Below are 251144 nucleotides of genomic sequence, written 5' to 3'. Positions count from 1 at the left end.
CCACTAACATTCCCTTCTATGTACCGCGAGCTTCATCGGTCACTCGAGTTCAACACCAGGGAAAGATATACAATGATTTGGAAAAACTAGAAACAAATGGAACACATGAATAATATAAGTTATAAGATAACTGAAATTCACAAAAGCATTATATATTGAACTCACCAGGGCATTAACAAATTTTTTGTTTTTTCGTCTTTTCCAGTTCATCAAAAATATCTTCAGATTGTGTACCGTAGTTTTTTCATTGGAGATTTTTCAAAATGTATAGTGTCCACGAAGATTTTGTAGAATTTGCTTGACAAGTATCAGCTCTGAGATGTTGGATTTTTCTTTGTCCTCCTGAGAACATGAAAGCTAGTTATATTTGTATACTGACATCACTCACTCTTTCAGTCGAAAATGAATTAATATAGCAAGAGTTTCTTGAGATTTTAGCTGATTGTTCAGAGTGCTGAAATATATGAGTTCTTTTAGTGGGGCTGTTCAGTAAATGATCATCTATTCCAAAACAAACCATATTATAAACTGACAAGATTATCTAATTCGCATGTTTAGTGTACTGTATATTGAAATGTTATATTCACATCTAGTGAAACTACTAAATCTATGATTTTAACTTGGTATAAGATTTTTGTTGGAAAATGTATCTCATTCACGACTTCCCAGTAAATTGTTAATGGAGATAATACCTTGTATATCAAAGAATTGACATTCTTGACATTCATTCAACTTCTCTGCCCCAGGTACAGTAGTGGACTGGAAATATACCTGGGTCGATTTACCCCTTTCACAACATCAAGACGCTACTATACATAACAAAAACATTTGATCATTCAGCTTAGTTGTAACCAGCTATATGAGTCAACCTGTAATTGTGTTATCCGGTAATTTTATAATTAGGAAGACAGCAGTCAGGCATACGCATACCTCCGCCCGCCCCTGCACCGAAAAACTATACTTCATGTAAATCTTCTTCAGACTTGGAGGAATTTGCGGCGCAAAGAAGTGGAGGGTGATCAGCCAATTGCAGTGATGGATTGAGTCATAGGTGGAGGCGTAGTTGTCAATTTGTCGAATAGAGTCAGTCGAGACTGTGATTGCAGAGAGGAAACTTCCTAAGTTTAACATGAGCGCTTGAATACTCACTGGAAATTAGAGAACGCTGGCCGATACACAACGGCAACATAGCCGTTCATGTTATATCTCTGCCGCTGTATTCCTCCTCTGCTGCGCATGTCCATCCCAAGTCGGAAGTTAATTTGAACAAAGTATAGAGACTTCTCATTTATCCAGCACTGTAGATACTACACAATGATACATCATCAACAAATTTAATTTCATGTTGATAACGTTGAATAATCAAGTTTATTATATCATATATTGTGGAATTTACCAAATAATAGAAAAAAATTATAATGAATTAACTTGAACTTCATTCTGCCTTTGAATAATACAACAGTTATATGTCATGGTTTTAGAATTATACTAGCAGCAATTTTGTATATACGCCAGTTTAAATTTATTTCAAGTATATATTTTATAATACAGAGCTAAGAGTTGTATGAATTTGTTTGCATTAAAATCTACATGAATAAAATAGTCTCATAACTCACAGTAATAATACTGTAAATATACTGTCTATAATACAGTTGACGTACTACCAAATTTGTCCAATAGGTTTGATAGTATTTCACCTATCACCCAAGGAAAGTCATCGGTTCCAGTTATACTAACATCTTCATAAATGATGATTTAATATCTATGAATAAGAAGTCCAGTTCAGAGCAAATCAAATTATAATTTTCAAATTATTCAAAAAAATTCAGTTTACACCAGAACAAATAATCATACATGGACTGAACATAGATTGAACATGATTCAGGTTACAAATATGTTTGATAAGTTCATCAAAAATAGATTCAAAAGCTTTCACAAAATTCAGAAATTATTGTTTCAAATCTAGACCAAAATATAAATCTTACAAACTAAGAGTACTTATCTTTTATTTACAGGTTTTAAGGCAGGCTTATGGCTTTCAAAATTAAACGAAATATTTACCACAAATTGAAAGGAAAAATTTGAAATCTACACTCCACATATGCTCAATAACATCAATAAATTTCATAAAAACATTCAGATCTCAAACAAAACATCTTAAATTTCAATTACTTAGAAAATTCTCAACAGGACATAAACACCTTTACCATTAGCCAAGCCTTTCAACAATTTTGAGAGAGACGCCTGAGAGAAACACCTGGAATAAACCGTCTAAAGCTCCAAAGCAATACGAAGACACGTCATCAATAATTGCCAACTAATAAAGAATACAAGTTTACAATATTATATCTATTTTTTCAATAAAACTTTATTTTAAACTGTTTTGAAATTTTTATTTAACCTTTATGTTGTTTAGAATTATGTGTTTATTCAGAAAAATAACTTTATCATAAGTGAGTTGTTCAAAGTTAAGCCCGAATATCGATTACACCGATATTTGCTATCAAGTTTTATTGATATTTTGAATATCTTATTGAAGATTCGATTTTAATCGAGAAAAATGTAATATTACACAGTATATGAATATTTCAATATATGTCTTATTTTTAGATAATACAAAATTTCAATATGCCTCAAACTCTCAGACATATATTGTTCAAATAATTGAAGAAAAGAGCAAATAATTTGTTCTTTCCCATTATTGAGATTAAAATCAGTTTTCCCAGCGTCACACAGCTGCATGGGGAAAAATTACATGAACTATCGGCTTGGGATAACAGTAAAAGTTGCGACATAAACGCCCTATACCATGGGATATCTATTTATGTTATTGTTTCTCTATGATATTACATCAATAAACCTGTATCAGCTACCGTCTATAGAATACAGAGAGTTTACAAATTTATTTTAGGGTTTCAACTCTTTATAATACAAGTATTTGATACATTATACTTGAAGTTGGAAATGATAGGGTGAGTCAAGTGAAAAAACAAATCAAACCGTTTTTCATGTTGGTTCCAGTGCGTATGTGCGTGCAATATTTTCGTCGCAATACGCTAGAATTGGTCAAATTTGGCTGTAGAGCGGCTTATAGACGAAGAAAGTGGAGACGGCAAGTTACTGGTGGCTGGAGTTTTCATAACGTCACTTTCCATCAATTTCGATTCTGACCGATGTTTTGTGAATAGAAATTCATGGTAAGTGACGTAATTAAAGCCCTGGCCTGCAGGCACTTGCCGTCTCTATCCTCTCTGCATAAAGGCCGTTTGAGGGCCTCAATAACAGAACTTGCTATTGTGCCTCACCTTTTAAAATATATAAAAAAAAGATAATTTGGAATGAAATTTAGAATTTGGAAAGTAGGCCGGCACATCTAGAAAATAAATCTGAGTCTATACTATTTCAATTCATGCAGGCAAACGGGTTAGAGTCAGGAAAACTACAATAAGTTTTTACCATGCCTGATTTAATCGCCGTTCACTATTTTAACACTACAATATTTTAAAACAAACACAATATCAACAATACTGACACAAAAGAGAATAAGAATCATATTAAATTTAACACGTTACATTACCTTTATTCTCTGATCTGGGGGCGCGTTACTATCCTTACGTTAGATATTAATACATCACCAAACCAAATAATATCAGTTGCAAATATTAATTTCAGAACAAAACTAAAACAGAAAAACCCAAAGAACCCAAATTTGGTCAATAACACCAATTTCAAACCCGCACTTTGATTGACAATTTTGTATGACCCTTTGTTTCACTGCACCGCACTTTGTTGATGGTTTCCGTCGTGTTTCCTTTCGATGTTATTATGTTATTTCGGCGTTTTCTTCTAAGAGTTGAGTTGATGATGTCGGGAAGTCATCTTGCGATGCGGAACCTCCGTCTCCCGAAACGGCCTTACGTCAATTCTGGTCAGGTATCATCCTCGGGACCTCTTACGACATGCCTTGCTCGTGGAGTCCATGTATGATGTATTTATTCTGGTGTAAACTGTAATTTTTTGAATCATTTGAAAATTATTTTTTGATTTGTTCTGAGCTGGACTTCTTATTCATAGGCATTAGATCCATTCATGATTTATCAAGATGTTAGTATCACAGTAAATAGAAGAAGACAGTAGGTGTCACACACATGTTTGTGCTAAATTTCCGGTGTAGCTGACGTCATTCTATATCCAATCATCTGTTTTTAACAAATAAGTTTCATAAATTGCCAATAGGTGTTAAAAACCTTGGTTGGTTTGATATAATCTAGCTGGCTTGCCACTGTGTACGGTACACATTTCATGACCTTTACTGTTTTCATCTAAATACCGTGGTTAGTATAACTGGAACCGATGACTTTCCTTAGGTGATAGGTGAAAGCTATCAAACCTATTTTGATAAATTTGGTAGCATGTCAACTACAGTAGATCAATTTTAGAAAAGTCAAGTTTTATCAACAATTTAAAGATTAGGAAAATAAGCTACTATTTCAACTTCCAACATTATTTCAAAAGAATACTTAAAATTCACAAATTTAAATGACTATGGACAAGATTGGTTAAGATATGCATCATAGAAGAAATTTACTGAATACTACACAAAGACAGGAAAGAATCAAAATTTGAAAAGATCCAGGGCCAAGAAAATAGGCTATAGGAAAGAAAAGAAGACACAATTATGGACTATACGCAGAGTGGAGATTATGCTATTCTGAATCCTGGCATAACACAGGATTCCTAATCTTAACATAGTGCTGGGGAATACCCTTTCATCATGTGATTCACTCTCATCATATCAGTAAACAACTTGAAACAACCTTTGAATACCAACACATCAATAATTGTGACTTTGTGCCAACTTGGTTTTTATAGGTTCATGAGTTCATTTTGTTCAAAGTAGCCATTCTGTTCACAAAAGTCAATCAAGTTCACTTGAGAATGCATTGCATACACCTTTTTAATTTTCAGTTGAAAGTTGAATTCATCAACTCGATTCAAAGCAAGATTTATTTTGTTTACATTGTTCCTAACCTCTACAGAAACTTGTGTCATGTAAACATTCAATTTGTTCACAATCCTCCTAACCTTCAATGTAGCAATAGTACTTTCTTGATAGTTGACTTTCAATGAAGACAACTCCCTACCTACTTCTCTACTCAATTTGACTATCTCACTAGGGTTGACTTTTTCAACAACAATAACTAGGCCTACATTATTAGAAACTTGAATAAATTGATTCTGTACCTCAACCTGCTTCAATTGGCTTTCATCTTCATAATTATCAATCAATGTTTCATGTGTATCTTTTAATAGAAGGTTTATACTAACCTGTTCTAATCTGATGTTAGCAAATTCTTGTTTCATATAATTACCTAGCATTTTGATCTTGTTTCAGATTGTCAATCTTAGCATCTTGTTCATCAAACCTAGCATTTTGCTCATCAAACATTTGCTTCAAAAATGCAAAGGTACTGCAGACATAATCCTTGATGTAGCCTGATGTAGTCAGGTGATGTGGAGGCAATGCATAGTGTGCCGAGCACTAGTTTTAATTCTGGCCTTTTCCCAAGTTATAATAGTAAATTTAATATGCAATAGACTAGAGCCATTATTGTAAGTGAGTTAGCGAAATAAATTATTTTCTCTCTCTATTATGAATGGCAGACATCATCAGGAATCAATTATTCATTATCAATCACAACAATTATTCCTACATGATGAAGCAACACAATTAAACTTTTCAGGACATGGCACTACTAGAAAATATAACATTTAATAAAAATAATAAATTTAACTCCTACATCAACTAATGATATAAACTTGCCCAAAAATGGCGAAACAAATTGACTACATCTTCACTCTCATAGTACTCTTAGCAGAGTGTCCTCCAAAACGTAATCTGGTCTCTCGGCTGGGGAATCGCCCCACTACTGTATTTAGAAACAGGTCTCCTACTGGGTGAAGGGAATCAATCAGACCAATCGTCGCGTGGCTTCTAGAGCCTTAGGACCAAATAGTAACTGCAAAATCATTAGTTTGTAATATTTGTAATACTTGCTGTTTTACTCCTTATCACACTCTATGTCGCGACAGGAAGGCTAAGTTTTAGAGATAATTCCATAATCTACATTCCTCGATGACTCGGAGCCACAATTTTTAATATCTATCCTGGGAAACTCGAAGTCATGGCCGTTCATAATAGAGAGAGAAAATAATTTATTTCGCTAACTCATTTACAATAATGGATCTAGTCTAGGCCTAATGCGTATTAAATTTACTATTATAACTTGGGAAAAGACCTGAATTAAAAATAGTGGTCGGCACACTCCCCCTCCTTACGGTGTGAAACACGCAATAGGAAATCTAATCAGGATATGTCACCATCGAGACATTCAGTATAATTTGGAGAGTCAAATTTCGGGATTGATACCAGGATCCAATTTGAAGCGGGCCCTCTTCAAAAGAAATCTCAATAATCATTCCGAAATTCAGCAAAATGTATGACTGCAATTAATATAATTATTGAAACTTACAGAAACTAATTAAGATTTGTTGAAAGAATCCTAAATATGGGCGTGTCCACTTATTAAGTACTAAAGACGGACCGAGTATAATAATTTTGAATAGTTCAATCACTTTATTGAGTCCTTGATTATATTCTTGGCAAAATCTAACAAAGGAAAAACGTTTAAGAGGCATCAGAGTTTCAATTGTTTCTATGCTACTCTGCTGTTGTAAAAGATGAAGTATGTTGATTATAATAGTAAAGGATGAAGCTTTTTCACCCTGCTGAATGTATTGAAAGCTAACTATCATAACTATAGTGTTGAGAACGCAAAATATATTGTTAACAATATAAAGCAATTCGATAGGCAAAACTATTCTACATAGACTACAATTAAAAGATAACAATGATTGAAACTGCATCCATCATTCGATCAACACGAGAGCTATGACACAAGCGCGATTTTGCATTCTACAATAATGAGAAAAATACTTTCAATTATAATACCCCGGTAGGAAACCTCTACGACATAATGCTAGTCAAAACAAAACTATGAGTGAAACTATATCTCGCTTGTCACTAGAGTATTGTCATTTTCTCACTGCCTACAACTTCAACTAGATAAATTGACTCGACATTGATCATATTATTATTTATCTCAAAGTACGTGACATTTTCTCTAAACACTGGAAGGGCATGATTTAATAATATGAAAATTCAGCTCCATCAACTAGCTTAGGACTGCTACCGTACTGCTTGACTTCTGATTATCAACATTATGGAATTTACCAATACATTAACACATACATAGACTACTATTATACTATTACTGATTTTCAAGTTCCCTGACATTTCCAACCTTACTGAAGCCTCTCAACAATAAACTCCATATTCAACTAGATCTCAAAACATCCCAACTTATTCATATGGGAAACTTGATTGCAATTACTATTAATCATTAAAAGATTTTCTTATTCATTTTCTATTATTTAGTAATTATTTTTGACTACTTATGTCTAAAGGGTCCTACTACTGTTAATTACCTCAATTTAATTTTCCCAACAAAAATTCTATTTCATTTTTGACACGAATTTTCCTACATATTTCTACTTTCATATCCTCATTTAAATTTCTACCCAACTTCTCATCTCTAACTAGAAAATAATTTAAACTCATGCTTAACTCAAGGAATTTTCCCTATTCATTTCAAATTCAACTAGGAAAAATTTCACTGTTAATTTTATTTTAATTCAAAGCGTTAAGTACTGTACAATATTTGTTTCTACTATCACTAATAACCATTTCAATATTACCTACTCAAAAAATTTTCTCTGCTATTTTATTGTCTAATTATTATTTTATTATTTGAATTCATTGTCCAAAACCTCCAATTTTCGTTGCCATACCAAATTTCTAAGCAACTTTAAACTCAATAATAACTTTTTTTACCAATTATTACTTGTGATTTTGCGGTTGACTTTCTAACCAAACATTAAGGAACCTTTTTACTGGGATTCCCTAAACTACATTACGCTGATTGTTTTCCTTACAATCACTACGAAGACTCACTAAATACTTCTAGATTTTGGTTTACGTTGTTCTATCGACGAGCCCCATAACTCTCGAATGAACCAGACCGTTTACTAGATACAAAAAAATCTTAGCTCACACCATCTTCGGTGCCTTTCGCTAAAATTAAACAATTCCTCCGTACAAATTTGCAAGGTTAGTCACAGCTGAATTCCTTGATTTGTTACATGGACAACTTTCGGGCAGTGCTCCGTTCTCTCTGGACACGGACCTACACTCGCGCCGATTACCTAAATTCAACAACAACACACACAGGCAGGACATCCCCTTGTCCTCCTCTAAATCTTGAGTCTCAACAAAACCAAAAAAAAAAATCCCCACAGCCTACAGGAAACTTCACCAACACAACGGATCTTTACTCTACGCGATCACTACGCATGCCTACCGCAAAAATCACACCTAAAAAAATATTTCCAATAATAAAACTGATTCACCTCTTCGAGAATAAACATTACTGATAAAGGGACTTAACAACCTCATCTCAATCAACTTATTTTCATACAAATTCCCAAGGATTTGATCATCGTTTCAACTTTAAAATCTACAATACCTTACTATTTATTTCAAAAATCTCAAGGCCAAAACTACTCAACTTTTCAAAACTACATATCAACAATAACTAATAAAAGAGTTTCCTATTTATTCTCTGATTACCTTCGATTTTTCGAAAAATTTTCAAAAATTTTCCCTATTTTATTTATTTATTTATTCGTGGGAACAATAACAAATCATATAAATATGATTGGGAAGGAACAACAGGCTTGGCCCAAAACTATTACATTCCCAAATTTTGATTACATTTCCAAAAAATAGGTTATGTTTCTTCTGTAAAAAGTTCAAGCTCAACTTTCGTCCAAAAATAAATATGTTCCCCAAAAATTCTCCCATAATATTTTCCTAATTTAATTGAGTTGACTTTTATAATCTCAATATTCAATTTCACTACTACTATAATGATACATATACTATACTATATAATATACTATACGGATATTCAACTATCCGACGCGTGAGACCAGAATACGTACGTTGACATTACAATAATTTCTATCATCATTCACGGAATTACAGAATACAAAAATTTATTCAGCACTTAGAATCAGTTGTTTTTCACCTATCCTAGTTTCTTCTAGTAATTTTTATTCTACCGTTGAACATTTAAATTCTCAATAATTAATTTCAATATAAACTTTCAGAATACTTTGAACTTAAGCTTCAATGATACTTGACTTTATCTTTAAGCACTTCAAAAGATTTTCACTTTAATGGATTTACTGAACTGAATAACATTGCTATTTCATCTACAATTATTTAAACTTCAGAAAAATTGGTGTAGCAACTATAAATTATTCATTCAACTCCAAACCAAATATCTTGACTGTTAACACGTTCACAGCATGAATTTTCAATTATAGACTCAGAAAAATTATTCCTTTATGATTACAGTAAGTTATGAAAAATTTAATTTTTTAGAAAATTTGAATTCAAGAGATTTAAATAGCTCTAGAAAGCAAGTCATGGTCGTTCATAATAGAGAAAATAATTTATTTCGCTAACTCACTTACAATAATGGCTCTAGTCTATTGCGTATTAAATTTACTATTATAACTTGGGAAAAGGCCTGAATTAAAAATAGTGCTCGGCACACTATGCAATGCCTCCACATCACCTGACTACATCAGGCTACATCAAGGATTATGTCTGCAGTACCAACTGATATCGCTGAATCCAGAAGCTCGTAGAGTTACTAAAGTGTGAAGACACACTTATCAATGATTGGGAGGGACTCGGATATGACCTTGAAGTGTGTCATGTAACAAATGGTAGTCACATTCACCGTTTATACGGTTCTTGGCAAAACTGTTCGAGTTGCATTTTCATTTGACATGGAATTCAAAGGTTTAATGTAACAAATATTAGAAGGAGTTATAACTCCGACATTCATATTCATAAATTCATCAATAATATAATGAATATAATTCATTGTTTTATTAATATAAAACGGCATAGCGGCATCCAGCATCAAGATCTATTATGAAATGAATAAATGAAAATTATTGTATTATTATAGTATAGAACCACTAATACCCATTATTTCCATTGATTACCCCACCTATATAATATCAATATAATTATTAATGAATATGTTTAATTTCATGTAATGATTCAAAGAAAAAAAGGGTACTTGTGATTCTATATAATAAACCTATCAAGTAGCCCTGTAAAAACGAATGAAAAATAAGACTTGCGGAGGAGAATTTTTTCTTTAGTTGAAATGCATGACGTGAAATTCAGAAAATGTTCGAGATACTGCAACTCAAACTCTGAAGGCAAAGTTGAAATTGATTTGTAATCTAACTATTTAATGTTTATGAAGTGTAAAAATAAAGTCATCTATCTATTTACCTCTGAAGTGCCTGTGTTACCTATAATGAAATGCCTTGACGCTCAAGGAAAAATGGAAAGGATTTACAGGTTGCCTACAATTTCATTACACTATTATAAATATTTTGAAGAATCTCAACTTATCACGAGGGCCTACAGATCAATAAATTGACAAAACACATTAAAAATTGATTTATTCAATGATAAAAAGAACATTACATTTATTGTCATGCAAAAAACATAATAGTGAACTAAATAATTCCTCTCTACTCTAACCAATCTTAGTGTAAGTGAAGTCACTCACCCATCCTATCACTGGAATGTAACGTTTGAATTAAATATTCATCCTTTTGAAAACTTTTTACTAAGTTTAAATTCTTATTTTTCAATAATCAATAAAAGCAAAAGAATAATAATTTTATGCTATCTATGTATTAATTATGCCTATACATCGCTCTTATTTATATTTGACTCACCCATGAAAATGTTTTTGACGAGTCCTCGCAAGCCAGTGATACACTGGACCTGTAAATGCTTGAAATAATCAAGAATATAAATTTGAAAAATCAATTTCAATATTCGAGGACTTTAAGTGACTCATCATTTTTTGTTTTGTTTGCTCTAGCACGTCTTTAACAATACTTCTTTGCTGCGTTACAATTTCGCTTATTGGTATATTGTAAAACTGTTCCATTTTTTCAGACATTTGCACTTTTGTTGCATTTCCCTTTGTATCTGGACACATCTGACACAATCCTCTGCGAGGGTTATTGATCATGGCATCATCAAATTTGGTATCTGCAGTGATTCCCAATTCCTTTCTCTTCAAGGTCCTGCGAATTTCAGAATTATTATCAAGTATTCTTACAGTTCGAAATATAGAAATTCAATATAAATCTATAGTAGAAAAAGTAAAACAACATCAAATTTTGAACCACTTGATACTACAATGAATTTTGCACTACCACCAATTCTAAAAATGTACTTTAATTCATGAGCTTATATTGTAACAATTAAATATTGAGGACTGAGATAGCAGATCATGATAGAATGCATTAGAACAATGAAAAACAAGAACATTTTCTAGTTAAATTTTTGTATGTAATTGAATAATTAAAACAAAATATCAGTATTACACTATTTAGCAACACATTCGCATCATAAAAATATATTAGATTATTTTTATTATTATATTATAGTTTATTTTTAAAACTTGAAAATTATTTTAGCATCGAAACTGGGTGTTTTTTTTAATTTTTTATTCTATACTATGTTGTTATTTTACAAATAAGAAATTAAGTAGCCCCGAATATACGGTATACGTTTTCAGAAAATATTAGATGGATATATAAAATGGCTTTATTGGTTTGATGACATAAGGTGTTTATAGTACAGAATTGATCAAAGAATTGTGGATAATTTGAAATAGCAGTTACATACTCATTTTGGAACGAAAATTCAATTTCTCAAATGTTGCCATTTTAGCAATTATTAAAGAGAAAGAAATTGTAGTGAAATTGATTACGTTTGAAAATTAGCAACTGTTAAATGACGTCCGTTTTTGTCAAAACACTTCTGTAGAGGTGAGAGGTAGATGGCAGTGTTCAGTACCATTACCTGCCGTGGTGAAGGAAACGTTGCTGAATGAAAATATTGGTGTTTTCTGTTTGGCATTGCTGTATTTGTAGCAATGGCGAATAATTGACTGTTTGGTGTAGCAGGTTTATTATTAGCCATTATTTTTTATGAGAAAACTTCACTGTCAATCCATAATGTTATCTCACAATTCTGCATGATATTTCTTCAAAACTTGAAAAAATAACATATCAACCTCAATACCGTATGGTTCCAAGATGCCATACAGCGAGAAAAACTACAGAATTTCTGTGGCAGACCTTCCCTGGACGCCTGATTTCGTTGCATTGAGATAAGGAGTGGAATATTTGGAATACCGGACCTGTCATCTTGTGACCATTTTAATGAGCTAGCTAATATCTAAAGGCACTTGCATACATGAGAAACACGTACACTTTCAGCCCTGAGTGAGATAATAACACAATAAATTCGAGCGATACCCCCAGCAACGCTTCAGAGGAGTATGGACAACTTCTCACAATGTCTACAGAAGTGTATGGACAAAAACGGACCCCATTAAAAATATTTTATTTTTCGTGTGTAATCAATTTTACACCAATTTTTTCCTCTCTATCGTCAAAATGGCAACATTGAAGACACACTAGACGAAAAAAAGTAGTTTCGTTTAGAAATGAGTGTGTAAATTGGTATTTCAAATTATCCATATTTCATTGCCAAACCGTGTATTATTTAGTTTCACCTTTATGGATAAAAATATTGTGTATTCTCATAATAAATCTTCATCAATATACCAATAATTCATGTTACTTGTGAAAGTGATGCTAGTCATGTCTTGATCCTCTCATATTTCTTTCAACTATAGTTACTGACATCACAGACTTGTCTGAGAATCTGCAGAGAGTTCAGAATTATTGCATTACATTTATTTAAAATCTTAGAAGAGATGAACACAAAACTCCTATTATCGGTAGCTTGGTGGGCTAAAGCTCAGGTTGATGAGGGAATATCACACTCTGATACTATTATTATTGATAAAATGAGTCTAGAATATCTAGCAGGTAAGTTTGCTTTAATAGGAGATCGGACAGTGAAGAGTACAAGGAAGGGTTCTTGATTAATGGTTATCACTAATCACTGAGCTTCTATGTAAAATGAATCCTTCCATCTAACAGCCTGTCACTGCTATATTTGGAGTATTTTGCCTCCTGAAAAGTGAATAGTCTTTTTAGACAAGTACAATTTTGCATAGCAGTGTGGAATTGAATGGGAGCACTATTATCGCACATTACTTCCGCTCAGATATACTGGGATTTTTTACAGGTCTTTATCAATTTAGGTTTAGTTGACATTGGGAACTGCTCAATCGTATCCTTTGCTGATGATACCGCTCTCACTTTCACTGGCAATTCCTGGGAGAACGTGCGCCTTAGCGCAGAAAATGGTCTCAAAGTAGCACAATCATGGCTCGATGAACATCTGCTTACTTTAAATGCTTCTAAAAGCGTATTCATGACTTTCTCACCCAATGCCCAAACACAACCTCATGAAATAGAAATTATTAAAATACACCAAGTAAACTGCAATTGTCAACAATCAACAAATCACTGCTTTTGTCCTGAAATTCGAAAAAAGGACCAAGTAAAATACCTGGGAATACTGTTGGATCCATATCTGAGATGGAATATTCATATAAACAGCAAGTGTTTAAAAATAAAATTTCTAATACAAGGTGCGGCAGTCAATCGGGCGATTTTAAAAGCGTTCTCAAGAGTGAATGATTAGATTTATTGACATGAAACATACAAAAACACAGAGTAAAGATAGTAGCATTTAGTTTACAAACTCATAAAACTAAAAAAATAGAAAAGAAAAGTCTTATTTTTGAAAAATAACATCTGTCAGACGTCCACCATTCCTATGTATGCACTCAGTAAGTCTTCTGCTAACATCGCTCATTACTCCAACTACCGCTATGTTCTCTGGTGTACGACCTTTTTTTGCACTACCACCTCTCTTCTTCACTGTAGAACCAGTTGCCTCAAAGTTACGAACCCAGGTCTTTATGGCATTGGCTGATGGAACAGCATTATTACGATGAATCTCGAACTCTCTTCTAAATTCACGCTGAGCGATCACATAGCTGTCCCCGTTTTTATAAAATGATTTTACGGCATAAGCACGCTGTGCTCCTGTCCACTGCTCCATTGCTACTAAAATGCTTTAAAGTTTTCTACACGATGGGCGTAGCATCGTTCTCCCCACTCCAGCCAAACGAACACAAGCGCTGTTGCAAAATCGCCCGATTGACTGCCGCACCTTGTATATAAATTTCATCAAATTAGAGAACTAAATAACTTGAAAATAGCTCGATTAATCTATTTCTCTTATGCACAAGCTGTCTTACAATATGGAATAAGAGCTTGGGGTGGAGCCTTGAACATACATTTTGAAAAACTTTTCATAATTCAAAAATATATTATTAAAACAATTCTAGGCAAACCCAGACTTTATCCTACAAGCGATATTTTCAATGAATTCAAAGTACTAACTGATCGACAGCTGTACATAAAAAATTTGATAATATATATTAAGAAGAATAAAAATAAATTTCTTCTTCGTGAAAGAAACTTGAATTTAAATTTACGTCCTATTAGAGAAACATTCCATCAAGACAGGATGGATTTGAATGTATGTAGAAGACAATCCACTTACTTATCACAGAGGATAATAAATCTTGTTCCTACTCATTTTGTTGCCAATACAAGCGGGAGCAAAAAACTAAATTGCGAGATTGAGGAATGGATAAGATCAAATAAAACTGAAGAAAAAATCTTCTAAGCACCAACTGTTTCTTGTTTTTATGTTTTTTTTTTATTATAGAATAATAATTATTGTGTGTTACTAACTTTTATCTAATTTAATCTACAAAATTATATTTGTGTGTAAATTCCACTAATCTTTGTTCTTATTTTGGTTTAATTTCTTAGTTTATATTGAATAAATATATTAACTGCAACTTAGGTCTACGCACAGGTTTTACCTTGTAGGCTACTCCTTAAACATAGATGGACATAAAAAAATATATACTGCAGTTTTGGGATCATTTTATATATTTAATAGTATTTTCTTGTATTATTTTTAGATGTTATAATATTATATTATTATAATTGTGTATGATTTTTGAGAAATAAATTTGAATTTGAATTGAGGTAAAGTTTCCAATGGATTTTTTTCAAAAGAGCAATGACGGTCCTTTTGATAATTTTTTAACCAAAAGTTTCAAACTCTAAGATGAAGAACACAATGCCTTCCGATTTGCTTTCAAAGACACTTCTTATCTTGATAAAAATTCAAACTTACGACGCCAGCGAGTTCAAATATCCGAGAGAGTAGGCAGCTTCAAAGCCTTGAGCAAAACCTTCATTGAAACCCTCCTGGAACCCCTTGTCACGTCCCAAGGCTACTCCTTCTCTTAAACCTTCCTAAAAAAATGTTTTTCAATCTATAATAATCAGTGAGATGAATTATTAACCAAAGCAGTTTCATCTCAACTACCTTCCTCAATTGAACAAGCGTTAGCGAGTTCCTACTTTTGACTTACTGAAGGCCAAAGTTGTTGTCTGTCTGTTTATATTTTCTGCAATAGCTTTAAAAAGAATTGATCAATCAGATTTAAATTTTGAATACGAATTCTTCGAAACTTTTTACAGGTCAAGTTCGTTGGACAACAAAATTGACTCACTCCTTCGTCCTTTTTCAGGATATAAAAATAGCATTGAAAGTGCATACGACAGAAATTGTTATGATTTATCATTTAGTCGGCTGAAGAATTCATTGCATGCAATTACTACAGTTTTTCCCAAGGTAGGCTACCTAGTATTCTAGGTAGCTACATTGGTTTTTCCATTCATTCATTCATAACATCAGCTGTTTGGGAGCTATCACACGCGCTGACACATGATTTCAGCTGGTTAATATACAACATAATTTACAACTTTTACAACAACAAAATGATACGGCTTGATATCATATTATCGATGAGTGGTTTTCGCCATTTATTTTCTCTTTATGAACTCTGTATCGAAATGACCACCTTCTCATTTAGAAAAATGGATTTGGATTCATATGAGAGAGTCTAAGATGTTGAAGCGAGTAATTTTTTTCATTTTAAATAGGATTCCCAATGAAACCTGTCAAATTATTCTTGTAAGAGAAATATTTTGCTGTTTTCATAATTTTCATCAGCTCTGTATAATTAAAAGTTGCGGGTTTCAAATATTACAATACAACAGTTTTTAAGCGAGTTCTCCAACCCAGGGGGTCTCTAGTTTATACGATGTTTGGTTTATGCTATCAGAATTCCTTTTTCTCTTTCTCACATTTACTAATTTAGTTCTTATAACATTTGGAGAGATATAATATTATCTTATTGTAGTTTATTATAGTTTTTGTATCAATATCCTTAGCATTAAATTTTAACTAATAGTTTTCTAGTTATTGAGGTTTTTAAAAATCTATATACCATATCTCGAGATCTAAGGCCGAAATAAGGAAATTAACGAGAGAATTATACAAGAAATTAACGGGTCATTTTTTGTTACAAATTTCTAATGTTACTCATTGGAAAATGAGTTCAACTACTATGTCGGTGTGGTTGATGACATACTGGTGGACTTGTCTGAATGTGGCTCAAATCCGGTGGCGAATATAGGCCAGGTGCAACAGTGGTTGGAGGCATGGAAACCAGTGGACAAAACCCAGGTCATCAACATCATTTCTAAGCTGATGAACTCCAGGTTACAGGAGAACCATGGGCTTTCTACTCTTGTGCTGAAGGCAACTTCTAAACAAATAGCAGAACCAATGGCTGCTGCCACGGCTGCCTAAACGACTGTTTCAAGGTTGGAAGGTTTCCAGCTAGGACGTTGTCAATACACAAGAAAGGGAAGTCTAGTAATCCTGCGAACTTCAGGCCAATCTCCATTGTTCCAGTCTTCAAAGGTGATCGAGACAGCTATGAAGATGCAGTTGACCAACTTCTTTAAAGGAAACAGCCTGCTGTCCTCTTCACAATATGGTTTCAAGAATGGTCGATCCACACAAGTGCTCTACTCGCATGAACAGACAGATTCCAGAGTGGTTTTAAGGCTGGCGACTCCATTGCCCTTACACTATGTGGCTTCAGTAAAACCTTTGACTGCGTTCCTCACAAAATATTGATAGGAAAACTTGAGAGATATGGTCTGGGTGGCCCAGTCCTAGGGAATGTGGCATATTACCTTGAAAGCAGAAAGAAAATGATCCAACTGAGTAGTACTACTTCAAAATTGAAAGCTGTGTAGCATGGAGTACCACAAGGATCAGTCCTAGGCCTCCTGCTTATGAACGACTTGCAGTACTTTTTGAGGATGACACCACCTTGATATTTCGAGGCACCACCATCGAACAGGTGAGAGAAAGGTCTGTCAGTCAGGCCAAGTTATAGTTTCCAGCTAACAGATTGAAGCTAAATTATGATAAAATGAGCATCGTAGTATGCTCATCGAAGAGGCAAACAGCTGCAGAAGAGCCAGTAAAGGTGGAATCATCATGTTCAACAATAAGTCTGCAGGAAACTTTCAAGAGTGTTAAAATCAGAAGACTGAGACACCTGGTTGACCACAGCAGCCTCATCATGGCCTACCACTCGCTTTTCCAGAGCCACTATTAACTATAGGTTACTGCACAAAGTAGAAGGAATTCTCTGTGGTTACTGCTAGGGATGGGTATCAATATATCGATGTTTTTCACTTATCGATGGTTTTACCTAGACATTGGTCATCTGATGTTTTTACCAACTAAAAAGTAGAAACAATTCTAATTTTTCAATTTCATTCAAGTTTTTTTTTTTTTGTTTGAAGAGGATTATCTCGAGAACAATAAGCAATAGTAACAGAATATATTCATTATCTTTGTCATATTTGGTGTAGTATTCTGTTTAGTGTTTTTCGTGAATATAGATCACTCTTGTGAGAGATCTCGCATGAGTTTTGACTTCCTGCAGATGGTTATTTTTATTTTTTAATCAGGCTCTCTGTATTTTTATGTGAGACTGTTGGATACCATTGAAGATGTATATTACTTCTGTGGCCCGTGTAAAGGTTAGATACTTATTTAGAATTGAATAAGAGGTCGGATTCTTCATTTCTTAGGAAGAAAGAGGTTTTTCTTATTACAATTATTTCCTCAACATGCGTTTAAACACTAATCTAGCTCTGGAAAAGAGGTTCTCGTATTGTAAGGAGTGCAGATATCCATATAAAAAACTTAATCCATTTTCATTTCCTAAAAAAATCTATAAGGTATTATTGAATGAATACGATTTGAGTATCAATGATTGCTAAGATTAGCTTACGGTGAAATTTCAAGACCGAATCTTCGAGCATATCCCGAGAGGTTTCTGACTAAACTATGAAGATGACAAATCTTGTGAACTAGAGTTGATGTATCTTTCTAGTCACAACCTGACTTCAATCATTCGAAAGACTGTTACTTGAATACCACAAGTCCAAAATTGTTGAAATTCCAGTTAGTAACTGTTAAAATATTGGAACAATAGCTCCAGATAAAATTGTAGTCACTTTAGAAGCTCTTTTTGTACTTTTAAGTATTTCGAAATCTATGAAAAATATATACCAATAACTCAATCAACTTCCGAAATAATTGAGTTCCAATCTATACCAAAATAATATTTTTTTTCTACTCTATAAGCTTATTAACAGAAGTCATGTGGGTTCAATGAAATTGATTTCACCCTGTTTTATCATTTTTAAAAGAATAAGTGTAAAGTATCATATACTGTACATTATATCATTTTCACTGTATCAATATGAATACTAATAAAAATCTATTGATCCATCGTTTTTGACGTGTTTTTTGAGCATTTATTCATTAAAAATTATTTGATCATTCTCATCATTCATTTAATAAAAGAAGTAATATTATTAGTTCAAATTTATTCTCTTTACAAAATTTGGACAAAAAACCGTCTTAATTTGTTTTATATTAAACAAATATTCAAATCCATAAAACAATATCTTACAATATTGGATTTTCTTTATAAATTCGATTGAATATCAATCTCCGTTGCCAAACGTCAAGTCTGATTATCTACGAACAATTTATAAACTTTCAGTTTGGCTGCTGCCAATCAATAATATTCTTTTATTGTTAACTACTTTTCAAAAGCTCTGTCCCTTTCTTTTACATGTACATAGAAAAGGAAATTGATTTTCACTATCTGAGTCACTCTAAGGTGAAAAATAAATTGTCTAATGGTCTTCATAGTATTATCCGTCACAAAGTAGAAGATTATTACTCTTACTTCTTCTCTGTGCATCCGTAAAAACGTAGGGCGATACCAAGAATAGTATATAGTAGGTTGCCTTGAGGGTCGCCGCCAACCTGTCTCCCCGACAACTAGTCTCCTCGCTATTTTGATCACAGGCGTCAGTAAATCCCCTGGCAAAATATACCATTGCCGTCAACTAGTCTCCCCGACAGTAAATCCCCTAGTAGAACGAAGGAGCCAACTAGGCTCCTCACACGCTCACGACAACTAGTCTCCCCGACAGTCTACCCTCTTGATCACATAAGACGCGTGGAGAACGCAGCCGGCTATGGTGTGACGTCATGCTGTGACCTCTCGGCCCGGCTTAACATGCATTCAAATGTAAAAATGTCAAACTTTGAGCCCTCATAGCAAATTAACCATCAACACTACATAGAAGTGATTGACATCAAAATGTTCAGCATTTTATCCCCTTTGAAACAATATCAAAACCAATTTTCAGTAAAAATCTTATAAATGTTATTGGCGAGTCTATCTAAAACAAATCGTTTGAACACACAATTTGATTTGATAATACCATTTCAAATATGTTTTTGTACTTTCTCTTAGTTTTTTCTGCATCGTTTCAGTTCTTCTTTTTAAACAGATTCTATTCTCATTTAGAAATTTTATCCTTATGAAGGTCTGTGGAAAGAACTACCTAACAGCTTCTCTAGGAATTTCAGGATATTAATGTTATTTTATCAACAACTCCTGAAACAATGCGAACCCATCAGCAGTTGCCTAGCTTTATCACAAAAACAGTCTAGATAAGCCCTAAGAATGAATGAACATAGCTTAAACATTATAAAGATTTTTATTTATCCTAATTATGATAAAAAATAGATAATCAAGACTTTCAATGACTTGAATGCTGTTATTTTATCAAGAAATAAAGCACATTACACTACCGTACTGTAAGGTAGTTGAAACATTTCATGAATAATTAATGTTCTTTTATTTATTCTATTATTTAAAGTTATGATTAGTTGAAGTATTTAAATTATAATTAAGATCTATTCTTGCTTTACACAAGTGTTCTTTGCATTCATAAGTATCCCATGGATACATTGAAATAAAAAATAATCAATAAAATATACTTAAAATCGTCAGTAATAATAATAATACAGCACTGAGCAGAAACAAAAACACAATACAAGAGCAAAGTGTTGGCACTAACGCTTTCCAGTAGACAACTGAAATAATTATTAGTAACTGTAGTGTTGGGCATCCTGCTCATGATGTCAGAAAAGCAATGGAGTGAAGTCTTTGTATTAAGCCAGTTGGGCGGTCTAGTTTTGTAAAGTCTTTTTTGTGAGTTAAAAGTAATAAGTCAATAAAGAATCAAGTATCTAACAGTCTTTTATTAACGAGTACTCCAAATAATCATATTAAAGAATAAAAATTATATTTGGCGACAAGATAATTAATGATGAAGTTGTGCATCGCGTGTTCCTGCTTTGTGGTTATGTACTCTGGCGCCTTTATTTGTGGACTGTGTCATAGTTACGTTTTTTCGTTTGGTGTTTTGTATCTGTGTTTGAACTATGTTTGTCTCGATTTCCGTTATCATGTTTTGCACTATGTTTTCCGGACTTGGTCAAATTTCTTCGCGTGTGTTTCAAATCATAGACTATGTTTAGACTATAATCTAACCTCACTTACATGTCTCATGTCAACATGTCCAAACCTCCAGTTTTCGAACTCCATGTGGAGGACTTTGAATCCTTTTTGGAGTGTCTCGAACTATATTTTAGCATCGAAGGTTTCAAGGATGAGATAAAAAAAGGTCACTATTGTGTCAATCTTCCTCCGTCTGTCTATGTGGAGTTGAAAACAGCATTGTCTCCTGTCAAAATCACAACAGCCACATATGAACAGTGCATACAGGCTTTGACAAACCGATATAAACCAGTGTGTAAAGTAATACCAGAACAATATAAATTTCATTCTCAGAAGCAGCTTGCAGGCAAGTTGCTTCACAACTTTATTTCAGCGATATCTCGCTTGGCCACCACCTGTATATTTGGAAGCTTTCATGACCAGGCTTTATGCGATAGACTGGTGTCTGGCCTACTACAAACGTCAATGGTGAGTCGGCTTTTGTCTGAGCCAGATGACATGAAATTTGATACTGCTTGTCATCTAGTATTAGAAATGGAATTGGTTGAGAAGTCCACTTTGGTCTTGGCTGGTGATGCTACAGAGACTCTCATGGAATCGTCTACATCTTCACATTCCTTGTCTTGCCAGTCCAAGCAAGGTTCGTCACCATGGCAGGGTTATCCTGAGTGGTCGCCGTCACGTCCATCATCATACCGGTCCCGATGGGATTCCTCACCAAGGTCGGGGTCTCCTGCACGTTCCTGGTCGGTTTCTGGTCAGTCGTTATCCATGTCGCAGAGGGGTTCATCTCTGGGTCGAGCAGGTCCATTGGTCTCCAGGGGTCGCTCGACGTCACCTTCTCAACAGTCGGAAAAGGGACTGAGAAAAAGATGCCGTCACTATTTCTCCAGGCATTCTCCTGATAAGTGTCCAGCTAATAAGTGGATGTGTTTTAAGTGTCAATGTACAGGTCACATGGCAGAATGTTGTGACCAGAAGAGAGTAAATTATGTCAAATCCACAGTCAATGTGTCAGTCAATTCATTACAATCAGGTCAGTGTGATTTATTATTTGTGGATATTGTCATTAATGGCAAATCAGTGTGTTTTCTAGTGGATACCGGGAGTTCAATTACTATTTTAAGCTCAGTTATTACAAAAGAGCTCCAGTTGTTGTCACTATTAGTGCCTTATTTCGGAGCTATAAGGGGTGTTAATAATAATCTGCTACACATCCTTGGTTCATGCAAGGTAGAAGTTGTTTACAATGATATATATAGACTAAGCTATCTGCTGTTGTAATTGATCAAATTTCATGTCAAGCTATATTAGGTAGAGATTGGTTGTTGGTAATTGCACCCAATTGGGCAAATAACATTTTGCCAAAGTCTAATGAAAATTATAATTTTTGTTTGTCTATTGCAAAAAATTAAACTGTGGAAATGCTAGCCAAGTCATATCCAAGAGTGTTTTCAAACAAAGATAATGAAAAACCCATATCAAAATTTAAGGTTAGTCTGAATTTGAAGGAATTAGCGAATTCATGGAACTGTTCACCATGGTTACAAGTTATTTTTAGAACGTTGAAGTGTCTGGTTACTATAATGTTTATTCTTTAATATGATTATTTGGAGTACTCGTTAATAAAAGACTGTTAGACACTTGATTCTTTATTGACTTATTACTTATAATTCACAAAAAAGACTTTACAAAACTAGACCGCCTGACTGGCTTAATACAAAGACTTCACTCCATTGCTTTTCTGATGTCATGAGCAGGATGCCCAACACTACACTGCTCCCCCCTTTAATTGACAATACTTCAAAACTTTCAAGACTAAGACATTTCAAATAATACATGTTTATAAGACTGAAACTTCACATAAGACAATTTCCAATAAAGACGTTATCATAAATACTAGACTATACTCATGACAGACATTCATATACTCATAATAATTGATTATATGACAAACAAAACGACATACTTAAGACATAACCAATAGTACAGTTTTTTTTTATTGATATACAGACCAAATTGACTGACTAACTTGATTGACTTTCAACTAGACAAGACATATTAACTTATAACATAACATATCAATATTAAACAATAAAAAGACATTACAACATTTTCGGATGAGCAACAATTCCATAATTACCAGAAATTCGAATCAGAGTATCTATTTGGCCTTCTGATCACTCTTTGTGACCTCCTGACTTGATCATCATTATCCACTCTATTATCATTGTTATCTACCTCATTCCTTTCCTCATTATTCACACTATTTCTTTCTCCCCTTACACCCGTTTCAAGATCAATACTTGGCACTGTTGCTGCTAATGCTTTGCTCAACTTAGCATTCTCATAAAACTCCCTGAGTTGATTGACATGGACTTTGAAAACTACATTATTAGCTAGCTTGACCAAATACACAAAATTACTTATCCTCTCAACAACTCTACCTAGTTCATACTTGACACCATAACTATCATTTTTCTTATTACAATTAATCCATACAATTTGATCTCTATGATATTTTGGGACTGGTTTCTTGAACACATTATTTTTAATATTCTGATTTTCAATACTCTGACTTTAGACCAAATCATCTTTGAAAGTTGCAGTCTTTTTCAATTTTGTCAGTGGTACTTTTGTTTCAAAATTCAATATGACAGACATTGGTGATTTACCCATAACAGAAGAAGGAGTACTTCTATACGCAAATAAACAATCAAACAGCAAATCATGTGGGCTTATTTGTGTTTTGTATGTAATTCTTATGGGAAGCTGGCGTTTGCCAGCCGAGAGGTCAGATTTTGACATAGGCTCATGCCATCTCATGCGCGTATGTAAATGCGATCAAGGCAACCATACACTATCCTTGGGGCGATACAACATGTTTACTGTTTGATGTTTTTCACTCATCGATGTTAAGGTGAAAAAACATTGATGTTTTGTCTTTCGATACCCATTTCTAGTTACTGCTTAGGGGTCATTAACCAGCCGCTCATGATGTTCTGCTCCTACAGAAAATAGCCTTGAGGATGGAGTCCTTCTCAGACTTGAGGGATCAATGCCGGTCTTGGAATCCTTACTATGTACAGCCAATAGGCCTATGTACTGTGCTCACTGATGTACATGAAGAGAAACTAGGATCTGCTACAAAGAAGAGGTGATATACATGCGTACAATACCAGACATGATGCCTCATTGGAGATACCTTGCAGCAGACTGGCTGAAACTTACAACAGATTCCAAAACAAGCTATAAAATTCTTGAACAGTCTTCCCAAGGAAACACAAGGTAAACAAACTAAATAGAAAGGGTTGGATTACTGCTGGAATTGTAACGTTGAGTAGGAAGAAAAGAGAATTACATAAACTGTACATGGAAACACAGGATCAAAACTTTAAAAATTATTACAGATCGTATAATGGAATATTCAAAAGTGTCATTAAACTTGCCAAAAGGAAATATGAAAAGTACTTAGAGATAGCCAACAACAAAGTAAAGGCCACATGGGACATAGTGAAATTTGAGCTAGGTAAGCACAAGGATAAAGCAAGTACAATCCAATCTACAGCAAGAATCAATCATAGTTCAGTAGCAGAGGATTTTAACAGTTTTTTCATCAATGTTCCAAACCGTATTGGAAGTACTCACAATCTGCTTGCTTCAACAAGCAACGTGGTAGGTAACTGCAGCTCTGGGATGAGATTTAAACTTCTTAGTCCCAAGCAAGTGGAGGTGCTCATTAAATCACTTAAAAATAAAAATTCAGCTGGATGGGATGAAATTCCAGTGAAAGTTTTCAGGATGGTTGCTGATATATTGTCTGAACCCTTGTCCAGGATCCTCAACCAGTCTTTTACTGTTGGCGAGTTCCCTCATAAAATGAAGTATGCACTGGTGAGACCTATTTTCAAGAAAAATGACAAAGAGGACTTGAACAATTACAGACCCATTGCCATCCTCACAGCCTTTTCCAAACTTTTTGAGAAGGCAGCTAATGAACAAATTCTTCATTTTATGAGAGTGAATAATATAGACTCAAAAACACAATTTGGCTTCTTAAGGGGACTTGATACAGAAGCAGCTCTAATAAAATTTTTCAATACTGTGTCTGCAAGTTTAGACGCCTCCCAGCTGGAGGCTATAGCCATGTGGAGTACTATGCGATCTGTCAAAAGCATTCAATTGTGTAAATCATGATATTCTTGTTGAAAAGTTGAGAAAATATGGCATTTGGGGGAGCTGTGGTGGTTCAATTCGTTTTTGAAAGAGAGGATGCAGGCCACCCTAATAAACCATGAAAATAAGAATTATCAATCAAAATCAAAATGGGATGTAATCAATGCTGGTGTACCACAGGGCTCCATTCTTGGTCCCACATTATTTGTTATATACATAGATGATCTGTCATCTTGCTCTACTAAGCCACTTATTCAGTATGCCGATGACACATCTTCTATTATCACTAATTCAAGTTTGAGAGCTGTAGTCACCCAAACACAGGAAGAGCTACTGAATATCTAGAGATGGTTTGCTGCAAATGGTCTGTCTATGAATTCAAGTAAGACTAAGTTCATTTTCATCCAACCCCCCCCCCCCATTTTGCAGCCAGAAACTCTAATGAGTTGGCCGATTTGAGTAACCCCAGCAGAGTGTTGCTGTTGATCTTCTAGGAGTAACACTAGATAGTAGATTGGACTGGTCAGTACACAATCAAAAAATATGCTCCAGGGTTAACTCTGCTATTTTCTCACTGCGAGTGCTCAAAAACACATTGAGCTTCAAAGCCCTAATGGCGGTATATTACAGTTATCTTTTTCCTTTCCTCAAGTATGGCATAACCCTTTGGGGAAGATGAGAATTCTTCATCCTAGTATTAAGATCTCAGAAAAGAGCATTAGGAGTTATTTTTGGTAAGCCCTGTCGAGAACTATTCCTTAGTAGCAGGATACTTACACTGCTGTCACTGCATATCTTGGAGATCTGTTCATACGTTTACAAAAACCTACCAAACTTCACCCGCAATAATGAAATCCACAGTTACAATACAAGGCACTCAGCCTCCCTATCAGTGGCTGCTCATAGAACCACCATGTTTGAAGAATCTCTGCAATATATGGGCCCAAAAATATATAATAGATTACCTCAGGATATTAGAGACATGGCAGACTTACAAAGATTCAGAGGAATGTTAAAGAGGCTGTTGCTTGAAAGGCCATACTATTCTGTGGATGAGTTTCTGCAGGAGTGATATATTATTGTTCCTTGTCTTTGATTCTTCCCAGGTCCTTGTACATAGGTACTCTTGACTAACTGCGTTTTTATATATACTGTATATATATTTCATGTGACTATTGTAGAATTACAGTATTTTATCAATGTATTATGATATGTGTTGAGAACCTCCTTAAGTTGCTCTTTTTGACTTATCCTCAGTCTGATTATTCGGATGTTTGGGATGCAATAAAAATAATAATAATAATAATAATAATAATAAAAACCAAACTCTAGGTTCTACACAATTGAATTGCTAACCGCAGAAGGAACACTTGTCAAAAATTTTCATTTTTTTTTATTGGCTGAATGAAGTTTACATGGATAGATGTATCATTTACTGTAGAAATGGAACTTCTACACAGTCAATAAAGCCTTAAAACCAACATGTGATATTGACCACTTACTGCAGATAGGGAACATGTCCTGGACATGTTACCTTTCTGCTGTAAATAGAAAAGTTCTCCTGTAGGTAGTGCTAGCGGCGCTAGCATAAATAATGTTCAAATATTGGACAGATGATCTGATTTATCCGAACCACTTGATGCGCTTTTGGGGGTTGCGACTGGGCTGCGTAATGGCTGATTCAAAATGGCGGATCGAGTGTTCATTAAAACGGCCATAGAATGGTTACCATTCATGATAGAGACCTCTATTGAACGCGAATCGAATCACAATAAACTATCCTACAAAGTTTGTTATTACATATTTCCACCTAAAACTTGATTTTAACCGATAAAAATGCACTTTTTCAAAAACATTTCATTTTTCGAGAGTATGTTTTTTGGCTAACTAATTTCATTGACGATTTTTAGATATAAAGTGCTAAACAAAAGTTCTTTGGAATGAAATTTATTATCTATTCCCGTTTGTTTCAAGTCTTTATCATCTCTTGTTCTGGAGTTTTTTTTTATAATTTTTTTCATGTCATTCTAGCCGCTGAACCAAGTAACTATCATTAAAACTGAACTATAAGTCTGCATGCTGATAAATTTTGTTTAAGAAATACCCAGTTGAATCTAAAACTTCCAAAGGAACACAAGGACAAGCTACCCATCATTTTTTTTTTAATGAAAGACATAAAAAATGTCTAAAGTACGTTCCGGATTATAAGATGGAATTTTGGAATGGAATTTTAAAGTTTCCATCAGAAAGAGGGGATGGAAATGAAGAGCATGTTCAAGAACCAAACAAATAAACTCAATACTTATCTATTCAAGAATATAGGCCTATGTATCCACATTTAATTGTGTAAAATAAACTTGTTTTTCCAAGAAAATAATCCTTTTATTTTGACTTATGACTGTTAACTGCAAAAAGGTAACATGTCCAATTGAAAAAATATTTTTTTAAACTTCTGTAGAATGAAATTTAGGTCAGTAATTACATAATATCATGTACAATATAACTATACATATTCACATAAAATATTAAACAATAATTCTACTTGTTAGTTTTCCTATAAAGTAGTTTTTTGCTTCTCCTGTAAAGTTAGGAGAATTGGACATGTTCCCCTTCTGCAGCTAGTGATTCAATTGTAATTAAAGGCCACTCTTCTTGTTAGGGGAATTGAGGGAAGAGTCTCTTTTATGCAGATCTAGCATCTCCACAACATGAATATCCAAGTATTTTCTAAATGTATGTGACAGAAGTTTCTTGACACTGCCTATCAGGAGATCACAGTGCTTAGCAACTACTTTGTAAGTGAGTATTTACAAGTTATTACTATCCTATATATAGTTGTCTTTTAATAAAAGGATACTAAGATTTTTTTTTATTTCTACTATATATAGTCATGTTATTTTATACTTGCCCCTTGCAACATAAATTCTGTTTATTGTAAATAGTTTGAGAAGGGTGCGTCCTGCATCAACTACGTCATAATTCAACCTATATGATTTACTAAATTTTTCAATGAATAAGGGTTATAAATAATTATAATAATCTAAAGCTTGAGTTATTAAAATGTCTTGTTATTATAATATCAACATAATGAAATGATATTGTATGTTTAAAGGTAAAAAGTCTATATAAAATGGATACCTACCTGTTGAAGAGAGGCTTTCATTCTGTTCCAATTTTTCTCTGATATTTCTTTTTCCTCAACAACTGATTCATTAATGTCTTCCATATCTTTCACTGATCTAATTACATTTACATAATTAAATAAACAGAAAATAGACCATCGTTTCTCATAAACGTAAACTTTTAACTAAAAGTAAAAAGTGAGGTTATATTTTATTCTAAACATGTGTTTACAATGCCTTCTGCATCATACCATAAATAATGTCAAAAATTGCAGTGTCTTAATGATGGCACATGAAAGTTTTATAACATTATCTGATAAGGATAAAAAAAATCAAACAGCTTACAATATTTCTATCTTTCTCTGTGTACTTTACAGTCACAAATTTGCTACACTGAACTACATTAAATTTTCAAGCATTCATAACCTTCAAATTTTACAGTTTGCTTTTAATATTCTAACCTCTACAAAAACAGTGTTTTGATTTGAAAAATCAACAACGGCTTTCATGTATTGAAACAATTTTATCCTCAAATTGTGTGAATGAGTTTTTTGAACGTCAACGGTATTTACTTTGTTAGCCTATGGTGTCGACTTGATTTCGATATTCGATTATAGAAATTTAGGAAATAGCCTAGCTACCAAAACAAATGACGTCACACAGGATTTCCAAGTTCACAGCAAATAGATAGTCGAAAACAAAATACCACGCAGCTTATGAGAGACAATAACAAAGAAAAGGAAGAGATCATCTTTTCATTGTTGATACTTGATACAATCATATTAAGTAATGGAAATTGACAGGTCTTTGCCTAATTATTTAGTTTTGTGAGTGTTCAAGTTCTTAAAATCCCTACAATAATGCCTTGGTATCTGCCATTCTCTGATAATATTAAGAAACGTGCGTGTAGATATCTGTTGCAAAGATATTTGGGACAATTTTTAGAAGAAAAGTTGACATTGGATCAATTGACTGTTAATCTATACAATGGAACAGGATCTGTTTCAAACGTTATCTTGGATGTTCAGGTTTGTATAGAAACTTATTCTATGTTTTTCAAAAATAACTTAGCAGCTCATAGGGACTACGGACAGCATTGATCTATCAATAAGTTAGGAACTGTGCTTGGTGCTTCCTGGTTTTGTTTTTACGTCTGTATTATTTCATATGATTCAACATTCTAAACAAAGAAACTCTTTATTAGCAATCTTATAAAATATTTTTTTCATTTCCTTCAAGAAGAATGTTTTATTTAAACAAGCTGTCCCTTATTCGTTCACAATTCATTAGTTACCTACTGTGATCTTTCATTTTTTTATTTATCAACAAGAACATTTTTTGTATTATAATTTAAAGGTAGGTATTCTATGTGAATAAAGTACCATCTAAAGGCCACTAAGTGCTATGGTACTTGGGCTACATTTATTGTTCTAGTTTGCATTAATAATAATTAATCTAAAATTATGATAAAATATTTGTCAATGAGATGGGCATATACCGTACTTGATTACATGTAACATGTAAATGGTATGGACATTCACTTAGTTACAGCTATTGGCTAGCTCTCATGTAATACCGTATATTTTGTACGATACTTGAATGCTTACTTATTTGAGTGAAACTCAATTTTATGATTAGAATATTACTACTGCGTTCTAAATTATTCAAGACGACTCCCCAAGATCAGATTGTTGGGATAATTGGAAGATCATAAAAAGTAGAGTTTTGTAATAAAATGAATAAGATACAATACCTATTCTCAGTTCCAACATAGGCTACCTAATATGTAAACATGCCATTGCATTGTAGCACATAGCAATATTATGCTTATTGGCAAAAACATATATATATATATAAGCTAGTTCAAAAACATTGCATTACTTATAAACTTGTCTACTAATGAATTCCATTTCAGGCTCTCAATGATCTCGGAGAACAGAACCACTTGCCATTCGAATTCGTCGATGGCTACATTGATGACATGTCAGTGTCCATACCTTGGGCATCCCTGTTCAGCGATTCAAGCTTTGTACAAGTCTCCGGGCTAGTACTCACAGTTCAGCCCAAAGAGAGGGAACAAGGTCAGATTCATCAAATTGTAACAAATATATGCACAATAGTATCAATAACGTCAGATTCATCAAATTTTAACAAATATGCATAATATTAACAATAAAGTCACAGAAATTCACATTATTTGTTGACAAATTTTTTTGTTAGGGTATTAGTGTGTAGGTTTATTAGGGTAGGTTTTTTTATATTTTTGTTAGGGTATTAGCGAGTATTTTGATAGGGCTACTTGAAAGTGCTATTATAAAGAATTGTTAAAAATGTTTATATTTGTTTACTGCAAAGTAATAATTCATTTTGACACATGATAATGGCAAGTTTACCCAAAACTAGTCTCGTCTTGAATAGAATACCTTTTTCTTCATCCTTCACCCACACTATCTTGTGGGATCGATGGCGTCATAATACAAAACACTACTTAACACATGATTATCATCAAGATGGTAGTGTGTGGATCTAACCCAAGTTTCAATAATAACTAGCCTATTCATTAACAGAATAATGTAAGGATACGGTACTAATATATTCCTTTATAATTAGAGATAAACTAATACAAAATAATAGCACATCACGCAGTCTTTAGAGGAGTGTTATCGAGCAACTTAGCACAACTTTCAATGCCCTCGGGACCTGTTCCAATATTGACAACTTGTAGAGCCTAAGTTAAAAGACTTGTAAAAGGTCATGCCTGACCAAATCCTGTTCAGCCTTTGACGGGGCACATCCAACCTCAATCTCCAGTTTCATGTGGGTGGATGATCTATCCACGACGTTGATCATGATTATTAAGTATAGAGTGTTAGCTTACCGTTATCGTATTTGTGGAGGCTTTTCATATCTTAATTTGTTAAGAAAGTGACTAGTGCTTTGTTAATGCTTGGAGGCCTTCAGACAAAATATACATTTATTGACCGAGCGAAGTGAGGTATAAGATTCAAGTCGACGGTTTGGCATTTCTCTTAATGTTTAAATGTTTTTATGTTGCGCATTTACGGCGAAACGCGGTAATATATTTTCATGAAATTTGACAGGTATGTTCCTTTTTAAATTGCTCGTCGACGTATATACAAGGTTTTTTTGGAAATTTTGCATTTCAAGGATAATCTAAAAGGAAAAAGGAGCCTCCTTCATACGCCAATATTACCGTAAAAATCAGACTATAGAATTATTCATCATAAATCAGCTGTCGAGTTGACTATAAATTGCATGCCATGACGCATGCAATTCAATATCTCAATGTAACTTGGTAAAAAATTAACAGCTATAAATTGCATGCCTCATTGAATGCAATTTTTATGCACTATTAAAAATAGGATGCAAAGAACGAAAGCTCGTCTGCGCGCCCAGATGTCTTCTGGTTTTCTCGCGCTAAATTCTGGAAAGCGTTATATGATAATTAAATCTTGTGTAAGCATGATCTGATCAAATAAATAGTTAGTGTATCAGTGTGGAAGTGCTTATGGTTTGGGACGTCGTTATAACTGCGCGAGGTCTACTGTTCACAGAACTACTAGTATCAAAAAGTTAACTTTTGGAGAATCTAGAGTCTTGTTAAAAAATCAACCAATTTTCGAAGTACTAATTTTATCATGTTCCACGTTTTACGAGTTGTGTAATCCCTCGATCGAGGGATGCACCTTGAAAAGCGAATCCATATACTCAGTGGCGGCTCGTGCAAATACTAATGGGGGGGTTCACATTTAACATGAGCAACAAGATCTAGATCTTTAATAATTTGTTAAACCCCATGTTTCAAGTGAATTTTGTTCGTTTCACGTAGTAGAATGTAATTTTTTATTCCTAGAAGAGTACTAGGCCTATCATATTATTACGTAGGTAACAAAATATTCTAATGGGTTGTATTATATTAAGTACCTATAGTCCTATATAATAATTTGGATTTTCGTTTAATAATAATAAGTATTTAGATATACTCAGGATTCTCAACCTAGAAGATGTACTCCCATACTCCCATTGAATAATTCATGTACAAATCATAAATTATACAGAAAACAGCAATAATTTTTCCTCGATGTAAGATAATTTCCAATCAAAGAAATAAGGATTAACATGCTTTTAGAGACTTTGTTAACACTCACCCTCCTTCTAGTTGGCATTTACAGAGCATTTTTTGAAAATAAAATCCATCCTCCTCTCCTTCCTTGCTGCGAAAACATCGATCACCTTCTCATTGAAGTTAATGATATTTGCTATCATTTCCTTCTCAATAGTCAGCATTGCTAATGCTGATAGCCTGTCCTGGTTCATTGTGGAGCGCAAAAACGTCTTGATTCGTTTTAGAGTAGAAAAACACCTCTCAGCTTCAGCTGTTGTCATTGGGATGGTTGAAATTATCAACAAAAGTTTATAGGTTTCGGAAAATGACGAAGTTAAGTTATTTTCAATGAAAAATTGTAGCAAACTGACAGCACCAAGCAAATTTCTGAAGTCTACTCTTCTAAAAATTATTTAAAGTTCTGTTTTTAGGCGATTTTTCTCAAGAAATGAGTAAACCTTAACAGTATCTTCAAGCAAGGTATCTGGGAAATCCTTATTGAAATGTTCAAATTTTTGTGAGTCCAATTAACAGATTTCTGAATAGAATGTTGTGAATGAGAACCGGGTTTTGATTTGAGTGGTGATGATGTCACAGGTTTCCTTGGCAGCCACTGTTCTACTGAGGTAGGTGTCCTCTTCGCGCCTTGAACGTTTGGGCACACTTCCTGCACAGTCTGCTACCATCTGCATCAAATCATTCATTTTAGTTCTTTCCTCTTCAACAGCGTTGATAAAATGTTCAACATTTGATTTGATTTTCATAGCATCTGTCTTAACTGTTTGCAGCTGATTATATAAAATGTCAACATGAGGCATTAGCCTGTGAAAAACCGAGAGCCAAAAAATGAATCTATTATCTTTGAGAAGACGAGCAATAGCACCTGCTTTTATAATACTAGAAGGTTGTTTTGATGTGGATTGAATCTCCTCCATACACTCGATTAGCTCTTCTCTATATTCAAAAACTGTATTCACAGTTCTACTTTTAAAATTCCACCTTGTTGCTGACGCCCTAGGTACACGTTTGCCGACTACTCTGTCTAAAACATCTATTCTTTGAGGAGAATTTGAAAAAAATTAGTAATATCACTCAAATCTGAGAAAAAATTCTTACATCTTGATTTTGACTCGCTGCTTGTGCTATAATTAAATTGAGTTGATGTGCATAGCAATGCACAAAAAAAGCATGCTTATAGGTTTGTTGCACAATTGTCTGCACACCAGCATGTTGTCCACTCATCACATTCGCACCATCATAACTTTGAGAAATGAGTTTTTCTGGAATTGTTATGACAGTATCCAAACTTGAAAAAATACATTTTGCAATCGATTGTGAATCATGACCCTCAGGATTATCGAACTTCCAAAATCTCTACTGGTTGACCATTTGATGAAATATACCGAAAAACTAAAACTAACTGAAATGCAGACGAAATGTCAGTTGTCTCATCTGCTATTAGAGAAACATATTGAGCATTTTTAATCTCCTGTTTGATATTTTCTTGGCACACAGAAAGCATGCAGTCCAGCAATTCATTTTGAATGTCTTTGGAGGTGCCTTTGAAAACTGTAGCACTATTTAAATGTTCTTTCAAAGCCGAATCAAGCTCTGCAGTAAAATTCACAAGGCCTTTGAAAATTCCCGGATTTAAAGCATTGTCGTCCTCTCGATGACCCCTAAGAGCTAACTCAAATGCACCACAAAATTTAATGCAGTCTATAAGTTTGGAAAGCACATACCTATTTTTGGTGACTTGCTCATTATGTTTTCTGATGCTCAAACGATAAGCACTATCAAGCTGTTGACGAACATCAATTTTACCAAGTAAATTGAAATCCAATGAAGCACTAATATGCGCATGTGAGTTTTCATGCTTTTTAATTTTTTGAGTCAAATTAGCTAAATCACACACACCGTTCTTAATCCATGCTGGATCGCCTTTTTCGCGAGCAAACAACAAGCACAGAAAACAATAAAGTTTGTTAGTTTCTTCACAACCACACAGCCAAGATATCTTTTCATATTGTTGGTCTTTGAAATCTCTCTTGTATGTCCTGGATTTCGATGTAGAAGTCTGATGTATATCAATTGTCGGTGTAGGCCTACCACTTTCCTTAATCGATATTTTTTCCTCGATTGATAAATTAGAGAACACTATCTCTTTTAAATAGCTAACTGAAACCTTTCTTGAACCCTCCATTCTCACTTTTCAAAACACAAGAAAGAAAAAACAAGAATTAACCTCAAAATCGACAACACATGTAGCGCGAACGGCTCTAGAAGGCAATGGCGCCAATGCAAAGCACACTATCACAGCTATGAGCTGCTTGGAAAGCAGCTCACCGTAAAGCTAATGTAGATAGTCTCCCACCCCCCACGGGGAGGGAATTGAACTCGCCCAGCTACCATTTGAAGCCATACTAACGCTTGGAGCAGTGATCCTGCTTGCTGTAGCGCGTAATTCAAAAGGTTATCTCAATGCGTGTACCTTGCTTGGTGCGCTCCTTATTGTTTTAATATTACAAGAAATTTGAGTATTACTATTACTTCAATCAATTTTCTATTGATTTGAACTTTAATTTATTGTAGCAATTTCATAGGGGGTTCACGTGCTCTTGTGCTCTCATGGACACGCCGCCACTGCATATACTGGAATTATAGATAACTTGTATTATATTATATCAGCTTTAATACCTTTGCACCAAGTGTGCAAAACTGTCCCATGGCCACTAAGCTAAGACAGTAATAAAATGCTATTGCTTAATTTGATAAGAGAAATAAAATAGATAATACGTTACTGATTTGTAAAAATATAAAAAAATGATCTGATAAAAGCAATATATCTACTATTTCTAAAACTATCTTCTATTTCATTTATATGTCTTTGTTTTTGTTCCCTTGTAATTCTAGAATGGTGACGAAAAAATTTTATATTGATATAATTTTAACCATGTCTAATTTGAAGTGATCAAATACCATATTCATCTGTTAACTGTGTTATGGTTATCCATTGTAATGGTGTTATATTTTTTAGAATAACTAATAATTAAATAAGACCAGTATTTTATTTATATACTGCATTATCATTATTTTCATTTATTATTGATATTTTAAATAGACCTAGCACCTAGCTTCTTTCCAAGATGAAGTGCTTCTTTAAAATATAATAATCTAATTAGCTTTCATCTATGAACAACTTGAATTTGTTCAAACTTACAAAATCAGTTGATTCAAGGTTAACCATTTTCAAAGTTCATTAATAAATCTGAAATATTTTTTGAAGAAATGCCAGACAGCTACAATTTAACTATAAATAGTTCCAGTTGAGCTAGAATGGTCGCTCCAACATCCAAATTTCTCAATAAGAAGTTTCCAACAAAAGAAAGATTTTTACTGCTATGAATTTCAAGTTTTAAGGGCATGATTATAAATATCTTGCCTTCGAAAAAGTTATTCTTCTATGGAAAACAATAGCTAATAGTTCTGAGATGAAGATCAGGCTAATTGAAATGTGTGTTCATAAACCGCAAATGAGCCATGCACATTTTGTGAATGACTTATAATTGAATTGAAACTTACTAACGAGAAAAATATCTTAGAAGTATTTTATTATTTTATAAATTTGTAACATCACTAATTGGGATAATATTAATGATTTTATAATTGAATTGCATATTTTTTTATTTATCCAACTTTTTTCACTTTTCTGAACTAATTATTTAGGTACGGTATTGCTTATCTTTTTTCTGTTAATTTCTAAGTTTATTGTATCTAGTATGATGTAGTTGTTATTGCATGTTTTCTTCTCTATAGATGGAAATTACTGAGATATTGCAAATATTCAAATGCTAATGAATTAATAATTATTATTAAACGAAAATCCAAATTAAATGCTGTAATTCACCCCGAAGACTTCTGCTAATGCAAATATTGACAACAGGGTAAACAGCTAGATGGAAATTCAATGAGCGCTACTATTCAAAAATTATTGTCAGCCCGGGAATTTGTCTCCTGAAAATCGTATTAATTCAATTGTTTAAATTAAAATCATTCTCTTGATCAGAATCGACATGGATTGTCTTGTCTGTGAGCCTTTCTACATTTGCATTGAAATAGATAGATAATTATTGATAAATAGGTCAATACAATTTACCACATTGTGAATTAATCATTGCCACTCACCAATCTTTTCAAGCTTATCAGTAATTTGCCTACTGTGTTGTTTTTTACATCTCACATAACAATTTATACGTTTCAGAACTGATGATACGTCCCAATTCGATTATTGAACTAGGAACTAAATTCGTTCAATAGTGTTATCTCAAAATTTTAATTGAGACACATTGCTAATGACTGTTATCAGTTGGAATTCTCATTCACATGAGAATTAGAATATTCAAATATTTACACGCTCTCATATTTGTATATTTTGATGAGTAAGCTCAATAAATTATTATCAGTATCAACAATTTATGTTGGTGTGAAATGAATTATTTTTAACATTACATTTTATAAAATTAACACATAGTAAGTCAATATGTTTTCTAAAGTTCCTCTTCTCAAATCGGCTTCCTATATTGCCTAATACTTGAAATTGGAAAATCTCAAGTTGTTTTAATCTGTAATCGTATTGTGATTGAAATTCCCATTTTGAATGCATAAATTGCATACCTTCAAATCAACCGAAATTTTTTTATCTTTGTGTTCGCAATGTATGTAAATTGATTCAATCAAATGATTGAGCAAGGACAAGATATTGATTTAATTTGCAAATTTTTATTGTTCCTAAATTTTATGGAAATGCTTAATCATCGTTTCTGTAACAGTATTGTCGAAAAACAGAATGCTTCAGCATGATAATTGTTACATCATTACTGAATATATCCTTCCGGTTAGGATCTATGTAGGCCGTGACCATCACCTTGAAATTTACATTACTTCTTATCTACTGCATATTTATTTCATATGAGCTATGATTTATTATTAAGTACTGAAAATAAAGTTTAAGATGAGTAAATCTTATCCTTCAGCTATAGGCCTAGACACTGACTTATTGCTTTGAAACTCATTATGAGTAACATAGTTTCAGTTTTTTTATGGTTTATTTGTAGGTTTAATGTGTAAGAAACCCTAATTTGTAATAGGAAATGTTTTTTGTGGATGAAATCCATTGACTATATTGTTAAATTTGAAGTGTATTTTCTAGAATCTTAATCTTCATATTAAGTAAATGCGGATATATAATTTAAGAGAGTAAAGGTCCCATCTGTGCTGCTCATTTCTTTATACTTATTCATGATTCTAGGTTTTAAAGTCTTTTCTGTGCTCTGATACTCATATTCCTTTAATTGCTTTTAAAGTGCATTTTTATCTCTTATCTGTCGAAGTTCAGTTCCATGGTATTTTAAAATGTATCTATTGTTTCCGTGACTAATGCGTTCTACTCTATCTTTCACTTGATGGTTGACTGCTGATAGTGCTAATTCTATCATTTCCTTTTTAGACAGTTCACTGTACTCCGACTTTGAATCTGGACACGGACGCGTGCGTAACAATAAAAAATGTAATGGTGAACAAGCCTCGGCTATTTGAATGGGTCAGCTTTCCATTCAGAGAGGCAAATTGTCAAGTTTCAATACAGTTTAGTTTGCTATTTTGATAGAGGATATTAAAATTATTAGTGAATTCAGTAGTGAAATCATAAGTATCATAGTTGATAGATTAGTTTAAAGAGAGTCTGTGTATTTTCGTAAGTTGTGTGTCTTATGATGTATGATTGTGAATTTCAAAAGTTGAATAATTATTTTCTTATGGTAAGTGCCAAACTTAATTTGTTTTTTTATTTAGCTCAAAATTTATTTTCATTGGATGACCAAGACCCACATTCAAATGCAGAAAGATATCAGGTTCCAAAATGTATAAATTGAAATTGGATTTACCTTCTTGTCCTGGATCAATTTATTTGAGATGTAACATGACTTTTATTAATTTGTTTCTATTTGAGAAGTTCAATAAACCTATAGTTTGTGTAAAATAAGTTGAGACTTGGCCCTCCATCCGAAGAAATTACAGGGTTGCCAAGTCGTGTAAAATTGCAACTTTCTAAAATTTCCAATTCAACGTCAGAATTGGATGTAGAATATCATCCCCGATATCCTAGTAGTACTAAAAAAGCTTCAGGGTTGAAGGATTAAAAGGAAATTTAACTTTTATGATAAAATTGGAAACATCGCGAAGATTTGTTTTTCTTTTGAATATCACTTCTCTCAGAATCATGGGGCGTCGTAATGCGTAATAATTTTATATCAAATTAACGGGGAGAATGTCTCCTTCCTATTGGTGTCTGGGTGGATAATTTTTATCCGACTTATAGTTATTTTTAATTAATTATTATGTTCGTCAATGTCGACACATTTCGAGCAGAAAACATGAAATTTTCGACATGCTAGAAACTTTTTTGTTTCAAAAGATAAGTAGGTGTTAAAAGCGAGAAAGTTTCTCAGAAATATTTTTTTTATTACTTCTATTAAAACTAGTCACTAGGACTAATCATTAAGTTTGTTCTCTTATTTATTATCCTAAAATATTCATTTTTATTGCTGAATTCTTCCAGTGAAGCCTACAGTTCTAATCTATAATTTCTATACTTTAAATTCTTTCGCTACACTTATATTTAATATACTTTTTTCACTTCACTAGCACTACACCAACTCGAAGGGCTTTGTTCTCTTCAACCTCCTTGTGAGTTCAGTGCTGTCTAGTAGTTAGATGACTTCGGTGTCGTGTTGATGAAGACGTGACTCATGATGGGTTGTCAATCGTCTTATTTCCCTGGTCACATAGGGGATGTGCAGATCTCGGTGCAAATCGCTGTTCCTTATGTACCAGGGCACATTCACATGTTCCGCAGTACTTTGTTTTGGAATCTTTGAATCTGATTGATGTTAGATGTTCTAGAGCAGCCTCAAAGCTGAATTCCATACGTTCAGACAGGTTTTAGAATTTGTTTATAAATCAATATTTTGTTGTCCAATGAGAGTTGTGATTGTCTGCCCAACAGCCAATAAATTTTACTGTATTTGAGTCGCGGCTCGCTCCTTTTCATCTTAATATGCTCTTTCCATTCCAACTTGGCGTCAAGAGTCATTCCAAGGTATTTTGCGGTGTTGCTGTGTGGTACTACATTCCCATTTAGACTTATACGAATCGGATCATTGATATTTTTGTTTGTAAAGTTCATATGAATGGACTTCATCTCATTCAATCGAATTCTCCATTTTTTGGTCCAGTCACTGAATTTGCTGCTAGCATTCTGTAGCTTTGTGGCTGCTTCTTGTACTGTTTCCCCTTCTGCCAGTATTGCAGTATCATCAGCAAAAGTAGCAATTTTCACTGCATCCAATTCGGGAAGATCACTTGTGTACAGCACATAAAGAACTGGTCCAAGGACACTACCTTGTGGAACTCCAGCCCTTATTTCCTTTAATTCAGAGACGTCGTCACCTTGTTTTACTCTGAATAATCTGTTGGTGATGTATGATTTTAAAAGTTTTACAAGTTGAGTGAGAAGAATTTTATTATTATTGATCAGTCCTTCATGCCACACTTTGTCAAATGCCTGTGCCACATCAAGGAAGATAGCTGAACATATACATTTTTTCTCTAATGAATTCTCTATTACATTAGTGATTCTATGTACTTGGTCCAGGGTTGAGTGCTTCTGCCTGAAACCAAATTGATGGGCTGGTATCAGATTCCCGCTACTTATGATGGGAGCCAATCTTTTCATTAGCAATTTCTCAAAAAGCTTTGAAATTACAGGTAGAAGAGATATTGGGCGGTACGATTTTGCTTCTTGAGGACATTTCCCAGGCTTTTGCAACATAATGACTTCTGCCACCTTCCAAATTGAAGGAAAATGCTGTATTCGGAGTGATGCATTGAATAAATATGTTAGCATGACAATACCTTTCCTTGGAAATTTCTTCAAGATTTCACCTGTAATCAGATCAAACCCAGGTGCTTTTTGGTGTTCAGATTATCTTTTATTTCTTCTTGAACCTCATTTATAGAAACTAGATCAATCTCTGTATCTAAATCATCCATTATATCTTCTTCAGGATCAATTTCAGATTGAATGTTGTTTGGCTGAAAGATTTCTTCTAGATGATTAGCAAATATATCTGCCTTTTCTCTGTTATTTCTTGCCCAAGTACCATCTGGTTTTCTAATTGGAGGGGATTGTGATATTGGTCGTTTAATTCTTTTCGTTTCTTTCCATAATGAATAATCTGTACTGGCATCAGCTGTCAAATTTTGAAGGTATTTATTAATTGCATCCTTTTGTTTTCCTGGTGTATTGTCTAGTGTTTTTCCAGGCTGATTTCTGGATTTGCCACATGAAATTTTCTGCGACTTCATCTAACTGCTCAGCTGTTCTAAGTGGAATATTCAAGTTGACTTCATTCTCCAAATCCACTTTAAAAGCTTCCCAGTCTGTTGTTCTGTTGACTAACATTGGTCTGTCTTCTTTCTTTATTATTCGTTCACTGAGGGTGAGAATTACAGCTGAATGATCAGAATCCAGGTCAAAGCTCTCTTCAATGTCAATAAAATTACTGGATATTCTCTTTGTTATGAAGAAATCTAAAAGATCTGGAGTTTTATTCAAATCTGTTGACCAATAAAGTAGGTGTCCCTGTTGAATGGAATTCGCAGCCCAGCTCCTAAATTGTAACGTGTTTAAATTGTAACGTGGTGGAAAATATGCAGCTCCAACAAGTATTTTCTGATTGATGGACTCTATTCCAAATACAGTTAACTGTATTTCATTACTTTGAATACTGAAGTCTTCATAGTGTTTAATACTCTCCTTCACTATCACAGCACTTCCACCTCTTGCTTGATTTTGAGGATGAATAGTTTCGTAAACATTATATCCATTGATTTTGAAGTGAGTCTGCTCAGTTGAATGGGTTTTAGAAATAAGGCACACATCTATATCTCGGGTCTTTAGAAATATTTCTATTTCTTGTTTTCTATTATTTTTGATATTATTTATTCCATTGGCATTCCAGGTAGCAATCCTTATATCTTGTTGGCTTGCAATATTCATTTTTTACTTTCCTTGCCCTATTACCATAGGTAAGGAAAGTATTGCTTTCCGAAAAAAATTAAGGTACCCCAATTTGTAAATTTCTATACGTTTCAAGGTCCCCTGAGTCCAAAAAAGTGTTTTTTTTGGGTATTGGTCTGAATGTGTGTGTGTATGAGTGTATGAGTGTATGTGTACACGATATCTCATCTCTTATTAACGGAATGACTTGAAATTTGGAACTTGAGGTTCTTCCCCTATAAGGATCCGACACGAACAATTTCGATCAAATTCAATTAAAGATAGCGGCTAAAATGGCGAAAATGTTGTCAAAAACAGGGTTTTTCGCGATTTTCTCGGAAACGGCTCCAACGATTTTGATCAAATTCATACCTAAATTAGTCATTGATAAGCTCTATCAACTGCCATGAGTCCCATATCTGTAAAAATTTCAGGAGCTCCGCCCCATCTATGCAAAGTTTGATTTTATATTCCCAAGTATCAGGCTTCAGATACAATTTGAACAAAAAAATTCAGGTGGAAAAGATTGAGCATGAAAATCTCTACAATTAATGTTAACTAACATTTTCACCTAAAATTGAAAATAAGCTCGAAATTCGAGAAAAGTGATTATTTCAATTGCAAACTGTTGACAACTGTTGATTCTATTGAATCATTCACTATGAAGAGATAGCAGACCTCGTGTGTTTCCAGCGTTATTGTCCTATCACCAGCTGGATCAAATCTTCGAACAGTAGACTTGTGTGCGAGGGAACATCACCTGAGATGCGCGGGAACACCAGCGTCAGGTGATCAATTTTCATAACGGCAAGGAAAGTTGTGTGAGTGCGCCACACCAGATTTTTTTAGTTCTCTTCTCGATACTCTTACTCTTCCCTTCCAAGCTGTCAAGTCGTCCAGAAAGAATGTTTAAACTGTTAAAAATTTCCTGCAAAACCTTATCAACTGGTTGTTGTTGTTGTTGCTGCTGCTTTGGTTGACTGGTTTTCTTGTTGTAGGCTTGGAGTGGGTTTTGTTACTTGAGAATAGGATATTTCTCCAGTGTACTTTCTTGAAGTAAAGTTTCTCTGTTGGGTTGTATGTGGTTCTCCAATACTTCTTTAGCGATGAGACAGCCTCTGTAGTTAGCTCAGTACAATTGAAATATTTGGCTGGGGTTTGTTTAGCCGTGGTACATGAAATAGTCCAGTGTTTTCCAGCACACTTCACACACACAGGTTCTTGTTGACAGAATGCCTGAGTATGAACAAACCGCTGACAACGTTTACACTGCGGAATCATTTCGCAGATCGGAAGATCGTATTTTGGTCTCCAAGGAATTTTAAAGATAGGAGAGCGGATGCATGGTATGCATTGTGTACCAAATTGTATGCTGAAGGCTGGCAATTTAAAAGATATTTAACTGAATTATCTCAATCGCAAGCAGCTGATTGCCTATAGAAAAGATGTAATGAAACACCGCTTGGATTATTCGAGGCTAGGTTGTCATTTTCACTATTTATAATCATATGGCTTGCAGTTGCTGAATTTTTCAATCATTCTGTATTTTGTTTTTGTTGATCCCAGCTATTGATAGCATTATGGTGGCACACCATTCAGTCGCTATCCTTGACTTTGAAACTCCTGAGAGGCCAAAATACGCTCTTCCGAGTACGTTTGCCAATTGGAAAAATAATTTAAATTATTTCTGAGAAACTTTCCCGCTTTCACCACCTACTTATCTTTTGAAACAAAAAAGTTTCTAGCATGTCGAAAATTTCATGTTTTCTGCTCGAAATGTCTCGACATTGACGAACATAATCATTAATTAAAAAATAGCTATAAGTCGGATAAAAATTATCCACCCAGACACCAATAGGAAGGAGACATTCTCCCCGTTAATTTGATATAAAATTATTACGCATTACGACGCCCCATGATTCTGAGAGAAGTGATATTCAAAAGAAAAACAAATCTTCGCGATGTTTCCAATTCTATCATAAAAGTTGAATTTCCTTTTAATCCTTCAACCCTGAAGCTTTTTTAGTACTACTAGGATATCGGGGATGATATTCTACATCCAATTCTGACGTTGAATTGGAAATTTTAGAAAGTTGCAATTTTACACGACTTGGCAACCCTGTAATTTCTTCGGATGGAGGGCTAAGTCTCAACTTATTTACACTAACTATAGAGTCAAATTTCTAAGCATTTTTCATTGAAGTTCCTGGCTTGTAGCTACTAGTTACAAGCCAAGTTGTTGAATAGTCACAAGTTGTTAAATAGGTAATAATTAAATAATGATGAGAATCTGTGCATTTGAATGAATGAATTCAATAATCTTCCAACCAATCAAGCATTCAAATATATGTTCAATAGCAGTATAATATTAGTAAATATTGCAAAAGAGAAGAAACACTCCCCTCCAGTTATAGCCTACTATATGTTTTATGGTTTACTCAACTAACTAACTTTTCATTGATATCAACACTTTTTCTTTAAAATTAATCATATATTTAATTTTCATATAATTAATCATATATATATATATATATATATATATATATATTATATATATATATATATATATATATATAGCACATAACAGAAGACACTTTAAAGTTTGTAATATAAATTAAAACAGGAGACACGATATAAATAGATTGAAAACACTTAAAAACTTACATTAGAAATGGGGGAAATTTTCGGAGACTGTGTCTCCTTTCTCAACCGAGAAGACTGCAGTTTGAATCCAACCATATATATATATATAATATATATATATATATATATATATATATATATCCAAATTTAGTTTTTAGGTGTTGACGTTAGGGCTATGATCCAATATTGCCGATGATTATCTATCTAATACTTTAATTCATATTTTTTTCCGAGGACGAAGCCTACATGTGCTCCAGGCTTGAAACTGACGATGATGAGAGGCGAGATATTGCGCTGTACTATACAGAGTGAGTCATATGTATGAATGGGAGCCCTGCAATAAATTGGAGACTGTTGTAGATATAATACTGTAACTTTCAGGATAAGTTATTGGTCAAATAGTCCACCTTTTGAAGTACAACTGAATTTCAACCCCTCATAAGGTGGTGACGTAGGGGTTGCAACCAGAATATTTTTAATTTAAACACACATTGTGTGGTACAACATTAAAGGCCTTTTCAAAACAAGAAATATATCATCGAATAAAATTGTTCTATGATACTTGTATCCAAAATGGCAGCTGATTGAAGTTTTAGTTTTTAAAGAAATGAGGGCTTGTAACTCAAATATTTTGAATGTAAAAACCCATTGTGTGATACATCATTTTAAAGGCCTTTTCAAAACGAGAAATATGACATCAATAAAAATGTTCTATGATACTTGTATCAAAAATTGCGGCTGATTGAACTTCATGAATTATTTATTTAAAAACTAAAACTTCAATCAGCCGCCATTTTGGATAAAAGTATCAGAGAACATTTTTATTGAAGTCATCTTTCTTGTTTTAGAAAGATCTTAACAATGATGTATGACACAATGGTTGTTAAAATTTTAAATATTCGAGTTACAACCCCTCATTTCCTTAAAAACTACAAATTCAATCAGCCGCCATTGTGGATACAAGTATCATAGAACATTTTGATTGATGTCATCTTTCTTGGTTAAAACGGCTTTTAAAATTATGTTCCACACAATGGGTGTTTACATTTAAAATATTCTAGTTACAACCCCTAAGTCACCACCTTACGAGGGGTTGAAATTCAGTTGTACGTCAAAAGGTAGAGTATTTGACCAATAAATTATCCTGAAAGTTACAGTATTATATTTACAACAGTCTCCAACTTATTGAAGGGTTCCTATACATATGACTCACTCTGTATAGTCTTCATATTAATAAAGTGACGGTCTTCAGACATACTCGTAACAGCTAAATAAATATCTTCACTCCGCAACAAAGCACAAAACTATTACTAATTATTACGGTTATTCTAATATTGTAGTAAAGTAATTGTATATAAAGTAATATACTAACGCCTTAATATTGAATTATGAATTGTTGATCAGGTGCTTCGATGTTCGACTCAATGTGGAGCTCAATGGCTTCTACGAGCAGCATGCAGATGGCCGCTGAATGCATGGAGGAAACCAGCGAGGCCGATCACAGCAATCCGCTTGAGGGAATCGAAAAGTTCGCTCAAGCTATTGACTCAAGTGAGTAAATAGAATATAATCTTTTTCTTCTGCAACTCAACAATGTACAGTAAAAATTCCCACTATCCTCATTTATTGCGTTGATGAAAGAACTATGCAAAATGTCTATTTGAATAACTTTAACTAGATTATGTAATGTGTTAATGGCAAAAACGATTCAACAAACAAATTGACAAAAAGAGTCGTTAGAATAATATTGATTTAATATATTCTCCATTGTTTTTTAAATTGTCATCTATTTTTTCTCTCTTTTTTCCTACTATCTTCTCCAATAATTCCCTTTTTCTTCTCCTCTCCACCCCTTCTTTCCTTACTTTTATACCCTTTACCTGCCTATTACATGGGAAACCATAGTTGGCTAGGTATTTTTCCTCCTTTCTTTTTTTCAGCACACTCCGCCATAAAGCCTGTTTATGTATTTAATTGGAAATTTATTTTTGATTGTGATTTTTTTTATTTATATTGTATTGTGTTGATTGGAATAAAAAGTGATTGATGAATTAATCATACATTAAACTTTCTTCCCAATATTAACTGTAGTTTTAAGAATTATTTATGAAAACGTATTACATTTTAAATTAACTTGAAGGAATCGCTCATTCATTCGTGGTGCGAACTGTTTGCCTATGGTTCAAAGCCAACATAATTAAAATAGCATGATTGAGTATTATAATATTATCAAGTCAGGATAATTTATTTCTGAAGTCACTAGACAATGCAAGCAACATTAAGTTCAATGGGGCAGTGCTTTATACCAATATACTAATATACCATTATATAATATTTACCTTTATACCATTATACTAATATTTGGAATATTCGCTTTAGATTCAATTGAAACTAGTCGCTGAAAATGTCAATATTGTTTTTTTCAGTTTTGACCAGGGTAAAAGTTAAATTTACTGACGCTTTACTCCGTGTGGAATATATGCAGAAAGATAGCCGAACAGGGGTCGGGTTGGAGATCAGAGTCAGAAAGTAAGTACAAGAATATTTTATCCTCTTTCAATTAATATTATAGTTAAAGTGTGAATTGACTACATCTGAACGTTTTGAAAAATTGTATAATTTTAAGACTTTGAAAGTTCTGCAATGTAAATACAGTAGATCAATAAAAAATATTTAATCTAAAAAACAATAAACTACAACTACATGAAATAGATTATACCTTTTTGACAACATACTCTTACACATGCTTTTTAGGCCTGTGCCATTGTAAATTCAAAAAAATTAGGAACTTCTTAATTACTCATATTAATTTTCTGAATAATATTGTTCTATTAATTTCCTAATTATTCGCGTTCATAAATTTTCTTGGAGCTTTTTTCTCTCTTGACTTTATATAGCAGTTCTAATATCAAATGTATCTCTTTTAAACAGCATTGATTACTGCGATGAGGCGGGTTTCAATATGGACGCTGCAAATGTTCCCGAGGGTGAAAGAGTATTGCAAAACTCTGCATTTTCAGCCAGTAAATTCCATTGCGAAGGTGTGACGATATATACTGATGAATTCCCGGCTGATAGTCGCACTATGTCTAGATCTCTAATAAAGGTAACACTTTATTCATTAAATGCTATTGTGATAGTAAAAAGCACTAAGAAAATAATTGAAAGATATATTTATTTTTAAAAGATATGGGTTTGAAAAAAATAAAGAATGAGATGTATTTTATGTTCAGTTAACTCATGAATAAATTTTTGGACTACTTAGTATTGTCTTCGTTGAATGAATTTGAGATGTGTGTATGCTTCTCATAGCTCACTGCGTTTTGTATGGTAATAATTCAATGGAACTCTGACCTTTGGTGTTCGGAGAGATTAATCTTTCTTTGAATGCTGCATTGATCTATTGATACAGCTGAACTGCAAAGAATGCATCTAAACAGGTTCAGTTGGTAGATGTGCTGAGCTGGGGATACACCTCAATTCCCGATGTGTATGTGGTGAATACCAATACCTTAGACAAAATATAGCATCTTTCTACGCTATCTTTTGATTTGCCAATACTATGCAAAACCGCCTGTCTAAATGCACATTGTTTCACATTTGATGGAGATCTGAGTGCTCCATATGCAGCTGAGGATGAGGTCTGCCAGTGGCTGAAACATTCATTAGAGGCTACACAGATGTAGAATAGGGACAACTCTGAATTACTATTAAAATAATTTCGGCCCATGTACGCATAACAATTAATCAATCAATCTCTTTATTCAAAACATACATCAAAATGTACATGAATGCGTCTTTCTTTATTATTTTCAAAATAATAAAATAAATACAAGTAAAAAACAAAATACATCAACAATAGGTAGTCTAAATACATAATGAGTTGGCACTATAAAATTCTTCATAACTGTATAATTCTAATTCCACGATATACTTTTTCAGTTTGTTTTTAAACCTTGTAATATCTTTTTCATGATTAATCTTAGTAGGAAGGTAAGTGATGAATTTGATGCCCATATAGGTCGGGCTTTGTTTGTACTTCTCTTTACTATGTTCCCTGATAATAAAGTTGTTCCTATTTCTTGTATTATAGTCATGCACACTGGTTTGCCTGGGGAATTTGTCTTCATTATTTTTCACGTGTAATATTGTTTTATAAATATAAAGTCCATACACAGTCATTAATTCTAACTTTTTAAAAAATGTCCTGCACGACTCTTGTCTATTTAAATTGAATATTTTTCTTACTGCTTCTTTTTGGAGTTTTAATATCCTATTCAAGTTAAATGCACTAGTCCCACCATAAATCTCAATGCCATATGAAATATGAGAGTGGACAGTGGCATAATACACGGATCTCAAAGTTAATAAATTACAAATGGGTGCCAGCCTTCTTAGTGCAAATATTCCTGTACTTACTTTTTTACATACTCTTGATACATGCTCTTCCCAATTGAGTTTGTTATCTAGATCTACGCCTAAAAATTTTATGTTATTATTTAGGTTATTTAGCTTCAGTGTACTTTTTCTTTTGGGATTTCTACAGGTGAAATGTACAAATTTCGTTTTATCATTATTTAATAAAAGGTTCATTTTACTTAAAACGTTTTTTAAAAGCAATATTGTGTCATTACATTTTTCTTCGATTATATCCAAATCTTTGTCGAATATGCTTAAACTAATGTCATCAGCGTACATACAAAATTTAGTACTTTCAATGAAATCTTTCGCATATTTTGGTAATCCCCCCAAATAGCAAAGGAACAAAAATGGCCCTAAAACAGATCCCTGCGGAACAGAGTAGTTCATGTACCTTAAACTAGATTTAACATCACTTACTTTATTTTTATCATAATATTTTATATTTACATATTGACTTCGACCCACCAAATATGATTCCATCCAGTTGAGCTCTTTTCCACAAATTCCATAAGTTTCTAGTTTTTTTAATAATATTCTGTGATCTACAGAGTCAAATGCTTTTGTTAAATCTAGGAAGGTGCCAACAATGCTGTACCCTTTGTCCAATTTCTCTAAAATATTTTCAATAAACTCTATCAAGGCAGTCGTTGTAGACCTGTTTTTTCTGTAACCATGTTGTTCCGTGTCTAGTAATTTGTTTGTTTCAAAATAATTAATAAGCTGTATTAGCATACTTTTTTCAAATATTTTTGCCATTGAAGGTTGAATTGCTAAAGGTCTATAATTTAAAGGATCGTAAGGATCTCCTTTTTTGAACACTGGTATCACTTTTGATACTTTTAGTTCATCTGGATACTTACCAAGTATGAGTGACGCGTTAATTACATGTAGCAGAGGCTTAATTAGGAATGATTTAGCTTCTTTTATAATTCTCATGGGAATTTCATCATACCCTGCTGACCACTTTGGTTTAATTGAATCGATGATATTGGACAATGTCTCTTCATCAATTGTTTTGGAGATAAACTTGAAATCTGTGATATGTAGCTCTTTATCATTTATTGGTGTGCCAGATCTGCTTAGATTCGGTACAATATGAGTATCGACCATTTCTACAAAATTAGTGTTAAGCATATTTGCGACATCATAGGGATTATCTATAACTAAATTGTTATTCCTGAGTAAAATATTCTTGCAAACCTTATCATTTTTGTTTTGTGTCTCGGTATTCACTATATGCCAAATTGTTTTATTTACATTTGTTGAATTTTTTAGTTTAGCTTCAATGTGTTTAGTTTTCTTTAATTTAATAGTTTTTCTAAAGCGTTTCTTATGAGCTTTTAAATTTTCCTTCAAATTGATATCACTTTTATTTGTCCTAAATAATCTATTAGCTTGTATGAGATTTTCGTGCTCATTGACAACTTCAACATCAATCCACTTATTTTTAAGTCTCTTCTTCACAATTCTACTTAGAGGAAAATGCCAATTAAAATACTTTAGTGAATTGTAAAAATAAGTGAATTTACTCTCAACAGGACTCAAATAGAGCTCAGTCCAGTCTATTGTGGCTAGGTCATTCTTAAAACAAGTAATTTGATCATTTTCATACCTCCTAACCCTTTTAATAACTCCTTTACTTTTAAGCTTATTATTTACATCTAATATATTGAAAATTTGCCCATCGTGATCCGAGAGTGCCGTAATTAAACACTCCACAAGAATATCCCTTTTGTTAAGACTGGTGATGAAATTATCAATTGCCGATTCACATGAGTCAGTTATTCTAGTGGGTATATCTACGGTATATTTTAATCCATGCATATTTATTACATTGATAAAATCAGTTTTCTTTCTACCCTCCCTCAAAACATCGACATTGAAGTCTCCCCCTATTACTACATTTTTATTAATCTTACAGATCTCTATTAAAAATCGATTAAATTTTTCCAGGAACATCTCAATATTTTCTGATGGAGTTCTATAAAATCCAGCTACAATATATTTCTTGTTATATATTTCTATTTCGATTGTACATGTCTCAAAAATCTTATCTTCATTTATAACATTTATTGTCTTAGTCATGATGTTTCTGCATTCGATTAGTCTATCAGATACTAATATCAATACTCCACCCCCCCTAAAAGACTTCCTTACATACCAACACTTACAATAATATCCTGGTATTTTAATTTTTTGAATTTCATTTTCATTTAATTTATGTTCAGTCACAATAACTATGTCTGGTTTGATTTCCTGTAATGTAATAATTAGTGCATCAATTCGAGACTCCAAATGCTGTATGTTCTGATGGAAGATTACTAACCCATTCTTTAGTTTACAATTCACATTTTTTACTCTATAACTCTTAATTCTAGTTTTCTTGTCTTGATTCAATTTAAAATGTTTTAGGTTGGCAACTCTCCTTTTTGAACTAAATAGTTTAAACTAGATGTACTCATATTCATCATAGCACCAAATTGAGGTGTTTGTCCTAACAATAGCGAGACATTTTCATTCAGCTCAGCAGATACATTTTCATTACGTTTATCACCTGTAGTTTGCCCATTTGACTCCACTTCTTCTCTCATGTGTCCTATCGAGTCTAATCTACTCCTATCAATACCCTCGGCCATTCCACAATTTATTATTGGAATATTGGATACAGGCCTACCTGCATAATCAGTGTTATTTTTCATTTCCAAGATATGATTTTTCAACAATTTTACTAATTTTGGTTTACCTTTTTGTTTGTTTAAATGCAAGCCATGCTGCGTATAATCAGTGATGTCAAAATTGTTCAGATCAATGATCTTCGTGTTAGGTATATTTGTAATTTCATCAGCCATCCATGCGTTGAGCTTATTAACATTGATATTCATTAATGGTTTATCATACCTAAATGGGATGGATAATATGACTACTTTAGAGCGTTTAGAAATTTTCCTTATTCTACTTAGGTCTAAGTTTGTAGGCTGCACTGTTTTATTAACCACGTCGTTAGTACCTGCTAAAATTACCACACTGTCATTTACATTGTAGTCTTTTGTGAGCATGTCAATATCCCGCGTCACTTCGTTAAAAGTACCTCCTGGTTTCGATATAACCGTTGCCTCAAACCCACTTTCTTTCACCTGCTCATTCAACTCCCATCCAATGTCCCTCCCATGACTGTCAGACAGCACTAAAACTTTATTTACAATTTTCTTCTTATTTTTCACTGTTGACCTTTTTCTGTTATTATACGTAGCCCTTTTATCTCGTTTCTCATTCCTATTTACTGTGTATTGAGATTTATTTCCTAGATCTGACAAAATATCAAAATAATTAGCGGTATCAATTGAAACATTATTAATATTATCCAATGATTTCCCAATCCGTTGAGTATCACCAGGAGAATAAAAGTTTCTGAGATCCGCAAGTTCAGCCTCTAAAGTATCATTCTTATCTCTTAAGAAACTATTATCTGCATTGAGTACTTCAATTGTTGTTTTCATTTTAGTTACAGTAGAATTTAGTTCGTTAATTTCGTGATACAAATAATCTCTTGCTTCAAGTTTGAATTCAAGTTCAAATATTTGAGATTTAAGGGAAATTATCTCTATGTCCTTATCTCTCACTTCCTCGAATCCTAGGAAATCACTGTCAAGCTCATTTGAAGATAAGCTAGTGGAAAGCAGCATATCACCAGCCGTATCAACGTCACTATTCATATTATTGGTAGTAAATTAATAGTTATAAGGGTTTTACTGCTGATTAATGTCTTTTCAAATGACTTTATTTTTATAATAATTAATAAATAATTATAATATTATAGTACCGCTTAGTCAAGCTTGCAGAGATATGTCAGTGTCAGTTGAGTGTTATCTAGAAAAATATAAACTGTTGCAAAGTCATTCTAGAACTGTCAAAAACAGCTGTTACGATAAACTCGGTTTCCCGCTCAAAAATCTTTTTTAGGTTACCGGCTTCTGAAGCTAAACTTTAATGTCAAAGTGAACACGTCAGTGATCGATAAGAATCACAATCACTAAAAGTCAGCAACAACAAGTCCTGAATTGAAACTTAGAGAGTTGAGAGTTTTGAAAAATTCACTGCTAATAATAAATTGATATCAATAAAATTATTTGATGACAAATTGCATAAGAATTCGCATTTCCAGTGTTCATAGCTTGAGAAACTAAATAAATCATTTGGATGCAAATATTCTTCTCAGCTTTCTCCTGCTTTGGAAATCATGTACCTGATATACTTACAGTATATAATTATTTCAAATTATTATCATTCAATATATTTTTTCCAGCCCAATGAATATGAGATGACTGGTTCTCAGATTGATCCAAAGAATTTGAAAAATGAACCAATCAATCCAGTTCTGTTTGGAAAGTTGAATGGAAGACAAGAAGTCAGGATAAAGTTGAAACAAGGCGGAAACATACAAGGACCAAAGGTGATATTTCATAATCATTTAGTTATTATTTCACGAAAATATTGTATTGCTTGATCGGTATGTTTCCTGAGAAGTTGGGGTCACCAATTTGTTTTCTGTCCTTACACTCCACTACAACATTTTAATCGTGGGAGAAAAAAAACATTATTTTCTAAAATAGATAAAGATGATTATTAATCAATTTGGAAAAACTCCATTGTAGTGATAATTTCATCTGAATCTCAATCTCTCTTGATTTGTTTTAGGTTGAATTCGAATTGAATCTTGGGTCTTTGACTGTTTTCTCATCTCCAAGACAAATCCACCTTTTGATGGAATTGATGGCAGGTTTCGCATCGCCAAGCACCCAAGATAATAGGTAATGCTCGATATAATATCTTCTTAATAATAAATTGCTACAATAATTATTTATCAATAAAAATGTCTTTTTATGGGTCAGTGACTATAGTCTGGGCGCAAATGTCATGAATGAGGCACTCCGTGGTCATTTTTGAGTAACAGCCGTGGAAGATGTCTCAATTTCTTCTTTAGGTCTAGCATAATAAGGATCGTGATGATGATAAGTCGAAATCACAGTAAAACACATCGGAAACAAGATGTCCGCCAAAATTTTCATGGTTTTGCTAATATTTCATGGTATCGCTTGTATTTCAATAACCAACCGTTCAAGATATTCAACCATTATTTTAGACGAATTTTTTTTTCAAAATCTTCCTCTACAATTTCTTTTTCTATAAAATTTTCCTCTAAAACGCATATTTTTTTAGTTATAACCTACAAAAGCCCTAAACAACTTTTTTTCTAAATTTGTTCAAATTTCATACCATTGTAACTTTTTTGGTGCAAGTAATACAGAGATTTTAAATCTATAAAATTTAATTCAGTACTTTTTACTCTTTCCGATGACGCTCCAGCCGTAAAATATGGACTTACAGCTTCCAACCAAATGTCATTTTGAAGCTTTGGAAATATTCTACAACACGGAGCCAATAATACTAGTGTTTGTCCACTGCGAATACATATAAAGGGTGGAAAGTGAAATATTGTCCCCGAAAAATGTATGTTTCAAGTTTTTGAAGTTAAATAAATAATGTAAAGAGTGGTCGAAATGAGATGATTCTCTTGAACATCATAGTTTGGTTAATTCTTAACACTTTGGTGGTAAAACTAAACCGATATCTCTCAAAATAACTGAGTAACAAGCGATATAACAATTTCTGTCAATAATGACCACCATCTTGTATTTTTCAATGATGTCGAATATTTTCGTTGTTTCCATCGTCAATATTCTTATTAGACTTGTTGTAAAGAAGAGATTGAGACCATTTGCAAGACTCTATCTTGAAGTAGTCATGAAAAAATCGATTTTATAGTTCTAGCTTGTTACCTCATGCGTATGGAAAAACGCACCAGAAATCATGCAGGGTTTTCTTTGGAGGACGCTGAAGAACTCATTTTTTGATGTACATCGCATAAAGATAAATCGTTCCAAAGTTGAGAAAACGCTCTAAATTTTATTGATTTAAAATTTCTGTATCTCTTGCACAAAAAAAAGTTATAATGGTATGGAATTCGGACAAATTTAGAAAAAAAAGTTTTTAGGGCTTTTGTAGGTTATAATTGAATAAATATGCGTTTTAGAAGAAAATTTTATAGAAAAAAATTGTTGAGGTAGATTTTGAAAATATCTTCGTCTAAAATAATGGTTGAATATCTTGAACGGTTATTGAAATACAAGCGATGTAGCAAAACCCTGAAAATTTTGGCGGTCATCTTGTTTCCGAGGTGTTTGCCTGTGATTTCGACTTATCATCATCACGATCTTTATTATGCTAGACTTCACGAAGAAATTGAGACATCTTCCACGGCTGTTACTCAAAAATGAACACGGAATGACATTTGCGCCCGGACTACTATTGATTTGTTGTCTCTGACAATATATGTCATTCCATTATTCATTAACTGATTTAAGTACAACATAAGTACATTGAGTACATCTATAACACCTGTGGAAAGGAACAACAGGCTCAAACCTAAAATTGTTCATATCCCAATTTAAACAACAGCCTAAAAATATAGGTTATATGAATCACATTTATGTATTCACTGATATATTCTGTGTCGAATCAATAACAAACAGGAAAAAATGAAAATGAACTTTATTCTGCCTTTGAATAATACAACAGTTAAATACAATAATCGTTTCAGAATAAATTATACTAGCAGCAATTTTTCATAGACGCTGCCAGTTTACATTCATTCTATATATAAATTTCCTAATATAGAGGTAAGAGTTGCTAAATAAAATAAATAACAATTATTATCTGCGGTCATTGCGGTACAATGATAAGAATTTTCTAAGAAAAATACTGTTTACAGAGAACGAAACTTAGAGTCAAAATTTAGAGTTAAAAATTGAATGTTGAATAACAAAACTAAAAAAATTCAGAAGCATAGAAACAGTTCAAAATACAATTCAGAAAACTTATAATGCACTAATATATTCATGAAGAGATTACAATGGGGTTAAAACTACAATCTGACATGTTAAGATAAAACTTGAAGTAAACTGTCTAAATCATGTTGTTGAAACAACCAAGGTTTTATAATTTTCGTGAAATTTATAAGGGAGGTTTTCCTCCTCCTCCTGCCATCATTAGGTATAATGTTATATTGTTTTGGACGTAGATAAACAAATGATCTCACAAAAAAACTGAAGTTTATTCTAGGTAGTCGTGAGATGGAATCCTCTCATTGTCTTTCAGAAAATCAGGGTCTAAAAAACCCATTATTACCTCTACGCAAAAAGAAAATTCTTAATACTTTAAAAGCAAATAAATGCCGAAGTGGGAAAATACCCAGTGATCGGAACAAAGGATTTTTGAAAAGTATTATCCTAATAAAGTGCTTTTGTAATTTTTGTAGTGGACTGAAATGTACTTTTGCTGCTCCACCCCAACATAGAATGCCATATTCTAATTTAGAATTTAGCATGATGAGGTTTTATGTTTGTTGAGAAAGTATTGTAAACTTGTCCGTGAATAATGAGAAGGGCAATTTCAAATGATGCATCAATCTTCATTTTCAAAATATAATTATTTTTAGTTGGAGTGTCGAAGTTTTTTCAGTAATGTAGTTTCTACCATGATTCACGATACCAAATGGATTTCGACCTATTTTATGAATATTAATCATTTATAGAGATTAGTCCTCCTTGGTAATTGCATAATTTTTTCAGCAATGTGATGTGTCGTCCAAGGTCAAGCAAACGCATGGAACAACATGACTACGAGAGAATCGAACAACAGTTGATGCACCTACTTAATCCCGACACTAAGGGGCCGCGAGAAAGTAAAGGTCTGCACACCATGCAAGGCTGGTCGACGGCTTCAGTTGACGGTAGGCCTAACACCGATTTCCATACGTCAACATTTTTAGCGGTTCACAAAGAAAAATAGTGATATTATGTTAGAAAAAGGGCTTGAAAGGTATTAAGAAAGGGGGCCTTGAATTAATATTTTGAGTTTGCTTCATATCAAAATTATTGCTATGAAATAAATGAAATTTTACTTTCATCTAGCAACATTACCATTAGACAAAGTTAGGCCTAATACTAGATTTTCAAGATCAAATATAATATCTATAAAACGTAAAGTTGGCCACTAACAGTAGGATATGCATGATACATATGATACACGTCATACATTGTTGTGTCATCACAGCGAAATGCTTTGAGCAAAATGTTTTGAGGTTATGTTTTTGTATCTCTGATTTTTTTCTCCTCTGATTTAGATTATATATTATTCTTCTATCATTATAATTTGTAATTTCCCAGTGTTTTTTATTGTTATTGGTTGTTTATTTCATTTTAGAAGCCTCTCGCTGAAGACAAAACATGCATGATGGACATGTGTGTGTCATGATAAACATGCATGAATGATGGACATGTGTGTGTCATGATAAACATGCATGATGGACATGTGTGTGTCATGATAAACATGCATGATGGACATGTGTGTGTCATGATAAACTTGCATGATGGACATGTGTGTGTCATGATAAACATGTATGATGGACATGTGTGTGTCATGATAAACATGCATGATGGACATGTGTGTGTCATGATAAACATGTATGATGGACATGTGTGTGTCATGATAAACATGCATGATGGACGTGTGTGTGTCATGATAAACATGCATGATGGACATGTGTGTGTCATGATAAACATGCATGCGATCTTGGTGGTACATCAACCCACTACTGATCCAGCATTAGTCTATCAAAAGTTTTAGTCTGAAGGTCATTAAAATTTATCATAGTGCCTCATATTACTGATACATCTATAGGTGCGTACAGATTTACGCGCCGCGAACATGAGCAATTCACTTTTAATCAGCTGATGCCAAGCTTTTTGTATCTGTATCTTACCGTTTCTGTAAAAATACAGATATAGTCAGCTGATTAAAGGTGAATTGTTCATGTTCGCGGCGCGTATATCTGTACGCACCTTAAGATGCAACTAGTGATGTCAATCCTGAGATCCCGAATAAATCGAATTACAATAATAAAACATGATTGAAAACACAATAAAAATTATCCCTTTAAATAACCCTTTATTTTATTACAGCAAAACTAGTTTCAACTCTTTAAGAGTCATTTTCAAGTGTAAATAAGCAACATAGTTGTGCTTCAATAAAAGAAAGGGTAGGGCTATCCACCTACTTGATCATTTTTATTGTGTTTCAATAATCAGTAGCTCTTAAAAATAAAATTGAAAACTTAATTTATTATTTTTATTGTTAACCGAATGACACAGTGAAAAACGAAAAAGTATCCAACGAAGATAAAACAATATCATACAAATTTATTTTACCACCAAAACTTGTTTTTCCAATCCTGGGATTGAAATTCAGCAATCCCGAAATCTCGGGATTGACATCCCTAGTTGCTACACACACAGACGCCCATCCGTGTTTATATGTCTACGTACTTCACTACTTCTGCATGCAACGTTTTATTTCTGTCCATCTGTCTGCACACGCCTGTCTGTTGCTGTGTGCGTTGGTCTTTAGAATGATGTGGAGTGTATGATTTTCAGATGACAGTGACGAGGAATTCCATCCGGCGAGGGGGGGAGTGCGGAACAGTGGTAGAAACTGCAGTGACAGTGTTCTTTCGGGAGCGACCAGCTTGGATGGATCCATTTCGTCGACTGTTAGTAGCAGCACATATATGAGGTGAGTTCTTATCACAATTTACGGATTGATCTAAATAGATAGTTTTTATCAATGTCTTCAAAAGCTTGTTCTCAAGATACAGTTTCAATGAATGTGTTTCTAAAGAATTATTTTTGAAAGATCCACTTGTTGGGTATATGAGAATAGGATTGTGAAAATTCATTAATAAACTATAACGTTGCAATCTTAGCTGAAAAGCATACTGGATTCAAATTAACTACTGACAAATGATTTATCTTATTATTTATTTATTTAATTTATCATATAATTACCCACGCCCTAAGCCCATGTGGGCATCACACTCAGCAAAAAATAATAATAAGTTGGCCATTCCATTCACGTACAAATAGAAAGATAATTCAATTCATTTTTAGTGATTATACAATCATTTAAAAATATTCTTAATTTTTGTGAGTGTAAGCGAATGATGTTTGATGTTTGGATTCAAGTGACATTAATAAAAATTACCCTAAATAAAAATTATTAAACTGTGAACTTGTGATTATTTGTTATCAAATGTTCTGCAAAGTTAGATTCCCCATTTTGTTTATTCCAATCTCTGATGTGTTCTTTAATTTTACTTTTGAAACTTTTGAGAACACATCAGAGATTGGAATAAACAGAGTGGGGAATCTAACTTTGCAGAACATTTGATAACAAATAATCACAAGTTCACAGTTAAGGAGAATGTTGAGTTTCTGCATGTTAATAACAAAGGCAGATCTTTGAATATTCTAGAGGCTTTAGAAATAACAAGAGTAATTAAGGAAAATTCCCAGGATAGTTTAAATGACCAGATTCATTTCAACCAATACAACACTACGAATTTAGTTTTATCATAAAATTGTAAGCATACATTAGTCAATAGTTTTTCAATTTACATATTTGTTTTATTATCTTTCACACTTGTTTTCTTGGTTCTTATTTTGTACTGAGAGTAAATTTTGTTATCATTGCTTAAGCCGCCATTTTGTCACACCGTTGAGTGGGAGGAGACTGTCTAGGAGGGCCAATGGCAGGCGTTCATGCCCTTGACCAATAGCAGTACTCGCCTACTAGTATAAATTCTGCTGCTCTTGTATTTAGTTTTAGTTTATCAGAGATTGACAATGGTGTAATAACCGAAAACGGTCTTTCTAAGTATTAATAAATCTGTGGTTTTTTGACAATTTCTTAGTCTTTTTCATTCAATATGATCACAATATCAACTTCTCAACTACACAAAAAATTTAATAGAATCAACAGTTGGCAACAATTTGCAATTGTGCAATTGGATAATCACATTTTCTCGAATTTCGAGCTTATTTTAAATTTTAGGTGGAAATGTTACTGAACATTAATTGTAGAGATTTTCATGCTCAATCTTTTCCACTCGAAATTTTTTGTTTAAATTGTATCTGAAGCCTGATAATTGGGAATCTAAAATCAAACTTTGCATAGATGGGGTGGAGCTCTTAAATTTTTTACAGATATGAGACTTGTGGCAGTTGATAGAGCTTATCAATTACTATTTTTGGTATAAATTTAATCGAAATCGTTGGAGCCGTTTTTGAGAAAACCCTGTTTTTGACAACATTTTCGCCATTTTAGCCGCCATCTTGAATTGCATTTGATTGAAATTGTTCGTGTCAGATCCTTATATTGGAAGGACCTTAAGTTCCAAATTTCAAGTCATTCCGTTAATTGGGAGATGAGATATCGTGTACACAGACACACATACACTCATACACACACACACACACACACCACACACACACACACACACACACACACACACACACACACACACACACACACACATTTATAAATTGGGGTACCTTAATTTTTTTCGGAAAGCAATACTTTCCTTACTATGGTAATAGGGCAAGGAAAGTAAAAAAATACGTATCGATTTCTTTGTAGGCCTATTCAAAGCAAAACCTTTGAAAGGTGAATGAATAAACATTTCATTTTACGTTATGCTATTATTGATCGTTGATCCTAACCAGTGATTTTGGAATAAAAATTTCATTAGGCTATTGAGATTGAAAACGTACAGTATTTGTTTTGAAAAAAACTGGAGGAATAATTTATTATTGTTATATTATTATTAATTTGTTGAATATGACATTAATTAATAACATTCAGATTGGAATATAAATTCCTAGTCAATCCTTGTATTATTTTTTTGAACATTTTTAGGTTATGTCAGTCATAAAATAATGTTAGTTTTTTACGCATAATTCTGATAATAATTTTATTCTAAAATGAACTTGCAAACTATAAATTATGAATTTAGATGGAATAATCCAAATAATGTAGGTATTCCATGACATCTATTTGGCTTTTTATCTACTCCAAAACAATAACTAAATTGTGTTTGCTCAGTTAAGTCTAGAACTTAAATTTGAACCCTACCCCAGTCGAGGGTTAAAAATCACGCTGTTTCAAGTCCTGGACTTAACGATTTTGATAAATCCTTGACTCGGAAATAGGCAAGAATCTTATTCAAGTCCTGGACTTATAAGCCCTTCACTCAGAAAGCGAAATTATAAACTCCAGGGTCTAACGTGATCTCTAAACTCCAGGGTCTATTTGAGTCCTCGAGTACGTTAACTCTGACTCGGAAAGCCAATTTTCTGACTCCAGAGTTTAATGCTGTTTAAAGTCTAGAACTTAGCTAAATCCCGAGCTCGGAAACCGGCCCTAAATGTTTTCTACAGTACACAGTAGTATGCTCTTGTCATTACTTATATATCTCCAATTTTGTTTCCTTTTCAGTAAATCTCAAAGTGATGTTTACAGTACTCAATCGCATACAACACATTCAAGAAGTAAAAGTAAAAGAAAAGGTAAAGTATCAAATTGTTTGAATATTTTTTTTCAGTTTCGTGTTTTTCAGCCGTTTTATGTTCCACTTCTAACAAATTCGGAAGGTGGAAAACATTAAAAATTGATGTGTGTTGTACATAAGCTATAGTTGATTACAATAATATAAATAAAGACATTGGTTTACAAGTTCATCCAAATTTTTCAAGTAAGTTATATCAATTTTGTTTTTATAGTTTCCAATTGCTTTGAAGTCATACAAATTGATGCTCTGGCGAAATAAAATTAAAAATGACTTGCCAGTTAAAATTCACACAGTGAAATTGTGAGCTGTGCGTTGTTCGTTAACGAATCAAGTAAGTTATCTATTATTGATAGTTCTGTGCTTTTTGAAGTGACCAGAGTCTGACTTGAAATATGCACCGTCTTGTATTCTATACTTTTTAACTCATACAATTATTTATTCATTGCAATAATACTGAATAAATTAATTACAAATATGTTACCTTTTCTGACAGGTTTTTGTCTTGTTCTGCAATATATTAATTTTATACTTATTTATTCATTGCAATAATACTGAATAAATTAATAATTACAAATATGTTACCTTTTCTGACAGGTTTTTGTCTTGTTCTGCAATATATTAATTCTATACTTATACGTTTTCTCAGAGTAGGCTAGTAAGTTGTTGTCTTAAATGGTTGTATCTTGACATCTTAAGAATAATTATATTTTGTTGATACTTGATGATCAAACGGAATTTGTTGTATTGCAGATATGTGTACTGGTGACTCAGATCCGAATGCTGATGTCAGCACGTTTCATATATCCCTTGGTAACTTGTCTTTGGTCATTCTCCATGAAGATGTGATGACAAGTTCCCCTGAAACTGGTCTCCTGGCTCCCAGTTCGGTCGCTGAAATGTCAAAAATGGCTGAAACGTTTTTCGAAAAGATCGACCAGCTCGCTTTCTCAGGGTATAGCAATAGAGATATCGACCACATCAATAAAGTGTTTGTGGATGCTTGTGGAGTTAACCACTTGAGGTAAGCGTCATGCTAATAATAATATGAGTGAGCCTCATGCTGAATTTCTTTTCAATTCTTACTTTGGCAAGTTCTCTGATTGGCCATTAGCAATGTACATTTTTGAGAAAGCTTTCATGCAGTTATAGATGTTAGTTAACTGCCTCTAAATAATTATTTATTTTGACATTTGTATATTTCTATTGTAGGGGTAAAATAACAAGAGACTATCTGTCGCGCGAAAAGATAGCTGTACTTATAAGCCATACGCTGAATAATAGTTTTATTTGTATTGATAGTTGAGATACTCCATCTCCATTTACCATTCAATATTATTTTAAATAAACAAAAACTTGAAATACGTTAATTTATTATTGGCATTCTCTATTTATTAAAACGACTGTTCATATAGCAATTTTAAATATAAAACTTTCCTAATTCAATTCAATACATATATTAGTAATAATAACGTATACATATGTTTAAAGTATGACATAACAACATTGTTTGAATGAACAGTAGGATCGCAGAGAATTTCAAATTTTTTTCTCAGTGTATTCATGCTTTATAAATAAAAGTGATGTTTCTCTAGACGAGCTTTATCTATGTGAACCTTGGGCTAAACAAATTACTAGAATTTTTATTAATTCATTTATTTTATTTATATAAATAGTAATTTATTTTATGTATAATTGAATAAATAAATAAGATTGAGTAACAGGTTCTATTGTATACGAGCCAGAAATGGAAGCCTGAATTGGTGAAGATCAGGGGTCTGTTGAAAAAATTACAAGCTTGTATTTGTGTCATAGCGAAAAGACTCCCACACACAAGACTTTTGTGTTCAATGTACCATTCAAATAAAATAATTTGTCGTTTTTTTAAGATGATGAATCTTGAACTTGCGAATAATAGGTGTTATTGTTGTTGATAGTAACATTTATATTTTCTTGTTATATTGTTTTGTTTGCTTGCAGATTAATGGCTTCGCCTGTGATAATAGAAGGTGACGAGAAAACCTCACCTTCTAGCAAACTATTAAGTGCTGTGATAACCGCTGCTAGTGTAGAATTCTTAGAATGCCTTATTGAGAAAACTGCTGCTCAGGTAGTTTCCAACGTTGAATATGTCGAACTGTTGAAGTTTATGCGGCCCAATCCGAGAGAGGGCGATCCCGAACCAGTTGCTCCATTCTCGTCGCAACCGGACATCTGGTTCCACCTGAAGAGAATAGAAAAGACCACTCGGACCAATCACCCAAGGATACCTGTCACAGAAATCAAGTGAGTTATATTTCTCATTCGTGCAAATTGATTTTTCTGTTCACTTGTAATTTGTTATTTATTTCTACTAATACTATTTAATTCATGTGGCAAGCTGATTTCTACTTTCTTTAACAAGAGAATATACCATTAATACCGATGGTGATGAGCCTGATAATAAATAATATCAATTTGTGAAAAATGGAAGTATGTTTAAATTGCTGCATGAAGGTGTGTTGTTATAGCTGCAGTAAACTCTTTATGCTACAGCGTGCAGCATAATCATTGTTATTGATCAAAAAATGGCAATAAAATTCTTGTGTTGGATGTTTGTTTCAATCTGAATAAATGTTTATGAACCTTTTGCTGTTTATTTCAGTGTTACTATTCAACAATGCTGGCTAGAGGTTGACATCTCGATTGTTGACCGGATAACAGCTATTTTGAATCCTCGATCTTTCTGCAAGCCATCAAAGAGGAAAGTCAACTCAGCGCTTTCCAGAAGCTTATCTGTGAGTAGTTTCAGAATTATTCTTCTTATCTTTGAATGCAGTTTCCATGCATGGCTTGCTCTTATTTTTAGATTCACAAATGATATTGCTCGGTAGAAGGAAAGTAAAGGATGCAAGAGATATACTTCACGTAAGAAATTGGAGGGTGGAGGCAAAGGATTGAGATGGTTGGAGAGGCAGGATTGAGGAGGCCAGGGCTCGATTTGGGCTGTAGGACCATCGAAGAAGAAGAAGAAGGCGAAGAGAAGTAATTGTTTTCAAGTCGAATTGTTGTTATTCTAACACTATTCCAGTTCAAGTCACGATTTTATGATCAAAATATTTTAAAACATTTCAAATATTTGAAAATAAAATATCTTATCTATTCTATCTATTTTGATGCTTAAAAACCTGGTTAAACTTTGGACCTATGTGAACGGAAGATGGTGGAAGGTTTTGTGTGGACTTTTTGCAATAATTGTTCTTGACCTAAGACAAGACTCAGCGTCTGTAAATATGATATATACAGGGTGTTTCAGAAGTAGTGTCGAGAATTTTAGGGTATTGTACCTGGATGCTAGGAGACTACAAATGTCATATTTGAAGTGTCCAAAACTCAGCGGTTATCCTTATAGCTGCCATTTTGTTTTTTTCACTTAAAAATTTTTATCTCAAGAACGAAATGTTGTATTGATCTGAAATTTGGCATGAATATTTATGCTATAAAGACTCAACTATAAAAAATAAAAAAAAATTTTTTCGTTGAAATTTTTCAAAATGGCGGCTATTTTAAATTTTTGATGGCAAATATCTCGAAAACCGTCCATTTTACAGAAAATTTACAAGAGACAAAAAAGTTAGCAAATTTTTTCACAATTCCAATGATACCTAATTTATTAAGATTGGTCGAAGAATAACAGAGAAATTAATTTTTTCGTACTGCATGCATGACCACTTTTCACCATTTAAAGATCAATATTAATTTTTTAATTCCAGATGTATTTAAGATGAAGCTTTGAAACTCGGTATGGCTCCATATGGGCAAACAGATGATTTTACAATGGTTTTCAGATGATAATGTTTGTCTTGTAAAAGTATTGTTGTTTCATTAAAAGTAAAGAACCAGATGTAGTGCTTCCTATTTCTTAGTCTCACGCTTCCTAGGTCTTATTTCTATCTTAAATTTCCAGTTTCAATATTTTCTTACGTTGCTTCTACACAAATATTTAATTATTGTAATGGAATTTAGTTCGCTGGAGTACACCGATATTCACTTCATGTATGGAGCAGCTCTTGGCAATGCGACCGAAGCAAGAAGAATGTATGCAGCTGCATTTCCAAACCGCCGTCTCCCACCGACAAGGTGTTCACAAGAACTCACAATCGGCTGAGAGAAGTTGGTTCATTTGAACGGAACAGGGTAATTGCTGGTAGGCCTCGAGCAGTTCGAAATGTTGCTTTTGAAGAGGAAGTATTGCAGAAATTCGATTTCAATCCTAGAACGAGTACGAGAGCAGTTGCAAAGCAAATCAATTCAAGTGCTTCTTCTGTGTGGCGTGTACTAAACAAGGAAAGACTTCACCCCTTCCGCTTTCAAAAAGTTCACTCATTGGTTGAACGCGACTATGAGCCAAGAGTAAACTGTGCCCGTTGGTTTCTTCAGCAAGACATTATCCAACCAAATTTTCTAGAAAATGTGTTATTCACCGATGAGTCCAGCTTTACAAGAGAAGGAATCTTCAACTCTCGCAACAGTCACGTCTGGGCCTTAGACAATCCTCATGAGGTCGAAGTGCGTGGTTATCAGCATAGATTTTCGCTGAATGTTTGGACGGGTATCTTAGGTAATCGCGTGATTGGACCATACATTCTTCCTAATCGTCTGAATTCTCCCACGTACATTACTTTTTTAAGAGACATACTACCAGAACTTTTGGAAGATGTGCCTCTTACAAACAGATATAATATTTGGTTTCAACATGATGGTGCCCCTGCTCATTTCGGAAATGTTGTTACGGACTTTCTGAACATGACCTATCGTCAGCGGTGGATTGGGCGGGGTGGACCAGTACCGTGGCCCGCACGTTCACCTGACCACAACCCTTTAGATTTTTTTTTCTGGGGCCATATGAAAGACCTTGTTTACAGCACGCCAGTAGAAAACGAAGAAGACCTTGTGGCAAGAGTGGTTGCTGCAGCAGGTGCCATTCAAGATGATGAAAATGCTTTTATAGCAGTTCGACGGTCCATGATTGAAAGGTGCAGACTGTGTAATCAAGTTGAAGGACGGCATTTTGAGCAATTGCTGCATTAGTATCAGTGAACCGATTTGAGTGAAATTAATATTTTTCAATGTAAAATAAAATTTGGAGGAAAGTTATTCTTGTATATTTCTGTGATAAGAACGGTTTTCATGAAATTATAAGAAAAATTAATATTGATCTTTAAATGGTGAAAAGTGGTCATGCATGCAGTACGAAAAAAATTAATTTCTCTGTTATTCTTCGACCAATCTTAATAAATTAGGTATCATTGGAATTGTGAAAAAATATGCTAACTTTTTTGTCTCTTGTAAATTTTCTGTAAAATGGACGGTTTTCGAGATATTTGCCATCAAAAATTTAAAATAGCCGCCATTTTGAAAAATTTCAACGAAAAATTTTTTTTTTATTTTTTATAGTTGAGTCTTTATAGCATAAATATTCATGCCAAATTTCAGATCAATACAACATTTCGTTTTTGAGATAAAAATTTTTAAGTGAAAAAAACAAAATGGCAGCTATAAGGATAACCGCTGAGTTTTGGACACTTCAAATATGACATTTGTAGTCTCCTAGCATCCAGGTACAATACCCTAAAATTCTCGACACTACTTCTGAAACACCCTGTATAATATTCCTTATCAAGGTACTGTAAAGTTTGATTTATTTTCTGTGATTATTATAAATTTCCAATCCTAAAATCTTTTTTCAGAATGAACAGTCAAGCATATACCATTCTACAGTTGAAAGTCAAGTTTGTCAAGATTGCAAAAATGAATTGAAAATCAAATCTCCTTACGCTGTCATTAGATTAAGGTAAGTAGAATGAATAGGTAAATAATTCCCTCACTACTAATAAAAGTTTGGTCTTTTTTAATAATTTTCAATTGATTCAATTCATTTTAAAATTATTTCTAAATTCAGTAATCTCTGTTTTTGTATTGGATTGTAAATTGAAGTGTATGGTTCAAAAATGTGGAAGTGACACATACATAACCTAGCTACATTTGAACTGTCGTATAAATGTTTACTTTCCTTGCCCTATTATCATAGGTAAGGAAAGTATTGCTTTCCAAAAAAATTAAGGTACCCCAATTTCTAAATTTATATACGTTTCAAAGTCCCCTGAGTCCAAAAAAGTGGTTTTTGGGTATTGGTCTGTAGGCTATGTGTGTATGTTTGTGTGTGTGTATGAGTATATGTATGCCTGTGTACATGATATCTCATCTGCCAATTAACAGAATGACCTGAAATTTGAAACTTAAAGTCCTTACACTATAAGGATCCAACACGAACAATTTCGATCAAATGAAATTCAAGATAGCGGCTAAAATGGCGAAAATTATGTTAAAAACAGGGTTTTTGCAATTTTATCAAAAACGGCTCCAACGATTTTGATCAAATATACACCTTAAATAGTCATTGATAAGCTCTATCAATCAACTGCCACAAGTCTCATATTTCTGTAAAAATTTCAGAAGCTCCGTCCCATCTATGCAAAGTTTGATTTTAGATTTCCAATTATCAGGCTTCAGATACAATTTAAACGAAAAATTTTAAGTGGAAAAGATTGAGCATGAAAATCTCTACAATCAATGTCCAATAACATTTTCACCTAATATTCAAAATAAGCTCGAAATTCGAAAAAAATGTTATTATTCAAATGCAAACTTAATGAGAGAGAGTCAACTGTTGATTCTAATGTACCTAGAATTTATTCTAGGTAACTTGGTTGATTCTTCATATTAGATCGTTCACTTAAAGAGATAGCAGAAATTGATCTCGTCAGCTGATTGATTTTAGATTATAATTGAAATTTTCATAACGGCAAGGAAAGTTGTGTGAGTGCACCACACCAGATTTATTTTTATTGCGGATGATGCACACATGAGCTTTTTGTGCTTGTGCGTGGGTAATGGGAAGTGCGAGGGTGATTTATGAGATGATCAAACGTCCATGCCTAATCGATGGGACTCGGCGGGATTCGCACTCTCGAACAGGTAGCACTAGCAGACTGAAGGGTGCAATGCCTTAATCGACTCCACTTGGCTATCCTGGCCGGCAATAATTAGAATTAGAACCGTTTTGGGCCTAAGCCTTTGGTATTTTCATGAAAGTTGTGTTAAATAATCGAATAAATAAATACTATCTAGAACCTATTAAATATCAGAAGTAATATCTTCTATCCGTAAAATTGATGGTGATTGAATATTGCAACTGTTTTGTTTTTCTCTTGTAGAACATCGTTCAGAATTAAATCTAAATGTGAATTTATAAAATAATTTATTAGAAATAAAATTTATTGTATTTTAAAGTAATAATAGAAACGATATTATTCAGAATTGTATTAGTTGAGCTATTTTCAAAGCTTTTCTATGGAATAAATAGCTCTTAAATCGTGAAAACTTGATACTGCAATTTCTACTATATATTTATTAACCAACACAACAAGAATCAAAATTTGTCGAAAACAAAAGTTTCAAAAATTTGAATTGTCGCTTATACAAAGAAGTTTTAGTATATCAACTATCGAATTCCTTAACATTGATGATTATTTGTAGCCTAATCTATTCGACAAAAATTAATTTTGAATTTGATTTTGATTTTCAGGATTCCCATTGCTGATCTTAGGCCAATAAGTGATTTTTCGAGGCCGCCTTGGTGGAAACGTTCTGTTCGAGAAGATATGTTCATTTTCAACTTGACAGACGTCCTTTTCAGCACTGTCAAAGATAGTCGAAATCCAGTCGATCAGTACAGCTTACAGTGTAAACAAATCAAGGCTTTCTTCCAGGTGAGATTCATTGTTGGAATGGAATGATTAATCACTACATATAACCTCATATATTTAAGTTTTTTAAATCAATATTAGCTTTGATCATTTCGATCTACATCAAATTCATGTTATTCAATATTCACAGTAGTGTCTATTTTACATCTTGTTGTTGTTTTCCCAATGTTCTGTCTGAGTAAGCTCCAACCCTTATTTGCTTAGTTTAATTTCCATATCAACTCATTACTTTCCAATGCTATTGCAATTTATTCATTTTTCATTTAATTTCAAGTGCACTATTATCATTGTCATAGATAGGTCTTTATCCACAGGGATCAAGTGCACTATTGTCATTGCCATAGATCTTTGGATACAGATCTTTGTTGCATTTATAACTCCTGCTTTGTGATGAGAGAAGTTTAAATCTTCAAACATTATCTCCAAGATATTGCACTAGTTGACTCTAGGTTTTGATTTTTATTTTGAATATTGTTTGTTGTTTACTGTGCTTTCTGGATTCACACAAGCTGTTGATAATTAGTCACCGATCACATTTTTTTAATCAGTTGTCAAGTTGTTATTCGATTTTTTCTTTCTATTCCAGGAAGGCGATAATAGCAGACCAACTCAATTTGCTCAAGCAAACGTATTTGACTCTAATAGTAATATACCAGGAGCTGGTGATAAATACAGCTTTCCAAGGTAAAGAATACAATTATATACTTCATAAAACTATTTCAGTTTAGAACGAATGGAACCTGAAAAGGTGTGGTATAACTTTGCTGGTCAAAACAAATAACCTCAGAGGACCAGATCAAGCTTATCGAATAAAAAATATGTATTTTAGAACAGTTACTCCAAAGTCTCTATTTTTGTGATTCCAGGATCGTTTTAACTTTCAATCCAGCTCAGAAACCATCAGACCTAGATGATGTTGAAGACAACGATCAAGGTAGTCTACCATCGATGAGTCACTCCATAGTGATCGAGACACCATTGAAGGAACCATCTCCTTTCAGTTCAAAGAGGATCATTCACGAAAGTGACACACCACATAACGTTGAATGTAAGTCGGTGACTTGTATTCTCTGAATTATAATGTAATATTTCACTTGTTTTATCAAGTCCTCAATTCTTTGTCACTGCGGTATAAGGTTAGTTCTCATTTCTCGATCCGTTCAAGATATATTTATGGGTTAACAACCAGATACCTGTTCCATAAAATTTCAAAATCCCAATTTTCAATCTTGAAAATTTGTGAACTACAACTCTACGTACTTCAGAAATGCTTTCTTATGTTCTTGTTTATATTAATAGTTATGATAAAACAGATCTTGAACTCTCGCTCTGTATAATATAGAACTATACTTATTTATTTTACAGGTGAAGGAGAAGAACTTATCATCCCTGGAAATAAGGAAGAGATTTCGGAGTTCTCTGAAAACGCTTCAAGCAATACCAGAACAAAACTTGAAATAACTCTTCCACACCTGAACGTTCATTTCCCTTCCAAACATTTGTATGAAGTGATTTACAACAGGTAAGCTTAGGTTAGAATAACATTTGGAATCCTCTTTTAAGTTGAAAATTATTTATTTGTTGCAATTTTTCACTTGAAATAGATGAAAAAAATTTCAAGTGAAAAAAATTGCAACAAATAAATAATTTTCAACTTGAAAGATTTTTTTTCACTTGAAATAGATGGCTAACAACTTTACTGTAGCCAGTCCCCAGGCAATACTGTACATTTCAACCCTTGACGTGCACTTATAGTGTGAAATTTTCTTAATTTTGACAAAACTGTCATACACTAAATGAAATAATAATGAAAATATGAAATAATACTTGAAATAGATATTTACTAGCATGTTTTAATATGTTGTTAAATGGGTTTTCTAATTGTATTTCTCTTGATTTCAAAGAGGTTCCACAATATCATTCCATTAAAAAGAGAAGTTATTAAATTGATTTTCATTCTCATTTACATAGAACCGCATTTAATGATAGCACGATTCGAATGTTTTTTGACTAATCAGATTTAAAATTGACTCAAGAGCACCTGAAATGTCCATGAATAAAATCATTGAAAAATAATAATTCCATGGCTCAGATACAATAGAACTTATTATGATTTATTCGAATACTTGAATAAAGTATAATTAATTTAACTTGGCTCTCGAGCTTTCAATGATATATTCTGTTTGTTCTGTCAATTATTTTTAACATTTTAGTAATAATAAAATTGATGAACTATTAATAATTATTGCTATTTAACTGTTTTATTTCAATAATGGCATCAATTTGTCTTTCCAGGTTCAACTGTGATCTTTTATTATGGCAGCCGGTTGCTCCGAGGGAATCTTCCTGTGATCTTGGACAAAGTGATATTTTGCCTTCTCTCTACCACGATGCCTGCTTCACTCAGTGCAAATCTGGAACTCAATATGGTGTGTAAAAATCTCGCAAATCAACTTTCAAGTGTTTAATATTCTCCACTAATTTGCTGATAATACTTTAATATCGGGAACCGAGCTTCGCTCTGGAGTACAAAAGCATAAAAAATGTATTACGAAAGAAGAAATTATAATAACATTCATACAGAAATGTTCTATCCAGTGGCGGCGCTTCCATAAGGGCCAAGTGGGCCGGGCCCACCCAAATGAAACAGTAAGATACATTTTAAAATGCTTTAGGTTATGTGGCTAATTATTATTGAATAAAATACAATATAAATTAATTTTGAACTGTCAACTGGTAAAAATTCTCGTTGAAATACCATGCAAATGCATCCGTGGCCATCGTAGAATACGTACGAGTTCAAGGATGGTCACGAATCATTACGTAGCACATTGAAGGGCCCCGGAATTCAGGCCCTTCTAGCTCTCACAAGAACGTATTGACAAGACAACGCAAGCCGGCGGCGCTAGACTGGTTGGGAGCAATGCATTGATATACGGAGCAAGTGGGCCAGTTTGAGCTGGCCCATTGCACGTTGATTCACACTATTTTCGCTCAGACTGCTGAGCGCTAGTATAGCTTTGTTTACATGCCAGCCATCATGTGAAATGTGAATTGCATCCGAATTGGCAACATGTTTTTTTTTTATTTTATAAAGTTAACAAGTTAATACTTTCAACTACTTTTGTGCTAATATTTGCATAAATTAATATTAGCAATAATCCAACTGTAGTGATTGCGGTTGTGAATTTAAAGGTGTGATTTTATTGTGAAGTGCTATATTAGTGTGTGATGATCATGATTTAAATGAGGTTAGGTCTACTTTGACAAGTCTTTTGGTGAGTTGCATATTATGTTGATTTAATTGAGTTTATAGAATAATAAAGTTTAGTTTAGTTTTTTAGAAGAATGGGCTGCGAGGGAGGTCCTGCTAACTAACAATGGCAACGAGGTAACTAATCGAATTCACTCAATCGAAAAACATCAAACTTATCTTCTTGCCCCCAAATAGAATAATAAAGTTTAGTTTACTTTAAACTAAAGTTTAGTTTATAGACTACCTGCGTAACAGCTTTTAAAGTTGAATATGCTTTATAAAGCCCCTCCCCCTTCCCAGGCACACCCCCAACAATTCCCACCACTGGCCCACCCAACTGTTCAGGTCAAGCGCCGCCACTGGTTCTATCTAATCAAAGTAAATTGAGATTAATTCCCAGATGAATGCAAAAATTTCCCTCACAAAGGCCCAGTTGCACAAAAGACGATTAAATTTTAATCCTGATCAACTTAACGTGGACCAAATCAGAGAAAACCATTTCAAAAAGATGGATCTACTGGAATTAATCAGGATTGAAAATAACCCGGCTTTTTTGCAACCGGCACTAAGTACCTGATTGAATGATTACAAAAGTTCAACAGCTGAGTCATAATTTTGACCCAGTCCCACCCAAATGAACTCGCTCACTCACTGCCATCACCAACAGACGACGAAATAATTATTATCTGCTGTTTTTCCAAGGATGAATAATAATTATCCTTTTAATGTCCTTCAGCGAGTTTCCCCAGGGATGAGACCTAGTGCAATCGAATCTTTATATTATAAACCTACTATGTTCTGAATTTCGTGAGAATCGTTGGAGCCGTTTCGAGATCTGGTGAAATACAAACATATAAACATCTAAACATATAAACAGAAGTAGTTGCTCGTTTAAATAGTATAGGATAATAATTATTATTCCATTTTAAGTATTCCCATTTTATGAAAAGCCAACCATCGATTACCTTACCTATCCAACTTCTGTCGTTGAAGGTTTCTTGGTACAAGTAAAAAATCGAAATAATTTTATAGTGGGAGTAGTATAATCAATCTGAAAAAAAATCTCAAACAGTCTAGATCGTTTGTGGTCAATTTAACGAGATTTGAAACTGTCCCGAGTTGTAAGGCTTCACTTGTATATTAACAATGAAGCTCTTATGAAATTTTAATTCTATTCAAAAAAATTTCATATTTAAAGAACACCTGATATGTTTGTTATGTTGATATTGCTAATCTTATACTGTAATTCATTAATGCATTGAAACTATTGATAGGATGGTCAGTTGATCGTTTGGTGGCAGCTGCCTTCGAACTCCTCAATTCTTTATTAATATAAATTCCAATTAGAATCGTTTCATGTTTCTCTAGAAATTTGAAATTAGTTTTTGCATAATTATCTCATTATCGATCTACTCTTTCAGAATCAGATTCAGACTCTGACAACGATGAAACAAATTATAATGTATGGGAGCAGAACAAGCAAAAGAAAGCTACAAAGTCGAACAGGAAGGCACAAAACAGAATCACTATTTCACTGAATGTAGGGCTTGGCAAACTAAATGCCTTCACCAATATCAAGGTGAGTATTCTATTTTACATTTCTATTCTTCAAATGTATTTCTTTTTATTATTCAATTTTCAAAATTAATATAAAAACTATCTCAATATTATTCAAACTTTGAGAGTATTCATTTTCAATTGCATTGATCGTATTTCATGTACTGAGGAACTAATATTTTTTATCGTGAAGTAACGTGGTCAATAACTGAAGATTTTTTTAAAATTGTTATTATTGTGATTTTCCTGAGAACTGTAATTTTGAAATTGAATTACTCTTTTTAGGATGTTAATGGGCATGGGGAAATCGAAATTCGTTGCAAAGAAGTGAATTTCTTCCTAGTTGGAGGCTACCAAAATCTCACTCACAGTAGCTACATTTGTCTGCAGATAAATCATGCTGAGTTGCTTCATAATGGTAATACTTTGAGACTATCCCAATAATTTAGAACTTGTTTGTAAATTAAGCTTATCCATCTCATTTACTTATTTGATTAAGCTTATTAATCTTATTTACTTATTCTATGAAATTCATATTTCCAAATATGTCTAATCTTGATACTATTTACAAATTACAATACATTTTGAATTCTGGGTTTGCTTTTTTGATTTTATTTGCAATGAAGTGCTCACAGCCTCCAATTATTAATTTCATTTATAAAAAGTAAATTTAGTGGTAATATAATTTTATAGTTGTTATGTACAGAAATGTAATATTTTATTACTTATATTATTTTTAGTAAGATTATTAAAGAATAAGCTCTTCTTCTTCTTCTTCTTCTTCTTCTTTTTCATACCCTTTTGCCGTTAAGCGTCGGGTTCCTTCAACCATTCTCTAAACTTTATACGATCCTGTGCTATTCTCTTTACTTCATTCATTGTCTTTCCTCTTCCAGCAGCTATACTCTACATACTGATTCCCTGCAATAGAAGTAACATTCCATGTACCAAAAATCGATTTTTTTTTTTCTTTTCCAAGCTTTTCCTGAGTTCCGGTCCGTTTCTCTTTCTTATTTGACTCTGAATAAATTTTTGCTCATTCAATGTGGGCTATTAGCCCTCCATGAACTAGTTAGGTGGAGGGGCCGCCTCCTCATGGGGTCCTAACAAAAATCAGATTTCACAAGTGAAAAAGGAAATTAGAAAGATGAAGTAAAGCCGCCTACACACACGCAGATCGCCGGACACACGACCCTCCGCCGCCCCCATAAACCCCACCCCGGACCAACAGATGCTGTTTGTCGAGCTCCGTCCAACCCGACCGAATCCCCAAGTACGGCAAAAAATCGAACGCCCAAAATCATCGCGCATGCAACCGGCTTAAAAAAATGGCCAAGGAAGGCCGAAAGATAGCAGAGAAAGAAAGAATGGCACATAGCTGAGTCAATCGAAAAAAAGCCATTCTAGAAATGAAAAGTACCAAAGCATGAGAAGAAGGGTTTTGGGAGAAGGGCTTTGAAATGGGGGGTCCCTTTTAGTCGCCTCCTACGACAAGCAGGGATACTGTGGGTTTATTCTGGTGTTTAACAAAAAGAATAAGCTCAAAATGTCCTATTAAGGTAATACACACTTTCTCTTTTTTCACTATTTTATTTATGATCTATGGTAAAATACATTCTGTTCTTAAGGCGACTGGAATCCACACAGAATGTTACGCAGCTCAAGGATAATCAACTCGCAAAGTCGTGTGTATACCGATTGAGTAGGGTTTATTAGAAAAAAACATTATAAATAAATTACTACACACTTATAAAAGGAAAACATGACTGAAAATCACTCTGTAGTTGATTTATCTCATCTTAATGGCACATCTTGAAATCCGTTGAAAAGCTTTGAACTTGTTCTAAAAAGCTTCTTCAACCTTATGTAAAAGTTGAGGAAAAGATTAATTTCACAACACATTTAAAGGGTGAACAGAATGATGCATGCTATCTAATCAATTTTTTGTGTATTTGGGGAGTCATGATGTCAAGTATAGTAAACTGAGAAAACTTTAATATATAAATAACCACAAGGATCCAATAGTGAACGTATTCCCATTTAGGCTGTAGATCGCCTCTTGGAGCATTATAGATTAATGAATCATATTCTATATTGAATAATTTGTTAATGATATTTTCTAATTCCAGGTGAGATTTGCTCAGATGACCAAGAAGGTTTGTCAAGACTTTTGTCTGCATTCAAATCACCACCTGCCAGTCATTTACGTCCCACTCTGTACAAGACTGATAATGGAGCTGTTGTATCGGCTAACGCCTCGCCTGTTGGCCTAGGCTCAGCGGTCAGCAAAGATATGATCACTCTGGCTATCTGGTCTCATGTCAAGGATATCAAAGTGAAGGTCAGTTATACAGTAAGAATGAAACTCTTCATGTTATCGTCATTGACAAATTACTATTCAACAAACAACTTTCGTGTACTGGGCTATCTATATAGATCATTGATACATAACCTTGTAATGTTACTTATTTCGACTGAAAGCTGAACGAAATACTAAATTCATAATAGACCTTATTTCACTCCTCATGTCTTAGTACTTTTCTTTACCAAAATGCAAAACGGAAGATGTTAACAAAATGGTGACATCATATTTATATCGAGAAAGTTTCCCAAATCTTGAGGATTTGAATGAATGTTGATACCTTTGAACCCTAGTTGTAGTTTTTTACTTGTAGCTCCACTTTTCATATTTCCAATAGTAATTGAAACTGTTGAAATATTTCAGGTGGTGAGAGTTGCATGTGGAATAAGAGGTGCAACTCTGAGGCATAATGTGGTACAGAGCAAACATAACTGGTTCAACCAGCTGTTGGATTTCTTCGGTGTAATGGATTATCCAGTTCCTGGACACCATCCTATGCAAGTCATCACTGAGCTACATCAGCACTTATGGGATTGTGCAATTGACTACAGGTAAACATTTCTCAACGGGCTTATTTCACAAATTATTGATAGCTTATGAGATTGCTGATTGGTAATACAGTAGTATCGATTAGCAGTTCAGTTTCAACTACAAATATTTCAGAATTCTTTTATACAATTGACAATCTTTAATCTAAAACCCTATTCAAGATAGAAAGATCTTCAAGACCCGGTTGCCCAAAAACCTGTTGAATTTTAATCATGTTTAAAATATAGAAACAATCCAGTAGAATAATACAGTACAATAGAACAATTCAGTATCTATTCAGCTTTCAATGCGACCGGTCGTTTCGGCAGCTCCGTAATCAGTGACCTTTGCCGCTGCGCGATAATTCCTAAGACGAACGTTTATTTACTTGAAAATCTCATCATGTCTCAGTGCTTCAAGTGTGAAATAGATTTTACAGAAAAAGAAATCTCAGCCGAGTGTAGCGAGTGTACTAATGTTTTTCATCCAAAGTGTACTAGACTTGAGTCAATTGAAAAGTTTAAAAAAATGAACACTCAAGCAAGAGCCGTGTGGAAATGTGATAGTTGTAAGCAGGACAAAAACAATCCAGGTCAGTCATCGGACATTAACTTGAAACAATTTTCCTCTGATATAGTAGAAAATTTACGAAAAGAAATAACCGATTTGAAAACATTCTTCACCTCGAAATTGGACGACCTACAAACAAAACTAGAATCTATCAACACCAAAACAGACACTATAAAAACACAAATAGACACTCTCACACAAGAACACAATAGCTTGAAACTCAACTTTAACAACCTCGAGAAAGAAAACTTGGAAAATAAAAAACATGTTCAGAGACTAGAGAAAGAAATACATGACCTGCAGCAATATACCAGGAAAGACAATGTTGAAATTGTAGGTATCCCCGAAACCCAGGGTGAGAATTTACTGGCCGTCATGGATGCCGTCGCAAAATCGTTGAATGTGGAGTTTAAAAAGGACGACCTATCCATTATCCATCGGATGCCAACCGCAAAAGGATCCACTTCCATAGTGGCTAAATTCTGCTCCAGACAGAAGAAGATGCAATGGATCACCGCTGCGCGTCAAAAGAAAGGCATCAAAACAACCGATGTGTGCGACAAGCTGCCTCCTTCAAATGTCTATGTAAATGAACACCTCTCTCCCTACTACAAAGGACTACTAGGCAAAGCGAAAAATCTTAAAAAAGATAAAAAACTAGCCTATGTCTGGGTTCGTGACTGTAAAGTTTTCGTGAAAAAAACTGAAAGTTCTCGCACAAAAAGAATCATGAGCGATGAGGACTTAATAGTATTTCAGTAAAATGGGTGTTTATCAGTATTTTTACGAATATTAGCACAGTATTACATAAAATTAGTTTTCAGTAAAAATTTTCAATACTTCCATTAATATTCAAAATTTGCGCAGTAGGCTGGTTGTATTGATTTTTGATTTCTTAATTCGAAAATTTCCTTTTTTTATCACTTTTTTCTGCTTCTGAACGATTCTATTCTTACTTTTTCTCCACTTTCTTACCTTATCTTATCTTTTTCTGCTTCTTTGTTTAATGAACAATAATTTTGATGATATTGATGATTCACTTATACATGGCAGCGTTAAAAATACAATTGAAATAGATGATTTCTTTTCATTCAATCCATTCATTTATAACAGTCAGGCAAATAAACTTTTTAATGTACTTCATATGAATATTCGAAGCATTGGTAGGAACTTCGATGAATTCCTTTATTATATTAGCAACATTAGTACTAGATTTCATATTATTGTTTTAACAGAGACATGGCTAGATGATTCAGCTAGATTTAATTTTAATATTGATGGTTATACTCCTATTAATAAAAGTAATGTGTTTACAAAGTGTGATGGTTTATGTGTGTTTGTAAGTAATGAGATAAAGTTTGATAGGATAGATGTCAATATAGAATCTGTTAACTTGATAGCTATAAAGTTTGAACTTGATAATAAATTGTATAGAGTACTAGCACTTTACAGATCACCGTCTCTTGATGTTAATGCTTTTCTTATCAGCCTCGACGCTTATCTTCGTACAGAGAGGTCTGATAATTATTCTACCATGATAATAGGCGACTTGAATATAAATATTATCAATAATGATTTTCAAAGTAACGAATATCTTAGTGTCTTGCAACTTAACGGTTATAAATCATTTATAAACAAAATAACACGTTCACATAATAATAGTAAAAGTTGCATTGATCATATATTTTTCAAATCTAAGTCAGTAGAGGAAAACGATGCGTTTGCAACCATTATAAAAACTGGTATAACTGACCATTATTGTATTTCTTTCCATTTAAAGCTCGGTTCCAACACTCATCACAACCCTCCAAAAAATAAAAATACGCTAACAAAAATTAACTATGAAGGGCTAATGGATGACTTAGATAAGGAAAACTGGAATTTCTTAGAAATGATCGATGGAAATAACATTGATGAAATGGTTGACGTTTTCATCGAAAAATTAGAATATAATCTTAATAAATACACACAAAAAATTGAGCTTCCGCATAGGAAAAGACCATTAAAAAAGTGGATTACACCAAGCATGGTATGTGCGATGAGAAAGCGTGATAGAATGGCCAGTAAACTTAAAAATCAACCTTTTAATGTAACTCTAAAGGAGCAATATAGAAACTATAGAAATAACTTGAATACCTTGATCAGGAATGCTAAAATAGAATACTTTAATAACAAATTTCAATTGTGCAGGGGAAATACAAAGCAAACTTGGGAAAATATCAGAGAGATTCTAGAAATTAAGAGAAAGTCTGATACTGAACCAAACGTTGATGTTGGAAGTTTCAACGAGTTTTTTGTCAATGTAGGAGAAAAATATGCAGCCAACCTGCGACAGAACATACTTAATCAAGAAGTTCCAACACCTTTATCCAATCCTCCTGTAAATAGTTTTTATTTATATCCTACAAATTCTGTTGAGATCGGCCACATCATAAATACTTTGAATAACAATGCATCCCCAGGTTTAGATGGATTTACAGGCCACTTTCTGAAACAAATTGCTCCCTATATTGTTAGACCTTTGGAAATTATAATAAATAGTTGCTTCAGTCATGGATACTTTCCAAAACGCTTTAAAATTGCTAGAATTATACTAATACATAAATCGGGTGATAAATCAAATCCAGCGAATTACAGGCCTATTAGTTTATTAAGTAACCTGTCAAAAATAATGGAAAGACTTTTAAAAAAGAGATTGATGGACTATTTGAATAAGCAGGACATCATAGCAGCGAATCAGTTCGGATTCCAGCCAGGGAAATCAACTAAGGATGCTGTTATGTTGTTAGCAGATTTAGTTAACAGGAACTTCAATAAAGGATCCAAAACAGTTGCAATATTTCTAGATTTAGCTAAAGCTTTTGATACCATACCTCACTTAACTTTGATAAATAAGCTTGATGGCTGTGGAATACGTGGACTGGCTAAAAAATTAATTTTGAATTACCTGGAGGATAGAATGCAAATTATGACCTTAAACAATAGAACAGATACACGCAAGCTGAAAAGCTATGGCCTACCTCAAGGTACAGTCTTATCTCCCTTATTGTTCCTAATCTATTTAAATGATCTCCTCAAATTGAATATTCCAAACACAACAAAAATATCTTTTGCTGATGACACAGCGTTAATATTCACAGGTGAGTCATGGAGGGAGGCATATGAGAATGCAAATAAAGGTTTAGCTCTGGCCAAGGCATGGTTTGATAATCACACTCTTACATTAAACTTGCTTAAAACTAAATTTATTGCTTTCTCCCCAACTTCGATCGGCGAGCCACCTCCTGATCTCTGTATTAGAATGCACGACCACAGAATCAATACCCCTATAGGTGAGACAAATTGTTTGTGTCAAAAAATAGAAAAAATAAATTCTATAAAATATTTAGGAGTAATGGTTGATTGCCACTTGAAGTGGAATTCTCATCTAGAGTATTTGATTTCCAAATTGAAATATCTGATATCGGTTTTCTACAAAATAAATTTATTGAATGATGTGAACATAATAAGAACCATCTATCATGCCTATGCTCATTCTTTGTTTCAGTATTGCATAGAGGTTTGGGGTGGTACTTTTGACTCCCATTTCAATAAAATTTTCGTTTTACAAAAACATATAATCAGGGCAGCCCTTGGGAAACCTAGACTTTACCCTAGTAAATGTCTCTTCATAGAATTTGGAGTTCATACACTGAGACAGGTTTTTGTTAAAAACATCATAATTCACATAAATAGAAATAGAGAATTATTAACCCTAAATACCAATCCCTATAACATTCGCCCTTCAGTAAACAATTTATTCAATACATCATTTAACAGATTAACAATAAATAAACATCAGTTCTCATTCTATGTAGAATTTTATGCCAATAGAGTCCCAAATCATTTTATAACTAGCAAACTTACAAAAAAGCTTCATATAGAAATTGATGAGTGGATCAAGAGAAATATTTATTTTCATCTCTGCTGATGATAAGCTGTTGTTTTCTTGGATGATAATGAAGATGTTCCTATTAGGTTGATAATTATTACGTTTTAGGATAGTTTTTTCTATTTTCTAATATTATGATGGTAATATTTGTCCTATTATATGTTGCTCTATTTTTGATGCATCGAAAGCCAAGTGCTTTTATCTCTTTGTTGTGATTGAATGCTTATTGTCCTAAAAATGTATTCTCATCTTTAGTTCATTCATTTATTTATTCAATTTGCCTTTTTAAGATTAATTTCGAAAAGCCTAGTATCTCACGTTAACTTTTTTCTATGTCATGAGTGAATTCATCTTTATTTATTTAATCTTTCCATCTTTAAACTCAAATTAAATTGTCTAAAATTTAAAGCCTTACAAAACTCTTTTTTGTCTATAAATAAAAATTATCTCTTTTATTTTATCCTTTCATTTTAAGCTATTCATTTATAAATTTATTTTTTTTCTATTCTTTTGTTTTTTGTATTGAATCTATTGCTGTAAATGCTGAAAATAGAAAATGCTTTCCTTGTAAAATAGAACTCACTGCTGGCGCTCAAGTTGTACTTCTGCCGGCAGTGCCAAAAAAAGTTAATAAGGTGCTATTATTAGGCCAAGATAGGCTTACAAGTATTTTTATTTGATAATATTAAAAGTTGTATTGTGTCAAATTTTGTATATATTGTTTTTTGCACTTTGTTGCTTCAGTCTGCATAAGAATTTTGTATTTGTAATTTGTTTTTTTGGCAATAAATAAATTCAATTCAGAAGTTTGATATGGCGGAAGGTGTGGCTCGTTCATCAATTGGGCTAGTCAGTCGGGTCGAGCGAGGGGTTTGGTACCACTGTCTGAAAAAATGGCTTTTGGTGGCCCTGAAAAAGGGCCAAGTTTGTTGCTGGTGGCCCTGAAAAGGGACCAAGATTGTTGCTGGTGGCCCTAAAAGGGACCAAGGCAGGCTAGATGTTTAGTAGTCGTCGACTGGCGCGATACCACGCCGCGCGAGGGTCCCGGGCAGGTCCGTCTGGTGCGAGAGCAGGCCGGCAGGGGCTCAAGTCAATGGTTCGCAGTCTCCACTCTGGTTTACCCGGGCTACGGAGAGGGCTGACCGGGTGATCTACTAGCCAGAGGTCGTGCCGAATCTCCGCCGGGAGGACCTCCTCGACCACTTCCTCGTTTAGAAGGGGCCTTCGGTCAAACCCCGGGCAGGCAGGGTCGTAGGCTTCCGCTGCACACACTCCGATGTCGGTTCGGCACCCACCCCGCGCATCCAGAACCGCGCGCCAGTTGTTAGGCTGGGGCGCTAAGTCTTGGGGCGCAGCTGGCGCGGCGGTGTACAGCCTCAGCCTCTCCTCCACCTGGCGAAGCCGACGTAGGGCCCTCCTCTTCTGGATTCGGCGGCCGGCTCGGTTCCTCCTAGGCATCGGCTGGGTAGTAGACAAGGAAGACACCTCAGGTTGCGGTTAGTCTCGCCGTGGTTCCCTCATTGGCCTGCTCGCTGCTCTGCTCCTGGTCTCGGTAGTGGTCTCGGCTGGTGGTCTCTTCTGGCTCTTCAGTGGAAGGCTGCTAGTGAGCAAGTGCTATCGAGGGTAGCTGAGTAGCCCCCTTTTATTCACAGTCCCCGAGTTCACCTGCGCTGCTATTGGCCGGCGGTGCTCGGCCAATAGAAACGCAGGAACGGGTGGCGGCGACTGAGGCGCACCCTGGTGGCGGGTGGGTCAACCACTCATTTGGTTGATGCGTGGCGTGGGGAGCAGAGCAGAGCGGCAGGCTGAAAGGTAGCGAACGCGAGGGAGGTATCAATTCCCCCCCCCCCCCCGTTTGAGGTAGCCACGGCGAGAATTTATTGATTGCAAAAAACAAGATACAATGTTTACAAAATATACAAAAGTGCCATTGGGCGATAATTTTACAGAAGTGAGACCAGAAGGGTCTCCCCCAACAGGTGGGTTGTGGTCAATAATTACAGAAATAAGACCAGAAGGGTCTCCCCCAACAGGTGGGTTGTTATTCCAAGAGATGTTGCTGGTCGGTGGTTGGAGCCGGGCGTAGTTGAGTCTCGTACACCTTGATGGTCTCGTTGTCACGGGTGATCCAGTAGACAGCTCCTTGGTTGTGGGCGACCGTATATGGTCCCTTCCATCTGGGTGCTAGGCCCGCGTGGAATTTCTGAGCCTTGTTTGAGAGTTGATGATTCCGTGTGAGCACCTGGTCGCCGATCTGGTAACGAGGCTGTGTCTTCCGAATCTCTTCTAACAGTTCAGTTTCGGTTGCGATGCTTGCTAGCGTAGCGGGTTCACTGGTGACTGGCAGGATGTCGGGAGGCATGGTTCGTTCTAGTTGTTGACTGGTCTCCTCAACTTTTTCGTTGTCGGGTTGCCGTGACAGTGCGTCGGCGAACTGATTCTCTTTACCCGGGCAGTGTTCTAGGGTGAAGTCAAATTCTTGTAGGAGCAGGGCCCATCGAGTGAGTTTGGCGCGGCTGTCCTTTGCAGTTTGTAACCAGGTAATCACCTTATTGTCGGTACGGAGTATGAATGGCCTGCCTTCCAGGTAAGGGCGATATCGCTTTATTGCCCTCGGAGGTGATTATGTGACCGAGGTATTCAAGTTGCTTGCGGCCGATCTGGCATTTTGCTGCTGAGACAGAGAGATTGTATAGATTTAACCGTTCAAACACTTTGGCTAAGTGGAGTAAGTGTTCTTCCCAGGTATCCGAGTACACAATGATGTCGTCGAGATAAGCGTAGCAGAACTTGTCGACGTATCCACTCAGTACCTTGTTCATCATGGATTGGAAGCAGCTGGGTGCATTTCGTAGGCCGAAAGGCATGACCTTAAATTGTAGCTTTTCGCCGTAGGGAGTGGTGAAGGCCGTGTAAGGTCGAGACTGGGGTGCGAGTGGTACCTGCCAGTATCCCATCCGTAGGTCGAGTGAGCTGAATATTTTTGAAGTTCCCAGGCTTCGAATGACGTCCTGTAGGGTCATCTGCGGTGCCGTGGCTGGAACGGTGATGGAATTCAGCCATCGGTAATCGATGCAGAACCGTGATGTGCCGTCCTTCTTGGGGACAACGACGATTGGAGAGTTGTAAGGCGAATCACTGGCTTCTACCAGGTTGCGTTCCTTGAGGGCGGCAACTTCGGACTCGATAATTTGCAGTTTCTCCCGTGAGTATCGGTAAGGCCGCTGGCTGCGTATTTCTGAGCTGTTGAGTTGAATTGTCATGGTGGCGGCCGTGGTGATGGAGGGTGGCATCTGCTCCATGAACAATTTTGCGTGTTGTTGCAGTAATACTGTTAACCGTCGGTGCTGGTCGCTGGGCGTGTCTTCTAGTAACTTGTCAACCAGGTGAGTGTCCATCTCTACTGAGACTGGTGGTTGCGCTATCCAGAAGATCGTATCTCGCTGCGTCTTGCCGTAGATTAGCCTGTCTTGCTCAAAGTCAAGCACTGCCTTATTCTCCCGAAACCATGGTCGTCCCAAGATGATGTCTTCGCGTAGGTCAGGTAGACCTAGGAAGGGAATATTTTGAATGTGCTGTTGGATCTGGAGTTCCAGATGTCCTTGTATGGCCGTTTCGCAGCTAGTGGGACGGTTGGCCAGCAGTACAGGTAGCTTCAGCGGTTGGATCCGTGTACCGTGGTCGAGGTGGGCAGCTCTCACGAAGTTGTGCGTTGCGGCTGAATCGAGTAGAGCGTGTAGTTGTTTACCCGCGAGGATGACAGGGATCCGGGGTAGAGTCTGTCCGTCTATCTGGATCACGGCTAGGTTCGGTGCTTGGCTGGGCGGAGGGCTGGTGATGTGGTTGTTGACTACTGGGGCGGCAGTGTTGGTGACCTTGTCGGTGACTGCGGCCAGGGCAGTGTTGGTGACCTGGTGGCTGACTGCGGCTGGGGCAGTGTTGGTGACCGGCTGGTTGACGGCGGCTGGGTCAGTGTTGGTGACCTGGTGGCTGACTGCGGCTGGGGCAGTGTTGGTGACCTGGTGGCTGAATGCGGCTGGGTCAGCGTTGGTGACCTGGTCGTCGACTGCGGCGAGGGCAGTGTTGGTGACTCCGTCCATGACAGCGATCCCGGTAGGTGGCGGGTGCGTGTGGGTCACAGTTGCATGTTCCTCCCCAGGCTGGTGGTCGATGACGCGCTCATCGTCGGCTGGTGATGCTGTCCTCTCGCGGGCCAGTAGAGGCGCGGCTGCTGGGTGCTGTGGAGAGTCTCTGTCAGCCGGGAAGAGCAAGGGGTCTTCGGTGACATTGGAAGGAGACTTAGCGACGCTAGCAGGGTCTACGGTGGCGTGACGGGTAGGCGATCGATCCGTTGTGAGTGAGACGGTCATGAGTGACGGCTGGGTGGTTGACGCGCAAGGGTGTGCCGGACGCGGTTGCTGTTGTGAGACGGTGACCCGGGTGACGACTGGTACTGGGTCATTCTTGATAGCCCGTGGAGGTGCGGCTGCTAGGTACCGTGGAGAGTCTCCGTCAGCCGAGAAGAGCGAGGGGTCTTCGGTGACGTTGGAAGGAGGCTTGGTGACGCTGGCAGGATCCACGGTGGCGTGACCAAGGAATGACTGGCTGGCCGGTTCGGTGACGGTTATCGCTTGTAGTTGGGGTGGTGACCTGCGAGGCTGGCGCTGCGGGTCTTGCACCTCATCGTTAGTGTAGTGGACTCCTACTTTCCGTGCTGGAGGGGTGGAGTCCGAGTCTCTCCAGTATCGCCGTTTCCCTGCCGTTTCTTCGCGAGTTCTGGGCAGTCGCGATGAAAATGCTTGGCCGGGCAGTAATGACACTGAGGAAGCTGGTTGTAGTTGAACCTCGGCGGCGGCTCTCGATGGGGTGGCCCTGCGGGTGCCGTAGGTTGAGGCGGCTTATATTTTGGTCGACTGTTGAGGTCGGTTTCCAGGTCGTTGGCGATCATGATCAGCTCTTCATAGTTCGTGGGACGAGCAGCTCGAACTAGGGTGCGAAGCTCGGAACTCAGCTGACCGATGAGCAGGGCGATCACCTCGTCTTCAGCCAGGTTGGTTCCTAAGCGCTGCTGTAGTTGGAGCTTCTGACGGATGAATCGCTCCACTGGCTGGTTCGGTTTGTGGGTGGTGCCATAAAATTCCGTGTGAGCGGCTGCGATTTTATGGGCTCCCGAGAAACGGGCCTGAAGTCGGTCACGGAACTGTTCCCAGGTGGTGACGAATTCTCCGTAGTCTCTCCACCAGGCGGCGGCGTCGTCTTGTAGTTGCGCTTTTAGAAGCATGACCCAGGTATAGCTGGGAATGTGGTGACCCTGTAGCAGCTCGGTGCACTGTCGCATGAAGGTGATGGGGTCTTCATGGAGCTTGCCGCGGAAGAACGGTAGCAGGGTCGCTATGCTGGTCAGCTGGCTGAGGTTGCCGGTGTAGCTGACGGCTGGAGCCGGTAAGTTGGCCATGTTGCTGGTTGCGGTAGTGGCGTGACTAGAGGTTGACGGTGGAGCAGGCAGGTTGACGGTCAGCGCGCTGGGTTGCAGGGTGGTTGGTCGAGCGGGCTCGCTGGTGAAGGCGGGTGGCTGCGTTGCCCCGGTTTCGCTGGTGGAAGCGGGCGGCTGCGTCGTGCTGCTGTCGGTTTGACCGGTGGTCTGTGCAGGCCAGCCGGCGAATGTAGACTCGGTGTGCTGGCTGGTTGACTGCATCGAATCTTCGGTGGTCGTATCTCCACTGTCTCCGGCTCCGGTTCTAGTCGCTACCATGTTCAGGTGTTATGGGCGCCACTGGGAAATTGCCTGTTCCCAGACAGGTATTCTGAATTGAAAGATTCAGAGACACATTTTGTTGAAAGAAAATAAGTTTGAATTTTTTGTGTGAAAAATTCAAGACATACATTTAGATGAAAAATTTAAGACATACATTTAGTTGAAAATTTAGGTTGACATTTTGTTTGAAAAAAAAGTTTTGACAGTGGTAACGGGTTACTGTATCTCCATACAGTGAGTGGCCCCACGTTGGCAGGCGCCAATAATTGATATGGCGGAAGGTGTGGCTCGTTCATCAATTGGGCTAGTCAGTCGGGTCGAGCGAGGGGTTTGTTACCACTGTCTGAAAAAATGGCTTTTGGTGGCCCTGAAAAGGGCCAAGTTTGTTGCTGGTGGCCCTGAAAAGGGACCAAGATTGTTGCTGGTGGCCCTAAAAGGGACCAAGGCAGGCTAGATGTTTAGTAGTCGTCGACTGGCGCGATACCACGCCGCGCGAGGGTCCCGGGCAGGTCCGTCTGGTGCGAGAGCAGGCCGGCAGGGGCTCAAGTCAATGGTTCGCAGTCTCCACTCTGGTTTACCCGGGCTACGGAGAGGGCTGACCGGGTGATCTACTAGCCAGAGGTCGTGCCGAATCTCCGCCGGGAGGACCTCCTCGACCACTTCCTCGTTTAGAAGGGGCCTTCGGTCAAACCCCGGGCAGGCAGGGTCGTAGGCTTCCGCTGCACACACTCCGATGTCGGTTCGGCACCCAACCCGCGCATCCAGAACCGCGCGCCAGTTGTTAGGCTGGGGCGCTAAGTCTTGGGGCGCAGCTGGCGCGGCGGTGTACAGCCTCAGCCTCTCCTCCACCTGGCGAAGCCGACGTAGGGCCCTCCTCTTCTGGATTCGGCGGCCGGCTCGGTTCCTCCTAGGCATCGGCTGGGTAGTAGACAAGGAAGACACCTCAGGTTGCGGTTAGTCTCGCCGTGGTTCCCTCATTGGCCTGCTCGCTGCTCTGCTCCTGGTCTCGGTAGTGGTCTCGGCTGGTAGTGGTCTCTGGTAGTGGTCTCGGCTGGTGGTCTCTTCTGGCTCTTCAGTGGAAGGCTGCTAGTGAGCAAGTGCTATCGAGGGTAGCTGAGTAGCCCCCTTTTATTCACAGTCCCCGAGTTCACCTGCGCTGCTATTGGCCGGCGGTGCTCGGCCAATAGAAACGCAGGAACGGGTGGCGGCGACTGAGGCGCACCCTGGTGGCGGGTGGGTCAACCACTCATTTGGTTGATGCGTGGCGTGGGGAGCAGAGCAGAGCGGCAGGCTGAAAGGTAGCGAACGCGAGGGAGGTATCAAGTGTCCAAAACTCAGCGGTTATCCTTATAGCTGCCATTTTGTTTTTTTCACTTAAAAATTTTTATCTCAAGAACGAAATGTTGTATTGATCTGAAATTTGGCATGAATATTTATGCTATAAAGACTCAACTATAAAAAATAAAAAAAAATTTTTTCGTTGAAATTTTTCAAAATGGCGGCCATTTTAAATTTTTGATGGCGAATATCTCGAAAACCGTCCATTTTACAGAAAATTTACAAGAGACAAAAAAGTTAGCAAATTTTTTCACGATTCCAATGATACCTAATTTATTAAGATTGGTCGAAGAATAACAGAGAAATTAATTAAAAATTTTTTCGTACTGCATGCATGACCACTTTTCACCATTTAAAGATCAATATTAATTTTTTAATTCCAGATGTATTTAAGATGAAGCTTTGAAACTCGGTATGGCTCCATATGGGCAAACAGATGATTTTACAATGGTTTTCAGATGATAATGTTTGTCTTGTAAAAGTATTGTTGTTTCATTAAAAGTAAAGAACCAGATGTAGTGCTTCCTATTTCTTAGTCTCACGTTTCCTAGGTCTTATTTCTATCTTAAATTTCCAGTTTCAATATTTTCTTACGTTGCTTCTACACAAATATTTAATTATTGTAATGGAATTTAGTTCGCTGGAGTACACCGATATTCACTTCATGTATGGAGCAGCTCTTGGCAATGCGACCGAAGCAAGAAGAATGTATGCAGCTGCATTTCCAAACCGCCGTCTCCCTTCCGACAAGGTGTTCACAAGAACTCACAATCGGCTGAGAGAAGTTGGTTCATTTGAACGGAACAGGGTAATTGCTGGTAGGCCTCGAGCAGTTCGAAATGTTGCTTTTGAAGAGGAAGTATTGCAGAAATTCGATTTCAATCCTAGAACGAGTACGAGAGCAGTTGCAAAGCAAATCAATTCAAGTGCTTCTTCTGTGTGGCGTGTACTAAACAAGGAAAGACTTCACCCCTTCCGCTTTCAAAAAGTTCACTCATTGGTTGAACGCGACTATGAGCCAAGAGTAAACTGTGCCCGTTGGTTTCTTCAGCAAGACATTATCCAACCAAATTTTCTAGAAAATGTGTTATTTACCGATGAGTCCAGCTTTACAAGAGAAGGAATCTTCAACTCTCGCAACAGTCACGTCTGGGCCTTAGACAATCCTCATGAGGTCAAAGTGCGTGGTTATCAGCATAGATTTTCGCTGAATGTTTGGACGGGTATCTTAGGTAATCGCGTGATTGGACCATACATTCTTCCTAATCGTCTGAATTCTCCCACGTACATTACTTTTTTAAGAGACATACTACCAGAACTTTTGGAAGATGTGCCTCTTGCAAACAGATATAATATTTGGTTTCAACATGATGGTGCCCCTGCTCATTTCGGAAATGTTGTTACGGACTTTCTGAACATGACCTATCGTCAGCGGTGGATTGGGCGGGGTGGACCAGTACCGTGGCCCGCACGTTCACCTGACCTCAACCCTTTAGATTTTTTTTTCTGGGGCCATATAAAAGACCTTGTTTACAGCACGCCAGTAGAAAACGAAGAAGACCTTGTGGCAAGAGTGGTTGCTGCAGCAGGTGCCATTCAAGATGATGAAAATGCTTTTATAGCAGTTCGACGGTCCATGATTGAAAGGTGCAGACTGTGTAATCAAGTTGAAGGACGGCATTTTGAGCAATTGCTGCATTAGTATCAGTGAACCGATTTGAGTGAAATTAATATTTTTCAATGTAAAATAAAATTTGGAGGAAAGTTATTCTTGTATATTTCTGTAATAAGAACGGTTTTCATGAAATTATAAAAAAAATTAATATTGATCTTTAAATGGTGAAAAGTGGTCATGCATGCAGTACGAAAAAAATTAATTTCTCTGTTATTCTTCGACCAATCTTAATAAATTAGGTATCATTGGAATCGTGAAAAAATTTGCTAACTTTTTTGTCTCTTGTAAATTTTCTGTAAAATGGACGGTTTTCGAGATATTCGCCATCAAAAATTTAAAATGGCCGCCATTTTGAAAAATTTCAACGAAAAATTTTTTTTTTATTTTTTATAGTTGAGTCTTTATAGCATAAATATTCATGCCAAATTTCAGATCAATACAACATTTCGTTCTTGAGATAAAATGTTTAAGTGAAAAAAACAAAATGGCAGCTATAAGGATAACCGCTGAGTTTTGGACACTTCAAATATGACATTTGTAGTCTCCTAGCATCCAGGTACAATACCCTAAAATTCTCGACACTACTTCTGAAACACCCTGTATATATATATATATATATATATATATATATATATATATATATATATATATATAATATATATATATATATATATATATATATATATAACTTGTATTATATTTACAACAGTCTCCTACTTATTGAAGGGTTCCCATACATATAACTCACTCTGTATAATACCTCACATTTTATGTATTATTTCAGCTGTTATTGAGCTTTTGTTTTACAGACCACTCAATTTGTCACTTCGCTCAATGGTTACACTGGGAAACCTGAGTATCTCAAGCAATATGGCTGCTAAAACGAGTTCGTCTGCGCTGCGATTCATAGCCGAAGATGCCTCTCTGTTCCTGTCCGACAAACTGCACAACAACGTCGATTTGCGATCGGACTACGTGTGCGTGCTGGACTTTGGCCTTTTCGAGTTATCTCTGCGTCTATCGGACAGTCCCCGAGTTGACCTGAGGGCCTCCAACAATGTGCTGCACATCAGAACTTGCTCTGATTCGGCGAGATATTTGGCTCAGCTGATCACCTATTTCGCTTGTGACGGAGATCTGGCTGAGGAGGATCTGTCAGCTTCGACCGAGGAGACGATCAATGAGAGCATGAACGACGAACAGTGTGATCCTCTCTCTCAGTCGACTGTCGAACTAGTCAACAATTTGATGGAGGATGCTATGCAGGATATGCATGGCGGAAATGGGAGTGGATCAGGTATTATTACTCATCTTTTTAAATATTACAGTAGTTATTCATTCTAACTCCTCATCTCTCCTATCATGTTCGTATCGTGTAAGTGGATCAGATATTGTTCATCTTCATAGAATTGTTCTTAGCAATCTGATTCACTACGATCATGAACTAATTCAGAAAAGTGATACATTGCTATTTAGAAATTGAGATTAACTTTTCATTTTGATAATATTAATCAAGCTGGTATTCCAAAATTTCACCCAAGCCAAACAACATTTATGTCATAAATTTAGTTACAATCATGTTCTTTACTTGATTATATTATTTATTGTAATTAACATTATTTTGAACAATAAGTTACCAAGTTTATCCCATGAACTGGAACTTTTGAACTTTAAATTTGTATTTTCAACTGGAATTAGATCTTAAGTTATTGAAACTTATTTTTATTTCTCATTTTAGAATGAATATATTTATTTAGATAATTTCAAGCCAATTCTTTTTAGAGATGTACTTGAAATAGCTTGCTCAGGATATCTTTCTTTGCCTCTTAGGAGGCAATTTATGCCTCTAATGATAGTGTATCAAAACTTTATCAGCTATTAACTGTTCAGCAACTTCCATTTGGCCGGAATGAGTAGTATCTGGTCTCTCCGAAATCTTTTTTTCGTTTCGGTATTTGCTCTGTCTAATGCCGCATCTACATGTTGGCCCAGTCGCTGGCCCAGCCTGCAATCTGACCAGTGCCCAATCGTGCCCAAGTGTTCTGTAGCCAGCGTTGGCAAACCATCCATCCACACACTGGCGCTGGTCGACATTCAAAATACATCATTTTGAATGCCTTTTTCAAAATTCAAATTTCAAATTTATTTATTTCCATCTTCATACAACATGCACGATACAGTATAATAAAAATTAACTATTCTAATACACAGCATGAACCATTTAATGAAAATGAAAATTTCCACCAGCAAAAGTAAAACTTGCTCGCTGGTGGGAGTCCATCCTAAAACTAAGACTAATAATTATTGAAAACTAGGAAAATTAAAAAGTAAAAAAAAACATAGGTTCAGGAAAACCTAGAAATACCATATTCAATACAGAAAGAAAAGAGAATACTCATTAGAAAAGAAAAAAAAACAACAGTTGCTACGAAATATCTTTTTAGTAATAATATTCATCAAAAACCAGATCAAAACAACACATATTCATACATAGTATATGTATATTCATACACTGTATAATAATCATATGATAGACTTGCCGTCAGGCTCGCTTCGCACGCCATATCCGTCTAGCCAGGGGGCTCCGCCCCCTGGACCCCCGACTGGATCGTCCAGTCGCTTCGCTCACCTGCATTTTTCATTTGAGCATTTTTATCATGTGTTAGGACGATCCAGTCGGGGGTCCAGACTAAACGTCTGGCTATACGGATATGGCAAGCGAAGCGAGCCTGACGTCTAGTAATATAATATTCCCAGGAATAGCTCTGATTGAAGTAGCAGTGCCCAATCATTTTTTCCGCGTTAAATGCATTTCAATCTTCAACTTGGTGCCAACCTAAAGCTGCGTACACATATACGCGCTTCCAACCCGCACCGAGCACGCTCCGCCCTAGTACCGCCCTTGTTCCTCCATCGTACCGAAGTCGCTCCGCCTCCGCTCCACCCACGCACCCATTATGAACGTTACGGAAGATGTTAGATCTTCTCGCGTTCCCCGGTCGAACCACTGTTGCTCCCCGGTCGATCATCAATCGCTCTGCTGGAGTGACGTTCGGTTGCGGAGCAGAGCGAAAGTCTGTACGCACCTTAACAAAGTCAACTCAACTTAATGTCAACCCTTAAAATTATTAATTTAGTTACCAGTTAACAACTGTTTCGAAGAGATTATAGTTCTATATTAACATATGGTATGGACATTTCAATTATAATTAAGAGATTGGAATAAGAAGAATATACATGCTAAAAGACGAACTTTAAACCCTTAAAAACCACTCTTAGAGTTAAATATTTTTCAAATCTGTTCTTAGTGCGCCTCTAAAGGGCTAACTGAACATACCTACCAAATTTGAACGTTTTTGGTCCGGTAGATTTTTAGTTCTGCGAGAGAGTGAGTGAATCAGTCAGTGAGGGAGTGCCATTTCGCTTATATATTTATATAGATTGCGACACAATCAATCAAAAAAATCTGGTGTGGTACACTCACACAAATTTCCTTGCTCATTGATCTATAAGCCTCATTCTTAAACGAGGATAATCTAGGGGAATAACATTATGCCGATTGGCGGCTGAATAATTTTATTAAAACTACGATTATACTATTGTTATTGTTTTCAGAGCACATTTTCCTTTGTTTTAATTATGAAATTTGAGGATTTTTTAAAAGTTGTCAAAACAGCTGTTCTACAAATAAAATATTGACGTGTGTTCTTTTGAATAAACTGCTCTACCCACCTACCTCAAGCACGAGAAGGAGGTTACAAAGTAAATTTCTCAAGGATGGGGTGGACCCCCTGTCAGTTTCTCAGGGAGGAGACTCATGCTAGTTGATAGAGCTGATATATAACTATAAAGGGTATGAATTTGATAAAAATCGGTCAAGTCATTTTTGAAAAAATCGTGAAAAACATGGTTTTTTAGTATATATCCGCCATTTTTCTCAAGAATATTACGGAGCTCCTGCAATTTTCCCAGAAATGAGACTCGTGTCAGTTGATAGGGCTTATAAATAGCTTTCCATAGTATAAATTTGAAGAAAATCGTTAGAGCCGTTTTCGAGAAAACCGTGTAAAACATGGTTTTTTAGTGATTATCCGCCATTTTTCTCAAGAATATTACGGAGCTCCTGCAATTTTCCCAGAAATGAGACTCGTGTCATTTGATAGGGCTTATAGATAGCTAGGGTATAAATTTGAAGAAAATCGTTAGAGCCGTTTTCGAGAAAACCGTGAAAAACATGGTTTTTTGACATTATCCATAATTTTTTCCGTCATTTTGAATTGAATTTTATTGAATTTCATATTGTCGGATCCTCCTGGTATAAGGACCTTAAGTTTAAAATTTCAAGTCGATCGGTTAATTAGGAATGGAGATCGTGTTCACACACACACATATACACACACACACACACACACACACACACACACACACACACACACACACACACACACACAAAAAATCATGTTTTTGGACTCAGGGGACCTTGAAACATATAGAAAATAGAAAACATGCTATGTATAATCTGCTATGGTTATCTTATTCACTCAAGGTATTGACAGGAACCCCAATTCTTGGAAAAAATTATCACATATCCATTTATTCAATATTTTACTATTTTGACAATGAGCTAGAAATTCTTCAGGTACCATGTTGATGAACTTGGAGCTAACATAAATAAGCTGTCTCCGAGCTATACTCAGGTTGCTGTGATATACTTTGTATTTTCTCACTATGTTAGGTCTGAATGAATAAGATGGCCTATCAGATTCCTCAAAGGGCTGTATATAGTTATTAATGTATTTTATCAGTATTTTTATATATAATTGCCTCAGAGTCATGACATCAAAGTCTCTGAATACCTGCTGTGTAGGATAGTCTCTGGGTTTGCGGAGTATAGTTTTAATTACACCTTGTTGTGTTATAAATAGACTATTCAAGTGAGAATCTTATGTACCTCCCCATACTGTGATTCCATATCTTAGTATTGATTCAACTAAAGCAAAGTAAACAACTTTTATTTGCTTTCTGTCCAGTATTTTATTAATTTTATAGAATTTATAATTTATGAATTTTAATTTTTTAATGGTGAACTTTATGTGATGATCCCATCTTAGGCACTCATCAACAATAACACCTAAATATCTAGGTGTTATCAAATATCAAATGTATTCACATTCTCAAAGACAGGACAGTTGTTTCCCTGAAGCAAATTGATCACATTGAGTATGTAGTTTCAATTCCAAAGGCATGAGTGGTTTACCAACAACATTTGCTGAGAAAGTAATATATTTAGTTTTACTAAGGTTCAAGTGTATGCTGGTCCAGCAAGTTCTTTATTAGAAACATATCATTTTCCGCATTTTCAAAAACTTTTTCGCAGTTGACATCTGAAAAAATGAGGCAAACCAAACTTACTCAATTCTCTTTTATTTGACTGATTTTTTAGTATTAAAATCTGGGATCGCTCTCACTCAAATAACTTCTAAATAAATCCAATGGCAGCCCTCTTATCCCTTATTTTTCTAATTTAATCAGAAGACTATGATGTGGCACCGTATCAAACGCCTTTGCCAAGTCCAGAAACACTGCTATAACTTTTTTACCACCATTATGTTTTTTTGTGATGGAATTTGTGAATTGTATCAGTGCATCCTCTGTACTTTTTTTTGCCTGGATCCGAACTGGAATTCATTCAGAACATTATTTACATTCAAATAGTCTACCAAGCGAATTTTTATTAATTTTTCTAAAATTTTCGAAAGATTACTTAGCAAGCTTATTGGTCTGTAATTACTAGCTACGTCTGGATCACCCTGTTTGAAAATAGGTTTTATTTTAGCGGGAAGGTTCCTGTGCAAAAACACATATTAAAAGACAGTGGTTCAGAAATAAGGTGTGCTATATTTTTAAGAGTTATACTACTGATGTTATCTACTCCAGGGCTAGAGTTGCTCTTCAACTGTTTTATTACACTTTCCACATCACAAGGGTTAACAGGTTTTAGAAAAAAAGAGTGAATACATTTTTTATGATTTTCGTTTATCTCATAATGTTTCTATTATTTCATTGTTTATATTTACATTATTTCATTGAAACATATACTACTGGAATTTTGTGTTATCAGTTGGCCCTACATTGGGCCAACATGTAGATGCGGCATAATGGTGTGACATGGAGATAACAGATTCTCTCATAAAACTTTTTACCAAATGTTACTATTTGAATAACACTGCAAGCATTTAAATAATTTTCCTTCACTATCTAGATAGTGGAGTAGTTTTTGTAATAAAAAAATCCAACGTAATAAAGAATCGATACTACTATTACTATATGGCAGTTACTTATTATTTGTATCTTTTCACTTGTTCAAGCTGAATTATTATTAATGTATTCACAAATTATTATTATATGAATTCATTTACATTTCTTTTGTTGAGCTATAGGATCGGAGAATAATCCTAACGGAGTGCAAGTGTTCTTCTTCCCGGATGAGAGGGGAGGCGGCATCGCCAGAGCCAATGAGGAGAAGAGCGGAGCCGATCCTGCGTGGTCACCCAACGACTGCAAGGACAGCGATAGCAGTGACAGCATGAAGGACTGGAATATTGTCGACAGCGAAGCGTTGGCCGGCTCTGGAATCATTGTGAGTTTTCAACAATTTCCAAGAGAATTACCATTTTTTATGATAGTTTTATCTTATTAAAGTTTTGGGGGAAACGCGAGTTGAACTTAGTCTAACTTTCAATCCAATCGAATGAATAACTTTTCATTGCCAAGTATAATAAATTCACAAATCAAAAATTATTATTCTGTTCTTGTAGAGGCTAGGATAAGAAGACTTGTGCTGCAGCCACGAATTCGAAAAAGATTTATTGATAAATTTTTAAAAAATAATACGAATACTGCAATTCAATTTCTATAAATTAATTGGATAGAAAATTAACTGTTAGCAATTTATTGAAAAATCAGTTGACAACTCTGGTGTAAATGGGGCTTGAGAGTGTTAACCTTGGCTGGTATTTAATGGTTTTATGAGTGATCGATGTAAAGATAAATCTTCATAATTATTAATGAATCATCTATTGAAGTAATCATCTATTATGAGCCTGATATTTTATAAGTAAATTACATATAGTAATATTGTTTAAAATTATGCTTGAACGTTTGTTTGTTCTAAACCTGATATCAGAATATTTTGATGTCGCAATGAAATATTGCTTCAAAATCATTAGCACACTGTAGTGAAAGGACCACGTTATAATGACAGTAATCGATTGACAATGGTGCTGTTATCCATGTCTATCATTCAAAAAAGCAGATAGTGCTTTCCTTTTCCAGTTCTGCAACGTTGTGAGATCGTGTTTTAACAATGTTGAGTTAATTAACAAAATATTTAACTTTTTCTATTTAATAATTGAAAAATATATTCTCTTGACGCATAAAATAACTATTTTAAACAAGAATAATAATAATAATAATAATATCGAGTGACCTGGCTGGCTCAGGTCTGGTGTCAGAGTTTTCAGGTCGCAACTGATCAATTTAAGGGCCTCTGACTTGACCTAACGACTGCTTTTTAGGCAGGGACCGACCGCTTAACGTGCCATCCAAAATACTGGAGTGGCCCGAGATAAATATCTTGCCCGGGCCGGGTTTTGAACCCGGGCCTCTGAATCATAAAGCCAGCATCTGATCCACTCGACTAAGGCCACTCCTTAAACAAGAATGAACAGACAATATTTCATCAAATATACCGGTGTCAGCTATCCTCTGTAGAAGGCAGCAAGGCTTAGAATCGGCACGCTGCTTTCCTGTCTTTCTTCACTGCCATTACAACGTGGACCTCACTATAGATCCATAGCCGATTTATCAAATCAAATTGTTATTTGTCTGAAAAACATGATGAAGCTGTAATATTGGTTGCATTGCAGCCTCCAAACGGTGTGCCAGTGGTGAGACACCTGACCAGTGCCACAGTGCGAGTGGTCGACAACCACTTCAGCAAACCCACTCACAAATCTGATCTGCTGAAGGCGCCATCTTCCTTCCCCCCGGCCATACTGCGCTATTGCTTGAGAGAGATGACGCTCGTCTGGCACATGTACGGCGGACACGATTTCGGAGTAGAACAGCCCAAAAAACATGTCACTATAACTGAAAAGTAATTGACTTTCTAAATTAAATTTCTACTTAAGAAGAGCTTATACTAGATTTCAGTTCAACAAATACTTTTAATCTTGTTTTTAGTGATAATCTCAAATTTATTATTATTTATGTCAAATAGTTCTAGTATATTGCAAATAAGTACAAGTAAATTACAACTTATTACATCTTATTACAAGTGGATACTACTATCTTTCTTGTTAATTGCAAATATATTGAAGATTATAAGTATGAGTTTTCTGAATAAGAAGAACAAGTAGATTACAATTGATAAAAATGTTCAAGTACTACTAGCGACGTGCAGTACTAGTGACGTATTAGTGACGTGAAGTACAGGAAATATTCAAAAAGTGTAAAAAATCACATAAATTCTAAGTGATAAGGTTATGTTTAAAAGATCTTAGCAATTTTGCCTGTGAAAAGTTGAAGAGTCTTTGAGCAAGGTGGAGATGCTTTGATAAGGTAACAAACTTCACAGATTGACCTAGATCAGTGACTTTATCTGTGAACTGCCACTCAGTTGAATATTGATATCCGCATGACGGCTGTTTTCCCACCAAACAGTGTAGCCAATGTAGTGCTTTTAGACTGAAAATTCCCTATCAAGATAGTGGATTATCTTCAACATCAAGCTGATAGTCAGCTGTTGATGTAGCATTATAGAGTTTGGAGAGCGGCGATTTTTGAATTGTTTCTGAGTTTGAACTGTCAACTTTTCACTACACCTTTACATACTTCTTAACTCAATACCACCATGTCTATCCAAATTTTTAAAACAAAAACAGGTAATAAAGCAATAAAGGTAGACGGTCACAGTTATAGAAAGGATCGAGATTTAGTAAATGGACAAGTTTCATGGCGTTGTTTAACGTTTGGTTGTTCTGCTTCTATGAAAACGAACAGTGGTATTAATAAAGCTATGGGAGCTTCAGGTACCCATAATCATTCAGTTTCGGATATCAACACAGGTTCACGAGTTTCAAACATGATACTACTCCCTCAAAATCACCAAATAAGATAATTGAGTTGTTATCGACTCCAAAATCGCGAGAGATGGATGTTAATACACATAACATTAGAACCGTTGGAGATAATGAGACTCTAAAATCGCGAGAGATGGGTGTTAATACACCCAACATTAGAACTGTTAGGGATGACGAGACTTGCAGTATACGTGAATTAGAGCTCTTTCAACAAAGAGATGACCTTATGAATATGGTGAGGGATTTAAAATTAGAAATGGAACAGTTGAAATCTGAAATTCAGAGTCAGAGTGAGGATTCGAATCAAATAATTAAGTCACTTGAGTACAAAAATGAATCTCTATTAGAAAGAGTGCAGTCAATGTCTACTTCTATTGAAGCATTGGAGGCGGATAACTTAGCTTTAAGAAATTAGAGAGTTGTGGAGCGAGGAGAAACTAATAAATGGAGGACCCTACATGACAAATTGTACGTAGAGTCGGAAAAGTATGAAGAAACACAGTCAAAAGGTGAAATCCCTAATTGTTGTAATAGGAGGTCGTCTAATCGAAAGACCAAGAATCAATCCGGACAATCTAATGCTAGTGTCACTTGTGAGGCTAAAATACATCATTACGCTGATAGTCAGGAGAGAAATTGTGTGTAGAGAGTTCATGAAGAATAACATCTACAATTTCACCTCTTTTGTAAAGCCGGGTGCGAAGTTCCGGGATGTCTTACCCAATAACTTTGATAGCTTTGGTGCAAAGGACTTTGTCATAATTCAAACCGGCTCAAATGATGTAAGCAAGAATGAGGCTGAAGATCTTCTAATAGCGTTGCGACGGAATTTGGCTGCACTGTATAGGACAAATGTTATTGTTTTTTCCAATTTCTCTTCGGTACGACCTGGCTGACTGGTCCTGTCGTCGCAATTAAGGAAACTAATAGGTCAATGTTGAAAATATGTAGCCTGTATCCACACGTAAAATTCATAGACATTAGTAACCTAGGACGAAGATTTTTCACAAGTCATGGATTGCACTTGAATGGTCTTGGAAAAGCGTATATAAGTGATAGGATTTTTAAGTATGTAGAGGATCATTTTTCATATTTGAGCTCATTTCCTCCCATTACTCTTCCACTTAATTCTTTTTTAGAAGAGTGGATGGGCAAAAATTTGATTCGAATTACACTTCTGTTGATACACATTCTGTGATTGGTGTTTGTTCTGATCAAATCAATTTAGATGCTCAATTTGATAGCAATAATTTTACACAACCCTTTTATAATGAACAGAATAATAGAATTGAAAAAAATTAAAATGGGTTTCATTAATATGCAAGGTTTAATAAGTAAGGAAGACTTGTTAAATGAGTTTGCTATTGATAACAGTCTTGATATTATTTGTGTGAGTGAACATTGGTGTAGAGAGTTTCAACTGTCTTTTTTAAAACTAGATGATTATTTTCTTTGTAATAGTTTTTATAGAACACTCCACATTCGAGGTGGAGTCGCAATCTTTATAAAAAATCAGTTGAGGATTTTGACCATTTGAATGTAGATTTTCTTTGCAGGGAGTTTGAATTTGAAGCCACATGTGTTATCAATCGTGTTTCCAAATTGATAATTACATCAATTTATAGATCTCCTAATGGTAACAGTAGAGTTTTCTTAGAACTGTTCAACTTCTTGCATGGGCTAGCATTTAAAAACTATCATTTATTCGTAGGTGGAGATGTGAACTCGGATTTTGACTTGAATAGAGATAGACGTAGTTCTTTTGAGCTAAAAAACTTATTAAGGCAATTCAACATGACTTTCACAAATGTCGTAAATACAAGAGAGTATCTTGGTCAAGATATGGTCTTGATTATATATTTACTAATATTAGGAGTACTGTTGTTTCAAATAAGGTTCTTCCTTTCCCGTACTCGGATCATGAGTTTCTGACCATTGAATCTGTTGAGCTTGCACATAGTAGTAATGTTAAAAGTTATAATACCGAATCAAAGCTAGTAAAAACAAGACCTATGACTGCAGACAAAATAAATAAATTTAGAAATTCGTTGTATAGTACTGACTGGTCTGATATATATAGTAAAAAGGAACCAGCTTATGATTTGTTTTCATATTTCTTTTCTAAATAAAGAATATTGAGAATATTCAACTATAACATTCCTGAAAGAGCTTGTAAAGTTTTCTACAATAGAGGCAAACGGAATAAGAAAAACAGCTGGTACAGTTCACAGTTGGCAGCCCTAAAGCAGCGAATGTTTTTACTAATGAGTCTAAATGATAAGTTCAAAACTGCCGAAACAAAATCGGCTTATATAGAATGTAGAAATAGTTATAAGAAATCAATAAGAGAAGCAAAAAAATCTATAACACTGAATACATTGAAAAATAAAAAAAACAGGTGTTAGGCTGCATGGAAAATTATAAACACAGTTGCTGATAATAATGTTAATGCTAGAAAGAGTGTTCCTCTGCATCCAGATGTTCTAAACAATTATTTTATTCAGTCTGTTGAAGATATTCAAGACTCATTGAATGGACCAGGTAGATTTTCATTGGATCTAGAATCTGTTAAGGGACCCAGTATGACTGCTAACTTTAATTTCTGTGAAGTGCTCCCTGAACATGTACAGAAATTGTCAAAGGTTTTAAATCTTCTAATAGCTGTGATATTTACGGCATGTCTGTCAACTTATTAGGGGAGGTGATAAATAGTTTGAGTGAAGCCTCTTACTCATTGTCTAAATAAATGCTTAGCGGAAGGAGTATTTCCAGAGGAGCTCAAGAAGTCGAGGGTGGTGCCTATTTACAAAAAGGGTGATAGAAATTGTCCAAGTAGTTATCAATATATATATATATATATATATATTATATATATATATATATATATATATATATATATATATATATATATATATTTATTGTATTGTTCTAGCAAAAATACTTGAAACTATAGTATACTAGCCGTCAGGCTCGCTCCGCTCGCCATATCTGTCTAGCCAGGGGGCTCCGCCCCCTGACCCCCGACTGGATCGTCCAAAAATGAGATCAGCAGGCTCGCTTCGCTCGCATGTATTTTTCATTTGAGCATGCTTCATTCCATCAGAAAGTCAAAGTACTGAAAAAACGCAGAAAAGCTGAGAAAAACGCTGATATTGGGCGTATCTTTGATGAAATATTAAAGTCACCGCATCACAAAATTTTTAGACCCTAGCTAAACCTCTTTACCAAATTTAAACATTTTCTGTCTATTACTTGATGAAAGAACTGAGAAAACGCAAAAATTTGGGCGTATCTTTGGCGTTATTTCAAATTCCTTCTAACACAACATTAACACCCCAGCTGAGCTTCTGTAGTAAATTTTAACATTTTCTGTTTATTTGTTCTTGATAAAGCTGAGAAAGCGCAAACAACGCTGGAAAAACGCAGAGTTTGGGCGTATCTTTGACGTTATTGCTACTTCCTTCTAACACAACATTATTACACACTAGCTGGGCTTCTGTACTAAATTTGAACAATTTCTGTTCATTTGTTCTCGATAAAGCTGAGAAAACGCTGGAAAAACGCGGATTTTGGGCGTATCTTTGGAAATTTTTCCAAATCCGTTCTTATCGCGTCTCTAAAGGGCCAACTGAACATACCTACCAAATTTAAACGTTTTTGGTCCGGTAGATTTTTAGTTCTGCGAGTGAGTCAGTCAGTGAGTGAGTGCCATTTCGCTTTTATATATATAGATAATCGACTGTCTGAACATTTTGAGCGTTTAAATATCATAGCACCTTCTCAATTTGGCTTTAGAAAAAATAAATCTACTGTAGATGCTCTTCTCAAATTAACTAAGAGTGTATTGCAAGCATTTGAACAGGGAAACTATGCTCTGGCCACCTTCTGTGACATAAGTAAGGGATTCGACTGTGTTGATCATACGATCCTCTTGGAAAAGATGAGCTATTATGGAACAGGTCAGAATGCTCTCAAATTTTTAAAGTCCTATCTTATGAATCGTAGTCAACTAGTAACTGTAGGTAGCATTAGCAACAAGTCGTCTTTGTTGAAGGTTGAGTCGGGTGTGCCACAAGGCTCGATACTTGGTCCTTTCTTATTTTTGGTTGCGATCAATGACATTTCAGCTTTCGTTAAGACCGATACAATTTTGTATGCAGATGATACCACTTTCTTCAACCTGGACAGTGATCTGAACATTCTGAGCCAGGAAAGCAAACACACTATGGAAAAAGCATCTCTATGGTTCAATGCGAATAGCTTTGTTCTTAATAACAGTAAAACTGAACAACTTAATTTCAAATTAAAAAGATGACCTCCAGTGAATAATCTAGCAAGTATGAAATTTTTAGGGATTCTTATGGACTCAAAGCTTACATGGGAGCCACATATCAAATATGTCAGCTCAAAGCTCAGCAGAGTAATTCATTTGCTCAAAAGTCTATCCGGTGCAGTACTTATGAAATATTAAATATTTATAGAACGGCCTATTTTTCTTTCTTTCATAGTAGGTATAATATCTTATGGCCTCATCCTTTAGGGTAATGCTTCTCAGATTAATGATGTTCTACTCATTCAAAAGAAAGCTTTAAGAACTATAACTTACTCATCATATCATGAGCATTGCAAACCATTGTTCATTAATCAAAAAAATCCAACTGAAATGAACTTGTATGTATATTATGTCCTCATTTATACCCGTAAGAACCTGTCCTGCCTGCAGTTAAGAAGTGATGTTCATTCAATTAACACAAGCTACAGAAATTGGCATTGATATACAGCACCAAAGACTGACAAAATCTCTAAATAGTTTTGAGATCACAGGACAAAAACTGTTCAACAAACTGCCTTCCCATTTACATAATGTGTCACAAAAGATATTAAAACAAAAGATATATAGTTGGCTAGTATTAAATCCGTTTTATAAATTGACTGAATTTGATGAGTGCCTAGTAAATATATGTTAGTAAATAATTAGTACCTATCTATAAATGTTGGTTAGTCTGATTATCTTCTTATCTAAATTCAACTTCTCTTCATTACTCAACTGTGATACTATAGTAGAAATGTCCAAATGTATTTTATTGTTGTTGTTGTTACTCTATTTGTTAATATTAACCATCATTACATGAGCATTGTGTGTATACTACTGTAGAAGTGTGTGACTTGAACTTATTGTTGTTATGTTATAGATTGACGTTGTCTATGCTGTAAAGGCTTTTCGACAATAAAATTATATTTATTTATTTGCAGGTCATTGGGCTTAACCTATCCACAGCCATGTCATAGTTATTACAATAGCGAATTTTTTGTAGTACAGTAGGATAAATAGCATTTCAGTGGTGATCTTCAAGTAGTGGATTTAAATTAAGTTTTATCAAAAATGCATTTCCTATAATATTCCTTTTTCACTTTCATTTTTCAGAGACAAATCGACTGATGCAGCTAGAAGAAACAGTGTTGACACCAATGTTGCTTTCTCTTCTTCCAGGCCTCAAGAGGTGAGAATTCCTATTAATATCATTGAATGTTTGGTTTATCTTCTACTATTGACATTTTTATTTTCAAGTTAGAATTAATTGAGTTGAAAGATCTTATTTCCAGGTACATAAATCGTTGATAATTAAATTGAAAATCTTTCGCAAAAAAATGGTCAGATTGCTAGTCAATCCTTTTGCTTTTCATATTTGTTTAAAATATTTACTTCTAGTAGCTGCTTATTTCTAAAACTCGTTTTGCTATTATTGTGTTGTGGATTATTGCAAACACAATGTCTATTGTATCAAATTCCCAATAGTCCAGGCGATAAATGCTCAAAAGAGGGTTCAGAGCAGTGGCGGCTCGTCCTATGTGTTCAATGGTTTATTGAACCCCCAGAATTGAACCAACTCCTATAGAATGATGAATTCTACTCATATAATTATATTTTTATTTTATACTCATGAAATTACATCACAAAATGTTTATCTACGTAAACTTAACGTCGATGTTTTGCGGCCGGTGCCGGAGTGGCTTGCTTGAAACAGCACCGAATGGCATGACGAAACGGGAGGTGGTTGAAAGCAGTGTTCATTTCCCGATGTGAACCCAAAAACACGGCTGGGTGAGGTAGTGGAACAGAGGAGGGGAATCGGTTTGCTAGCACTGATTTGGTTCACAATCCTGTCTGAACCACATTTCCACGAGTTCATCCGAAAGTAGCCGAACCTAACCGAGGCAAGTGAAGCATTCGGTAAACCACGGAATGAATCTTGAGTATTCGTGATACGGATTCAGTAGCAGTGCCATCTTGAATATAACCAATAAATTCAAATTTGGTGGCAGTAAACAGTAAAAAAGCGGTAAACAAGATGTAGAAAGCGTTTAGCATGACAGTTTTGAGGTTATACGGTACGGTTTCGGGTATATACTGTATAAAGTTGTGATAGATTTCACTGCATTTTTTGTTATATAAATTTGTTTTGAGTGTTGAAGAATATGGACTAGTAATTTCTAGTGTGTCTCGTGTATTCGTTAGTATTTCTAGTATGTCCATTTTGTTTTAGTGAGAGTGTGAATATAATTTATTGTGTTAGGTACCGTAACAGCATTTTGATGAATAAATATGAATAAGGTTCAGTATTTATTAAAGACAAACATTATTAATATTGAGGATAGGTGTAAAATAAAACATGATGGTAGATTAACTCCCAAAGTAAAAATTAAACAATAAAAATATAAACAGGACAAAAAATCTATATTTGTAGAAAATATGCTTAATCTTTCGGGGGTAATACCTTAAAATTATTATTGATTACCTTTACACTTGATTATGCTCAATACTATATATCCTCTTGACCTCTATCCTCAATAGATCATGAGGTTGAACCCCCAAGCTAAAAGATCACGAGCCGCTACTGGTTCAGAGAGAAATGTTTGGAAGACAGTTTTTGACCCCGCAGCTCTGTTTAGGGTTGTAAGGAGGTAAGCATGTCGACAGTCCCCACTCCTACCCACATAGTGCATTATTTTCCGCATATATATCTTGAAAACTATGCATCTTACAGACATCTAGAAAATGATTATATTTATCACAAAACTACTAGAAAATACTCTTGTTGGAAACTTATCAATTTCAATTTATTTCCAAAAAAAAACATAATACACGAATATGAAATACAACATAATTATTTTGGAATCCCCCTACTAGACTATACATCTGTGTGGGAGGGGGGGAAGTTCCACGTTATTACATAAGCTTAATCTGCTCATAGAAGTTAGAAGTAAATTATAGAGAATACACTCATAATGTAGATTTATTAGAAATATTATTAATTCTACATTGTTGAAAAACGATCTGGAAACAAAGCAAAGCGAGAATTAGATAGCGCTATCCGCTTTGTTGAATGATAGACAAGGATAGCAATACCATTGCTAATCATATTTTGATTATAAAATAGATAATCAGTCAAACCGGTTATATCAATGATAAAATAAATACCAATCAATTGTCTGGAAACTGAAGACGTATTGGTCACCGAACATAACAAGATTGGAGTAGTTCTTCTGATGTTTTCCAACCAATCTGGTACAGCTACCAAACTAAGCGCCTCTGCTTCACTAATCACCCCTGGCACATTTCTGTACAAAATATGGGCCAGGTATGAAGGATTTGTCAATTCAGAGCCGTGAATCAGCTGAGGTATCTCAAAGTTGTAATTGGATCTGTGGCGAGTTGAGTAGCTATGGTTCACTATTTCTCCTAGAAGTTCCGTTTTGTATTTTTTGATGTGGATCAACAAAGATCTAATAAAAAGCTGTCTAACATTCAGTACGGGAATTTCGATAAACAATATTGTATTGTATTGTTGGGTATCTAATAGATCTTTGGGTGACTGCAAGAGGCTCAATGACTGAGGAGGAAGCCCCTCCCCAAGCTAGAATTTCATATAGTATTATAGATTGGACATAGGCAAAGTAAACTACTTTGCACTGATCCACACTGAGAACATTACTCAGCTCTGAGAATGCGTGAAGCAGCTTTCTGAACCTATTCTTAGTACACTGGACATGTTGTACCCAACTCATCTTGGAATCCAAGACAACGCCCAGGTATTTATAATGATCAACGCGCTCAATCATACTACAATTACATCCAGCAGACCTGGGATTATTACAAGAATGCATCGTTAGTGTTACTGAGCTGTATCAGCTTGATTACTTGTAACTATTGGCATGAACTTCGTTTTTCCACATTTACTGTCAGGCTATTTTGGTCAAACCAGTTCTTTATTTTTGCCAAATCAATATTGAAGCATTCATGTAGGCCTCCTCCCAAGTGCTCCCAATAGACACTACCTACTGCTGTGTCATCAGCAAACATATACAACTCACCTTCAACTACTAATTTTGACAGATTGTTGATATACATTAGGAATAGCAGTGGCCCAAGGGTGTTTCCCTGGACTACTCCTTACTCAACATTTTCTTTATCACTATTTTCAACATTTATACTGATATGGCGGAAGGTGTGGCTCGTTCATCAATTGGGCTAGTCAGTCGGGTCGAGCGAGGGGTTTGTTACCACTGTCTGAAAAACAATGGCTTTTGGTGGCCCTGAAAAGGGCCAAGTTTGTTGCTGGTGACCCTGAAAAGGGACCAAGATTGTTGCTGGTGGCCCTAAAAGGGACCAAGGCAGGCTAGATGTTTAGTAGTCGTCGACTGGCGCAATACCACGCCGCGCGAGGGTCCCGGCAGGTCCGTCTGGTGCGAGAGCAGGTCGGCAGGGGCTCAAGTCAATGGTTCGCAGTCTCCACTCTGGTTTACCCGGCAACGGAGAGGGCTGACCGGGTGATCTACTAGCCAGAGGTCGTGCCGAATCTCCGCCGGGAGGACCTCCTCGACCACTTCCTCGTTTAGAAGGGGCCTTCGTTCAAACCCCGAGCAGGCAGGGTCGTAGGCTTCCGCTGCACACACTCCGATGTCGGTTCGGCACCCAACCCGCGCATCCAGAACCGCGCGCCAGTTGTTAGGCTGGGGCGCTAAGTCTTGGGCGCAGCTGGCGCGGCGGTGTACAGCCTCAGCCTCTCCTCCACCTGGCGAAGCTGACGTAGGGCCCTCCTCTTCTGGATTCGGCGGCCGGCTCGGTTCCTCCTAGGCATCGGCTGGGTAGTAGACAAGGAGGCCTCCTCAGGTTGCGGTTAGTCTCGCCGTGGTTCCCTCATTGGCCTGCTCGCTGCTCTGCTCCTGGTCTCGGTAGTGGTCTCGGCTGGTGGTCTCTTCTGGCTCTTCAGTGGAAGGCTGCTAGTGAGCAAGTGCTATCGAGGGTAGCTGAGTAGCCCCCTTTTATTCACAGTCCCCGAGTTCACCTGCGCTGCTATTGGCCGGCGGTGCTCGGCCAATAGAAACGCAGGAACGGGTGGCGGCGACTGAGGCGCACCCTGGTGGCGGGTGGGTCAACCACTCATTTGGTTGATGCGTGGCGTGGGGAGCAGAGCAGAGCGGCAGGCTGAAAGGTAGCGAACGCGAGGGAGGTATCAATTCATACTGATTGCTGCCGATTGTGAAAGTAACTCTTGAACCATCGAAGAGAGTTATTTTTTATCCCCAATGATTCAAGTTTTTTATTAGAGTATCAACTGTCAACTGTATCAAAGGCTTTTACCAAGTCAAAAAAAGGTTATCAGCACTTTTCTTCTTAATTTAATACTGCTTGAGATAGCCCTAGACATATTGAAAAGAGTATCAGATGTGTTTTTGGACTTTTGAAAACCATACTGTGAGTTGGAGATGAGATTGTTCTCATTTAAATTTCGATTTCAGCGAGGAAAATCCACTACTGATGCTGTTAATGAGTTCCTGTTCAAAATTTATGACGCCCTGGATAACAATGAATGGCTTTAGGTTTATTCATCGATCTGCAAAAAAACATTCGATAGTCTTGATCACGATATCTTGATGGAAAAGATTTATCACTATGGATTCAGAGGATCTGTATTTGATTGGATGAGATCGTTCATAACAGGTAGATCGCAGGTGGTCGAAATTGAAGCAAAATCCCGTAATGTGGAAAATTATAAATACAGATCCAATTGCAGTAAATTGAAGAGAGGAGTACCACAGGGAACAATAATTTCACCTATATTATTCTCCTTATTCATCAAAGATCTCCCTAGTAATATACCAGGAGCCAGTAGTGTATTGTTCGCCGATGATGCCAACTTTGTCATCATAGGTGATACTATCCAGGAGATGCAGAGTGGGGGAGAACAGGTTGTAGAGAGTATTCGAAATTGGTGTGAAGCAAATCAAATCAAGGTGAATATTGAAAAGAACTGCTATCTCAGTTTCTCCATAAATCATTTCAACGCTCCTGACTCTTTCTACTTCGAGATGGACTTGAAGCAGGTCAAACCAGCAAATGTCTGCAGCTTCCTGGGTTTGAAGATGGATTCTGAGACGACTTAGTAAGGCCACATTCGCAATTGCTACACTAGCAAGAACAATGCATCAGCAGATAGTCTTCTCCGCATACTATGGATACTTTCAGTCTCTTCTTACCTACGGATTACTCTTTTGAGGCACGTCACCGAAAATTATCACAGTATTCAGAACACAAAAAAGAGTAATGTTCAAAATACCGCCTGGAACTCCATGTAGAGAATTATTCCGAGCAACAGGGATGCTCACACTACCTTGCCTGTATATTCTGGAGTTTGTAGCATTTGGTCTCAACCATGCATCGACGTGGACAAGAGGTGCTGACCTACACAATTATAACACACACTCAAGGAACACCTATCGAATACAACAACATAGGACATCGTTCTACGAGAAAAATCCAATTCATATGAGCCAAATAATGATCAACTCCCTGCCGCACCACCTTAAGGACATTGACAATATAGTGCAGCTCAAGAAAAAATTTAAGGACTTGCCGGCTGATGAGTGTTTTTATGACACGAATGACGTTTTGTTGTGATTTTTTTGTTTTGTAATATGTAATGATTGCCAAACAATTTCATTGTTGTACATGCAATGAGTAATAAATTCAAATTAAAATTTTAGATAATGTTGTCAACAAAGAAATAGGTCTCCTATAATAATTGGAGAATATGCCTTTGGGACCTGATTTATAAATAGGTATTACCCTTGCTTTTTTGAGAGCGCAAGGAAAGTGTCCAACTAGAATGCTTATGTTTATGTTTATGTTTTGAAGGGACGGATTCAAGATCCAAAGATTCGAGGAACATCACACATCAACCGAAGCTTATTGTGTGTCCCAAAAGTATGTTAGTTAGGCAAACCAACTCCCGTGTCCTTTACAAGATTCAGGAGTTTCTTCCCTATACCAACATCCCATTCATCACCTGGTTGCTCGCAGCCAAAAAGAGCCCTTCTTCTAGCTCCAAGACTTCTGCAATCCAGTATGATATGCTTAGCAGTCTCTTCAGACTGATTACAAAGCCTACACATCTGGCTTTCATTTCTGAGTCCAATTGTGTGGAGATGTTTCCTGAAGTGGCCATGTCCAGTTATCAGGGCAATTACCTGCTTGACCTGACCTCTACCCAGACTCACCAGCCACCAGGTGAAGCGAGGGCTTTTGTCTGCCAGCAGTCGTTTGCCAAGTGCTTGACCAGGGTGACCCTGCCATTGCTGGTGGTGTAAGTCCCTGGACCATTTATTTATTGTGTGGAAGGCAGTTGTTTCACTTATGCCACAGCCCGGCTCTGGGCCAAGGAATGGCATACCAGAACCCCGCTTAGCAAGCTCATCTGCACGCTCATTACCTCCTATGCCTACATGGCCAGGTACCCAACCAAGATGCACAGAGTTGAGCGTTGCAAGCCTGCTGAGCGTTTTGTGGCACTCCCACACCAATTTGGACTTGATTTCATTGGAGTCAAGAGCCTTGAGGGCTGCCTGACAGTCTGACAGGATTACTATATGCTTATTGCAGTAGCGCCTGGCAATGCCTATGTTGGCACAAGCCATGTTGCCCCAAATCTCTGCCAGAAAGATGGTGCAGTGTTGTCCCAGACTTGCATAGACTTGTGTTCTAGGTGAATCACTGTACACCCCATAGCCAGATTTCCCTTCAATGAGAGAACCGTCTGTGTACCAGACAAGGCTGCCTCTTTTGGGATGGGGCCCTTCCTCAGACTTCCACTCCTCTCTGAAGCAGAATTTAACAGAGAAAGGTGTAGTAAAAACCAACTCCGTGCTCATGACATCTGACGTCATCTCAAGCACAGGGCTGTGAGCAACAGCTTTGGTGATTGTGCAGTGGCCTGTTCCAGACAGGCCTTATCTCCATTGGCCTACAACTTTCAGTCGATAGGCTGATTTCCGTACCTCTGCCATAATAAAAATGTTCAATGGCAGTAAGCCAAGAGCAACTTAAAGAGTTGCTGACGGGCTGCTCCTGAAAGCTGCAGTGACTAGAAGTGTTTGCATCCTTTGTAGACTTGTGAGTTTGGCTGTGGCTGTAAATGTCCACCAGACTAGTGATCCATAAGTTACCTGAGGCCTTATTACTGCCTTGTACAGCCACAGAGCTATGTGAGGCTTTATCCCCCACATGGAGCCTGCAAATCTTCTTGTCGTCATAAGCGCCCATTTAGTTTTATGCAGTGTATTGTTTAAATGATTGTTCCAAGTCAGCTTTGAGTCAATGGTCAGCCCTAAATATTTGACTGTACTTGATACTTCAAGCCGTGTAAATCCAAGTTTCAACCTGGAGAGAGACTCCAGGCTCTTTTTCCTTGTAAATGGAATGACTGCAGTCTTTGAGGTACTTATACTTAGTCCCTCTCCAAAACACCATTCATTGACAGTTTTGAGGTTGACGTTCATGACGTCAGCAACAATGTTGGTGAACTTTCCCTGTACCATGAGGACTATGTCATCAGCATACTGAACTTGTGAGTTCATTAAGGAGACCATCGACCACAAGGTTCCACAGAAGAGGTGAAAGCACACCTCCCTGCGGACAGCCCCTCGCAGGCGCAATCACCATCGACTCACCTTGAAGATCAGCCATGATTCGCCTGGAGCAGAGCATGGCCTCAACCCAACTACATATGGCAGGCTCAAGACCACGCCCCTGGACAGCTCGGACCATGGCCTTGTAAGTGACATTGTCAAATGCGCCCTCAATGTCCATGAAGGCACACAGGGCAATCTCCCTGGCAGCAAGGCTGTCCTGCTCACAAGCTGATGCAGGGCTGTTTCACAGGACTTGCCAGGCTGATAAGCATGCTGATTCCTGTGGAGGGGAGTGTCTGAAAGCATTCCCTTCCTTAGATGTCTTTCCACCAGTCTTTCCAGCGTCTTCAAGAGAAACGATGTGAGATTGATGGGACGAAATGATTTTGCAGTTGAGTAGTCTGCTCTTCCTCTCTTTGGAATGAAGACCACTCTACTGAGACACCAGGCTTGAGGGATGTACCCATAGGCTAGACTTGCTCTAAAAAGTTCACACAAGAGAACTATTAGAGCTTCTGGTCCTTGTTGCAGCATAGCTGGTATTATGCCATCCCCCCAGGAGATTTGAAGGGGCCAAACTTGGATATGGCCCATTTAACTTTGGAGAGTGTGACAATTCGCCTGGCTAAAGTCCAGCTTCCACGATCAGCTCTCGGCCATGAGCTCATTTCGCTATTGCCAGACATGCCTGAGCAATCACTCTCGAAGGTACAGTCTGGAAAGTGAGTCTCAAGAAGAAGTTTGAGACTTCCATAAATTCCAGTGGTATATTGTCCCCCTGGCGACCTAAGAGTTCCCAAGAGGCCAATTGGGCTTAAAGCTAAAACACGCTGCAGTCTCGCTGCTGCGCTGAGACTGTTTACCTCTTGTGTAAATTGTCTCCAGGAGTTTTCTTTAGCTTTCTTGATTGCAAGACTGTATTCTGTCAGTGCCCTGTGGTATGGCTCCCAAATACGGCTCCGTTTGCAATGGTTATGAAGCTTCCTTATAGCCGCCCTTTTGCGGTCAAGGTCAGCAGTCCACCACTTAGTATTGGTGTGACTCTTTCCCCGCCGCAATGGGCAACTGTCCTGAAAGCAGCTCATGATTGCATTCTGAAGGTCAGAAGCAATCTGATCAATGTCTGCAAAGCAGGTAACCCTCCTGCCCAGTGACCCAAGTTGAGACAGAAGGTCAGACTTATAGAGTGACCAATCTGTTTTCCTCGGATCCCGATAGCAGGAAGAGCCACCCTCGCTTTGCATGTCGAAACAGACATACCTCTGTATGCTTAATGTATACCTAGAATGCTTAAATTGACTATATGTAGGATAGGATGTATTAATATGTCAATATTGTCTTCATTTATCAAGTTTCCATATCAAGCTTCATTTTTGTTTCGGTAGTTTTTTCGGTTGAACGCATTGTTCCGAAATTAAATAAAAGCGTATAGCGAAAATTTGAATAATTAACTTGTTCATCTTATGTTAGAAACTGCTGCCAAACACCTGTTTTTGTTTTGCTTGAATTTCTTCCTCGTCCGTTGATATGTTCGTTCCCACATGATCGACTCGACACACTTTTCCTGTCGTTAGAGGCCGACCTAAGTTGCATAGTTTTCGAGATATGCGATAAACTAAAAAATTTTGGTTTTAAACAAAAAAAAAACTTTCAACCACCCCACCCACTCAGCACACACAGTGGGTAGGGGTGGATACTTTCGACATGTTTATCTCCTTACTACTCTAAACGGAGCTGCGGGGTCGAAAATTGTCTTCCAAACATTTGCCTCTATAAGCCATAGTTGACTGGAACAAGTAAGTCTTCAATTATTTTCTATACTCCAACCAAAACTATTCTGTCAAAAATAAAAAATTGATTGGCAGTAAGTCATTAAAATACAAACGCATGAATAAAATAGAATGTGATGCTTGTGTGATTCACTTATTTATTTCATTGTTTATTGAAGGTGAATATCAACTCGGATAGTAGAGGACATCAGCGCTACTCCCCCCACCACCGAAACTCACTGCATGGCGTCCATGATCACAATCAACGGCCTCCAAACAAACTCTGCAATATCCCTTCACGCTGGCAAGATAGGGGCGGCAAAGGTAGACAGCATGATGTTCTCATGGAGCTGCAACTGAATAAAGTGGGTCCAACCAACTCTCAAATTTATAAATCACTTCTCATATTCTATTAAACATCTAAGATTAGACAATTATGAATCAATAACATTTTAAGGGTCCACAGCCAACTTTGACGTCATTGTCAAGGATTTAATTTTACTTTTTATCAAGTGAAAATCGTTTATAAGATGTTGGACAATAATTGTATTGTTGGACAGCAATTCAATTGATTATTGGAAAAAATTCAAGAACAGAAGTTTCTGGTCCACCCCTGTCTTATGAAGCCTTTATTATAATTCAATAAATGCTTAAACATTCAAATTATTTCAATTTCGTTGAAGTAAATGAATCTGATAACATCAAGCAACTATCATCATTATTATCATTATTGTTAGGTGTTTCATTAACAAAATTTCCGTGTTGAATTATAGATTAATTAACTCTATCCAAAATTAGGTTTCCTCCTTTGAAATCTGAAAAATGAACATACTGCACAATTTTTGAAACTCGAAAGTTGTTTCTTTGGCGATAGTGTTTGACAAATTGAAATTTTAGTGTTTCCGGCTCCCTTTGAACTCTCAACTTACAAAGGTTCAAAATGATCATTTACTTCTAATTAAATTTTGGGGGTGAAGCTATTAAATGAACAAAAATGTTGATTTCCAAAGATTCAAAATGATCATTTACTTCCAATTAAATTTTGGGGGTGAAGCTATTGGTAAGAATAAAAATGTTAACATGAACTTACATTCACATTGTTTATGTGAAAATTCTGGATTGAAAGAAGTTTCAAGCGATTGTCTGTTTCTTTCGTAATTATCGTATTATTTATCTACATCATCTAATTGATTAAATTAATAATGTTTTCAGGTGAGATTTCAGTACGATGTGTTCAGTAAAAACGCTGAAACGGCTTCCAGGCAGGTTTTGTTAATTCAGGAGTTTGAAATCAGAGATCTGCTGGCTTCATCCGAAATGAACAAGTTCCTCTACCAATACTCTAGCATTGATTGTCCGAAGCAGTCCAGTGCTAACATGGTAATAATTCGTTCATTACTAAGTATTGCATTTCAATGTTGCCGTAAAATATTGCGTATTAGAATAATCCTTAGATAGAAGCAAATTGCAATATTTTCTTACCCTTATTTCATAAAACGTTTAGCTTCTAAGTTACTGTACATTCAACTTACTACTACCAGAATAATGCAAGCGATACAGGTTACAGGTCACTCTCATCTATTTTCATTTTGTTTTTTACTGGCTTGCTTAGACTTAACTGTATCAACCCTACACCTACAATATTCACAACTAATGCTTAAAGTTGGTACTACAAATTCTAGTTGGTGCAACTCAGCACTGAAAATCAATAATTCACATCGAATATCTTCGTAAATGTCTATTCTTATTCCCGTACTTTATTTGATAGTCATTACTACAGTAATGTAAATTAGAATATATCTTCTTGGATATATGGGCGAAAAAAGTTTTTCAGGCTCAAGCTTTTTAATCTATATATATATAAAAGTGAAATGGCACTCACTCACTCACTCGCAGAACTAGAAATCTACCGGACCAAAAACGTTCAAATTTGGTAGGTATGTTCAGTTGGCCCTTTAGAGGCGCACTAAGAAATCTTTTGGCAATATTTTAACTCTAAGGGTTGTTTTTAAGGGTTTAAAGTTTGTCTTTTAGCATGTATATTCTTCTTCTCCCAATCTCTTAATTATAATTGAAATTTCCATATCATATGTTAATATAGAACTATAATCTAGATAGAGTACCTCTTGGAAACAGTTGTTAACTGGCAACTAAATTAATAATTTTGTCAGGTTGGCTTTAAGTTGAGTTGACTTTGTTAGGTTAGCATCAAGTTGAAGATTTAAATGCATTTATCGCGGAGAAATTGATTAGGCACTGCTACTTCAATCCTGGGAATATTATATTACTAGCCGTCAGGCTCGCTTCGCTCGCCATATCCGTTTAGCCAGACGTTTAGTCTGGACCCCCGACTGGATTGTCCTAACATATGATAAAAACGCTCAAATGAAAAATGCAGGCGAGCGAAGCGAGCCTGCTGATCTCATCCTTGGACGATCCAGTCGGGGGTCCAGGGGGCGGAGCCCCCTGGCTAGACGGATATGGCGAGCGAAGCGAGCCTGACGGCTAGTTTCTTATATAATTCAATTCCATCTTTGTATCCTTTACTGTAATCAATGTTTTTTGTGTTTCATAAGTCAATGTTCATGAGTCTTATTGTCAATTTCGCGTCGAGAACTTTGCATCAATATAGTTGAATCATGTATTAAAAATGTATTGAAATTTTCACTTTTTTATCAGCACATTACTATGCGTTATTCCCACCTTATTCGTAACCCTATATTTGTCCCTTGAATGTTGAATTATTTTATTATAATTGAATATTTATTATTAATATTAATGGTTTGACGAATTACATTCACTTTTTGATTCTTCATTTTTTAATTGAAGCTGAGACCCACTTAAGCTCCAGGCTTGTGCTTGGACAATTAGAAGGATTTAGTTGGGTTACTAAACCACCTTTTGGACTGAAATTTCGATTAGCATTTTCAAGAGTGGGCATGTTTTGTTCAGGTGCGAATCCGGGCTTTGCACATTCGACCGGAGCCAGCAGTCGATGTGCAGGAGTGCAAGATGAAAGTCTCCCTTCTCCCTCTCAGGCTCAACATCGATCAGGATGCTCTTCTTTTCCTTGTCACATTTGTCAATGAGATCTCCGGCATTAATAGAAATGAAGGTAGGTATTCAACTACCGGTTGTAGCTACTATAATTATATTAATTTTTGAACAATTCTGTTGAATTGTAGTAAAATTCTATTAATCCTTAGTAAAATGATATTGTATTAATCAACTCTTGATTTCAACAACTCGAAAGATATCCTAGAATGCTGTGGATGTAGGATTTTTTTCCATCCAACGTGTACTAAATTCGTACGTTAGAGAATTTTAGAAAACTCGGAGTGAAGAAATCAACTTGGAAGTGCGACAAATGTAAAGAAAAATCTTCTTCAACCGACAGCAACGATCTTGAGTCCACTTTGACAAAAACTATCGAAAACACCCTCACTAAGGTATTTAATGTTAAACTCGAAGAGTAGAGTAAAATCATTACGACTCTTAATTCAACTGTTGAAAGTTTGAAATCGTCATTGGAAACTGTACGCGCAGAAAACAAATCAGTGAAAGAGCAGTGTAAGAAGCTTGAATTTGAAAATATTAAACTTCGAAGAGACATTAATGAAATACAGCAGTACACTCGTTTGGACAACTTGGAGATAGCAGGGATTCCGGAGACAAAAAATGAAAATGTGTACACAATCCTAGAATCTGTTGCTAGAGCGATTAATACTCCGTTCAAAAGAGACGATATCTCTGTTGCTCATAGGGTTCCGTCTTCTAAAAATAAGACAAAATCTATAATAGTTCGCTTCACGTCAAGAACTGCCAAAATTAATTGGAAATGTGCGGCGAAAGCAAAAGGACACTTGAAAAATGGAGACTTGAACTGTAATCTTCCACCAGGTTATATCTATGTAAACGATCATCTCACTGCATACAACAAATTTCTACTGAATAAAGCTAGAGATCTTAAATAGAACAATAAATTAGCATATGTCTGGGTGAGTGATGCAAAGATTCTCATTCATAAACAACAAGACTCTCCGGTAAAACGTATAACTAACGAAGAGGACCTCAAACCATTTGAATAAATGTATTACTACACTGTATTTACTGGTTTCTATTATTTAAAAACTTATATATATATATATATATATATATATATATATATATATATATATATATATATATATATATATATATATATTAAATGTGGCGATATGTGTCACGAGATGACCGAGCTCTGTATTTTTTTCTTTCATTAATAGTAATAGACTTTCTTATCTCCTTTAACTTTAACTTTCTCCTATTCTTTTCTCAGAGTTAATTCTATTCCTTCTTAATTCTTTTTTAAATTTCTCCTTTATTACAAGATTTTAAATAGCTTATTTTTCGTTTTCCTATTAATTTTTCCTTTTTTGTATGGTTCTTATAAATGACCCTGAAGAGCATATTTCTCTTGAGACTCACAATACTATTATAATAGAGGATATTTTTCAATCTCAGATTGAGTTGTTTGGCAGTAGTGATAATCAATCTTACCTGAACATTATTCACGTAAACATAAGAAGTTTGCGAAAGAATTTTGATGAGCTGTCATATATTATCAGTAATTGTTCATTAGAGTTTCATATTATTATCCTCATAGCCCAGTCAATAAAGGTTTTTTCGATCCGAAAATTAAATAAAAGCTGAATCTTTTACCATCGATAGAACCCTCCCAGAGGGTCATTCTCCCAAAAGTCCCAAGCTTTCCCCCCTAGCCCCCCTCAAAGTTGAAAAATGCAGGTAATCACGGAAAATCAATTATCTCTGTACCCATTGATCGGAAACAGCTCAATTATATGCCATTCGATTCGTTACATTATGGACTATAATATTAGTTTTATTCATTTTTTCAATAAAATTAAAAGTTTTCTTGATAAAATGATATATATGTAAAAATTTAGGGGGTTTGCGATTTGATTTTTTTGTTTTCTTCGATTAACTTCAAAGCAAGTAGTTTTAAAGAAAAATGAGCCGAATAATTAATGTAGCCACTCTCATTGCAAATCCATTGATGTATATTGTTATGTATTTGCGATTCGATTTGACGCCGTGGAAGGGGAAACAGTCGACGTGGAATGGCGCGGCTGACTGTCTTAGCCATAGTAAACAGCAAACTGGAAATCAATTATCTCTGTAACCATTAATCGAAAAAAATCTATCATATGTCATTCGATAAGTTAAATTAAGGTCTACAATATTAGTCGGATTCATTTCGTCAATAAATCGAACAGTTTCCTTGATAAAATAATATAATGTAAAAATTTAGGGGTTTTTCGATTTGATTTTTTTGTTTTCTCCGATTAACTTCGGAGCAAGTAATTTTACAGAACAATGTGACAAATAACTATTGTAGCCACATTCATTGCAAATCCATTGATGTATATTGTTATGTATTTGCGATTCAAGTTGACGCTGTGGAAGGGGAAACAGCCGACGCGGCTGACTCCCTTCACCATAGTAAACAGAATAATATTGCTGTCTTCATTGCATCCCATTTACACTATGGCGCTCGAAACAATTAAATTTGTCTATTGTTTTGACATGCGCTGTATATAGATTTTCACTTTTCAATACTCTAAAAAATATTACAATTTTCTTGATTTAACCATGCTCATGATAAAAATCAGGATTTCGTTGTTTGCCCACAGAATTTATTATATTAATTTGAACTGTGCCTTCTCCATACGAGTCAGAGGTAACACAATTTGATAACTCTAGTTTCAGATATTGATGTTTTCCAACGAAGTTTCATGATATATTATGTGTCCGACTCCTTCATCTTATCCTTATTTTGTGAAAAATGAAGATTCAAAATTTCTTTTCATAGCTTTTCTTGTGTTTTATCTTGTTTCATCACTCTTTATAATTTAAACACTTGATAATGGAATGAATATCATCAGATCACGTGAACAAAAAAAAATAAAAGGGTGGGCCTACCTGAGATAATATATGATAACACTGTACTCCTGATAAGTTGAAAATTTTCAAGCTGAAAGTAGATTAATTTATTGCACATTCGGTTCAAATATTAACAAATGTTACCAAATATTACCAATATTATCACATATAGAGAGAAAGAATTACTCTGAAGCTTTCTATTCTCACTGAACATGGAGAGGCAATACCAAGCCAGAATCACAATTCCGTTCAAATAATTATTATCAGAGCTTTCAAATTGATGCTATGTAACTATGGATGTTATCCCCATCTCACAATTTCCCTATTTATCCTTATCCTGATTCAGAATAAAGTAGTTGATCTCTATAATCACAAAAATCAATGTACAGTACAATTCCGTTCAAATAATTATTATCAGAGCTTTCAAATTGATGCTATGTAACTATGGATGTTATCCCCATCTCACAATTTCCCTATTTATCCTTATCCTGATTCAGAATAAAGTAGTTGATCTCTATAATCACAGAAATAGTGAAAAATAAATAGTGAAAAAATCTAGTAATAATGCAACTTTTTCTAGGTACGAATTTCAAGGCTCATAAAATGACTTTTTCTCAATCACAGGCAGAAATTCCAATGATCATCATAATAGTAATTTAATGAAAATTGTTTGTATTGTACATTGTTCGACGTAAGATAAGCTACATCTTTAAGGTAATCAACGTATTTAGGATTATCATGTTTATAAATGAAAGCGAGACTGTGATAGAAGATTAGTCAAACTGAAATATAAACATTATATACAATGCATATTTCTGATCAACTATAATATTACAAATGATATTATCAAGCCGAAATTAATTGAGCAACTGAATTTCAAAGTTATCATCCACTGTTCAAATCGCACTGTGATTTCCTTTTACTTCCAAATGGATTGAATTGCCTCACTCTTCAACGTAACAATTATTGTAAAAAAACCAGTGGAATGTGAACGTCATCCAAATAGCATTTGAATTTCAATTTTCAGATCATGAAATTCATAAAAAACCAATTTCTGAGAGAATAGTGATGAAAACAGTGCAAGTAACATTGATACAAAGCGATACAATGAAAATCAACATCGATTAATTTAATACTGGACTTATCAAATTTATATTACTGTTAATTTATATTATTTATGAAACTTATAAAATGTAAAACCGACATTTTAAATTTTCTCTACTGGAGCAAAACATCGATAGAAAATAAAGAAGAGCCCATTATAAGCACAATATACTTGTGTACTACAATTCACTTGAACTAACTCATCACTTCAACCCTTCAATGATCACAATGAACTAGAATGGTATAAAAACCATGAAATTGATAATCAGGTACATTTTTCAAATAGCTTCACCCAACTAAATCTGTGAATGCTAAGTCATACGTCATAACTCATAATGCTAAATCATGTTCAATAGATTTAATTTGAATGCTTCAAATAGAAAATGATCTATTCTTTTGGTGCCCTAATCAAAATCAATTTCAATCAACATTAATCGACATAAAGAAAAGCTTCTGCCAACCTTGTGTAATGAATGACAAGATGCGAGTGGAGGTGAAAAATCGATATGTTAACAAAAATAATAGAAGATGATGAATCATCTTTCAATTAATCTTATACGGTAGGGTACTTTTTGGTTAAATGTAAAACACTTTCATGATTTTCCTACCTTTTATGCATGCTTACTCTTCCTTAATTTGTATGTTTGCATGGCTTTCATCTTTAGAATCTACTGAATTTTCATATTGGACTGTCTAAATAATGTAGAATCAACTAGTAAGAACGGAAGATAAGCTACTTTACAGAGAGAATCATAGAAAATTTCAACTCAACAAGCCCAATGTATAAATTTTTTTATGCCTCAGCCGTCATATATATTTGGCTCAACTGAAGGTATATTATCAACCTGGCTTGGTGAATATTAACTGTAGAAAACAGCAAACACCTCACGCTATGATTTTTCAGGAAATTGCCACTGTTAACACTATTGTAATCTATGATTTATCTCAGTTTTTGACATTCATAACTTATGATAAATTTTTGCATAGAATTATGATCATACACACATATTTTAAATATGTATTATATTATGTAATAGTATGAATATTTTATCGGTTGCAAACAATATATTTGTCTGTCATAGAATGCATGATTTAGCAAAAATAATCATATATAACAACAAAATGATTTTAGAGAATTTAGAGAATTAAAATGTGAAAAATTTGTTTCATCGCATGTCAAAACAATAGACAAAATTGATTGTTTCGAGCGCCATAGCGTGAATAAGATGCAACTTAGAAAGCAGTAGGCCTACTACCGTACTGTATTTTACTGTTTACTATGGTGAAGAGAGTCAGCCACGCCTACCGCGTCGACTGTTTCCCCTTCCACAGCGTAAAATCGAATCGCAAATAAATAGCATTATACATCAATGGGTTCGCAATGAATGTGGCAACATTAATTATTTGTCTAATTTTCTTTAGATTATTTGCTTCGAAGTTAATCGGAGAAAACAAAAATCAAATCGAAAAACCCCTAAATTTTTACATTATATTATTTTATCAAAGAAACTGTTCGATTTATTGAGATAATGAATCCGACTAATATTGTAGTCCTTAATTTATCGAATCGAATGACGTATGATAGATTTTTTTCGATTAATGGTTACAGAGATAATTGATTTCCAGTTTGCTGTTTACTATGGCTAAGAGAGTCAGCCGCGCCGTTCCGCGTCGACTGTTTCCCCTTCCACAGCGTCAAATCGAATCGCAAATACATAACAATATTCATCAATGGATTTGCAATGACAGTGGCTACATTAATTATTTGGCTCATTTTCCTTTAAAACTACTTGCTTTGAAGTTAATCGAAGAAAACAAAAAAATCAAATCACAAACCCCCTGAAGTTTTACATATATATTATTTTATCAAGAAAACTGTTAATTTTTTTGGAAAAATGAATATAACTAATATTGTATTCCATAATGTAACGAATCGAATGGCATATAATAAAACTGTTTCTGATCAATGGTTAGAGAGATAATTGATTTCCCGTGTTTCCCTGCATTTTTCATGTTTTGGGGGGCTGGGGCGGAAAGCTCCAAGGGGATTTCTTGGGACTTTTGGGAGAATGACCCTCTGGGAGGGTTCTATCGATGATGGGAAATTCAGCTTTTATTTAATTTTCGGATCGAAACTGCTTTTTTGGACCTTCATTGACTGGGCTATCAGTGAGACTTGGATAGTTGAAGAGGATGATTTTAATTTTAATTTGAATGGTTATTCAGTGGTTAACAAGCCATGTAAAACAAATAAATGTGATGGAATTTGTGTCTTTTTCAAATGTAATTTTATAGTAGATGAGTTGGATTACGAAATAAAAGAATCTAACTCAATTCTTTTGGATGTACAAGTGCCAGGTGCGAAGGATAAGATAACACTTATCGCTGTTTATAGGTCTCCTTCAATCAATGTAGATAATTTCCTCAATTGTTTGAATGATTGTTTGTATTCTATCAAAAATAAGCCCAATATAATTTTTGCCGGTGACTTGAATATACATCTGAATAAGTCTACGCTTGCGACTTATGAATATTTCGGAATTTTATCTTTGAATGGTTTTAAATCATACATAAACAAGCCTACTAGAGTTCAAAACGGCACTGAATCGATTATCGATCACATATTTTTAAAGAATTCCTCTTTCAATCCCGACAATGTATTAAGTTCAGTAATAAAAACAAACATCACTGATCACTTTTGTGTCAGCATCCACATTGATCTTTCAACTGACAAAATTGTAAGTAAAAATAATTCTTTCAATAAAATAGATTTCAATAAATTAATATTATCCATTAAAACTGAAAACTGGGATAACTTATTAGATGACAATTTACATGTGAATGAAGCAATGCAAATTTTAACTGACAAAATATCAAATCACATTAAACTTGCTACAGTTACAGTAAAGATTCCGCATAAATTACAACCCCTTAAACCTTGGATTACGCGTGGTCTTGTACATTCGATTAAAAAACGGGACAAATTGTTTAAAACACTTTCAAAGCAGCCTTTCAATGACCGTTTAAGAAATGAGTATAAAAATTACAGGAATCTTCTTAATAAATTAATAAAACAGAATAAATGTGAGTATTATAAGAATAAAATTAATCAGAATATAAACAACTCTAAGAAAATCTGGGAAACTCTAAACGAATTGTTAGGTAGAAGACATACTAAAAAAATTCCCAAAATAGAAGCTGATACACTAAATCAACATTTTGCTCGCGTAGGAAAACTTTATGCTGAGAAATTGAAGTCAAATAATCCCATTGCAACAACATGTAATCATTTCAAGGACTCATGTGTGGAGCATTACAACTCTTTTCTTCTTGACACCTACCAATGAAAATGAAATTACTGCTACAATAAACTCTCTAAACAATAACTCAGCTCCAGGAATTGACAATATTAGCAATAGGATTTTAAAAACTATTTCACCACATATTATAAACCATTGAAGGTGATAATAAATCAATGTTTTTCGGAGGGTTTTTTCCCTGATAGTTTAAAATTGGCCAATATCATACCCCTACATAAATCAGGTGATGCTTCTAATCCATCAAATTATCATCCAATCAGTTTGTTGTGTACTTTTTCCAAAATGATTGAAAAGATAATAAAATACCGTTTAGTTAGCTATCTCCTAAAGCATAATATAATTAACAAAAATCAATTTGGGTTTCAGTCTAAAAAAAGTACAGTAGATGCAATATCTCTTCTAACACAGAAAATAACAGAAAATTTCAATAACAAAAATAAAACAATAGCCATATTTTTAGACCTTGCTAAAGCTTTTGACACTATTTCTCACTCAAAACTTCTGATAAAAATGGAAAAGTTGGGTATTCGAGGAATAGCCCTTGAATTATTTAAGAGCTATTTAAAAAATAGATTCCAAATGCTCAAAATTGATAATAAAACCAGCCTTGAACAACTCACTGATTACGGTCTTCCACAAGGAACAGTCTTGTCGCCGATTCTCTTCCTAATCTACATTAATGATCTTCTCAAGTTAGAATTAAAAAATGGTCTCTCAATCGCTTTTGCTGATGACACTTCATTGTTATTCAGTGAAACGAATTGGGAGGATACTAAAAAAGCAGCAGAATCCGGACTTAAAATAGTAAAATCCTGGTTTGATGAGCATATATTAACATTGAACATAAAAAAAAGTAATTTCATGTCTTTCTCTCCAAATTCTATAGGCCAGCCGCAAGGTTTGGATTCCATTAAAATCCATAATGTAAATTGCAACGAATCTGATTGGATGAATTGTACATGCTCAAAGCTTGATAGAGAACATTGTGTTAAATATTTGGGTGTAATGATTGATCAACATTTGCGTTGGGATGTTCACATCAATAGTACATGTAACAAACTCAGACATTGGATAAGTAAATTCCGTAATATCAGCCAAGTTGGTAATAAAAAATCTCAAGACTCATATATTTTACCTACATTCAATCATTTCTGCAATATGGAATAAACATTTTGGGGTGGAACATACTCAAACCACTTGGAGAAAATTTTTGTAATTCAAAAACACCTTATAAGAGCTATATTGGGAAAACCCAGACTCTATCCAAGTGAGTTTCTGTTTAGTGAGCTAGATGTTTTAACTGTCAGGCAGCTTTACATGAAAAATTTAATCATATACATAAATAAACATATGAATCTTTTCAACCTGCGTGTCTCACCGTATAACCTCCGTCCCTCATCTATTACCTTTCAAATTACAGATACTATTTTATCAATTTGTAGAAAACAATTTTTATATCAGGTATCAAAGCTCATCAATGTTATTCCTAACCATTTTATCACTTGTAAATTGAATAGAAAACTGCTAATTGAAATTCATACATGGATAATCTCGAACAATGTAATTTTGGCAATGTAATTTCCTCATAGCTTAGTATAAAGACTTCTCATGTTTTTTATGTAATTTTCAACTATTCTTCACTTTCCCCTAAGCCTTCACTCTGCTCTTTCTCTTCCCTTCCTCACTCACTTTTTCTTTTCCCTATTTCTTAATAATATCCCATTATTATTTTCATGTACCTACTGTTAAGCATTGAACACTCGGCCTCTGCGCTCAGGTTCCTCGAACCTTGCAGGGACTTCCCGTTTTTAATATAGTTATGTACAATCCTATTAATGGTATTTTTCTTTTTCATTTTATATTGTATTTTACTTTTTTCATTTACAACCATTTTTGTCATTGTAATTATGTTTTTGGGACAAATAAAGATTTGATTTGATTTTGATTTGAGCAGTTAAAACTCTTGCTGACTCCCTTCTTAGGCAATGAATGCTCAAAAAAGGGTATAGAGGGAAATGTTTGGAAGGCAATTTTTAACCCTGCAGTTCTGTTCAGGGTAGTAAGGAGGTAAACATATCAAAAGTCCCCACCCCTACCCCCTGTGCTAAGATGGTGGGGGTGGTTCAAAGGTACAATTTTTTGGTTTCTCCCAAATAACTCGAAAACTATTTGTCTTATGTGGTCAGCATGGACTCTTCCTGTCGATTTTTAAAACGTTATAAAGCAAAAATAGAAAAAAATTGGTGGCAAACATGTTTTTTTTTTAAATGTCACACCTTCAAGAGCGGATATCTCGAAAACTAGAGGAGATATAAAAAAAAGTTGTGAAATGAATATTGTAGGAAATTATGTAAGCTTTAATTTGTTATATGACAGTCAAGTCCTTAAGATACATATTTTCTGAGTTTTATGCGAGAAACCAAAACATGCTACCTTTAAACCACCCCCACCCCCACCCCCTTAGCACAGGTGGTAGGGGTGGGGACTTTTGATATGTTTACCTCCTTACTACCCTGAAAAGAACTGCGGGGTCAAAAATTGTCTTCCCAACTTTTCCCTCTATAACCTTTTCTTGACTGGACCTGTCTGCGATGTGAACGGAGTAATTTTGGAGCATTGCATTGGCAGGGGAATGCCAGTAAACATTAGTTCTTATTCAAATCTCTTAAAAAATCAACTTCAGGCCAGCAATCAGGAGTAAACGGCGAGGACATTGATGATTGTTGTCACTTCAGATGTGTTGTCACAGCATTACAGCCCGTCTCTTGGTTCAAACTATCCAGAATATAAATTTTGAATGCCTCATTCCCCCACCTTATTCTCCATACCTCGCCCCCAATGACTTGATGTGTTTGGAAAGCTTAAAGATGCAATGGAAGGCAAGCCTTTCCAAAGTGATGAAGAAGTGAAAAGCGCGGTGCACGAGTGGCTTGAGGCACAACCAAAAGAGCTCTTCAAACGTGGTATCCATGCGCTTCCAAAGCGGTCCAACACTTGCATAACAGTGCAAGAAGACTATGTCAAAAAATGATAAAAGTGAGTTTCACTTAATTCTCAAAATAAATAATATATAACACTTTTAAGGTTTTCATTTGATTCACCATCGTAGTCCTATTTAATTTTAGAATTTTACTTATTTAGGTAGGTTTTTTAGTTTTAAAATCACATTTCTCGACCTCATTTAATAGCTACATTGTTAGAGTAATAAGTTATAATAATAATAATACATGTAATAAGCTACGTTAGTTGTGCAGTATTATGAATGGACTGTAATATGATGAGCAGAATATTTCAAGCATTGATAGAAACATCGGTCGAAATAAAACGGATGGATTACAATCGTCGTTCTGCGTTTACTTTTATGATTATTTTACTAATATTCACTGTTTCTCATACAATAGAGATCTCTAAGAAAATCATTTTCTTCCAGAATGTAATGTGGTAGCTATTAGGAGTGCAAGGAGCTCCCAACCACCAGTGATGGGCATGGAGCCATCGAAAAATCCCATGCAACCCTCACCGTCCAATGAGAAGCTCAATGCTAACAAGCCCTCTGTATCATCACCAATATTTTTCAGGTAATAATGTTTCCTTGCACGACGTTTAATGAAAGTTAGTATCCTACTCAATGCTATAATCTGTTTATTAAGTAACTATGTTACCTTATTAAAATTATTGTAACGAAAAATATTAAGCTTCATAAGTTACTAAATTGGATATCATTAGAAAATAAGTGTTGTTCATTTTCTTATGAAAGGCTATTTAGAATAGAATTGAATGTATTGAATAGTTGTGACATAAACTCTTCAATATAGTTTCAAAGTACATAAGCCTAGACACCTAAACGAAATGGTGGATAAGGCAAATTGAGGAATTTATGAGAATAGAGCTGAGTTATTTGGAGTATTATGCTACTAAATACCTAGTATTTGCTATTAAATACCACTTTATTTATTGCTCAAGTTACCAGTTAAATTGAATGTAGTTGAATGTTTGCAGAGAGTTTAATTTCACGCCTGAAGTTCGTATTCGATTGGATTACCAAGGGAAACGAGTGGACATGACTCACGGGCCGTGGGCTGGTCTGCTCATGGGATTGGGCCAGCTTTCCAACTCTGAAATACGCCTCATTCGGCTCAATCACCAAACTGGGTAAATTATGATTATTTTTTTTTTTTAATAATGTCAATGAAATTAAACATATTATTTGAACATTGTATTATATCATTGAAAGTGTTTTCTCTCAACCTGTCTTGTAATAATAAATTATTGTACAATAGAATTTGAGCACATGAAAAAGCAGCTCTGCGGCTAAATAAATAAACTGGTAACTAGATACAAAGAAGGAGAAGATTGGAAGTCTTGATTACATTTAACATTTATTAGTCTGATTGATATTAGAATATAATGATTGGAAAATGATGTATAAAATCATTGAATCTCATGTTTGGTATATTGACGTTCATTCAAGTAGTATTGAATTTGATATATTGCTAACCTAAATATGCTGTGTTTGGCTTCGAAAACTATTCACCGAAATGGGGGTTTCATACGATAATATGTGTTGTTTATTTTCTAATCAAAGTTTATACAGTATGGAAGGAGATGTTGTAAATTAACTAATTTCTTTAGTTTGATTTCCTTTATAATTTCAAAGGGTTTTAAAAACACAATGATTTATGTATGATAAAAATCTTTTTTTATTCGTTTCAGGTTGTTAGGTATTGAGAAATTGATTTCGTACGTACTGACTGAATGGCTGCAAGATATCAAGAAGAATCAATTGCCGGCCATTCTGGGTGGAGTTGGACCAATCAATTCATTAGTGCAGCTAGGTATTCAACTCTACAAATTATTATTATTGGCAACAGATAATACAGACATTTTGCTCTAGTTCATTTTAATACCTGGGTTTTACGATTCCAGAAGACTTTCTAGTTACTGGAGGCAGGTTATCAGAAGCATGCTACTCGAATTGTTTGGGAACCTGTATCCTGTTCAAGTTACATTTTTCTTGAAAATTGCTCCCAGTAACAAGAATGTCTACTACAGGGTTTCTCAAACTCGTTGGAGGGGGGGGCTTCTAGATTTTCATATTCGTTTTTGTAAATTTTCAATAAAGTTGTAATCATTATCGAAGAAAGCCACAGTTTTACACACAAGGCAACTACAAAACACAAGAGTTCAAAGCTCTGTCCCCCTCCATAGCAGTTATTTACAGCACCACTTATAGCAGGATATTGCAAAATGAAAGGCTGACATGTGCAGGGGGGCGTGGTACAAAAAAGTTTGGGAACCCCTAGCCTACTAGAATATCGTGGAAGCCAGGCTTAATACCACAGCCACTCCTTTTGGGAATACTCAATGAAGGTAGGATAGATGTTTTTCAATATCCTAATCACCTGTTTCAAATCGTTTGATGATAATAATAATATTATTATTAGAAATTATTGTTTTCTGACCTTATTCAAAAATATTGTTACAGTTACTATATTATTAAGACAGTGTACCCATTGAAACTATTTTTTCCGCCGCCGCCTTAAGATTTCATCTATTCGAATTTTATAATAGAGAATATTGAAAAATATTTTTGAATCAATAGTACATAGATTAGTATTTAATTGATTAAAATTATTTTAATATGATGAAAATGCATTTTGATTGTTTCAGCTCAAGGAATCCGGGACTTGTTCTGGTTGCCGATCGAGCAATATCAGAAAGATGGGCGCATAGTACGCGGACTGCAGAGAGGTGCCAACTCTTTCACAACCTCCACCGCCATGGCAGCCCTAGAAATCACCACCAGAATAGTGCAAGCGATACAGGTCACAGCTCACTCTCATCTATTTTCATTTTGTTTTTTATTGGCTTGCTTAGACTTAACTGTATCAACCCTACACCTACAATATTCACAATTAATGCTAAAAGCTGGTACTCAAATTTCTGGTTGGTGCAACTCAGCACTGCAAAGTCAGTAATTCACTTGGAATTGATCTTCGCAAATGAATATTCTTATTCTCATACTCTATATGATGTTCATTTTTTGAAAGATTCTTAGTCCAGTCAACGAAAGATTATAGAGGGAAAAGTTTGGAACACAATTTTTGAACCTGCAGTTCTTTTGAGGATAGTAAAGGGTTAAACATATGAAAAGTCCTCACTCCTACCCCCTTTTGACACTACCAGAATTTCATACTCAACACTAAAGCTGCTATAACAATTGTTGGAAAGCATAATATGTTAAAATGATACACCAAATTGAAGAGAAATTAATCCTCTACAACCCAACGTTCAGTTCTTATTTTTTCGATGCATTGCTATTGAGTAATAAGCCTGAAATTGCAAAAAAATGGAAGAAAAACTGTCTTCAAAAAGTTTACTCTTTTAAAGGTGAACATCTCGAAAACTAAAGGAGATATCACAAAACTTTACTGAACAAAACTTGTAGGAAATTTATCTAGCTTCATTTTTGTTCAAATAGTCATGTCGCTGAAATGCATTGTTTTGAATTGTGATGCATGCGTGTTGGCAAGAAATTAAAAAACGAAACTTTTAAACCACCCTCATTCCTTAAGCACAAAGGGTAGGGATGAGGACTTTTGATATGTTTACCTTCTAACTAGTCCAAACAAAGCTGCGAAGTCAAATATTGTGTTCCAAACATTCCCTCCAAATTTTCCTGTCAATTGATATACTGTTGTAGAGCTGAAGATTTTACATTCAACACTATAACAGCTGCAACAATCTTAGGGTGATGCGCAAAATAAAGAAATAATACATGAAATTGAAGAGAATATGACGCTCTATGAGCTCATGATTAGCACGGATTTTTTCAATTAATCGTTAAAAAGTTATGAGGCCAAAAAGATGAAAAAAATCGGAGACAGAAGGGTTTTCCTTAAAACCCTTCAAGAGCTTTAAGACACCTTCAAGAGCTTATACAAGTTGCGCCAGAGAAACTCACCTATTTGAAAGGTCAATAGAAACAAAGTACTTTAGTTATTGTTTCAATCTTTTTTCTTATATGAAAATATAATACAATATCTCTATTTTTTCATGAAGTCTTGGATATTACATCAGATGAATGGCACATCAGATTTGTATCCACTCGTTGTAGTAGGTATCAATCGGTATGTTGGCAATAGCGTCGCGAATGTTGTTCTTAAGGTGTGTTATGGTCCCTGGTCGATCGACATAAACCAAGAATTTCAAATAACCCCATAAAAAATCGCATTGAAGAAACGCATATGGGAGTGAGACTCGTCACTGAAAAAAATGACCGCGTCTTCAGGCAGGTTGTCAATCAGCATATCACATGCATTTCGATCGGCAAAAAAATCGCGTTCAGTCAATTGTTTGTTTGTTTGTTTTGTTTTTAATATCTTCTCAGAGACTCTTAACAGAGTTTGAGAATTGTCAAAAAAAATGCTTGAAAACATTACTTTCAATAAGAAAAAATACACATTACACATACTCATATACATACATACACACACACATACATATATAAACATATCAACACACAAAGGGCCCCTCCCTACACATATATTCCTGTGTGGTATAAAATACACCTTCCATCAATAACTCTTTTAACTTCCTTCCGAATAAATTGAGATCTTCAACGTTTTTCATATCATCATGAAGCTTTCTAAAAAATTTAAGACCCATATATGTCCTATGGTACATGGAAGCAAAGTCTCCTCTATTTCTGGTTTGATATCTGTGGGAATCACTATTTCTAGCCGAAGCCTTATTTCTCCTGAAGTACATAATCACCTCATAAATGTAAAGAGAGGGAACGGTGATAATGCCTAGCTCCTTGAAATGATTCCTGCAAGATTCGAGAGGCATAATTCCTTTTATTGACCGTATAGCTTTTTTCTGCAGCCTGAAAACTCTCTCCAAATTCTGACAGGACCCACCCCAGACAACAATGGCATAGCGAATATGTGACATAATTAGGGAATGGAAGACTGCCATTGTCAGTTTGGAATCATTTAACCTTCTAATCTGTCTGAGTGCAAAAACACCTGAGGAGATTCTATTACAAAGCTGATCAATATAGTAATCCCATGATAAATACTGGTCTAAAGCTACCCCTAGGAACTTAACAAAAAGAGGCTTGTCAACATTTGTATTATTTACCTGGACATTAATATTATGTGTTGGCCTAGAGTTATTCTTATGTCTAAACTGTAATTATTGTGATTTCGATTCATTTATTCCAAGCTTAAGTTGTTGAAGGTATTGGGCTATGACATTCATGTTTAAAAAAGTGTCAATTTCTAAAACATTCACATCTTGTGATCCACAAATGTAGGAAGTGTCGTCAGCATATAATAGAACTCTACCCTGTGATATAACCTGTGGTATGTCATTCACATACAAAAGAAACAACAATGGTCCAAGGATACTTCCTTGTGGGACACCTGCATTTACTGATAAACTATTCGATAAATGTTTCATCAACTGCCCATCTTCCACCCTTGAAATCTCAACAGCTTGAGACCTATTCAGGAGATAGGACCTGAACCACTCTAGCTCAATACCTCTCACACCCACTCTCTCCAACCTCTTCATCAAGATTTCATGGTCCACACAGTCAAAAGCTTTGCTTAAATCCAGGAAAACTCCAACAGTCTTTTTCCCCATGTCCATCATGTCAATTATGTCCTCAAACATAGATGCGATTGCCGTCTTCGTGGATTTATCCTTCTGAAAACCATGCTGCTCCTGCGCCAATATTCCATTCTGCATAAGATGCTCAACAAGACGAATTAACATGCATTTTTCAAACACCTTGCCAACAGAATTTCCTAAAGTGATCGGTCTAAAATTGTTTGCCACATTTTTGTCACCACCCTTGTGGATAGGTACTATTTTTGCCTCCTTCAATTTATTGGGGAACACACCATTCTTTAGTGATTCATTTACTAGATAAGTGAGTGGAGTTAATAAGTTCTCCTTACAATACTTGATTATCATTGTCGACATTCCATCCAGACCGGTAGACATTTTTCCCTTCAAACCAATCACAATCCTATCCACCTCTTCTTCTTGAAACAACAGCCAATTAATATGGATGAAATTGAAGGTCTTCATGGAAAATTCGTCGAACAGTGGAGTCAGAAATTGCCATAGCAGCTGCGTGTTTGCGAGCCAAATGTCGGGGAGAACGCACTACTGACTGCCTCACTCTTTCGATATTTTCTGGAGTTCTAATGGTTCGTTGAAGCTCATTTCTGGGTTTAGCGACACTTCCACACTCCCGAAATTATTCAACCCACGACAGAATCGAATTACGGCCAGGAACGAGTCTGTAAGGAGGAATTTCAAATCGAGCGCGGAATGCACGTTGCGTGGCAAGAACAAGATAGTGATCGACCACCATTAGAAAAGAAACTCAACTGAGAAGGCCCGCTGCTCTTTAGACAAGAGCATAATGGCTACTTGAGGGAGGATGAATTTGGGAAGTTCCTCCTCCAGATGCTCCCCCTGATGCCCTGATTGGTCTATCCGACCAATTCACCGCGCGGATTTTTTTTTCAAATAAGTACGTTTCTTTGGTGCACTTGGTACCTAGAAAACTGAAAGAGATATGAGAAAATGTTACAAATGAAACTTGTAGGCTAATTTTTAAGCTTCAATTTTGTATTTGACCATAATTTCCGAAAAACGCATATTGTTCGAGATAAACCAAATATGGTACTCTGAAACCACCCCCACCCCCTTAGCACAGGGGGTAGGAGTGAGGACTTATGACATGTTTACCCACTTACTATCCTTATAAGAGCTGCAGGGTCAAAAATCGTGTTCTAAACTTTTCCCTCTTTACCGTTTTTGAGCCGTTTTTACCGTTTGTATTTTAATAAGCCTAGATATTATGTTATTATCACCCCTAGCAGGTAAAAATTAATTGAGCAAGCTAAGTAAGGTCTTACTGATGACTGAAGCCTCATTTGTGGGTTTGTTTCAATCAACCTGGACTATCTATTATGTTGATTTTTTTAATATACGGTAGTCATCAACTGATCTTACAGATTTGGTGATAGCTTTATAGTTGAGTTATAATGTTGTATTTTCTTATTGTTATTGTTTCTCGTTTAATATTTTGACTTGTCCTATTAGTGTACTGTTTTGGCTCAATAAATGGATTTCGAATTTTTCGAACGAATCCTTTCAGTTCTTGTTGTATATTTTATCACAATACAAATTATGAAATCTTAATATACTGTCATGGCAAATTCATCTTTTCATCAACTAGGCCTATTACTTGTAATACTTGGTAATATAATTCTCGTTAACAAACTTTTGATTTACCTAATCGCAATGAGATGATTGTTATTTGTTTGTTTAGTACGTGGCTGAGACTGCCTTCGATGTGGTATCCCCCGGGCCGAGTGTTCGCAGCTCTAAGCATGTCAAGAGAAATCGTTACAATCAACCGGCAGACATCAGAGAAGGTGTCTCAGCCGCCATATCGCTTGTCAAGGAGGTACGTTGTTCATAAACACCTATATATATATATATATATATATATATATAATATATATATATATATATATATATATATATATATATATATAACAGAAGACACTTTAAAGCTTGTAATATGAATTAAAAAAGGAGACATAAGACATAAATAGATTGAAAACACTTAAAAACTTACATTAGAAATGGGGGGAATTTTCGGGAACTGAGTTCCCTTCCTCAACCGAGTAGACTGCAGTTTTTTCATATATAAACTGCAGTCTACTCAGTGGACTGTAAGTTTTCAATCTATTTATGTCTTATGTCTCATGTCTCCTGCTTTAATTCATATATATATATATAATAACAAATTTGTCATTAAATCATCATTTGTAGTTCAGTACTAATCAAATCCATCTGATGAATTTTCAAAAGTGAAAATCATTATACTTTCATGGAATTAGATTGTGATAAATTACAAATAGCAAATAGTATTGTAACTCTCCAGAAAGAAGTTGGTTGTAATTCATAGCTAAATTATTAATAAATAGGTAAGATTTATAATTATAATAATTTGTAGAAATTAATATGGACATAATATTTGGACTATTAAAGTTAAGAAAGTTAAGAAATAGAAGACGTTTTGGGCAATTGCCTTTTTTTCTCTCTGAATATTGTATTTGTTTGCTTTATCCAAAAAAGTTGATAAATACATTTAAGGTCTTAAGCTACGAATCCATCAATCCCTCATTATCTCCAATTGAATTTTAATAAGCCTAGATATTATGTTATTATCACCCCTAGCAGGTAAAAATTAATTGAGCAAGCGAAGTAAGGTCTTACTGATGACTATGCCTCATTTGTGGGTTTGTTCGTCGATTGCTTTCACCAAGCAACTTTGGTAGTTCATAAGAAATTTTTATTCACTCATTATTCAAGTTTGAGATTTCAATATATTAATAGTTTATTGTCTTGCCACGGTACTCACTAGTAGTAAAATCTATTATTGACCGAGCGAAGTGAGATCTAAGATTCAAGTCGACGGTTTGGCATTTCTCTTAATGTTTAAATGTTTGAATGTTTATATGTTTTTATGTTGTGCATTTACGGCGAAACGCGGTAATAGATTTTCATGAAATTTGACAGGTATGTTCCTTTTTTAATTGCGCGTCGACGTATATACAAGGTTTTTGGAAATTTTGCATTTAAAGGATAATATAAAAGGAAAAAGGAGCCTCCTTCATACTCCAATATTAGAGTAAAAATCTGGTGTGGCGCACTCACACAACTTTCCTTGCCGTTATGCAAATTTATCACCTGACGCTAGTGTTCCCGCGCATCTCAAGTCTACCATTGAAAGATCCAAGCCAGCTGGTGACAAGACAATAACGCTGGAGACACACGAAGTTTGCTATCTCTTCATATTGAATGATTTAATAGAATCAACAGTTGCCAACAGTTTGCAATTGAAATAACAACATTTTCTCGGATTCGATTTCATTTCAGCTTATTTTGAATTTTAGGTGGAAATGTTACTGAACATTAATTGTAGAGATTCTCATGCTCAATCTTTTCCACTTGGATTTTTTTGTTTAAATTGTACCTAAAGCCTGATAATTGGGAATCTAAAATCAAACTTTGCATAGATGGGGCGGAGCTCCTGGAATTTTTACAGATATGGGACTTGTGGCAGTTGATAGAACTTATTAATGACTATTCTAGGTATAAATTTGATCAAAATCGTTGGAGCTGTTTTTGACAACATTTTCGCCATTTTATCCGCCATCTTGAATTGCATTAGAGCATTAGATCGAAATTGTTCGTGTCGGATCCTTATATTGTAAGGACCTTAAGTTCCAAATTTCAAGTCACACACACACACACACACACATATATATATATATATATATATAGACCAATACCCAAAAACCACTTTTTTGGACTCAGGGGACCTTGAAACGTATAGAAATTTAGAAATTGGGGTACCTTAACTTTTTCCGGAAAGCAATACTTTCCTTACCTATGGTAATAGGGCAAGGAAAGTAAAAATCAGACTATAGAATTATTCAGCATAAATCAGCTGACAAGTGATTACACAGATTGTGGAGAAGCCAGTCTATTGTTGCTGTATTTCCATAAGGTCTATAGTTTCAATCAGGTACTTGTGGATGAGAATACTGCGTGAGGTCTACTGTTCACAGAACTACTAGTATTATAAAGAAAAGAATTGGCTTGTAAGTGTATAAGTGTACGGGATAAGAAATATACGAATGACGCATCATCATGTCTGAACTACTAAACTGATTAACTATTTTCAGTGCTTCATGATTTCAGTTCGACAAGTTTTCAATTTGTCAAGTTTACAATTCGTCAGGTTTTCAGTACGTCAAGTCTTCAGTTCAAGTTTTCAATTTGTCAAGTTTCCAATTTGTGATACTTTGCTTGAGTAGTCATCTATCTATCCATAATATGTGAAGATAGAAAATACAAGATTGACGCATTATCACTAATGAACTAATAAACATATTAACTTGCAATTTCACATTAAGATTCTATATTTACTGTAGATTCTTATAGGTCTATTTCCATTCTTATTAATCAATCGATTTCAATCAAATAATCGTAATAAATCTATTCAATTTGTGATTCAAAGTTTACACAACGATAAAAGCCCAACCAAACAGAGCTTCCTCCCAGTGATACAGTGGCGTAATTAGTAGCACGTGTGACTGATGAATGAAATGTTTCAAGTTCAAGACTGATCAAACTAATTTTTTTTGAAAATGTTCAACTCTGATGAAGATTATCCATGTAAATTTGACAAAATAATCAATAATTATTATATTCTTAATGTTTCCTGGACATAAGGGGATTGCATTTTACTACACAAAATTTTCCGCAGTGCAAAGTACAGGTTACCTACTAGTCTAATATAAATTATAGGAATTTAGCGATTGTTAACTATTGATAATTGTATTGCAGGGCCTTGGCGAAACGGCACAGACACTGATGCGAGTAGCCAGCGCCGAGCACGAGTCGAAGGGTGCAGTGGGTGCGGTGGGAGGGGTGCTGCGGCAGCTGCCGCCCACTGTGGTGGCTCCCATCATCCTCGCATCAGCTGCCACCGACCGGGTGCTAGGCGGGGTCAGGGGTCAGCTGGTGCCTGACGCCCGCCAAGAGCACAAGCACAAGTGGCGGCCCAACCACACAACATAAGTCCATAATAGAACACAATATTCCACACTGAAGTGGCATGTCACAAATGCTGCACATCCAACAAACATGGTGAAAAATTTAACAAAGACAGTATTCAATGATACAATTGTAACACTGTTTCATGGCAAAAAAAAACAAAATCATTTTGCTCCTGATGCAATTAAATAATAAAATTGAACAATCACAGCAATATATGATAATATAATAGTATTTTAACACTTGTTTATGGGGACAGGCTACAGATGACAGTAATGAAAGAAATGTTGCTTTATTCCTAAAGCATTACAGTAGGGTTCCATTACACAATCAAATATTTCACTATCTTTCTTCAAAGTTTATTCAGATTATATTATGTTAGATTATCAACAAATTGATATTGATGACCTGTTACATGATCAAAGAACGTTGAACAAGGTTATTTAATCATGTTAATTGGAGCTTCACTGTACGTAATTGGTATGGCCAAAATGATAGCGATAGACTTTATGAATATTTTGATTTAATTATAATATAATATAGATAGGTAGCAACAGTACATTGAAAAATATACATAGGGCTATTCACAGTTGTAAATTAAAATTAATGAGCAAAAGTATGGCCTGGTCATCTGCTTCATGTAGCCCTTCATGAAGCCTTGGCAATAGACACACAGCAATGGTGCTCGAGGCTCTGCCGGCCTAGAAAAGCAGTCCTAGCGTCCCATAACCCAAGGTGCTAGAGTGGTAAAACTCCACCAAAAATCCGGGTACCCTCATATCCCTAATCTTTTCTATTCCGCATCCTCACCTTCTTATATCGTAGCCTTGCAACCCTCCCAGATCAACCTTTGTCCCAACACATTCTCCCTAATCCCATACTATCACTTCAATAATATATGGCCGGAATGAGAGCAATGGACTGTATTGGATGGTATTGAGCGTTGTTATAATGACTGCCTGGACAGTTGGGGTGATTGTGTTCGATCAGTTATCCACACCAGTTCATGTATTTGATATGTCAACATTATATACGAGAGGAGCCAACTCACCGGAAGAGACGTGCGTTATGATGTTCAATGAAGCTTGACGAACCGTGCCGTCTATAATCAATCTACATGCCAGGTGTGGATAACTGATGGAACACCATCACCCCAACTCTCCAGGCAGTCATTATAACAACGCTCAATACGATCCAATACAGTCCATTGCTCTCATTCTGGCCAAACCAATGAGTAATATGGTCTTTCTCCAAGAAGCAATAATAACATTTCATGGTATTCATAATTAATAGGTAACATTATGTGTTTTAAATCAATGCATTTTTAACATCAAGCTAAAGAAAATCATGATTTCTAAAATATTTGTCAGTACGGTAGAGGAGGAGGTGGTAATATGGACCCCCACTTTGTTTTTGTCTTATAAAATGGATACTATTGATAAAAAACCTTTGCTTTTTGCAGAAATACAATCTATTGTTAGTTGCAGAACACAATGTTGTATTAATAATCATTGAAACCCTCATTTTATAATTTTTTAAAATAAATTTTCATAACCCTACACATAATGAAAATATTGGGAGGTGTTGTTAATATGGCCCCCATGGTGTTTGTAATATAGACCTCATAATTTACGTACAAATAAGGAGAAAAAAATTAAAAACGGCTTTGTGGCACTAAAAAAGTTTATTATGCATGAGTAATAGTCTTATATTAGGGTAAAAAAATGGATTATAGATATTTGTAGATGATTGAAGGTCAGTGAATGTAGAAAAAAGTTAATGACAAAAATCGCAGACATATTCCTCCCTCTCTGCTCCTGCACATTCATTATGGGCCCAAAGAGAACACATCAAGCATTGGACCCATAATTCATTATAGCACATTAAAATTGAGAAATTTACATACCTTCCAAACTTTCAAAAAACACAAGAATAGAAATAACCTCAAAATTCACCAACTGCTGCATAGACTTGTTCCATGGACTCCTAGTGACCATCAACTGAACTAATGAGCTAGTTCCCATCAAAACTAGATCTCAGCACTTGGTCATTGAAATACAGAGGGGTGCCATATTATATGCAGGGGCCATATTACCACCTTTTCCTCTAACATTATCATTATTAGAAAGATGACAACAATGATGTCAATTTCATAGTGACAACAATCAAAATATATTTTGTTTTCTTGAATAATATAATCATTGAGGTTGTAAAAGATGTTGCTTTGTTACACAGATTTGAAGTAGTAATAGCACCTGATCTGCTGTAATAATAGCACCAACAAACTTCTGCTTAAATAAAAATCTAATTTCATCACAAGTACAATTTAGTTAATTTTAGTTGCGTTGCTTTTATGAAACATCTATTGCTTCAACCAAATGTATAACATATTATGTTACAAATGACAACAATCAAAATAACCATTTTTTAACAAATAGATGCATTACAATGCACCTAAAAAACGAAAGGGCGAACAAAAATAGAAAACTTTTAATTTTTTCTGGTTAGTCAAGTTTTCATATTATTATAATTTTGGTTTAAGAAAACCAGTTTGTTCTACAGTTTGTCTTAAATGGAGGGAAAATAACTGATGAGTTTTCGGTAAATGAAATGAATAGGGAATAAAAAAACAAGGGACCTACAACGTGAAATAAGGTTGAAATACTTCTACTATATTATATTTTCTGGTATTAAATTTTGTCTCTTTTCCGGTTTCAAGACGCAGTGTCTCCTGTTTTGTAAACAAAGGCCTTGGACAGTCATGTCATGTCTTTTAATTGCTATGTGATTGGACAAGTAGCTGATCATTGTCGATTTTTTCTAGTTGTTTATTGTAAGTAGTTGAAGGTAGTCTGTGTTTTTGAATAATACTGTAATAATTTTCAAATAATAAAGGATACACAATTCAGATGAGCTTCGCTGCTCTCTCCAACCAATTCTCAGCTATTTCTTGTTCAATAAAAAAAAGAGATAAGAGGAATTTAATTTTTGTTTTGTTACTGTACATTGTTATTTTTATTTTTGTAACTCTCAAGGATTATTTTTGTATTGATTTTCTTTTTTATAATACGAACTGCTTGAGCGATATAGAAAATGTCAGTAGACCTTTTACTAGTGTGATGTGGCATATGAATGTAAAATCATAGATCCTACTACTGTAGGCTACTTCATATCATAAGTATTCATTTTAATCTAAGATGGTACGAGTAAAAATTTCATTTATGTCTTGACTATGGTGGAAAGTGGCAAGCCGTTTGAGACTTCAGAGGTTTTATCAATTTCATGCCGCTAAAAATATCGTGGATAGAATCAATTATTGTTAAATTCAAGCTCAATGACCATTTTTAACTCATTATAAGCTCTCATTACTCGTATAATTGCTATATAATATAGCAGGTTCGTAATTAATTAAACATTCAATCAAATTCATATTAACTGGTGATAATTATCCACTACCATTCACGATCCTTCGATTCTGTAATATTTGGAATTAGAACGAATAGTACTACTTTCATTACATATCCAACATTGTAAATGATACTTTCATCCTTTTTGTGTAATGATCAAAACAGCGTTTTCTCACACATAGAAACATGACATATTATGATATTATAATCTTTTAATGTATGTTCAAATAATTCTAGACAATAAATTATGTTAGAGTTAATTTCTGCAAATTGTACTCAATTTCATTATGCTTCTTCCACTCTTAAAATGTAATTAGTTATTTAAGTTGTGTTCCAGTCAAAAACTATCATATCATTGTTTTTCATATGTTAATGCTTTGTATGTCGAATTATTTTTTATTAAATCACAGAAGGTTGTGAAAGAATTATTCGATAGCTATTGTTGAGGATAAACATTGTATCCATAACATTAATAACAACGCTGGAGTTTGTTTGGGCTACTGCTACTCCATCACCATTACTTAACTAAAAATTAGATTCGGTGATGAAATAGAATTTAGACTCTGTAGAAGATTATGAATTGGTTCTATATTAAAATAGCGTGTTATACTGTAACTTTGCTTCATGTATTACAAAACAATATTAAAGAAGCTTTTTCCGAGGATATGCATCACAGTGAAACCTTATCAAAAGAAATTTTATAAATTTTTACAAAAATCAGTTTCGTAGATCAATCTGGAAAAAATATCGAAATATTGAACTTATAAAATCTCAGTGTAATTGCTTGAATATATTTTGAAATAAATCGTAAAAAATCATTATTATTTTGTACTTCATATTTATATGAAACCATTCAATTCAAAGTGAGTTTGAAGGGAATTCAACATCAACAATATTAGTTTAAATCTCACTAGACTAAAAAGTTGACAAAAAATTGGCTGAGTTCCATGCATTTTCCAAAAACTTGACTCAAAGAAAGACTTTGGCCCGGTTGCACAAAAGCTGGTTTAATTTGAACCGTGATTAATTTACGAGAAACAATCAGAGAAAGCTTTTTTGAAAAGACGGCTTCTCCGATTGGTTCTCGTGGAATTAAAAACGATTAAAATTTAACCGGCTTTTGTGCAACCGGCACTTAGGCGCCTACTACTACACGAGCGGATTTTTTAAATTTTTTCGCTCGTCAAAAGGATGTATTGTCTCTTATGGGAAACACTATAATGTGAACGGAATAGCCGCGTCCCATAAGAGTCATGCATTCTGTTAACGAGCGGAAAAAATCTCTGGTATAGGAGGGGACCCCTGAAGGAGCTCACTCTAGAATATGCTCCTTATTGGTAAAATGTTCCATGACTGTTTCAATTTGATTATTTATTAATTTTTTGAGCTCTACAAACTGTATCTGTTCATCTCCCAACAAATTACTGTTTTTATTTTAGCAAACCTCGGTTGTATCATAAAGCCGAATTCGCACACAACAGTGAAAGTGACCAGTGAAAATATAATTCCCTTGAGCTCTAATGGGATTATTCACACTCGCTCGGCCGGGCTGAATAGGAATTCAATTAATACGAGTTCAATTATTAGAATTTGTGGGAATTATATTTTCTAGTTGTATGCAAATCCAGCTTTAAAGTGTGTGAATTTTGATGGACATTCGAACTGGCTATTAAAAACATGATCGCATTGAAAACCAATATCACTTCTTAAAATCCCAACTCAGCTGGAGAAAGCCTTTCCTCAGGCTCCACATTTAACATTATTTGAGATATATCATCGCCAGATGTAGAATCGAAAACATCTTCAAATTCTTGAACATTTTCAGTCACAATCTCAGCTTCTTCAAGCTCTTCATCTTCAGCTACGTTTTCAGTCTCTTCAACATCATCAATCTGTTCTTTCATCTGTGGAAATTTGATGGAACCAAATGAAAAAATTTAATCCATAGCCTACTTTAAACAAGCTAAATATTATAATACAGAGTGATTCTTCTAGTCAGGTTCGCTGTTACCCATAATTTTAAGTGTGTGGTAATAATTTATTTCAAAGTAAGAAAAATTTGTCGCATAAAGTTGGTAGCCCAACACAATCGGTACACAGACGGTAGTGCTAGTTGATTATCCTTGAGCGGTGTAACATGCTGTGTGAATTCCAGTCTTCTTATTAACAGAATCTCTTTTACCATAGAACATGAATATTATGGTGGAAAGAATGAAACCGTGTATAATTTCAATGGGTGGACATTTTGAAAATAATCTTTTGTAACTAATAATTGAGCAATAAAAAATATAAGAAAATAAATATTTATTTTTATTGCAATAACTGAATTTTGGTTTATAAATTAATTAAAAACTGGGTAATAGGATTGAAAAAATCACCCTATATAGCTACATACACCTTCAATACTACTACATAGATAACAATAGAAGCTGGTAATCAGTCATTGACTTGGGGACAATTATTGCAAACATGTTGGAAATCACTAGTCTAGTAAAATGGGTCCCATGTCAGCAAAGAGATCTGAAAGCTATTTTCTTCAATTTCATGTATGCTAAATGCTAACCTGGTGAACTACCAGGGCGTGGCTTCTACCCCAAACATCAGACTCCAAAATCGCAGAGCTTATCTCAGTTTTCTCATATTTATATGTTTTCATCATATTTTTTGAGAAAACATATTCTTTGAAAAACTGAAGACAATAGAAGTTTGAAGTACCTAACTTAATTGGAGTCGTCATCCAGAATTCTACGAATTCTGGCTCCAGCTCCAGAGTTCAAAATTCTTGAAAACAGCCACTGACCAGCTCTTCGCACAGTTTAAAATGCTAGTTACCCTCCCTCCCTCCTCTCTAAGTCAAATAAAATAGGTTGAATGGTCAGTATTAAATTTAGTTTTCCTACAGATACCTTGAAAAGTGACCATTTCTGCACTGATTGCAGGCTGCAAAGAATCACTTTTCCGCTCTAGTGCGCAAAGTATTACTTTGCGTACTCCAGATTTGCAGCATGACAACGCAAAATAGTTAGTAGGTTATATGGAGCACCAGTGCAGGAAAATAAAAATTAGGTTGGTAACAATGTCTGTGGTTAGATAAGAATCATCAATGGCTATATGGCTACATATTTATGATAAAATCCCAATCTAGAAACCCAAAACAATAATAATGTTTATTATCTAAATCATGATTAAATAATAACTTCTCATCATTTAATAATAAATAATGTTCCTTTTCTATTGACAGTAATAATTATTTCAACTCCAAGCAATGAGAATGTAGCAAACACACATTATGAAATTCGAATTTTCAGGTTAAATAATTACCGTTCGAAATCCATGTCAATAAAATTAATAAAATAACATTCGAATATACTACAATAAAATATTTTCTGTTGTCTATGTTATTTTATGAATATTTTTTAGTTTACTTATAGTATTTTTCGGTAATTCTAGTTAACCATAAGTCTAAATATCTGAATACTGTTTTTAGCTGAATGAAACGAAGTTATATAGGTACGATTCTTCCCGCTAGGTCGCGTGCTTGTCGGTTCAGCCATCCCAATGAGCTGATGGCGTGTATTTTGAATGCGAATTTTTTGTTCTATCTGTATTTTTTCTGATTCTTGAATGAATAAAAATGAGAACTTTGGCTGAGAATTTTCAACTACAATTGGGTTATTACTTTTTAAATGAATTAAGGTTGTTATTAATATCAGCATCACACACACAAGCATTTGATGGATTTCAGCCATCATGTTACCCATAATTACCCACTTTTCATATTCAATGGTAACTGTAGGAAAAATTTAATGTGAAATACGTGTGCAAAGTTCCTCTGCTGCACTCAAGAAACCATTCCGCCCTCGCCTATGGCTCGGGCATAAACGTTTCTTTCGGTGCAGCAAACTGGCACTTTGCGCACTAGTTGCACAAATAACTATTTCTTATTAGCCCAGTCAATGAAGGTCCAAAATAGCAGTTTCGATCCAAAAATTAAATAAAAGCTGAATTTCCCACCATCAATAGAACCCTCCCAGAGGGTCATTCTCCCAAAAGTCCCAAGAAATCCCCTGGGAGCTTTCACTCCTAGCAACCCTCAAAGTTGAAAAATGCAGGTAATCACGGAAAATCAATTATCTCTGTAACCATTAATCGCAGACAGTTCTTCTATATGCCATTCGATTCATCACATTATGGACTACAATATTAGTTATATACATTTTTTCAATAAAATTAACAGTTTTCTTGATAAAATAATATATATGTAAAAATTTAGGGGGTTTGTAATTTGATTCTTTTGTTTTCTTCGATTAACTTCGAAGCAAGTAGTTTTAAAGAAAACTGAGTCAAATAATCAATGTAGCCACTCTCATTGCGAATCCATAGATGTATATTGTTATGTATTTGCGATTTGATTTGACGTCGTGGAAGGGGAAACAGTCGACGCGGAACGGCGCGGCTGACTCTTAGCCATAGTAAACAGCAAACAGGAAATCGATTATCTCTGTAACCATTAATCAGAAAAAAATCTATCATATGTCATTCGATTCGTTGAATTAAGGACTACAATATTCGTCGTATTCATTTCCTCAATAAATCGAACAGTTTCCTTGATAAAATAATATATATGTTGAAATTTAGGGGTTTTTCGATTCGATTTTTGTTTTCTCCGATCAACTTCAGCAAATAATCTTAAAGAAAATTAGACAAATAATTAATGTAGCCACATTCATTGCAAATTCATTGATGTATATTGTTATGTATTTGCGATTCAATTTGACGCTGTGGAAGGGGAAACAGTCGACGCAGTACGGCGTGGCTGACTCTCTTCACCATAGTAAACAGTAAAATAGTAGGCCTACTGCTTTTTAAGTTGCATCTTATTTATACCATGGTGCTCGAAACAATCAATTCTGTCTATTGTTTTGACATGCGATGAAACTAATTTTTCACATTTTAATTCTCTAAAATCATTTTGTATTTATATATGTGCTAAATCATGCATTCTATGGCAGACAAAGATATTGTTTGCAATAGGGATGGGTATCGATACATCGATGTTTCAACTTCAAACATCGATGTTTTTAACATCGATGTTTACTGTTCGATGTTTTTCACTTATCGATGGTTTTACCTAGACATCGGTCATCCGATGTTTTTCCCAACTAAAAAGTAAAAACAATTCTAATTTTTTAATTTGATACAAGTTTTTTTTTATTTTTTTAGTCACAACCTGACTTCAATTATTCGAAAGACTGTTACTTGAAACCACAAGTCCAAAATTGCTGTGATTCCAGTTAGTAACTGTTGAAATATTGGAACAATAGCTCCAGATAAAATTGTAGTCACTTTAGAAGCTCTCTTTGTGCTCTACAATCTGAGATCAGGTATAGCGATCTATCTCATATTCCAGACACACCTGACAACAATGCTCCTTGTATTGTGAAAAACACCTAATTTTCAGCTTCAAGCATCATCACCAACTACATTGTCCTCACATGGATATTTCGCATAACGACATGAGTTCTTGAGATTATGTTCTATGAGAATCACCAGTAAGATACACTTCATTTCAGTATTTCCGAGTGGGGAGGCGCGCTTAAGGACACCTCAAGGATCAAAATTTCCACACATAACTTTTGACACAATGCTCAGATTTCATCGTACTACACTTCATTCTTCTCGGTTCGTCACGGCGGTTCAAAATCATGCATAATAAGTCAAATTCGGTCGAAAATGGAAAATTTATTGTTGAGTGTACTTAAGCCCATATTCCAATACACAGAAAATGACCAATTTCTATATTCAAAGTTGCATGTGTTGTAAAATACTTCTGATAAAATTTCCAAATCTAGTGAGAATGTGAAAATTGTCCCCCTCTACCCACTCCAATAAATAATACTTTCGATTCCAAAACAATTTGGAAGTTAAGACTTTAAAAATGGCGATTTCAGTTTTTACATTTTTTTCGTAATTTTACTGTTGATCAAGAGTTTCTAAAACGAGTCTGATGCATCATAGAAACTTACGATTGATTACAAATTGTAGATAAGTTGCCTAAAATCCATCTTGAATCACTTTTCGCTATCATAGAACTGCCAAAACCGTTAAGATGATAAAAATATCTACAATTTCCGGATTTTTTTCAACAATCAAATCTCACTTTACGAACACATTTTTTCATGAATTGTTTACAGGAGATGAAATAGAAAATTCTATTGTACATTTCAAGATCATGTAATAATTTTTATGATAAGGGGTTACCGAGATACATAGCTTTGAATATAGAAATTGGCCATTTCTTATGTATTGAATATGAATAAGTACCTACACTCAACAATAAATTTTCTATTTTTTGACCGAATTTGACTGTTGATGCATGGCATGATTTTGAACCGCCTTGGCGAGCCGAGAAGAATGAAGTATAGTACGATGAAATCTGAGCATTGTGTCAAAAGTAAGTTATAAGTGTTTGAAATTTTGATCCTTGAGGTGTCCTTTAGCATGCCTCTACTAGGAAATACTGAAATTAAGTGCATCTAACGGGTGATTCTCACCCATGAACTTATGTCATTGTGCGAAATATCAATGTGAGGACAAAGTAGATGGTGATGATGGTTGAAGCTGAAAATTAGGCGTTTTCCACAATACAAGGAGCATTGTTGTCAGGTGTACCTATATGACATAGAGCGCTCTACCTGATCTCAGATTGTATAGCACAAAAATACGCCTAGAGTGATTTTGAAATATACATCTAAATTGTAACAATCGGAAGATATTGTTAATTAAAAACTAAAATTCATCAAAATTGATTTTTTCTTCAAATTTTACTCATTATTGAAAAATTATAACAAAGTACTCATTGGAGATAGAGAGTTCCGAGTGATCTCATTTTTTTCAGAATTATATAATCTGGGAGAGATTTGGCAGAAATAGCTGAAAACTGGAAAATGAGCCGAAAATACGAGGTTTTTGTGCTATTCTGTATCTAGCACAAGGAAATCTTGCATGAAGAAATTGGTTCTGGACTTCTCTTATGTACCCAAATAATATATTAAAAAATCAGAACTACAATATAAATTGCAAGCACACCCCCTTTTTCATGTCTATATTGACTGGACTAATAGTATCATCCATAAAAACGTAGGGCGATAAACGATGTTTAAAAACATCGATGTTCAAAAACATCGATGTTTACTGTTTGATGTTTTTCACTTATCGATGTTAGGATGAAAAAAACATCGATGTTCAAAACATCGATGTTTTGTCTTTCGATACCCATCCCTAGTTTGCAACCGATAAAATATTCATACAATACAATACATATTTAAATAATAATATATGTGTGTATGACCATAATTATATGCTAAAATTTATCATAGGTTATGAATGTCAAAAACTGAGATAAATCATCGATTAAAATAGTGTTAACAGTGTCAATTTCCTGAAAAATCATAGCGTGCAGTGTTTGCTGTTTTCTACAGTTAATATTCTCCAAGCCAAGTTGATAATATATCTACAGTTGAGCCAAATATATGGCGGCTGAGACATCAAAAAATGTATACATTAGGCTTGTTGAGTTGAAACTTTCTATGATTCTCTCTTACTAGTTGGATCTACATTATCTAGACAGTCCAATATGAAAATTCAGTAGATTCTAAAGATGAAAGGCATGCAAAAATAAAAATTAAGGAAGAGTAAGCATGCATAAAAGGTAGGAAAATAATGAAAGTGTTTCACATTTAAGCACAAAGTAGCCTACCGTATAAAATGAATTGAAAAATGATTCATAATCTTCTATTATTTTTGTTAACACATCGATTTTTCACCTCCACTCGCATCTTGTCATTCATAACACAAGGGCCCTAATGAGAACTTTATAAATGGAAGTAAAGCATGAGCAGAATCATACTGGAATCACAAGGTTGGCAGAAGCTTTTCTTGATGTCGATTAATGTTGATTGATATTGATTTTGATTCGGGCACCAAAAGAATAGATCATTTTCTATTTGAAGCATTCAAATTAAATCTATTGAACATGATTTCTCATGACTTGGCATTCACAGATTTAGTTGGGTGAAGCTATTTGAAAAATGTTCCTGATTATCAATTTCATGGTTTTCATACCATTCTCGTTCATTGTGATCATTGAATGGTTGAATCGATGAGTTATTAGTTCAAGTGAATTCTAGTACACGAGTATTTTGTGCTTATAATGGCCTCTTCTTTATTTTCTATCGATGTTTTGCTCCAGTAGAGAAAATTGAAAATGTTGGTTTTACATTTTATAAGCTTTATAAATAATATAAATTAACGGTAATATAAATTTGATAAGTCCAGTATCAAATTAATCTATATTGATTTTCATTGTATCACTTTGTATCAATGTTACTTGCACTGTTTGCAATTCATCACTATTCTCTCAAGAATTAGCTTTTTTATGAATTTCATGATCTGAGAATTGAAATTCAAATGCTTTTTGGATGACGTTCACATTCCACTGGTTTTTTACAATAATTGTTACGTTGAAGAGTGAGGCGATTCAATCTATTTGGAAGTAAAAGGAAATCACAGTGCGATTTGAACAGTGGATATAGTAACTTTGAAATTCAGTTGCTCAATTCATTTCGGCTTGATACTATCATTTGTAATTTGAGTTGATCAGAAAATATGCATTGTATATAATGTTTATATTTCAGTTTGACTAATCTTCTATCACAGTCTCGCTTTTATTCATAAACATGATAATCCTAAATACGTTGATTACCTTAAAGATGTAGCTTATCTTACGTCGAACAATGTACAATACAAACAATTTTCATTAAATTACTATTATGATGATCATTGGAATTTCTGCCTGTGATTGAAAAAAAGTCATTTTATGAGCCTTGAAATTCGTACCTAGAAAAAGTTGCATTATTACTAGAAATATTGTTATTTTTACTATTTATTATAGGTACTGCACATTGATTTTTGTGATTATAGGGATCAACTACTTTATTCTGAATCACGATAAGGATAAATAGGGGAATTGTGAGAGGGGGAAATTGATACATAGCATCAATTTGAAAGCTCTGATAATAATAATTTGAACGGAACTGCGATTCTGGCTTGGTATTGCCTCTTTATGTTCAGTGAGAATAGAAAGCTTCAGAGTAATTCGTTCTCACTATATGTGATAATATTGGTAATATTTGGTAATATTTGAAACGAATCTGCAAAAAATTAATCTACTTTCAGCTTGAAAATTTTCAACTTATCAGGAGTACAGTGTTATAGTATCTCAGGTAAGCCTACCCTTTTATTTTTTTGTTCACGTGATCTGATGATATTCATTCCATTATCAAGTGTTTAAATTATAAAGAGTGATGAAACAAGATAAAACACAAGAAAAGCTATGAAAATAAATTTTAATCTTCATTTTTCACAAAATAAGGATAAGATGAAGGAGTCGGACACATAGTATATATCATGAAACTTCATTGAAAAACATCAATATCTGAAACTAGAGTTATCAAATTGTGATACCTCTGACTCGTATGGAGAAGGCACACTTCAAATTAATATAATAAATTCTGTGAGCAGTCAACGAAATCCTGATTTTTATCATAAGCATGGTTGAATCAAGAGAATTATAATATTTTTTTAAGTATTGAAAAGTGAAAATCTAGATACAGCGCATGTGAAAACAATAGACAAAATTAATTGTTTCGAGCGCCATAGTGTAAAAATGAGATGCAATGTAGACAGCAATATTATTCTGTTCACAGATGTAAAGGGAGTCAGCCGCGTCGGCTGTTTCCCCTTCCACAGCGTCAACTTGAATCGCAAATACATAACAATATACATCAATGGATTTGCAATGATTGTGGCTACATTAATTATTTGACTAATTTTCTTTAAAATTACTTGCTTCGGAGTTAATCTGAGAAAACAAAAAAATCAAATCGAAAAACCCCTAAATTTTTACATATATATTATTTTATCAAGGAAGCTGTTCGATTTATTGAGGAAATGAATACGACAAATATTGTAGTCCTTAATTCAACGAATCGAATGACATATGATAGATTTTTTTCCGATTAATGGTTACAGAGATAATCGATTTCCTGTTTGCTGTTTACTATGGCTAAAAGAGTCAGCCGCGCCGTACCGCGTCGACTGTTTCCCCTTCCACGACGTCAAATCGAATCGCAAATACGTAACAATATACATCAATGGATTTGCAATGAGAGTGGCTTCATTGATTATTTGTCTCAGTTTTCTTTAAAACCACTTGCTTCGAAGTTAATCGAAGAAAACAAAAAAATCAAATTACAAACCCCCTAAATTTTTACATATATATTATTTTATCAAGAAAAATGTTTATTTTATCGAATAAATGTATATGTCTAATATTGTAGTCCATAATGTGATGAATTGAATGGCATATAGAAGAACTGTCTGCGATTGATGGCTACAGAGATAATTGATTTTCCGTGATTACCTGCGTTTTTCAACTTTGAGGGTTGCTAGGGGTGAAAGCTCCAGGGGGATTTCTTGGGACTTTTGGGAGAATGACCCTCTGGGAGGGTTCTATCGATGGTGAGAGATTCAGCATTTATTTAATTTTCGGATCGAAAAAACCTTTATTGACTGGGCTATAAAGTTGCAGTAATATTTGCTACATGAGAGATAAAAGATTATGTGTCTTCTTTACACCTTAACAATAATAATTACCTCCATAGCATATAGCTTTCTTGCTTCCTGAATTTGCTTCTCTTCACAACTATTCTTCACCGTCATCTCTTCAATGTGGCGGAAGTGATACAGCCGATGGGCAAGGTAATGTATGGGATCAGCCGGTCTCTTCCAAGCAATTTCTGCTAGAGATTTCACCAGATAGTTACCAAAGTGTTTTTGCAGATATCTGCTGTCGTTTCCCATTCGTTCTTCAACTGTAACATCATAAATCCACAACTAGAGAAATTTTTCCGGTAAAATGACCTTTCTTCCTTTCTTGGGCAGGAAAGACATACCGGTATTCATCTCTATACTTATAAAAGGCTAAGCCCCGACAGACTGAAATCACACCACAGCCCAAACTACTGAGCCTAAAAACTTGAAATTTTGCACGATTGTTTATGGTAGCCTGAAAGCATCCACTAAGAAAGGATTTTCAGGAATTTGCCCCCCTGACGGAGCTGGGGCCCCCCAAAATTTTGTACTTTTTAACCGCTCATTGCACAGCAAAGTCATGAGGAACTTTTTTGTTCAGCTACGAAAAAAATTAGATCTATGCAGAAAAATTTCGATCAGGAGCACAGGGGGGTCCAGGAGAGGGCATTTTTCAAAAATTTTGATGTAAAATCACACTACAGCTCAAACTAATTGTCCTACAGACTTGAAAACTTTGCACAAATATTCTTCAAACATGCTAGACGCGCACTAAGAACGGATTTTGAGATATTTTGCCTCTAAGGGTTTTAAAGGATGAAAAAGGATCCTATGTAAGGTTATGAACATGGTAAGGTGAGTGCCATATGGAAATGTGATAATTTATTTATTGACATGTGATATCCTAACATATGTTGTAATCATTGGAAATAACAAAATAATATGATAGAAATTCAAAAAAGAACATCTGTTCTACTATTTGCATTCTACCTGATTCTACCTAACCTCAATAATATTGTTCTGATAATTGATAAATATGTTTAATAATATTATTATTATTGATATAATAAAATTATTGTTTTAATAATCAATTATTATCATTAATATAATAATAGTATTGTTTTGGTAATCAATAAATCTTTTTATTCTCCCAAACTCTGTATAATTTATAATGGTGAATGTGAAACAGCTGCATCAAAGAAATTATCTCAAAAACATATGTTTAGGAAAACCATAGCTTTGAACTTCGTTTTCCTGATGCAATGTATAAGCCTACACGTGGCATGTATGATTAATTTTTCAGCTAGAACAGTTTTTTGAGACTGCTAAATAAACGTCTACAGTTTTATCAATGCTGTATCGGCAATATGAAAACGCATGCAGTTAATATGTCTTCAAATAAAGGTGTTGATATCTACATGATAATTATTCTCTACCATTTTTATTTAATTAAAATTTTAAAATTATTCAAGCCTTGATAGAATGATTGACTCACTGTACAGTCAGTCGAAAATTTTAATATTGAAATGAGGGGTATTTTGGTAAGCTGAACAAAAAAGTAAGGTCCTATGCACCTTTTTGATATTATTTCTTCAAATGAAAAATGAGTTTTGTGGGTTGTCAAAACTCCCCCTGAAAGAGAACTATTCATTTTATCCTATCTTTTAGTAAAATAACAATGATTTCTGCATTAAATAACATCTATCTTGCCAACAAGAATTGAACTCTTTGTGAATTTAGATATGACCTACACTTTAGATTCATATAATATTCTATTAATAAATTCATGGAAATTGAAGTACTATTTTCAGTTAGTTGATGATTAGTTGATGAAATTGATTATCAATAGAGAAAATGATTATAATTTTATCAATACAGAATTAACTTAGTTGAATGAATTGTCGATGTACTGAGTTCTTGGTCAACAATAATTCAATATTGATATTTATCCAATCATTATTTTTTCAGAAGTTATTTCATTTGAATTAGAAAATATTTATAAGCTCCTATCAATTTATCATTCTTAACAATGAATTGTTCAAAACATGAATTTAATCAAATAAAAAATTGCCCATACTTCTGTATTCATGTTCGCATGTTTTCCACTTGTGATGGATAGCCAAAATATTGTGGAGCGAGCTGCACGGCGAATTGTAATCGAGGGCTCTGATTGGCTGGAAAGTTCAGCGTTCAGAGTGAGGTGAGGCGAGCAGTTAGAACATAGGCAAGCGGCACGGCGAATGGTTCGGAGTACGGTACGGCGAATGATTAACAGCTGATTTTTAACATTATGATACATATGCTCATGTTTCTTGAAAGGCAAGATGTTCGGAGAAATGCACGGTTTGCTGCGCGGTTCGAGGTTCGGTTCGGCATGTGTGGACGCACCTTTAGTTGTTACAGGACATTTATACAGATCACAGGCCAAAGCAACATAATAATCTTTCTTCTTCTTCTTTTTTTCTTCTTCTTCTTCTTCTTATTCTCCTCCTTCTTCTTCTTCTACCTATATCTAAAAGGCTAAGCCCCGACAAACTGAAATCACACCACAGCCCAAACTACTAAGCCTAAAAACTTGAAATTTCGCACAATTGTTTATTGTAGCCTCAAAACATCGACTATGAAAGGATTTTTAGAAATCCCCCCCCCCATGAGGGACCTGGGCCCCCCAAAATGTTCACTTTTTAACCGTTCATTGCACAGCAAAGTCATGAGGAACTTTTTCGTTCAGGTATGAAAAAAATCAGATCTTTGCAGAAAAATTCCAATCAGGAGCACAGGGGGGTTCAGGAGAGGGCACTTTTCGAAAATTTTGATGTAAAATCACACTACAGCTCAAACTAATAGGCCTACAGACTTAAAACTTTGCACAAATATTCTTCAAACATGCTAGATGCGCACTAAGAACGGATTTTGAGATATTTTGTCTCTAAGGATTTCAAAGGATGAAAAAGGATCCTATTAAGTAAGCTTATGGTAAGGTGAACTCCATATGGAACTGAGATAATTGACACATGATATTCTAAAATATGTTGTAATCATTAGAAAGCTTAAAACAATTTCATCAATCAGCTGATCGAATTGATTTTGCGTTGATTGAGAGCACGAGCTTAGCACGTGTTTGTTCCATCGTTGTATGCTTGGCCAGTTCGGTTTGCGCCTTCTATCAGCTGTATATGGAGTCTCATACACTCCGATTAGAACAGAGCACAAAGGTTTTCTTTGGTTAGGAGTTTGTTGATAATTTTTTTTTTCAAATTCAAATTTTATTACCATCAAAAATCACATTGAAAACTTTTTTAATAGACAACAAGATTACAGAAACAAAATGTCAAACATATACCTACATTTATTTGTAGCACGGCCAGAAAAAGACAAACTTGAGTACTAGCCGTGAGTTCATTAAATATAACTTAATATATATAATTTTTGTTAATATTTTGTGAATAAAAATTACGAGTTGATGAGAGATGCGAGTAATTCCTTATATTTGATTCGAATGGTTATTCATAATACAGTAGTCGGGGTCACTGCAATCAAACATTTTTTATTCTGTACGGTAGCTAATGAATTTCATACGTATTGATTGTCCATAATGTATCCCGTGTCCATAATGGAAGTAATTGAACTACTCAAAATTAATGGCTTACTGATCCCTCATAGATTTATAGTATTCCTGGTGATTGAGCCTGTCTTTTTCAGCGTTGTCTATTAATAATAAAGTTTAATTTACAATTAGCTTACCCAGCGAACTTCGTACCGCCAATGTATCTCATGTTATGTATCTCATGTTACACTTGACTTTATTTGGTGAATCATGAAATTTATCTGACAATCAACATGTTCATTTACATCTCAATACGGACTTCCTATGTGCTTAGTCATGCAGCATCCATTATTCCGAAAACATATTATTCTTCTCAATCAATTGGTAGTAATATCTATCAGTAAAGTTTTCAATTAAAAAAAGGTTACATCAGTGTTTCAAAGAAAAATATTCAATGTTTTCATAGCTGTAGATTGTCGATATATATGGTCCAGGAAATATGCGATGTACGATGAATCACACAGAATTCCATATTCTTTCCATTTTAGGATGAATATAAGCTAAGCTAAATTCAAAAAATTGTAAATTATTCTTTCATTCTCCAGTAATTTATAAATGCAATATGAATACTATACATTTATACTATACAATAAATATATACTCTCTTTCATTAGGTGAATAATTTTTTTCAACATTTTCCAGTTTCTCAATGATAGGGGAGTGATAATTATTTGTATAGGTCTTCTAAGGAACCATTATCAACAGCTGGTACCAATCAACTACACTTCAACTCCAAACTACCGTTTTAATACCAGTACACAATAATTTATCACAGGGTGAGATGTTTATTACTGTAAAATGGATTAATAAATAATTATTATTAGCCCCCCTATTAAAATTTCTGTTCAGAAACCATCCCCAATATTCACACAACATATTCTCAAAGTTTCATGCCGTTATGTCAAGTATTTTTCAAGTCTACAGGGAACAAACAGACATTCATTTTTTTATAAATAGATTTCCATTCGGCTCAAACAAAAACCTCTCTAAATAAAGGTGAATGATAAGGATTCAGTTCTGTTGTTTTAACATTTTTTCAAATCACTTTCAAAAAGTTCATGTAGTACCTACTATTGTGTTTGAGACACTTCTGGCGCTATCATAGTTTCACCACTATTCTGTTCCACAGTCCTATCTCTTGCAGTCGTTAATTATATATTATATAAAGTAAAGAGCTGGCTTATGCACGTACGGGATAGGAAAATTATGTTTGACGCATCATCACGTCTGAACTACTGGACTAATTAACTTGAAATTTTGCTTATAGATTCTTAATTAACCAAGGATGGTTACAGGCCTATTCTCAATTCTTCAAAATTTCATTACGTCAAGTTTTCATTTTGTCAAGCTTTAAAGTAGATCCTTGCGAAGCACGGGTTCTTGCTAGTAAATTATAAAAAAAGAGAGATAAAAAGCGGAAGTGCCACTTTCTTGTTAAGTACAGTAGGTACCGTACCAAAAAAATGAATCAATAATGAATTAATAATAAGTCTCTGGTTATTGAATCAATAATGTCAAGTAAAGAAAGCTTCCAATTAAAAAGCAGAAACTAGTATTTTTTTCATTGAAGAAAAGTCAGTGATTAATGCATTTATTAGTACATTGTTTGATTTACTATAAATTTGTGGAAAACAACATAATGGATACGGTGCTGTTCTATTTCCATAAGTAAAATAAAACATAAAGTGTTTCTTCTACAGAAGATCAAATACTAAAGAATGCTAGAAAATATGGAAAACGACAATGTTTTGAAGATAATCTCACTGTTAGATTCTGAACCTAAGATATGTAGCCTAGTAAGATTTACAGCATTTGTCCCATGGAGAATACTCGCATTTGTTTAATTTATAAGAAACGTTGACAAAGTGAATTTCACTGTTCATATTTTTACCGTATACAAATAATAAACTACTTGAAATATCAGAGAATATTATTAATATTATCAATTCATTGAATTTCATCAATATAATACATTACCAAATTTTCAAAAATAAGTGAACTTATAAAAAATACATTTATTGTTTACCAGTTTTTTCAGTTGTGTCTTCCACTTCATCTTGTTCACCAGCAGCCTCCATTTCACCTTCGCCTTTGCCTTGCAGCTCTATAGATCCTCCAGCTTCTCCTCCTTCTGTGAATTCTGATGAAATTCCACCAGCTTTCAAACTATCCGATGAATATTCAGTATGGGCTTTCTCATAGTCACTTTCTGACAAATCTTTTGCTCTTTCTTGTGAAAGAAGCGATTCTCCATCATGATCATCTTCCTCTTCTCCAAATTTCTTCTTTCTGTGTTCGTCATCAATTCCTTCTCCATCTTTGCTGAAAGATACCGATGCTTTTCTATGATCCTCGTCATCATCTGTGAGGCCACTTTTTGATCCATCCTTACTACCAGATTTTGACTTTGTTTTAACTAGATCTTTATCTTCTTCACCATCAATTCCTTCCTCTTTTGATCCAATTTTGCCATGTATATCTTCACCAGAACCATCTCCTTTTCCAAGCGCTTCATTGTATCCTTTTACCTTTCGAGTTCTACCAACAATTTCTCCATTCTCATATACTAAATCAAAACTTCCTTCTTCTCCCATTTCATCTCCTTCCATTCCCCTCAATTCTCCCTCCTCCTCTGACCATTCTCTCATTTCTTTGTCGAATTCCCCTTCACCAATATCTGAATCAGGGAAATCTTCATTTTTGCCACTTTCTTCTTTTCCTCTTTCCCCTTCCCTACCTTCGCAATAAACTTCATACTGTGTCGCTACATCTTTCCTCTCATCCGGTTTTCTTTCTCCAGCCAAAGTCTTTGCCCAAGGCGGAATACATTTCACTTTTGAAAGTTTTTCTTCTTCTTCCTTTTTTTTCCTTATTGCCTCCAACTCTTCTAGGTGTTTCTTATTTTTTATGTAGCTGACAGCTTCTCCTATAAGTTGACGAGGGAGGGTTTTCAAAATTGAAATGTCAAAATCGTCAACCTCTTTGCTGTCTTTTCTTGTTTGTTTCGGTAAAGACATGATTTAGAAAAAAACTTTTCCACTGCAATGAGATCTAGCAAAAGGAAAGTTGTCTTTCTGGATATAATTCGAAGTTATAAAATCACCAGTCTCTTTGAAGTTGATTTTTTTAAAGAAATTATAATTAATATATTTTTGGCTACAAAAGAGCTTTGCAGTTGCAAATAAATTGTAGAGGATTTCAACCAATTCGAATTGATCAAGAAAACCTAGAACAAGAAAAAAAATTTCAAAAGTAAGCCACAAGTTTATTATTGAGTATGAAAAAGATTATTATTATTTATGGCATTTGAGAAGAAATTTACCTATTATAGAAAAATTTAATTCTTATGATGAAGATACAATCTATATATACAGAGTGTCCCACCAAGGTTGTAACAACCGTTAACCATAGATTCTACTCGACATTTCTGACAAAAACTGTTCAGTAAACTTTTTTCGACCTTAGTTTTCGAGATATATCGATTTTTCGATATTTTCAGAATATGCCTACTTCTGGTCATTAAATACTCAATAACTCGAAAACTACTGGTCGAATTTCAATTTCAAGTGTATTGTTGAAAAGAGAGAAACATTTTAAACATGATTAATGTAATTTTATCTGTTGTAAGATATTTTGTAGTTTTTTATTAGGGCTTAAACTTGAAAAATGCTATTCTTCAAATTCAAAGTGAAATTTCAAATCGTTTTTTCTCCGGGTGATTATAGTGGTTTCAATATTTCAAAAACTTCTATATTTTATAAGCTTTCGAATGAGTATAAATTCGAAAAGGTAAGTTCCATGATAAAATGTTCAAAACTCTTAATTTCTGGAATGAACACCTTCCAAATGAGGAAATTCACAAACAGCAAGCATCAGTGGTGATCCTAGGGTGAAATCACCTGATTTCTCTCTGACAATATTCAAGTTTCAATCAATATTTGAACATTCTACAATGATATGAATTTTTCAATAACTTTCATTATTTCTCTAAGGGTAAAATCACCTGATTTTTGCATTATTTTCTGTAGCATATAGCCTAAATCCTATATAAAATATTAATCATGCTCTTTTACAAGATCCAACAAAATTTATTCATAGAATAATAATTCAAAGTAGATGAATGACAGAATTGAAAAAAAAACTGATGGCAATCATTCAGATGATAATCAAGCCTCCATTTCTCTTTGTGCAATTTCTTCTGCCGTTCATCAAGCTTCGAGTTGCCTGTCTCACTTCGTTGGGCCGTCTCTTCATTACTCTAAACGTCAATTGAATTCTGAGAATCAGTTCCTCCCTAGTCTCTACAGGTTCTCTGTAAACTTTATACTTTTCACAATCCCCCAAAAGTAGAAGTTATTGGAGTAAGATCAGGTGAGCGTGGTGGCCATCATACGGGTCCACCTCGGCCAATCCACTGCCCAGCATAATTTGTTATCAAGCCACCCACGGACGTTTCTAGCATAATGATGGAGGCAGCCATCCAACTATAGTGCCACATATTCTGCCTCAAATTGAGAGGCACGTCTCTCATCGATTCGTGAAGCTCATTGGCCGGATAGTCCATAAAAAATTCACCATTTATTCCTTCAGGGAATAAAACTTGTGAATAGTGTCAGAGAGAAATCAGGTGATTTCACCCTGGGATCACCACTTGATGCTTGCTGTTTGAGAATTTCCTGATGATTTTGAAGGTGTTCATTCCAGATATTAGCAGTTTTGAACACTTTATCATGGAACTTACCTTTTCGCATTTATACTCATTCAAAAGCTTATGGAATGGAGAGGTTTTTGAAATATTGAAACTACTATAATCACCCGGAGAAAAACCGAGAAAAAACGGTTTGAAACTTCACTTTGAATTTAAAGAATAGCATTTTTCAAGTTTAAGCCCTAATAAAAAACTACAAAATATCTTACAACAGATAAAATTACATTAATCATGTTTAAAGGTCGATAGGAAAAAAGATTACTGAATATTTTTTGTCAGAAATGTCGAGTAGAATCTATGGTCAACGGCTGTTACAACCAGGCCCGGCCCCAGGGGTGGGCGGACCGGGCGGCCGCACAGGGCGGCAGATTTTTTGGGGCGGCAAATTTTAAGGAACGGAAAATTTTTAAATGCAAATAAATAATAAACTCAATGTGAATAGTAAAATTTTATGAGTAGCTTTTCCAAACTCAAGCTAATGAAGACATATATCTAAGATCAACAATGTCCCAGGAACGTCTAAGTGGTCTAGCGAACATAAAATAGATCAGTCCCTAGATCTTGAAGAACTGGAAAAGGAATTTTTCTATGCAAAGGTCAGACGAGTTCTACTTAATTAAACAAGTGTGTTGAACAAACTCGTGTTGTAGCAATTGTAGTTTTGATTACTTAGCAAGTTAAATAGACCCAATACTCTGTTGCAGTCTCTTGATTTAGAACTACCGTCTTGATTATGTTTTCTTATTGTGTACCGTATCTGTTCCGAACATAAAAATAGTTTAATCAGATATTTTGTGTTACTGTTCTAGTCCAGTCAATTAAAGATTATAGAGTGAAAAGTTTGGAACAAAATTTTCAACTCCACAGCTCTTTTAAGGATAGTAAGAGGATTAACATATCAAAAGTCCTCACCCCTACCTCATGTGCTAATGGAGTGGAGGTGGTTTGAAAGTACCATTTTTTTCATTTTTCTCATATATCTCGGAAACTATGCATCTTATGAACATTTGTACACTGTACAAAATTGAAGCTCACAAAATTACCAACAAGTTTTGCTCTCTACATTTTCTTCATATCTCTTATAGTTTCTGAGATATCCGCTCTTGAAGGTGAGACATTTTTGGAAAAAAACACTTCTGCCTCCAATTTTTTCATCTTTTCGGCCTTATAATTTTTGAACGATTGATGAAAAAAAATCCGTGCTGATTATAAGCTGACGGAGCATCAAATATCTTCAATTTGATGTATATTTTCACTATTTTACGCATTTCCCTACGACTGTTGCAGCAGTTTTAGTGTTGGGAGTGAAATTTTCTGTTCAGCAACAATAGATCAGTTGACAATGAAATTTGAAAGGGAATGTTTGAAACTCAATTTTAGACTTCGCAGCTTTGTTGACACTAGTTTGGAGGTGAGCATATCAAAAATCCCAACCCCTACATCATGTGCTAAAGGATGAGGGTGGTTTGAAAGCAGCAGTTTTAGTTTTGAATGTCCTGTTTGGTAGGAAGTTTAGAAACACATCCTGTGTTCAGTTCCGCAGACGTTCCAATGGGTACTCAATATGGATGTTCATACTGAAGCACACCCCAATTTATGATCACAGAATAGTGTGATATTCGAAAAAAGTCACTTGTTGCAAATCTTGATATTTGACTCTCAAACCTAAAACTGCTGCAACAGTCATAATTATGGGAATGCGTGAAATAGTCGAATTATACATGAAATGAATGATAATTTAATGCTTTACAATCTCGTAGTAAGCACATTCTTTTTCCATCAATTGTTGGAAAGTTATAAGAATTGAAAGAGCGAAAAATGAAAAAAACTGGGTTCTCGAAAATGCATCACTTTAGAACATATATCTCAAAAAGTATCAGATTTATCGAAATCCTCTACCAAACAAAACTTTCACTCTCAACACTAAAACTGCTGCAACAGTCGTAGGGAAATGCGTAAAATAGTGAAAATATACATCAAATTGAAGATAATTTGATGCTCCGTCAGCTTATAATCAGCACGGTTTTTTTCATCAATCGTTCAAAAATTATAAGGCCGAAAAGAAGAAAAAATTGGAGGCAGAAGTGTTTTTTAAAAAATGTTTCACCTTCAAGAGCGGATATCTCAGAAACTATAAGAGATATAGAAAAAATGTAGAAAACAAAACTTGTTGGTAATTTTGTGAGCTTCAATTTAGTACAGTGTACAAATGTTCATAAGATGCATAGTTTCCGAGATATATGGAAAAAATGAAAAAATGGTACTTCCAAACCACCTTTAAGTGTTTTCAATCTATTTATATCGTGCCTACTGTTTTAATTTATACTACAAACTTTAAAGTGTCTTCTGTTATGTGCTATATATATATATATATATATATATATATATATATATATATATATATATATATATATATAATATATATATATATATTATATAAATAATAGAAATTAAAACAGGAGGCACGATATAAATAAATTGAAAACACTTAAAAACTTACATTACAAATGGGGAAATTTTCGGAGACAAACTTTAAAGTGTCTTCTGTTATGTGCTATATATATATATATATATATATATATATATATATATATATATATATATATATATACTATATATAAATTATAAAAGTGACATGGCACTCACTCACTGACTCGCTGACTGACTGACTGACTCACCCACTCACTCGAAGAACTAAAAATCTACCGGACCAAAAACGTTGGCCCTTTAGAGGCGCACTAACAACGGATTTGGAAAAATTTCCAAAAATACGCCCAAAATCTGCGTTTTCCAGCGTTTTTTTAACGTTTTCTCAGCTTTATCGAGAACAAATGAACAGAAAATGTTGAAATTTAGTAAAGAAGCTCAGCTAGGGCTTATTCTAGCTAATAATGTTGTGTTAGAAGGAATTTGCAATAACGTCAAAGATATGCCCAAAATTAGCGTTTTTTGCTTTTTCTCAGATTTATCGAGAACTAATGAACAGAAATTGTTCGAATTTAGTACAGAAGCTAAGCTAGAGTGTAATAATGTTGTGTTAGAAGGGATCTGAAATAACGCCAAAGAACAGAAATTGTTCAAATTTATTACAGAAGCTCAGCTGGGGTGTAATACGGTAATACAGTATTGTGTTAGAAGGAATTTGAAATAACGCCAAAGATACGCCAAAAATTACGGTAGCGGTTTTATGCTAAGTTCTCAGTTCTTTCATCAAGTAATAGACAGAAAATGTTCAAATTTGATACAAAGGTTTAGCTAGAGGGTCTAAAAAATTTGTGATGAGGTGACTTTAATATTTCATCAAAGATACGCCCAAAATCAGCGTTTTTTTTAGATTTTCTGCGTTTTCTCAGTACTTTGACTTTCTGATGAGATAAAAATGCAGCCCGCTGACGTCATTTTTGGACGATCCAGTCGGGGGTCCAGGGGGCGGAGCCCCCTGGCTAGACGGATATGGCGAGCGAAGCGAGCCTAACGGCTAGTACCTATGTAATTATTGAATGGATTGAAAATAATTTTACCCTTATTACAAATAACGAATTTAGATTATTCAAAAGTTAAGTCTTTTAATTTTTTCCACACGAAAAGTAAAAAAATATCGTGAATAGAAATAAATATAAATATAATAAATTGGTGCGGTTGTTAACTGAACAGTATATTTCTTAATAGATATTAAAACAGGTATAATTACTTCTAACTAAATTTTGATAATGAAGAGTAGTTTAAAGACCTTTATAAGTAAACTTGGAATATAAAAAATGCATCTATTAATTATATCATAAATCAACGTAATTACCAATATAATGAAAATCCTTCAATCTCTTCTAAACTTTATAAATATTAATTAGTAAGCTACTCTTTATAGATTTGTCTCTGAGAGAAATACTTGAATCAACTTCATAAATTAAATAATAACACTATACTGTTTCTAAAAATCGTTACTTACAACCTTAGTCTTGAAACGCGCAGCTGTTGAATAAATTCCAATTCAAAATAAATATAACTTATATAAATATATAGTCCGGGCGCAATAAATGTCATTCCGTGGTCATTTTTGGGTAACAGCCGTGGAAGATGTCTCAATTTCTTCGTTATGTCTAGCATAAAAATCTGGTGTGGCGCACTCACACAACTTTCCTTTCCGTTATGAAAATTGATCACCTGACGCTAGTGCACGCGCATCTCAAGTCTACTTATAAATAAAGATCTGAGCCAGCTGGTGGCAGGACAATAACGCTGGAGACACACGAGGTCTGCTATCTCTTCATAGTGAATCATTTAATAGAATCAACAGTTGCCAACAGTTTGCAATTGGATAATCACATCTTCTCGAATTTCGAGCTTATTTTCAATTTTAGGTGAAAATGTTACTGAACATTAATTGTAGAGATTCTCATGCTCAATCTTTTCCACTCAAAATTTTTTGTTTAAATTTCATCTTAAGCCTGATAATTGGGAATCTAAAATCGAACTTTGCATAGATGGTGCGGAGCTCCTGAAATTTTTACAGATATGGGACTTGTGGCAGTCGATAGAGCTTATCAATGACTATATAGGTAAAAATTTGATCAGAATCGTTGGAGCCGTTTTCGAAAAAATTGCGAAAAACCCTCTTTTTGACAACATTTTTGCCATTTTAGCCGCCATCTTGAATTGCATTTGATCGACATTGTTCGTGTCGGATCCTTATAGTGTAAGGACCTTAAGTTCCAAATTTCAAGTTATTCCGTTAATTGGGAGATGAGATATCGTGTACACAGACGCACATACACACACACACACACACACACACACATACAAATACCCAAAAACCACTTTTTTGGACTCAGGGGACCTTGAAACGTATAGAAATTTAGAAATTGGGGTACCTTAATTTTTTTCGGAAAGCAATACTTTCCTTACCTATGGTAATAGGGCAAGGAAAGTAAAAAGGATTGTGATTATGATAAGTCGAAATCACAAACAACTCTAAAACGCAAGATGGCCGCCTAAAACTTTAGGATTTTGCTATATCGCTTGTATTTCAATAAGCGTACAAAATATTCAACCGTTTATGAACGGAAATATTTCTAAAATCTTGCTCTACAATTTCTGTTCAATAAAAATTCCCTCTAAAATGCATATTTTATTGGTTATAAAAAGCCCAAAAAACTTTTTTTGTGCAAGAGATACAGAACAATTTTAATTTTATGAAATTTAGATAGTTTTTCAGCTTTGAAACGCGTCAAAAGATGTATTCTCCAGCGCCCTCCAAAGAACACCCTACTGTAAAAATTTCAGGAGCTCCGCCCCATCTATTCAAAGTTTTATTTTAGATTCTCAATTATCAGGCTTCAGATACAATTGAAAAAAGAAAACATTTTGAGTGGAAAAGATTGAGCATGAGAATATCTACAATTAATGTTTAGTAGGTAACATTTTCACCTAAAATTGAAAATAAGCTCGAAATTCGAGAAGATGTGATTATCCAATTGCAAACTGTTGGTAACTGTTGATTCTATTAAATGATTCACTATGAAGAGATAGCAGACCTCGTGTGTCTCCAGCGTTATTGTCCTGCCACCAGCTGGCTCAGATCTTTATTTATAAGTAGACTTGAGATGCGCGTGCACTAGCGTCAGGTGATCAATTTTCATAACGGAAAGGAAAGTTGTGTGAGTGCGCCACACCAGATTTTTAAAAATTTGTAGCTCCGGAACCAAAAACGGTAGAGTCCTGTGCGACCACTCAATTTATTGTAAATTCTATTTTCTTCAATTGTGTCGAGAATGATTTTTCTTGAGAAACTCAAAGTTTTCGAGATTGAATGAGAAATTCGAAAAAAATCAGAAATTTTGGGGGTTTTGGGGGTGATGCCGCCCTCTGGCGTGTCAGAAAATTTCGGATTCGAATTCAGCGCCACAAAATGCATAAAATATAGAACCGTCGAGAAAAATTCTTTCTTTTTTGCTGTTACCTGAAAAACGACCAACTGGACCACAAATACAACTCCTGAAAAACTCTTCTTCTTGATATATCTACTTGTACATGCAAGAAAAAACCCTCCGACACTTTGATACAGGTATGCACTTATTGTCGCCTATAAAGAATTGCTCTATTATAGTCAAGATTCTACTAGCACTGGAGCTCATTCAAATTTTGTTGAGGATCCAGATTAATAATAATTATTGGCATAGATGAGTCATTGATGTTTATTAAATGCTAACGGTATAAAAATGTTGCATGGCAAACATAAATATTCTTCAACTCTTGGAAATTAAAGAATTTGAATACAGAGTCAATTATAATGTTCAATAATCAGTTGATTATCGGCTACTTTCAATCTTTCATCGAAAATCAGTGCGATGCACAAACAAGCTTTTCTTGCGATTCACTGGAGATATAACACTTTGGATTTGATTCTAAATTCTAGCTCTTGAAAAACTCTAAAAATTATGGCGGCAGACGCACCGTAAACGCATCGGGCATAACGTGTATCATGAACATTTGAAAGAATGCTATGACTTTTTAATTCAAGGTAACTTGCAAACTATCAATCCTGGGAAACTCTATATATGTCAAGATATAGTTAATTTTATCCTTTTTAATAAAGTACTAAATGAATCTTTCAATCCAATTTTTAAGTTTGTGTGATATTTTGAAAAAACTGAAGTACAGTAATTTTCCAATATGAAGGCTAAAAGCAACTTACAAACACGATCCGAGTTCAACGGTAGACTTTCTACTCGTTGAAAAGGAACCTACCGTATCAGTTCCCATTTTCGCAGGAAATCTGTTGTTCTACCTCAAACCTAACACCATAGAGAAACGAAAACTTTATATATTTTGTTCATCTCTGCTAACACCTTAGGGTGTGATCACATTGAATGCGTATAGAGTTGGTAAACATTAAAATATGGAAATAGCTTTTTTCTTTTACAAGGATAATTTGGCAGTGAGTTCCATTGGGGATCCTTTTTGAATAAAAAACTAGGTACTTTTCCGTCGCTTCAAAGTTTTGGTTCGCCATATTGGATCCGCCTCTTTGAATCCAACTTCATTTTTTTAGATGAGAAGGTGGTCCGATTGGAATCATAATACAGAATTTAAAGAGAAAATAAATAAACATAAAACTGCACATTGATATCTCAAACCGTTTCAAAGTTATTCATATTAAAATATATACTAATAAATCATACAAGAATGCATGAATAGTGTAATATTGTGATATTCTGGGAAAACTGAAAAAGTACCGAAATTCTGAAAAAGGCGGTCAAAAAACAACTTTCAGACACGAGTTCAGCCACTACCTCCGTAAACAAAGGTTTACAGAGTAAGAATAGTGTTTACGGAGGTAGTGGTTCAGCGGTAGACTTTCTATTTCAAAAGGAAGCTATCAGCTACCATTCCCACCAGGAATCAATCGCTTGTGTTGCAACTTGTATTGCATTGTATTGTCAACTCCTCTTCATTTTTAAAAAATATTTAAAAGCATTAAAAATATCTAATACGATCTAGAAAAATGAAAGGATTTAATACGATCCATTTATAATTTGAAAGCATTCACACTTTTCAATAGAAAAAAGTAACAGTAAAATGCATAAAACTCTTTGCAAAAGAAGATAGTTTCAGTTGCAAGTGAGACCCATTATTTTCATTTTTAACCAATAAAAATGAAACTTTCAGTTTGGAGTAGTAGAGATCTCATCTATCACAAATTTATTCTTAATATAACAATCAAATTTTATTTTCTGTAGCAGTAGAATCATATGAGAACTATAGAGTGATTACATAATGATTATATTTTTTCTTCCTAAAACTAATAGCCTAGCGAACGAGAAAATGTTTCTCTTGTCTATTTTATTAATTGCAGAAAGTGAATTTTAACACAAGTGAATGTGAAAAGAATAAATAAAACAAAGACTTTCAGGAAAAACAATCTTTATTCAACATAACAACTCTGCCATAAGAGAAATACAATATTACAAAAAAAGATGGATAAATCCTGCTCAGAGACCAATTCTATGATAGCAAGTTGATCGATCGTTGCGTTGCAAAGTTGGCAATAGACTTTCTTCAACTTGCTATCAGAATATGCACTATCAATCAAAACAATAGCTTTAATATCAATTGGTGTTAAATAATTATCAAATGATTGTTCATAGGATTTCTCTTCTTCAACAAGAAGACGAGAATTTAAAGACACAAAAATGTGTAAGATGATAGATAACAATAGAAAATTATAAAATTGTTTCATCATCAAATTAATCAGTGGGAGATATGAGGCAATCGTACAAATTTGAACATTTTGTAAAGTTTTTTTTTACCTATTTGTAGGTGGATTCACATTTTGCCACAAGCAGGCTGCAAACATCTTCCCCTGTTACGACGCTCAATCACAACCACTGCTCACAATTCAAATGAAAATGTTTAACAATAGAAATGTATTAGAAAAAAATCATTGATTCAAAAAAATCTGTTTGAGACCAGAAGAAATCACTAATGATTTAATAATACAATTTCTAACAAGTTAAGCTCATCAATAATACTATTATTATCAATTCATCAACATTGTGCTTTAAAAACAAGATTTGTTGACCTAATTTTATGTTGAATAAGTTTTGCTTACTGTATTTACAAGATTCATTCCGGTATTAGCTAGGATACTCATTAGTACCTACGTTTGGAGTATTTACAGTTCCATGAAAAATGTTTAACATTTCTGTTCACCTTTCTAGACAGTTTAGGCAAGTTTATGTACACAATTGATTCTGAAATAGTTACACGATTGTTGATGAACTAACCTACTTTTCGTTAAAAATGTTTTGGGTAAGAAGGTACTAGCCTGCAATTAAGATTAATATGCAAAACCGTGATTGAAGAAGCGATTGATTCAACGAGTTCACGCGTAACATAATGGAAACAATAATAAAAGACGCGTAACATAATGGATGATGAAACAATAAAACGTTTCGTTTGAATGAATGTGTGTGACAAACTCATGATTTCATAGCTACATAATATCAAAATGATGATTACAACTAGCCAAACAATTATTGTTATTATTGAACCAATTGCACACTCTTCATAAAAACTTGACTCCATTTTTCATGAAACTGTGAATAGATCAAGAATTTGAAACTAACAAAATATTATTTTCTCAAACACCTCAAGTAATTTAAAATATCGAAGGCGACCCATTTCAATAGTTTCCACAAAATTATAGTGTAACTTATCTCCTGACGCATCAATTAAGAGCTATGTATATTAATCATCACATACATCACACAAAACTGATAAGACTGAAAGAACAACACAGGGAAACACTAGATAGTAGTTACACTAAAAAAGTGAATTCATTTCACTAACAGGGCAAAATCTATCATGAGATGAAGTACTAAGAGAAAGAAAGGCCATTACACAATTATCAACAAATAATTCACCCTCATAGTCAAACTATTACAATTACATACACAAATAGCAACAAACAACATTCAATTACAGCGTAACACCTATTGTTAAGCTAGGAAAATTACATCATTCAACATGTAATAACACTATTAGTTTGCTTTTAAATAGGTGAGACAATTTGATGAGTGAATGATGCTCAAAAGATTACTGAGTTGATAAAATTAAAAAGAATCATCAAGATTCAGACAAGATTCTTATTATAAAATATATTGCTGAGTTCTATGTATTTAATATACATTAATTGCGTGTGATATTAGAATGAAGCTCACACAGTACGATAAAACAGTTGTAATAAAATTTAATTCCATTTGAATGAATGTGAAACGAATTTATTATGTGCTATCCTACAATAGACATATTTAAAAAAGTGAATCTTGAGAAATTGTATAAAAGTAATAATATAACAAAATCTTATATTAAAATTGTATATATGTAAAAATTAAAACAAGAGTGTGAATATTTTTGTAGTGTACCATAACATGACAAAAGAATGAAGCATAACTAAAAAAAAAATACCAATGATGTTTTCTAAAGAATGGATTTATGACAAGCGTTAGTTAAAGGCGACAACTCAACTTTTTTGTTATTCTACTGTGATAAAATATTTTTTTTTTTAAATCAACAGATTAACGAGACATACATTCTATCAACTTTCACACAACCCTTAGATATAACTAAAATAAAAACTTTTCTTTAGAACAAAACTATACAACTAAGAAAAATTAATCTACCTACTTATTATTGTATTTACTGCCACATTTGAAAATCCTGACAAAACGTTTCAAGAGCAGATCTAATTAACAAAGCCTAGCTGCTCTGGAAAGATGGAATATTCTATGCCATTACTTTGAAATTTCATTGCAATAAAATGTCAAGAGTAACTAGACTTGTAGAGATAAATTAACATTATTAATCAATATTAATAGTTTTCTTATAATTTATTTCATTGAATTTACAAATTGATTAACGTCAATGCACTCCCTGTGAGAAAACATTTAAAATAGCACAAGGCATTTGAATGTTAAATGATACCTAAGCTGAAAATATTCATCAATAAAGGTGTCTAATAATATTTGAAGGGTAATGAATTTAGATTAAGAATAAATTCTTGTTCCAAGCTAGAAATGGGCTCGATTTGAGACCAAGAAGAGCTTCAAGTAATGTATTCCAAATAATTTCGTATTTTTTGCCAGAACCGAAACCAAAATTATTCTTCAGTTGAGGTATCATTTTAGGTGAAGTAATGTTTTACATTCGCATACACTTGTCAACAACAGGGGACCAACTACATTATATTTTTAGTTATTTTCAACAGATTTATAATTTGATTCACCTGTACCTTTATCTAAAACAGGCTATATTTCATAAAACTGTTTTGTGTGCATGACTTCTTGTAAAAATTTGAATCTTTTCCTTTTATGTGTCAATTAATTATGACACAAATTAAATAAAATTAAATGATAGGACTGGAAGACTACATGAATAGAAATTCAGAGCAAAAGTGATAAAAGTCATGCACTTGGAATATTAAATTTATTAAGATTCTACAATAGTTTCTCCCAATCAAAAATCATATTGCAATGTGATAAAAGTTAGTATAAAACATAACTTTCGACTCAATGCATTATTCAATGCCAAGGTTTTACTATTTTTTCCAAAAGTTCAATATAAAAATTATTACTTTTGTACTTCTTTAAAATCAATAAAATAGATAATGTTGGTTTCAAATCCTTTAACCAATTACCATTTTTAGCCAATATATTTAGTTATTATTCATTGAGATGAAGTGTTTCATTGTATAGGCACTTCACTAAACGTTATATTAATTTCATTTTTAGTGCAAATAAAACATAAAACTGTATTATTTCTATCATTAAACTTTTACAGAGAAACAAATCATTTTATAATTTTTATGAATGAAGTGGAAATTAACTCACAACACTTACATACAAGTTTCCAAGCATACTTTCAATCTCACCAACTAAGAAACTGAAAGTACACTTGGAATAAACACTGAACACACAATATTTCAGAGCTTGAAATAATCGCTATATACGAAAAAAGATTCAATCGAATCTAATTAATCAATTATCTACGAAAATAGATTCAATCAAGACTGTGTGTCAGTAAAATTTCAAATTATGTTTATCATTAATTCAATATCAATTGAATCGACAGTACCTACTTCTCTACAATACAAAAAATGTTTTAGTTTCCCAATAACAATTTTTGTTTTCCAACACCTCATAACTTCATTACGTGAATAACCAAAATTAACATTGCGATAACGATACAATACGTGCATTTCATGGTTGAAATACGGTATGTTTTATAATTTTTGGTCCAGGTAATTAGAGACCTGATCAATACACAGTTACATTAAAATATTTACACTTCAAAAGACAATTCAATTAAAGTATTAGAGCACTTACATGTTATTATTAGTTATAACATATTTGTATGCTTTACTACATTTTCTCTAATAAACTTGGTTGACTTCAAGAAAATCTTGAGGTGATTCAAATTTAAGCTAAAATTTTATTTGTTACATTTTTTCAACGTTATTATGTTTTATAGGAAATTACTGTAAGTGCAATATGAATAACAGGTGTGACAAATCAACCAAGAAATTATTACAATTTGTTCGTATGATCAGGAGAATTCAAAGCATCAAACGGAGGATTCAGTTTGTATTGTTATTAATAGTTCATATCAAGTGTAGAGAATAGTGTTTGACAAGCTGAAGATGCGTACAGGATGAGAATGATGGCAACCCAAGTGAATTGAGTTGCTTGCAATGCAAACCGATGAGCAACAGAAGAGTGCCTGCAAGTATTTACAAAGGAATTGTATGATGAATTGTGAAGAAAATAGTCCGACTATAGTGTCGTAATTATTTAAGAATATTACGAGAGTTGTGCGTTACAACTCCTACTGAAATGGTAGTACGCATTTTCAAATGTACACGTTTATATTATACTTGAATGAACAGTCACTCGTTAGTAGCTAAGATTAAACACTTTGCTAGAGAGGAGGAAAACTTCTATTCTAATCAAAAAACTTACGTGCCTTTAAATTTGCAAGCATTCTCCCAGATTCTCATCAACTAATGATTGGCTGTATCTAAAAGTTGTTCACTTTCCTCCAATAGTGCTGCAAAATGCTCTAGACAAGATTAAGTTATTCAATAAACTAACTTATTTTGAATACGAATATTATTATTATTCATTATCATCATCATCCTAATCATTCATTTAAAAGGTAACATACAGTTTTGGAAACATATTTAACTGATGTTTTTATCTGATTTTTCTTTTTAATCAACTATACAAATATATATGCAATAATTATTAGTTATTATGAAACGCAGTTACAGATTCATAATACGAGAGCTGCCTCAGCAGTAACAATCAGGAATACCAACACATACAAAATTAATAGTTCAATTCTAACTATTACAATACAACTAAAAATAAAATTGTTTGTATCATACACTGATTCTAGAATCTACCAGTTTCATTGATTCATCGCACAAAGGGAAAGGTGGAACTAACCTTCAGGATTTTTCCACCTTCAAACTTTATGCGAATATTATCATAGTTATAGCAAGATAATCTCGTAAGCAATTCTGCTTACAAAATTCATTTTGATGTTGGTAATTCTTCGATACATACTTTAATACATAACAAACTTTCTCACCCGAATTCAATCACAAAAAATCACCAACTTATCAACATGATTGAATTCGAAACTAATAATTAAAATATCATGTGTGTCAAGATTTAGTTTATACAATACACAAATGACGTATTGTCAGATTTCATTATAATTACAAGCTAAAAGGCAAACTAAGTGATTAAAGCTATTCATTTGTAACAATTTGTGAACAGAAAGGTAATGAATTGCATAAGGTCTAAAAGTACTTACTAGCAAGTGAGTTTTGAGAAAATAGAATACAAAATCACGCATTCTAGTAGGGAATCACTTGCAGGTAAACAATGAAATGAGGAATTTCATCTTTGGTTTCAGCAGGTACATCTGGAAATAGCTAACTGAACGCGATAACTCGAATGTTCGTACATTGGTAGAAGATTTTATTGAAGTATCTGAAAGTGTAATAATATCAAAACGGCGTTAAAAACTATTGTCAATAAATAATCTGAAATTCTTAAAAGATGTAACTGCTTTAACTCAGTTGATTTTAAAAGAAATGTGATGTGTTATGTGAGTAGGCTATTCAAAATTTTGTTTCGCAATACTTTATCAAGGAAAATCCACTATGAATAGGAGCTGGACTGCAGATACAATGGATGAATCTGAAATATATTCGGCACTTTAATCACTTAGACATTGCCCACTAAAAAACTGTTCTACAGTGAAACTGAATACAGTCAAGCATGAAATAAGAATTTCTGCTTAAATTGAGTGATGATCCAGATGAATTGTTGTGAAAACAGCTGATGATTGTGACAATGAGCTCTCACAAGTGGAGGTCATCTGCGAAGGTTCAACAGGCAAATGAAACTCAGCCTTGACTGAAATTGATGAGAGCAGCTGCCTGTTTGGATGAAACAAAAAATATACTTGCAACTAATTTTCCACAAAATTATTTGATAATGTTCATGATTTAAAAAAATCAGTCTTAGGAATATACTTTACTTGATGCAGGATACATTTAGTTTTTAAAGCGTATGTGGGTAATTTCAGAATGGGGATGTTTCACAGAGACAAGTTCTCACAGAGACAAGTAGTGCTTTGAACGATATTAGTGTCACAGAGACTACTTTCACAGGAGCAAGTACCCACAGAGAAAAGCAGTTTCATAGAGACAAGGTCTCCGTCCAAACTAGTAGTGCTATAAATGACAGTCTCACAGAAGCAAGTTCTCACATAGACAAGGTGTCTCACCGAAGCAAGTACAGTGTCGTAGAGACAAGGTAGCGAATGTAGGAAGAAGTTAGGCGTGTTGCCTACATCTGAACTTGAAGGCACTCCATTATTTGTTCTTGTAAATTGAATGTCTGCTGTTTTTTAATCATGTAGGTATATGATTATGATTAAAGGTTTATCATATAAGATAGGGATGGGTTGGTAACCTATTAGAATTAGATAGAAGATGAATAGAATTATGAAGATAACTTGAATAAATAAATTGAGTTCTATGCAAATGTAATATATTTCTAAAAAACTTCAAGATAACTATTCCAATATATCTAATGAGTATATATTAGACCTTCAACCCGGAAGAATAATCAATATGAATATGGAATGGAATATATAAAAGCCAAATAGCCTACCACTGACCTATTCATCACCGCTTCTTAAAAACCACATGGCCAAAATGGTTTTTCATTATAATTCCTTCTTTCGAAATAAATTGTTTATGCTTTTGTACTCCTGAGCGAAGCTCGTTCCCCGATATTATGAGCTAATCATCGTCTTCTTTTTCCGAGTTGCGGTCTCGAATTGTAAATTCAAATTGATATAATATTAACTTCAGGCAGTCACAGAGTAAAGCTGCGTTAACACAAATAGATTCTATTAGATTGAACATAACTTATACACATGATGAACATATGTGTTTTTCAAGTGCCGTTCAATCTATAATAATCTGTGAGAATTGAGTTATTAAAATTTTGTTAATAACTTTGGTGTAAACGCAGCTTTATATGCCAAAATTTATCATGGCGTTCCGAGTTACGGATAATAATGTCAATGAAATACTTCATTTTCCTCATGAAATCTTTCCCATAAAAATTTTAACAGATTGTTGTTCTACAAGCGTCTCTACATGTTACAAAATGAAAATCCCAGTGAAAAACAAAAAGTGTCACTTTATAATTCCCAAATCATCTTTTTAATCGTAGCTCTGATTCAACTGAGCAATGACTTTCTGAACTTACTGAGTTAATAAAGTAACATTCAGAATTATCATAAGCGCAATGGGACTTGGGATTTCATCAATTCAGTATAAGTATTATATATATTCATTGTTACAGGATTGAAGTAGTGCAACATTTAGATTAGCACACCAATAGATTTTATTTGTAACGAAGTGAGATCATTACTTTCATATCAAAGTTCTAATTTTTCCATTATGATATAGTATATTGACGACTACTAAAACGATGTCTGGTAGCCCTGGTAATGTAATGTAATGAAATATGATCGTATGGTTGATTGGAAGTCTCCAACCAGCCTGATCAGATTTCTTAGTGGGGCCATTGGCAAACATTTTAAAAAAGCCGTGATATTATAACAATGACTTTATTCCTAGTAGATGGCTGAATATTCTCGTTACCACATTGCAAAGGATGTTCAGTGAGGTCTATTGTTATGTGGACTACTAGAGTATTGTAATTCCTAATGTCAGATTGAGTAAGAGCTTGAAATTTATTCCTATTTAGTGTACTCCATGTTCAATAATCTGCCACTATCTTATATTAGAAGAAACTTGCCTCTGAATAAATTAAAAAACGCAGTAAATCTAATTCTGAATGAAAATGCTTATTATTCCGTGAATTAATTTTCAAATTGTTGAAAATGTGATATTCAGTGCTGTGAGTTTATAAATAGTTTTTTTCCAATGTATGACTTAATTTATTCAATTGTAGGCTACTGGGTGATGATAATTATGACTTTATAAGACTGATTTGATGAATGATTACACTATTCATAAGATGACTACTAAGATGGTATGAATTGAATTGCTCATTTATTGTATAACAGACTATAAGCTGAATTCTTTAGACAAGGCCTAAACGCCTAATCTACATCCAAATTGTTTGTATTTATCGGTCAATATATTTCTTATTCCTAGACGCCAGCTAAGAAAGGGGTTTCAATTTTCGTAGAATAAGCACGTAATTCAAAACTGTATGTTTTTCAAAAAATGTTGTGATTTCAAATTCAAATTTCGTTTATCACACACATATACGAGAATTTAGAATTAATGAGAAAGTGGCCCGGAATAAGGTTTATGATTTTTGTTCTTCTGTATTTATACTACGTGACGTATTTATCAGTGATGGCTCTTAAACTGTAGGCTTATTATTAAATAACGAGTTTAGAGCACCGGGAAAATGGGATTTATATTTTATTATAATAAATATTCAAAATTACGTTTCCAACCCACAATTATTGTATTTTTGTCATGTCCTTAAAGTTACTGAAAACCATATCGGTTGGGACTAATCAAGCTTTATTAAGGGTGGTTTTAATTATTAGTTTTTTTGTTACAAATAGTTCACCTAGATCTAGATGGCTATTGAAACATTATTGATCTAACTAAAGCATGATATTAGTGTCAAAGATAGAAATCTGCGTTTCAATTCATTATCATGTGTGTGTGAGAGAGAGAGTGAGAGAGAGAAAGAGAGAGCCCGAAGGAAAGGGTATGTGTGAGAGAGTGATGTGGTTGAGTGAGGGTGAGAAAGTTCGATATATTATATGCTATATGGTGGGTGAGGAATAATAGTGTGTCCCTTATGCGAAACTCACACACACACACATATATATATATATATATATATATATATATATATATATATATATATATATATAGTACTAAAACCATATCCATAGATTTTGGAAGCGGAATGTCTCTATCTTTTCAATCTTTTGAAACAGCATTTATTGTCTAAGGGTGGTGAGAGAAGTTTTCTGCATTCCATAACAACAATCTGCAGACTGACGTCTCGGGTATTAGAACCAAAAGGCCTTGCTTTATAGAACTATAAATACTCATACAGTATTACAATGCCTTGCTTCCATGAAACAAGTCGAATGTTTCCCGTTAGGTACTTCTGGAAAGCCCGGTCAATTAGCCATCGGTGGTGTCCTCAGGTAGAACTACCCTGCTAATAGACTATGTTCACTGAAGCATAAAACCAAAGTTAACCAAATGCTTCTATTTCTAAAAATTCTAGTGCCAGGTATAAAGTACTGCACTTTGGCGGCAGGAATATTTAACATGTGTTTTCCATATTATACCCTTCCTGGAAAAAATAGATAGTATTGTTTGCCTCCCCTCTACGAGGATGCTACCTGTGCCTTTGCGTTGCGAGTTCAATAGTTGACAAAACACATTCAGTCGACATGGAATTGGTCAAGGAAATAGTAACGCTCCGCAATACTACATTATACCATATTGACGATGGATTTTTCTATCGGGTGACCTCCAGCGACCAATCCTTGGGTCTCCTCGCCCTAATAATAAGAGTAATAATAAAAATTGAATAATAATAAAATTGAAATAATAATAAGAAAAATAATAAAATAAGAATAATAATAAAATTGAAATTTGTACTTATATTTTTTGTGTAATCAATTCCCATGATAATTGATCTTTATTTTTATTATTCATCATCTTACTAATAATTAATCTCTTTTTTTAATATTTTACTAGTATTATTAGGCCAGTAGGCATACACACATGATTTTTCTTTGAGTACTAATTGATTCTTGACAACAAAATATCTTTATAATAGATGGATGTATGTTTCCTACTTAGTTAAGAAGAATCATTTAACTTATCAAAGAAATATGAAATTTAAAAAGCAATTAAGTAGATTACTACTGCTTTTCAATACTACATAATTTGCAAATGATATTTAATTTAGTCAATTAATTTCAATTTATTTATTCACACACACACACATAAGATACATCAATATTAAATAAAAATTAATTACATCAATAACAAAACATTACAGTATAAAATAAATAACATAAATATGAGAACACATTACAATATTAGAAGGCAATTTATACATGTTATGTGGTGAAGAAGGGTAGAGGATCAAAAGTTCTTCCAACTATGGCTATCCATGTCATAGGAAGGCTTTTGATCCTTGGAATTTTTGGAAAGGATTGGGAAAGGGATGTGATAGAGCACAAGTAGGGGAAGTGAGCGCACTAATCAGAAAAGTTCTCTGTTAACTTATTATAGTTCTCAAAGGTAGAAGAAGTAGTTAATTTTGATCCAAGCATTGATATCTGTTTTTACTTTTTTTGTTATCTTAGCACAGCTAATAATTTGTTCAGGAATTTTATTTATAATTTTAGTGCTTAAATATATGAGTTGTGTCTTCTAATATTTTCAATGTTAGTATGATAGATTAGGTACTTATTTGAGGTGGGTCTTAAATTGTATTGATTATTGATAGTATTATTAGTGCAAATGAAATTATTTTTATATTTAAATATATACTTCACTACATTCATTACATACAACTGTCTAACTGTCAACACGTTAAACTCTTCAAAAGTCAGGTTGGTTGGGAAAAGTCTAGGCTTATTTAAGATTGTTTTAATGATTGATTTTTGAATTATGAAAAGCTCTTCCAAGTGGGAATTATAACAGCCCCCCCATACTGAATTATGGACTGTACCAGTGCAAAGTATACCATTTTAAGATGACTTGAGTTTAGAATTTTTTTTGTTTCGTAGAATTTATAAGAAAGATATCTGATTCTTTTGCATAAAAATTTGATATGGATGTCCCACTTCAAATATTCATCTATTATGACGCCTAGATATTTTGTGCTTGTTACTCTTTTTATTATGGGACAAGTGCAGTTATTGAAGTTCATGTTGCAGTTTGAATGTAGTCTCAGATTCATATTTTCGTCGGGTTTACCAGTTGTATTGAGTGCAAAGGTGATGTAATTGGTTTTATCAATGTTCAAGCTCAAAGTGTTTTTGTCTAACCATTTTTTAATGAGAAAACAATTCTGTTCTGCAATTTCATGAGCCTCGATCCACGATTTTCCATAGAAAACAGCTGCAGTGTCATCTGCGAATGATATAGTTGTTGAGTTTTTTAGTTTCAGGCTCAGTAAATCATTCACATAAATAATAAAAAGGATTGGTGAAAGTACAGTTCCCTGAGGCAACCCGTAAGAGGTCATTTTAGAGGTATCAGTACATCCATTTATTGTTAAAGACTGTGTTCTATCTCTCAAATAGCTTCTAATTAATTCTAGAAAAATTCCCCTGAAGCCATATTTCTCGAGTTTATTGTAAAGGGAGTAATGTGGAATAGTATCAAAAGCTTTTTTGATATCCAAGAAAACCGCTATAGATTTGTAATTGGAATTCAGGTTTTGTGAAACAGAATTAGCAAATTTAATTAATGCATCTTCCGTACTCTTCTCAGCCTGAAATCCAAATTGATTTTCATTTATTATTTTATCTTTGCTCAAAAACAGGACTAATCTCTTCTTTATAATCTTTTCCATAATTTTTGCCAGATTACTGATAAGACTGATTGGCCTGTAATTGCCAGGATTTGATGGATCTCCTTGCTTGAAGAGAGGTTTTATTTTGGCTTTTTTGAAGTGTTTGGGGAAGTAGCCTTGCTCAAAACATTTATTAAAAATCGTGGCTAGTGGTTGTGAAATAGTGTGGCCTATTTGCTTGAGTACTGTGTTATTGAGATTATCCATTCCTGAGGCGCAATTATTCTTCAGCTCTTTTATTGTCTCTTCAATTTCTTTAGAATCTGTTGGTCTCATGAAGAAAGAATTCAGTAGAGGTGTTTCGGTTATATCGTTGTTGTGATCAAATTAATATTATTATTTTACCGTTGATACAATAATAATGTAACATGGTATCTTTTGTATATGTATATATAGCCTACTTTGTTTAAAAGTGATAGATTATTTTGATAATTTTTGTTTTCAGGCAAATTTTCAATACAAAACAATTTTTATAAAACTTGTATTTATTATATCTCAGTTTATCCCTCTATGAAAAACAATCTATATAGTCAATTTGACCACTTGACAAGTAAATCACTGATCGAGACTTTGAAACCTATATTCTGTATTTTTGAAAAGCTTTTTATTCAATTCAAATTTGGAAAATCAGTGAATACTATAGAGTGAATAGTAAATAATATTATAATAAGTAAGTAGAATTGATCCCGTCAACCATATCCTATCGTAGCCTATTTACAACTAATTTTTTTTTGCAGATGTGGTTCTGGTTTAAGATAGTATTTCTGTAGAAGTACACTATTAAAGTGTCGGTATATAAATATAGTATTAACGATTTCTTTTTGTATTCAAGTTCATACATCGTTTTATTCCACTTTTTTCTTGTATTTGCATCTGTGGAGAGAAAAAGGGGTAAAACCTATCTCAATGGGGGCATGGGACAGTCAAGCTAGAACAATACAACTGCGAGACCCTTTGGCAGGTAGATTTAGCTCATTTTCGACCCTTGTGCAATGAATCGTATGCCCCCATCCTGTTAAGTTTAGTGACGTTATTCCACACTTAGACTTTTACTGCGGGATTCCCATTTCCGTGTTATGTACAGGTTCATAATTTACAAGTTATAATTTCCAACTATTAGACAGTCTATACTCTGTAGCTCTTGGTGTAACATGGAGTTTTTGCAGAGCTTATCAAGATGCGACAAAGATCTAAACCGTGAAGGCATATACCAGTTTTTATTGATGTACAATCGAATTGCTAATCAAAGGATATTATGTTTGTCGTGTGGTAAAAACGAAACCCTGCAATTAAATGGTGTGTTACACGCAACAAATAATTTTAGTATAATATAACGATTTTGTAACTCATATCAGGTTGTAATTAAAAATTACTCATTCATTTTTGTAACTCTTATCATATGTACACATTGTTTCAAAACAGAATTTTCAAGTAATTCTTATTGAATCTAGAAAAATAGTTGAATTCCATCATTATAGATCACAATTTTCAGCCTATTCTAATATTATCAAAGAACTAATTTCCTTGAGCTAATTGATATTTTTTGAACGATACATATTATGTCGAGTTGTAAGTTGCGGACCAGAGTGGTGGATTTTGGAGTAGGTTTTGAAAAAATATTTTATGCTGCTAAACCTATTTGGATGGGGGCATTAAGAGATCTATTGTTTGATATTGGTTGAGCATTGACATGGGTTGATAGTTATTGTTTCCCATTCAACCAGCGTTGAAGGAGGGGTGGTATTGTTCTCTCTTGACCATTCCATGCCCCCATCCAGATAGGTTTTACCCGAGAAAAATTATTTTATTTTGTTTAATTACTGAGAGAAAAAAACAATATTGAACAACAAGGTACAATGGATTAATGTTATAAGCCTCCATAAGTGTAGGGGAGTGTCTTCAACTAGCTTCAAGCTTGCTTAACCCAACTGTCCAGTTGGGAGTGCATTTGGTAGTGCTTATTTTGGGACTGCATTTGGTAAGTGCATTACTTAATGGTGTTTCATGTTTCAAATTTATGAACCAGTTACATGCATAGATAGATAGATAGATTAAATAGCATTCACTGCCCACCTGAATCAGGGGGATCTGGAACTTGTCAAAAAATCTAAATGGTCGAACAAAAAAGACACAGCCCACAGTAACAAATACACAAGACACAGGGAAAGAAAGCACAATACCATTCATATGGAGTAATGTTGAATGTACTCTTCCTTTGAGTAAAAAGCACTCTTAGAGAAATCTATCTTTAATTGAGATCTAAAGTTGCGTTCAATCATACTCTTCATGAAATCAGGTAAAATATTAAATAATTGGATGCCAGAGCTTCTGATGCATCTTTTTCCATTTTCATCGAAAAAACACACTGGCGTCTGCCGAACGTGACTTTATCACAATGCAGCGCCTTTCATTTTCCTTTGATCTCCCAATAGAATTTGTTGACCTATTCAGTTGGAAAAATAACTAGTAGTTCTGTGAACAGTAGACCTCGCAAAGTTAAAAACCACAGCCTCCATCAGGGTGAATTATGTGCTGTTATGACGTGTCGGCGAAATATCGGCGTGTAAGGCACTAATGACTGAAATGTATCGTCAATAATTACTGATATCAAGTATAATTATTATCATTAGAATGCTGATAATTTGTTGTAAACAGCTACAATCGTACCGAGTTGAAGTACCTACTACTTTGAGTTATCAATATTGCATGCCTCATCGCTTGCAATAGTTCACACGACAGCTGATTTTTTACCAAATTACATTGGGATATTAATTGCATGCGTCATTTCATGCAATTAATAATCCACTCGACACTTGAATCTTAGACCTCACTTCGCGCGGTCAATGAAATTTTGGATATCTGAGTTCTTTTTAAAGTCCTATGCTATTCTACTTGTTCTACTGAGCCAGTGCCATTTTGATTTTTTTCATAGTACATGGCAGTTTGAAATTAACTGTTCTATTGATTTATTCTAATCTTGTCTACAGAATTGTGAAACTGTGGCATATGAGGAGTACTGTATGTCTAATCATCAGCAATTTAAAGAGTAACATACCTGTTAAATTTCATTGAAATCTATTGCCACGTTTCGCCGTATATGTGGAACATAAAAATATTTAAACATAAAGAGAAATGCAAAACCATCGACTTGAATCTTAGACCTTGTCTAGTCTTGACTTACTCTCATAGTTGTACAGTCAGTGTCAGTGAGATTTTCTGCGCACACTTCATTGTTACCATAATATTTAGATGATGGTATTTCTAGATGAAATAGATCGGCGTGAATACGCCGAATGGATCGACTCGTATCATTTGAGGATAAAGATAATGATGATGAAACACTATTCTGTTAAAAGGAATAGTCTCCATTATGTTCTTAGAGATTTGCTTGTGATCATGTTTCTATAAAGTCGTCATTTTATCAATTCGAAGATCAGCCTTCAAAAATTTACGTCAACTTATACATTTCAACTCACGTTGCTACACGTTTCAACTTAGCAAAAGGACAGAGGGAATTAGTATTATTATTCTCTTGAGCCCAGGAAATATCCCTGTCATTGTTCTTGGTACCTTATACAAAAGGGACTCCATAATACAAAAACAAATCAGTCCTTGCCGGACAAAGCTAGAGAAAGAAGAAGAAGAAGAAGAAGACGACAGGAGGAGAAGAAGAACAAGCGAGAAGAAGAAGAAGATACCGTAATAGAAAAAGGACACAGAAGAAGAAGAAGAAGGAAGAAGAGGAAGAAGATGAAAAATAATAAGAAAAATATAGATAGGAGAAGATTATAACCGATGAGTACACTATTTTATCTATAACCACTCTTCTGTTGAATTTAAAACTTATAAATTACTGGTGGTACTCCCATACGGTAACAGTCAGGGGTGTATTCAAATACCGTTGGATAACATCTTTCCAATATTGTTTCATTCATCTAGAAGTATATAATCTGTTCTTTCTTACATTGATATCACTTATGCATAAGTTACTGCAGTATCAAAATTTGGCCTTAACCTGAACAATTGAAAGTCACATTTAAATAGTTATTTTGGAGTTTGGTAGAAATACATTTACATGGAATTCAATTTATTCATTGAAGGCAATCTACATAATTCTAATAGGTTCTGATAACCCATAATGATAAAATAGGTGTTCAATGAATAAATGAAGCCTAACAACTTGAAATATATCTCAAATTATTTAAGATTAAATTGATTCTACCTCGGTGCTAGTCAGCTTTACATTTGTACATGTATCATTGTATTGAATCATTAAATATTTGATGATTTTGGTAAAACGACATCCTAGACTAGTAGTTCTATGAACAGTAGACCTCGCGCAGTTATAAAACACAGCCTCGTCTCATACTGTCCATAAGAGTAAATCCTGTTTGTATGTTGTGTCGGCAAGATGTCGGAGTGAAAACGGCTAATGGCTGTTGGGGATAGTGTATCAAAAATATGTTAACATCAAAAGCTAATCTCCTTCAACACACTGGCAACAGGTCAGCCCGAGTTGAAAGCAGATAAAGGTCGAGAGAAAATACTATGTTTTCTTTCCGTTATTAATTGCATGCGTCATTGCATGCAATGAATAGTCAACACGACAGCTGATTTTTTACTAAGTTACATTGCTATATTAATTGCATGCGTTATAGCATGCAATTGAAAATCCACTCAACAGCTGAATTATTATGGATGATTCTATTCTGATTTTTACTGTAATATTGGCGTTCGAAGGAGACTTTACCTATTGTATTAACCTTAAAATGCAAAATTTCCAAAAAACCTTGTTTATACGTCGAGGCACAATTTAAAAAGAAATATACCTGTCAAATTTCATGGTAATCTATTGCTGCGTTTCGCCGTAATTGCGGAACATATAAACATAATGAGAAATGCAAAGCCGTCGACTTGAATCTTAGAACTCACTTCGCTCGGTCAATAAATCGAAATTATAAGAAACCACAAATATCCTGGATGAAAAGGGGAATCAATTGCTATGTAGATTTGAATCTAAATGTCTAGGATACACTAAACAGTCCACTAAATTCATCATTTTTTCTCCACAGGAGAAACGTTTAAAGCTGACATCAAATGATGTCACCACATTATTTACGTATGCAAATTAAATATTTATATATGTATGTCACGTGGATTGAAGGAGCATTGTTTGTCACGTTGTTTGTTGATTGAAGGAAGATTCTATTTACTATTTGAATAAATCATAATGTAATTTACTTATCCACTTCGAGATTTACATAGATTGAAAAATAAATTTGATGTCCAATGTTTTTTCAAGCCAAGTGCATCAATTAATGCAGTTGTAGAGTCAGCTAGGGAACAAACTAAAGACTTTGATGAAAATGACTATCTAATTGTACTGGGTGGCTCAAATAATATAAATGAACCTAACTTGAATCATCTTCCTCAAGTAACAGAAAAAATCAAGGAAATTGTACCACTCAGCAAAAAAACAAACTTAATAATAAGTACTATTCCTAATAGGTTTGATAGGCCAGAATTAAATGAAGCAATCAATTCGACAAACAAATCAATCCATAATACAATCAACAGCCTAAAAAATAAGAATTCTAAACAACTGGGGATTTGTTTTCTAAATGAAAGGCTGAAAAGACATAACTTCACTAATCATGGGTTGCATCTAAATCGATCTGGCAAAGTAATCTTTTGTAATAGATTGGCAGAGCTGATTGAAAGCCGTTTGCAATCCTCTGGTTTAAAAACAGTCAAAAAAACAAATAACGATTTTTTAGTAAATTGGCTCAAAACAGGGAAAGGGAAATAGCTACAAATGCTAGAGATAGAGTAGCACAAGATGGTAAGGTTTTTAGTATTTATCATCAAAATATTCAGTATCTTCGCAACAAAATTGACAGATTAGAAGTATTTCTTAAACAGGAGGATCCTGACATTGTTATTTTCACAGAGCATGGCTTAAAAATAAAGGAAATAAATCAAGTTAGGATTCCAGGCTATTCACTGAGATCAGAATTTTGTAGAATAGCTCATAGAAGTGGTGGTGTATGTATATTCACTAGCAATGCTAAACATACCCAAACTTATGAACTGGATTTTGTTAAGAGATTTTCTGTTGAGATGGATTTAGAGGTGACGGGACTAAGGTTAAAAATTGATGATCGATTTGAGGTAGCAGTGTTAGGTATCTATAGGTCACCAAATGGAGACTGGCAAAAATTTTGTGAGCTGCACTTTTGGAAATTACAACCGCTCGTTTCACAAATGTTATAGTAGTAGGAGATTTCAATACCGATTTTGCCAGGCAGGATAAAATGACAGAGGATATTAGAGATATTATTAATATGAATAATTTAGAAATTAAGGTCCACGAATATACAAGAGTAACTCGAACTTCACAGACAATTATTGATAATATCCTCACACATATAGAAGGTTGTAATGTCAGGTTAGGTAGCTCAGATCTATCAGATCATAACTATCAAATTTTAGATGTTAAGTTGCAGGGCCAGAATCCAAGCAGAAAAAAAACTTTTGTGAAAGAAATTCAGCAATATGAGCTAGGAAATATAAATTGTTTGAAGCAGGAACTGCTTCAAGAAAATTGGAGTAGTGTTTATAACAGTTGTAACCTAAATTACAAATATAAGCAATTCATTGATACTCTAAGATTTCACATTAGTGTATGCTGTCCAATAAAAAAAGTCAAAGTAAAAAGTAAATTAAACAAAGTAGATGAATGGATAACTGAAGATATTCTTACTCAAAGAAATATTGTTAGGGAAGCTTATGAGGAATTTAAATTAGTGAGGGATGTTCCGAGTGAAGTCAAATACAAATGTCTAAAGAAAAACTATGCAAAAGAAGTGAGGAAAGCTAAGTGTAAGAAAACAGCTGAAATATTAACAACTAGTACCAATTTTAACTCTGCTGTTTGGGAGGTAATTAATAGAAATAGGAGAGCAGCTCAAAAAGATACAGTTACTAATGTCCCTAGGATAATCGATGAACATGGAAATTATATGGATGATAGTATAGACATTTGTAACTTTTTCAATAAGTATTATCAACAGGTTGCATATAATCTCCAAAAGTCACTGAACACTAATACTTATAATACAACTACATTAAATGCTGAGCCAATTGAAAAGGTATTTAAATTTCATCCATTATCAAGAGATGAGTTGTCAAGAATAATAAAAAATTTGAATAACAAAAAAACAGTAGGATTGGATGGGGTCTCAAGCAAAATTTTAAAAGAATGTGAAAATGAATTACTGGACCCTTTATTGCATCTCCTTAATACTTCACTAGAGCAGGGTATTTTCCCTGATGATCTGAAACAAGGAAAAATTTTGCCAATTTTCAAGAGCGGTGATTCTGAAAGAGTTGAAAATTATAGACCCATTAGTATTCTAAATGTAATAAGTAAAATTTTTGAAAGAGTAGTTTTAAATAGGCTATTGATGCACCTGGAAGAAATTAATTTCATATGTGATGAACAGCATGGGTTCCAGAAAGGGAAATCTACTAAGACTGCAATAGTATCCCTTGTTGAAAGACTAATAGATATAATAGATTCAGGTGAGAAGGCAGCCGCAATATTTCTTGATTTATCCAAAGCTTTTGATTGTGTGAACCATAGAATATTATTGGAAATACTAAAAACTGTAGGTGTAAATGGTATAGAACTAAAATGGTTTGAATCATATCTCATAGGTAGAAACCAGTGTGTTGAGCTTACCAAGTCTACCAAGGTAGATGGGAATGAAATAGTAAAAATTAAATCTCAAAAACTGGAGGTCCAGGCTGGAGTACCTCAAGGCTCAATTCTGGGTCCCTTACTGTTTCTGTTGTATGTGAACCAATTACCAAAAGAGTTAAAAGATCACAGAGCTCTGTTGTTTGCTGATGACACATCGCTTATCTTTAACAATTATTTATTAGATAGTCTAGAAATAAATGCTTTTACTGGAGTACAGTCAATTGTCCAATTCTTGAAGCATAGGCAATTAACAATAAATAGTAAGAAATGTCAATTCCTACAATTCAAAAGTAAATATAATTCAGTAGAGGATAGAGAAATAAATGTGTTTGTAGAGGAAAATGAATTAGACCAAGAAGAGAAAGTAGCATTCTTGGGAATTTTATTGGACAGGAAATTAACATGGCATCCTTACATTGAGAGGATATGTAATAAGATATCATCTGGGGTATTTGTCCTGCGGCAGCTTGCTAGGCTGAATGATAAAAAACTACTGTTAACTGCTTACCATGGACTTATACTATCTCATATTAGGTATGCTATTTTAGTATGGGGTAATTCATCTCAACAAAATATGGACAGGGTGTTTAAGATTCAAAAGAAGGCACTCAGATGTATAGAGAAAGTGAATAGGTTAGACTCTTGTAGGCCTTTATTTAAAAAGCTTGGTCTATTAACTGTGCCATCTTTGTATGTATATGAAGTTGTAATGCATGTGAAAACGAGTGGTGTGATCCAGAATTCAGATGTTCATGAGTATAATACGCGAAACAGAGCAGATTATCATATAATGGGTCACAATAGTAGGTTATTTGAACAAAAACCAGATTATATTGGTAGGAAATTTTATAACAAGCTACCTCAAATCTTGAAAAGTAATGATGATTTGAAGATTTTCAAAAAACAAATTAAAAAATATTTAGTTGATAGAGCTTTTTATAGTGTACAAGAATTCCTTTCAAACCTAAACTAGGTTGAACTACTTAGTGTTAGAATTATTATGTAATAACATGACTTGTCTTATACTCCATGACTGGAGTCTTTAGGACGTAATCTTAAAAAAAAAAAACATAGTGATAATAAGTGATAAGGAAATGAAATGTATAGCAAACACTTCAGTTGCTATGTAGGCCTACTGTATTGTATTCTGTAGTGTCTTATTTTTTACTAAAGTGATGAAGTATCAGAAAATACTATTATTCAGCATTGTTATGTATTATTTTCAAGGTAATTTTTTCTCTTTCTTTTCAATAATTTAAAATTTGTTATTTTTTAAAATAAGTAGATAACTTAACTATTGTTTGTTTTTAATCATATTATTTGTATTATTTTTTTGTATTGTTATAATACTTGATAGAGAGTTGAGTGTAAGAGAGGGTCGACTGCGCCCTAACTTCGCTCTCTAAGAAAAATAAAGGCAGTGATTCTATTCTATTAATGTCACCATAATATATATGTATATATATTAAAAAACAGATGACATCCAATTTATTAGAGCAAATGGAATGTCTTCATCTTCATGTGTAGGCAACACACCACACAAACCTTGTTCCTGTGAGACTGACCTTGTCTCTGTGACACTCCACTTGTTCGAATGGGACTCTACCCCTCTTCTTGTTCCAGTGAGACTGAACCTTGTCACCTTGTCTCTGTGGGAACTTGTTCCTGTGAGACTGCCATTTATAAAAATACTTGTTCCTATGAAACTTGTCTCTGTGACACTAATATCGTTCAAAAACACTACTTGTCTCTGTGAGAACTTGTCTCTGTGATACGGACCCTTCAGAATTGGTAATAGAAATCAACTGGCCAATAGTCAGATAATACAAAATACAAATTGACGGTATGAAAACGTATTAAGGATAGCATGAATAAGATTGATTGAAAAAACAATAAACAAATAAATAAACAAAGTTGTAAGAGCCGTTGAACATTGGCTTCACATAATGGGATTGTAATATTAGGGTACAACTACACTGAAAGCGGAGCGGAGCGTGGCGTGGCGTGGTCAGAGCGTTCATGAAACACACTGGAAGCATCTGAGTTAATTTTATTAACCCACTCTGTCCTAGCAGGCTTAGCTAAAATCCAATACTTTAAGTACCGTAATTGTTTTCATAAAGTAATGTCCGTGCAAACTTGGACAACGCCATCAGTACTTAAAGTATTGGATTTTAGCTAAGCCTGCTAGGACAGAGTGGGTTAATAAAATTAACTTAAATCGTAGACTATTTGGTGAATATCACCATCTGTTAAATGTTTTAAGAAAGCATGAGTGCCGATTTATCGAGTACATGCGAATGTAGACTTCAACCTTTGATTACATTTCAACAAGAGTGAAGCCTGATTTGGAAAAACAAGTCACTGATAATAATTAGAATTTTAATTCCAATTATTGGAGGAATCCAATATTTCCTGAAGAGAGACTTGTAATTAAAAATTAATTACAAAGTTTGTGTTTCTTCAATGGTTTCAATTTTTTTTAATAACTCAATATTATTTGTTACAAATGGTAATTGAGTGGAATATTTCTAATAAATTTATTAATTCAAGCCATCTGAATTTAAAATATATAGTTTCCATGTTCATTTTGGACTAAAATTTTATAAAAATTGTACACGTTATTCTAACCTTATCTTGGACTTTGTCACCTATAAATTTGGAAAAAACATAGTACAAAGAATACCTTATTATTTTATCTACCAATGTTATTACATAAGTCTCATTTTCATTAACAATACCATTTTCAATTTTTCAAATAAATTAACACTAAGGTAGCCGTATTTCATAGAAATTTGAATGAAATGGATTAGAATAGCCTTACTTTTGATTTCAAACTGCAATAGATGAATGTTCTTTGAATAATCAAATAATACACATTACAGGGGAATTTTGGCAAACATTAAATTCAATATACTAGTGTACTAGATGGTAGTAGAAAATGTAGTAGAACAAGTGCATTATTATGTTCAAGAGTAGACTACTAGTATATACATTAGTACGGCACTCGCACTTTGACGATCCGCTCTTAGACGCTCCATAAAACAAACCAGCTTGTTCCAAAGTTTGACGCCACGCCCCGCTCCGCTCCGCTCTGCGAGTAGACGCTTGCAGTCTGTTTTAGCTCATTACTCAACATGCTATTGTTCACGACGCTCCTTGACGACACGCCACGCTCCGCTCCGCTTTCAGTGTGGTTGTACCCTAAAATGGGCTAGCAATTCCTTTGCCTTTATTAATTTTCATTTGAATTTCTCAAGATGTATTGATTTCTTATTATTTCTAGGCTATATATACCTCCTGACGTTGGATAAATAATAATAATAATAATCTACTGATCGGATTCTAATTCTAAGGCTTTTGTTGGAAAGGCAATAAATTAATTTGTTTGCCATAAATCTTCGCTGATTGAATAGATATTTCAATTGTTGGCATTCAATCAAGTTCAACGTGATGTAAAAGAATTTATTGTATCTTGACAACAATTCAAAAACTCGCGTTGGTTGAAAAATTAAAGAAAACTGACGATACCTGAGTTGAATGCATAGCAGTAGCAGAGTCATCGCTGTTCAGGTAAAGATCTTGCATGGAGCTCAAATTTGATAACAACTCTTCTCCTTCTTCCAAAATTTCATCTTTCAACTTGATGTACTGCTCCTCGACTGCCACGCGAGCATCTCCGTTCACTGCGCCGCCCCAAACATTACACCTGCAACAATAAAATATTAAACATTTATTTACTATTAGCTTACCCGGCGAACTTCGTACCGCCAAAAAGTCAATGTATCTCATGTCACACTTGACTTTATTTGGTGAATCATGAAATTTATCTGACAGTCAATATTTTCATTTACATCTCAATACGGACTTCCTATGTGCTTAGTCATGCAGCATTTATTATTCCGACATTGCAACATATTCTCGATCAATTGGTAGTAATATATATCAGTAAAGTGTTGGATTAAAAAAATAGATACCGGTAGATTAAATCAGTGTTTCAAAGATGAATTTAATGTTTTCATAGTTGTTGATTATCAATAGATGGTCAAGGAAATATGCGATATACGGTGAATATCACAGAATTCCATATTCTTTCCAATTTTAGGATGAATATAAGCAAAGCTAAATTTAAAAAAATCAATTTATTCTATCATTCTTCAGTAATTAATGATTGCAATATGAACAACTCTCTTTCAAGAGATGAATAATTATTTTCCAGTTACTCATTTATAGGGTAGTGATAATTATTTGTATAGGTCTTCTAAGGAACGATTATCTACAGCTGGTATCAATCAACTACGGTACACTAACTTCAACTCCAAACCACCGTTTTAATACCAGTACACAATTGATCACAGGGTAACGTGTTTATTATACAGCTGGTAACTTTAGATGCTAAAATATAAGTGGACACTCGGCCTAAAATTTCAAAAACATAGGTCTGTAAAAGGATTAATAAATAATTATTATTAGTCCCCCTATTAAAATTTCTGTTCAGAAACCATCCCCAATATTCACACAACATATTCCCAAAGTTTCATGCCGTTCTGTCAAGTAGTTTTCGAGTCTATAGGGAACAAACAAACAAACAAACACACAAACAGACATTCATTTTTATATAGATAGATAGATTATAGAGAAAACATCCTGTGATATTGCTTGTTAATGTTGGTTAGTGAAGGAGCAAAAAATATTACGTCAGTGATTGTCTCTAACCGCACAGATAAACGTGGAGCCTTAGGTTTGATATTTGGTAAAATAAATAAAAAGGTAATTCGTAGATGCATTATCATTATTTATTTGATAGAACATAAATAAGATTGCTACTGAATTCAGAGCGGCTTTTCCGGTCAGGCGAGAATACGTATTTTTGTTTTCTTCTGTTCAGTCCAGTCCAAGGCCAACCATCAACTCAATTTTCAATGTAGGCCTTGCCTCATCCTTAACTTATACCATTGGAGGTTATGTTTAAAATTGAACTATGCAATCAGATCTTAGGACAGATAACTATGAAATTACTATTGATCAAGTTTCACCCACTCGTCCTGTCCAGTTCCAATATGTGATCTGCCTAATCATAATTTTTTATTCTTGAATCTAAGTTCAAAATCATTATGAGCTATGTATAAGAACACTTTTTATTGGGATTCTCCTGGCATGTCAGGAATTGTGATGCATGACAACTCGGCCTAACAGTGCTGGTGCAACCAAACGACTTCTCTAGCAAATCAAAAGGGATAGGTTCATCACCCACCATACAAACCTGACTTGGCCACTAGTAACCTATACCTTTTCCAAGAACCTAAGACATTACTTCGAGAGCAGAGCTTCCTAACAAACGAGGAGCTCCAAAACAACGTCATAACCCACTTAAACCCATTTGGCGGCAGCATTTTACGAAGAGGGTTTTGGTAGGCTGGTCCACTGGTATGACAAATGCCGCAAACTTTACGGTAATTATGTTGAAGAATAATCAACATGAAAGTGTAAGTACTTCTGATGGAAGAATTATCATTTTATTGACCGAAGCGAAGCTGAGGTCATAGTTTCGACTCGATCGGCTTTTGTCTGTTTGTATCGCAGTTACAGTCGCAGTCCGATTTGGATGAAATTTGGTATGCAAGTTCTTTGAAACAAGGCGCAGAAACGTATGTGTAACTATTTTTGATAAAACCTCCGTTTTTTGTAATTTAAAAAACCGCAGACGAACCTCCATCCAGAAAGTTACTTTTTCGTATCTAGCGCCGTTATCTTTGAAGATACAGCAATTTTTAATCTTTTCAAAATGAAAGATCCTTGGATTTACGATAAGTTAAACATAAATAATATTGCTACTAAATTCAGAGTATTGTATCGTGCCCACAATAAATATAAGTAAAAAAAATAGCTCTAATTTTTAGAATAGAAATTGTGCCGCTCTAATATGTGCTGTATTGAATGAATGATATCGTTGGAATGATGAAAGAATGCTATCGAGCTATTTTTAGAGTGACATATGTACTACTAGAAAACAAGGCAGTGAGAATACATACAGAGATAGCTTTAGTGAGCAGGGTTTGCTATTACACTACTCATTCATTTCTGTATCACTCAGATCTCAGAGGACAAGAGACAAGAGTTGTCAGCGGTGAACCTTGAGAACGTCTGAGCCGCTCCAAATCATACTGTATTTATTAATTGAAGAAAACTTCTCACTTGATTGCACCGTTTCTTCCCTTTTCAACACGAATTTTCCCTGTTTCATAGATGAATAGTTTCTAGACCTATGGAGCCGGCCGGAGGCATCACAGATTAGTTAGCTTTTGTTTTCCTTTTAGTATGAGATCGGAAACCGACTTGTAAGCATTAATATTCTGCATAGGCATAACAAGCCATAACATTGAAAACACTTTTCACGAAAAACATTATTATCAACCTGTCAACAAACCCATCTTATTTAGAATCATTTTCCGTCTCACTATCGTCTGTGAGACGATTAATCGTCTAAATTGCCTACTGCATATTCCATTCTTCTGTCAGTTGACCGATTCCTTATAATTAATTATTAGAAAGTTGTAATATTGTAAATATGGGGACGATGTACCTCCTTGAGAAACATTTATAAGTCCGGGGTCCCTGGGAACAATGTCTCCAGCACTTTCAATAGAGAAAATAATAGATGACATGGATAAATCTTCACAATATACTGTACTTTCTTAATGGCCCTTCTCATTAGTTTGAAAGTTGTAGGCTATTCATGAGCGAGGTCTACTGTTCGCAGAACTACTAGTATACATTCGTCTATTATTTATGTCCAGTCGGAGGTTGAAAAAATGACCCTTGTATAAAACATGAACTATTCAATTTTAAATAGATTCCAATAGATATGCTATTTCTAAATAGATTACTATAGTGAGATCTACTTCAAACTACAGTGGAACTTGGTTATAACGTAATTTAAGGAATCATACATGTAATTGCGCTATATCAGAGTGTCACTATCAAAAAATATATCTTAATTTTAAACAGAGGAAAAATAGAAAATAAAAATGGAAGACACACTTTTAATAAAGGTAATTTAGGAAATACACACTTCAACATACAGAGTGATTCACATAAAGTGTAACAATAGGTAACTTGTTAACCGTTCATTTCACAGAGAACTTTAAATGGACAACTAACTTCCCTTCTTTTATGTGACATTAACGACATGCCATTTTAATAGAAAATTTGGCCGCCATTTTCCAAAATGGAGGACAACTTTATTTTTTTTAAATGGCAACCACCATTTTTATTATATTTTTGGATTCTACGTAAAATTTCAAGTCATTTTTACTTGTCATTTTTTTGATAAACCCAAACGTCAATAAAAAAAATGACGAGAGTAAAAATGTCTTAAAATATTAAGCTACGTAGAATTCTAAAATATCATAAAAATGGGAGTCGCCATTTCAAAAATAAAGTTGCCGTTTATTTTGGAAGATGGCGGCACAAATTTTCTATTTTAAATGGCACAGAAAATAAGGGAAGTTGCCCATTTAAAGTTCTCTGTGAAATGAACGGTTTACAAGTTATCTATTGTTACACCTTATGTGTGAATCACCCTGTATATATAACAGGCCTATAACCGAATCTTACCTAAAAACTCAGGTCCAAAACTCAAAATACACTAAGTCAATTCACAACTTATAAGCACGATAATAGGAAGTCTGTAATTTTCTACTGCACAAAGAATTATGTAATTTTCTCCGTCTGGCTACGTTGTCATCTCAGTTCTCCGCCCAATTTTCTTGACGTTATTATAAGAGGTTTTATAATTTACTGCCAATAAATCCGAGTTTTTTACAATTCAAATATTACTTATAGATTGGCGGGACCAATATATAAATAAATGACATTATATCCGTGTTGACACTACGGCCGAGATCACAATAGCCAGGTTACACTGTATCAGCAATCCTTATAAGGACATCTTTAAAGGGTTACTCCAATTTTTATAATCAAATGGTGACAGTTTTAAAAGCAGTGTTGTAATACTTACAAGTGCGGCGTGTCGTTACTCCATATGCTAGCCGGCCAGGTAGTGACCCAGCCGCCAACGGTGATAACTGTAGCAGCGGCGGCATCCCTCTCTATGCAATCCTCCACCTGCTTCTCATCACCGGGAAAGTACATCTCCCCCTCCCCCTCCTCGGCCACCACGTCGTCGTCGGTCTGGCAGAACTTTTCGTTCTGGCAGACACGGAACTTGGGCCAAAACACGCCCGGGTACTCGATGCAGCAGGCGTCTTTGAACTCGCGATACTTCTGGTTTTTGTCGGCGTCTAGGTAGAGTGCGCCACTGTCGCTGCGCTCAAAGTACACTTTCTCCATACTGCTGCTGATCTGGAACGTTGTGCCGTCCTCGTACTGCGGTTCCACAACCACCTTAACAAAACAAATCAATTATTGAACTAAAATAAAAATAAGTGTTACAGTGATATTCAAGCCAGTCCTACTCTACGGAACAGAATGCCTGACAGAAAAACACAAGAGTAGAGAATTACCTCCTCAGAAATGAGATACCTAAGGAGGGTGGTTGGAAAAACCAAAAGTGACAGTGAGAAATAGTGTAATCAGAGAAGCATAAAAACAGGAGGAACTGATTACCACTGTTCAAAGAAAAACCTTGAGATGGTATGGCCATGTAGCTCGGATGAGTGATGAACGAAAGGCAAGGCTAGACCGGAAGGAAGAAGAGGCAGGGGAATCAGTATGTAGAGAGTTGGCCTATAGTCTACCGCACGAAAATAGTCCGATAGAAATTGAAACAGATTGGTGCAACTTTTTCAAATAAGAGTTGATCAACGATGTCCACAGCTGATTATAAATGAAAATGCGTCATTTATTCATTCTTACAATATGACAACTCCCACTGAGTCTAACAAGACCCATAGTGGTACAAAAACAAAATAGCACTGTACCTGAATGAACATTATGTACAACAAATATACAAGTACAGTAATAACGTGGATTACATTGAAAACAAAATAGAAAGATTGAAAAGTAAAAGAGAATATAGAAAAAATAAAATAAAAAAAGTCATGCAGTTCGTGAACCTTATGCAAAACGAATTGTGTGTATTTAAGTATGTCATTATAAAAAGAATCACAGCTCCTCCTCGCTTTCACCCAGAAACGAGCATGAATTAATTTTTTTATAATACACCCGATTGAAAACGTCTATGGGTGCGGATGGGTGATGAGGTTCTTAGCCGTTCCAATGTCCATCGGACTATTTTTGTGCTGTTGACTAGTGTTGTTAATGTATATAACAATTTATATTGCAATATTAGCCTAGTATTTCAAAGACAAGACCCATTGCACAAATCGATGTATTTATTGGATAATTAAATAATTGTATATAATATGGATGTATGTGTGTACCTGTGCCTCTTCCTTCATCTCGTTAACAGCGATCGGCTGAAAGTGGGTGCGCATAGAGGTGAACAGATCCTCGTCTTCGTTCTTCGCCTCCCAGATATTCTTCAACTGGCAGCTAGCCACATGGCTCTTGTACTGCGACACCTTGTTGGAATTGGAGTTGGAGTTGGGCACCACCTCCATGAAGCAGCTGTCCTCTTTGTTGTGGTTGAGCGCTGACAGACTTGTGTCGATGAGTGTTTCTGGTGCTGGTGGCTGTGGTGGGCCGTCATCGAACGCAGAATAGAACTTGCCGCCATCGTCGATGTGCAAGCTGGTTCCTTCCACATCCGACCACTTGGCTGCTTTCATCTGCCACGGTGTGTCGGCAAATAGGTTTTCGCCATTGCTCCATTGTTGGGTCGGTTGGTTGTTGGTCGGATAGCAAGGTTGTTTGTCGTCGTCCCAGATGGACAGCGACGACATGGAGCAGTCCTCTTGTTGCTTGTCGTTGTTGTCGAGGATGAGTGACTCTGGCTCGGCGCTGCAGTCCATGTCGGCCGTGTCTGTCGACCATATGGAGCTGGTGATGTTGGTACCACACTGGATAAACGAGTTCATCTGTTGCCTCTTGTTGTTGATATTCTTATAAAACTCCATGGGCAAACTAGTGTTATCAGGTGACTCTAACAGCTGTTGAAAATCCATTGGCAAGTTCTCGTCGCAACCGTCCAGGTCGTCCGACCAAATCGACTTCACCTCTCGGTCGTACTTGGACAGAATGGCTCTCGCTGGCTCATTGGCTAGTTCCAGTTTCCTTGCCTTGCTACCATCCAACGTCACCTTCACCTTCAACAAATCATCCTTGCGATCCAAAGACTTGGCCATGTTCTTCCTTGCCTTGTGAGCGTGCTGCTGTTTCACTGTAGACCTTGATCTTGACCTCATTTTCTCTTTTGTACCCACATTTTCTTTCGATGCCTGATTTTCTTTGTTCTCCTCCTCCCACTTCTTCAAAATGCTACCCGAACTCTTTTCCTTGTTTCCAACTACTAGATTCGATAGGTTTCTACCGAACCCGCATTTCAGAAACTTTCTTTCGTAGTACGAGGGACAAGACCAGGCGCTAGTGAACGTAGCCAGCGCTGAATTTCCAGATTTATGCAATGTGTTTTCGGAAAACCTGGAAAAATAGTTCAGAGTTAGTACAATTGAATTTTTACAAAACTTATTATTATTATTAGCCCTCGTGCTCCCAAAGTGGAAGACGCTAAATGTGATTCATGATAGTTAATTAGACTTTCACTTTTTGAGACAATGCAGCTTTTGTTTCTCCAATCCATCTTGTTCCAACTCTTGGAGCTTTTACCTCTGGAATAATTTTCCATTCATTTATTTACTGTTATTCTATAACTATTTCGATTGATAATAATTTAATTAGTAATTTTTTGCTAAAACTAGATCTTTCAATACATCCCCCTCCATTGACAAGCGAATATGGAATTTACTATTTTTTTGTAATTCTATGTTTGGGAGGCCTCATGACATGACCAAAGAATTTATTTATTTATTTTATTTAATTCCTCTTATATATTATATCCCAAATTATTCATGAACTACTTTTATTGTTGTGTGAGTAGAGGAATCGAATTTTTTCAGGTCGTTTAGACCAACTAAAAAATTAATTAGGACTTACTTTTGTCCAGTTTCTGCAAATAAAATCGTGTCCTGGAAAGAGCAGGTTGGCGCACTGGTACTTGAACCGAACGTCTTTTGAGGGTAAGTTTCGTCTGCAACACAAGTCATGAAACATGTTCAATAACAGGCAACATAACTTCAAAATAGAAATGTAACATTATTTAATTAATTGTTTTTTGTAACAAGATCTTGCTTAAAGCAGTTCAAGTATACTAGCTTGACTTTTCATTATTAATGTTTAAAAATTGCTATTTTCCGTTAACCTTACATGCTATAAGCCTTATGATTAAATGGATTACTATACAAATAATTGTTCTTTTTAGAAACGTTGAAAACCAACAACAACAACAATAAAAATAATTGTGGAAAGATTTTGCCCACAGATAAATTAGAACCCTACCTTCACTTTCGAATTTCTTCAATTTCGTACGCAGCTCATCAACAAGTGATTCGATTCCACTAACCTGAAAAATAAATATATGAGCATTGAATCGTAAAATAGAAACACAAAAACTTGATTTCCATGAAAAAAAAGATTGTTGGAAAATGATGACTAATTACTTGATTTACATCGACAATAAAACATTAATAAAATGCATTACATTATGACTCATTACAAAATCATTAAAACAGTTAGGCCCACTCCTTGAAGTACGCCTCTTGACTCATCACTTGAAAATAGAGAAGAATAAAATAGAAATGACCGACGAAATGAATATCTTCATTATTCGCCCAAAAGAGCTAAGTTTGGAGAGTCGACCCTTTCTAAAACATGATTCTCTTAGTAGAAATGAAGAGAGCACTTAGTTGAATGTGCATAATTTTATTTAAAAAATGTATACACTAATTGACAGTGAACGTAAACAGAACAAAGCTATAAATCTTACTTGGTATTGTATTTCGATGTTTTGTAATCAAATTCAGTACATTTTAAAACATTGAACGTGTGTTTTCTGTAAAATTAATTTAAAAACAAAAAAATAATCTGCCAAAGAGTGTATACATTTTTTGTACCCCTCTGTACATTAGTATACCGTACTCTAATTATACTGTAATTAAATAAATAAATTAGTTTACTCACGTGTACTGAACTTTCTTTGAGGTTTTTGTGCTGGAGAATGTTAAGAATATGATGAGAGTACACAGTATCTATTCCTCTGGCTTCTAATTCATCCTCCAGCCAAATGCGTAGGGCTTCAGGCATCGAAAAAAGCTGTGGATACTTCATGCTACTCTGTGCCTGTAAAAAACCATGTTTTAATTGGAGCATAACTTGAATTAATACAACAATCAGCAGAAATTAATAAATAACAATTCACAGTTATATTAGAACTGACTAAAGTTTAAATGGAAGGTAGCCTAATGTAAAAATATATACTCTGAGTGAATCTCATGATACATTTTGTGTGAGATTTATGATTGTATTTTTTCTGCGAACTATGTTTTGACACGACCTAATATATTTTGGTGAATTGAATAAAGTAAGCTAATATGCAATACTAGACCTACAAAGAAAGAAAAATTATCGGATAATAATAAAAATATTTGGTGGAATAGAGTTGATTACTAGAATTCATCACATTATATGGATTCAATTAGTCACAATTGAAATATATTTTGTCTTTTTCAATGGATTAAGAGTTAATTCACCTTGTAATGAAATAATATAAATGGGTCACTTGGAAATTAATTTCCAATACTGATATGAGATTTTCACCAATATTTTATTTCATCTTCATTAGTTGAAAAATGGAATATTTCACACATTAGATCACTGAGATTTTTTACCAACTGGTTATACCTTTTTTACTTCATAAGAGACTAAAGTTCTAATTCTAAAATACTCCTTGATAGGTAAATGCAACAGCCTTCTTGTTGCTAGCATTGGAGCAAGTGATAAGAAAGGAAGACCTCTACATGAAAATAATTCTCTACGTGTGAAATATTTCAAATACCTTAAGTACAAAAAAGCAGTAAAGCATCCGATGAGATAGACTATTGACCTAGATTCAATAATTTATTAATATGCTCAACTGCAGACATTGAATAAATACACAGATGGATGTAATGAATTACTTTGTATGCATGCTACTGAACATTAAAACGTTACATACATACTGGTTGAATGATGCAGGAAATGGCTTATATTAACTCTGAAATTATTCAGAAATTATATTTTAGCTCAACTACAGAAGATTACAGTTTGGATTTTTTATGATCAAAACCAAGTTTTAGAATCAGCCAGAAATAAAACAAGACACCTTAACACTAAATTCAGGAATATTCAGTTTATGCTTCAATATAATAATTGTTGTTAAAACCGATTGAATGCAAACTATTTCAAGATATAATGCAATCTTTTCCGGTTAGAAGTTAAATAAAGTAGAGATTATATCCATTTGAAATTGACTAAACAAAGTTTGATTAAATGAGTCACTTAATTACTAAGATAACAAGGAAGCTTATTGGTCAGAGGTCGAACTGATAAGCTATCGCTCAGATAAGATAAGATACATGCGATAGCTACTCCTATTAGACGGGCAACCACCACAAGTGCTTCCTCCCAAAAATATAACTTACGAGTTGCAAAGGCTCTTGGTAGTTCAGAAACCACCTGAAGCTGTATCTAATTTTATCTCTCATCATCATTCCCGTTACCCACACACGCCTATAGCTCATGTGAGCATCACCCTCGGCAAAAATGAAATAAAAAAATTAAACAGCTTGTAAAATTCTAAATTAGAACGAGATTTGATATTTTAAACATTTGTTGATTGTTTCCAAATTGGTAAATTTTCGAATAGTGATATAATACAAACCTCAGCACAGAATCGAGAGAAATTCCATTATTTTTGGTGCAGATCGTTGTTTGGGTAATGTAGGGTCAACCGAATGAAACGGACTCTTGATAAAAATGCTTTTAATTTTACTCATGTCTAGTTGGATGCTCGATGCAATCGATTGAACCCATTTTGAAATTTCCTTTTATCAAATAGAAGTCGAATGTTGATGAGTTTCTAATGTCTTCCATTTCAAGCTTGAGTTCTGTGTTTTTAGTTTGTTTTTCAGAGTTAAAATTAAGTTTAAATCTGAGTTCGTTTCAAAATAATCAACACAAATAAAAATGTGTCGAATGAGGGTTAATTTAAATTATAGCTTCAATATTCGAATAATAAAGGAAGACCCTAATTTCCCATACTGCGTCTGAAACAATACAGAAAAAAAAACATTATATCAACAATACTAACAACTTACAATACTTTGATACAAGCATGAGTTCGGCCAAGATACAATTGAATCAACTCTAGTCTCTAATTAATTGATCACGATTTCATGTTTTTTAATTAAAAAAAATTGTATTACTGTTGTCAGAGTTTTTTGTCAACAGTCATTACTGTTACTGGAATATTTTCAATTTGATGCCGTTTCAAATACATAGATTACATAAAAAAATTCTGAATTAAAAGTTGCGGAAAAAATTGTGAATTCATATTATTTTTGAGAATATTTTGTATGAGTTCCGAGTGTATAAATTTGATTTGATTTCATGCCAATATAGTTGTATATAGCTTAATAATGAACACATGCCCTGATCTGAACAGCAATCTACCCAGATAGGGATATAATAGCTAACAGAGATGGTATTACATTTTTTGATAAATATTGAAGGTTTAGGAGTATATAAAGTAGAAATCATTCAATTGATTTCAATAGTAATCATAGAACGAGCGTTAGCAAGTTTCTACTTTTGACTCATGACCAAAATCGATGTCCGTCTATTTGTATGTTCTACAATAACTTTCGAACGCTTTGATAAATCTGCTTTGAACTTTGAAAACATATTCTGCAAACCTTTTTACAGATCAAGTTCTTTGGACAATAACATTAATTTACAAACTCCTTTGTTCTGACAAAAAAGGATAGGCTCTCAATATATCAACTACCTATGCACTTATAGGAATTTAATTTGATGATTTCCTATATTGAAATTTATTAAATGGAACTAAATGAATGATGAAATAATTTTAATGTTTGGAATTACAAAATTGAACTCTGGATAATATGAAAATTAAACTGTTACAAGTGATGAACAAACTACGCTAGTTGAAAACATCACAGGTGGCGGTGGCAATCATATGATTCGCCACATTACCCCATGAATCCCCCCTCCCAGGCAGACGATTTGGCCATCCGAAATTTTGAAGCTCACTTTTTTCCTGGAACAGGGTGGGAAGGCTGAGGTGAGTCGTCTTGAAGGATGTATGCTGGCTTCACCCGGTCAATAGAAACCTTAGCGGTTCTACCATTAATCCTTAATGTGAAGGTTTTATCGTCTCTGTCCATCACCTCATGGGGACCAGTGTAAGGTGGCTGAAGTGCCCTTAAGATTGGTCCTTCTCGCAAAAAGACGTGGCTATATGTGGACAGTTCCTTAAACACAAAGACCCCTGGTTGACCATGTCTTGTTGCTGGAATGGGGACAATGCGTAAATGCGACATGAATTCTATCAAGCTTGAAATAAAACTGTCCGAGATGTCAAGATTATTGTATTGTGGTTTTGAAGAACGCAGCTCAAAGGGCAAACGAAGAGTCTCTCCATATGATTTCCTATGTTGAAATTTATTAAATGGAACTAAATGAATGATGAAATAATTTTTATGTTTGGAATCAAAAAATTGAACTCTGGATAATATGAAAATTAAACTGTTACAAGTGATAAAAAAACTATGCTAGTTGAAAACATCACAGGTGGCGGTGGCAATCATATGTTTCGCCACATTACCCCATGAATCCCCCCTCCCAGGCAGACGATTTGGCCATCCGAAATTTTGAAGCTCACTTTTTTCCTGGAACAGGGTGGGAAGGCTGAGGTGAGTCGTCTTGAAGGATGTATGCTGGCTTCACCCGGTCAATAGAAACCTTAGCGGTTCTACCATTAATCCTTAATGTGAAGGTTTTATCGTCTCTGTCCATCACCTCATGGGGACCAGTGTAAGGTGGCTGAAGTGCCCTTAAGATTGGTCCTTCTCGCAAAAAGACGTGGCTATATGTGGACAGTTCCTTAAACACAAAGACCCCTGGTTGACCATGTCTTGTTGCTGGAATGGGGACAATGCGTAAATGCGACATGAATTCTATCAAGCTTGAAATAAAACTGTCCGAGATGTCAAGATTATTGTATTGTGGTTTTGAAGAACGCAGCTCAAAGGGCAAACGAAGAGTCTCTCCATATGATTTCCTATGTTGAAATTTATTAAATGGAACTAAATGAATGATGAAATAATTTTTATGTTTGGAATCAAAAAATTGAACTCTGGATAAATATGAAAATAAAACTGTTACAAGTGATAAAAAAACTATGCTAGTTGAAAACATCACAGGTGGCGGTGGCAATCATATGTTTCGCCACTGACTGTTATGCAATAGATTCAATAATCACGTAAATGTTTCGATTGAAAAATGCCTGAGCTTAGTAAAGGTGTAGTTGAGCAAAAGCAATATTTGTGAGATTTTTGTGAAGAAGTGGTCCATGATAATGACAAGGCAGTGGCCTGCTACTGTGATGGCAATAAGTGGTATCACACAAAATGTGTTGGGATAACGGACAAGAAATACGACCAGATGAAGGAGGGGACAGGAGATGAACAGGCATGGCTATGTGATAGTTGTAGCACGCATTTAAATAACGAAGCAACACATATCTCTACATTGCTGAATAATTTCGACAACTCAGAAACAGATCACGAAACACCAATACGCGCTGTAACCACACAGCTGGAAATAGTAATAATAAAGCAACACAGACTAAACGTTATGATCTGATAATTAGAATCTTGCTAGATGAAATAAGCTCAAGGACAATATCACTACGTTGAAAATGGATAAGAACTGATTATCGGATGCAGTGGCAAGGAAAACAGATGTGATAATATAAGCTTGAAAACACAATATTTGAATTCACACAGGGACTCTACCAAATTCCCTCAAACCTAAAAAGAAGGAAAGCAGAAGATGCCACAAAAATTCTAGTAAGTGACTGAAGCTGAGTGCGGCGGAGGAGGTGACGGCGGCGGCGGCGGAATGGGAAAATGACAATAACCAGAAAACACCAAGTTTGCCCCTTAACCAACGCTGGATTGCCAGCTACAAACATTATTACCACGCCATAGAAAAGTGCACAATAACAGTAAACAGGAGAAAATTCACTTAAATATATCCAAAGAGGACTAATAGGAAAAATAGATAGATTGCTAATAGAGCTACATCAACACCACCCCGGATATCCTCATTATAACGGAACATTACCTAAGGGAGGAGGAACTACTTACATTCCAGGATACATGCTTATAGCCTATTTCTGTCGCACTCAATTTTTATGGGGTGGAGAAGCAATTTATAGAAATGACAACAATAAATTATCAATTGAAGAGATCAAACCTGAAGAAACATACAGTATCACCCAGTGGAACAAAAATTTTAAATAGCTCTAATAAAAATCCAACTGAGAAAGCAAAAATTGATAATAATTGGAACGTACTCCACACCCCGGAGGAGTCAATGAATACCTCACCCACCTGGGACGCTTACTCCAAGACTACTCAGCTAAATAAAACAGAATAGTTATTCTAGGTAACACAAATATAGATACATTAAAATCCGATAATTGTTTATGTTTAATTGTCAATGTCAATAATTGTCAATGTTTCATTGACCTGAAGAACACTTCAATTCAACACGGCTATGACATATTTGACCTTCAAGCACCAGAAAATCTAAAACGTCAGCTAAAAGTATAGATAGTTGCTACCTATTGTCTATTGAAGCTAAGTACGAAAACTTTGTTAGAATACTGAGTCAGAACATGGATGATGCCATGCCAAGAGAACCAAAGATAATGACATTAACCAAAAATTATGTATTTTGGGATGAAGAAACTTTAGACCTTAAGAACAGATTGAACCAGGCCAATAAAAGACTACTGCTGACAGGCTCACAAACTGACAAACTCATCTATTAGACAACAAAGAAAAGATATTTGCGTCAAGTTTTTGAAAAAAAAACAAATAGTTATAATACAAGTCATACATAAGAAGCTGAGGTTAATAACAAGAAGAGGGGATCAATGGTAGCAAAAATTCAACAGACTGACGAAAAAAGGAAAAAACTATGGAAAATCAAAAATGAAGAAAGATGGTCGCAAGAATGGTCGCACTGTCATAGACCCGTACCAAGTTTGTAATATCCAGAATTCTGCATTTATTTAGCCACCGATAGAGCCAGTTGGGGACAGCTAAAGTTTAGAGGAAGCAAACACAACAGTAGTACTCAATGGATTTCGAGCCATCACAAGCGCAGAACTGAGCAGAATAATCAAGCTGCTAAAGGCCAATAACTCTTCAGGACACGATTAAATTACTTGGAAAAATGATAAAATATTGTGATATTGTGAAAAAGTACTAAAACTGCCACTCATAGACATACGTATCCTTTGAACAGGCAGTATTTCCAAAAAACCTAAATATAATAAACTCTTTCTTAAATTTAAAAAAGGTGACAAGACTGACCCTAAAAATTAATAGACCTATTGCCAACCTTCCAACAACATAACAAAATTATAGAACGGGCAATCTATGATCAATTGATTGAATACCTGGAAACCAAAAAATTGATATCGGAACACCAGCATGGCAAGAGAGTACAGCTTTTTGGCTTTAGAAGAGGGCACAGCACATCAACGGCTTTTGCAGAGTTGTGCAATAGTATAAATAGGCTATGGGAAGAAAAACAGTGTCCGGCAAAAAGCCTTTGACACACTGAGCTGGTAGACCCTAAACAAAAACTGAAAAAGTTTAAAATAGAGGGAAATACGCTACAGTGGCTAGAGGATTATTTGTCTGACCGGAAGCCTAGACCACCCTACAGTATAAATCCTCTCCGGACCGTTAGCAAAGGCGTACCCCAAGGATCAATACTGGGACCACTACTTTTCCTTGTATGTCAACGATCAAGGAATGGAAAGGGGAAAAATAGCATATTATTCGCGGATGACACCACAATAATAGTACCACACAAAAATCAGAATCCAAATCACAGTCTAATAGATGCAACTCTGGAAGAAGCTACCCATACCTGCAATAAACTGAACATAACAATAAACAAACAAAAGGCTATACATATAAAGTTTAAACCAACAACTAATACCTCAGCAGATCTTACAAATAATCAAATCATCATAGCCACCTATACACAATTTTTGGAAGTTTTTACAAACTATTCTGGCAACCTCATATTGAAAAGCTCTGTAAATTCTGTCATCTGCGGTATAAGTGATTCGAAGACTGTGAAGCATACTGGGGGAAAAACCAGCATTCATGGCATAGCATGCCTTATTTGTCTCTCACTTGAGATACGGCATTGTAGCATGGAGTTCAGCACCACAAGTCCTCGTCATTTAAAACAGAGCGCTGAAAACAATACTAGGAGTGAGCACAATGGAACACTGCAAGCCGCTGTTCAAGAAGCACAAACTACTCACAGTAATTTCTATATATATGGACAAAGCCTACACCAAGAGGTTACAGACATGGGCACAATACTTGACATATTAAAGACCTCCCAATGCACCGCCTCACTAAATTTAAGGATTCTCCAGCTTATGCTGGGTATACATGAGTGGCAGCTCTGAATACCAAGTAAAACAGCTCCGTACTAATAAAGTGTTTCTTAAATAATTTTCGCATATTTCATCATATTGCCACTTAATTTCGTGACTTGAACATTTTTCTTCAATTTCTATCCAAAAAAATTTGATCGAGAATTAGTATTTATTTGACAAAATTGTTAATGAATCCGTGACTGTACCAAGCTAACCTGCAATGACTGGAACATCGAATTTGGGTGAGATCTTTGCAATTTATCACTGACAAATCATTCTTATAGTGACAGAATACTAGATTGAAAATATAAAGATAATATCCAAGCTGATTTGAAATATTTTTAGTGAAGTTTGATTCATTTCACAAACTTTTGAAACCGCACATCATGACGTAGTTTCTACATGAAGTATCCTGCCTATAAATATCAGTGCACGCTGTGCACGCATATTATTTCTCAACTCGTAAAAAGAAAAATAAAACAATTCTGTATTTTATTGGATAGACTTTGGGTGATACTATAATAAATAAACTTGAGACCAATCCAAAATAGGTCAGACTACTAGATAGATCTTGTTTTCCAATACCCAACGATTTTGCAAGAGACTTAAACAGAATATTGCCTATATTTGCAATTTGAACCCGTTATTACTGGAGTTTTAGTTTCTGACTATCATTGGAAACATTTTATTTTATTGTTTCCCTAGTTCAAGGCTGTGATATTCGACTGTGATAGAAATTTATGTTTTTGGACTGATCTAACCTCTACGTTTTGATTGAAGATTCTGACAAGCTCACCAAATTCCTATAAATTGCTTCGTTTTATTTGAATTATAGGATATATTATTGTTTTAATTGTGCCATCGTTATTTTGTTTTATGTGTTAACCCGGCCTAACTTTGTGATATTTGACTGTGATATGCGAAAAATTGACTGCACTGATAAAACCTTTATGCTTTGATTAGGGTATGCTTTGCTCTTGACAAACTCAAGTTACCAAATTCCCATCTTTCCCTCTGCTAGACAACATATTATCCGCTTGCTTAACCAAAATGGGGAAAAAACAATCTGAAAAGGCCATTATTAATGAAAATATCCAGTCTCCATGTGGTGTTTGCCACAAACCAGTTCAGAACATGCGACTGTAACGATAATAAATGGTATCACACCAAGTGTGTCAACATAACCAACAAACAGTACGACAAAATGAAAGCAGGTAAAAGTTCTGACCTTGCCTGGATGTGTGAGGAATGTAAGACTCGTATAAATGTTGAAGCTTCCCATATCTCAATACTACTAAATAAATCAAATGACAATGATTTGCTAAAATCTGACTTAAATGACGAATCACAATGTAACTACACATTGCCTAACAAAACATTTCAAAGCACTGACTTGACATAAATGTGCCAAAGCTATAACAGCTATGATGTCATAATTAAAGTTTTACATGATGATATAGAGGACTTGAAAAATGAGATAAAAATACTACGGACAAACAATAGTCGTCTGTCAGAAATAGTAGAAAGAAAGACAAGTGTAATTTACAGCATGGAAAATATTATTCGTGACTTCTTACAGGGTATCCATCCAGAGCACTGCTGCCCGGTAAGAAAGAGGACTGAAGATGCTACAGCAATCTTGATTAGTGACTCCGAGGGTACAAATGAGGTAAACCCTGTCCGGATCAAAGAATCCTCTACAGTGACAAAGAGTGCACCAGAGCCACTATCAAGCGTGGGAGCTGAAGTTCGAAACAGGATCACGGAGGTCTGCAATGCCAAACCAAAACCACATTCAAATAATGTAACAGAGTTGTGTTGATGAGAACAGAAATGAGTATCAGGACGGTCCACAGGATGAGGGGCGCCCTGCTCAAGGATTTGGGGAGCGGGCTGAGGGAAAGGAAGGGGAGGCACCACTGCTGATCAGGGACAATACGCTGAGGCTGGTGGGAGATATAATGAGAGACACATTTGGGCAAGATTTGGAGGTGGAAATTGTACCCTTTGGAAAAATCCAGGATGTCAGTAGAGCACTTAAAATCAGAAGCACTATTCCATCGAAGGTTATACTGAATGTAGGCTCAAATAACCTGTGTAGGGCTAAGACACCGAATCATGTCATGAGACCATTATGGCTCACTTTAGAGGCTAACATCAAACGGTTTCCACACACTAATTGGTACTTTACATCTATTCCAATTCGGGAGGATATAGGTGAGAGATTCATTGACGAAACAAACAAGGCTCTAAAGTTTATGTGCTGGCAGCTTAATATTACATTTATTGACAACTCAAATCATTTACATAAGCGTCACCTGAGCTGGGACGGACGAAGTTTAAACCTAGAAGGTTCTAAAATCTTGGCAGAACAACTTGCAAGCGCACTGGAGTGTCAAGGCAGAAATCCAGGATAGCAGCTAACCAAACAGAAAGATGACCGAAAACGCCATAGACCAAATAATACAGCCAATAAAACAATAGGAAATGCACACTCACACAAAAAGTCGTTGACTGTTCTCCACCTAAATATTTAAAGAGGTCTTCAAAATAAACTTGATGGACTGGTTGTAGAACTTGAAAATTTTCACCCTGATATTCTAATTATCTCGGAACATGGCTTAGGCACTGACCAATTACATCTCACAAATATTGAAGGTTTCAGACTGACCTCCAGTTGTTGCCGAACTGAACGTATGTGGGGTGGCATAGCTGTTTTTGTAAAAAATAATTTTTCTGTTGACATGGATGAGCTTCAGTTGCCGGAACAATGCAAGTCAAACGAACAAGTGTTTGAAACTGTTGGATTAATACTCAAATATCGATCAAGAAAATTGATTCTAATAGGAGCATACAGATCTCCTAGCACTGATACAGCTGATTTTTTAGGAAAATTGGGACAACACACAAACATGTCAAATTATATAATACTAGGAGATGCAAACTTTGACATACTCAGACCAGATGAACGTAGTGTAAAGGAACTTCGAAATGTGTTATCTGAGTTTGGATGCAGAATACATCACATCCCTGTAACAAGGAAAACCCCCACTACTGTATCCAGCATTGATGGGTGTTACACAACTATCAAACAAGAGGAGATCGAGGTAAAAGCACACTATACACCACTGTCGGACCACCATTTGTTGCTATGCAAAATAAAAAATAGAAGTAAAAGTTGCCACACCATCTACAGATACTCTAGGAATGTCTCAAAAAACAAATTAACTGAACTAGAGCAAATGTTAAATACAACCAATTGGGAGTCTGTCTATAAACCAAAGTCTGTTGAAGTAAAATATAATAACTTTCTACAAATAATGCGCCAGAGCCTTAACCACATTATGCCTCTAGGGCCGAAAAAATGAATGTACCAAGCAAAATTATTTTTATGGATTGTGAGTTGCAGAAGATGAAAGCCTCCCTTCAAAGTTTGCATGACAGATACCTGCTGACAGGATCAACCGAAGACAAAGACAGGTTTCAAAGCAAGATGGAAGGCAGAACAGCATATATAAGGCTTCTTTTGGATGGTAAGCTGACAGCGGATCCACTTGAAATCAGCAATATTTTCAACAGCATCTTCACCTCACCTCAAGCATCGAACCACACAAATCAATCACAAACCAGTACCACATCTGAAGCTGAGCCCAACAATGGTGTACCAATTTTCTCAACCTTCAAAAATGTCACACATCACGAAATGGATGAACTTCTTAATAATTCAAAGTCTAACAATTCGGCAGGCTTTGATGGAATCTCTGGGAAGATTATGAAATTCTGCAAGGAAGAAGTCATAAACCATTAACCCACATCATCAACACCTCATTGAGTCAATCTACTTTGCCTAGTAAGATGAAGATTTCCAAAGTGGATCCAGTTTTCGAGAAAGGAGACAAGCTTAATCCAAGTAACTACAGACCAATATCAAATTTGCCTGGAACTTCAAAGCTGACTGAGCACATTTGGAAAAAAGTTAATAGCACATTTGGAAAAAAATGAACTGATTTCATCATTTCAACATGGTGATTAATGAGATCTGGGAGAAAAAGAGGATAGCATCAGGCCTGTTCCTAGACTTGCAGAAGGCATTCGACAACTTAGACCAAGAAATCCTAATCAAAAAATTGAAACAGCTAAACATTCAGGGCCAAGTCATAGAATGGATCCAAAACTATTTCACTGAAAGGTATCAGTATGTTGAAATCAGTTATCAGCAGCACACAGCCTTGACTAGTGCCAAATCATCTCTTTGCAAAATATCCAAAGGTGTTCCTCAAGTGTCAATCCTAGGACCCTTGTTCTTTCTCATTCACATAAATGACTTCCCAAAATAATCTCAAGAAGGACCAAAAATGTGTACTATTTGCAGACGATACCACCATAATAATCCCATCAGACAGAGAATCCGAAAGCAACGATATAAGCTCGACACTTGAAATGGCCAAAAATATATGTAGGAAACTGAAGCTATCAATCAATAAAGACAAGACAGTAAATATAAACTTCACTCCAAAGGGACAGATATTCAATATAGACAACAATGTAACCAATGAACCAACAAATACAAAGGATTGTACAAGATTTCTTGGTATCATGATGGACAAGAACCTGAATTGGAGTGAACATATAGACCTTTTGTGTAAGAAATTAGCTTCAGCCACATATGTACTTTGTAGAATATGATGTATCACTGATGTCAGTACCACATTTATCACGTATCATGCCCTATTTGCCTCACAGCTGCGATATGGCATTGTTGCTTGGGGAGCATCAGCGCAGGTACACATGGACAGAGTTCTACGAAGTCAGAAAAAAGCCTTACGAACCATCCTAAGAAGAGATGCACTGGAGCATTGTAGACCATTATTTGTCAAAAACAAACTGCTTACAATGGTCTCAATCTACATACTTGAAACCATAACCCTTGTCATAGACTCAAGCCCGAATCTCAGAAATAGCCAACACACACATAACACAAGAAGCAAGCTGAACATTGACTTCCGCAATGCAGGCTTGGCAAATTCAAGAACATACCTACCTATGCAGGCTCACATTTCTTCAACTATCTACCGGACAGCCTAAAGACTTTGAGGGATTCACGGACAACATTCCACAGAAAGCTGAAAAAATACCTCATTGCAAGACCGTACTATGCAGTGACCGAATTTATTGAGGAGCATACGTACCACCACCTTAGAGTATAGTGCTAGATACTCTATACACCTTCTTGACGACTCTGACAGAGGAGACCATCCATTGACGATTCCCCGATCCCAGGACCGTGAGGAAGACATCAGAAGTAAGAGAAGTAAGATGCTGGAGCCTTCTACAACAAACTGCCGGATACACTAGACTATTGAGGATGACACTCTTTTTGCCAAAGCACTCAAGCGGTATCTGATCGAGAGACCTTACTTACTAAACCACAACTGAGTATGTATGTGCAGGAGCATACCTACAGTCATTTTATGGGACGAATTATGGACCATAAAAGTATAAAGTGAATTCGTATTGCTTTGTTAGTGGGGAGTCCCTTGCAGGAAGGTCCCACCTCGCCTGAATATATAATTTAAGCCGTCAATGGGCCTTAAGCCTTTCATACTTCAGCCAGGACCAACGAAGGCACTTGAGATGGGATGGGGTGCAGTTGAGTGATGAGGGAATAAGTCTCCTGGCAGACAGCATTGTAAGTGTATTAAAATCAAAAGAAAAGCTGCCAACAAAAAACTTGCAGATGTGCCTAAGCAGTCAAGTAGTGGTCCCCCAACACAAATCGATCCAATAGTCCAACCCAACCCTACAACAATAGCCAGAACAGAACTTGATAAACATCCAAACCTTGAAAATACTGATATAGGCCTTAACAGAGAACCGGATATATACACTAACCAAAGAAATAGAAATACAAACAAAACAAATAGAAAGGGCAACAAAGCAAACAATATTAAAGTATTCCATTTAAATATTCAGAGAGGATTGCAGAGCAAATTGGACCGTCTGGAAATTGAATTGAGTGTACACAGCCCGGATATAGTCATATTATCAGAGCATGGTCTCAGACCAGATGAGCTCCTCAACACAAATCTTCAGGGATATACCCTTGTCGCTCACTTCAGTAGAACCGTATACATGTGGGGCGGCATTGCCATCTTCAAAAAGAATAATTTCCCACTATCCACTAAGGAGTTGACTTTTAAAGAGGAAGTGCAAAGACCTATGGAGATAATCTTCGAAACCATAGCAATCGAAATACAACTTAAGAAACTAGATCTGGCAATCATAGGCTCCTATAGATCACCCGATCCCAAAACAGAAGCAGAATACCTGACAAGGCTAGGAAGTCTACTACAACACTTCTCAGAGAAAAAGTACAGCATCTTGGTTTTGGGTGACACAAATATAGACATCCTTAAAACAGACAAACAAGTCTACAAAGACCTGGAAAACCTACTAAGACAACACGGCTGCTACATATATGGCATATCTGAAACCAGAAAAACCCAAACTTCAAGTACTAGTATTGACGGCTGCTATCTCAACATACCAACTGAAAGAGCAAAGGCAACAGCACAACCCAACTTAATCTCCGACCACCACTCCATATTATATGTGAAATAAAATATGAAGTGGCACATAAAACAGCAACGTACAGATATGCAAGAAATTTCTCAAGGACAAACTTAAAAAACTTGAAACTCAACCTCAGTAACTCTAAATCGGGAACAGTGATAGCATCTCATACTGTGGAGGACAAATACAATACTTTTCTAAGGATCCTTCGAGTTAACCTTGATGAAACCATGCCAAGAGAATCAAAGAAGATGAAAACAACTAAAAATCTTATCTTCTGGGATAATGAAACGTTAATGCTAAAAAGAAATACACAGATTGCTAATGATCAATACACACTTACAGGTAGAACAGATGACAAAGTAACAAACCTAGAAAAGAAAAAAGCCTATGATCAAGAAGTGAAAAACAAAAAGAAATTACAGCTAAGCAGAAAGATTTAACAAGCAGTAAATAAACCCAAAGCGCTATGGACAACAATAGACGATGAAAGGAATAAACTGAAATGCAAGCATCAAGAAAACCTCCACCTGACTATTGAGTGGAGAAAAATCACTGACCCACATCATATCTGCAACATCTTCAACACATATTTCACCCAACCAATTACTGAACTACATAGCAGCCAAAATGGTAAAGAAGATCTGGTGATTCAGAATAATGCCCAAGTGTTCTGTCAATTCAACACCATCACTGAAACCGAACTGCACAATATTTTCAGAAGACTAAAGCCAAACAACTCATCAGGCCATGATGAAATAACTGGTAAAATCCTGAAGTACTGCGAGAATGAAATAAAGGAACCTATCCTACACATAATAAATGAATCATTCAAACAGGCAAAATTCCCACATAAATTGAAAATAGCAAAGATTTATCCAAAGCATAAATCAGGAGATAAATCTGACCCAAAAAACCACCGACCAATAGCGAATCTGCCAGTTGTCTCCAAGATCATCGAACAAGCGGCCTACAACCAGCTAATAACACACCTTGAAAGAAACGAACTATTGTCAAAAAATCAGCATGGCTTCCGAAAGAACAACAGCACATCAACATCAATATCTGATTTGTGTGACGAGATATGTAAAATATGGGAAAACAAAGAATCGGCCTCAGGTATTTTTATTGACATCCGCAAAGCTTTTGACGTCCTTGATTGGGAAATTCTCAAGACTAAATTAAAATATATGAAAATCCAGGGGAGTGCACTAGAATGGATCGAAGATTATCTGAAGGACAGAAGGCAGTATGTGGAACTGGATTTTCAAGAAAAAGCATCAATAAACTCATATAAGTCGTCATTCCGACTTGTAAGAAGGGGTGTGCCACAGGACTCGATACTAGGACCATTGCTCTTTCTAGTACAACATATAAATGACATTCCAGACAGGCTTCAAGGCAACAAAAAGTGTATTCTTTTTGCAGACGACACCACTATTCTACTCCCTGCTAATAAAAATGTGACACAAAATAACGTGATATGAATTAAATAAATAAATACTAATGGAAGACTCTTATTTTGATCATATGTTAGTGTATTCATATGTTTTTATGAACTAGGACTGTAAATTTTGGGTTTAAATTCGCATGATTCTATCAAAAATGGGGTTATTGGTGTCTAATTGGATCAAGTTTATTATTTTATCTCTGTTTAATTTTGCTGCTTTATAAATATGAAATTCTTCTTTGACATTCAGTTTTTGACTTTTATTACCATAATTAAGTATTTTCATATTGGAATTTATATCTGTAAAATTATGGCCTGAATCTATCAAGTGTTCAGCAAATGCCGACTTTTGTGTATAATTTTTAGATTTTAGTGCTTGGATATGTTCTCGAAACCTGATATGGAAATTTTTACCCGTTTGCCCGATATAGAATTTGTTGCAATCACTACATCTAAGTTCATAGATACCAGATTTTTAAACTTATCTTGCTGTACATTTAAATTTGATTTCTTTTTTATCAGTTCGAATGCATTATTTGTGTCCTATAACCTAGAATGAATTTATTTTTTGTAAAGGTTTTTCTTATAGCTTTATTAAATTTTGTGTTATATGGAACACAAATATATTCTTTATTTCCTACATTTCCTTGATTATTTTGAGTTCTATTCTGTATTAATTTTCCTTTTTGTTTGTGAATCATTCTATCAATAGTTTTGGTATTATATCCATTTGTTATTGCCATATATTTTATTATTTTCTTCTCTTTTCTATAATTATATTTTGACATGGGAATATTTATTAGCCTATATATCATTGCATTGAAAGTTGAAATTTTTTGTTGCCAAGGATGATTTGAATCTCTAGGAATAATACAATCTGTATGTGTGGGTTTTCTATAAATGCTAAAATCATGTTTGTTATCTTTCATACTAATCGTTAAATCAAGAAAATTTATTTCATGTTCTTGAGCTTCCATCGTAAATTTTATAGAAGGTGATATTGAATTTAAATATAATTCAAAATCTTCATGTGTTTTATCTTCATTATTATACAGACATATTATATCATCAACATATCTGTGCCAATAAATAATATTTTTCTTTAGAGGATTATTATCATTCATTATTTTAGATTTTTCTAAATTGTTCATGTATATGTTAGACAAATAACCTGATAAAGGAGATCCCATCGCTAAACCTTCCTTTTGTTTGTAATTTTTCTCATTGAATTTGAAATAATTTTGATCTACACATACTGTTGTCAATGCTATTAGATCTTCTATTTCATCATTATTTATGTTATTATCTATCAAATTTTGTTTCAGAATACTAATTGTTTCATCTGTTGGAATACTAGTGTACATGTTGGTTACATCAAATGCTAGGAAAATATGTACACTAGTATTCCAACAGATGAAACAATTAGTATTCTGAAACAAAATTTGATAGATAATAACATAAATAATGATGAAATAGAAGATCTAATAGCATTGACAACAGTATGTGTAGATCAAAATTATTTCAAATTCAATGAGAAAAATTACAAACAAAAGGAAGGTTTAGCGATGGGATCTCCTTTATCAGGTTATTTGTCTAACATATACATGAACAATTTAGAAAAATCTAAAATAATGAATGATAATAATCCTCTAAAGAAAAATATTATTTATTGGCACAGATATGTTGATGATATAATATGTCTGTATAATAATGAAGATAAAACACATGAAGATTTTGAATTATATTTAAATTCAATATCACCTTCTATAAAATTTACGATGGAAGCTCAAGAACATGAAATAAATTTTCTTGATTTAACGATTAGTATGAAAGATAACAAACATGATTTTAGCATTTATAGAAAACCCACACATACAGATTGTATTATTCCTAGAGATTCAAATCATCCTTGGCAACAAAAAATTTCAACTTTCAATGCAATGATATATAGGCTAATAAATATTCCCATGTCAAAATATAATTATAGAAAAGAGAAGAAAATAATAAAATATATGGCAATAACAAATGGATATAATACCAAAACTATTGATAGAATGATTCACAAACAAAAAGGAAAATTAATACAGAATAGAACTCAAAATAATCAAGGAAATGTAGGAAATAAAGAATATATTTGTGTTCCATATAACACAAAATTTAATAAAGCTATAAGAAAAACCTTTACAAAAAATAAATTCATTCTAGGTTATAGGACAACAAATAATGCATTCGAACTGATAAAAAAGAAATCAAATTTAAATGTACAGCAAGATAAGTTTAAAAAATCTGGTATCTATGAACTTAGATGTAGTGATTGCAACAAATTCTATATCGGGCAAACGGGTAGAAATTTCCATATCAGGTTTCGAGAACATATCCAAGCACTAAAATCTAAAAATTATACACAAAAGTCGGCATTTGCTGAACACTTGATAGATTCAGGCCATAATTTTACAGATATAAATTCCAATATGAAAATACTTAATTATTGTAATAAAAGTCAAAAACTGAATGTCAAAGAAGAATTTCATATTTATAAAGCAGCAAAATTAAACAGAGATAAAATAATAAACTTGATCCAATTAGACACCAATAACCCCATTTTTGATAGAATCATGCGAATTTAAACCCAAAATTTACAGTCCTAGTTCATAAAAACATATGAATACACTAACATATGATCAAAATAAGAGTCTTCCATTAGTATTTATTTAATTCATATCACTTGAAAATGGCATAATTGACCGAAACATGTCGTGATAAAATATTTTTAAAAAAGGGTACTGAGATTTTCAATTATTTTCTTTATATTTATATTACAAGTAGCCCTATACAGGAAAGAGATAAATAATATGGTATAGCTGCCTGTGGATCGTCTGCAAAAGAAAATCTAGAGAGAGTTCTGAAAATCCAAAAGAGAGCAATAAGAAATATTTTAAGAGCCAACTACATTGAGCATTGCAGACCCCTTTTCAAAAAAACAGGAATACTAACGGCAGTCTCCATATATATCTTGGAATTTGTTATTTTGGTCAAGAAATCAAATCCAATCTTGAGACAAGACAGGCACAGCTATGGGACAAGACATAATCACAATATAGACCTCCCACAACATAGATTGAAAAAGCTCAGCGACTCTCCGTCTTATGTAGGGGCATATCTGTTCAACTTGCTCCCAGATAGTCTGAAACTACTAGAAAACAACAACGCGCTGGCAAAGGGTTTGAAGAGGTACCTAATGGACCGGCCTTATTACACCGTTGCAGAATATATCGAGGAGCATACATACACCCACCTCAGAGAGCGGCTAGTGCCGTGTAAAACCCCGTTCAAGGGACAATGACAATTCCCCGGTCAGCAGACTGCGGCGAAGACAACAGAACCAAACCAAAGTTTGATAATACTTCAGCTGAACGTCGAGTGATAATTAATGTGAAAGGCAAGACAATCTTGATAAGATTGAAAAATTATACTCTCAAATGTTATATATTTTTATATGTTTGACCAAGTTTACAAACGTAAATAATTTCATATTATTGACATAGTTTACATGTCAACCCTAGGACAAGGACGAAGTCAGGTCCACTTTCTGACACAGTCAATCCAGATATCTGGTCATGACTAAGGAGAGAAGTATGAAGTAAGTTCATCTGATAAAACGGGAGTGATCTGGTCAAAAACGTTTGGTAACGAGGTTTGAACCCGGGATCTCTATGCTGCTACGCAAGCACTCTTTCCACTAGACCACGGATCACTAGATTATGGACCATGACTAACGCGAACCCGATCGAAGGGAAGATATTTTGGCGTTTCCCCGGTCACCAGACTGCGGAGAAGACGAGACAAGTAACAAGTAAGTAACATTTAATACGGGAGGAGAAAATCACTCAAGTCATATGGAAACTGATTCCAACAAGAGATTTTAAATTTCAATTTCAACCTTTATCAATTTATTTAGTTATGTATCTAGCATTGAAAACATAGATTTGTGACATCTTTCGAGTGGTACATTTCCAAGATAGTTCATAAGCAAATTCTTCAGCCCATGGGGCACACTAGTTTAAAAATATTACTTTTTAAATTATTGCAGGTTATTAGCAATAACTTATCAAACTAGCTTCATCTTTCAAGATACTGTTAAAAAGACACCCAGAGATTGTTAGGTACCTAGTTGTAATATTTTTTAATGCTACCTCCTTCTATATTTTTCATGGAAACGAATTTATTCAACCAGTTTTCAATTGGGTATACGATCATGACTCATTTTTGATAAACGAAATATTATTATCCGTTTAAATATTTTTATTGATCCATTGCAAGATTACTCAAGCAAGTCGTACGTTGTTGGAGTAACGGTAGGTAAGTTTAATTTAATTGTAATAATATTATACTTTTTCAATAAAACAAACTAAAAGTATTAGAATATAATAATTATAAATATTAATCAAGCTCATCATAAATGTATTTCAATTAAATATAGCCTACTTTACTTCAGGCATATTTCCCACAATTTAAAAAACCTATAAATCTCTGAATGAAGAATCTTTATAATAATAAATTATAATAAAACTCTAGCATTGATAAAATATAAAGTTGCATAAATCGTATACCAAATTCATACATTTGAACAAATTTTAGCCCAACATTAACTCATAGCAAAATTTGAGTTTTTATTAACTATATTAAAATTTATGCTAATAGAAACTATTCAGTTTATTCAGCTACTTTGATGAGGTTTTTCAAAATGACAGTTCTGTTACTATAGGGGGATTTGGCTACTAGCACTGAAGTCCATAATCATAATACGAGGCACAGAAATAACATAAGAACTGAATACCTACCTCAGGTATTTACGATCACAAAAAAGCTGGATGTTTATAGGAGTAAAATATTGTACAATTTCTTGCCACTATCTATTAGAAGCCTTTCTTGTATGAGTTTTAAAAAAAAACTGTTAAATTTATCCTGCAGCAAGAATGCAATTATACAGTGGCTGATTTTTATGAAATTGATTTTCGTATGTATGAATTGTGAAAATGGTTTTGTAAATTACTTTGTATTGTAGAATCGAATTGTTTTTATGCTTTGAATTTGTGTACAATATTATATATATATATATATATATTTATATGACGATTGACCATACATTTTGTTAAATGTCTTAAGTCAATAAAGAAATTTCTATACCTATGTCAGTGTCTGCCATAACCAGCGACTACAATTCGCAAAAAATATATTCTCATAATATAAAATAGCCTTTGTACTTTTTGAATACAATATAGGGATTAAAAGAAACTGCTCTTTAGACTAATTGAATCAACAATTAAATGTAAAAACACAAGTGTCATCACAGATGAACCTTGAAATCAATAGACCTAGCCTAGCATGCCTTTATGATTCGCCAAGTAACTTATGAGATTAAAAACAGAATAACTTGAGGATTGATTGAAAAGACAAAAATTAAACCATAAGGAATTGGAATAACTCAATTTAAATCTAAATAAAACAAATAAGTATTTTTTTTTAATACGACACAGGTTATTTTAAAACAGTGAATGTAGCAGACAGCACAGTTATTAATGTGATAGGTAAGTAACCCACAAAGGGTTTTGTAACGGTCAAATTGTTATTTATCAAGTTAGACAAACTCTCATTTAACAATGAGTCTTAAAATAAATTGTAATAGGATTTTAAACTATTTTGTAAACCAATTAACAAGCAAATTGACTTTAATACAGAAGTTTCATCATAGCTTGAAAGCAGCAATGCACAAGCACCTAAATAGACTTACGTCAGACCCATGGTTGTACGGCATGATTCATAGACACTTACGTTTAGAACTACGTTAATAGAACTGCTTTCATTTGTTAAAATTTGAAGAAATTGTGGTTAAAAGGAGGCAAAAAATCAAAATATAAATGAAATGTTAATAATTACCTGAAATTATTGATAGGATGATGTTACCTATCACAGCAATTTCTTGCTTTCACACCCCTAGAATGTTTCCAGGGCCCACTAGATTAGTATTAGTACTATCAGTAGCGCCACTAGCGCGCATTATCCATTAGTCAAATACAGAAATTTACAGAATTGATTGCAAATTGAAAAAGTTTTACTATAAAAGATGAATTGTAATAATAAACTAGGTAAACATGTTTTATATTCACATTATCAATTGAAATATCACAATTCATGGTTCAATATTAAATTTATTGATGTAGGCCTACAACGTACTCATAAAAAACTGTAGCCTATTAATAACATTAATTTCCATTTTTTTAAAGTTAAGTTTGTTTTAATTATTTTAATAACACTTAAAATTAGTTTTTTTGTAAAACACATACAATAAAATCTTTGAGGGAATTTTGAATTTTTGTAGGCTACTTCATGCCAGCAAAAATGGCGGGAAGAAACGTCACCAGTCTTCTTGGCTTCTGCTTGACTTGTTCCTAATCCTCAAAATAATTGTTTGTCCGCGTGCGTTGCGTCCAGTCAACAACCCCACCATACTGTTGTATTCCTTTGATTCATTGTGTTTGTGCTGAACTTGTTGTGGAATGTGGACTTTTACCGCATTTGACCTACCTACACCCTTCTCATAAGCACTCACATGTCCCACAATGTCCCCACCAAAGACCTTACAGTAAAGAATACTGTATGCATATCACGCTGTTTAAGGTCTTTGATGATAACTTTATTAAGTTCACTTTAATTTGATTTTTACTTTATGCTACAAATTGTATAGTTAAATTCGTTGATATAATAGGCTATACTTTTATATGAAAAAAAAATTGCTTCCTATCAATCCACAAAATGGAAACTGCATTTTATGTGGATTATTTCATTTATCCTTGAGCCAATAGGCTATTCATCTTGTTCGTTATTATTCAAGGAAAGCCACTCCAATACCGTAGTGTTCCATGTAGGTCAAAATAAAGGCTCTTCCACTACGGTATTCATTTAAACTGAATAAATTAAGAACACTTTTGAAGTGGACACATTTACTGAAGTCTGAAGATGACCAACGACACTAACGACAGGTCGAAACGTCGTCACTGCTAAAAAGTATGTGTTTCCAAAGTGTTTTTAATTCAATATGTTCAAAATAAGCACTATACCGTTCTTTTATGTCGATGGGCATGGTCACTACGGAGTCCAGACTTCCCCTCTTTAGTCCAGATAACTCCTCTGAAAAGAGGATAAATAAAGATGAAAATTAATGAAGTAATATTTGAATAAAGTAGCCCGTATAAGTGAAGTGATTTTTTAAAGATGAAAATAACTTGGAAGACAATTTTTGACCGCGCAGCTCTGTTTAGGGTGCTAGGGAGGTGAACATATTTAAAGTCCCCATCCCTACACACTGTGCTTTGGGGCTACGGGTGGGTTGTTTAAAGGTACCGTAACGTACCATTTTTTATTTTTGGCATAGCCTATATTATATCGAAAACTGCGTCTTATGAACATATCAAATATATTCTATACACAATTTTCTACAACATTCATCTGACTTTTGTTTCCATAGTAGCCTACCTATATATCTTTCATGTTTTTCGAAATTTCTTCAATGCAAACATTTTTGAGATGAAAAAAAGCAATACGCCTCTATTTTTTACAATTTTTGGCACTATAACTTTTCATCGATTGATAAAAAAATAATCAATGCTGTTTATGAGCTTACAGAGCATTTAATTCAATGTATTTTGATGTAGACCTATCAATTTGCCCTCCAACCGAAGAAATCGTCTTCAGATTTCCTCGAATTTCTAATTTAACCGGAAATTTGTTTGTAGAACATCATTCCCGATTTTCCAGTAGTACTGGAAAATTTTCAGGGTTATATAAATATATTTCGAATATCATTGAATCAAGCTCATGATTAGCATGATATACCACACTTCTCTCAGAATAGTCGCTATATCAAGATTTTAATATCAAAATAAAACTGTGAGAATGTATCCTCTCTATCTCTGTCTAAGTTGGATAATTTTTATCCAACCTATAGTTATTTTTCATTTTATGAATATATTCGTCATGTCAAGCAGAAAACATGAAACTTTCGACATTCTAGAAACATTTTTGTGTCAGAAGATAAAGTGGGTGATGAAAGCAAGAAAGTTACTCAGAAATAATCGAAATTATTTTTCAAATTATCAAAAGTAGTTAGAAGGTATTCTGATCTCTGGGGAGTTTCAAAGTTAGGATTTATCATTCATTTCACACTAAATCAGTAGTTCCTCAGAACTACATAATGAATGTATGTGCTTTAAAACATGTATTATTTTGACAACAAAATATTAATTGAATAAAATTGAAGCTGACCAAAATCAAACATTATTATATTATTCACAACATTATAATGTAACAATATTTAAACTCATTCTGCAACCAAATAAAACAGCCAATATTATAACTAACATTACCACCTCATTCTAGTTTATATAAAAACAATATACATTAAAAAGTGAATAAAAAATGAAACTAGTAGTTCTGTGAACAGTAGACCTCACGCTCAGAAAGTTACATTGACCTGTTGTTATGTTTTCTCAAAAATTAATAAATAATTTATCAATTTAAAATGTCTAGAAACATCCTAAATAAACATAGAGCTTTCTGTCCTATCGTACCGTCACGAGTCGTCCCGGAATGTGAGTGTGAGCGCTGTTATCAGGTCTGGCTGCAACTGTCTACAACGTTGATGGAAAGATACATTTTCAAGATGTTCGAGGTTTTTGAACGGGTAGTATTATCGACCGAGCGAAGTGAGGTCCAAGATTCAAGTCGACGATTTGGCATTTCTCCTAATTGACCGAGCGAAGTGAGGTCTAAGATTCAAGTCGACTGTTTGGCATTTCTCTTAATGTTTAAATGTTGCGCATTTACGGCGAAACGCGGTAATAGATTTTCATGAAATTTGACAAATATGTTCCTTTTTAATTGCGCGTCGACGTATATACAAGGCTTTTGGAAATTTTGCATTTAAAGGACAATATTAAAGGAAGAAGGAGCCTCCTTCATACGCCAATATTGGAGTAAAAATTAGACTATAGAATAATTATTCATCACAAATCGGCTGTCTAGTAGACTATATAATACTACCCGTTCAAAAACATCGAACATCTTGAAAAATGTATCTTTCCATCTACGTTGTAGACAGTTGCAGCCAGACTAGACCTCATGCAGTATTCTCATCCACAAGTACCTGATTGAAACTATAGACCTTATGAAAATACAGCAATAGACTGGCTTCTGCACACATCTATGTAATCACTTGTCAGCTGATTTATGATGAATAATTCTATAGTCTGATTTTTACTCTTATATTGGCGTATATGAAGGAGGCTCCTTTTTCCTTTTATATTATCCTTGAAATGCAAAATTTCCAAAAACCTTGTATATACGTCGACGCGCAATTAAAAAAGGAGCATACTTGTCAAATTTCATGAAAATCTATTACCTCGTATCGCCGTAAATGCGCAACATATAAACATTAATTTAAACATTAAGAGAAATGACAAACCGTCGACTTGAATCTTAGACCTCACTTCGCTCGGTCAATTATATTCTTTAATTTTTATAACTTTTGGAATTTTGACAAATTCCTAATTTTTTTATTTTTAATTTTTCATAAGTATTTGAAATCTTTGTATTTTTCATTTTTGAATTGGGTGTTTTTTTGTATTATTTATTATTGCATAGGTTCGTATTATTTTTCTTTTCTCATTTGCATCTGTCTCAATTTTTATTGTTAAGGAGACATATTTGGGGAAACCCGTTGTCTCCATTGTGGATATATAAATAAATAAATGAACTATTGATTGATTGCAATAACGCATGCAATTAATAACTAAAATAACATAGTATTGGCTCTCGAACTTTCTCTGCTTTGAACTTGGGCTGTCCTGTTGCCAGTATGTCTTGAAGGAGATTAGCTTTTGATGTTAGCAGTTTTGATCCACCAACCCCAACAGCCGTTTTTCACACCAATACCTCGCCGTACATGCAGACAGAATTTACTCTGATGGACAGTATAAAAGTAGGCTGCAGTTTATAACTGCGCGAGGTCTACTGTTCACAGAACTACTAGTAGTCAACTGTCTACTAACGTTGATGGAAAGATACATTTTCAAGATGTTCGATGTTTTTGAACGGGTAGTATTATAGTCCACTAGACAGCTGATTTATGATGAATAATTCTAGTCTGATTTTTACTTTCTCTGCCCTATTACCATAGGTAAGGAAAGTATTGCTTTCTGAAAAAAATTATGGTAGCCTACCCAAATTTGTAAATTTCTATACGTTTCGAGGTCCCTGAGTCCAAAAAAGTGGTTTTTGGGTATTGGTCTGCATGTGTGTGTGTGAGTATGAGTGTATGTGCGTCTGTGTACACGATATCTCATCTCCCAATTAACGGAATGACTTGAAATTTGGAACTTAAGGTCCTTCCACTATAAGGATCCGACACGAACAATTTCGATCAAATGCAATTCAAGATGGCGGCTAAAATGGCGAAAATGTTGTCAAAAACAGGGTTTTTCACGATTTTCTCGAAAATGGCTCCAACGATTTTGATCAAATTTATACCTAAAATAGTCATTGTTAAGCTTTATCAACTGCCACAAGTCCCATATCTGTGGAAATTTCAGGAGCTCCGCCCCATCTAGGTAAAGTTTGATTTTAGATTTCCAATTATCAGGCTTCAGATACAATTTAAACAAAAAACTCCAAATGGAAAAGATTGAGCATGAAAATCTCTATAATTAATGTTCAGTAACATTTTCACCTAAAATTTAAAATAAGCTCGAAATTCGAGAAAATGTTATTATTTCAATTGCAAACTGTTGGCAACTGTTGATTCTATTAAATCATTCACTATGAAGAGATAGCAGACCTCGTGTGTCTCCAGCGTTATAGTCCTGTCACCAGCTGGCTTAGATCTTTGCATAGTAGACTTGAGATGAGCGGGAGCACTAGCGTCAGGTGATAAATTTTCATAACGGCAAGGAAAGTTGTGTGAGTGCGCCACACCAGATTTTTACTCTAATATTGGCGTATGAAGGAGGCTCCTTTTTCCTTTTATATTATCCTTGAAAATGCAAAATTTCCAAAATCCTTGTATATACGTCGACGCGCAATTTAAAAAGGAACATACCTGTCAAATTTCATGAAAATCTATTACCGCGTTTCGCCGTAAATGCGCAACATATAAACATTCAAACATTTAAACATTAAGAGAAATGCCAAACCGTCGACTTGAATATTAGTACTCACTTCGCTCGGTCAATTAAATAAATGATATCAAGACATACATTATTGAAAACATCATATAATTTTCGACTCAAAATTATTCATTCATGTTACAATTCAAAAGTTTTAACATGACAAATGAAATAAAAGTTTTTTGCCAGACTTTGCCTATGACTTACTTCCATGTAAGCCATTCATGTAAAAACGTTCTGTAGAACTCATTAGTAATTTAATTATATCTCACTCTTACTATTGCTTTTAAACAAGAGCACATCAATTAATAATTAATTATTAAGGCATTTATTATTTTATATCATCTATTAGGAAAGACAAACCATTAATATAGTTGAAAGGCGAAAATTTCCTCTCACATCTATATAATATGCTTGATTCCTCACTGATTTAAAAGGCATTGAATCCTGAGATTCATTAGGAACTATGATATGAACTAGATACTATTTCACTATTGGAAGATTTTCTTAGTAATAAAAGAATTAAATTAAATCACTTAGCCTATTGAAGAATAGTAAAAAATATGATAATTGAATCATTTCTCCAGTTAGGTAATACTAATTCCATGACCTTACTATTGTCAAATAATAAATTCAAATTAAAGTTAATTAGCCTGAGTACAAGAGTTTTCCTATCTCCGCAAACAAATACCAATGTATCCTAACGGACTCATAAAAATGAAAGAACCATATTTTTTCTCTAAACTAGTTTCTTGGCCTCAAAGAATGATTTGAGATGTCTCATCTGCCAGATGCCCATGGTAACCAGAATGACCAGCTGAGACAGTGACCACCATAGAACTCCTCGATTCGTACTTTCACTCGTGTCTCTGAATTTCTCTTCGCGAAACTGAAACAAGCAAAATTTAAAATAATTATGAAAATTAGGTTCATAGTAAGTTACCTATTACTCCTAAACCCTAGTTCAACTTGAGCAACACTTGTATCATATCATATTTCCTTTGTTTACTAGTAGATAAATCAAATCAAATCAATTGTAACAGATACTCATCATACTTTATATTATAGAATCAAGGATTCAAAATAACATGTACGGAATAGGAAATACATGTTTGACGCATTATTAAACTGCTGACTGATTAACTTGAAATTTCGCATAAGGATTCTGAATTTACCGAGGATGGTTATAGACATATCAGGCGCGGATCCAGGAGGGGGGGGTCATCCAGCCCCCCCTCCCCCGGAAAATTGTTGAAGTTTTTAATCGAAAACAGCATTTGAGAGCTTTATTTGTTGAAATTCATCAGATTTTTTGATTTGTTCATTTAAATGCCAAGGTAATAATACTTATTTCTGCAACTACAGTAGTATAGTCCAGTCACTATATACATTGGCGCTTGTATTACTTTCCTTGCCCTATTACCATAGGTAAGGAAAGTATTGCTTTCCGAAAAAAAATTAAGGTACCCCAATTTCTATATTTCTATACGTTTCAAAGTCCCCTGAGTCCAAAAAAGTGGTTTTTGGGTATTGGTCTGTATGTGTGTGTGTGTGTGTGTATGAGTGTATGTGCGTCTGTGTACACGATATCTCATCTCTTATTAACGGAATGACTTGAAATTTGGAACTTGAGGTTCTTCCCCTATAAGGATCCGACACGAACAATTTCGATCAAATTCAATTCAAGATGGCGGCTAAAATGGCGAAAATGTTATCAAAAACAGGGTTTTTCGCGATTTTCTCGAAAACGGCTCCAACGATTTTGATCAAATTTATACCTAAAAAAGTCATTGATAAGCTCTATCAACTGCCACTAGTCCCATATCTGTAAAAATTTCAGGAGCTCCGCCCCATCTATGCAAAGTTTGATTTTAGATTCCCAATTATCAGGCTTCAGATACAACTTAAAAAACAAATTCCAAGTGGAAAAGATTGGGCATGAAAATCTCTACAATTAATGTCCAGTAACATTTTCACCTGAAATTGGAAATAAGCTCGAAGTTCGAGAAAATAAGATTATTCAATTTGCAAACTGTTGGCAAGTGTTGATTCTATTAAATCACTATTCACTATGAACAGATAGCAGACTTCTTGTGTCTGCAGCGTTATTGTCGTATCACCAGCTGGCTTAGATCTTTGAGTAGTAGACTTGAGATGCGCGGGAACACTAGCGTCAGTTGATCAATTTTCATAACGGCAAGGAAAGTTGTGTGAGTGCGCCAAACCAGATTTTTTTTATATTGTAGTGTGAAGGGATGCCATGGCGAATGGTGAAATGGTGTCAACTGCCAATCAACCTATACTTCAACACCTAAAGCGATGTTCAGTAGGAGAGCATTTGAAGACATTGAAAATGAGACTGGGTGGGGCTTATCAACAAGCTGTCAAGAGTTCCTCGGAAGCAGCAGACAAACGGCTTTTAACCGCTAATAAAGGCAATAAACCAAGAGAATTCAATGCTGGAAATGCAGTTTATCTGCACAATTCCGCAGTAAAGCCTGGAGAATCGAGTAAATTCCATCTCCCTTGGGTGGGACCATTTGAAGTGAGTAAGAAGATGAACTATATGGTGATCTTGCCCGATGGTCTCCAGATCAACGTTTACATGAACCGCTTAAAACCTTGTCTCAAACCCAAGGATGAGGAGAGACTAAGTTCCAGTCACGATGCTGATGAGGTTATGGATGAACAGGAGGAGGAAGACAACCTGGAGCAGGAAGTGCCAGAGTCGGAGGAGGATGAACCATCTTATGTGCCCGGGGGTAGGGATCAAACCATCACAAGAACCTCGCCATATGATTTGAGACGAAGAAACAATAGCTCTTTTTTAAACGGTGGGGGAGTGTGAAGGGAATCCCCTTCATGGCTAACATGTCATTAACGTTCATCGCCTTGGCAACCCTTCACAGAAAAAGTTTGTTATCTTGTTTATGATTAGTTATTAATGTTCAAGTTTTATTAAAGAAACGTTCAATTTAAACAGTCGATTTTTTCATTTAATTTTAGCGTTGTCAGTTCCTTACAGTAATTCTGTTTTTTTTTTAATATATTGTTTAGATACATAAGAGAAGTCCAGAACCAAGTATTTCATGGAAAATTTCCTTGTGCTAGAGACAGAGTGGTCCGAAAACCTCGTATTTTCGGTTAATTTTCCAGTTTTCAGTTATTTCCGCTAAATCCTGTAATCGATCAGAAAAATTTGCTCCCGCCTTTTATTCAGTTTATGAATTTCATAATAAAATTAGATTATTGGAACTTTCTATCTTCAATGAGTAATCTACAATTTTACAAAAATAATAAAAATTTCAAGAAAAAATCAATTTTGATGAATTATAGTTTTTATTCAACAATATCTTCCGATTGTTATCATTCAAATGTATAATGCAAGATTCCTCTGAGCGTAATTTTGTGCTCTACAGGTAGAGTGCTCTATCTCATATATAGATTTTCAGGTAAACCTGACAACAATGATCCTTGTATTTTGGAAAACACGTAAGTTCCAGCTTCAATTATCATCAGCAGCTCAGTATATTGAGAAATCAGGACTACAATATGAAATGCAAGCACACCTCCTTTTTCAAGTCTGTATTGACTGGACTCAAGTAACTGTAGATTTTCAAACACGACTACTTGTGAAGTGGGGGGCGCATATTTAGATTTTTATTAATTAATTAATTTTAATTTAATAATTGAAGCAATTTTATTCAATTTGTGATTCAAAGTTTACGTAACGATAAAATCTCATTCATAAAAGGCCATAAACGAATGCATTTGTGGAGCAAATGATAGCGAGCCGGACTTATGGATGAATAATTTCATAAGATTGCGAAGAATAATTTTGTTTTGCTGAGAATTTTCAATTTGAATAAAGATATCCACGTAATTTTAAGTGAATAATATTTTTTCAATAATTTTTGTTGCCAAGTAAATTTGATAAGATAATACTCTTCATTTTCAGCATGGAACTATAAAATTATAATTCAATCTATTTGTTTCTTAGAAACTGAAAATATTGAAAATAGTACACCAGCTACATCCTATTATTTTCACAAACAATGCAAATTAAATTACATAAATCAGGTGTTGCTTCTAATCCATCAAATTATCGTCCAATCAGCTTGTTGAGTACTTTTTCCAAAATTATTGAAAAGTTAATAAAATACAGTTTAGTTAGCTATCTCCTAAAGCATAATATAATTAACAAAAATCAATTTGGGTTTCAGTCTAAAAAAAGTACAGTAGATGCAATATGTCTTATAACACAGAAAATTTCAACAACAAAAATAAAACAATAGCCATATTTTTAGACCTTGCTAAAGCTTTTGACACTATTCCTCACTCAAAACTTCTGATAAAAATGGAAAATTTGGGTATTCGAGGAATAGCCCTTGAATTATTTAAGAGCTATTTAAAAAATAGATTCCAAATGCTCAAAATTGATAATAAAACCAGCCTTGAACAACTCACTGATTACGGTCTTCCACAAGGAACAGTCTTGTCGCCGATTCTCTTCCTAATCTACATTAATGATCTTCTCAAGTTAGAATTAAAAAATGGTGTCTCAATCGCTTTTGCTGATGACATTTCATTGTTATTCAGTGAAACGTATTGGGAGGATACTAAAAAAGCAGCAGAATCCGGACTTAAAATAGTAAAATCCTGGTTTGATGAGCATATATTAACATTGAACATAAAAAAAAGTAATTTCATGTCTTTCTCTCCAAATTCTATAGGCCAGCCGCAAGGTTTGGATTCCATTAAAATCCATAATGTAAATTGCAACGAATCTGATTGGATGAATTGTACATGCTCAAAGCTTAATAGAGAACATCGTGTTAAATATTTGGGTGTAATGATTGATCAACGTTTGCGTTGGGATGTTCACATCAATAGTACATGTAACAAACTCAGACATTGGATAAGTAAATTCCGTAATATCAGCGAAGTTGGTAATAAAAAAATCTCAAGACTCATATATTTTGCCTACATTCAATCATTTCTGCAATATGGAATAAAAATTTGGGGTGGAACATACTCAAACCACTTGGAGAAACTTTTTGTAATTCAAAAACACCTTATAAGAGCTATATTGGGAAAACCCAGACTCTATCCAAGTGAGTTTCTGTTTAGTGAGCTAGATGTTTTAATTGTCAGGCACCTTTACATAAAAAATTTAATCATCTACATAAATAAACATATGAATCTTTTCAACCTGCGTGTTTTACCGTATAACCTCCGTCCCTCATCTATTACCTTTCAAATTACAGATACTATTTTATCAATTTGTAGAAAACAATTTTTATATCAGGTATCAAAGCTCATCAATGTTATTCCTAACCATTTTATCACCAGTAAATTGAATAGAAAACTGCTAATTGAAATTCATACATGGATAATCTCGAACAATGCAATTTTGGCAATGTAATTTCCTCATAGCTTAGTATAAAGACTTCTCATGTTTTTATGTAATTTTCAACTTTTCTTTACTTTCCCCTAAGCCTTCACTCTGCTCTTTCTCTTCCCTTCCTCACTCACTTTTTCTTTTCCCTATTTCTTAATAATATCCCATTATTATTTTCATGTACTGTTAAGCATTGAACACTCGGCCTCTGCGCTCAGGTTACTCGAACCTTGCAGGGACTTCCCGTTTTTAATACAGTTATGTATAATCCTATTAATGGTATTTTTCTTTTTCATTTTATATTGTATTTTACTTTATTCATTTACAACCATTTTTGTCATTGTAATTATGTTTTTGGGACAAATAAAGATTTGATTTGATTTGTATTGATATTATTGATGTAGCTCTTGGTGGTATACTATTTTTTAGGAATTTTTTTGAAGATTTTACAACTAAAATTTCCTTGAGCAGTACAAACTCAAAATTAAATTCCTAATACTTGGAAAGCTCCATTATCAATAGAAGATACAGGTTTGTAAGACTTTTTAGTAAACACACCCGTTGGTAATTCTGTTCCTTTGCTATCTGTTGAACTTGATCCAGTAGTTGGCGCATGCGCAGTTGAAGCTCTGTGAGTTTCTCTCTCTGCGCAACATTTGCATAGTCTATAGCATGCTCACCCACTTGTATGTCAAGGTGAACTCTCTGCAAAAAAATAGTTTTCATAATTATAAAACTGTAATTCTTGGAACCATTCTTAGGCGGATTTCACACCAAAGCTGGGCCGGGCCGAGCCGCCGAGCCAGGCGGATCGATGCGATGCTGAGTTGAGCGGAATCTGCCTGCGTTCGCATTGAAGCCGATTGACGATTCGCTTTTTAAGACATTTTTTAGTTGAAAAATACAAATTACTGCGAATCTCATTACGTGGGAAGATCGAACCAAACTGAAAGAAGGCAGAATCCGCTTGGCTGAAAACGCTCGAGTTGGGCGCCGACTGCACAAATCCGCTCGGCTTGGCCCGGCGTTGATTTGAATGATCCCGACTAAATCCTGCATAGTTAGCGCGCACGCGGATTCTGCTCGGCTCGGCCCGGCCCAGCTTTGGTGTGAAACCCAACTAAGTCTAAGAATAATGAATGAAGTTTTATTCTCAGTAAGCTTAATACAAGAAAATGTGAAATACATGCATATCAAAAACAAATAAACAAGTTTGTAATATACGAACACAAAGGTCAGATCGATGTTTAGCTTTCAGTTTAGGTCGCACTCGCGTCGACACTATCACACTGTAAAGCATGAGTGTGAACAGAACGGTTAAGTCTCAATAGAGTTCCAGCACATCCACATTTTTTCATAATTTATTCATTTTATACAATAAGTACATCATCAAAATGGTAGGTATAGGGAAAATGAGGTGAATAAAAAGGTAACCTTGTGCTATTCCTCTCCCAAATTTAATAATATAATAAAATTTAATTTAATAATAAGTCTTGTAGTTCTTCACTTCACAAAAATTTCAGTCCTACTATTATTTTACAAAGTAGATTTTTGAATTTAGATGCTTCAAAACCAAACATAAAAGAAATATTTCACATTATTATCACTAAAATAAGAAATATAACAATAATAATTTATTCGATCAAAAGACAAACATATATAAAACAATCATTGCCAGAAGATTAGAGGCATAAATCAAAACTGAAAGCTAAATCACGATTCACTCGTTCTGTTCACACCTCAAACCTACAGTGAAGATGAATGTATGATGTGATTCGCTTTCAAATGTCAATATTCCTTATAAATGACACCAATTCTAACAGAAGTGAAGTGAATTATATTTATAAATAATACTGCTTTTCAACTCGACATCATTAAATAAATAATCTTCCAAATATTTTCATGAAACAATAAACTAAACTAACTTACCAGTTGTGTTCCACCGATCCACTTGGTGGTATTGGAGTACAAGCAGATTACATGTTCACCAGGTGATTGTGACGTGAACGATATTCTTCCTTCATGACTATAGACCTGAAAAAAATAATTGAAAAATTCCATGATCAAAGAACAATTTGCAAGGACCTAAAGCTAATTTTAAATTTCAATTTAAAATTATTCTCCATTTCAATGTCATGGGTAGCACTGTCAGTCACATTGACGATCCTCATACAAACAATACAATACAATACAATACTTACATGCAATATAGCCAATACTAATGGCGAAATACTATCATATTTTTATAACAGTCTTATAATAGCCTTAAATGGCTATTTATTGTTGTGTTGTATAAACCCTGTTTGTATTGTGTTGTATATTGTATTATGTTGACTGGCCTATATGTCAAAAATTGTGATATTTCATTGAGGCTAATAAAGATATTCTATTCTATTATATAAAACAACACAATTGAATTCCTATATTTACACACACACATACACTTATGAAGTAAGTGGAACAATCAATCTTCTGAGTAGGCTGTGGTAGCTATTTTTAAAAACGTTCAGGGAAGGGGCATCTTTTACAGTATTGGACAGGAAATTTAAATTCGTTTACTTGAATAATTGGGGTTTCTTTCATAAAGAATGAATACGGTTTCTCAACCCTTATCAGTGTCCTAGTCTTGGTATTGTGTGTATCAATATCTGAACCATTTACCCAGTCATACCTTGATTTAAAGGCGAAAATTGAGAGATAATCGATGAAAAGACTGGGAACAGATGGTATTTTAGCTGACAAAAAAGTGTCCTACTGGCTTGACAAACATCAGCCTAAGGACTCTCTTTTAAGCTCAAAACACTGACAGAGAGAATGTAGAGCCCGCCCCATAAGAGTATCCCATAGGCAAGCAAGGACTCAAACCATCTATGATATGCAGCAAGAACTACATCCCAAGACAACCATGCTAATCCTTGAAATAGCATAAGCTGCTGTATTGAGTCTCTTCAAGAGATCTTCAGCAAAAGGTCATCTTCACCATGATCCATTGAAACAACTAAAAAGTTGGTGAACTCAGAGGGTACCAGCGGCCTGCCTTCGATTTCAAACTGGAAATGGTTTGGGTTTGGCACTCTATGTATGGAGAATTCCATGAATGAAGTCTTACTGGCGTTCACTGATAACATATTTGCTGAGCATCACATTAAGACCTCTTCAAGCACTGTATCTCCAATTAATTGAAGCTCATCAGCACTTACAGCGAAAAACATTTGGCGTCATCAGATCATCAACATAACAGATCTGAGTCTGAGAGGGGACATTTTTGAGGAGAGGAAATTCATATATTAAGAATATAAAAGGACCTGAGATGGAGCCCTAGGCCAAACCTTTATTTATTACTTAAGAACATGACTTGTAATTTCTGTTGGTGATATGCAAGTGATCCTTGACCCTTATCTCATGGAAGATTATGAAGCCGGAAGTGTGTGTTGTATTACATTTATTAATTATTATTTGGTATTCTGTTCTAAATGGTTTGTTTTTTCATATTGATTTCTACCGTTTTTTGCAGATTAGACGTTAAAGTGATCTGATTTCCAGACTCTGTTCAGAGGGGTGACTACCTGGTATGCTTGTACCATAGAAATAAAATTAATTCAAGTTTTTGGGGTACCAAAAAATTAAGTAAAATAATAGGGTACAGTTTATTTTTCCAAAGAGAGCTGCCTCAACAGAGCAATTTATAGTAAACAAAGCTCCCAAAATGGATATACATCCAATTTTATGAATCGTAACAATATTTGTTACTTCTCACCGTAAAGAAAATATATAGACACTGGAATACATAACTTAAAAGAAATACAATCAACTCACTCTGGAAAGAAGTAGTTTTCCATCTCCATCTTTCACTTCTACATGCATTCCGATTCCAGAACCTGAAGGCATGAACCCATTGCTTCTTGAGTCGTAGACCTCAACTTTGTAGTTGACTATTTAAAAGAAAAAACAATTCTATTAGAACACATTTATCATTCTGCATCTTACATCAGGTATTACAGCCGTGATGAACTAAGAAGCGGGAAATTGACATAATTAAATTTTATGTTTGACAAGATCTTATATGAAACTATGGATCAAATGAATGAATTATTATTATTATCAATTTTTTCAAGATCAAGAAGAATCGCCCACTAGTTGTAGGCCCCCTGTGCTAAACAAGAAGCTATCATATAATTTCAAAATATTGCCAACTTATTTATAGCTTAGTCAATTCTAAGAGAAGTTACTAACAAATAGCAGCAGTTTTGAATACATGCAACCATCAGTATTGTTGACGTGTTTTAATTATCCATGAACATTACCACTATGAATTACAGACCATATAATTGTTCTAAGATGACTGAAATAAGGGTGTTATCTATCATATTCGCCAATAAAACACCGATTGCAGCTCGCTATTTACTATAACAGCTAAACTATTTGAAATAACTGGAATAAAATTTATCAAACTGCTATTCTAACAAACTGTATGGTTATTGGCAGTATAAAAGTAAATTCGTAGGGATTTTTATAGGTAGGAAGTCCATTTCGGAAAGGTCCCACGTGGCCTGACCATACAATTTAAGCTGTCATTGGGCCTCACGACTGTTTTACTTCAGCCAGGACCAACAAATTGAAATATTAATTATTGTAAGATCTCTACATTTTTATTTTCAATCCGAATAAGGAAAAATGTGTGATTCTCGTCGCTCTTGTGTTCCTGCATGAAAACCTGATTATTCGGAATCACCACTTTGTAGTCCAGTCAAATGGTCGTTTTTCAGAAAACAGCACCGAAAGAATTTCTCTGTACGGTATGTATTTTGGGGCGCTGAATTCGAATCTGAAATTTGCTGACACACCAGAGGGCGGCTTCACCTCCAAAATTTCGGACTTTTTTTATTTTTCCATTTAATCTCGAGAACCTTGAGTTTTTCGGGAAAAAGCATTCTCTACAATATTAAAGGTAATGACATTTCCAATAAATTGAGTGGTCGCGCAGGACTACGATTTTCAGATCCGGAGCTACGAATTTTAAAAAAGGGGCATTTTTCAAACCTACCACTTCTTCCCTATCAACTTTGATCTTTTTTTAGTAATGATCAAAAACCACACATCACGTGGAAGAACAATTAATTCTGAACAGCATTCCTTGGAAATTTTCGATTTTAGTAATGGTGGGAGGGGGAGTGCACCAAAAAATAGAAAATCATGTCCTACAGCCAAAATTCAAATTTTCATTATAATACTTTTACAAGGCCTTCCTAACAAAAAAGAAACATATTTCGGCTGAAATCATCTTACGAGGGTTATGTTCTATGAGAATCAACCGTTAGATACTTACACTTAATTTTAGTATTTCCTAGAGGGGGGCATGCATAAGTATACGCCAAAGATCAAAACTTTTAACACTTATAACTTTTGTACTGTTCAAATTCCTTCTTGTACTGTAGCCTACTAATATTTTTAAACACAAAAAATGGCTAATTTCCATATTCAAAGCTGCTTATCTTGTAAAACACTTAATATAAAAAGTTCACAATATAGTGAAGGTTGTGGAGAATTCTCCCCTCTTCCTACTCCCATAAACAATAGTTCCGATTTCAATACCATTCAAAAGTTATAGCCGATTGAAAAAGTGGCGATTCCTATTTTTCAATTTTTCGCGATTATACTCTGTTAATCAAGTGTTCCTAAAACGAGTCTGATAGAAACTAGCGATTGGTCTCAAATTGGAGTGAATTTTATGCTCTAAAAGCTGAGTTGTCTAATCTTAAATCACTGTCGTTATTATAAGAAAACTGTGAAAATCAAACAAATACAAAATAACATTAAACTATGATAAGTTTATTTTCTTTGGACAAAATAAATCTTTTGGGTTACTCTATAACAAATGGTCGCATAAAACCAGATCAAGATCTAGATCTTAAAACCTCTTCAAGACATAACACTTCCAAACAACCCTGCAGCTCTGAAGATTAGATTAGATTTCTTTATATATGTATGTTACAATATTTACTGGCTTATACACTAATTTACATTAAATGACGATAATGCTAGTTATTCAACGAATTTCACAAAGTATAAATAATTAATCAATGAGAATGAATATAGAATGCAATTAGAATAACGATAACATAATAATGTGATGTAACTTCATAAATCGGCGGTGTTTCAACAAATAATTGTCGATTCTTTTAGAAGGATATAAAATATCCTTCTCATTAACACACGACCGGGTTGTGATGAATTAGAGCTTTTGGGAATTATAACTCGAAGTAATGTTCAAATACGAAACTCTACTTAATAAGTTAAGAACTAGTTGATTTGAATCTTAGAATTATGGGATGAATGAATGAATGAAAAATAGAATGATAGTGAATACAATATTGCATTAATAATTAAAATTAGAGAAATGAAACAAATGTTATAGGGTGGGATTTAATTAAAATTTCAGAAATTGATTGGGTAATATTAACAATATACAATACTAAAGAACAGAAAATCTTGAGGTGGGAAGATGAATACCGTTAGAGAGTAAACAAAATGTAGACAATAATTTTGACAGCGCTGCATTTTATCATTGAGTGTAACTTGCATGTCATTGAGGACAGATTTGCAGTATGTGAACTGTGGAAAAATCAGAGATTGGACCAGTAATAATCGTATACTTCTAGGAAGGACATCTTGTAATTTTTTCAGTGAATGCATTGCTGAGAAAACCTTTCTACAGGTTTTATTGACTTGTTCTGACCAGTCGAGGTTTTTATCCATAACGATGCCTAGGTTTTTCACTGAGATGCAGTAGGGGATCACATTACCATCAACAGTTATTTTATGTATCGAGTTGAAGTCGATATTGTTTACTAAACGTGAGTAACCAATAATTATGGGTTGAGTTGAGTCTGAGGCCGTTTCGCCTTGTCCATTCCACTATCGAACTTATGTCATGATTCATTTTTTGCACGGTTTCATTAACTTTCGTTATAGGACAACTTGCATAAATTTAAAGGTCATCTGCATATGTATGGAAACTAGAAAATTTTATAGAAGAGGGAAGATCATTTGCATACAGAGTAAAAAGAAGAGGGCCTAGAATTGAACCTTGAGGAACACAATGTGAAACATTTAACCAATTCGACCTGTTCTTGCCAAGAGAGACACATTGTTTCCTATCTGTAAGATAGGAATTGAACCAAACCTCTTGATTGATGAATGAAACCAAAAATAGCTAATTTTTTAAAAGAAATTTGTGATCAACAGTATCAAATGCTTTAGAAAAGTCAAAAAGAGTCAAGATTGTACATTTTCTTTGATCCATTGCCAATTCCGTGTCATCAGTGACACGTAGAAGAGCAGTTTCTGTTGAATGAGATTTACGAAATCCGGACTGAAAGTTATGAAGCTTCTTTTTCTTTTCAAGGAACTCATTAACTTGTGCATGTACAAGTCTTTCTAGTGCTTTTGATAGTGCAGATAAAATACTGATAGGTCTAAGGTATTCAACTCTATTGGGAGATGGAACCTTATTCAAAGGACGAACTAGAGCAGCCTTCCAACTTTCAGGAAAAGTTCCGTTCTCAAGAGACTTATTGAAAATAAATGTGATAGTTGGTAGAACAGCAAAGAGCATTTTCTTGATAAATTTGATTGGAATTTTGTCGGCCCCAGTGGCATTGCTATGAATATGCTGAATTGCTTTGAAACCTTCAAATTCTGAAATTGGATGAAAATGGAATTGATCTTCTAATGGTATATTGAGGTTTGTTACTCGATCATTAAGGTCATTGGAATGATTCCTTATCGCTGACTCATCACACTGATTTGAATGTGAAATGAAATGGTTGTTTATATCGTCTAGAGGTAAGTCAATTTCGATTTGGGACTTCTGTTTGCCAAGACCGAATTCTTTTATACCACGCCATAGTGATGAAGAGTCTTGTTTGTTGTCAGTCATGAATGAATTCAGGTACCTGATCTTTGAGTTACGTATCTGTTGCTTTACTTTATTTCTAAGGCTCCTATACTCAATTAGATGTCAACTGTCTAAGTCGAATGTCTTCCTGAATTTCCGGTGAGCTTTGTCTCTTCTACCCATTTTTTTCAGTATGTCGCCAGTCATCTACGGTACACGTCGTTTTTATTTATTCTACATAAGGCGCATGTTTGTCATATAAGTCAAGAGTCCAATTTTCAAAAGTCTCTACCATTTAATCAACTGAAGTAAGGCTTCAATCTGATGCCATGGAGTATGAGCTACATCAGTCAAAAAAGCGGGTTCATTGAAATGTTTAAAGTCTCTAAAAGTTATGAATTTCTGTGCTGGTTTTGGTGGCTTATCAGAGAGCACACAGTAAATCAGGTCATGTCCAGAAATAGCTGGAACTGATATTTGTCCTGTTTGAACAACCTCGATGGGATCACTAACTATGAGAAAATCAATTAAAGTGTCAGATTCATTTGTATGGTGAGTTGGATCAAGTGGTAGAATAGTCAAGTTGAGGCACTGAAATATGTTAGTTACCTGATAATAGTCAAAGTTACGATTAGTCATGTTGAAGTCTGTGTTCATATCACCCATGACAAGGACACGGCTATAAGATGGCATAAGAGAAAGCAATGCATTTTCAAAATCAGTAAAATGACCGATTTTCGGTGGACGATAGCAAATTCCTACAAGTAATCTATTAGATCTGGACAAGGATAATTCAAGGAACATGAATTCTGGTCTAGCAGAGTGAACTGGCTCAGAGGTGAGTAATATTTTAGTTTTTATACCGTATTTGACATGTCATGTTATTTTGGTTGTCAGTGTGTGAGCTCGTTCGTTAGGACTGTGAGTAAAGTCCGGCTGTTCTGGTGAAGGGGATAGATTTTGCTCTTGTTTTGTAATACAGTTTTCCTGTCGCAGTTCGGGCAGTTTAAAGAGAATTGTATTATTGAATAGGACGGGATCTGAACCCATTTCATTGGATCAGTTATTTTGATTTTTAATTAATAATTAACGCTGCGAAATACCAGTGGATGCCAAAGTGGGAAGCTATTTCAAAAAGGTAGGTGACTACTGAGTCATTGTTCTTAAATTTTTCATAACCACAAACATTGAATCCTCATTAGCAGCAAGCGAGTGTTTCCCCATTAATTCATATAAAATATTGTTTTATAATCAAGTTAATCTTGTTTTGTTCAAATGTAAATATGTTAAAGACTCATTAAAGTTCTAGTTATTTTGTTCTTTTCTTGTTATCATAGTTTTTTCCCCTTACATATTTTGATGAAGGCGCCTTGCTTACAAAGAATGATTCCAAAATACCTATTATACTGAAGTCCTGAAAGCGAAAGATTGCTCTGAGTTCGTCGATGTGACAACTGAGGGACTGGACATTAAGATGGGCAGTGTATGGAAATGTTTGCTCACTATTCTAAGTAGAGTCCTACTTTTTCGTTAAAAATTCTATCATTACAGCAAGCTTCTTTCCCGCTACCAGCAGATGCTCTTCAGGCATTTCATCAATTAAAAAAAGAAGTAGAACATGCAACTACGGCTCTAATCAACCCTTATCAGGAATTTCTCTATCTTGTTTAAGTTGCTTATTAGGATTCGCGTGTCTTTTTTGTACAATTATTTCTCTTACTCAAAAGGAATGTTGACATCAATTCCAATAGGAGCCAAGTGTTTTGTTGAAACAGTTGATTCTCTTTTATCACGCTTCAAGTTAGCCTACTCTATGATTTACAAGGACGTGTTCAATAAAATAAAAAGTTAATTTGGGTAAAAATGACTAAATACGGCACAATTTTATCTCTGATATTTTTGAAGATATCAACTCAATTTTTTTTAATGAAAGAGAAAGAATAAATAGGTGTCGGTAGCCTAATTTCAAATATGCAAATGTGCCGTAATTAGTAGCGTTAGCCTTAATTTGTTCCAGAAGAAGTAAATATATATGCTAATCAAGTATATTAAACACAAAATACTGTGGATAGATAAAATTATCAATGCAGTGGACAAATAAGTTTAATGTAGCAATCAGGTTGAGCTTAACTAATAAAATTAGACACTTTCATAATATTAAATTCGATCAATATTTTTAGATCATTAATAGCAATGTATATACTTGGATTTATTTGAAGCTTACCGTACCACCATAACTTGAAATTTAAATATAAAATATTATTTATTGAGTTTCTCACCAACAACAGTTGTGTCAGCTGGAATTTCTTCAATAAAACATTTTCTTTCAGTTTCTCCAATGTGGAAGTAAAGAGCAAAAGTAGGTGATAAACTAGCTAACATCAAACATAACAGAAGAAATTTCATTTTTTAAAAGAATAGAGAAATAAAACAGAACTAATATTTTAAAACTTCTGAGTTGTCATCTACCTACTAACACCTAACAGTCTACAGCTTTCCATAACCTGTCATCGTCAGCAGAGCAGACAGCAACACAGCATGGGTTGGCAAAGGGTGACAACCAAGGAGCTAAAATATAGTAAGTGGCCGTTATACCTGTTACGAATTGAACATGGGCAGCCATGACAGAGAGAGGCAAGAAGCGGCAGAAAATTTGAATGACCGTATTGATATAATGGAAACTTGCATAAAAGACAAGGTGCAAATTGTTGGAATATAATAATTCATGTTAAACCTTATTTTGTATTATTTCTATTGTAATGTCAAAATTATTTATGTGTTTGAACAACTATGGTGGCAGCACTGTCATGGTGATTAAAAACGCAGTCGGTATGTAAAATCGTTTTCTTTGTGGGTTTTCCCTCGTCAACTCTTTATTCTTTAAAAGTAAAACTAAAACTTTATCAGGTTATGGGCCCAGATAATGGCCAAAAACGTAAAAACAAGTAAAAAGTTTAATCTTAAAACAAGTAAAACATGAAAAGTGATTATTGGTTTTTCTCTTAAAATAATAGTAAAAGGTAACCTCAAAATGGCGCCGATGGACGTGGAGAACTAAGTGCATAAGCTGAAGGATGCAGATTCATTCACTATGTGGGAATTTGAAATTAAAATATTACTTAAAGCTAAAGATCTGATGGATGTGGTAGATGGAACTGAAACTTCAGAACAACAGGGTGAAAGTGCTGATAAGGTTAAGAATTTCAAAAACAAAGACGCAAAAGCTCAACATTACATCTTGATGATGCTGGACAATGATGTGAAAATACATATTATATCGTGTAATAGAGCCAAGGAAATGTATGACACATTGAAAAATGTATTTAAACGTGACACAACTCAACAAAAATGTGCTCTTCTTCAAGACTTTTATACATGCAAGTTCTCTACAGATAAAGACATGATGGGTAACCTAACATACATTCAAAATATCGCATACAAATTGAACAGACTTGACCAGAAAATCGATAAAACAATGGTGATTACTAAAATACTGAGTGTACTCCCAGAACAGTATAAACATTTTTCAAGTGCGTGGGATTCTACAGTAAACACGGAAAAGACTTTGGATAATCTAAAGGCTAGACTTCTCCAGGAAAAAAATTAAATGGTCAGGTGAGAGCGAATCTCTGGCGTTTAAAACAGTAAGACAAGAACGAGGTAAGATCAAGGCCTCTACTTCCAATAGTAAGACAACAAAATGCTACTCGTGTAATGAATATGGACACATTTGTAATAACTGCCCAAATAACAGGTCTAAACAAAAATTTTGTATTTATTGCAAAAAGTCAAATCATTATGAAAAGGATTGTTTTTTGAAAAACAATAGGTCTAGTGATAACAAGTCATGTAAAATCTGTAAAAAAACTAATCACAATGAAAAAGACTGTTACTTTCCTAATAAGGCTCAAAGTAATCTTTTCTAACTCAAGTAAATAGTTCAATACGTCATAGCCTAAAAGCAACTGAGGGTCAGGATGTCTCCAATAAAGTATTTATCATAGATAGTGGTTGTACTCCAAACCACATAACTAATGATGTCAGTATTTTAGATAATGTAAAAACATGTCAACAAACGATATCTGTTGCCAAGAAAGATCAAAGTATGGTAGCATTAGCTTCAGGAGTTGTAAACTCAGAACAGTGTATACTTAAAAATGTTACATATGTCCCAGATCTCACTAATAATTTAATGTCAGTAAATGCAATTACCGAAAATGGTGGAAAAGTTTTGTTTACTAAAAGTAAAGTCCAAATCATGAAAAACGAAATTGTTATTTTGGAAGGGAATAAAAATAAGCAAGGTTTATATGAAGTTCAATTAAAAGAAGAAATTGAAAATAATGTAACTATTGCAGAATATGCCAGTAAAATAGGTAATCATGACAAGGCTATAGTGAATCATATTTCTAAGAAGATTGACAAAGATTCTGAATCCAGTTTCTCAAATCATTCAGAAGCAATGAATTGGCATAGGAAATTAGGTCATATTAGTTTCAAGAATCTTGAAAAATTATCCAAAATTTCAGTAGGAATTCCATCAAATGTATTGAATATTTGTGAAGAGGAATTTTGTAATATTTGTTCAAAAGCCAAACAAGTAAGAAAACCTTTCAATTCCATTTTTTGCAAGTAATTCATTCAGATTTATGTGGTCCTATTGATTCACAAACTCATGATGGTAAAAATTATTTTTTGACATGTGTTGATGATTTAAGTCATTTTTGTAAAGTCTATTTGTTAAGATCTAAGAATGAAACTGCTACTTATTTGAAAGAATATGTATATGAAGGTGAATCTCATTTCAATCTCAAAGTTGCTAAAATCAGGTGTGATAATGGTGGGGAAAGTTGATTAAAATGATTTACGTAACCTGAATAAAATTTAAAAAGAGATGCAGACAGGCAAGGAATCCACGGTACCCAAAAGAACAGGACATCAGCAAGTGATGATGTGATCTGGCCATGCGATGACAAGAATGGAAGCATCCCAACACAGTAGGCAAATCCCCCAGTGGAAATGTGAGCAGGAGCATGTAGAATTCCAAACAAATAATCCGAATTTCGAGTTGTGGAATTTTTAGATTGATTTCCAAACGGTAGAGATGATGAAATTGAAAGCTTGAGTTTCAAGAGGTGAAGCCAATTGTTAGAAAAATGGCGATAGATGCCAACACGAGGTTGTGATCTTGACAAAGTTTATCAGCGTAAATATGTGCAGCAATTGATGAATAATTGAATCACAATTGAAGAATAGAGTAAACAAATTAATTTGAAGGAATAATTCACTTTTAAAAACGTTCTGTAAACTAGATGAATTTGGATGAAAGGTTTAGACCAGGAGCGAAAGTGCACTCTCCGACTAGGAACCATTGAAAAACAAAAGGCTAGCTAAAGGTGCTAGCAACAAAAAGGAAGGCGGAAATGTCAGCCACGTATGTAAAACGTTTACAAACGTTTGGTGAAAAAGTAGCAAATATCTAGAAAGTAAGATGCCTAACAGACAAAATAAATTCCAAAAAATTGAATAATACAAATATTAAAATTGAAACGACAAATAATACAATGAATAATATAGAAAACCAACTTGATTGGGGCAGTGACGTGGAACCTTGACTGTGACGTCACTGGACAGCGCAGACGGACAAAATGACGACATGATGTCTACGTAGTAACGGAACGAGTAACAAGGTGGAACCGTTCTAATAAATGCTTTGTCAGATTTTACATAAACTGGGCCCCTTGTGTCATACAAGGGTATAGCACAATAAGAAAAGGTAAAAAATATGTCAAATCTGGCAAAGCAATTGGAAATTGAAAACTGGGCCCCATGTGAGAACCAGGGGAAAAAACAATGAAACCTGAAAATAAGAAATGAACCATAAGAGCAAGGGGATGAACTAGAATCCTCATCAATGGGAAGACGTGTTAAACTCGAAATAGCTCTCTTAAAAGTGTCGGAGGGAGTGAGAACAGTGACAACTCGAACCTTGTCGTCCTTACCAGGATGAACTTCAGTAATGCGCGCCAGTTTCCAAGTGGACTGCGCGGAACCAGGATCCTTCAAGATGACAACCGTACTGACCTTCAAATTTTCACAATTGTTTAACAATTTGCCTTTTTTCTGAAGAGTGGTTAAAGAAAAAGTACGAGATTTGGGGCCGCCTACACAAATGGAAATAGGACTGGCGTAATCCAAACCACAATTGTAAAAGGGAAAATTAGCCTGAACGCGGGCCGCTGGTAAACTACCCATGATTTGCTCAGAACGAAGAGCCGAAAAGCAAAAACATATTATGCAATGCCGCAATACACTTTTGATGGTGCGACGGGTGGAGGGAAACCAAAATTGTTGTCTTACACTGGCCATGGTGGCCTGCACACCAGCATGACTTAGACGACGATGGTGAGCAACAATCAATGCACGAGTGAATTTGTGATTGCTAGGCAACAATATTTGATGTTTATAATCAAAGGAAGCATTTGCATTCTGCAAACGTCCACCAACTCTGAGCAGTGAATCTGAGTGAATGAATGGTGACAAGGCTTTAATAGAGCTATTAGGCAATAGCTCCTGATTTTGATGCAATGCTTTAATTTCAGCAGAGAAGGCTTCTTCTTGAATGGATTTGAAGATACAATTTTCAGCTTCTAATATTTCAGAGACAGCTAATTGACCAAAGCGCGGAGCGACTGAATTTTGTTTCCTACAATTATGAATAAACCATAGAACATACACCGTTGTATGAACAATTTTGTGATAAGTGGAGCAACTATTAATTATGCCTGAGATAACATCACTATGAGAAGAAGTAGTAGCTAATACCTGAACTGATTGAGAACTGATTTCCTGAACTGATATCTGAGCTGATTTCTCTAACTGATGAGAGACATCATTTGAAGTCAGAAAATTTGACATGACCCTACAGGGAGCGGCCACAGGCGAAGCAGGGAGGCACGAACGAGGTGCTGCAATAGGACGAATAGTTTTACAAGAACCAAATATGACCCAACCTAGACTGGTTTTATGAAGAATGGGAGCATTTTGAGCTAGATACAATTTACCAGGCTGAAGTACAGATGCGAATATGCCAGCACCAAGTAACAAATCTACAGGTTTAGATTGATCAAACAATGGATCCGCTAATTTGAGTTCAACAGGAATTGAAATTTTGGAAAGATTGATGTTCACACTAGGAACATTAGATGATATGCTATCAACTACAATACAATTTTCTTCAACCGACCACGAACGATCAGATGAAGATAAGCAAGCTGAATGAGAAATAGATGATTTGGTCTTATTCTCACCTACACTATGAATCAAAGTGTCCAAATACAAAGTAACAAGTGACAATTTTTCAGCCAACCTAGTTGACATCAAATTACAATCAGAGCAAGAATCTAAAAGCGCGGTTGCTTTAATAAATTCCCCACTAGAAGATTGAACCAAAACTTCGGCAGTAGGTAACAAAGTGACAGTTGATTGCTGTTGCAAACACAGTGACGAGGTGGAGCTCATTGTGACATGAGAGTTCTTCTGAGGCTGTTCTGCATGAGAAACAGCTTGTTTAGTTGTTTCCGCATTCTGAACCATGACAGAATTCAAAACAGCATTCTTACCCTTGGAGGGAGCAAAAGATTGAGAATGAATAACATTTGAAGTTACCTCATCCTTAGGAGTGTCTCGCGATTGAGGATACGACCTATGAAGAACAGTGTGGTGACTCTTGCCACAAAGTGTACATGATTTGTCCAAACAAATATGATTGGGTGTGAAAGGCTTGATGCAATTATAACATAACCTTTTGTCACGGACAGCATTCCAACGATCAGTAACCTGCAACTTCAATAATTTATTACAACGATTTGGAAAATGACCAACAGAATTACAAAAACTACAAGGTGGCATAGAAGAGGTAGTAACCTGCATTCTAGATTGAACATTTGATTGAACTTTGGCTTGCTATGAGCACCAACCGAGTTAGATGTACCTTGCTGTACATTTCCTTGATGGTGGTTAGCTGAGCTTGAAGCAACAGCTTCCATGATTTTGCATTGTGATTCCAAAAAATTCCAAAATTTATCAATGGTGGGAATGTCATGTATACCAACACTCTTTTCCCATTCTCGAACAGTAGCAGTATCCAACTGCAACAACATTTTGTGCATGTACAATAAGTCCTTGATTTGGACTCCAAGTTGAAGCGCTTCGAGTGCGGTAATGTGGGACTTGCAAAAGTCAATGAATGCCCGTAATGATTGCGGACAGTTACGTTTTATGGTAGGAGGAGATTCAATTGCCATGACGTGCCTGGCAGCAATTAATCTCTTATTGTCATACCTCTCCCTTAAGAGGTTCCAAGCAAGCTGAAAACCATTTTCGTCAGCTTCAATGTGTTCCACTCTAGCAAGAGCTTCACCACTGAGTGATTGATGAAGATAGAAAAATTTCAATGAGTCATTAATATTATCCTGATTACCAATAATATACCAATCTATTTCCTGGTGTAAATTGTCTCTTGCATTGAAAAGAGCAGAAGGCTCAGAAAGTGAATCTTCCTCATGATCGGACATGCTTAAAAATTAACAGAAAAACCTGAGTGAACGAAACGATACTGCACTGTAGCAATGCGATTGCTGCGCCAATAAGCAACCTTGGGCGCTGGTCCAGTATGCAGAGAGGTTCAAAGGTCAATGTCATACACATTGAAATAAGCATCGGTGGCCTTAAAATAACACTTATGAGCTAAAGGTAGCTGTCAAATACAATGAAATAATTGTTAATATAGAATACATTAATATAGGCGGCATAGGCCTTCAGTGAATTAAATGTCAAGTTAGACATCAATAGAACAACTCAAATATGAGAATACGCTTGCAAGCCAAGGGTAGCTATCAATACAGGCGACATAGGCCTTCAATGAATTAAATGTCAAGTTAGACATCAATTGAACAACTCAAATATGAGAATACGCTTGCAAGCCAAGGGTAGCTATCAAATACAATGAAATAATTGTTAATATAGAATACATTAATATAGGCGGCATAGGCATCCAGTGAATTAAATGTCAAGTTAGACATCAATAGAACAACTCAAATATGAGAATACGCTTGCAAGCCAAGGGTAGCTATCAATACAGACGACATAGGCCTTCAATGAATTGAATGTCAAGTTAGACATCAATTGAACAACTCAAATATGAGAATATGCTTGCAAGCCAAGGGTAGCTATCAACAAAATTGAATGAAGTACATATTATAACCTTGACGTTATGTAGGACAGTGCTCTCAATGAGACATGCGCTGTAGCATATTGAATTCATGAGGATAGGCTCGATTGCTAAAGGTATGGACAATTAAATGTTTTTAATTGCCGAAAAAAAGTTGAATGATAGCTACAAAAATCATATGAATGCACATTAAAATGTTTGAATTAGAAATAGAGAACAACGTGGTCCAGCATCGACACGCTGTAGTATTTTCATTAACAGTTATGTAATACATGCGTAAATGAAAGTTGATTAAAATGATTTATGTAACCTGAATAAAATTTAAGAAGAGATGCAGCCAGGCAGACAGGCAAGGAATCCACGGTACCCAAAAGAACAGGACATCAGCAAGCGACGATGTGATCTGGCCATGCGATGACAAGAATGGAAGCGTCCCAACACAGTAGGCAAATCCCCCAGTGGAAATGTGAGCAGGAGCATGTAGAATTCCAAACAAATAATCCGAATTTCGAGTTGTGGAATTTTTAGATTGATTTCCAAACGGTAGAGATGATGAAATTGAAAGCTTGAGTTTCAAGAGGTGAAGTCAATTGTTAGAAAAATGGTGATAGACGCCAACACGAGGTTGTGATCTTGACAAAGTTTATCAGCGTAAATATGTGCATCAATTGATGAATAATTGAATCACAATTGAAGAATAGAGTAAACAAATTAATTTGAAGGAATAATTCACTTTTAAAAACGTTCTGTAAACTAGATGAATTTGGATGAAAGGTTTAGACCGGGAGCGAAAGTGCACTCTCCGACTAGGAACCATTGAAAAACAAAAGGCTAGCTAAAGGCGCTAGCAACAAAAAGGAAGGCAGAAATGTCAGCCACGTACGTAAAACGTTTACAAACGTTTGGTGAAAAAGTAGCAAATATCTAGAAAGTAAGATGCCTAACAGACAAAATAAATTCCAAAAAATTGAATAATACAAATATTAAAATTGAAACGACAAATAATACAATGAATAATATAGAAAACCAACTTGATTGGGGCAGTGACGTGGAACCTTGACTGTGGCGTCACTGGACAGCGCAGACGGACAAAATGACGACATGATGTCTACGTAGTAACGGAACGAGTAACAAGGTGGAACCGTTCTAATAAATGCTTTGTCAGATTTTACAGGCATGTTTTAAATAAAATATTGTTGTTCAGAAAAACAGCTAGCTGACATATTTAGGTACTAAACCATTGTTGGGGAACAAATTTTCGAAGTTTAAAGATAATATGTTGGTGACTATGTAAAACAAGTAATACAAGTGATGACTTTCTAACAAGTAATTCTGATTAAAATCTTTATTATCATTTAAGAAATAACAATTTAGATGTAAACTGATTTTTTGTTAAAACATTTTGACATCAAGGAGGAGTGTTGGAATATAATAATTCATGTAAAACTATATTTTGTATTATTTCTATTGTAATGTGTTTGAACAACTATGGTGGTAGCACTTTCATGGTGATTAAAAACGCAGTCGGTATGTGAAATCGTTTTCTTTGTGAGTTTTCCCTCGTCAACTCTTTATTCTTTAAAAGTAAAACTAAAACTTTATCACAAATCAGTTATATTTAATAAATACTACATTGAATTTCCATTGAGCATTTTAAATATATGTATTACAGTTGTTATGCATCCATAAAATTCATTGTTGGAATTGCTTTTCTTGAAGCCTTGGTGAAATTAATGTAGCCCAAGTTACAGTGTTAATACTGCTTAGACGTACAAGTGCTCTACTAAGTTGAAATGCCATACCGTGACTGCAAAATTATGATTTTTTTATGCTATTTTGATTAGGGAATTCAAAAAACTAGTTGTTTATGAAGACGTTTCTTTGATACCAGCTTGCGGTACTTTTCTACATTATCTCTAAG

General features: G+C 34.6%; 5 protein-coding genes across 11 annotated transcripts in view; 1 reads left to right on the top strand and 4 right to left on the bottom strand.

Annotated features, from left to right (window-relative positions):
* Positions 1 to 10657: 10657 nt before the first annotated feature.
* On the bottom strand, positions 10658 to 29023 carry LOC111046697. Of its 2 annotated transcripts, XM_039427521.1 has the most exons (4): positions 28387 to 28593; positions 21111 to 21294; positions 15437 to 15558; positions 10658 to 11313 (listed from the first exon to the last, which is right to left on the bottom strand). In XM_039427521.1, exons 2-4 carry the CDS (start codon positions 21153 to 21155, stop codon positions 11025 to 11027), a joined length of 456 nt encoding a protein of 151 aa, XP_039283455.1. In that variant the 5' UTR covers positions 21156 to 21294; positions 28387 to 28593; the 3' UTR covers positions 10658 to 11024. The 2 variants fall into 2 exon arrangements, with proteins under 2 accessions (XP_039283455.1, XP_022188004.2); XM_022332312.2 differs by lacking the exon at positions 21111 to 21294 and having other exon boundaries at positions 28387 to 29023.
* Positions 28983 to 142113, top strand: LOC111056989 (autophagy-related protein 2 homolog B). Of its 3 annotated transcripts, none has more exons than XM_039427516.1 (36): positions 28983 to 29394; positions 30282 to 30447; positions 45658 to 45804; positions 46680 to 46782; positions 47185 to 47359; positions 52979 to 53125; positions 53371 to 53483; positions 56364 to 56524; positions 58227 to 58365; positions 61126 to 61196; positions 61949 to 62219; positions 63176 to 63481; positions 63840 to 63972; positions 66925 to 67028; positions 68823 to 69006; positions 69590 to 69687; positions 69870 to 70051; positions 70369 to 70525; positions 71299 to 71432; positions 73681 to 73838; positions 74102 to 74234; positions 75946 to 76157; positions 76542 to 76729; positions 90785 to 91272; positions 96410 to 96615; positions 97904 to 98133; positions 104544 to 104619; positions 114036 to 114221; positions 115069 to 115236; positions 116809 to 116971; positions 127654 to 127801; positions 128223 to 128375; positions 128937 to 129058; positions 129894 to 130048; positions 134581 to 134718; positions 137676 to 142113. In XM_039427516.1, the coding sequence occupies exons 1-36, from the start codon at positions 29227 to 29229 to the stop codon at positions 137907 to 137909; spliced, it is 6117 nt and encodes a 2038-aa protein (XP_039283450.1). In that variant the 5' UTR covers positions 28983 to 29226; the 3' UTR covers positions 137910 to 142113. The 3 variants fall into 3 exon arrangements, with proteins under 3 accessions (XP_039283450.1, XP_039283451.1, XP_039283452.1); XM_039427517.1 differs by having other exon boundaries at positions 29042 to 29394; positions 96416 to 96615; XM_039427518.1 differs by lacking the exons at positions 28983 to 29394; positions 30282 to 30447 and adding an exon at positions 38029 to 38308.
* Positions 140321 to 164245, bottom strand: LOC111049579 (protein starmaker). 2 transcript variants are annotated; one of them, XM_039427519.1, is made up of 4 exons: positions 164057 to 164245; positions 157579 to 158778; positions 152009 to 152226; positions 140321 to 143196 (listed from the first exon to the last, which is right to left on the bottom strand). In XM_039427519.1, exons 2-4 carry the CDS (start codon positions 158567 to 158569, stop codon positions 142999 to 143001), a joined length of 1407 nt encoding a protein of 468 aa, XP_039283453.1. In that variant the 5' UTR covers positions 158570 to 158778; positions 164057 to 164245; the 3' UTR covers positions 140321 to 142998. The 2 variants fall into 2 exon arrangements, with proteins under 2 accessions (XP_039283453.1, XP_039283454.1); XM_039427520.1 differs by having other exon boundaries at positions 164207 to 164238.
* Positions 164246 to 168163: 3918 nt separating this feature from the next.
* Positions 168164 to 221493, bottom strand: LOC111049581. 2 transcript variants are annotated; one of them, XM_022335695.2, is made up of 9 exons: positions 221412 to 221493; positions 201614 to 201998; positions 199876 to 200034; positions 199195 to 199258; positions 198793 to 198886; positions 197121 to 198279; positions 195737 to 196122; positions 191248 to 191425; positions 168164 to 174268 (listed from the first exon to the last, which is right to left on the bottom strand). In XM_022335695.2, the coding sequence occupies exons 3-9, from the start codon at positions 200020 to 200022 to the stop codon at positions 174236 to 174238; spliced, it is 2061 nt and encodes a 686-aa protein (XP_022191387.1). In that variant the 5' UTR covers positions 200023 to 200034; positions 201614 to 201998; positions 221412 to 221493; the 3' UTR covers positions 168164 to 174235. The 2 variants fall into 2 exon arrangements, with proteins under 2 accessions (XP_022191387.1, XP_039283449.1); XM_039427515.1 differs by lacking the exon at positions 221412 to 221493 and adding an exon at positions 209029 to 209049.
* Positions 221494 to 226780: 5287 nt separating this feature from the next.
* Positions 226781 to 251144, bottom strand: part of LOC111049583 (transmembrane emp24 domain-containing protein eca) — a 24951-nt gene continuing 587 nt past the window's right edge. The window contains exons 1-5 of one of the 2 annotated variants that reach the window (XM_022335697.2): positions 242271 to 242541; positions 235911 to 236026; positions 234024 to 234128; positions 232653 to 232799; positions 226781 to 227582 (exon numbers count right to left, since the gene is read on the bottom strand). In XM_022335697.2, the coding sequence (XP_022191389.1) occupies positions 227433 to 227582; positions 232653 to 232799; positions 234024 to 234128; positions 235911 to 236026; positions 242271 to 242397 (645 nt within the window). In that variant the 5' untranslated portion in view covers positions 242398 to 242541 and the 3' untranslated portion in view covers positions 226781 to 227432. Of the gene's footprint in view, positions 227583 to 232652; positions 232800 to 234023; positions 234129 to 235910; positions 236027 to 242270; positions 242542 to 251144 lie in introns of those variants that run through there. The other variant, XM_039427514.1, reaches the window with a different exon arrangement.

Source organism: Nilaparvata lugens, chromosome 4 (genome assembly GCF_014356525.2).
Source record: "Nilaparvata lugens isolate BPH chromosome 4, ASM1435652v1, whole genome shotgun sequence".
NCBI classification, from domain to species: Eukaryota; Metazoa; Arthropoda; class Insecta; order Hemiptera; family Delphacidae; genus Nilaparvata; species Nilaparvata lugens.
This window is presented reverse-complemented; position numbering and strand designations above follow the sequence as displayed.

Excerpts from the sequence above, each read along its gene's own strand:
- LOC111046697 (XM_022332312.2), bottom strand. The coding sequence starts at position 28,470 with ATGGAAGACATTAATGAATCAGTTGTTGAGGAAAAAGAAATATCAGAG. Across the intron at positions 15,559-28,386 it reads TGAAAGCCTCTCTTCAACAG|GAAGGTTTAAGAGAAGGAGT; the intron begins GTAGGTATCCAT and ends ACATTTTTTTAG. Across the intron at positions 11,314-15,436 it reads TATTTGAACTCGCTGGCGTC|GACCTTGAAGAGAAAGGAAT; the intron begins GTAAGTTTGAAT and ends TGAAATTCGCAG.
- LOC111056989 (XM_039427516.1), top strand. The coding sequence starts at position 29,227 with ATGCCTTGGTATCTGCCATTCTCTGATAATATTAAGAAACGTGCGTGT. Across the intron at positions 29,395-30,281 it reads ACGTTATCTTGGATGTTCAG|GCTCTCAATGATCTCGGAGA; the intron begins GTTTGTATAGAA and ends ATTCCATTTCAG. Across the intron at positions 128,376-128,936 it reads CGGCTCAATCACCAAACTGG|GTTGTTAGGTATTGAGAAAT; the intron begins GTAAATTATGAT and ends TATTCGTTTCAG.
- LOC111049579 (XM_039427519.1), bottom strand. The coding sequence starts at position 158,569 with ATGTCTTTACCGAAACAAACAAGAAAAGACAGCAAAGAGGTTGACGAT. Across the intron at positions 152,227-157,578 it reads AGACACAACTGAAAAAACTG|TTGAAGAACGAATGGGAAAC; the intron begins GTAAACAATAAA and ends ATGATGTTACAG. Across the intron at positions 143,197-152,008 it reads GAAAGCTATATGCTATGGAG|ATGAAAGAACAGATTGATGA; the intron begins GTAATTATTATT and ends AAATTTCCACAG.
- LOC111049581 (XM_022335695.2), bottom strand. The coding sequence starts at position 200,022 with ATGAAGTATCCACAGCTTTTTTCGATGCCTGAAGCCCTACGCATTTGG. Across the intron at positions 196,123-197,120 it reads AGATGAAGGAAGAGGCACAG|GTGGTTGTGGAACCGCAGTA; the intron begins GTACACACATAC and ends TGTTTTGTTAAG. Across the intron at positions 174,269-191,247 it reads CTGCTATGCATTCAACTCAG|GCAGCTGCTCTCATCAATTT; the intron begins GTATCGTCAGTT and ends TCATCCAAACAG.